Genomic DNA, 288358 nt, shown 5'->3' with positions numbered 1-288358 from the left:
CTTTGGTCTTTGGGGAGATAGTCTGCCCAAAGACGGTTGGTGGAGACCAGGAGGTTTTGGTTGCGGGCTTATGATTCGGGTGTAAGATAAGAAGCTCTGTTTTTGATTGGTTCAGCTGGAGGGAGTTGGTGGTCATCCAGTCCTCTATTGATTTGAGGCAGTTTTCAAGTTGTTGTTGGTGATCTTTTTTTCCATTGATCCGGAAATAAAGTTGCGTGTCATCAGTGTAAGAGTGGAAGCATAGATCTGAGCATCTGATGATTTGAAGGAGTGGGCGAATGTAAATGTTGAAGAGAACGGGTGACAACGGAGAGCCTTGAGGGACTCCGCAGGTGACTGCCCGAGTTTCGGAGAGGAATTTTCCTAGTTTCACAGTCTGTGACCGATTTCCTAGGAAGGACGCGAACCATTGGAGATCTATGTCTTGGACTCCGGCTACTTCTGTGAGGTGGACGAGTAGAGTATTGTGATCTACTGTATCAAACGCTGCACTTAGGTCTAGCAGTACGAGGAGACACGGCTCTCCGTCATCTGCTGCTTCGAGGGCGTCATCCCAAATCTTGAGGAGAGCTGTTTCTGTTCCATGACCCGGGCGGAAGCCTGATTGCAGCGGGTCCAGGAGTTTGTGAGTATCCAGGTGAAGTTGTAGCTGATGTACTACAGCTTTCTCTATGATCTTAGAAATGGTGTTGAGGCTTGTAATCGGCCTACGGTTGTTTGGATCCTGAGGGTCCAGGTTTGGTTTCTTGAGTAGAGGTTTGACAATGCCTTGTTTGAGGATGCTGGGAACAATCCCTTCGTGGAATGATCGGTTTATGAGGTGGGTTATGGTTGGAGCCACGATGTCGGAGCATTCTTTCAGTCGTTTTGTGGGGATGATGTCAATAGGTGAGGTACTGTCACGCAGTTTATTAATGATGTTTTTTGCGGTGTCTACGGTAATTGGGGATAGTGAAAATTTTGGCGGTTGCGGTATGTTGGTGCAGACATCCTCTTTATGTATTTGCTGGCTGAGGTTGGATGTTTTCTTCTGACAAATTGTTTCCCTAATGGTTTTGACTTTATCGATGAAAATTATGATGTTCCATCACTACTGTCCTCCATTCCATCAACAGCCAAATGTTTTACTGTAATTGATTTAAAGAATGCTTTTTTTCTCTGTCCTTGTAGACAAGGAGACAAGGCCACTCTTTTCTTTTACTATGTCGATTGACCAACACAATCGCCAGTTTACCTGGTATAGAATGCCCCAGGGTTACATAGACTCACCTGTGGTCTATTCTATAGTACTCCAAGCCACCCTCAGGCCTTGGACTGCCCCTCATGGTTCTGTACTGTTGCAATATGTTGATGATCTTTTGATTTGTAGTTCTTCAGAGGAGGACTGCTGAGCTGATAGCCTATCCTTATTGAAATGGTTACATACATGTGGCCACAAAGTGTCTAAGAAAAAATTACAATGGTGTAAACAGGAGGTTGAGTACCTAGGGTTTGTGCTGTCTCCGGGAGTTAGGAAAGTCAGTCACAAAAGAATTGTTGCTATAGTGGGTCTGCCCCGCCCACTTACCAAGAAAGACCTGCTAACCTTTCTTGGAATAATTGGTTACTGCCGCCAATGGATACCTGACTGTTCTTTCTATGACAATATATTGAGACAAGCAACCCTCTCTGAAATGTCTGATATTGTAAAATGGTCTAATGAAATGTGAAATGCTTTTGCCATGTTGAAAAGTGCAATGGTTACCAGCCTGAACCTCGGCCTCCCTTATTTTGGCAAAATGTTTCACTTGTTTGCCAGGGAAAATTGCAGAACCATGGCAGGAGTACTGGCCCAGGAACATGGTGGGAGACTGCGCCCTGTAGCTTTTTTCTCAAAGGTGGTTCCAGTACAGGTGCAAGGCATGCCTGCTTGTCTCAGAGCGTTGGCTTCTTGTTCTATGGTTGTAGAGATGGCAGCACCATTTACCTTGGGCCATAACACTACTTTACACACCTCACATAATGTTACCACACTCCTCAAAACTTTACATACTCAGCATATGTCAGCACAAAGATTGAGTGGGTATGAAGTCATCCTACTGTCCAATCCAAACCTGAAAATAAAAAGTTCAAATTATAAACTCTGGCCCAGCTCCAAATTTGAATGCCTTATTGGGTCTTAAAGGAGAACAGGATGACTTACCACCACCTCATGACTGTACACAATCATTACATCAGGACACTTCACCTAGAGCAGATATGCTTTCAGTACCAATTCCTACGGCACAAACAGTTTTTGTTGATGGCTCTTGCAGCAGACCAAGTGATAATGTCTATCATGCAGGATATGCTGTTGTCCAACTGCCGGATACTGTCCTCGAGGCCAATCCAATACCCTATCAGTCTGCACAAGCTGCTGAATTCATAGCATTAACCCGTGCATGCCAGCTGTTTGCAGGAAAAGAGGTAAACATTTACACCGATTCCAGGTATGCTCATGGTGTGGTCTGGGACCATGGTGTAATATGGCTTCGCAGAGGATATGTGGCAGCAGATGGAAGGATCATCTCACACTCTGACCTAGTCACAGCATTACTAGATGCAATTCGGTTGCCTTCAAAACTAGCTATCATGCACTGTAAGGCACATACAGGCCAAATGACTGATATAGCCAAAGGTAATGCACTAGCTGACAGAATAGCTAAAGAAGCTGTATCTACACAAAAGGCAGACATTCAAATGCCCATGCTAACACCTCAGCCATGTTCCCTGAAAGAGACACATTGGCTCACAGAACTGCAGGCTTTTGCCACCCCTGATGATATTGTGCAATGGAACTGTGATGGGATGGTACAGAAGGATCCTAAAACAGGATTAATCTGCAAAGAGGGGAAGCCGTGTATTCCTGTTGCTAGCACCCCCCTGTTCATTGCACAATACCATGGACTGGGTCACAAGGGATGGCAGGCCACATGTGAACTTCTAGATGCAGATTTTTTCATTGCAGGATTACCTAATCTAGTCAAAGCTTTTGTAAGGAGATGTGTCACTTGCATTAGGAACAATCCAACAAACCCAAAGAAATCAAAGCATGAACATCTTGAGTACCCAACAACACTGTTTACCCATTTACAGATAGACTTTACACATATGCCCAAAGAAGGAAAGAAACAACAATATCTTTTGGTCATAGTGGACATGATGTCACACTGGCCAGAAATCTTTGTCACCAACAATGAAAATGCACAAACTGTAGTGAAGATCCTCACACAGGAAATTATTCCTAGATGGGGATGTTCATTGCAAATAAATTCAGACAATGGCCCAGCTTTCACAGCTAAAATCTGCCAAGATTTTGTAAAAGTACTAAAAATAGACTGGAAATGTCACCTCCCCTACCATCCACAGAGTTCAGGAATCGTAGAGAGAATGAATAGAACAATTAAAAACAGGATAAGGAAAGCTATAGGTGAGAATTTTGGCAAGTGGAAAAAAGTTCTCCTAGCTGCATTAGCTGAAATCAGAATGACCCCTCACAGTGTGACGGGTTATTCCCCCTTTGAGGTACTCATGGGTAGGCCATTCCCCACACCGTGGGCTAATCATCCCTTGATGGTAGAGAAAGGTGATTTGGAACAAATACAGGAGGAATATGTAAAAAAACTGATTGAAACTCTTGATATTGTTGAAAGAAGAGTTGCTCGCACCTCTCCTCCTTCACAGGTACCAACCCACCCGTTCCAGGTCGGTGATCAAGTTGTGGTCCAAAGGCTTCAGAAAGGTCGAAAGCCGCAAGAGGTTCCATTCGGACCAGTGACCAAAGTGGTAGCCGTCACCAGGACCGCCATCCTTACATAGGAAAGTCCTACTTGGATCCATGCCAGCAGAGTAAAGAAGGTTGATCTAAGCCCAGGAATTGAAGAAAGGCTGAAAAGAGGTGAAGCAAGTGTTTTAAGTCCTCAAAAGACAAGCACAGACATAAAGGACAGTGATGTCACTCATTGCACCACAGACTTCTGGGAAGGCCTTTTGCCTTCTGGTGATGTTTCTACTTCTGATCTTTGTCCCAGTGTGGATAATAACTAACTGTATCTTTCATCCTGATGACTTAGGTGCCTTGAAACTCATATGTGGTAAAAGCGAAATATACAGCAACCATACTGACTTTCACCTCAGAAATCGCAGTAAAAGAGATGTCTCTAATGAATTGATCAAAGAAACAAGTTTTTCTGGAAAAATTTTACTGTTAAAATTTAAATATGCTTATGCTAGAAAGTCAGGATATGAAAAATGCTGGATTTGTAGTAAGTTACACCCAGAAACTGCTAAGATCCCACTTTTAGCTGTCCCCCTAAACCTCAAGTCATTATTGAAAAATACTCTAGTCTTAAGTATTAAGAATGTCTCAGAAGGGTACCGCAATCAGAGTATTATGTTTTACACTTTAGGAAGGACACATGAACCGGAGTGGTGTGTTCAGTTAGGCAATACATCCAACGGAATAGGTATGTGTTCCAAGTCTGTATTTAACATTTCATAGGGTATTCCTTTCCACACCAGTAAAATTATCATAGGTCATATGTGTAGTTACAAAAATCAATCCCTTAACAACACCATTAGTGAACTTACTACATACAGGAACACAACCTCTAGGATACTTGTGAGTAAACTTGTTAGTGCTGCATTTGAGGCTGGAACTGAGCCCCAACGTAGTTCTCTAAGAAGTTTTTCACTGGGAAACAATATATACGTATGCTGTGCTAAAATGTGTTACCCATGGATCCCCGCAGGAGTGAAAGGATGGTGTTATTTAGCACAGTTGGTACCAGTCATGTCAGCCCTAGGCCAGAATCAGGAACATCACATACAAGTTACTTCAAGTCCAGTACATAGATTAACTTATAAATACAAGAGAGAAAACTCACCTATGTTTTCTACTTCAGATAAGTCATGGGCATAGTTTCCATCCTGGACAGGATGGGGCATAACCATGATGGACAAATTAAATAACTACACTAGTCTAATAAATGATGTTATGGAAAAAAACCTCTCAAGATATAGGACTACTCAATGTCGAGCTCAAAGCAATTAGAAGACAACTAGAGTTACACGAATTGGCTATTGAAAGCATGAGTGCAGCTCTGACAGGTTTATGCAAAATGACCCAAAATTATGAATGTTGTACATGGTTTCACAATACGAGCCTGGAAATCCCAGACTACTATGATGTTATTAATCAACACCGAACACAGGTAAATGAATTAATGAAACAAGCAAGGGACATAGGTAATTATGGATGGAACCCCTTTTCTAGTTTGGGTTTAGGTGGAATGTTTTCATGGTTAAAGGACATAGTGATTATGATAATCATATTACTATTGTTAGGATTGATAGGCTACCTGATTTTCAAGCTTATTCTACTTTGTATTAGCAAATGCACTACACCAGACCAACCTTCTCACGCATATACACAATATCTGCAGCTTTATGTAAATGAATATAACAAACGTAGCAAGAACCATAGATTTCAGGAGGCTGCGGATCTGTAGAAAGTAATTCCATGACTTAAGAGGGGGTTGAAAGGTTATGTTAGCCCCTGTACACACGGTCGGACATTCTGCCAACCAAATCCGTCGGATTTTGTCCGTCGGATTGTGTCTGACGGATTGTGTCCGAAACTGTTGCATACACACGGTCGGGCCAAGTTGTCTGATTTAGCGGTTGTCAAGAACGCGGTGACGTAAGCCGTGTACGGCGGGACTAGAAAAGGGAAGTTCAGCTCCACATCCGGCACCCTTTGGGCTCCTTCTGCTGATCTCGTGTCTATCGTGTGTTAGTAGAAGTTTGGTGAGAGACGATTCGCGCTTTTCAGATTTGTGATTCAGATCGCTACCGCTCTTCAGTTTGTGCTTGTCTTTGCGTATCTGATAATCAGTGCGTGCAGTCAGTAAGTATTTGTTGATCATTGTGGACTATATCTTGGTATAGTACGCTTTGAAAGGCATTTCTTATTGCCTACTTGCTTCTGCTATTCAGGTCGTTCTTTCAGGCCTTGCTGTTTATCGGTGCTTCCGTTTTCAAACCATGTTTCCTCTACGTACTCGTCGTAGAGTTTATGCTGTGCAGGGGCTTCATGTTGGGGTTGTTACTTTGACACAAACTCGGTCCATGAACAGGGAGGGGAGGCGTTTGTGGACCAAGAATTGGTTGCGCCAGCGTGACCAGTTCTCGCACATGCCTTTGCTCCGTGAGATCCAGGAGAATAATCCTGATGATTTCAGGAATTATCTCCGGATGACGGACCCCGTTTTTCACCGTCTGCTGACTTTGCTGACCCCTTATATCAGCAGGCAGGATACCTGCATGCGGCAAGCCATCACTCCGGAGCAGAGGCTCATCGCCACGTTGCGCTACTTGGCGACTGTGAGAAGCCTTCAGGACCTCAAGTTCTCTACAGGCATCTCCCCAGGCTCTGGGGCTCATTATTCCAGAGACCTGTTCTGCCATCATTCAGGTCCTGCAGAAGGACTATATGAAGGTAAATTTTATCCTTTAACATCACATTCTATGTATTTCATGATTGCTAATGTCTTGCATTTCTTTCCTCATTCCCTAATTACCATCATTGCAATATGCTCTAATTCATATACACTGCCCTTTTGTCCTCAGCATATTTGCCTCACTAACTTCCCCACCATGCTCTTCTTGGCCCATAAAACTATAGTCTAGTCACTTACCAATGTCTTTTGTCAGCTCCATAGTATTGCTTTCCCCTAAAATGTCTACAAATGTGATGTGTGTGCTTCAATTCATGCAGAGTGAATTTATTTTTTTGGGGGGTTGTGCCAAACTCATTAGGAACCCCCCTCCCCCCAACTGCTAGCTCAGCTGATAGCAATCCTCTATCTGATGACTTTACCAAACTCAATACACACTATACCTACCTTTTTGATGCTCACATTTATGGATGAATTCACCTAAGCATGTAGTGCAAGGGCCTGCCTCAATACTTTAAAAAGCTTTTTTTTTTTTTAACCTATTAATTATCTGGATATGTAATAGCAGAATGTCAAAAAGTGCTTCCATTTTGGTTTCTTTTTGTTATTATGACACTTCTTACCTGTCCGGTGGGCTGCCAATAGTGTAACTAAGGAGGGGCTTCCCAAAGTAGCACACATTATTTAGCCATTCAGCTCTCAATCAAGTGGAGAGGGTTACCTGTCCTAAACACTCCCCCTCAATTTTTATCAAGGGCCCATCATATGGGGGGGGGGGGGGGGGGGTGATGACTCTCATAAGGGGACATTAGACTTTAGGCTTTAAATACTCAGTTCCCAAAATGTTCGACTAATTTTGTCACAAAATGTTTGTGTCTAATCTGCTTGTAATGTTGATTGGTCAAATTAATAATTTTTGTTCTTGTTTCACTCCACAGTGTCCTTCAACGCCACAGGAATGGCAGACTGTGGCCTCCCACTTTGTCAGTCATTGGGACTTTCCCAATTGTGGAGGAGCAATAGATGGGAAGCACGTCCGCATCGTCCCACCACCCAACTTGGGGTCGTACTATTATAACTACAAGGGGTTTCATAGTATCGTGATGTTGGCGGTGGTGTCTGCGACATATGAGTTTTTGTATGTGGACGTGGGGCAAAATGGACGGATGTTGGATGGTGGAGTCTTCGCTAGTGATGGACGAACTTCCGACGGGACGTTTTGCGAACGCGGACCGCGAACGAGGCCGACCGTTCGCGAAACCGAACGTTCGCGGCGGGCCCCATTGACTTCAATGGGAGGCGAACTTCGCAAACCTTTAGGTCAAATTTGCAGCCACAAGATAATTATTAGCTGGGCAAACATAGTCCCACCACATGGAGAACACTTTTGGTATACTGGCCAGCCGGTTCCGCCTTTTTCTTACGCCTATTCACATGGCGGAATACAAACTGAATCACATAGTGCTGGCTCACGGGACTTCAACATGCTCATCCTGGCTTGCCCCCCCAAAGCGCCCGTGAGGTTAGAACACAATACATGGACTACTTTGTGGGTAGGGGGGCCATTGATATGCCAGACAATGTCTGAGCGGCATTTTAAAAATAAATTTTGATCTGAAACTCCTTCATTTACTGCTTGGCTTGGTTTTAGGTGTTTCCTAGGTAGTGATGGCCGAACGGTTTGCCCGGCGGTCGTTTCGCGGCGAATTTCGGCTGTTTTCGCGGTCCGCCCATTTGGCGGACTATTGGCGTCGTTCGCCTGGCGGACTTCCGCGTTTACTGTGTAAAAGAACTTTGACCTATGATGACACATCCATCATGGGGTACAGGACAGCCAATTGAGACATTACAGCACATGGACACTTGGACATTCCCCCTAACTTATAAATACACCCGATCCGGCGGCCATTTTACATTCTTTCTTCTGTCACTATAGGGAGAGGTTGCTGTGTGGAGCAGGGAGAGATTACAGTGACCCAAATCGCTAGCTATTTGGTACACAAAAGTTCTTTTCAGGACTGGTATAGGTGTTAGGTGTAGTTCAGGATAGGCAGTGCTGTGCTAGTGATTGTTGCAGCAGCCTGAGTGTCTTTTGTCAGTTTAGAGAAAGGGACAGGATGGTGTGTCTGCTGTAGGGACAGTCAGTTTAGTCATCATCATTAGCTGTTACTATCAGGTCCACAAAAGTGGTATTCCAGTTATTGTTCCAGTAGCCTCTGTTTTGTCAGTTTATATAGGGACAGGCAGGAAGCAGTGTTTGAGGCAGTGAGGGTCAGTTTAATCAGTAGCTGTTACTATTAGTTCCACAAAGGTTCTTTTCAGGACTGGTATCAGTGGTATAGTAATAGGCTTGTACACGTATAATATTCTTTCTTCCAAATATAGAAAGAATATTATACTTGACTGCTGCCCTTCTGCTGCAGTCTGCTAATCATTCACAACCCACTTGTTCCACAAAGCTCCTTATAAGGACTGGTAACTTGGTCTGTCTAGGGTGCTACAGTACATAGGGTTGAGTGAGGTACAGTCAGCTATTCTATAAGGACTGGTATCAGTCCACAATACATAGGGTTGAGGTGCACTACTGCTGACTGCTGCCCTATACTGCAGCAGTCCTTCATCGGTATAGGGACTGACGTACAGTCTGCTAATCACTCACACACAACCTACTTGGTCCACAAAAGTCCTTACAAGGACTGGTAACTTGGTCTGTCTAGGGTGCTACAGTACATAGGGTTGAGTGAGGTACAGTCTGCTTTTCTATAAGGACTGGTATCGGTCCACAATACATAGGGTTGAGGTGCACTACTGCTGACCGCTGCCCTATACTGCAGCAGTCCTTCATCGGTATAGGGACTGACGTACAGTCTGCTAATCACTTACACACAACCTACTTGGTCCACAAAAGTCCTTATAAGGACTGGTAAGGTATAGGGTGCTACAGAACATAGGGTTGAGTGAGGTACAGTCTGCTATTCTATAAGGACTGGTATCGGTCCACAATACATAGGGTTGAGGTGCACTACTGCTGACCGCTGCCCTATACTGCAGCAGTCCTTCATTGGTATAGGGACTGAGAGTTTTGTCACAGGGTCATTTAAAAAATGACAGGCAGAGGAAGAGGCAGGCCCTTCCGCAGGGGTGGTAGGGGTAGGGCAGGAGCAACAGGCTTGAGCCAAAGTGGGAAGTTGCAGAAGGTGCGTTCAATTACTTTAAAGGACGCACCAGACTTGGTTGAGTGGCTCGCTCAGCCTTACTCTTCTGCACCCTCTTCTTCACTCTCTGCTATGTGCACCCCCAAAGACAACTACCACCAACAACACCACCACCACCACATACCTTCCGCTTGAGTCACAGGAATTATTTTCCGATCCATATCAAGAGGACATTTCTGATGCGCAGCCACTCTTGGTATTGGATCAGGAAGAGGAGGTAGCAACAACCACTACTCTGCAGTCTGACGACAGTACCCAGATCAGCCCAAGGAGGAGGTTGGTCCCCGGTGTTGCTGCCTACTCCGAGATCTCTACTTATAGCGGTGGGGAAGGTGACGTTGATGATGACGTGTCTAGTGATGTCACGTGGGTGCCCACAAGAGAGGAAGAGGAGGGGAGTTCAGAGGGAGATATGTACCAGCAGATAGGGAGGAGAACATTGCACGGGAGGGACAAAGCAGACTGCAAATGTATCAGGAGCGAGTCATCGACCATGTACGGTCACATCTGGCGCTCCCAGGACACCGGCACATGGCTCCGCAGTGTAGGCTTTTTTTAACGTGTCCGCTGCTGACAATAGCATTGCCATCTGCAATCTTTGCAGTCAACGCATTAGTCGCGGTAAGCCCAACACTCACCTAGGGACGACCGCCTTAAGAAGGCACATGGGCAGCCATCACCAAGCCGAGTGGGAGCAATGGAACACACAAAGCCACACTGTAGGCTCTCACCGTCCAGCCTAGTCTTCTACTTCTCCTTCTCCTCTCTCCTCACAATTGTCCTCCACTCCACCTTCCATCACGTCAAGCTCACATTTTTCTGCAAAAAGGCAGGCTTCCGTGGGCCTAATGTTCGAGCGTAAAAAAATGATGACGCCGGATAACCCTCTTGCCCAACGGTTGACGGCTGGCTTGTCAGAACTCATAGCCCGCCAACTACTGCCATATAAACTGGTGGACTCGGAGGCCTTTCGCAAATTTGTGGCCATTGGAACACCACAATGGAAGGTCCCAGGAAGGAAGTATTTCTCAGAGAAGGGCATCCCAGAGCTATATGGCCATGTTCAGCGGCAAGTGAATGTATCTCTGGCACACAGTGTCGGTGCCAAGATACATCTGACCACAGACACGTGGTCTAGCAAACACGGGCAGGGAAGGTATATCAATTTTACTGCCCACTGGGTGAACCTTCTGACGGCCGTCAAGCATGTAACCCGTGGCACCCGTGTAGATTTGGTTTTACCGCCACGGATTGCATGCAGGCCTGACTCTTCTTCTCCTCCTCCTCCTACTCCATCCTCCTCCCTCTCCTCCTCAGCTGACTCCTCCTTTTCCGCTGCTAGCGTCTCTTCCGCTGCGCCGCCCAAGCTCCCCAGAACCTATTCGACATGCCAGGTGAGACGTTGCCATGCCGTGCTGCGTCTGTTGTGCCTGGAAGCCAAGAGCCACACTGGCCCGGCACTCCTTTCAGCTTTGCGTTCACAGGCAGATCAGTGGCTAACACCCCTCAATTTGACAGTTGGTAAAGTGGTGTGTGACAACGGTGCCAATCTGCTTAGCGCATTGAAACAGGGCAAAATCACGCACGTGCCATGCATGGCACACATCTTAAACTTGGTCGTGCAGCGATTCCTTGTCAAATACCCTGGGGTCCAGGACATCTTGTGGCAGGCAAGGAAAATCTCGGGCCATTTCAGAAGATCTTACACGGCCATGGCTCGCCTTGCTGACATTCAGCGGCGACACAATCTGCAGGTCAGACGTCTTATTTGCGATTGCCCGACGCGATGGAACTCAACCTTCTATATGCTTGATAGGCTGCTCCAGCAGAAACGTGCAGTTAACGTCTACCTGTATGAACTCTGCGGCAGAAACGGTTCTGGGGAGCTGGGTTTTTTTTCACCGCGCCAGTGGCTGCTCATGCGCGACGCATGCAGACTTCTGCGGCCATTTGAGGAGATCACCAAACTGGTCAGTCGCAGCCATGGCGCCATCAGTGACATGGTACCTTATGCCTTCTTTATGGAGCGTGCATTGCGTCGTGTCATTGATCAGGCTGTGGAGGAGCAGGAGCGGGAAGATGAGGAAGTCGCAATGCTGGATGAATTCCCAGGGGGGGCTACTCTATCTGAGACAAGTCAACAACAGGAGTCTGAAGAGGAGTCAGAGGAGGATGGTGCCGGGGCGGATGAGGAGGAGCAAGAAGAGCATGCTTTAAACCTTTCTGGGATCCCTGTTGTGCGTGGATGGGGAGAGGAGAATGAAGAGGACGACATTATCCTGGATGATGAGCAGGAGCCAGGCCACCACACCGCTTCCACTTTAGTGCAAATGGGGGCCTTCATGCTCCAGTGTTTTAATAGGGACCCCCATATAAAAAGCATAAGGGTCAAGGACCAGTACTGGGTGGCAACGTACTTAGACCCCCGGTACAAACACAAAATGGTGGAAATGTTACCGCCGTCACAGAGGGCTGTCAGAATGCAGCACTTCCAGGCCTTGCTTCGAGAAATGCTGCATTCTGCTTTTGCGTGCGCTGGCAGAGGAGCAATTCCCACTCCCAGAGAAGGATTTGCGGGTACCAATCCAACAGCGCCTGCAAGAAGAGGCCGGTTTGAAGATGTGTTGGTGACTTCGGATATGAGGTCATTCTTTCAGCTGACCCATCGACAGGTGTCATCCGGATCCAGCATCAGGGAACGCCTAGACCGTCAGGTGTCCGACTACATTGGGTTAACGGCCGATGTGGACGCTCTGAGGAGTGATGAACCCCTGGACTACTGGGTGGGCAGGCTTGAACTCTGGCCAGAGCTTGCCCAATTTGCAATCGAACTGTTGGCTTGCCCCTCATCCAGTGTCCTGTCCGAAAGGACGTTCAGCGCAGCAGGGGGGATCGTGACCGATAAGCGTACTCGCCTAGCTCACGACAGTGTTAACTACCTCACATTTATAAAAATGAATGAGGCATGGATCTCGGAGGAATTCAATACATGTGACCAGTAGACCATGTATATGTCTATAAACTATTTTTTTAATCAAGCACACAGACCTTCTTTCTTCATTTGGCTCACTTCCTTGTCCCAAAAAAGCACACCGTACTATATGCCCCTACCCTCCTCTTTGAAGAGGTTAAGCGGTGTCATATTTCTACTGGGGCTGCTTATGAGGGGATCACACCATCCCTGTGCTGTGCTAAGTTTCTCCTGGGCCTGCTTATTATGAGGGGATCACACCATCCCTGTGCTGTGCTGACTTCCTCCTGGGGGTTCTTATTATGAGGGGATCACACCATCCCTGTGCTGTGCTTAGTTTCTCCTGGGCCTGCTTATTATGAGGGGATCACACCATCCCTGTGCTGTGCTGACTTCCTCCTGGGGGTTCTTATTATGAGGGGATCACACCATCCCTGTGCTGTGCTGACTTCCTCCTGGGGGTTCTTATTATGAGGGGATCACCCCATCCCTGTGCTGTGCTGAGTTTCTCCTGGGCCTGCTTATTATGAGGAGATCACACCATCCCTGTGCTGTGCTGACTTCCTCCTGGGGGTTCTTATTATGAGGGGATCACACCATCCCTGTGCTGTGCTGAGTTTCTCCTGGGCCTGCTTATTATGAGGAGATCACACCATCCCTGTGCTGTGCTGACTTCCTCCTGGGGGTTATTATTATGAGGGGATCACACCATCCCTGTGCTGTGCTGAGTTTATCCTGGGCCTGCTTATTATGAGGGGATCACACCATCCCTGTGCTGTGCTGACTTCCTCCTGGGGGTTCTTATTATGAGGGGATCACACCATCCCTGTGCTGTGCTGAGTTTCTCCTGGGCCTGCTTATTATGAGGGGATCACACCATCCCTGTGCTGTGCTGACTTCCTCCTGGGGGTTCTTATTATGAGGGGATAACACCATCCCTGTGCTGTGCTGAGTTTATCCTGGGCCTGCTTATTATGAGGGGATCACACCATCCCTGTGCTGTGCTGACTTCCTCCTGGGGGTTATTATTATGAGGGGATCACACCATCCCTGTGCTGTGCTGAGTTTCTCCTGGGCCTGCTTATTATGAGGGGATCACACCATCCCTGTGCTGTGCTGACTTCCTCCTGGGGGTTCTTATTATGAGGGGATAACACCATCCCTGTGCTGTGCTGAGTTTATCCTGGGCCTGCTTATTATGAGGGGATCACACCATCCCTGTGCTGTGCTGACTTCCTCCTGGGGGTTCTTATTATGAGGGGATCACACCATCCCTGTGCTGTGCTGACTTACTCCTGGGGCTGCTTACGGTGCTGCTGTCAGTGCTGTATATCACGGTGCTGGTGTGAGTGCTTAATGTCACGCTGCTGCTGTCAGTGCTGTATATCACGGTGCTGATGTCAGTGCTTAATGTCACGCTTCTGATGTCAGTGCTCTCTATCACGGTGCTGCTGTCAGTGCTGTATATCACGGTGCTGATGTCAGTGCTTAATGTCACGCTTCTGATGTCAGTGCTCTCTATCACGCTGCTGCTGTCAATGCTGTATGTCACGGTGCTGGTGTTAATGCTTTATGTCACGCTGCTGATGTCAGTGCCCTCTATCACGGTGCTGCTGTCAGTGCTGTATATCACGGTGCTGATGTCAGTGCTTAATGTCACGCTTCTGATGTCAGTGCTCTCTATCACGGTGTTGCTGTCAATGCTGTATGTCACGGTGCTGGTGTTAATGCTTTATGTCACGCTGCTGATGTCAGTGCCCTCTATCACGGTGCTGTTGTCAGGTGACTCTATCACGGTGCAGGTGTCATTGCTGTATGTCACGCTGCTGGTGATCATCTCCTGCACCCTCTTCTTTGCCTACTCTGGTCCCTGACCTTCCGTCTGCTCCATTGCCTTCATGTGCTCCACAGTCCTGAATTGTCAGAACAATTTCCCATATAAAAAAAGAATGCTTGTAGTTATCGATCCCAAATTCACCTCATACATGTATTATGTCATTGGCCATGTGGTGGGACTATGTTTGCCCAGCTAATAATTATTTTGTGGCTGCAAATTTGACCTAAAGGTTTGCGAAGTTCGCCTCCCATTGAAGTCAATGGGGCCCGCCGCGAACTTTCGGTTTCGCGAACTATCGGCCGCATTCGTGGTCCGCGTTCGCGAAACGTCCCGCCGGAAGTTCGTCCATCACTACTGAGGATGTTGAAGACAAGCTGTTACAGGATCAATACCTTGTATAATGTTACTTTTTCTAAATCATGCATCCAGCCACGAAAAAAAAAAAAAAATGGAATATACTGTATATATTATTATTATACATGATTTCTATAGCGCCAACAGTTTGAACAGCGCTTTACAACATGAAGGGACAGTACAGTTACAATACAATACAGGAGGAATTAGATATATAAAATTATTGTGTCTTATTTATTACAAAACATGTTTTTCCTGAATTTTTTTTTCATATCTGTACTTTGTTTCTATCATCTTTTTGAAAACTACTCTTCTCAACACCCGGATCATTTTTGCCACTACATATTATAATGTAAAAATGCTTGCGCTTTATTGTTTTGCAAAGCAAATAATGCCATGTTTCATATTTCAGTAAAGTACAGAATTTATCAGACCTTCACACTGCACAAGTTTAATTATTTGCTCCCTCCTATCTTTTTTTACAGAATTGCTAATTGCTAACATATGAAACTAGTTAGATGCCGCTATTGATCAGTGAAAACAATGCCTTAATTTACATGTCAAAGGAAGCAAAAACAAAGTTTCTACCCTCGTGGACATAAATACTAGCCAGAGTAAAAACAACATGCAGACATCCAGGGAGAGCCAAGGCTAAGGTAAGCTAATGCTATTTAATTCTCAAGTGTAGTATCTGTTCTTATCAGTTTTCGGGAGGGACAATGTCAGTGCCCTATGGAGAGAAGGGGTGCTGGTTAGTATCCCACTTTGGTAAGAAATGGTGATGTGGTGGGAGGCCTTTTTTACCCTAGGTTGAATCTGGCCCTGTGCACAGGGCTTGTCCCCAGTTGTAGGCAAAGCTCTCCCTAAGCTGTCTAAATTCTGATGCTTCCTGGTAGGGATGGAGAGGCACTGGTCAGGCTGTGAAAGAAGCCCATGGTGTATGTGCTCCTGGAGTGACAGTCCAGGGGTTCTGTAATACTCACTATGTATTGGCTTCGCTTTGAATTTATTGGCACCAAGGTCACTGTACCATCACCCTTTTTTTTCACACCTGCCTTTAGGGCTAAGTAAAATCTGGGACTACAAATGTATTGACATTTTTAATATACTACAGTAAGGGTTAAATCTAGGGATAGGCATGATGTCTTTTGTAAATAGATTTTTCATGAGTATCCCAATACATTCAGACTCTCTTATTCTTCAAACGGCAGTGTTAATGAGGGACCCTCTGAAACTTGTCAGTTTATTGTTTACATCCGATTTACATTTTATCTGTATACCATGCCTCTGTTCAGAATATATATTCAGATCTATCAGCACTCAGTGTACATCTGATTGCCATCTTACACCTATGACTAATATAAGACCTCCATATCCAACTATCTTATATACATTCATAAGGAAATCTATATTCTATATATTTCATTATTAACCCAGTCAAAAAGCAAGAGTTAGGTTTTAACAAGTCCCAAAATGTAAATGTGTTTGTTTCATTTCAGGTAAAAAAGGACTATGTCACATCAGTTCAAATCTCCCACTTTGACAATGGGTCCAAAAGTGATGTCCCCATTCCTTGCCTCATCTTCAAGACATTTTTTACCAACAGCCTGGTATCCATCATCGCAGCCCTGGTACATCAAGAATAAAATACCCCCTCAAGGTAGCGGAAACCCTTACTACAACCAATGCCATAGTTCCAATGGGTACTGGGGTTCACCTAGACAATGGTCTCCCAACAGATGGGAGCCATCTCACTACTCTCACCATACTTGGAGATCAAGCCCAAGGGCACATCACAATTCTTATTTTAAGCACAGTCCAGAGCATGCCTCAATGTATATCGAAAGAAAGGATAACAGGACGCAGGTAAGAATAATTTTATTTACGCTGTTTGCAAAGATGCTTTCATAATCAAATTGGCCCAAAAGGAACTATTTAAAGTGAAATGAAGCCCAGGATTCTACTTTAAATTAGCATTGCAGTAAGGAAATTGGCATTTTCAGAAGGATAGCTGAACATTAGAAATCCCAATATTGCTCTCAGGGAGTTTTTTTTTTAGAATGGCTTACAAGTTAACTTTCAAACATTGCTGGCAATTCTCTCTGTTTTCTAGGGAAGTCCATGGTTTTGAAGTTATGGTCCTGAAATGTTTGTACCTGTTTTAAAGCTTTAGTTAGCTGCAAAACTACTGTAAAAGGAAGGTCAAATATTTTATCAAATAGACATGTTCCAGTTTTTATATCAGAGGAACGTGTGAGGAACTTAGCTGCTCTCATTCAACTTTTTTTTTCCTTTTATTGGTTGAACTAGATAAACTTGTGTCTTTTCTCAACCAGACAAACTATGTAACTATGTAACAATAAAGTGTTTCTGGAACTTAAGATACATGTAGGCATCTTTTCCCAAAACATTGTTTAAAGGGGTTGTAAACCCTTGTGTTTTTTTTTTACCTTAATGCATCCCATGTATTAAGGTAAAAAAACTTCCGTCAGTGACCGCCCCCCCAGCCCCCCCTGTTTAACTTACCTGAGCCCCGTATTTCCCTCGGCGGAGATGCGCTATCTCTCTCCGCACGGGGTCCTCGACTATTGATTGGATAGACTGATAGCAGCGCAGCCATTGGCTCCCGCTGCTGTCAATCAAATCCAATGACGCGGGGGACAAGGCTGAGTCCGGTATTCATGTCTATGGACACCAAATGCACGCCCACAAGGCAACCCCCAGGAGAGTGCTTCTCCTAGGGGGTTATCTGATGTGAGGAGGAGCCGCAAGAGATGCCGAGGGACCCCAGAAGAGGAAGAACGGGGCCACTCTATGCAAAACGAGCTCCAGTGTGGAGGTAAGTATGACGTGTTTGTTATTTTAAATAAAAAAAAAAAAAAAAAAAGGCTTACAATCACTTTAAGGCCTTTTCTAATGCTGCAATTCTTTTTGCAGGTTCCTTTCAAACAGAAAAGAGGTTATACTAAAGATATCAGTCAATACTACAGCCCATCTATGGTGGAAGACCCTTGGGCAGAACTGCAAGCAAAGAACACTAAATCAACATCACAAGATTCTGCCGGAGTACATCATAGCTTTATTGCGAGATCACAGGCACCTTCGTGAAATATTTAGCTACACTGTAGATACAAAATATCTTGAAAGGAGACTAGGAAGATGACATTTGAGGATACAACAAATATAACCCTTAGTAAAAATAATGCAAGCAGGCCTATACCCCATGTAAGCCAGCATGGAGTAAACATTTTCTCGATTGCACAACTTAATTATAGAGATAGTAAAACACGTTCCAGATTCTGGTGGGGTAAATGCCACCTTGAAAAAGTTGCTTGTATGTTGGTCTACTTTGTGTGTGGCTTTATGACTGACAGATTATGACTGAAGGATAAGGGGATGGGACAGACATTGAAATCAGCTTTGTCCACATAATTATTGCATAGGCACTTTTTGCATTACAGATATATGTCTTATTTCCCATGTTAATGGCCAATCGATCTTCCCACACGTGGATATATTTGCCATGGTCCAGTAATCCATATGGTAATTCACATATACATACAATGAAGACCTTTGATATCCATGTATATTTTATTTGATTGCATTTTTTTTATGAGCGTACAGGTTCTATATTTTACTTTACACAAGACCTTGTAAGTGCACATTAAAGACATTTTTTTGTGCTGAGAATTACTTTTTATACTACAGTTGCTATTTTCAAGTGGATTTTTATATTTATTACTTGCCTTTGCACCGAGGTCCTACGTGCAAGCTATTATGTGTCCAGTCTAAGGAAATTTCAAAATAAGAAGCATTGGGTTTAATATTGTATTACATTTGCATATTTACATGCTTGTTGATTACCCACAGTAAATCTTTTATGTCTGTTTTAAAAAATTCATATTAAATGTAATATTTTATTATATAATATTGTGTTTATGTGTCCCGATCTCACTTACATATACAGTATACTTCTATATGAATTATTTTCAAGTGGGTACCATGGTAAAATAATATTATTATTATTATTTCAGCATTAAGGCTCCTTTAATATATGTTGCACCCTGTGCACATAACATTAGTGGTTGAGGAATCTATCCCACTTAGAGAGGCCTTCTCAACCCTTTTAAAAATGAAGAATCGTTGAGAAAACTTTCCACTCTCAAAGAACCTCTTCTAATGTTTACTTTAATTACAACTCATGGTAAATTAGCATCATGGTCAGTGGGAAGAATCCCCCCTTGCGGATGGCAAAAAAGATTTTAGACAGAAACTGTTCAAGTAACCCCTAGCAACCTCTGACACCAGGTCAGCTATAAAGCCACATCGGAGAGCAGTGGCGCCCCTGAATAGCGGAGCCCGATCCACACCTGTGCCAGCAGAGTCAGACGGATGTGACAGCAGACTAGCACTTGCTAGGAGCATTGGCAGTGCTGTGCTTTGTAGCTGCACACAGCACTAGGAAACCCTACCTCCATGGTGCTGAACTGCTCAAACAGCCCTGGCTTCCAGCTCCGCCACCTGACTCTGACTCCTGTTTCTTTATTCTAGACTTCTTCTGCTGGCCTGCTATGTAACGTATGGGAAACTTTCTGTCACTGTGCCACAAAACTGCTCCCTCCCTGTAGCATGCAAATAACCACAGCATATTGCTGTGCTTTACAAACACAGTGCCCAGTGTGTGAGCCAGTGGGTGTGCAGGTGTCCTCCTGTAACACTGCCCCCTCACCTGCCCCACTGCCCCCTTCCTGACAGATTCCCCCTCCTGTCACACTGCCTCCCCCACCTGTCATATTGCCCCCCACCTGTCACACTACCTCAAACCTGTCACACTGCCTCCCACACTGGTCACACTGCCCCCTCCTGTCACACTGTCCCCCTCCTGTCACACTGCCTCCCACACTGGTCACACTGCCCCCTCCTGTCACACTGTCCCCCTCCTGTCACATTGCCTCAAACCTGTCACACTGCCTCCCACACTGGTCACACTGCCCCCCTCCTGTCACACTGTCCCCCTCCTGTCACATTGCCTCAAACCTGTCACACTGCCTTCCACACTGGTCACACTGCCCCCTCCTGTCACACTGTCCCCCTCCTGTCACATTGCCTCAAACCTGTCACACTGCCTCCCACACTGGTCACACTGCCCCCTCCTGTCACACTGTCCCCCTCCTGTCACATTGCCTCAAACCTGTCACACTGCCTTCTACACTGGTCACACTGCCCCCTCCTGTCACATTGCCCCCACCTGTCACACTGCCTCAAACCTGTCACAGAGCCTCCCCCACCTGTCACACTGCCCCCCACCTGTCACACTGCCTCGCCCACCTGTCACACAGCCCCCCCCCACCTGTCACACTGCCTCAAACCTGTCACACTGCCTCCCACACTGGTCACACTGTCCCCCACCTGTCACACTGCCCCCCTCCTGTCACACTGCCCCCCTCCTGTCACACTGGCCCCTCCTGTAACACTACCCCCTCCTGTCACACTGCCAAATCGAACCAAAAATGTTTTAGGAATATAAGACATAAAAAAAAGAAAATTAAATTTTTTTTAGAGCCCCCCACACACCTATAGAAAACGTGTGCGTTGGGGCACCTACAGGGCTTTTTTTCAGCTGAAACTAGGTTCCACCACCTCTGGCTTAGGCCCTCCGCTCCCCTCTCACCACTATCACTTGTAAACACAGAAGACAAGTTTTTTTTTTTTTTTAGAGCCTATTAACTATTTTAGCCAATAAAAATGTGTACTTCTGCAGTACCTCACCGCTGCGGTACGACACATCTGGCCGCCTGTTGGCTCTTGAGATCTAGGTGTTATCAGTCCCAGGAGTCAATGAGCAGCCTCTGCAATACCAGTGCACCATGCTTTGTATGCAATGCGCATGCGTGAGTTTGGGAGATCGGGTAAACCAGAAGGAGCTACGAGTGGGCTTCAGATGCCCACACTGAAGATGGGAACGTGCTTACTAAGGAGGTGACAGTGAGTCATTTGCACAACTATCTAACATAAAAGAGTTCATTTACTACATATGCCAGAATGTATTGTACAAGATGTGACCATCGTGGAGGTGTTTTTTATTTTTTTAAAGGCTGGAATTCCGCTTAATGTCCCTCCCACAGTGAAATGTGACCACACCCACTATTTTATGCAGTTTTGAAGGTGCGTGTATGGGGGGTCATGGTTGAGTCCCTGCACTTATTTTCTGAGAAAAAAAGCCCTGGGCACCTATATTAAGGTGACCAGATTTTTAAAATGAAATCAGGGGACATTTTTTTTTTTACTATTAATGGCAGCAATCAGCGACTCATAGCGGGACTGTGATATTGCGGTGGACAAATCAGACACTAAGTGACACTTTTGACACTTTGTGGAAACCAGTGACATTAATACAGTGATCAGTGCTAAAAATATGTACTATCACTGTACTAATGACACTGGCTGTTAAGGGGATAACATCTAGGGCAATCAGTGGGTTAAATGTGTGCCTAACAAGTGTTTTCTCACTGTGGGGGAGGTGCTTTTACTAAGGGAAGACATAGATCCCTGTACTTGCTTTGCAGGAACACAGGATCAATGTCTTCCACACTGACAGAATGGCGAACTGCCTTGTTTACACAGGCAGACCACTAGGTGAGTCCACCGGATCCGCTGATTGGCTCTGACACCCAGAAATGCAGGATCACGTATATAAGTTTTCCTGCGCAGCGCGACCACCCTGTAGCAGTAAATCTGCTATCAGGCGATCGGAAACTGGTTAAGATCATCAGCATTATGATAACTCACAGGCAGCAGGCACTATATCATGGCTCTGGCTGGCTCTGTCACAGTGTGTCACATAGCATGGCTGCTGGGTGCTGATTTTGTTAACTTATGACCAATAAGTGCCCCCCGCTGCCTGTGGGTTCTGATACCATCCATTATGCCAGAGAGACAGACACAATGCTATGTAGTCTATTCACAGACACCCCCAAAGGGCACTTGTATTGAAGCCTTGAAGGCACTGGCAGCCCCACAATTGGATCTGCTTCCCCTATATTCCTGCTGATGGACATCATCAGCTGAGCTCAGCTGCCTCTCTCTGCCCGTTGCCGTCTCCGCCGGCCTCACAGCCTCTCAGGTCTCACTCTCCAGGCCCCGGCTACTACTGGGTGGGGAGTGGAGGAAAATGACTCTGCCGGGGGAGGGAAGGAGATAATCAGGCAGGCGGCTGGCTGGGATTTGAGCCAAGGCAGAAGATCATGTGAGCGGAGCTGAATGGGCATGTGCCGGAAACTGAAGAAATAGTCCATCCTCTCTGACCAGCACATCATCATCAAAAAGGGACACAGATAATGGAAAAAATACACCCCCTAAGCTAGTAGGAGTGGGGGTGTGTAATTCAGAATTTTTTTTTTTTTTTTATTCTGCACTGGTTGTCTTTGAAATTTGCCCCAGCTCCTGTTGAAGTCAAATTCAGGGACAAAACTGGGGACAGACTTGGTCCAGGGACAGTGTCCTCAATCTGGGGACTGTCCCCTGAAACCGGGGACATCTGGTCACCCTAACCTACAGTATATGTGAAAACAGTGATTGTCCTACACAAGTTTCACAGCAATAATTTTACAACAGTGCTCCTGCTTAACTCTAGACTGATGACCTGTAGGGGCTTTTAAAACATTGGGGGCGCACGCAATTTCAAGGTTTGACATGGGTATCTATTCACTCAGCACAACCTAATTTTTTATATTTTACCAAACAATTAGGGCCGGTTCACACAGCGAGGCGACACGGCTCGCCTCGCTCCCGCAAGTCGCCCCCGTTCTGTACAATGGAACCGTTCTGAGAGGAGCGACTCGAGTCGCTCCGACTCAGAAAAAAGGTTCCTGTACTACTTCGGGGTGACTTCGGGGGCGACTTGCATTGACTTCTATACAGAAGTCCTCTGCAAGTCGCCGCTGAGCTCCCCGCAGGTCGCGGCGAGGTAAGTCGGAGACGCCTCGCCGCGCCTCGCTGTGTGAACCGGCCCTTAGGTAATAAATTGCATTTATGTGTCCAGAAATTTAATGTCTTTTTTTTTTTTACTGAAATGTTGCCTTTCATAAACAGTTGTGCTAATGTCATGTAACATAAAAAAGTGTTTGCTTTCAAAAAAATTTACAAAAGCAATCTTCAGGCCTAAAACAATTTTAAAACATGCAAACAAAAAATGGAAAAATTGAAAAAATGGCTCCAGGCCTGCCATTGTTGAGGGAATGGTGAAGGGAGGGGGTGGCAGCAAGACAGTGGGTGCCGCAAAATGCACCTTTGCCTACGTAGACAAAAATCCCCTCATACATTGGCTGCTGCAAACAGGGCACTCCCATAGATCAGTTACCACAATCAGTGTGCCTCCTTACATCAGGTGTTCTCATTCACAGTGCCTCCTTACATCAGGAACCCCAATCAAAATACCCTCATATATCAGTTTTCCCCATCAGAGTGCCCCCAAAGATCAGTTGCCTCCATCAGAGTCTTCCCATAGATTGAGTGCCCCCAACAGAGTCCCAATATAGATAAGTTGCTGCTATCAGAGTGCCGCCAGAGATCAGCTGCTCCATCAGAGTACATATATATAGATTGATTGCCCCATCACAGTGCCCCCATAGATCTGTTGCCCAATCACAGTGCCCCATAGATTAGTTTCCCCATCACAGAGCCCCCATAGATCTGTTGCCCCATGATACTGCCCCCAAAGATCAGTTGCATCATCAGAGTGCCCCCATCACAGTGTCCTCATAGAATAGCTGCCTACATCAGAATGCCCCCATAGATTTGCATCACTCACCAATTAGTTGCTTCCATCAGAGTGCCCTATAGATTAGTTGCCCCATCACAGTGCCCCCATAGATCAGTTTCCCCATCAGAGTGCCCTCATAGTTTTTTTGCCCCATCTCAGTGACCCATAGTTCAGTTGCCCCATCATAGTAACCCCAAAGATGTGTTGCCCCATTAGAATGCCCCCCATCGATTAGCTGCCCCATCATATTAACCCTAAAGATGTGCTGCCTCATCAGAATGCCCCCATCAATTAGTTGTCCCATCAGAGTGCTCCCAGAGATCAGTTGCTCAATCAGAGTACATATATAGGTCAGTGGCCCCATCACAGTGCCCCCATACATTAGTTGCCCCATAAGAGTTCACATATAGATCAGTTTGGACTCATCACAGAGCCCCGACAGATTAGTTGACCCTTATGAGTGCTCCCCCCAGATCAGCTGCCCCCATCAGAGTGCCCCATCACAGTGCCCTCATAGATTAGTTGCTCCCATCAGAATGCACCTATAGATTAGTTGTCTTATCAATTAGTTGCCCCATCACAGTGCCCTCATACATTAGTTGCCCCATAAGAAAGCCACCATAGATTAGTTGCCCCATCACAGTGTCCCATAGATTAGTTGCCCCATAATAGTGCCCCAATAGATTATTTGCCCTATAAAAAATCCCCAAGAGATTAGTTGCCCTATCAGAATCCCCCCATAGTTTAGTTGCCCAATTGGAGTGCCACCATAGATTAGTTTCCTCAGCTCAGTGACCCATAGATCAGTTTACTTCATCATTGTACCCCCAAAGATTAACCACTTCAGCCCCGGACCAATTGTCAGCCTAAGGATCAGAGGTCTTTTTACAATTTCGCACTGCACTGCTTTAACTGGTAATTGCGCGGTCATGCAATGTTGTACCCAAACTAAATTTGCGTCCTTTTCTTCCCACAAATAGAGTTTTCTTTTGATGGTATTTGATTGCCTCTGCAAGTTTTATTGTTTGCGATATAAATGGAAAAAGACCGAAAATTTTGAGAAGAAAGATATTTTCTACTTTTTGTTATAAGAAAAATCTAATAAACTCAATTTTAGTCATACATTTAGGGCAAAATGTATTCAGCCACATGTCTTTAGTAAAAAAAAATGTCAATAAGCGTATATTTATTGGTTTGCGCAAAAGTTATAGCGTCTACAAACTAGAGTACATTTTCTTGAATTTACACAGCTTTTAATTTATGACTGCCTATCTCATTTCTTGAGGTGCTAAAATGGCAGGGCAGTGCAACCCCCCCCCCAAATGACCCCATTTTGGAAAGTAGACACCCCAAGGAAATTGCTGAGGGGCATGTTGAGCCCATTAAATATTTTTTTTTTTTGTCCCAAGTGATTGAATAATGACACAAAAAAAAAGTTTAAAAAAAGTTGTCACTAAATGATATATTGCTCACACATGCCATAGTTATATGTGGAATTGCACCCCAAAATATATTCTGCTGCTTCTCCTGAGTACGAGGATACCACATATGTGGGACTTTTTGGGAGTCTAGCCACGTACGGCACCCCGAAATCCAATCACTGCCTTCAGGATTTCTAAGGGTGCAAATTTTTGATTTCACTCCTCACTACCTATCACAGTTTCAGAGGCCATAAAATGCCAAAAGAGCACAAACCCCCCCCCCCCCCCCCCAAATGACCCAATTTTGGAAAGTAGACACCCCAAGCTATTTACTGAGAGGCATGTTGAGTCCATGAAATATTTTATATTTTGCCACAAGTTGCAGGAATATTACAAATTTTTTTTTTTGCACAAAGTTGTCACTAAATGATATATTGCTCACACATGCTATGGGCATAAGTGAAATTACACCCCAAAATAAATTCTGCTACTTCTCCTGAGTACGGGGATACCACATGTGGGGGACTTTTTGGGAGCCTAGCCATGTATGGGACCCCGAAAACCAAGCACTGCCTTCCGGACTTAAATATAAAACGCTACCAAAAAAAACTGTTAGTGATCGCAGGGATCAGGCCTGACTCTGCAAACGCTGCAGTTATGTGTTTAGTGTTTTGTAAGTGACAGTGATTGATCGATACTGCACTTGGGTGGGCTGGGCAGAGGGGCAAAACGCAGGTGCCAGCAGGTATCTGGGCTGATCCCGCTAACAATGCGTTTTTTTGGAACCCTAAACTGCTGGGGACGCTAGTATAGATCTGATCAGATCAGATATTGATCTGTTCAGATTCTATACCACTACGGGAGGTTTATGCTTTGCGCGTGGGTGTTAGCGGTACTGGCACTAACCTAGCGCTGCCTGGGGCGACGCAGACCCTGACCCTAAAACCTAATTGATATCACCCGCCGGGTGATCAGGGGGTTAAACCTTTATTGGGTAATAAATGGTTACCTGAGCGATGCCATGACATCACTTCTGGTCCAGGCTGAAAATAAATCATTTTTTTTGTAACCGCTTTTGGACCGCCCCACGCATATATACTGCGGCAGGGCGGCCCTTCAGTGCAAAATTACTAGTAAAAAAAATAAATAAATAAAAATTCCATAAAAATATCCCATAATTTGTAACATACAATCTATATAATCAACATGCTTGTTGAGATCTTTTTTACCAAAAATATGTAGCAGAATACATATTGGCCTAAATTGAAGAAGATATTCGATTTTTTTACATATTTTTATTGGATGTATTTTATAGCAGAAAGTAAAAAATATATATTTTTTTCAAAATTGAATTAAAATCTAATTTTAAAAAAAAAACGCACCTATCCTACCGTGCTCGAGCGCAGAAGCGAGAACATATGGAAGTCGCGTACGCATATGTAAACAGTGTTTGCACCACACATGTGAGGTATAATCACGAATGTTACATAGGAGCAATAATTCTATCAATAGCCCTCCTCTGTAAGCCCTTGTACACACGGTCGGAGATTCCGACGGAATGTGTCCGATCGGACCGTTTTGTCGGATATTTCGACTGTGTGTGGTCTACATCGGACTGTTTCCGTCGGAGTATCCGATGGACCAAGTTTTCCAACTTGTTGGTAAAATTTTACGACAAAATGCTCCGATCGGACATACTCCGATCATGTGTAGAGAATTCCGATCGGACAAAGTGCCACGCATGCTCAGATCAAATTCCTACACCAAAGCTATTGGCTACTAGCGTAAACGTAGTCCCTTCGTAACGAAATAACGTAATCACGTCTGACTTTCCGACAACTTTGTCCGACCGTGTGTATGCAACAGTTTCTGACAAAATCCATCGGACAAAATCCGACGGATTTGGTTGTCGGAATCTCCGACCGTGTGTAGAAGGGCTTACTCGAAGCAGGTAACCTGTAAAGGCATTTAAAGCGTTGCCTATGGAGAATTTTAAAGCGGAGGTCCACCCTAAAGTGGACCTCCGCTCATCGGAACCCTCCCCCCCTCCGGCGCCACAATTGGCACCTTTCAGGGGGGAGGGGGGTGCAGATACCTGTACAGTACAGGTATTCTGCACCCACTTCCGGGATAGCTCTCTGCGGAAAGGGGCGTAGATTACGCCCCTTTCCGCAAGTGCCCGCCCCTTTCCGCAAGTGCCCCGCTGCCTGCTGGGAAACACACAGATCCCAGAGGCAGCGGGGACCATCCTTATTTCGCAGCGCGATTCGCGCATGCGCAGTAGGGAACCGGGAAATGAAGCCGAAAGGCTCCATTTCCTGATTCCCATACCCAAGATGGCGGCGGCAGCACCCGACAAGACGATCTAGAGATCGGCTTCGGGTGCCGACATCGCGGGCGCGCTGAACAGGTAAATGTCACTATTTTAAAAGTCAGCAGCTGCAGTATTTGTAGCTGCTGGCTTTTAAAAAAAAAAAAAAAAACGCGGAGTCCCGGCGGATTACCGCTTTAAGTACTGTAGTTTGTCACCATTGCACAAGCCTGCTCAATTTTAAAGTGTGACTTGTTAAAATTAAAAAAAAAATAAAAAAAATAATTGGAGTATATATTGTGTTTTTTTATTTTAAATTCATTAAAGTGTATTTTTCCCCCAAAAATTGCATTTGCAAAACCGCTGCACAAGTACCTTGTGACATAAAATTTTTTAGCGTTCAGCATTTTATTCCCTAGAGCCTCTGCTAAAAAAAAAAAATGTATAATGTTGGGGGGGGGGGGGGGGGGGGTTTAATAATTTTTCTATTAAAAAATACTGATTTAAACCTGTAAACAAAAAGTGACAAAAAACCTGGTCTTCATTTTTTTTTTTAAAGGGGACACATCCCTATTAGATCTGTATACTGAGTCTACAGGCTGAATTCACAAAGCTCATAAACCAGGACAAGGCTCCTTTAAGAAGAATTGTCAGTTTTTTTTGGCTCAGTGCTAGATTTGAAAAAAAAAAAAACTTCACTTTGATGTCATCAGCTGCCTCAATGTATGGCAGCTCTGCCTAGGATCTGTAACAGTAGCTGAGTATTCACTGACCAGTGAGGAAGTACTGCTGTATCCAGAGAGCTTTTCTGGCAATTTTATCTGATTTGATTTAGTTAGATCCGATTTGATTGCAGTTTCTGACAAGCTTAAAGCTTGTTTCATTATTCTTCATAATAAGATTATATCGTAAAAACACATTGTTTCTCCAAATGACACCAAGGAAAAACCAACCATTAAAAGCCCAGCCATGAAAGGAGGAACCAACGAGCAGCCTGTAGATCCCCAACCAGGAAGACCATAAAGAGGGCTCTGGCATTTGTACGCGGCTGCTTCAGAGCCGTTGTTGGATGCGTTGGTGCTGGCTGTAAAGTCAATGGCCAACACCGGAAGACCGGAGACTTGTCTGGTAAGTACTGTGGATATTGATACAATGATACAAGATGACTGAAACCCTTTTTTAAAATGATTGATTTTGGGTCCCATTTCCATATGTACAAATGTATAGGGATGTCCATGTACGGGGGGGGGGGGGGGCAATGACCGGTGGGGGGGGAGCCAATAGTACAACACTACAGTCTGATCTCTCCTAGGACTGAAGAATGATGTCTCTGTTTATAACAAATCATCCGGAGATCACAGAGCCTCTTCCACACATCCATAGCAGTTGGTTTCAGTGGGGGGGGGTTGGGTGTCGGGCAGCTCAGGCTGGACAGGTGCCCAGTAACTGAAGTTCCATTGGTGGAGATCTGTGCTCACCCCCATCTCTCTCTCACTCTCTCCAACTGCCAAATGCCAGACATCTTTTTTTTTTTAACAAACTTTGCATGCCCCTTATTACAGGTTGGGCTGAAGACCCTATTGCCAACCAACCAATTGCCAGAAACATGTATCAAATGAGAAGATTCATTTTCTGTTTCAGTTGTTTTATTCAGTTTTACAAATAACAGTCTTAACATTACAGTTTAATACAAGAAAAAGTGCAATATGATTCAGACATCATAAACCGTAGACAAGCAGTTATCAATGATAGCATATTTCAAGAGTAAAAAGTTAAGAAGAAGAATTTAATAGATTTTATATTAATTAATTTTTTTAAATTATTTCATTAAAATTAATATTTGTACATTTTATTTAAATCAATTATTTAAAAACGAATAATTAAATATTAAAGAATAACTAATATATATCAATTAAAGGTACAATATTAATCTTTATAAAACAATGATAGGAAAACCATACATAAACACTTGTACTGCATTAGGCTTTTGTCTTCTCTTCCTGCCAAAGCAAACACATCAGTGGAGTGTCAGGCTGGTGTGTGACCCCACCATAGCAGGTGACCCTTCTCCTATCTGATCTCAGGGCTAATAAATGGCCCAATGGACCAATACAGCCAGTTAAGAAAGTCTCTATCTCTCTTTTAAAATATATTTTACATTTTTCTTAGTTGGTCTGATGGTTTACCAACCCCCTGCCTCCATGCACAGCCAGGTAGATGACACCACTGCTGCTTTGTAAATTCCATTGTGACCTGCCCACTCATTAAACTATAAAAGGTCATCATCACACAGCTGAAAACACTTTTTGCTGGCTTTTTCATTCTCTGACTTGTAGAAAGTAGGGATGAGCCCGACGTGCAAGTCGAACGTAAGTTTGATTTGAACTTCAGGTGTTCGTCCGTTCGCTGAACAGCGAATATTATGGGGTGTTCACATCAAATTAGAGCGCTGCAGAATGCCCGATAATGCATCATTAAAGTCTATGGGACAGAACATGAAAAACCAAAAGTGCTAATTTTAAGGGGAACCCCAAGCCAATTTTTTTTTTAAATGGCATGGGGGCCCCCCCAAAATCCATACCAGACCCTTATCTGAGCATGCAACCTGGCAGGCAGCAGGAAAAGGGGACAAGGGCCTCTTCCCCACAAACCTTGCCCAGTGGTCTGCGGGCTGGGGGCTTATCAGAATCTGGAAGCCCCCTTTAACAAGGGGACTCCCAAATTCTAGCCCCCCCATGTGACTGGGTATTGGGTACATTGTACCCCTACCCATTCACCAAAAAAGTGTCAAAAAAGTAAAAATGACAGTAGACAGTTTGGGACAAGTCCTTTATTAAACAAAAAAAATGTTCCGCAATGTCGATTTATCTTCGATCACAGCATCCGACGACCCAAGGAAATAAAAGGGAAAAACTCTGCCTCAATGGGAGGCTCCTGCAAACTGAAGGCTTTTTGCTTTGACAGCTGTTATATAGCTGAGGGTAGGGCACCTGGTGATGTAAACAGGGACTCTGCCTCCTCTTACATTATGTGATGTCACATGATGTCAGAAGGGGCGGATCAACCGCTTAAATCACCAGGTGGCCCCACCCTCAGCTATATAACAGCTATCAAAGCAAAAAGCCTGCAGGCAGTGGGAGCCTGCCACTGAGGCAGAGTTTTCCCTTTTTTTTTCTCTGGTCGTTGGAAGCTGTGGTCAAAGATGAATGGACATCGCAGGACATTTTTATTTTTTTATTTTTTTAAAAAGGACTTGTCCCAAACGGTCTACTGTCATTTTTACTTTTTTGACACTTTTTTTGTGAATGTGTAGGTGTACAATGTACCCGATACCCATTCACATAGGGGGGGCCGGGATCTGGGGGTCACTTGGTTACAGGGGGCTTCCAGATTACGATAAGCCCCCTACCCGCAGACCCCCACAACCACTGGGCAAGGGTTGTGGGGAAAAGGCCCTTGTCCTTTTCAACATGGGGACAAGGTGTTTTGGGGGGACCCCAAAACACCCTCCCCATGTTGAGGGCATGTGGCCTGGTATGGTTCAGGAGGGGGGCGCTCTCTAAGGGTCTGGTATGGATTTTGGGGGATTTCTACACAGTTTTTTAGTTTGGCACAGGGTTCCCCTTAAAGCGGAGCTCCGCCGATTTTTTTTCAGCAGCTACAAATACTGCAGCTGCTGACTTTTAAAATATGGACACTTACCTGTCCAGGGCGTCCACAATGTCGGTACCCGCAGCAGATCTGTCCCTCGGCTCTCGGGTTCCGCCATCTTTGGTAAGGTAATCAGGAAGTAAAGCCTTGCGGCTTCACTTCCTGGTCCTCTAGTACGCATGCGCGACTCACGCTGCGCTTTCCCACTGGTCCCTGCTGTCTCCTGGGACCCATGTGTCTACCAGAAGACAGTGGCCAGGATCCAACAATACATTACAGCCGCGAGCAGTTTTAAATTACATTTTGTCCTTTAGAAATTTAATTTTGCCTTGGTACTGTTCTAAATACGGAAAAGATGCACTACTTTACAGGCATACTAAGGACACCCCCCAGGCACAATATTTAAAGGAATATTTAATTTTTATTGTTTCACTTTAAGCATTATTAAAAATACTGCTCCTGAAAAAACTTCAGTTTTTAAAACTTTTTTTGCACTGATACATGTCCCCTGGGACAGGACCCAGGTCCCCAAACACTTTTTATGGCAATAACTTGCGTATAAGCCTTTAAAATTAGCACTTTTGATTTTTCATGTTCGTGTCCCATAGACTTTAATGGTGCTCGCACAAAGTTTTGGTGCAAACCGAACCGTGGGGTGTTCGGCTTATCCCTAGTAGTGTCATGTCATGTGGGTCAGGATGAGTGCCAGGCAACCAGTATATGAAGACGATAGTCGTCCCTGTCATGCTGGGTTTATTCATTGTCCCTTGCAATTAAGTTTTTAACTTTTCTAGCTAAATCTTTATGTTGTATAAAGATAAATATCTATGTAGGTGAAGGTGCTAAATTCGATTTCTCTTTTTTTTCTGCAGATTTACAAAGTACTTACCACAGACACAGCTCACATGACAGGCCTGCCCCAGTGAGACCGAATAATAGAGTGTGATGTTCACATTGAGATTTCACCAGAGCATGACGTTCACATTGAGACTTTACCAGAATGTGATGCTCACATTGCGACTCCACCAGAATGGGATGCTCACATTGAGACTCCGCCAGAATGTGACGCTGACATTGAGACTCCCCAAGGGACATGGATCAATGCAAAAAAAGCTTTAAAAACGGCCGTTTTTTCGGGAGCAGTGATTTTAATAATGATTAAAGTGAAACAATAAAAGTGTAATATTCCTTTAAATTTTGTACCTGGGGGGTGTCTATAGTATGCCTGTGAAAGGGCGTATGTTTCCCGTGCTTAGAACTGTCCCTGCACAAAGTGTAATTTCTGCAGAAAAAAAATTAATTTAAAATCACTCGCGGCTATAATGAATTGTAGGCACCGTAATACAGAGAACACTCATTGAACGTCATTGATTAAAAAAAAAAAAAAAAAAGCGTGGGGTTCCCCCAAATTCAATTACCAGGCCCTTCAGGTCTGGTATGGATATTAAGGGGAACCCCACATCAAATTAAAAAAAAATTGGTGTGGGGGTCTCCCTAAAAATCCATACCAGACCCTTTATCCGAGCACGCAACCTGGAAGGCTGCAGGAAAAGAGGGGGGATGAGAGGGTGCCCCCCCTCCTGAACCGTACCAGGCCACATGCCCTCAACATTGGGAGGATGCTTTGGGGGTCTGTGACCCCTCAAAGCACCACACCCCCATTTTGATGGGGACCAGGACCTCATCCCCACAACCCTGGTCGGTGGTTGTGGGGGTCTGTGGGCAGGGGGCTTATTAGAATCTGAAAGCCCCCTTTAACAAGGGGACCCCCAGATCCCAGCCCCCCTGTTTGAAATGGTAAGGGGGTACAAAAGTACCCCTACCATTTCACAAAGAAAGTGTAAAAAATAGTTAAATAAGACAAACATACTTTTGAAAAATTCCTTTATTAAAAAAAAAAAAAAAAAAAAAAAAAAAAAAAGATTCCAGCGGTGGTAATCCACTCTTGCTATCCAGTGATGGATGATCATATCTCCGGGGTCCAGCAATGGCTGATCTGATCCAGCGCAGCGCATCCATCCATCTTCTGTCTCCACGGGGAGACACTGCAGGGATCCCGGCAGCCTGACGTTTGTTATACGTGGAGGGTGGGGCCAGCTGTCACCTGACCCCGCCCCTCTCTGACGCGATTGGGGAAGCCGGGCTTCCCCCCCTCTGATGTAACGAAAACCTGGGGACATGGTGCTTTGAGGGGTCACAGACCCCCAAAGCATCCTCCCAATGTTGAGAGCATGTGGCCTGGTACGGTTCAGGAGGGGTGGCGCTCTCTTGTCCCCCCTCTTTTCCTGCGGCCTACCAGGTTGCATACCAGAGGGTCTGGTATGGATTTTTAGGGGGAACCCCATGTCAATTTTTTTTTAAATTTTGCCGTGGGGTTCCCCTTAATATCCATACCAGACCTGAAGGGCCTGGTAATTGAATTTGGGGGAACCCCACGCTTTTTTTTTCGTTTTTATCAATGACTTTCAATGAGTGTTCTCTGTATTACGAGAGCCGACAATTCATTATAGCCACGAGTGATTTTAAATGAATTTTTTTTCTGCATAAATGACATTGTGCAGGGACAGTACTAAGCACGGGAAAAATGCACCCCTTCACAGGCATTCTATAGACACCCCCCAGGTATGAAATTTAAAGGAATATTACACTTTTATTGTTTCACTTTAATCATTATTAAAATCACTGCTCCCGAAAAAACGTCCGTTTTTAAAACTTTTTTTTGTATTGATCCATGTCCCCTGGGGCAGGACCCAGGTCCCCAAACACTTTTTAGGACAGTAACTTGCATATTAGCCTTTAAAATTAGCACTTTAGATTTCTCCCATAGACTTGTACAGGGTGTTCCGCAGCTTTTCGAATTTGCCGCGAACACCCCAAATTGTTCACTGTTCGCTGAACAGGCGAACAGGCAATGTTCGAGCCTAACATGAGTTCAACACGAACTCGAAGCTCATCCCTAGTGTGCAGTAATAAAGCCCAGAGCACCTTAGAAAACACTGTCTCATGTCACTACACACTGACTGATATATGTTCTATTAGGAGGGACGTGCTGAGTCTGCGCCCAATGCCGGATTTAGACCTTGGGGGGCCCGGGGCACTTCAAGTTTGGGGGTCTCTCAATATAGGAATTGAATTATATGACAAATAAAAAAGTAGCTGAAATCAATGATAAACCATTTAAAAAAAATGAATTTTTTTAATAGTCAATTTTATTGCCTGTAAGAAAACACATTACACAATTAACTGGGCAAGATTTATTCATCACACTACAACATTTACAAATAGCCCTTCTTCCTGTTCTTTGCATCTGCAAAATCTTTAACTTAAGTCGGCCATAGATGGATCAAATCTCGGTCAGTTCAGCAGGGATCAGCCGAGATTCCAACTATCTGTGGGCAGGCTGGTTGCATTCAGGACCGGTGCAAAGATTTTTGTTCACACAGAAAAAAGGTGCATTTTTCTGCCCCCTCTATTCTGGTGCACTAAGGTGGCTGTCTAAGCAGCCTTATCCTTGTGCCAGCCCTGAGTGAACCCATAATTTATAGAAAGCTAGCATGTAGCACCCCTATAATATATACAGGAATTTAGCATGTAGTGATCCCCATCATCTATAGACAGACAGCAAGTAGTGCCCTCCATCATCTATAGACAGATGGCATATAGTGACCCCCATCATATGTACACAGGAAGCATGTAGTGACCCCCATCATCTATAGACAGCAACTAGTGCCCCCCCCATCATCTATAGACAGATGGCATGTAGTGACCCCCATCATATATACTCAGGAAGCATGTAGTGACCCCCATCATCTATAGACAGGCAGAAAGTAGTGCCCCCCCCATCATATATGCACAGGAAGCATGTAGTGCCCCCCATCATCTATAGACAGATGGCATGTAGTGATCCCCCATTATTTACACATAGGCAGCATGTAGTGATCCCCATCATTTACACACAGACAGCATGTAGTGATCCCTATTATTTACACATAGGCAGCATGTAGTGATCCCCATAATTTACACATAGACAGCATGTAGTATCCCCCATTATTTACACACAGAGAGCATGTAGTGACCCCCATTATTTACACACAGACAGCATGTAGCGACCCCCATTATTTACACACAAAGAGAACAGGATGCTTTTTCATACAATTACATGGTACAGGAGACACATATCAGAAATATGAAATGTTAGGTTTACATACTCTTTAATTTTTAGTATTACTTTAAATTCATCATGAATGCATGCACAGTAAAATCAATGTTTTCCAACCAAACTAGTTTCACACCACTTCATTCAGTTTTCATTCAGCCAAATGCATTTTTCTTTTTGCACCAAAATGTGTGTAAATGCATTGGAAAGAACAGGCCTGTAATAAATGCCCAGCATTAAGTGGAAGGCCTACATGACTGGGTATGCCACGCAGGCTATAGTGAGGCTGATCGGAAATAAATATTTAAATAACGTATGTCCTTAGCTAGTGGAGAATAGAAAGGCATGGTAGGGTGGAGCAAGAGGGGTTAGGGTGGGGCCAACGGTGGTCTAGGTAGTGAGGGGGAGTTTACAGGGTCAGTTGGAGCCAGGCAGAGCAAGCTAATTTCCCCTCCCTCCCTTCAGTTCAAGGTTTGCATTTTGTCCGTTACTTTTTATTGCTTCACTGTTTTTGTTATCCTTGGTAGTGTGGGTTTTTGCAAGGTTATTTTGTAAAGGAGGGGGGGTTCGTTGGTGTAATAGCAGCGGGCAGGGGTCTCAGGGGTTTAAAGGTGGGCATGGTCAAAATTTTTATGTGGAGAATGGTGGGGCTCATCTTTGGAATGGGTACCGTCCCGAATTAGGTGACGTCAGTAAGAGGAGAACAGTATTGGGGCTGTATCAGGTGGTAATATGTAACAAATTGTCCCCGAGCCAGGGTATTTGCGGCTTGGGGCCGTGGTATGAAAAGATAGCTTGATACGGTATATTTGGTAGACCATGCTTGCCTCCAAATACCTGCTCTAAGAGAATCAGTTAGTTATTATGAATATTATGGATGGTTTATGTTTTTCCTTGTTCATAAAAGGCTGCTATGGCCATTTAAACCCATTAAAAGTTTTGTGTCTTATTCATATAAAGTTGGTGAGTTAGTAATATGTTGGATCACGGCAGCCAGTATGTCTGCAATACACCAGTCATGTAATGGTCATGATTTTGCCAATATGTGCAGACACCCTTAGCACTGTGAAGACTCTCCACACTAACGAACACACCAAACATTGGAGAAGCCAGAGAAAAGACGTGACTTTAAATTTAATTCTAGTATACTTTTATAAAACAGCGATTTTTTAGCTAATAAAAAAAAAAAGGAAAACAAAAAAAACACTGCATTACAAACACATTACGGCTTGTTTACACATACGCTGGTCTGTAAAGAAAGATCCGTTGTAAATCGCTTTCCACAGGCGCAGCTGACAGACATTCAGTATTCAGGAGACTATACTGCCGCCCCCCCCATAATTAGGGTTGCCACCTTTTCTTCAAGTCAAACCCGAACACTTTAGCGGCGCACGGCAATTTTTTTTATAGTATAAACTATATATATATTTTGCTATTTAATAACATTTCTAATCATATGAAGTTAAGAACAAGAGTTCCCCTTTACATCAGAGTTCCCCTTTTACATCTGAACTCGCAGTTCCCTTTCACTGTAAGGAGGGACTCTGATGTAAGGGAGAACTCTAACATAAGGGATGCTCTAGGAACCCTGATTTAAGGGGGGACCCTGAGAACTCTGATGTACGGAGAAGACTCTGATGTAAAGGGGAAACACTGTGGCCTCTGGTGTAAAGGGGAAATCTGATGTAAGGGGTGCTCTGAGAACCCTGATTTGCCTTAGTGTACTTAGTCAGAGGCAGGAGAGAGAAGGGGGGAGACTTCAGTCACAGACAGGGATGGATCGTGAGCTCACTCCCCACCTCTCATCCAGATGTATCTGAGGATGCTGGACTTCAAATTTCCAGCCCGCCTTACTTTCCTATTCCGGGACTCAGCACCAGGGATTGGAGTCTGGGCAGACACGGAGGGGTAGGGGTGGGGGGGAGGCGTAGATCGCTCCCTCTTTCCTCTCCTGTGTGTGTGTTTGGGGGGATTGTTAGTGTTGGCTTTGGGCAGTGTTAAAGAGTGTAACAGACACTCTCAGCTTAGACAACTGTATGCAGCAACTCTGCTGGGAGGCCATAGTCCAGTTTAAATAATGTGTCCGGGTTTCAGGCAGTCTGAAACCCGAACACATGATTCCAAACCCGAACTGTCCGGGTGAATCCTGGACAGGTGGCGACCCTACCCATAATGCCTTTTTTTGCCAATCAAATAGGAATACCTTTGCTGTGACCGTTTTTGACTAGTGATCACAGCACGACCCCATTGACTTAAATAGGCTACATTTGGAGGCAGTACTGCCTGCCAATCCCAACGGGGTTGGAGGGGTAATTATGCAAAGCATCACAGCATATGTACACACCTGTCAATCTGCCTTTGTTGCTTAATGATGGGTTTTACTACCTCTGACGTTCCCTGCAAAGTAAAAGCATAATGGGCTAGTATGCATAGCATACTAGCCCATTTTGTGGCATTTACCTGCAATCGAAGCCTGCGTGGTCCCCGCTGGTGGAAGCATCCATGTTCTGCCCTCTTCCTTCTGGGACCATGGACTTCGGCTCTGTGACTTAATAGCGCATGCACAATGACATGATCGCACACTACAAGGTAAATATCTCCCAAACAGCACACGTTTAGGAGATTATCTATAGGTAAAAGTGACGCAGGAGGGCTTACAATGACTTTAAGGGATTTGGTGAACAACTGCCTCTTCTTGCTCCCCCCCCCCCCCTGCTAGTGTAACAAATGTCTCCTACACACGATCTGACATTGATCGGACATTCCGACAACAAAATCCATGGATTTTTTCCAATGGATGTTGGCTCAAACTTGTCTTCCATACACACAGTCACACAAAGTTGTTCGGAAATTGTGAACATCACGTGACGTACAACATGTACGACGAGCCGAGAAAAATTAAGTTCAATGGCTAGTGCGGCTCTTCTGCTTCATTCCGAGCATGTCTGTAACTTTGTGCATCGGAATTGTGTAAACACGATCGGAATTTCCGACAATGGATTTTGTTGTTTGAAAATTTGAGAACCAGATCTTAAATTTTGTGCGACGGAAATTCCGATGGAAAATGTCCGATGGAGCCTACACGCTATCGGAATTTACAACAAAAAGATCCCATCAAACATTTTTGCGTTGGAAAATCTGTCCATGTGTAGGGGGCATAAGCCTTACAAGTCCGTGCAAACGAACACTGATCAGGGATCATGGTGCGAACAAGACCATACTTAGAAAATCATCAGTGTAACTGTGGCTGCACTTCCTATTGATTGACAGTAGAGAGCACAATAAGCCTGCCTGAAAAAAAGAAAGCGACAGAAAAATCATAAACAGAAAAAACTTAGTTTAGTTTATTTGGAACAATGCCAAAATATAGTAATTTGTTCTTACATGGTTAGTGACAATATGATCATTAACCACTAAGCTCCGGAATATTTACCCCCTTCCTATTTTATAAACGATAAACAATTAAACCTTTTTTTTTGTTTGCTTTGTTAGTGAATATTTTTACACATATATATTAACATATATTTACAGATTTCACATTGAAAAAGCACAAAATGTAAAAAAAATATTTATTTAATTTATAAATAACTTTTCAATGCTTTGTACCATTGCTGACAGCTGAAGTGAAAACAAAACAGTTGCAGCAGGTATCGGTAATTGGTATTGGTACTAAAAAAAAATAAAAAGTATCGGTACTCGTAAAAAAAAAATGGTATTGGTTCATCCCTAATGTAAACTTTGGGGTGCACAACCTAATGCAATAGGCTGTGCACACCTATGATACACAGTCTATAGTAGAGTAAATCTTCACATTCCTTTGTAAGAAATGTTTGTTTCTTTGAAACATGAGGCATGCGGCATGGCACCGCACAAGTTAATGAACAACCCCTGTGTGTATTCTAATGCCCTGTACACACGGTTGGACTTTCCGATGGATTTCGGCCCAAACTTGTCTAGCATACACACGATCGCACAAAGTTGTCGGGAAATCCAATCTTTCTGAAAGCGGTGACGTAGAATACGTATGATGGGACTATAAATGGGCCAGTAGCCAATAGCTTTTGTCTCGTAATTTATTCTGAGCATGCGTGGCACTTTGTCCGTCGGAAATTGTCTACACACAATCGGAATTTAAACGATTGGGTTTTTGTTTTTAGAAAATTTTAGATCCAGCTCTCAAACTCTGTGTGTCGGAAATTCCAACGGAAAAAGTCAGATGGAGCCCACACACGATCGGATTTTCTGACAACATGATCCGATCGCACATTATCTGCCGGAAAGTCCGACCCTGTGTACAGGGCATTAGAACCAACACTTCCTGTGAATAAACTACAAATCCAACAATCCCAGGGTTTAGTGCTGGTGCAGATGGAAGCAGGTAACAAAGTTTACCATGCTGGAAGAGATGTGTTGATTTCACAAAAATGTGCATGCATTTGTTATGCAAGAGAGTGAATAGGCATGCATGTTGCCTGGAACAGGAATTTGTGCATGTGGTGAATAGTACAAAGTAGGTGGATTACACAGGCTATCCTCCCCTTCAGTCTATTACAAATGCTGCTGCTAGACTAATACACCTTACTAACCAATCCGTGACTCCTGCCCCTCTCTGCCAATCGCATAGGTTCCAAATGTCCTTGATTTGGAGGGACTGTCCCTGATTTGGAGCAATGTCCCTCTGTCCCTCATTCCTCCTCATTTGTCCCTCATTTTGGTCTGATCCATATATAAGTGTATAAAATGCACTTTTTATCTATCAAAAAGTGTTTTTCAGCACTAAACCTTTCACCTAAATGGCTGCATTTGTAAATTTCAAAAGCCAATATAATGGAATAGTAGTGGTTAAAAAAAGCACTTGTGGGCTTAACTATAAACAAAAAAACAAATTTCTTCATCAGTTTAGGCCTATATATATTCTTCTACATATTTTTATATACTAGTAATGGCGGTGATCTGTGATTTTTATCATGACTGTGACATTGCGGCGGACAGATTGGACACCTTTGACACTATTTTGGGACCATTGACATTTGTACATCGATCAGAGCTAAAAATAGCCACTGATTACTGTATAAAAGTCACTGGCAGGGAAGGGGTTACCACTAGGGGCGATCAAGGGGTTAACCGTGTTCCCTAGGTATGTTCTAACTGTAGGGTGGATGGGACTGACTAGGGGAGGAGACCGATCGGTCTTCATACTTAGTATGAACACTCGATCTGTCTCCTCTCCCCTGAGAGAAGCGGGATTTGGGTGTTTACGCACACATATCCCTATTTACGCTCTGTCACAAGCGATTGCGGGTGCCCGGTGTACATCGCGTACATCGTACATGAGCTTCGGGGACACGCGGCAGGCGCATGCCTGCTGTGGCATCTTAAAGAAGCGACGTACAGCTATGGCAATTTGCGCAGCCGTGCCAACCTGCCGCAGTATAACTGCTTCGGCTGGTCGGCTAGCGGTTAAATAAAAATGCAGCACTAGGGCAAAAAGTGCAATTCATGCAAATCACACAACACATTGATGTGCATACATCCAAAAATTATATAATAAAGTGCAATTGTGCAATAACTGATACAGTTTGAAATGAAATAAATCATAGCATATGGGCAATGTAATATCACAAGTGCAAACAAAAAGAAAAGGAAAAAGAAAAACGTTTTTTTCTTTTTTATTTCTTTTTCTTTTTGTTTACACTTGTACATTGTACATATGATATGATTTATTTCATTTCAAAGCACTTTTTGCCCTAGCGCTGCACTTTTATTTAATTTTAATTTTATTTATTTTTATTTTATTTTTATTTGTGCCTGATATCTGGAGTATAGTGCTCAGCTGCTGGCTATTTTATGTACTAAGCCCGCATATCTCCTGTTCACTAAAAAAGAATTGAGAAATAGCTTGTTAAAAGGACAGCTTTGTGAAATAAAATGGAAAATTCCTATCAAAATACTTACCGTAATTTTCCTTTCCTGGTGGACTCCATGGCAGCAACGTGTGGGTTAAGTTCCGCCTCCACTACCCCATAGGACACTACTCCCATAAATCTTTGCTCCCTGCCCCTGGCCGTGTTCGGTAACTAGCCTACTCCAGCCATTTGGGAGGGAACTCCTGCTGCCATGGAGTCCATCAGGAAAGGAAAATTACGGTAAGTATTTTGATAGGAATTTTCCATTTTCCTGACAGACTCCATGGCAGCAACGTGTGAGAAATAACTCGCCAAACACACCCGGGTGGGCAAAATGCTGAACAAAAGATTTATTTAACACTGTCGGCCGACAGGACTTTCAAACCAAAATCAACAGAGGATAAAGATGCTGGCTCAACACAATAGTGAGACATGAAAGTATGAATTGAAGACCAGGAGGCCGCTCTGCAGATTACATCAGGCGCAACGTGACGCGAAGCCACCCATGAGGTTGAGAGACTTCTGGTAGAGTGAGCTGTAACCGCCTCAGGAGGAGCCAAGCCCTTCTCTCTATTAAACCATTGAATAGCCTGGACCACCCAAGCAGCGATGGATCTAACGGAGGCCTTGGCGCCCCTACTTTTCCCGTTAAATAGCACGAAGAGGAAGTCAGATTGACGAAAAGAAGCTGTAACATCCAGATATTGTTTTAGAGTAACTCCCAAATCGAGTGGATGTGGATCCTGACTTCCAGCAGAATTGAAGGTAGGAAGAGTGATTTCCTGGTTTTCATGGAAAACAGAGGTAACCTTGGGATTTGTCCCCAACATCGGAATTAGGACTACCCTATCTGGAAAGAAGGTGAGAAAAGGTTCCTTTGCGCCTAGAGACTGAATTTCGGAGATTCTCTTCGCCGAAGTTATGGCTACCAGAAAAGAGGTTTTAAGGGTTAATTCTCTGATTGAGAGCGTTTTGTCAAGTTGAGAGAAGAAATCTGGAACCAATGAAAGGTCCCATTTGGGGAATCTAGGCTTCCTTTGTGGCCTAAGCCTGACTGCTCCTTTGAAGAATTGTTGGACCAAGGGATGATTGGCCCATGCGACTCCAGAAAAAGCTGAAATTGCTGAAACCTGGACCCGGAGAGAACTAACCGAAAGGGAGATATCCAATCCTGATTGCAAGAAGCTTAAAACGTCCCGGACTGTCAGGGTATTACAGGAACTGGACCTTGAAGACAAGTGATCTGCAAACTTCGCCCAAATTCTCTCATATACCCGGTTAGTACTACTTCTTCGAGCACTAAGAAGAGTGGGAATCACTTTTTCAGGACAGCCTAAAGCCTTCAACTGTCCCCTTTCAAAAACCAAGCCTTTAGGCGCAGGTGATCCGGGCAAGGATGTAATCTCGACCCTTGAGACAGAAGGTCTGGCCTGGATGGTAAAGGAATTGGATCCCTGACACTGAGGAGCATCAGAAGCGGAAACCAGGGTCTGTTGGGCCAATAAGGGATTATGGCTATCACTTCTGCTGTCTCTGACCTGAGTCTCCTCTGGAACTGATGAATAATAGGAGTTGGAGGAAAGGCATAGGCCAGTGATGGCGAACCTTGGCACCCCAGATGTTTTGGGACTACATTTCCCATGATGCTCAGCTACACTTCTGAGTGCATGGGCATCATGGGAAATGTAGTTCCAAAACATCTGGAGTGCCAAGGTTCGCCATCACTGGCATAGGCCTTGTGGAACCACCATTTCTCTGTCAAGGCATCCACCCTGTAGGCTTGAGGATCCCTGTACCTTGAATAGTACTTCTCCAGTTTTTTGTTGCAGGGAGAGGCAAACAGGTCGACTTCTGGGGAGAGCCCCATTGTCAGGATCCAGTTGAACACTTCCTCGTGAAGAGACCACTCGTTGTTGTCCAGAAGTATCCGGGAAAGGAAGTCTGCCTGAACGTTCTGAATCCCTGGGACATAGGATGCTGTCAGATCCTTCAGGTTCCTCTGAGCCCAGGTCATGATCGGTTCCACCTCCTGGAGAAGGGATAGACTTCGGGTACCCCCTTGCCTTCTTATGTACACTACTGCTGTGGTATTGTCTAGCCTGAGTGAGACCGAGGCTCCTGAAATCAGATGCCGAAAGGCTAGCAGAGCTTGAAAGGCTGCCCTTAACTCCAGGATGTTCGACACCGTCCCTCTGGAGGGGAGAATCCAGGTGCCCTGAGCCACTTCCGCCAGACAGTGGGCGCCCCAACCCCTGTTGCTGGCATCTGTTGTTATGGTGACCCATGAGATGGGGAGAATGGAATGGCAGTTGCAGAGATTTTCCCGTTGGAGCCACCACAGAAGGGAATTCCTCATGGATAAGGTGATCCGAATCAGCTGGGTTTTGCTGCCTGACCATTGATGAAGGAAACCCTTCTGAAAGGGCCTCATCCTAATTTTCAGGCACTGGAGAGCCTGGAGATGAGAGGCAGAGAGGGCTGGACGGATTCTGTCCCTGACCACTGACAACTTCTCTTCTGGTAATGAGATGGTGCCTCTGACAGTGTTGAATAGGGCCCCTAAGAACACCAGCCGCTGAGATGGGACCAGCTGGCTCTTCTCCAAGTTCAAGATCCACCCGAATTCCTGTAGGGTGGAGATGACCTGCTTTCTGTGTACCAGAAGTTGATCCTTGTCTTGAGCCAACAACAGAAGGTCGTCTAGGTAGTGATGTAGACGAATCCCTTTGGTTCTCAGAAGAGCTACCACTGCCAACAGTACTTTTGAAAATACACGAGGAGAAGTTGATAGCCCGAAGGGAAGGCATGTAAATTGAAAATGGCTTTCGCCCACGGAGAAGCGGAGATACTGCTGGTAATTTTCTGCAACTGGGACATGAAAATAGGCGTCCTTGAGGTCTATGGAGACCATCCAGTCCCCTGCTTGAACAGATTGTTGAATTGTGGATAATGACTCCATCTTGAATTTTTCTTTTTTGATACAACTGTTCAAGTGAGTTAGATCTATGACCGGCCTCCAGGCCCCGCTCTTTTTCTGGACCATAAACAAAGGAGAGTAGATTCCCATGCCTCGCTGAATGACTGGAACATGGATAACGGCGCCTTGAGCCAACAAAGATTCCACGTAGGCTAGAAGAATTAGCCTTTTTTCGTCTGAGGCCGGGAGAGAGGTGGGGACCCATCTTAGCCTGGGAGATTCCTTGAAGGTCTAAACATGACCTGAGGAGACGGTCTTGACGTTCCAGAAGTCTTGGATCGAGGCCGCCCAGACATGGCGAAAGTGGAAAAGACGAGCCCCCACCTGCCCTGTCTGAGCGGGCCCAACCTCAAAAGGATTTAGTTGGTTCCCTCTCTCCCTTTAAATCACTTTTTGTAGATTTTTTAAAAGAGGATTGTCTTGATTTCCAGGACCTGGAAAATTCACGGCCTGGTCTGTAACTGCGAGCTTCCCTGGCTCGTTCCTGGTACTGTCTCTTTGGAAAAGACCTTCTCTGGGCTTGCAAACGCCGGTCCTGGGGGAGGAACCCCGACTTCCCACCAGTGGCTCGGGTAATAGCCTCATCCAACTTATTGCCGAAAAGGGAGGACCCTTCAAAGGGGATAAGGCACCATACTTGTTTTGAGGCTGGGTCTGCCAGCCAAGGGCAGAGCCAAAGAGCCCGTTTAGCCATAACAGAAGAAAGCATCACCCGAGCCACCAGGTGTATGATGTCGATAGAGGCCTCCCCAAGAAAGGCCAGCCTAAGTTCTTGGATAGGCGAGCTCTTAGCCGTATCTTCAGAGATATTTCTAAGTGTCTCATCTACACTATCTGTCCATATCTCCATTGCTTTGGACATAGCAGCCAGAGCTAGCGCTGGCTTACAGGCCATTCCTGCTTTGAGATACACTCTCTTCAAATCAGCATCAATCCGTCTGTCCAGAACATCCTTAAAAGACACAGTATCCTCTAAGGGAAGTGTGACATGTTTCACCAGCCTCATGACTGCTGCGTCTACCAATGGCGCTGACTCCAAATGCTTCACCTCTTCTTCATTGAAAGGATAGAGTTTCGAAACCTTCGATAGCATGGAATTTTTCTTCTCCACCTTGCCCCATTCATCTGTGATAATCTCACCTAGCTCAGAGATAAAAGGAAAATTAATCCGTTCCTTCTTTAATTGCTTAAAGAATTTTCTTTGTTTGGAAGGAGCAGCCACAGAATCTTCCCAGTTCAGTGTCTCTCTAACAGCTCTGACCAGAGGAGGAAGTAGAGCGAAATCAAAACTCACAGAGGGATCACTTTCATCAGAGTCAGCTGAGGGGTGGCTATGCGCAGAGGATTCCCAAGTATCCTGCAGCTGAGTCTCCCTTCCTGGAGAAAGTGGCGGCTCTGCCGGGGGAACATAGGACTGGCCCTCAATATTTCTGAGGGACTCCTTAACAACTTTTTCCACCAGGGTTTTAAGTTGTTGATCCGCGTCACCCCTTTCATTGGAAGCCTTGGCGTAGCAAGGATCGCATAAAGATTTTCCTGCCGGTACAAGAGCTCTGCACCCCCAACAGGCACTAGCTGAGTGACTAGATTGAGTCCTCGAGGAGTGCGATCGTTCCTCACTACGGTGTCCTGATCTTGAGGAGGAACCATAATGTTTTGATTTGGAAGAGGAGTGCCGGTGAGGCGACTTGGAGGAGTCGCTCCCTCTATGAGAGCTGCGATGCTGTTCTGACCTGGAAGGGCTGAAACAGGAACAAGACAAGAAACCACAAGAGACAAGACATCAGGACAGAGCTAACAGATAAATACCCCTCCCCCACCAGACCTTCAGATGAACATTAGAAATACCTTTTATGAGAGGGCTGGCCACAAACAGGCGGTAAAGAATCCATGTCCTCAGCGATATCCATACGCGCTGAAAAGATGACAAGGGATCAGTGCAAGGGACAGGGAAGGGATAGCCACCCTGTCCCAGAATGCCACTTACCAGTAGATGCAACACAGAGGCAGGGGAAAGTCACAGCAACAGCCCGCAAGCATTCCCAAAGCTTGCAGACTAATTCCCCGTTTAAATAGCCCGCCCCTGTGATGTCACCGCCGTGCCTGTGCGCATGCGCGAAATAGCGGCAATTTGCCGCTATCGCGCATGCGCGAAACCAAGCCTCGATCTCAACCGCATTCGCGCATGCGCAGTACGGCCGAGAAAGCAAACCCGGAAGTAGAACGGCGGCTGGAACGCGGAAGAACCAGCCGCCATGCCTGCACATACAAACAAACTGAAAAAACGAAGACAAATAAAAAATACAAAAACTGCTGCCATAATGAACTTATAGAACCTCTCACCACTCCCACCACGATCGATCACTCGGCCGAAGATAAGGTAAGATGACACCGGACTTTCCAGGGGGCAAAACAGGTCACCTGCTAATAGCTGGCTATCCGACCAATGCGCAGCCTGCCTGCCAGTGGCCAGGACATGGGCTTCTTCACAGCGCCTCTTCCACTGCCCACTCCATACCCTGCTAATAGCTAGGGCTTAGCGGAGTAATGCGACTTTCCAGACCCAGAGTCGCAGACCGGCCGACCTTGATCGTGGGGATGATAAATCTTCAGGTAGAAAGACCACCTCTGGGTCCTTCGGAGGAGGACAAAAAAAGAACACGGCCAGGGGCAGGGAGCAAAGATTTATGGGAGTAGTTTCCTATGGGGTAGTGGAGGCGGGACTTAACCCACACGTTGCTGCCATGGAGTCTGTCAGGAAAATCTAATTTTATTTACCTTCCTCATTTTCCAAAAAATGTTGGCAAAAAATTACAACTTCAAAAAACTCACCACACTTTTTACTAAATACATTGGCGTGTCTACAGTCCAAAAATTGGTCCTTTTGGGGGAGTGTTTTACTGTCCTGGCGTTTAAGGTCCTCAAGAAATGAGAGGAAGAACATAAGGGCTGATTTAGTTCAACTGATTTATATCCAAGGTGTATTCCAAAGAGTACTATTCATATCTGTGCGACTTTAAGTCTCAGCGACTTCAAAGTAGTCCCTGCACTACTTTGGTCCGACTTTGATGTGACTTGAGGTCCACAGACCATTGAAGATGAATGGACAGGTGACAGAGGCTCATGTTCATTCATAAACTGAAGCAGAGCAAACACAGGTTACTCTGCTCAGTTATAAGAGGGCACAGGAGGGATCGGTAGCGATCGCTCCTGTTTCCAATTCATAAAAGGAAGGGACCGCAAATTACAAATTTAACCGGCCCCTTCCTCCACTCTCCATCCTGACACATCCCCCACAGCTCACAGGAGAGGAGAAGCCAGCTGGGGGGGGGGGGGGGGGGGGCGAGGAGGATCGGAGGAGGAGCACGACATGGGGTCAGATGAGGAGGACATGAATGGGGCTGGAGCCCGGAGGAGGACATGGAGGAGTGGCGGACGAGATGGAGGTGCAGCTGGAGGGACAGCTGCAATCACCAATCTCCCTGTATGGCATTTCAGCTGACAGCCGCGGGAGGAAGAGGCGGAGAAGTGGCTGTCAGCTGCTTCACTGATGGCTGTACAGGGAGATCGGTGCTTGCAGCTGTCCCTCCCGCTGCACCGATCGTCCCTGACTGTCAACCGAGGGATCATCCATGTGTGCAGTGTAGGTCAGGGCCGTCTTTAATATAGATTGGACCCTGGGCAAAAATTTTCCTGGGGCCCCTCCCCCATGCAATTTCCCTCTCCACCTACTCTGAGACATACAATAAATAGCAGCTAGACTTAAAATCAGTTTTCTGTATCAGATCAGGCAGAAACTGCAATTGGTTGCCAGCAGTTACAGCATATCATTACTGCTTACTGACTAGTTGCTAGAGGTTACAGCACACACTACGGCTCACTGATTAGTTGCTAGAGGTTACAGAACATCACCTCCTCACAGCAGGGGAGCATGATATACATAGGAATGCCGCCTTTATTTACATATCAATGCCGCCAGCCGCAGCTATTTACTTAGTATTGTCACTGCTATTTACATATGAATGCCGGTTATTTACGTGTATATACAGGGTCTGCAGGTGAGTCGTCTGCACACAACAATAGGGCAGAGCTGGGCAGCATTAGTACCAGCACTTCACACTGAGATATTGGGACACAGCACAGGAACGAAACTTCAAGGGACAAGGGAATTTAAACCTGGATAGTTGGCAAGTAGGGATGAGCTTCGTGTTCGAGTCAAACATACGTTCGACTCGAACATCGGCTGTTTGCCCGTTCGGCGAAGTCCGAACGTTTTGGTCCGTTCGCGCCAAATTCGTGTGGCACTCATGGCCCACAATGCACTGCGATGGCGCAGTGCATTGCTGGCTCATGATTGGCCAAGCATGCACTGTGACCCCGCATGCTTGGCCAATCGCAGCGCCAGCAGCGAGGAGAGCCATGATTGGCCACAGGCAGGATGCCTGTGGCCAATCATAGCTCAGGCTGTGTAGTGCACGCCCCATACTATATAAGGCCGCCAGCGCGGCGGCCTTGTGTAGTGTGTTGGCGTCTGAAGCAGTGGGTGTTCTGTGTACCTTCAACACAGTACACACCGATCGTTTTCGGCCGATTTTCGATCTTGCTGTTGTGTAGTGGTTGTTGTCTGCTTGCCCTGACCGCAGTATACACCGCTATATTCACCTCACCTATATAGCTAGTGATCTATCTTTTATAATAGAGCTTGCAGTCAGTAGTGTTAGGAGCTTGTGCGTGCTGTCTGCGTGCTCTGTACCCAGTACATACTGCTATATCCACCTACATAGCTCTTCTCTATTTGAGCCCACTTGCCATCTGCAGGAGTTATTGGAAGTTGTCTGTGACTCCAGCACAGCACAGTATACATCTGTATATACCCCTTTATCTCTGGTGTTCTATAATAAAGGCATCTGCAGGAGTTAGTGGGTGTTCTGTGTACCTTCAACACAGTACACACCGATCGTTTTCGAACGATTTTCGATCTTGCTGTTGTGTAGTGGTTGTTGTCTGCGTGCCCTGACCACAGTATACACCGCTATATTCACCTCACCTATATAGCTAGTGATCTATCTTTTATAATAGAGCTTGCAGTCAGTAGTGTTAGGAGCTTGTGCGTGCTGTCTGCGTGCTCTGTACCCAGTACATACCGCTATATCCACCTACATAGCTCTTCTCTATTTGAGCCCACTTGCCATCTGCAGGAGTTATTGGAAGTTGTCTGTGCCTCCAGCACAGCACAGTATACATCTGTATATACCCCTTTATCTCTGGTGTTCTATAATAAAGGCATCTGCAGGAGTTAGTGGGTGTTGTGTGCCTCTAGCACAATATACACTACCCAACTGCTTTTTTACCCAACTCCCTTCAGGCCATTACCATGTCTGGAAGGCCAGCAAGGAGAGGCAGACAGGCGCGAGCCGATAAAAGAGGGCAAGCAGGCTCTGTGTCTAGAGACAACAGTGCTGGTCGTGGACGCGGTGCATTGTCATCAGCACGTGGCCATGGGACACGCTTGTCCTTTTCGGCAGCTGGACATGTTGAGCCGCAACATGCCAATGACTTGGTAGAGTGGATGACCAAGCCCTCTTCATCCTCCTCATCCTTTCTCACCCAGTCTCAGGGTACTAGCAAAGCAGCTGCCAACGCATCGTCTTCCCTCCTCTCAATGTCATCATCAGTGACTCCTTCCCTAGACCCACCACCTCCTCCTGAGGAGTCTCCTGAACTCTTTGAGCACAGTGTTGGGTACATGCTCCAGGAGGATGCCCAGTGTTTTGTAGCCTCTGATGATGACACTCAGCTAGAGGAAGGCAGTAGCGTGAATGCAGAGAGAGGGGATGCTCAAGAAGGACAGCAATCTGGCAGTCATGTTCCACAAGCTGCAGCATACTGCCAGGTTTGCTACAGCGATGAAGAGGGAGGGGATGATGAGGGCACTGACTCCACGTGGGTGCCTGGTAGGAGAGAGGAGGAGGAGGAGGAGGAGGCACATGTCCAACGAGGCAGGATGCCCTTCGGGGGCCAGCTTAGGGGCAGCACACGGACTGAATCACACCGCAGAGCTCCGCCTGTGCAGGGCGCTGCCTCTGCACGTTATTCTAAAAGTTCTTTGGTGTGGGCCTTTTTTGAGACGAGTGCATCAGATCGCACCGCTGCTATTTGCAACATATGTCTCAAGCGTATCTCGCGTGGCCAAAACATCAGCCGCTTGGGCACCACATGCTTGACCAGACATATGTTGACCTGCCATGCAGCTCGTTGGCAAGCGTACCTCAAAGACCCACGCCAAAGAACAAAGCGGCCCTCTCCTTGCTCCTCATCAGCTGGCATCTCCAACCCCACTAGACCTTCAGTCCTCTCTGAAACCTGCTCTGAGAGGAATGAAGGTGTAGAATTAGGTGTGTCACAGCCAAGTGCTTCCGGGCACTCTGCTAGCAGTACACCCACGTCCGATTATAGCAGGCAAATGTCCCTGCCCCAGCTGCTGGACCGGCGAAAGAAGTTCACTCCCAGCCATCCACATGCCCAGCGGTTGAATGCTAGCTTGGCTAAATTGCTAGCACTTCAACTGCTGCCTTTTCAGTTGGTAGACTCTGCCCCCTTCCGTGAGTTTGTACAATGTGCGGTTCCTCAGTGGCAGGTCCCCAAACGCCACGGAAGGCGTTTTCTCACGGAAGGCGATTCCGGCTCTCTACCGGCATGTGGAAGGCAATGTCCTTGCCTCGCTGGACAGGGCGGTCAGCGGTAAGGTGCATATTACCACTGACTCATGGTCCAGCAGGCATGGACAGGGACGTTACCTGTCTTTCACGGCCCATTGGGTCACTCTTCTGGCAGCTGGGAAGGATGCAGGACAAGGTGCAGTAGTGTTGAAGGTTGTTCCGCCACCACATCTCCAAAATGCTACTATTGGTTGTGACACACCTCTCTCCTCCACCCCCTCTTCTTCTTCCTCCATGGCCTCTTCCGGTGCTCTGTCCTCAGAACCAGCGGTGCTCCGTAGGCGTTCCAGGGGCTACGCAAGTACGCAGGCAAAACGATGCCATGCCGTGCTTGCGCTGGTTTGTTTGGGGGACAGGAGCCACACTGGGGCGGATGTTTTGTCAGCTCTGCAGGGGCAGGCCGAGAGGTGGTTGATGCCACGCCAACTTAAGCCAGGAATGGTGGTTTGCGACAATGGCACCAACCTCCTCTCCGCCCTCCGACAGGGACTACTGACCCATGTGCCCTGTGTAGCTCACGTCCTTAACCTGGTGGTGCAGCGGTTCTTGGGCAGGTACCCCGGCTTACAGGATGTCCTGAAGCAGGCCAGGAAAGTCTGTGTGCATTTCCGCCGATCATTTAATGCCTGTGCTCGGCTGGCTGAGCTCCAAAAGGAGTTGAACCTGCCCAAGAACCGCCTTATATGTGACATGCCCACCAGGTGGAACTCAACGTTGGCCATGCTGCAGTGGCTGCACACGCAACAGAGGGCCATCAATGAGTACCTGTGCGACTAGGGCACCAGGACAGGGTCAGGGCAGCTCGGTTTTTTCTCACCACGCCAGTGGGGCATGATCAGAGATGCATGCACTGTCCTGTCACCGTTTGAGGAGGCCACAAGGATGGTGAGCAGTGACAGTGCATGCATCAGTGACACTGTACCTCTTGTCCACCTCTTGGAGCATACGCTGCGTGGAATAATGGACAGGGCACTTGAGGCAGAACAGAGGCAGGAAGAGGAGGACTTCCTTGCCTCTCAAGGCCCCCTTTATCCAGACAGTGTTCCTGCTGTGCCACCCATCACACAGGAAGAGGATGAGGAGGAGGAAGAGGAGGAGGAGGATGATTGTGTCAGCATGGAGGTGGAGGCTGGCACTCAGCATCAGCAGCTGCAGCATCAGTCTTGTAGGGATGATTTACAGTCCCACGAAACACGTGGACTTGTACGTGGCTGGGAGGAGGTAGCTGCGGATCATGTTGTCCTTAGTGACCCAGAGGACTCCGGCCGGAATGCCTCAGCTAACCTACGCTGCATGGCCTCCCTGATCCTGCAAAGCCTGCGGAAGGATCCTCGTATTCTTCGGATCAAGGGGAGGGACCATTACTGGCTGGCCACTCTCCTTGATCCACGGTACAAGGGTAAGGTTGCCGATCTTATCTTGCCATCGCAGAGGGAGCAGAGGATGAGACATCTCCGGGAGGCCTTGCAGAAAGGTCTGTGCAACGCGTTCCCAGAGACTGGGAGGTTACAAACTCCTGGTCCTGGACAACATGTTGCTGAGGCATCGGTCAGAAGGAGTGGTGGAGAAGGTGGCCGTCTGACTGATGCTTTCAGACAATTTTTTAGTCCGCAGCCCCAAGGTATGATCGGTTCCAGCAACCATCGCCAGCGTCTGATTTACATGGTGCAGGAATACCTAGGGGCAAGGTCAGACTTGGACACCTTGGCCACTGAAAATCCTCTGGCTTACTGGGTCTTGAGGATGGATCACTGGCCAGAGCTTGCACAGTATGCAATTGAGCTACTGGCCTGTCCTGCATCCAGCGTTCTTTCGGAACGCGCCTTCAGTGCTGCTGGTGGCTTTGTTACCGATCACAGGGTGCGGCTGTCTACCGAATCAGTTGATCGACTGACCTTCATCAAGATGAATCAGTCTTGAATCACCCACAGCTACCAAGCACCTGAAGCTGATGTAACCGAATAATTTTTTTTGAAATATCACATCCCTTCAAGACTGCCTATGCTGATGCTGAGTGACTGTCCTGTTATGTTGATTGTCTATCCTCTTCCTCCTCCGATGATATGTTGGAAGAACATTTCTGGTTCTGGGCGATGCCATCAGCCCAATTTTTCTGCCCCTGTTTAACAGGGGTGTTTAAGTACAATTTTTGATGCAATGCTTTGCAGCAGGGCTAATTCCTGCAATAAAACAAGAGTATATGGGAGAGGTTGCAGTGTCGTGGCACCAGCACCAGTGCCTAAGGCCCAATTTTTCTGCCCCTGTTTAACAGGGACATGTAATTACAATTCTTGATATAATATTTCACAGGAGGGCCCGTTCCTGTGCCCACCCAGAGTAACTGTGAGGACTTATAGTGTTGTGGCACCAGCACCACAACCACCAAAGGTCAATTTTTCTACCACTGTTCAACAATGGCATGTAATTACAATTCTTGATATAATCGTTCACAGCAGGGCGCTCCAGCGCCCACCAAGAGTCACTTTGAGGGCTTACAATGTTGTGGCAAAACCAACACCTTGTTCCGCCATTTCTGCAGAGCATATAGGGCAGGCCCCTACTTTCAAACATCCAACTTACAAACATCTCCTACTTGCAAACGGAAGGAGACAACAGCAAGTGAGATGAAAAAAGATGTACGACAAAACAAATTATACAGGGGTGATAACCCTTCCCTATGTTTTCCAAAAAGCTTAAAAATAGTTTTTTTGACTGGAGCTACACTTTAAAAATGTACCAGTTGAAAATTACAAACAGATTCAACTTAACACAACAAACCTACACAGTCCCTGTCTTGTTTGCACCGCCTGTATACTGCTGTTCTGAGTATATAGGGCCTGGGGGCCACACGCATTTCCTTTTTTTAATATGGGTACGGAGTTCCCCTTAATATGCGTACAAGACCCAAATAGGCTGGTAATGGGCAGGGAGGGCTACCCATGCCATTTTTTTCAATGATTTTCAACCATATTGCAGGAACCAGATATAACAGTAAAACCGCAAGCAGCTTTAACCACTTTCAGACCGGACCAATTTGCTGGTCAAAGACCAGACCACTTTTTGCGATTCGGCACTGCGTCGCTTTAACTGACAATTGCGCGGTCGTGCGACGTGGCTCCCAAACAAAATTGACGTCCTTTTTTTCCCACAAATAGAGCTTTCTTTTGGTGGTATTTGATCACCCTTGCGGTTTTTATTTTTTGCGCTATAAACAAAAATAGAGCGACAATTTTGAAAAAAACGCATTATTTTTTACTTTTTGTTATAATAAATATCCCCCAAAAATATATAAAAAAACATTTTTTTCCCTCAGTTTAGGCCGATACGTATTCTTCTACATATTTTTGGTAAAAAAAATCGCAATAAGCGATTATTGATTGGTTTGCGCAGAAGTTATAGCGTTTACAAAATAAGGATAGTTTTATAGCATTTTTATTAATAATTTTTTATAATTTTTTTTTTTTACTAGTAATGGCGGCGATCTGCGATTTTTATTGTGAATGCGACATTGTGGGGGACCCATCGGACATTTTTGACACATTTTTGGGACCATTGTCATTTATACAGTAATCACTGCTATATAAATGCAGTGATTCCGGTGTAAATGACACTGGCAGTGAAAGGGTTAACCAGTGGGTGGCAGTGTAGGGGTTAAGTGTTCCTAGGGGTGTGTTACTAACTGTGGGGGGGTTGGGCTTTCATTTAGTGTACACTGATCTCTGCTCCAATCACATGGAGCAGAGATCAGCGTCACTAGTTGCTAGGCAGAATAGACAAATGGTGTTTACACAGCATTTGCTCTATTCGGCCGCTCCGTGAGACGATCGCGGGGATGCCCGCGGCGATCGAGTCCGCGGGTCCCGCGACCGGACTCACGGGGGTCCCGACCAGCGCGGGAGCGCGCCGCCGGCGGCGCGCTCCCGATGGCAGGGCGGCATCGAATATTGGACGTACCTGTACGCCAATATGCCTGCCCGTGCCATTCTGTCGACGTACATCGTCGTGCGCTGGTCGGGAAGTGGTTAAATTACGTTATTTCCGTTAAATGTCATTTTGTGCAGGGACTGTTCTAAACACGGGAAACACGTGGCACTTCACAGGCATACTACAGACATCCCCCAGGCACCATATTTAAAGGAATATTTCACTTTTTTTTCCACTTTAATCGTCATTAAAATCAGTGCTCCCGCCAAAACGGCCGTTTTTAAAACTTTTTTTTGCATTGACCCATGTCCCCTGGGGCAGGAGCCAGGTCCCCAAACCCTTTTTAGGACAGTATCTTGCATATTAGCCGTTAAAATTAGCACTTTTAATTTCGAACGTTCGAATCCCATAGACTTCAATGGGGTTCTAACGTTTGTACGAATTTGGGGTCTGTTCGAAAGTTCTGGTGCGAACCGAACCGGGGGGTGTTTGGCTCATCCCTATTGGCAAGTATGAGGCAGCTCTTTTGGGCCCCACAACAATGACAGGGCCCAGGGCAGCTGCCCCTTTTGCCCTGTCTTAAAGACGGCCCTGGTGTAGGTCACAGTGGTCCCCCCCCCCGCCCTCCTTTTTTTTACGCAAAAAAATGTGCGGAGTACATTTTGGCCTAAAGAATGATTATTTATTTGCAAACTTTTAAAGCAGAAAATAAGAGCAACTTTCTTTTTTCAAAATGTTTGGTCTTTTTTTATATAGTTTAACCACTTAAGGACCGCCGTATTGCCAATGTACGTCATTACAATGGCACCGGCAGGCACAAGCACGTACATGTACGTGCTTGCCATCCAGCGGGTGGGGGGGTCCGATCGGACCCCCTCCCGCTGGATACGGCGGTCCGTTTCACTTCAGGAGCGATCCGGGATGAGGGGATGGCCGTTGGTTTCTGGCCATCCCCTCTCGATTGCTCCTGGCGAATGAGAAGCTTCCTCCCACTGTGTATTGTATACATAGGCAGGGAGGAAGTGATGTCATTCTCCTCGGGGCGGTCTTTTTGACCGGACTACGAGGAGAAGAAAGAAAGTAAGTGTGCACCAACACTACACTGACATGTAGGCACACACAGGCACACAAACCCCCCCCCGATCCCCCCCCGATCGCCCCCCGCCCCCCCTCCCCCCCAGTCACAGTGTCACTGATTGCAGTGATCATTTATTTACTGATCACTGCATTCAGTGTCAGTTGTAAAAGTAAAAACTGTCAGGGCAGTTAGTGTTAGGTCCAGGGTAGCCCCCTACCACCCCCCAATAAAGGTTTAACCCCCTGATTGCCCCTAGAGTTAACCCTTTCACCCCCTTTTACCAGTGTCACTTAGCAATCATTTTTCTGATCGCTGCATTAGTGTCGCTAGGTAGCTAGTTATTTTTTTAGGTTCTCCGCCAGGTTTTTATAGCGCTAGGTACCCCGATATACTACCCAATAATGGTTTTAACCCCCTGATTGCCCCTAGTTAACCCTTTCACCCCCTTTTGCCAGTGTCACTAAGCAATCATTTTTCTGATTGCTGCATTAGTGTCACTAGTGTCGCTAGGTAGCTAGTTATTTTTTTAGGTTCACCGCCAGGTTTTTATAGCGCTAGGTACCCCCATATACTACCCAATAATGGTTTTAACCCCCTGATTGCCCCTAGTTAACCCTTTCACCAGCGATCACAGTATAAGTGTCACTGGTGACGCTGGTTAGCCAGTTAGTTATTTAGGTTCCCCGTCAGGTTTTTATATAGCGCCAGGGACCCCCATATACTACCTAATAAAAATTTGAACCCCCTGATTGCCCCTAGTTAACCCTTTAACCAGGGATCACCGTATAAGTGTTACGGGTGACTCTGGTTAGTTTGCTTTTTATAGCATCAGGGCACCCACCATTTATTACCCAATTAATGTTTAACCCCCTGATCACCCGGCGGGTGATATCAATTAGGTTTTAGGGTCAGGGTCTGCGTCGCCCCAGGCAGCGCTAGGTTAGTGCCAGTACCGCTAACACCCACACGCAAAGCATAAACCTCCCGTAGTGGTATAGAATCTGAACAGATCAATATCTGATCTGATCAGATCTATACTAGCGTCCCCAGCAGTTTAGGGTTCCATAAAAACGCATTGTTAGCGGGATCAGCCCAGATACCTGCTGGCACCTACGTTTTGCCCCTCTGCCCAGCCCACCCAAGTGCAGTATCGATCGATCACTGTCACTTACAAAACACTAAACACATAACTGCAGCGATCGCAGAGTCAGGCCTGATCCCTGCTGTCGCTAACAGGTTTTTTTGGTAGCATTTTATATTGAAATCCGAAAGGCAGTGCTTGGTTTTCGGGGTCCCGTACGTGGCTAGGCTCCCAAAAAGTCCCCCACATGTGGTATCCCCGTACTCGGGAGAAGCAGCAGAATTTATTTTGGGGTGTAATTTGACTTATGCCCATAGCATGTGTGAGCAATATATCATTTAGTGACAACTTTGTGCAAAAAAAAAAAAAATTGTAAAATTCCTGCAACTTGTGGCAAAATATAAAATATTTCATGGATTCAACATGCCTCTCAGTAAATAGCTTGGGGTGTCTACTTTCCAAAATGGGGTCATTTGGGGGGGGGGGGGGGGTTGTGTTATTTTGGCATTTTATGGCCTTCGAAACTGTGATAGGTAGTGAGGAGTGAAATTAAAAATTTGCACCCTTAGAAACCCTGAAGGCAGTGATTGGTTTTCGGGGTGCCGTACGCAGCTAGACTCCCAAAATATATATATACATATGTGGCATCCTCGTACTCAGGAGAAGCAGCAGAATATATTTTGGGCTGCAATTCCACATATAACTATGGCATGTGTGAGCAATATATCATTTAGTGACAACTTTTTGTAAACTTATTTTTTTTTTTTTTGTGTCATTATTCAATCACTTGGGACAAAAAAAAATATTCAATGGGCTCAACATGCCTCTCCACAACTTCCTTGGGGTGTCTATTTACCAAAATGGGGTCATTTGAGGGGGGGGGGGTTGTACTGCCCTGCCATTTTAGCACCTCAAGAATTGAGATAGGCAGTCGTAAATTAAAAGCTGTGTAAATTCCAGAAAATGTACTCTAGTTTGTAGACGCTATAACTTTTGCGCAAACCAATAAATATACGCTTATTGACATTTTTTTACTAAAGACATGAGGCTGAATACATTTTGCCCTAAATGTATGACTAAAATTGAGTTTATTCGATTTTTCTTATAACAAAAAGTAGAAAATATCATTTTTTCTCAAAATTTTCGTTTTTTTTCCATTTATATCGCAAAAAATAAAAATCGCAGAGGCAATCAAATACCATCAAAAGAAAGCTCTATTTGTGGGAAGAAAAGGACGCAAATTTCGTTTGGGTACAACATTGCATGACCGCGCAATTACCAGTTAAAGCAGTGCAGTAACTTCCGGTTCCGGCGCCACATGAGCAGGCTGTGAGCGGACACAGCTCCCGCCGACCCCCTCTACTTCACTGCCTGCAAACCTGCTAAAGCTCCAGGGTTGATCCCCAATATTCACCGCACTTACAGGGGGACTCATGGACCGCTTTGTGGAGCGGTCATATGCTCGGGCTGTCTCGGCATCGCCATCCCCTGCAGAAGACGCGGCCTTCGACGCGGCTAAGATGGCGGCCGCAATGCCAGCGGACCAGATCGGACCGTCGATAACAGTAGCGACGCAGGAAAATCAACGACCAGCGGGCATAGCCCAAGAAGTTGTAGCCCTCCTAGGCCCTACTTTGACAGCCACGGTGGATGCGGCCGTACATAAGGGTCTGGAACAGCTCCATATAGAATTGCAAGCTCAGGCACAACGAATTACCCAGACGGAAGATAGGATATCTTTCCTGGAAGACGACACTACTGCCCAATCGGCGACGATTGCCCGTCTCTCGGCGGAGACAAGAGACCTGTGGGACAAGATTGATGACCTCGAGAATCGCTCCAGGAGAAACAATTCACGAATCATTGGTCTTCCGGAAGCTGTTACTACGAATCACCTCGCTGACATATGTGCTAAAGTCATACCGGAGCAGTTGGGTCTTCGCATACCCTGTGTTGTCGAACGCGCACACCGCATTGGTCAGTATGAAGACACCGGTACTAAGCCTAGACACGTCATTGTGAGGTATCTCAATTATGCTGACAAGGCGGCGATTCTACAAGCTTTTCGGTGCAACCGCAACTTGGCAGTCGATGGAGCGAAACTACTACTGTTTGCGGACTATTCGGTGGAGGTTATGAAACGTAGGAAAGCATTCGCTCCGGTGTGTACCAAACTGCACCAACAACAAGTGAAGTTTTCCCTGGCTTACCCTGCTGTTTTACGAATGGAAACCCCTTCGGGGGAACGACTAGCTTTTACATCACCGGACGAAGCAACACGATACTTGGCCCACGCTGCCACGGAAATGGATCACACGCCTCGAACGGCTCTCCACCCCGCCTTCACTCTCCGTCGGAAGATCGCAGACCGCGCTCCAGCCCTAGCAAGTCGCCGTATAAACGCACCCGCCTCACCCAGCTGTCGAGTCGTGTGGGCAATCGAGGCCGATGAAGTCGGACGCTTGAGTACCGATGTAGCCGAATCACTGCTGATAGCACCAACGACAGACATGGCCTGATAAGTATAATCTTGCTCTACTCCCTCTTTACTTGCCTACACTCCTGTAGTCCACACCAGTTCTACATTTCTATGGTTTTGTGGATCAGGGCCCCTGCTGGGTCGATGCACCTATAACGAAGTCGAATATGTTCTGTTTAGCTGCACCTACCCTACTTTCTACTGCTGTTGTAGCTTACTTTTGCGAGCTGGACCGCCACGTCCTAGGGGCGAATAATCTCCTTGGCCCGCTACTTTGGTGTATTCCGACACTGACTTGCACTCAAAGTGTGAAACTGTACTACACGAGGAAATTGGAACCTTTGCCGCCATCAGTCTGGGCTATCCCCATACCGACATTTACACCGTCCCCCACACTGGGTGCTGGACCCAGCTCTCGATCACTACTGGACAATATTTGGCTATCGGGGGGGGCGGGAGGGTTAGTTTCCGCATATAGCTGAATGTGGAAAAAAGGGAGGTTCATGGTAGATTGTTTTGATACCTTCTGGTTAATAGTTTATTTTTTATTTCTTTCATGCTATGCCTTTCGATGCATGATGTTCTTTATTACTTGTTTGCATGAGTGTTATATGCTTTTAAACCTAGGAACGACACGGTCTTTGAGAGTCCCCCTCTTTGATGGATCGAGACTAAGGGGAAGGTTTCCCCCCTGTCTCTTAACGTTGAATTCTGAATCATTTCAATTATGGCTTCATCAATCGAGGGGAATCACTTGAAAATCGTGTCATGGAATGTTAAGGGGCTTCGCTCTCCGTGTAAGCGGATGATGATCCTTAGACATTTGAAGAGGTTACGAGCGGATGGGGCTCTGTTACAGGAGACACACCTGTCGGCGGATGATTTGCAGCGTCTTCGTAGATTGTGGGTGGGAGAGGTTTTTGGGTCTTCTTCTGATGGTCGTAGGGCAGGGGTAGCGATCTTATTACATAAAAAGCTAAACTATGCTATTAAAAATGTACAACTAGATTAGCAAGGCCGCATGGTCACAATCTCCCTCAAATTAGCCAATTCGGATATTGCAATCACCAATGTCTATGCCCCTAATTCACCTGACTCTACCTTTTTTCGAGACTTGACTACCTGGACGACGATGATACCGGAGGCTTTGCACATTTTACCCTCGATCGCTCAGGCAGACCCGCTGCGGGTGGGTCGGCACGAGACAAACCTATCTCCCCACCAACGCTTTTGGCTAGAACGATCGAACAGTTACGACTGATGGACCCGTGGAGGATAGCTCACCCAACGGGCAATGACTTTACTTTTTATTCCCCCCCTCATGACTCGTTTTCCCGTATAGATTATCTGTTTGTCACCCAAGCGCTTTTCCAACTGACTTGAGACCCTGAAATACACGACCCTAGGATTTCGGACCACAGCCCAATAGCTATTAACTTGTTAGATACACGTGCGGGATCCTTGCCACCTATGTGGCGATTCCCCTCATACTTAGCGAACAACGAGGATTTTCGCTCTGTGCTGGAATCGGCATGGACGGAATATACCTCTAATAATCTGGAACACCTTTCTAACCCGAATCTATTCTGGGAGGCTGGTAAAGCATTTTTGCGTGGTAAGATTATATCGTACACTACCCAATTCAAAAGCAACGCCAAAAGGCAATACATGACGGCAAGCGAGACTCTTCGGTTAGCGCATTAACGACTAATATCCAACCGTACGCCTGTTAATATTAGAACATGGACGACCGCCAAGAGGGAGTTTGACCTCTGGGCGGAACAACAGGAATCGGCTAAAGCGTCATACTCCACTCTCTACTTCCACAAATTCGGTAACAAGGCAGGTAAACTGCTCGCCAGGATGTGCGCCGGAATTAAAAAACCTACGCGTATTATGTCCATGAAAGACACTACGGGCTTATTACACACCTCCCCCGAGGAAATTAGCAAAATTCTTACGGATTATTACACCCAACTATACTCTACAGATCCGGTAGATCAGAAGGGAGCAGCGACCCTTCTGAATAAATTACACTTACCCGAGCTCACCACTGAGGCTCTAGACGCCCTTAACGAACCCATTTCGATTGAGGACATTCAGGTTACGATTAAGTCGTTGGCATCGTCTAAAGCTCCGGGCCCAGACGGCCTCACTGCTGAATTTTATAAACTGGCCAAGGACTTCATTCCGGCTATTTGCAAACCGTCTTTAGGGCAATGTGGGACGGTGGCCCATATCTCCCTATGGGAACTCAGGCGTACATACGGCTTATTAGTAAAAAAGATAGGGATCCTACTCTCCCAGGGTCGTATCGACCAATATCGTTGATAAACGTGGATGTGAAAATTCTATCTAAAATTGTCGCAACTCGTCTTGCGTCGCTACTTCCATCCCTTCTGCACCCAGCCCAATCGGGTTTCGTTAAAGGGCGCTCGGCTACATTGAATATTCGTGAAGTTTTGACTGTCTTGGAATATGCCAAATTACACCCCGACCAGGATGTAGCCATAATGTCTTTGGATGCCGAAAAGGCTTTCGACAACATTAGTTTGTCTTGGCTTTTTCAAGTGCTGGAAAAATTAGCATTCTCTGGACCGATCCTGAACTTCCTACGCCATATGTACGAATCTCCGACGGCTGGTTTAGTGACACCTGACTTCGTATCGGACACAATCCCCCTGACAAAGGGGACGAGACAGGGCTGTCCTCTGTCCCCCTTATTGTTCAATCTAGCCATCGAGCCGTTATCTCGATTGATTAACTCGACTAACGGGATTAGTGGGATAACGCTGGGAGATCACACGCTCCGCTCCGCCTTTTTTGCGGACGATATTTTACTGTTTTCCACGGATCCAGCGGGAGACTTTGGGCGCCTTACAGACATATTCCAAACGTTTAAGTCCTACTCTGGGTTACGTATTAATTTTGATAAAAGTGAACTTTTGTCCCTTAGACCTAACTTAGCCACTGCTTGGGCCTCTAACTCCCCCTTAGCAATAGCGAACCACTATATTACCTATCTAGGAATACGTATTGGCCGGACACCCTCAACCATTTATTCACTTAATTTTCCTCCGGTAATATCGAAAGTTGTAAAGGAGCTGGAGGCTTGGGCGGCTCTTCCTCTCTCGCTTTTCGGGAGATGTCATCTTTTTAAAATGGTTTCATTTGCGAGATTACTATACCCAATGCAAACTATTCCTCTCTTAGTTAAGCACTCGGATATCAGGTTGATTCATTCTGCATTAACTAAATTTTTATGGGCCGGGAAGAAGCCGAGGATTGCTTTGAATAAGCTGTGCCTCCCGAAGGTAGAGGGAGGAGCGAGCCTGCCCAATATTCGGTTTTATAACCTAGCATGTTTACTTAGACAGGGTCTCGACTGGCTATTAGGAAAGTCCAGGTATTCGAATCATTCTCTAGAAACCGCAGCAGTTTCGCCGTTTGCCCTCTCAGCTATCCTCCATTCGAACCCAAACAAGTTACCTAACCACCTCCGATCAAATCTATTGATTAGAGACACAGTGATAGCTTGGAGGGAGACACGCAAACTGTTGGGGCTACCATCCGATATTTCCCGCTATTTGCCTATCCAGTCAAATCCCATGTTCCCTCCGTCCACAATGCATAGTGTATTTGCCTATTGGGCTGCGAAAGGTCTCACTAAGGTATATGATGTATACTTGCACAGTTCAGGTAAACCTAAGCCTTTCCAGATGCTGGCGCGGGAGTTTTCCTTACCAATAACCCATTTCTTCTACTACCGCCAGCTCCTTAGTTTTTTGGGTGACAGACATAGACACGTAACGAATCAGTTTCAGAAATCCTTCATAGATACGATACTGCAAAATGGGGACTACTCTATTTCTACCATTTATATCTCTCTTATTGACTATCAATTAGCCAAATACCATCTACAACCATTTCGAAAGTGGGCAGACATCTTCGATGATATGGATCTCTCCGGGAAGCTACTAGATGGGTACACTAGAGTTAGACATGTTACGATCTCCGAAACATGGAGAGAAACCCAATTCAAGATTCTACACAGAGCTTACTACCCCTTCCGTACTAACCGCACTGATCTCAACCAGGAAAGTTGTACATGGTGCTCAACACTACGCCCCACGCTTCTCCATCGATTGTGGGAATGCCCACATGCAGAGGCGGCTCTCCAATTAGGCAAATTAGGCGATCGCCTTAGGCCTCGCGATCACAGGGGCCCCACAATCGCCGAATTTGCCTGATATGTGTAAGCGGGTGCCGCGGATCCCCATTCCGCTTGCTCTCCCCACCGGCCGCCGCCGGCAAATGACAGGAGCGGGTCCGAGAAGGAGACCTGCTTCATGCCCCCCTGCTCGAGCCGCCGCTAAAAGACTGGATGTCTCTCTCTCTGTGCTCCCTGCACATTCCCCTCCTTCCTCCTGTCAGAGGAGAGAGCAGAGCAGCAGAAGATCGGAGCGATCTTGTCTGTGTAGAGAGAGAAGCTGCTGCGGGCTCTTTTCTCCCCCCCTCTCCTCCTCTCAACACTGTACTAGTTTTTCCTTCCCTCCTCCTTATTGGACAAAAAAATACTAAAATGAAGCAGAGAGGAGGATTGTGGGAAATGTAGTCCCGAGGGCTGGACATGCAGTACTAAGGGGATAAACTGCAGCCCCCAGCATGCCCAGCTGAAGAGGAGGGAGAGAGAGCTAGGAACCCAGGAGAGCCTTTGGGGAAGTGCACCCAGGACTCCATCACCACTGCACTGCACCACCAGGGAGAAAGCTGCACAGTCAGCACCATCCCTTCTGAAGAAAGCCATGAAGTTATTTCCAGAATACAGATCTGGGCACTATCCAGCAGAGTCGTCACAGGCAACCCAGAATGAGCTAATTTCTGATCGGAGGAACCATTGTTGCTGTATCCCTGGGTCTGGTAAAAGGGCCGGTCGGCCATAATCTACTGCCATCCATAGAAACTGCCCACCCTGTTATTTTTTGGCCCGCAGGCCCTATTCACAGCTGCAATGTGCATCAGCAATTAGAGATGAAGATTTAAGACTTAGTGCTGGTTCACCATGCAGCAATTTTCAACATCAGATGTGATTTGTACCACACTGCAGTTAAACTCACATGCAATCTCTGTGCAATGCGATTCCAGCCATACAGATAGTATGGCTGAATTCGCATTGCATTCGGACCAAACTCACACAGGACCATTTTTTGGTCTGCAGCAGAATAGGAACGCATGGGTGTTCACACCCATACGATCCAATTCCTGTCCGAACTTGCAGTTTGCACTGTGATATGCAAACTGATCTGGGGGTGTCATTAACTTTTAACTGATACTCCCAGCAGTTCGCATAGGGCAGTGTGAACTGCCACCGGGAGACATGCGATGCGGGAACCCGCAGTGGATTTGAAGGGTTCCCATATCGCTGCAGTGTGCACTTAGGCTTGGTTCACATTGGTGCAATGCGAAAACCCTGCAAATCCACTGCGGGTTCCCACATCGCACCTGACTCGCAGGCAGTTCACACTGCCTTATACAAAAAGCTAGGAGTGTCAATACAAAGTTAATGACACCCCCAGGTCAGTTCACATATTGCTGTACAAACTGTAAATTCAGACATGAATCGGATCGCATGGGTGTGAACACCCATGCGATCCGATTCTGGTGCGGACCAAAAAAGGGTCCTGCATGACCTGGGTCCAAATGCAATGCAAATTCAGCCATACTATCTGTATGGCAGAAATCGCATAGCACAGACTTCACATGTGATTTGCACTGTAGTGTGGTGCGAATCACATGTGAGGTTGCACAGCACACTGGTGTGAACCGAGCCTAAAGACTGCCCTATAACTGTAATGGCCCCAGGGCTATGGCCGGCACTACCATATGGCAGCTTAAGCGGCCACCTCAGGGCGCCAGGATAGGGGGGGCAGTAAAATCCTAATCCCCAGCTAGTTTCTGGGGATTCTGATTTTTACAGTGCTGAATGTGTTTTTTTTTACAGACTCCCAGCCCCTATAGGAGTGTGTGTACTTTAGTAAAGCTGACTGTCACCTTTCATGTGGAAGTGTTACAAGTAGCTATGAAGCCACCTATCACTTCCACCATTGCCACGATGTGCAACCTTCTTCATCACGTTTACCAAGCACCACTGTCCCACTTGTGGGCTCGGTGCTGTCATGCTGGGTGGCACTGGGAAGGGCAGCGGTAGCTCAGCAGACCTTCGTCCACTCAGCCACCCTCCTGTACACAGACTGGGAAGTGTCATGTATGATGTCAGGGGCTGGGCCGGGGGGCAGAGTTACAATTGCTCCCTAGGCCACTCTAACCTATGTTAAAAACAACTGGCAGCCGCTGCTTTTTTTTCTTCTGTGGAAGTTGGGCCCACGGCCCAGCCGGTCGCTGTTTTATTCCAGGAGTTGTAGTCCACGCTCAAGCTCCTGAGCAGGGCAGAGGAATCTACCACTCTGGTGAGCCTGCATTTATGGACACTGGTGAGGCTGCCTTGATGGGCACTGATGAGGCTGTATTGAAAAACCAGGTGGGCATGGATGAGAAGATTCAGTGGTTCAATGGGCCACTTGACTGGACAGGCTGCCAGCCCTCCCCTGTATGATATAACTTCTTGGACCAGGGATAAGTAAACAAAAATCCTTGCAGCGGCCCTGCGCAGGCTCATTTTTTTGAGTGCACTCGAAAACCACTAGGAAACTGCTATTCCTTTAGACACATTTAGGTTACAGTTGTGTTGCTAAATATTGATTTACCTATTCTCGTATTGATTTTTCTGCTATTGATATAGAGCTGCTTTTATAGATATATTTGTTTACCTTTATTACCTGAGGGCAGTTCTACTCTGCTTTTTGTCATTTATGCAAGTTCCTAATTCTAGACAAATAGTGTCTACCACTAAGCACGTGTGTAATTGTTTATTGTCTATATCCTACAGTAAGGTGAAAGGTACTATATGCTATGTGTGTTTGTAGTGATTCAATCAACCAGGTGTGTCAGAGGGGCTGAGGGTGTTCTTGGAGTTGAGGCGCAGAACAGGGAACCCAAAATTACCAAGCTGCTCCTTCAGGGGTAGTGCGACACACATTACCCTAGTTTTGATTGACAGGGGACCTTAACACTGCTGTGCTCAGAGCCTTGTCTCACTTAAGTGCGCCAAACATCTGATCTGCAGCACTTTATTTTAGAGGTGACAGGACATATTAACGCCACTGTGTGCAGGCAACGTTAAGAGCCCTGTTACACTCACCTCTCTTGTAACCTAAGACTCCTGATGTTCTGCCTGCCAGCCAATGAGGAGTGATGTTGCGTCCACGCACGTCACTTTTCCCATTCACCACACAAGCATCTCAATCTGGGAAGGCCTGCAGCATAGTTCAAGGGCATCAGTGGGGCCTCATGTCTAAGTTTTGCCTAAGGCCTCACAAAGCCTAGAGCCGCCTCTGCCCACATGTTACGATTTTTTGGAACTCAGTGTTGCGATTTATTCGAGATGTGGCTAATCTTGACCTACCCAGGGACCGCCTCTTATGCTTATTCGGTTGTACCCAATCTGTTGAACCACACCTTGCGGATAGCTCTACGGATATTCCTCAATGGGTTCATTTATGTCTTCTGGTCGCACGAAGAACTATCCTAACACAATGGATCAAAACTTCACCGCCCTCACTACAGGCTGTGAAAAAAGCCCTGGAAACTCTTTTTTATCTCGAACGCTTGGATACCATCCTGCTAAGCTTTAAATCTACCACACGTTTCTTTTCGAGATGGCGCAAATTTATGGAGCATGTTTTTTCTAAAGAGGACATACACACGACTATGCAGCCATTCCGATACACAGAATGGTATCTCAAAAGAGATATTACTAACTCTTTGGGCATACTGAAGATACCCAGTAGGGCGACTAGGGAGAAACCCCCCTGAATAGTTAGTAATAAGTGATGAATAATAGATACAATTTCGTGATGACTTTATGGTATTTTACATGCTCAGTGATAAACCGTGCTCTCGCTCCTATACACACCGTTATGCTTGTATGGTTTTTAGGCATATTGTTATTCGATACGAACCATGTATAGGTTTTATGTACTGCTTCTACTCCTATTGTCTATGTTTATCGATTGCTTGTCATTCGAAGTAAATCTGAATAATAAAAAAATGTTATCAAAAAAAAAAGCAGTGCAGTGCGAAATTGTAAAAATACCTCTGGTCCTTAGGCTGTTAGTTGGTCCGGGGCTGAAGTGGTTAAAAAAAAAAAGAAGTAGTCATTACATGCAACCAAAAGAAAGCTCTTGTCTCAAGAAGCTTATCTGTCTCTCAAAAGAAAGCTTATCTGCCTCAAAAAATTATATAAAATTAATTTGGGTACAGTGTTCCATGACAGAGTAATTGTCGGCCAAAGTATCACAGTGCTGAAAACTGAAAGATAGCCTCAAGAGAAAGGGGGTTTAACATGCTGGTTTTCAAGTGGTTAAACAAAAGATTGCTTTGAAATCGGATAGAAAAAAGTAATAAGACTCATCTCAACTCATAGACTTAAGAGACGGTTCAGCGCTATGTTTGGGGGTTCACAAACTTCCTTCTGTGTTTAAATTTGCTTTGTTTAGTTCTGTTCCGTTTCATATGAGAATTAATTCGTATTTCGTAATTTGTGTCCAAAATTAGATTTGGATTTCGTTCGAAACACACATTTTTGTTAGGTTTGTCAACTTTTCGTAACAATTATGAATGTTCGTTATGATGAATTTATCATTATGAGGGGCTCACACCATCCCTCTGCTGTGCTCATTCTGAGGGGCTCCCACCATCCCTGTGCTGTGCTGACTTCCTGGGTTTTTTAACTTCATCATAACGAATAATCATAATTAACGAACATTCTTATTTTGTCCGATTCTGAATCTCCCATCGACTACCAGTACCAGTCTCCCACTCCCATATTAAAAAAGGTCATTTTCCCAACCCTCACTCAGCAGCAGAAGAAAACCTCTGATTGGTCAACAAAACACCAGTCAGGTTTCCGTTGTTTCGTCCAAAATTCGGAAGCATAGCAATTCGTATTTCGGATCCTCCGGAATGTACGAATTTACTGAAATCCGTACAAATTTTTGATTCATACAAATTTTTCGATTTGTACGAAACTAATCACACATGTCTAGTGTTTGTTGGATGTCCAGTAAATTGGACTTTGCCCGGTCCTCTCATCTTTATTGGCAGCATAGTGCTGGCATAGAACATGGTGTTCTCTTTGCCTTTATTCCAGTTTCCCTATTACAACACTTTGGCGAGAGTCTGCAGCAGATTTACATTTATATTGTCCCGTGTCATGCTAGGGTTACAAACTGTTTCATATTAGCAGGGGGCATCACTTACTTTCATTACAGTCATTGTGTCCCATCCCCCATTTTCTTCAATCTGCAATCCCTGAATAATGAGAAACATCAGCTGTTGATCCTGCGCAAGAATCCTACGCAAGCTGGCCTTTAGTCGTAAATGTATTGGTTTCGCCATTTTTTTCAAAACTTCATTTGCTAAATGTTATCATCTCATTTAACTTAGTCTGCTGATTTGCCTTAAGGGTGTAATGTTTTTTAGAGTAAAGGTCCAGTAAGAGTCTCTGGCTTTCAGTCTTCTAAATCTATCAAATTTCATGGAGATAATTATTTGTTCTATCCAACATCACACCCTGACAATCTAAAATGATATGACAGAATCAGCAGACTACGTTAAATGAGATGATAGAATTTAGCAAACTAAGTTTAAAAAAAATAAATGGTGCAATCAAATTGTCATGTTCCACACATGTTCTTTTTTCATTATAAAATTTACAATGATTGTGACACTACCTGACTTAAAACACAGGATTATTCATTTTTTATTTTACACTTGCTCAAAAAAAAAAAAAAAAATTTTTTTATTAGCCTTTTTGAGTTTGAAGCCAATTTATCTTTTATCGTTACCAATGAATGCCTTTGAGCTGTTATGTCCCGGAAGATTTTACCCCCTTCCTGACCAGAGCACTTTTTGCGATTCGACACTGCGTCGCTTGAACTGACAATTGCGCGGTCGTGCGAAGTTGTGCCCAAACAAAATTGACATCCTTTTTTCCCACAAATAGAGCTTTCTTTTGGTGGTGGTTCATCACCTCTGCGGGTTTTTTTTGCGCTATAAACAAAAAAAAGAGCATAAATTTTGAAAAAAACGCAATGTTTTTTACTTTTTGCTATAATAATTATCCCCCAAAAATATATAAAAAAAACTATTTTTTTCCTCAGTTTAGGCCGATACGTAATCTTCTACATATTAGTAGGTAGGAAAAAATCACAATAAACATATATTGATTGGTTTGCACAAAAGTTATAGCGGCTACAAAATAGGGAATAGTTTTATGGCATTTTTATTATGATTTTTTTTTTTTTTTACTGGTAACGGTGGCGATCTGTGATTTTTATTGGGACTGAGACATTATGGCGAACATGTCGGAAAATTTAACACATTTTTGGGACCATTGGCATTTTTACAGCGATCAATGCTATGAAAATGCATTGAATACTGTAAAAATGTCACTGGCAGTGAAGAGGTTAACCACTAGGGGGCGATCAAGGGGTGAATGTGTTCCCTAGTGTGTGTTCTAACTGAAGGGAGGATGGGATTGTGCAGGGGAGATGACAGATCGCTGTTCATACTGTTGAACAGGCGATTTGTCTATTCTCCCCTCAGCGAACCAGAAACTGTGTTTACACACATGGATGCCGGTTCTCTGTGTGCCCCGAGTGATCGCGGGAGCCCGGCGGTGATTGCGGCTGCCGGGCACTCGCATCGGCTTCGTGGGTGAGAGGGAGGCACAGGGCGAAGCAACGTTACATAACATCGTTTTGCTCAGCCGTGCCATTCAGTCAGCAAGTGGTTAAAACCAAATGAATAAATGTACCCAATTTAAAAAAATAAAAATAAATGTGCATTTATTACATTGAAGGACGCAGAGCAATGCAACTGGGATCAATTGTCACAGGATCCTACTTTGTATTAGCTGACCAGGCCCTTTTCTGACACTTGTTGTTTACAAGTTTAAATCAGATTTTTTGCTATAAATTTACTTAGAACCCCCAAACATTTTATATATATATATATATATATATATATATATATATATATATAAAAAAACAATATATATATATATATATATATATATATATATATATATATATATATATATAATCGTTTTTTTTTAGAAGAGAACCTAGAGAATAAAATGGCAGTTGTTGCAATTTTTTTATTTCACACAGTTTTGGCACATGTTATAGCTCAAAGATGGCTCTCTAGTTCTGAGAGGGTGTTAATGGACGCCCTCCCAGAACCCCAGTACCTGGGGAGCTCATCGGGTGCGCTCACTGACCAGCTGTGTACTTTGGATATAGTTGATCACAGATCGTGGTAAAGGACCAATGTCATGGTTATGCAGTGATCTTCCTTTGTTTGCTTACCTCCCCTCATGCGTTCAGACTAGAGGCCAGCCACTTCCACCTGGTGGTTTTTATAACCTCTCCTCTAAGCATGGCTCCACCCCAGGCCCTATAAGGGAGCCCTATATTAACCTTTGCACTGCAGGCCATCAGTGCTGATCAACCATTGTGTATACCTTTGTGTGTTAGCTTCCTGTTTCCTGCTGTGTGCTCTTCTACTGTTTTCTGTTACCGACTTTGGCGTGTTTTTGACTATCCCTGTTTGCCTGTGATCCTGACCTTTTGGCGTGTTCCCGACTATTCTTGTCTGCTTGTGGCCCCAACCTTGGCTTTGTCCCTCACCATCCCTATCCTCCTGTTGCCTACTGTGGGTGTGAGCTGGGGGACCCTGGGGGTCGTGACCTGGAGCCAGTTGCAGCCAAGTCCATCCTCACCACCAGAGGCGCTGGTGAACACCTGCTGGCTCTTAGACTCCGCGCCCCAGGGAATCTTACGCTCTAACCCCAGTGGGATCTGTCCCCCATCTGCAGCAGTCAGCCGTGGGGTCCACAACCTTGCGGTGCACTCCTAAGCCCTACGGTGTGCATCTGTCACCTGGGCTCTAGGTGACCTGACAACCAATCATAGCAGCCCTTTACTGTGTGACCAGCTGTGTCCACTCAAAGCTGATCACATGTAAACAGCTTTTTAGTCTGTTACTCACTTTGCCTGTTTGAGCGAAAGGACAGCCGATAACTGGCGAGGTTCTTTACTCTGGCCAATCAATGCAGCCTATTACTGCCCATCAGTGTCGGCTATCAGTGCCACCTCATCAATGCAGCCTCATTAATGCCCATCAGTGTAGCTTGATCAGCGCACATCAGTGAAGAAGAACATTTTGTTCTACAAAAAAATTTTTTTAACAGAATTTACTACATTTTATAAACTTAGGAAAACATTTTCTTTTTTCTACATTTTTTTGGTCTTTTTTCATTTGGTTAGCAAAAAACCAAGTGGTGATTAAATATCGCAAATGGAAGCTTTATCTGTCTTGAAAGCTGAAAATTGGCCTGGGCAGGAAAGGGGTAAAAGTGCCCGATATTAAAGTGGTTAAAGTGGTTCTAAAGGTAAAAGTTATATTACCTTAATGCATTCTATGTGTTATTTCAATCAAGTCTTCTAATATTTATTAGAATTTTTAAAATAGTTTTCCTCTAGACTTTTTAATAGCAAAGTCTTCAAAACTAATTTGACGTAATATACACTACATCGCCAAAAGTATTGTGACACCTGCCTTTACACACACATGAACTTTAATGGCATCCCAGTCTTAGTCCGTAGGGTTCAATATTGAGTTGGCCCACCCTTTGCAGCTATAACAGCTTCAACTCTTCTGGGAAGGCTGTCCACAAGGTTTAGGAGTGTGTCTATGGGAATGTTTGACCATTCTTCCAAAAGTGCATTTGTGAGGTCAGGCACTGTTGGACAAGAAGGCCTGGCTCACAGTCTCCACTCAAATTCATCCCAAAGGTGTTCTATCAGGTTGAGGGCAGAATTCTGTGCAGGCCAGTCAAGTTCCTCCACCCCAAACCCGCTCATCCATGTCTTTATAGACCTTGCTTTGTACACTGGTGCGCAGTCATGTTGGAACAGGAAGGGGCCATCCCCAAACTGTTCCCACAAAGTTGGGAGCATGAAATTGGCCAAAATGTCTTGGTGTGCTGATGCCTTAAGAGTTCCCATCAATGGAACTAAGGGGTCAAGCTTTACGCTTAAAAAACAACCCCACACCATAATCCCCCCTCTACCAAATGATTCGGACAATGCAAGGTCCATAAAGACATGGATGAGCAAGGCATTGAATAGTTGAAGCTGTTATAGCTGCAAAGGGTGGGCCCTATGGACTAAGACTGGGATGCTATTAAAGTTCACGTGCGTGTAAAGGCAGGCTTCCAAATGCTTTTGACAATATATTGTATCTGCTTCTATACTTAGCCAGCATCCAGCTTGTCTTGTCACATAATTGTTCCATTGGGATTTACTAGCATGTAGAAAATAATACACAGATGGAAAGCCTTACAGCTCTATTGGGCAATGTGAATGACCTAAAGCATGAAATGATAACTGCCTATCCTTGTCTTGCTAATCCAATGCTGGAAACACTTCTGTTCAGCAAGTTAACAACATACCTCAACTAACCAGACTGAAGCACTCTGGCAGCCAGTAAAAAAAGTGCACTTTTTCTTCTGCCATTAAATGCCAGAGACAGGAAAATGTTGCCAGTAAAAAAACATGGCTGTGACTGTATTCAGGCAGTGTCGATGGGGGGGGCGGGTCTGGCAGAGGCAGCGCCTAAACGTGCTGCGTGATGTCATGGTGCAAGGGAGCCGAGCAGAGTGGCTGGAGCGTGCGAGTCTGCAAGATGGGAGCAAGGCAAGCTGGAAACGGGACTGTCAGTGCTGTTTGGACTGGGTTGGACTGAAGGGATCATCTGGCATGGAGAGAAACTATCACTGTAACTCAGGAGGGGATGTGTTGTGTCAATGAGGTGTCGCCATCATCTGTGCTGCTGTCAGTGTCCCTGAGCTAATAAAATAAGAAATATGTTTTTTGCCCTAATATCTACCTTAAGCCTTTCACTGTCAGGTCTGTACGCCGTACAGACCTACAGAAGTGCCCGCAGGTGGCCAAGTCCACCATACGGACCTCATTTCTCCCTCTGCTATAAGCTCATGGTCACTTCAATGACCATAAACATATAGCAGAATTGTTCATTCTATATTCTATACAATTCTATAACTCTGATCAGCGAATTACAACCCGCTGATCAGCATTATTAACCCCAAAGGTGACCCCCCCACCCATGCCCCCACTTCCCTGTCCCTAGTCTCTCCACCTCCCGCCACTAACTTCCACCTAAAACTACCCCCCCCACTCTTTTACTATACCCTTCACCCCAACAGCACTGATTCAGCAGCCAAAGGGGCCTGATACCATAGCTCCCAACTGTCCCTGATTTCGAGGAACTGTCCCTGATTTCGAGGGACTGTCCCTGATTTGTAGCAATGTCCCTCTTTCTTCCCCATTTGTCCCTCATTTTGGTCTGATCTATATAGCTGCAGATAAAATGCACTTTTTATCTATCAAAAAAGTGTTTTCCAGCACTAAACCTTTCATCCAATTACTAAATTGCTGCATTTGTAAATTCCAAAAGCCAATATAAAGGAATAGTAGTGGTAAAAAAAAAAAAAAGCACTTGTGGGTTTAACCGATCTTGTTTTTTTGTACAATTCTCCTTTCAGGGGGTGTGGCAAGGGGTGTGCCCTATGTCTGCATACTTTTTGTCCCGCATTCCCATCTCAAAAAGTTGGGAGGTATGCTGATACCATCAAATTGGAAGACCAGGGAATCAAATTTCCCATGCTCATTTGACTCTGGTTTTGAGAACACAATTCCTACCATGCAACACTACTTTGGAAAGCAGATTTCTTCAGCAGTACTCTTTCAATACAAATCAATACAGGAGGGATCAGAGGGCCCTGCTTGTTAGAGCTTACAATCTAGTAATGGTGGCGATCTGCGATTTTTAGCGGGAATGCGACATTATGGCGGATATATCAGACACTTTTTAAAACCATTGACAATAATACAGGGATCAGTGCTATAAAAATGCACTGATTACTGTGTAAATGTCACTGGCAGGTAAGAGGTTAACACTAGGGGGCGATCAAGGGGTTAACTGTGTTCTCTCAGTGTGTTCTAATTGAGAGGGGAGGAGACTGACTATAGCAAATGGCAGATCGTCGTTTCTAGCTATTAGGAACTCACAATCTGCCTCTTCTCAGCTTACAGAACAGGGATTTGTGTGTTTACACACACGTCCCTGTAATGCCTCTCGTGCCTGTGATCGTGTGCGTCATCGCGACCGCTGGCCATGAGCACTGCTTTCCCATTTAAAGGAGCCAATGTCAGCTATGTCGTTTCACCCACCCATGCCATTTTGCCGCAGTAAAACTGCAGCAGCTAGTTGGGAAGTAGTTAATGTCAGATCAAACAAAAAGGGCATCTGGACCAAATGATCTAATCATAAAATAATAATAAAAAGAGCTGGATATATTGTAAATGTACAGTGCCTTGTAAAAGTATCCCCCCCCCCGGCTTCTTACCTATTACATTACAGCCTTCAGTTCAATGTTTTTTTAATCTGAATTATATGTGATGGATCAGAACACAATTGTCTAAGTCCGTGAAGTAAAATTAGAAAGATATATACATAAAACTATTTTTTAGAAATAAAAACTGATAATTGGCATGTGTGTATGTATCCACCTTCTTTGTTATGAAGCCCATAAAAAGCTCTGGTGCAACCAATTACCTTCAGAAGTCACATAATTAGTGAAATGATGCCCACCTGTGTGCAATCTAATTGTCACATGATCTGTCATTACATATACACATCTTTTTGAAAGGCCCCAGAGGCTGCAACACCTAAGCAAGAGGCACCACTAACCAAACACTGCCATGAAGACCAAGGAACTCTCCAAACAAGTAAGGGACAATGTTGTTGAAAAGTACAAGTCAGGGTCAGGTTATAAAAAAAATTCTAATCTTTGATGATCCCTAGGAGCACCATCAAATCTATCATAACCAAATGTAAAGAACATGGCACAACAGCAAACCTGCCAAGAGACGGCCGCACACCAAAACTCACGGACTGGGCAAGGAGGGCATTAATCAGAGAGGCAGCACAGAGACCTAAGGTAAACCTTGAGGAGCTGCAGAGCTCCACAGCAGAGACTGGAGTATCTGTACATAGGATGACAATAAGCCGTATGCGTCATAGAGTTGGGCTTTACGACAGAGTGGCCAGAAGTTTTGAGTTTGCGAAAAGGCATGTGGGAGACTTCCAAAATGTATGGAGAAAGGTGCTCTGGTCTGATGAGACTAAAATTTAACCTTTTGGCCATCCAAGAAAACGCTATGTCTGGCACAAACCCAACACATCACATCACCCAAAAAACACCATCCCCACAGTGAAACATGGTGGTGGCAGCATTATGCTGTGGGGATGTTTTTCAGCAGTTGGGACTGGGAAACTGGTCAGAGTTGAGGGAAAGATGGATGGTGCTAAATACAGGGATATTCTTGAGCAAAACCTGTACCACTCTGTGTGATTTGAGGCTAGGATGGAGGTTCACCTTCCAGCAGGACAATGACTCCAAACACACTGCTAAAGCAACATTTGAGTGGTTTAAGGAGGAACATGTAAATGTGTTTAAATGGCCTAGTCAAAGCCCAGACCTCAATTCAACAGAAAATCTGTGGTCAGACTTAAAGATTGCTGTTCACAAGTGCAAACCATCCAACTTGAAGGAGCTGGAGTTGTGCAAGGAGCAATGGGCAAAAATCCCAGTGGTAAGATGGGGAAAACTCATAGAGACTTATCCAAGGCGGCTTGGAGCTGTGATAGACACAAAAGGTGGCGCTACAAAGTATTGACTTTTGGGGGGGGTGGGTGAATAGTTAAGCATGCCCCATAATCTTTTTTTTTTTTGAAGCACATGATTAGAGCCTAAGGCTCTAATTAGCTTAAAAAAAAAAAGGGTGGGGTACCCACCGCCACCCACCCACGTGAATATTCGCTATTGTCTACCTGATTCTCCTCCCAGCTAATCAGGAAGCAGCTCCTGAGACCCGATTGGGCAGGGAGTCCTAAGACTCCCACCCAATCGGGTCTCAGTCAGGACCAACTTCCTGCTCGGCCTGCAGGAGAAGCAATGGCCCCCGGAGCGAGGAGTCTGCCTGATCTGTCTCCTTCCTAAGGAAAGGAGGCCTCTGATTGCCACTATGTTCCCGTCTGTCCCACGGGGAGGGGGGGGGTGATCGCTGCATACCCATCCGTCTCCGGCGGGCGGTAGTATCATTGCTTTTTTCTTCCATCTCTCTCGCACAGGGGGGAGGCGTTCGTTTGCCACCCCCCCATAATATTGAGCACCAGCCGCATTTAATGTATTGTATTTATCGGCGTATAACATGCACCTTAACTTTAAGAGGGACGTTTCAGAAAAAAACTTACATTTTAAAATAAGGGTCAGTGCCCATCAATGCAGCCTTATCGGTGCCCATCTGCAGCCTCACCAGTGCCCAACAATGCAGCCTGATCTATGCTCATCTGCAGCCTCTAATATGCCCATTATTGCAGCCTGTTTAGTGCCCATCTGCAGCCTCTAACATGCCCATCATTGCAGCCTGTTCAGTGCCCATCTGCAGCCTCTAATGTGCTCATTATTGCAGCTTGTTTAGTGCCCATCTGCAGCCTTTAACATGCCCATCGTTGCAGCCTGTTTAGTGCCCATTTGCAGCCTCTAATGTGCCCATTATTGCAGCCTGTTTAGTGCCCATCTGCAGCCTCTAGCATGCCCATTATTGCAGCCTGTTTAGTGCCCATCTGCAGCCTCTAGCATGCCCATCATTGCAGCCTTTGCTGATGAGTGCAGCCGCGCCAGTGCTGGATTACACAGATCTGCAATCTCCTGTGTATCCGGTGTTCAGTCACTCACAGTCCTGCCCGGCTCAAATGATGAACAGAACAGTGGTCCAATGCCAGGCGGGACTGCGTGTGACTGAGCGCCAGATAAACATGAGATTGCGGCTGTGTGTAATCCAGCAGCGCTTGTCCCCTCCTTCCACTCCGAGGCAGCAGGGATCAGCTTATAACATGCACATGCGATTTTCCCCTGATTTTCAGGGGGGAAAAGTGCATGTTATACGCTGATAAATACGATAACCACACAATCTCCCCTAACAATCATTTCTGTAATAGCGACGACAGCTATGAGCCCTGATATGCTTTATACTGGAAACGAGCGCAAACCAGCGCTAACCAGCACAGTATCTGCAATAACTGTCTGCAGCAAATGAAAACACAATAAAGACATTTCATAGGTCAGAAGTGTGATAAGTGAAATATAAATGAAAGCACCAGAGACACGAGAAGGAACAGGAAGGCTGACAGATCACACTGAGAGGGGAAGACACTGACACAGAGGAGACTGAGGCAGACAGAACAGAGTGAAGTCTGTACATTCCCAGCCATCAGAGCCTTCGCTCACCCCAAGCCTGTGATGATGATGGTTATGAGGGTCCTGTTGGAGGGGTGTTTCATTCCAAATTCGTATCTCGACAAAATTCAACAAATTAGTTAATTCAAAATTATTCCAATTAACGAAAACCCTTTTAATAATTTTTTCTGAAATTCGAAAATCCGATTATTCGAATATTCTAAAAATCTAAAATTCGGAAATTCGAAAATTCGAAAATAGGAACGAAAATCAGAAAATTCTAAAGAATGAAAAACCAAAAATAAGAATGTAAAATTGAAAATGAGAAGACTTGAAAACCTGAAATAATAACTATCTAAAAATAAATATTACTATTAAATTATAGGTATTGGAACTTCCTTTTAAATTTGGCTATTAGTGAACGTAACAAATTTATCCAAAGTTACGAATTATATGAAAGAACAATTGGCGCATCTAAAAGGAATGGAACGTAACAAATTAATAATAATAATAACATTGCATTCGTTATTCCGGATAATTCGGAACTTCGGTGAAATACGTACTTGTTACATTCACTAACAGCCAAATTTGAAAGGAAATTCCAATACCTATAATAGTTATTATACTACGAGGAAGCACAGTGGTGTAGTGGATAGCACCCTCACCTAACAACAAAAGCATCATTGGTTCAAACTCCAAGCTCAATACCACCTGCCTAGAGTTTGCATGTTCTCCCTGTGCCAGTGTGGGTCTCCTCCAGGTTCCCCAGTCTCCTCCCGCACTCCAAAGACATGTTGGTAGGCTCATTAGATCCTGTCCAAATTGGCCCTAGTATGAATGTATGTTAGGGACCTTAGATTGTAAGCTCCTTGAGGGCAGGGACTGATGTGAATGTGCAATATATAGGTAATGCACTGCATCAATTGACAGTTCTATATAAGTACCTGAAATAAATAAATGAGTCATTATTTCAGATTTGAACATTTTCGGATGTTCTTTGTTATTTTCGTATTTTTGAATTTTCGAGGCAGCTTGTCAATGGAAACACAAAACAGAAAGAACCAGTAAAATATATTTAACCACTTCAAGACCAAGACTATATATTTAAAAAAAAAAAAAATAATTAAATATAGCGCTCGCAAACACAATGAATAAATATCCCAATGTATATTAAACCAAAGGAAAAGTGACAAAAAGTGCTCCAATCCGAAGGTAAGCAGTACAAAAGGCTTCAGAAATATTCAGAATAAAATGGCGATTGTTGCAATATTTTATGTCACACAGTATTTGCGCAGCAGTCTTTCAAAGCGCAATTTTTTGTGGAAAAAAGACACTTTCATGAATTAAAAAAAAATATAACAGTATAGTTGGCCCAATTTTTTCTGTATAATGTAAAAGATGTTACACCAAGTAAATAGATACCTAACATGTCATGCTTTGAAATTATGCACACTCATGGAATGGTGACAAACTACGGTACCTAAAAATCTCCATAGGCGACACTTTAAAAAAATGGTTAGAGATACAGAGAAGGTCTTTTGCTAGAATTATTGCTCTCACTTTGACGATTGCTGCGATACCTCACATGTGTGATTTGAACACCGTTTACATTTTCGGGCATGACTTACGTATGCGGTTTCTTTGCGGCGCAAGCACTCTGGGATGGGGAGTGCTTTAAAAAATAAATTTTCTTATTTATTTTATTTATTTATTTTTACAATGTCCCTTTAAAAAAAAAATTCCGATCACTTTTATTACTGTCACAAGGTCACACCCCAAATCCCTCCTTTGCATTTAAAGTATTCAGATCACCAAAATCGAGGATTCTAAATACTGTAATTTTTTTTTAAATTGACGCCGTTGGCAGCCGAGTAAACCGTAAGTGACATTGTGACGTCGCTTCCGGGATTTTACATTGGAGACCCGATCAAAGCCAAATCCGGCTTTGTTCGGATCTCAGCCTAGGTGGCGGATGCGCTGGCCTTTGGCTCAGGTCTCCCAGTGGAACGGGAGGCCCGAGAAGAGCGGCGGAAAACGGCGGGAGGGGTGAGGAGGACATCCCCGCCTGCTCCTTTAGGATAACAGCTGAGTGGCTTTTAGCTGCATCGTTTGTTATCACTAAAAAGCCAACTGCTGGCTCTAAAAAACGGTACCGGGTGGTGCCTGCAGCTGCATGCATCAACCCCAGTAAAACCCCTTCAAGCCATGAACGCAACTTTGCGTAAGGTCAGCACAAAGGGGTTAATCAACTTTTGATAAGCCAGGTAGAGCTGTCAGCAATCAACATGTGCACTAGCAAATAAAACTTATGTGCATATTCAATGCTTAAAGTGTTATTAACCACTTCAGCCCAGGAAGAATTTACCCCCTTCCCGACCAGAGCACTTTTTGCAATTCGGCACTGCGACGCTTTAACTAACAATTGCGCGGTCATGAGAGGTGGTTCCCAAACAAAATTGACGTACTTTTTTTCCCCACAATTAGAGCTTTCTTTTGGTGGTATTTGATCACCTCTGTGGTTTTTATTTTTTGCGTTATAAACAAAAAAATAGCAACAATTTTAACCGGTTCCCGACCAGTGCACGACGATGTACGTCAACAGAATGGCACGGGCAGGCATATTGGCGTACAGGTACGTCCAATCTTCAATGCCACCCTGCCATCGGGAGCGTGCCGCCGGCGGCACGCTCCCGCACTGGTCGGGACCCCCGTGAGTCCGGTCGTGGGACCCGCAGACTCGATCGCCGCGGGCATCCCCGCGATCGTCTCACGGGACGGCTAAATGGAGGAAATGCCGTGTAAACAGCATTTCTCCATTCTGCCTAGCAACTAGTGACGCTGATCTCTGCTCCATGTGATTGGAGCAGAGATCAGTGTTCACTAAATGAAAGCCCAACCCCCCCACAGTTAGTAACACACCCCTAGGAACACTTAACCCCTACACTGCCACCCACTGGTTAACCCCTTCACTGCCAGTGTCATTTACACAGTAATCACTACATTTATATAGCAGTGATTACTGTATAAATGACAATGGTCCCAAAAATGTGTCAAAAATGTCCGATGGGTCCCCCACAATGTCGCAGTCACAGTAAAAATCGCTGATCGCCGCCATTACTAGTAAAAAAAATAAATAATAAAAAATGATTAATAAAAATGCTATAAAACTATCCCTATTTTGTAAACGCTATAACTTTTGCGCAAACCAATCAATAATCGCTTATTGCGATTTTTTTTTACCAAAAATATGTAGAAGAATACGTATCGGCCTAAACTGAGGCAAAACATTTTTTTTATATATATTTTTGGGCGAAATTTATTATAACAAAAAGTAAAAAATAATGAGTTTTTTTCAAAATTGTCGCTCTATTTTTGTTTATAGCGCAAAAAATAAAAACCGCAGGGGTGATCAAATACCACCAAAAGAAAGCTCTATTTGTGGGAAAAAAAGGACGTCAATTTTGTTTGGGAGCCACGTCGCACGACCGCGCAATTGTCAGTTAAAGCGACGCAGTGCCGAATCGCAAAAAGTGGTCTGATCTTTGACCAGCAAAATGGTCCGGTCTGTAAGTGGTTAAAAAACACATTCTTTTTTACTTTTTGCTATAATAAATATCCTCAAAAAATATTAAAAAAACATTTTTTCCTCAGTTTCGGCCGATACATATTTTCGGTAAAAAGCGTTTTTTGATTGGTTTGCGCAAAAGGTATAGTGTCTACAAAATAGGGGATAGTTTTATGGCATTATTATTGATTTTTTTTTTTTTTTACTAGTAATGGCGGCGATTTTTTTTTATCATGACTGCGACATTATGGCGGACACATCGGACAATTTTAACACATTTGTGGGACCATTGGCATTAATACAATTAATGCTAAAAAATTGCATTGATTACTGTAAAAAGGTCATTGGCAGTGAAGGGGGTTAACCACTAGGTGGCGCTGTAGGGGTTAAGTGTGTCCTAGGGAGTGATTCTAACTATGGGGGGAGGGGCTGACACATCACTGATCAGCGCTACCGTTTACAGGGAGAGCTGATCAGTGTCAATGTCACTAGGCAGAATGGGGAGATACTTGTTTACATTAGCATCTCCCCGTTCTGCCACACTGTGAGACGATCGCGGGTATCCCAGTGGGACCCACGGTCACAGAGCTCCCGGGGGGGCGCGCGTGCCTGCAAGGGGCAATGTACAGGTACTTTAATCTGCCTGTACGTGCCCTTCTGCCGACGTATGAGGCGGTCGGGAAGCGGATAAACCCACAACAGTAAAATCAGTCTGTATATGCAGCAAAGTATGCTTGTTATACTAACTGTGGAACCTAAGTGGGTTAATCCTGTGCATTGAGTAAAAGGACTGTTTAATCCTGTCTTCTCTGATCCTCCCCTTCTTCCACAGTCCCCAAACCCTCTTATGATAGAACAGAGCCTTGGGGACAAGCTGCACATGCTCAGTTTGGTGTGTACTTTTTTTTTCTTGTGAGGATGCATGTGATCAGCACAGGGCCAATCTGCACTGTCCAGACAGGGTCAGAAGACATGCAGTCTCATAGGACAGTCAGAGGAGAAGGAAAACTTCTAGAAGCTTTAACCAGACACTGATAGAAGTCACAAGACTGCTCAGGGGCGTAACTAGAAATCACAGGGCCCCATAGCAAAATGTTGTATGGGGCCCCCCTGCAAACAGCCCCCCCCCCACACAAAAAAAATTAGCAAATTCCATTGAAAAACAGATTACCATACTCACGTGGCACAGTACCCAGGCCAGTAAATTAATTAGACCGTGACCAGTAAATTCATTCATCAGTGACCGTGACCAGTAAATTCATTCATCAGTGACCGTGACCAGTAAATTCATTCATTAGTGACCGTGACCAGTAAAATCATTTGACCGTGACCAGTAAATTCATTCATCAGTGACCGTGACCAGTAAATTTATTCATCAATGACAGTGACCAGTAAATTCATTTATCAGTGACCGTTACCAGTAAATTCATTCATTAGTGACTGACCAGTAAATTCATTTATCAGTGACCGTGACCAGTAAAATGATTAGACCGTGACCAGTAAATTAATTCATCAGTGACCATGACCAGGAAGTTCATTCATCAGTGACCATGACCAGTAAATTCATTCATCAGTGACCGTGACCAGGAAATTCATTCATCAGTGACCGTGACCAGGAAATTCATTCATCAGTGACAGTGACTAGTAAATTCATCCATCAATGACAGTGATCAGTAAATTCATTTATCAGTGACCAGTAAATTCATTTATCAATGACAGTGACCAGTGCAGGACATTAATACAAAAATTACTGTGACCAGTGCAGGACATTTACCCCCCCCCCCCCCGCCATGCTGCATATTAGAAAAATCAGTCAAACTCACAGACAGTTCAGAATGCAGTCTGGCCCCATCACTGCATCAGCTTAATTTAGCCTGTACTGTACCTCTGGAATTGTAGTCTGCAAATTCTGCAATCAAGTGAGGGCATTAACTGGTTCCTCCTCGGCGGTGCTGCCTGGCTCCTCTTGTATGCAGGCTGCAGTAGCTCAGCAGTAGCTCAGCCTAGCATGGCTCACTAGCTCCGCCCATCGAGCCTCCGGCCGAGTGACGTCACGACGCTGGGACGGGACTGACGCCGGTGTTCTAGGCAGGACAGAAGCTTGCCAATGCTGAGCCCCGGTCGGACTACTCGGCAGCGGGCCCCGGCTGAGGGCCCCATTCGGCAGCGGTCCCCACTAGGCTGCGGGCCCCATAGTGACTGCGGGCCCCATAGCGACCGCGTGGGTTGCTATGGCGGTAGTTCCGCCACTGAGACTGCTATATACTGCTAATGAGAAAAGGTATTTAGCAGTTTATATTTATTAAAACTATTGCATTTCCATATCCTGTGTACTGTTGGGGAGACCAGATATAGTAAATGCTGGGTCCTGGGTTTAGTAACACTTTCATTTTAAAGCGAACCTTTAAGTAACTTTACATGATACATAGTAGGTGAGGTTGAAAAAAGACACAAGTCCATCAAGTTCAACCTATGTGTGTGATTATATGTCAGTGTTACATTATATATCCCTGTATGTTGCGGTCGTTCAGGTGCTTATCTAATAGTTTCTTGAAAGCATCAATGCCCCCCGCTGAGACCACCGCCTGTGGAAGGGAATTCCACATCCTTGCCGCTCTTACAGTAAAGAACCCTCTACATAGTTTAAGGTTAAACCTCTTTTCTTCTAATTTTAATGAGTGGCCACGAGTCTTGTTAACCACTTCCCGACCAGCGCACGACGATGTACATCGACAGAATGGCACAGGCAGGCATATTGGCGTACAGGTACGTCCAATCTTCAATGTCGCCCCGCGGCGATCGAGTCTGCGGGTCCCGCGACCGGACTCACGGGGGTGCCGACCAGTGCGGGAGTGCGCCGCCGGCGGCATTGAAGATTGGACGTACCTGTACGCCAATATGAAGTTGCTAGGCTGGTCGGGTCCCCCACAATGTCGCAGTCACAATAAAAATCGCTGATCGCCGCCATTACTAGTAAAAAAAAAAAAAAAAAAATTATTAATAAAAATGCTATAAAACTATCCCTATTTTGTAAACGCTATAACTTTTGCACAAACCAATCAATAAATCGCTTATTGCGATTTTTTTTTTACCAAAAATATGTAGAAGAATACGTATCGGCCTAAACTGAGGGAAAAAAATGTTTTTTTATATATTTTTGGGGGATATTTATTATAACAAAAAGTAAAAAATAATGCGTTTTTTTCAAAATTGTCGCTCTATTTTTGGTTATAGCGCAAAAAATAAAAACCGCAGGGGTGATCAAATACCACCAAAAGAAAGCTCTATTTGTGGGAAAAAAAGGACGTCAATTTTGTTTGGGAGCCACGTCGCACGACCGCGCAATTGTCAGTTAAAGCGACGCAGTGCCGAATCGCAAAAAGGGGTCTGGTCTTTGACCAGCAAATTGGTCCAGTCTGCAAGTGGTTAAACTCCCTTTTGTGAAAAAGTTTTATCCCTATTGTGGGGTCACCAGTACGGTATTTATATATTGAAATCATATCCCCTCCCAAGCGTCTCTTCTCCAGAGAGAATAAGTTCAGCGCTCGCAACCTTTCCTCATAACTAATATCCTCCAGACCCTTTATGACCTTTGTTGCCCCTCTTTGTACTCGCTCCATTTCCACTACATCCTTCTGGTGCCCAGAACTGGACAGTATACTCCAGGTGCGGCCAGACCAGAGTCTTATAGAGTGGGACAATTATTGTTTTATCTCTGGAGTTGATCCCCTTTTTAATGCCAATATTCTGTTTGCTTTGTTAGCAGCAGCTTGGCATTGCATGCCATTCCTGAGCCTATCATCTACTAGGACCCCCAGGTCCTTTTCCATCCTAGATCCCCCCCCCAGAGGTTCTCCCCCCAGTGTATAGATTACATTCATATTTTTGCCATCCAAATGCACAAATAGTTCATAGACATGCCTCAGTACGTATATACAACTGTTTACTTTATTTAAAAGCTGCACCTTTCATCAATAAATAACAGTCCTTTTGGGCCGGTTCACACTGCAGGCGATGCGAGGCGACACCGACTTGCCTCGCCGCGACCTGCCGCGACCTCAGCGGCAACTTGCAGATGACTTCTGTATAGAAGTCAATGCAAGTCGCCCCCAGGTCGCCCAGAAGTAGTACAGGAACCTTTTTTCTGAGTCGGAGCGACTCGAGTCGCTCCTCTCAGAACGGTTCCATTGTACAGAACGGGGGCGACTTGCGAGAGCGCGGCGAGGCGAGTCGTGTCGCCTCGCATCGCCCGCAGTGTGAACCGGCTCTAAAGCGGTTGTATAGTCAATTTTTTTACTTTTACCTACAGGAAAGCCTATAATAAGGCTTACCTGTAGGTAAAAAAATATTCCCCTCGCAATGCGCCACTGACTGCAGCGGCACATGCGCACAGGGGATTCTCGGCAGAAAGTCCGGCAGACGCCGGACCCTGCCGGAGAGAAATCTCCCGCGCGCATGCGCGGGAGTGACGATATCGTGGCTCCAGCCACTCACAGCGCCGGAGCCACGATACCCGGAAGAAACGCAGAGGGAAAAGGTCAGCTCCCTCGGCGTGGATTGGGCCAGATGTCGGGGCCTCGTTCTAAGGTAAGTATTTCATAATGAGCTAGTATGTGGTGCATACTAGCTCATTATGCCTTTTCCTTTGCAAGTCAGGAAGAAAAAAAAAAACTTCAGCAGGTATACAACCACTTTAAGCTCTAGTCAGTAAGGTGGCCTTGGCTGGATTGATGTTGTCAGTCTGCTGCAGGCAGGTGGAAGCATTTCCTCTGTCTCCTCTTCCTCCAGTGGTTACAAGGAAGCAGGGGTTGTTCTTTGCCGTACGTTTGTGAATGCAGCCAAAAGGCACTGGCTCCAAAATTTACATCACTGTGCCATCTCTAAGCCAGTGTCTGTCCAGGAAGTAAAGGCCGATCTTGGATGATGCCTTCACAAAGATGGCGCCATACTTCTGGAGAGTAAAGCCTTGTACACGCTAATAGTTTTAATTCAACCCAGTGGCTGACATCTCATGTCGGAGGCACTGTAGACCTTTATCGGACCTTTCCTGACCTGACTCTTTTAAGATTTTTTCCAGGGAGGGGTTTGGGTCCTATATATAATGTGGTTATTGAGAGGAAGTGTGTGACCTGAAGAAGGAGGCCGTGCCTCCAAAACATGTTGTCACAACAACCTCCCGGGGAGACGATTCACCTGTCACCAGCTCTTATTGTGTAGATGGGATTGACGTCACGCAGTGACGGCTGGTTAGGGCGCATGCGCGGCTCCTTGCACTGCCCAGTGGGATGCTGCAGCCAGGAACCTACATCATCCAAACCCACTTCTTGAGTCTTGGAGCTTATTAGTTGGAACAGGCCGGGAGAGGAGGCAGACGTGTGTGTAACTGCAATTACCAAGTCTCCGTTTGTGAATGCAATTTTTTGTTTTTATACATGATTTTTTAATAAATGTTATCACTCTGCGCACACTCTGTGCTCTCTTTAAAGTGTCTGTAAATCCACGAAAAAAACAAAAAACCTGCAAGACAAAGGCACAATGAGCTAGTATACATAGCATACTAGCTCATTATGAAATACTCACCTTAGTTTAAAGCCTACGCAGCGGTCGCGGCACACTGCTCTGCGCGGCGACATGTCTCCCGGAGTTATTTCAGGGTATTGCGGGCTCCGGCACTGTGATTGGCCGCCGGAAATGCTGCCAGTAACGGCACATCAGCTGAAGCAACAACACGAACGATTCATTGCTTCAGTGTGCATGGAGTGATGATGTAGGCACATGCTGATACAGGGGATAATTCCTAAACTGTGCAAGTTTAGGAGATATCCACGGCAGCTACAGGTAAACGCTTACCTTAGTGAAAAGTGGTCTGTAAGGGCACTTTCACACTGCCAGCGCCCGGGCGTCGGCGGTATTTTTAGCAGCGATTTACCATAGTTTTTGCAGCGCTTTTCAGTCGCTAGTGGGTCGCTTTTAAAACCAATGAGAACTTTTCATCGGAAAATGCGACCGTGTGTACGCTCCATCGGAATTTAGCTGGATGAATTCCCACCAGCAAAAATTTGAGAGCATGTTCTTAATTTTTCCGACAGAAAATTTTTCTATTGGAAATTCCAATCTTGTGTATGCAATTCCGACGTGCAAAAACTCACACATGCTCAGATTCAACTAGAAGATGGAAGCTATTGGCTACTGGGTATTGAACTTTCTTTTTTCTAGTCCTGTCATACGTGTTGTACGTCACCGCGTTCTTGACAGTCAGAATTTGGTGTAACCGTGTGTATGCATGACAGCTTGATCAAAATCCCGTCGGAATTCCGTCGGGAAAACCATCAGAGCTTTTTTCAACCAAAATTCCAATCGTGTGTATGCGGCATAATGCCCCGTACACACGGTCGATAAGTCTGACGGAAAAGGTCAGATTGGATTATATTGTCATAAAATCCGATCGTGTATGGAATTCAGACGGAAAAAATTTGAGAGCAGGATCTCAAATTTTCCCACAACAAAATCCGATCGGACTTTTTCCGATCGTTTGTAGAGAACTCAGATTGGACAAAGTGCCCCGCATGCTCAGATCAAAATGCGAGAGCAAAGCTATTGGCTACTAGCCTCAACGCAGTCCCATCGTATCGAACGAATGTCATCATGTTCCAAACGATCAGATTTTCTGACAACTTTGTCCGACCGTGTGTATGCAACACCAGTTTCGGACAAAATCCGTCTGGAAAAATCAGACGGATTTTGTGGTTGGAATTTCCGACCGCGTGTATGGGGGCTAAGAGTTTACAACCACTTTAAACATATGAAGGCATTGTCAGGGGGACTATTGTGATCGGTAATAAATATCTGGGAATATTACATTAAGGCTCACTTCATACTGCTGCGACCTTAAAAGTCGTGCGACTTACAGTGCAACTTTGACATGACTTTGAAGCAACTTCAGCGAATACCTGTGTAATCTTTCTGTAATGTCGGATCCAAATCACATCACTTTAGATGAGAATCCGACTCGAAGGCGACTTCCATTAAAATCTACGGGCACAAGATCAGATAGAGGTCGCCTTGAAGTAGTACAGGAATCTTTTCTAAACTTTGAGCGACTTCAGTAGTGATAATTAATACATCTCTCATTGACTAAAATGAGATTTCACATGTCATGCGACCTGGGGTCTCACAAGTCGAATCATGGCAGTGTGAACCGAGCCTTACACATTACTTAGTATTTATGCACTAAGAGCTCCTTCACACTTGAAGTGTCCTCTTAATGCCGCATACACACAAGCAAAATTTCCATCTGAAAAATCTTGGATGGTTTTTCGGATGGAATTCCGCCCAAGCTTGGCTTGCATACACGCTGTCACACAAAAGTTTGTGAACTTTCGACCTTCAAGAACGTGGTGATGTACAACACTACGACGAGCCGAAAAAATGAAGTTCAATGCTTCTGAGCATGCATTCAGGGCCGCTGATAGGCCAGTACAACTGGCCCTGTTGTACCGGGCCTGGCCAGCAGGGGGGGCCCGGGAAACCTGTCCACAGAACTAATTAATATGAAAAAAATCCTCCAGCCACCATGACCAAACATCTGTCTGCTTCATCCTCCCCTTCGCCCCCCCCCCCCCCCCCGTTACTTTTTGAGTTTTTTTTTATTTTTTTATTTTGAGCTCAGTATCTGCAGATGGCGACAGGGGGAGGGACTATTTTTTCTATTTCGGGCGTGGAAGAATGTCTCTTCCGCACCCGCTCCTCATGCTGGCTCAAGTCCCGGCCAGCATGTCGTTTCCTGGCGCCACGGCGTGATTCCTCTCCCTCTGCTCTGAAGCAGTGAAGCGAGCGGGGCCGCCAGTGGCAGAAGAAAAAAAGAAGCAGCTGGCATGACTGGAGTAGTTTATGGACACCGGCACTCTAGGCAGCAGCAGGATCAGGGAAAAAGTGACTCCTGGGGCCAGGTGTGTGGATTCGATATCTACTAATACTAATAATTATAATAATAATAATACTAATACTGCAGCAGCATATATATATATATATATATAATGTATGTATATGTATATGTATGTATATGTATGTATATGTATGTATATGTGGATATATATATATGTGGATATATGTGTGTATGTATATATATGTATGTGTATATATATATATATATATATATATATATATGTATATCTATGAATGTATATGTGTGTATATATATATATATATATATATATATTGTAAGGGATCTTCCCGGGGTAGGGTGTGTTTGGACACAGTTCACAGCAGACTTGGAATTTATAAAGCAGATCTTGGCGTTTATTCGTGGTACAAACAGTCCAGCAAACAAAATATACAGCAACACCGTGCTTTCTAAGTACAACAAAAATAAAAGTCCTAGCCCGGCTGGGCGCTTACTAACAGGTTCTGCTCACCTATCTGACACTTACAAACACAGCGTCTTTCGCCTGGATATCGCAGGGTGAGTTTTAGCTCCAGCAGTGGCTGTGCTTGCAGCTTCCTTCAACACACAGATTGTTCATTCCCTGGCTGAGAGCAATCACCTGCAGACCCTGCAGAGCCTTTAGCTTCCCAGGCTAATTAGGATCAAAGCTCACCTGATCCCAAACCCAGAACTGGATCGGGGGATGTGGAATGACAGGTCCCTCTACCAAACCTACCTGCCATTCCATATAAACCCAGGCCCGGCAAAATTAAATAACAACTCAGCAGCATATCGCTGCTGAGAAACTGATCCATCCTGGATTTACCATCTCACACTGTGTAGCAACCTAGGTGAGATGTACACCCCCTCGATCACTTCTCCAGTGACATGTCTACATATCCCCCCCCTCTTTTTCAGACCGGAGGGCTGAGCCTTTTGTCCCCACAGACAACTTACCCTTGACAATGCGTCAGCATTTGCCTGTAATTTCCCTGGCCTGTGTTCCACAGTGAAATTAAAGTTTTGTAAGGACAGAAACCATCTAGTCACTCTTGCATTTCTCTCCTTGTTTAACTTCATCCATGTTAGGGGGGCATGGTCTGTCACCAACTTGAATTTCCTGCCTAGCAAGTAATACTTTAACGATTCTAGGGCCCACTTTACTGCCAAACATTCTCGCTCCACAATGGCATAATTTTTCTCGGCCGGGGTTAGTTTTCTACTCAAGTACGTCACTGGATGCTCCTCACCATTCACTACTTGTGAGAGTACTGCACCTAAGCCTGTGTTAGAGGCATCTGTCTGGACCAGAAATTCTCGCCTGAAATCGGGGGTAACTAAGACAGGTGGTTGGCACAAGGCAGACTTAAGGCTTTGGAAAGCCTTCTCGGCCTCTGGGGTCCACGTGACCATTGCTGTCTTTCCGCCCTTTGTCAAGTCAGTTAGTGGAGCAGCAACTGAGGCAAAGTTCGGCACAAATCTACGGTAATACCCCGTAATACCCAGGAAAGCTCTAACCTGTTTCCTTGTCAGGGGTCTAGGCCAATTCTGTATTGCCTCAATTTTATTTAGCTGTGGCTTAATCAACCCTCTCCCAATAATGTAGCCTAGATATTTGGCCTCTTCTAGGGCTAGAGCACACTTCTCGGCATTTATGGTCAACCCTGCATCACTTATGGCATCCAACACGGCCTGTACCTTACAGAGGTGACTTTCCCAATCAGGGCTAAAAATGACCACATCATCGAGGTAGGCAGCTGAGTAATCACGATGTGGTCGCAGAATCAAGTCCATCAACCTCTGGAAAGTTGCAGGCGCTCCATGTAACCCGAATGGCATCACTACATACTGGAATAGCCCATCAGGGGTGGAGAATGCAGTTTTCTCTTTAGCCTCACCAGAAAGTGGAATCTGCCAGTAGCCCTTTGTGAGATCGAGGGTGGTTATGTACCTGGCGTTACCCAACTTCTCAATCAACTCATCTACCCTGGGCATAGGATACGCATCGAACTTGGAGATCTCATTCAACTTTCTGAAATCGTTACAGAACCTCCAAGTTCCATTGGGCTTTGGGATTAGCACAATTGGGCTGGACCATTCACTCTGTGACACCTCAATTACCCCCAGAGCAAGCATACGTTTTACCTCGGCAGATACGGCTTCCCTACGTGCCTCGGGTATCCTATAGGGCTTAAGGTTTACTCTGCTTCTAGGCTCAGTTTCAATGTGATGATGGATGAGGTGTGTACGCCCTGGGAGGTCAGAGAACTTGTTTTTGTTTTTCTGTAAAAATTCCTGAGCCTCCTGTTTCTGTGACACTGATAGAGTATCACCTACCTTGACTGGAGGGATTGGTGGTGACAAATTATTAACAGTATTTGTCGCCACCAAGGATTCCCTGTCTTTCCAGGGCTTGATCAAGTTTATGTGATAAACTTGGAAAGGCTTCCTTCTACCTGGTTGGTGCACCTTGTAGTTCACCTCACTGACCTTTTCAACAATTTCATAGGGACCTTGCCACTTCGCCAAGAATTTACTCTCAACAGTGGGGACTAGTATAAGGACCCTATCGCCTGGGTTGAATGTCCTGATTCTTGCGGACCGGTTGTAAATTCTACTTTGGGCCTCTTGAGCCCTCTGGAGGTGTTCCCTTACCAGGGGCATTACAGTGGCTATACGGTCCTGCATTTGTGCTACATGCTCAATAACACTCTTGTATGGGGTGGACTCATTCTCCCATGTCTCTTTTGCAATGTCTAGTAGACCCCTAGGGTGATGACCATAGACCAACTCGAATGGTGAGAACCCTGTGGACGCTTGGGGCACCTCCCTAATAGCAAACATGAGGTAGGGTAATAAATGATCCCAGTCACGACCATCTTTTGCCACCACTTTCTTCAACATATGTTTCAAAGTTTTATTAAATCTCTCCACCAATCCGTCCGTCTGGGGGTGGTATACAGAGGTACGGATGTGTGAGATTTTAAATAGTCTGCATAATTCCTTCATTACTTTCGACATAAATGGCGTACCTTGGTCAGTTAGGATTTCTTTGGGGATCCCAGTCCTAGAGAACATATAAAACAACTCACGTGCAATTGTTTTAGATGCAGTGTTTCTTAAGGGTACAGCCTCAGGATAGCGGGTCGCATAATCCAGGACTACCAAAATATACTGGTGTCCTCTAGCTGACTTTACAATGGGACCCACTAAATCCATGGCAATACGCTCAAAAGGCACCTCTATAATAGGGAGCGAAACCAAAGGACTGCGAAAATGTGACACTGGGGCACTAACCTGACATGTGGGGCACGACTCACAGTATTTTTTAATGTCATCATATATGGCCGGCCAAAAAAACCTCTGGAGAACCCTCTCTCGCGTTTTGTCAGTCCCCAAGTGTCCCCCAAGAACATGGTTATGTGCCATGTCAAGCACCTGACGCCGGTACGGCTTAGGTACCAGAAGCTGTTCCACAATCTCATCCTTAACCTTATTGACTCTATAGAAAAGATCATTAGTCACCGAAAAATGTGGAAATCTTTTTTCAGCATCTGGTTCCTGAGGTACCCCGTTCATAACAGCAACCTGCTCTCTCGCATTTTTGAGAGTGGGGTCCTGTAATTGTGCAGCCCCAAAATTATCGCTAGACACCTCTAAGTCTAGTATATTTTGCTCAGTGGGAGGAGCCTCCTCCTCCCCAGCCAGGACCTGCAAAGGAAAACAATCATTTTCATCCTGTACACTTTTATCATTCACAGTGGACAAGGCAACCACCTTAGAGGTATCCTCACTCCTTTTGGGGATTTTTCTTTTTTCCCAGAGAGCCCAGAATAAAGGAAAATCGCGCCCCAATATTACATTATGCATGAGGTTTTTAACCACACCCACTTCATATTGTACTGTGCCTTGTTCAGTCCCGACTTTAGCCAGCACTATAGGGTACACTTTTGTATCACCATGTATACACACAACGCTCATATGCTTTTTAGACTCTAAGTCCCCAGTCACCAGGCTAGCATGCACCAAGGTTACAAGGCTTCCTGAGTCCATTAACGCTTTAACAGGAAAGTCATTGATTGTGATGTTGCAGATTTGCGGTTCAGTCTCTAGTCCAGGAACTGCAGCACAAGATGGTTCCGCAAATAGCGACTGACGCCGGCTAGCGTCACATTCCATGGGTTCAGAGGTAAGAGGGCAATGGGCCGACACGTGTCCCGCCTCATGGCATCTCCAACACTGGATAGGGCCTGGTCTCTTTGGCAAGGAGCCCTTTTCAGAGCCCCTTAGCCACCCGGGACCATCACCAGTCTTTTGTCCCTGAGACACCACTTGAGCCCTTTTCCCTCCATCAGCACCCCTCCACACTCCCCCAATAGATGGAAGTCTCTTACCAGCTGACGGCACAGATCTGGCGCTCCGGGGAGGTGAAGATGCTGCAGGAACATCACGGAGGTAGTCCTCAGTCGCCTGGAACCTCTCCACAAGGTTGACAAGTTCGTTTGCATTCTTAGGATCACCTTGTCCCACCCAGCGTTGCAGGTCAGTAGGAAGTGCTCGGAGGTAGCGATCCATCACGACCTTCTCTAGGATTTGTGCAGGAGTAGAAGTGTCTGGCTCCAACCACTTTCTTGCCAAATGGATTAGGTCATACATCTGGGACCTCGCTGATTTGTCCAGACTGTAGCTCCAGTTGCGTACCCTCCGGGCACGGACTGCAGTAGTAACTCCTAGTCGGGCAAGTATCTCCTCTTTTAGCCGAGTATAGTCCTTAACCTCTTGCTCACTGAGGTCATAGTAGGCCTTTTGGGGTTCACCTGTTAAATAGGGCGCAATTACCTCTGCCCACTCAGCGGCTGGTAACTTCTCTCGCTCAGCCACGCGCTCAAATACTGTTAGAAAGGCCTCAACATCGTCCTCAGCAGTCATCTTTTGCAGCGCTTTCTGCACAGTCCTTCTCCCAAAAAAAATCTCTGGAGCGGCTCCCATCACTGTGGGTGGATTAGCAACCACAGGCGCCTCTCGAATTGCTATCAGGTGCTCGATAAGTTGTTGTTGTGCAGCCATGGACTGTTCATGTCGTTGCTGTTGTTGCAAACTCACTTGCATAAACTGCTTCAGCATCTCCTCCATGTTGCTGGACTGTTCTTGGAGTGTAGTTGCAGCTTTCACCCAAGACATAAGCAGCTGTAGCCAAGTCTGTCCACACCGTTGCCCCTAGCAACCGTGTTGCCCGCTACCTCCACCAATTGTAAGGGATCTTCCTGGGGTAGGGTGTGTTTGGACACAGTTCACAGCAGACTTGGAATTTATAAAGCAGATCTTGGCGTTTATTCGTGGTACAAACAGTCCAGCAAACAAAATATACAGCAACACCGTGCTTTCTAAGTACAACAAAAATAAAAGTCCTAGCCCGGCTGGGCGCTTACTAACAGGTTCTGCTCACCTATCTGACACTTACAAACACAGCGTCTTTCGCCTGGATATCGCAGGGTGAGTTTTAGCTCCAGCAGTGGCTGTGCTTGCAGCTTCCTTCAACACACAGATTGTTCATTCCCTGGCTGAGAGCAATCACCTGCAGACCCTGCAGAGCCTTTAGCTTCCCAGGCTAATTAGGATCAAAGCTCACCTGATCCCAAACCCAGAACTGGATCGGGGGATGTGGAATGACAGGTCCCTCTACCAAACCTACCTGCCATTCCATATAAACCCAGGCCCGGCAAAATTAAATAACAACTCAGCAGCATATCGCTGCTGAGAAACTGATCCATCCTGGATTTACCATCTCACACTGTGTAGCAACCTAGGTGAGATGTACACCCCCTCGATCACTTCTCCAGTGACATGTCTACAATATATATATATATATGTGTATATATATGTGTATATATATATATGTGTATATATATATATATGTGTGTGTGTGTTTTTGTTTTTTTTTCAAAATAGTTTTTATTTTTTTGTTTTTTTTAAAAGTAAAAACCGCAGAGGTGACCAAATACCACCACAAGAAAAATAAATATCACTTGTAGACAAGCCTGCACTTTTTTTCAAGGCGAGGTCTGGGGAGGGGCCAGGGGTGGGGCTAAAGGAGGGACCAGGGGCAGGGCCAAGCGTGGAACTGAAGGGGGCCCCGTCAGGTAGGCTGTACGGGGCCCCATGATTTCTGTCAGCGGCCCTGCATGCATTGAATTGTTTCCGAGCATGTGTAGGAATTTTGCGTGTCAGAATTGGTACAGACGATAGAAATTTCCGATCGGAACTTTTTCCGACTGAAAAATTGAGAACCTGCTCTCAATCTTTTACTGGCTGGAATTCTGCCAGCAAAAGTCCGATGGAGCATACACACAGTCGCATTTTCAGACCAAAAGCTCTCATCTGCCTTTTGCTGGCCAAATTTCCGATCGTGTGTACGGGGCATAAGAGTGGTCTGTGAGGGTTTTCCACAGGTGGGGAGCACACCTCCCAACATTTTGAAATGGGAATGAGGGACACCTACTAACAAACATATGTAGCCACACCGCATTAAAGAAGAATTAACCAAAAAAAAAAAGGTTAATAAAATCCACAAGGACTTTTTTTTTTACCACTACTATTCCTTTATATTGGCTTTTAAAATGTACAAATGCAGCGATTTAGTGACTGGATGAAAGGTTTAGCACTGGGAAACACTTTCTGAAAGATAAAAAGTTCATTTTATATACAACTATATAGATCAGACCAAATGAGGGACAAATGAGGAGGAAAGAGGGACAGAGGGACATTGTTCCAAATCAGGGACAGTCCCTCGAAATCAGGGACAGCCACTCGAAAGCAGGGACAGTCACTCGAAATCAGGGACAGTCCCTCCAAATCAAGGGCAGTCACTCGAAATCAGGGACCGTCACTCGAAATCAGGGACAGTCACTCGAAATCAGGGACAGTTGGGAGCTATGGTGGTGAGGAGGCTTCATGTCGCTTCATCACTGTCTGATTCAACCCTATAAATGCCGCACTACCAAGCCACGATCACATATATTGCAATCAGCTGTGGGGCGATTGTAGCGCAGCCCCATTGACTTGAATTGGCCAGGTTTGGCGGGGTTACCGCCGCTGAATGTGACGTGCTGCTTAAATTTTTGCTAGGATGTGTACGGCTCCGAATAGCTGCATGTCCAAGTTCAGGTGGAAGGCTGAGGGAACAATTGAACTTCAGCTCAACTGCCTGGTTTTACCACCCCCTAGCCACACATGTGAATGAAACCTTACCGTGAACCAAATCTATAAGATGGTGGGTCCACTTTAAATAAAATTGTGATCTTCACCAGCAAATTTCTTGCTTGGGTTGGTCAATAATAACTTCACAGCTAGATGAAAATCACTGAAAACTGTCAAATATTTTTAGGGGCAATCCAACATTACTATTATTATTATTATTATTTCCATTTCTTACCTCTATTGGTGTATTTGTGTAATTATGAGGTGGGAGCCAGCAGCACGTGAAGGTGAAGACAGGGGTAGTGTGTGCTGGGGAAAAGTTACAGAGCGCAGTTGGCCTCTGGAAACTATTCAGAAGTCCCGGGAAGGAGAAATTTTCTTTCAAGTATCTCACATGTGGCTCCCATTAAAATACCTATATGATTTAAAGACAGGCAAAAGCATGCATTTGGGAGTAATTTGCAGGACCATTTGCTGAAACGTATTTGTGTGCAGAGGAATTATTGTTTTTCCATATTAGGCTCCAAATAATTGTCGCTGCATGTATTTTATAAAAGCTAACTCAATCCAAATTAATGTGTAGTAAATGCATGACAGGTACATATTTAAGTGGTCAGTAATGGGTGGAATGTGACAGGCTGAACCTCTCAACAGTTCCTTATACAGTATCTCTAAAACTGGCCATAGATGCATTGATTCCATCATTTGATGAAACAATCATCTCCATATTTTGATAGAATCTAACACTTATCAGTCATTTTCCACTGCAGATAAAAATAATATAGCGAGTATAGCAATATAGCATATACAGTGTAGAGATTCGATTGTAGTGCATGGAGCAGTCAATCAATTGTGAAAGCGTTACTTTCAGTTTTTTTAGTTTTGTCATTAAAGTGGTTTTAGGATTCAGGTTTTTTACCTTCATGCATGATGGTAAAAAACCTTCTCTGCAGCAGCCCCAAGGCCCCCCCTACTACATACCTGAGCCCCATCGTGATCCAGTCATGTGCACGAGAGCTGCACCTCTCCAGTGACTCTCTTTCCTCATTAGCTGAGGCAGCAGCAGGAGCCATTGGCTCCCGCTCCTGTCAATCACAGCCAGTGAGCCAATGAGGAGAGAGGGAGCGGGGCCGAACTGCAGCACCTGTGTGTGAATGGACATGCAGAGTAGTGACTCAGGAGTGAGTCTGCTTGGGTGCCCCCACCACAAGCTCTGGTGGCACTTGGTGGAGGGGAGGAGCCAGGAGCACTGGCGGTGGACCTGAGAATAGGAGGATCCGGCCTACCCTGTGCAAAACCAAGTGAGTATGACATGTTTGTTGTTTAAAAAAATACAATCCTTTAATATCACTTTAAGTTTTGACACGGAATACAATGGGATTGATGCAGTTAAGCTTACTGTTTGTGTTGCACCAAAAAAATGGGCATCCAGTGGATAAAACTCTGTTGGACTAAATAGTTGAATGCATATAAAATTTAATTCATATATGATAAGCATTAGGAACTATGTAGTCCCATCAGTAATCCCGTGGCACCTGTGTCAGGGCTGGCTTAGCCCTTCCTCCTCTGGGCTGGCCACTCAGCTGTCAGCTAATTGCCAGCTCTCTGCTCTTTCCACAGTTACCAGCTGTTCCCGATGATGCTCGTCTGACCTGCCTATTTAAAGCCTTCCTGCTCACTTTTTCATTTGTCTTCGTGTTGGTCACATCACAGGGAACCATCTCCTGCTGTTTGTTTCAAGACTGGCTTGCTGACATCCCTCCTGGCTTCTTATCCTGCTTGCGGTTGCTCTCCTTGGATCCCTAACTTCCGGCCTGGCTGATTACCCGATCTGGTTAATGAACTTTGGACTGGCTGACTACCCGATCTGGCTACAGGACTCTGGCTATGCTTGACTATGCTGTTTTCTATTTACCTTTTTAATTTTATTAATAAACAAATGTGATTTGATCGTACTTCCGTCTCAGTCTGTTTCATGGTTTCTGACAACCTGTTGTCACTATGTCTGAGTCCTCATATGAGCCTTAAGTCTGGTAAACACTAAACGTTTTTTTTTCGTTCAACCCGCTGGGGTGGAAAAAAAAAATGTACAGCTCCAGTCGGAGACTCTGTGCTAACGATCTGACATTAGTTTAGCGATACCCCCCCCTGCCAGAACACTCTGGTCAGCATCCTTATCCGACAGAAGCCAGCCGGCTGACATACACATGGGCCGAATGTTGGCCATTTTTTATTGAATCAGTCGATGTCTACTGACATTCGGCCCATATGTATGGGGCTTAAATCTGACTGTACTGTACACTGTAAAAATTTCAGCCAGTTCCTGAGGAACCATCCATAAGGCGCTCAGTGGGTGGTCCTGTTGGTGACCTTCCACCTGAGATCCCTCGACTGAAAAATCAGAAGAGCTGCCTGGAAAGTTGATGACCAAAAAGCAGTTGCATCAAATCAGATGCATCCGTTTTTTGGATATTCTGAAAGCTGGTGGGGTCAGCTGCAAAAATTCAATGTCTTCAGCAGGATATTCATCCATTTGTGCTGTATATGGAGGAAGCTGAACAAAAAAAACATCTATTGGTGTATGACCAGCTTTACTCTCACTGCTTGTTTTTTCCAATTCCAATCATTTTGTATTAATTTAGCAAAAGCTTCTAATTTAATTGACAATTTAAAGCCCACTTTTTTTCCCACCTCCTTATAGATTGAATAATAAAAATAGTGTAGCGCTTCAATAATAAGTGTAATCAACACAAATTATATAAAAATAGTAATAACAAAACAGAAATCGCACAGAACCAAATGCCTAGAAATAAAAGTCCAACATAAGGCACTCATTCAACTATGTTGAGGGCGTAGGGGTGACCAAACCGTCACATAGAAGGAAAATGGTGTACTGGACGAATGTGTTCATGCGGGTAAACTTGATTGTAAGCATCAAAATGAAAAGTGGATAAATACTTCTTACCGGAGCAGTTGGACTCACACAGTCATATGACGGTTGAGTCTAGAAGGCTTGGGGTCACACTCTGGGACCAAAGACTGTAAGGAGAGAGGTCAGTTGAGCTGGTGGAGGAGCTCCAGGCTGTTGTAGGCTCAATGGTGGATCCTTTCAGATGAAACATCAAAGGTCAAGGTAATCAAGCTCAGACGCAGCCCGTTGTACCAATACTCCAGCCTCCCCCGAATGGGGAGGGGGGTGTTTGTGAAGTTTTACACCAAAGCAATGGAGAGAAGAAAAAAGAAAAAAAGGCTCCACATGGTGCGGGTCAAACAATATAAAAACGTTGGTTTATTAAAGTCAAAAGGTAATAAATGACTTGGTGATCACATAAAAAACAAAATGAACTAAAAGCAATGTGGGGTACCAACAGCTCGCCCGACGCGTTTCGACATATGTGTCTTCAACTGGGGCATGTTGGAACCCACCACATTGCTGACGAATATATAGAGAATGAGAAAGAGGTCACGCCTAACAAGAGGCGGGACATCCAATCTCAGACAGCCTCTTAAAGCTACAGTGTACAATTTAGTCAAACCAAAGTATACCAATTCAGACACTATAAACAAATACAAATAACATCTAAGAATGTCACTCATGCAGACTGTTAGATAGGTATTAATGGCAATAAAATCTAAAAAATAAATAAAAAGTAAGTCACCATGCTCGCTCGTGGATAGCACTAAATAGATTACATTGTTCACAGCCTAATCAGATATATAGATACAGCATGATTCAATTCAATTGTAAAGCATATGCAGAGAACACATCAAGCACTAATACATAAAAATCAGACCTGCGTTGTTCGTTATACATAAATTATATTAGACCTTTGCCAGAAGCTGCCAGTTTACATTTAAATTATTCACAGCCTCATCGGACTTATAAATTACAGTCCCAATGCACACACAGAGCACATACAGAGAGCCCATCCAATTCTAACACAAACAATCAGACATGCACTGTCAATTATACATAGGCTGCACTATACTGTCCCAAGAGCGGACTAGTTTGTTTATATTATAACATAAATGGAGCTGTAACATTCTCAGTGATAGTGTCTAATAGAGATCTATCATTATGTGATTTGGATGTCTCTTACTTGTTGTACCAACAATGTATAGCCTGGAGATGTGCATGAGTACTCATGGTGATAATTCATACATGATGATCAGTTTCATAAAGTTCAGATCAGATAGGCTGAAGTGTCGTGACGTGTAGTGACACAGAAACGGCTGAACCAATCACTCAATGTGTGTGTCATGTGGCTAAATGTGGGAGTGGTTAGAAAAGGCTCAAGTCTAAGGGGTAGAGGCGTGTATATTTACATGTCATCAAGCAAAAATGTAAGGAGGAGGTGTCATTCAAAGCTTGGCGTCAATTTACTCCTTGTTGTGCGTTCCACTTTGCGGGCCATATCAAGCATCGTGAGCGCTTATAGGTGCATAGCGACGAAATGGGGCGTGTGTATAGAAACGTCACAAGTTGCGTAGTCATGCAAAAAAATAAAATAGGAAGGGGGCGTGTAAACGTCACACTCCATATCTCTCCACGGAAGTGTAGGAAAGGGGGAGGCATTTAGATCTGGCGCCAATTTACACATGGAGAGCGTCACACGCCAATGGGCGTGGCCGGCAGCAAAAGGGCCAATCCGAAAGTATGTCACTCTGCACATGCGCAATGACTAATGACGTAATTACGTCATGTCATGCGCAGTGATGGAACGAGGGTGGATGCCACAGGGTAATCACGGGGAATATAGAAGATGTGACAGTGTCACGTCACGTCCAATAATAAAGCCCGACGTAACCGTGGTAACCACGGAAGCGTCATCGCATTTGAGGATACCGCAAGTAAAAAGATGCAGGTAAAAAAACGAAAAGAAAAAACAAAATATCACTACACCATCAGAATGTACATCTTACTCAGGAGATTTTTACCAAAAATAGCCAAAGGTTATGTGAAATGAAAAAAAATAAAGAATAGTCGCGTGGGTCAGATGCAATGCTTACAAATTACGCACATATTAACCTAAAAAATATATATATATATTTTGAGGTACCTAAAACCCAAAAAATGGCAGTAGAATATGATAAATATGACATATTCTCAACTAATGCCAAAAGTGAGGCTAAACTTAAAAGTGAGAATGTGAAAGGAAATCCGTCCCAGATTCCGCATGATCTAGAAAAAATGCATAATAAATGCATATATCCAGATTCTAGAAGTAATCTGAGAGGGAGATATGTGAAAGTGGAAATATGATGAGAACGCAAAATATATGCGGTGCATAGGGCGATGTGTCACAGGGAACACGGATTGGGTGATGAAATGAAAAGTGAAAGGTGGAGTACCCAATAAATAAATAGTGGGTATGTTGGTGTGTAAAACCGAGAGAAGGAGGGCTAAAGAAATGAATCTGATAAATAATGAAAATAAAATACTAGTGATCCATAATAAGATAGATTAGGCCTGATTAATAAAGCTGTTAATGTCCCAATCTGTGTTCATGCCGAAGGGGGAGTAGCACCTCAACTCATAAATCCAAAATGTCTCGAGGCGCGAGACCCCCCTCAGGCATGAATCGCCTCTCCAGTTTGGGACAAATTTGTCAATGATTTGAAAACGGGTACCCGTAGGGTCTCTATTGTGTTTTTCAAGGTAATGTCTCGGAACGGGGTGTTTATCGCACCCTTTTTTGATTTTACTAAGATGTTCGTTGACTCTAATGGAGAAATTACGAATAGTGCGGCCAACATATTGTTGGTTGCAAGGGCAGGTAATCAAGTAAACGATATACCTCGTGACGCAAGTGGTGAAGTGTTTCATAAGGTATCTACGTGCAGTGGATGAAGATGTAAAGGAGTCACTTTTCCCCTTACCCAGCATATTGTGTAGGCAGACGTTGCATTTTCTGCAGGGAAAGTAACCCTTACTCTGGGGGAAAAATTGTATCGATTTAGGGATATCTATTACATTAGGAGCGATATCATTTTGTATAGATCGAGCTCCCCTGTAAATGGTTCCAGCTTTATCTGGAATCGTCCCACCTAAAACTTTGTCACTTTGTAGTACCTTCCAGTGCCTGTTAATAATTCTCTTTATGTCATTGTGTTGTGTGGAAAAAGTTGTGAAGAAAGACCATTTATATTTATCACTAGTTACTGTTTTGACTTTTTTTTGTGTAAGAGAGGCCCTGTCGGTGTGTAAAGCTGCTTGGATCTCAACATCAAGAGTATGTGGGTCATAACCTTTGTCCTGGAACCTCTTACGTATGGTGTAAGATTGGGAAATGTAGTCACTGACATTCGTGCAGTTGCGCCTGAGCCTGAGAAACTGACTGCGTGGGATGGAATTGAGCCATTGGCGATGATGGCAGCTGTCAACAGGAATATAACCATTCCGATCCGTTGGTTTGAAGAAAGTCTTCAGGACCAGGCGTTTCTGCACTATTGTAACCTCTAAGTCAAGAAAATGGATGTTAGTTGTACTGGCCTCAAAAGTCAGCTGAATGCCACGGTCATTGGCATTGAGGGTTGCCATGAAGGAGTCAAGAGAAGGCCGGCTGCCCCTCCATAGGAGGAGGATGTCGTCTATATACCTGGCCCACAGCACCAGTTCTGGCCTGTTGAGGGCATAGACGACATCCTCCTCCCACTGGGCCATAAACAGGTTGGCCAAGCTGGGTGCATATTTGGCCCCCATGGCAACCCCTCTATTCTGGGTATAAAAAGTGCCCTGGAACCAGAAATAGTTATGAGACATAGCGAACTCTAATAGCTGCATAAGGAAATTCCTGTGTATCACAGGAAGTGTAGAGTCCCTAGAGAGAAATAGTTCAGCAGCTCTCAGGCCTAAATCCTGTGGGATACAAGTATATAGTGCAGAGACATCTGCTGTAACAAGAATAAGATCGTCATGGTACTCAATATTCTCAAGTAGTCGAATTGTATCACCTGTATCCTGTAAGTAGGAAGGTATGTTCCTTACTAGGGGCTGTAAATAGGAATCTATGTATTTACCTATTCGGGAGGTGATGGAGTTTATACCACTCACAATAGGGCGACCAGGTGGATTCACAGAATCCTTATGTATCTTGGGGAGTTGGTATATTGTCGGAATGCGTGGAGCCAGTGGGATCATGAATTCTCTTTCTTTCTTATTTAGAATATTCAGAAAAAAACCTTCGTCTACGATCTGTATAAGTGTTTTTTTGTATTTGAGTGTAGGGTCCCCTGGTAGGGGGCTATAAGTGGTGGCATCGCTCAACAATCTATTCATTTCCCCTATGTAGCGAGATTTGTCTAAAACCACTATACCCCCCCCTTTGTCTGCAGGGCGGATGATGAGATTTTTCCTTTCACATAAAGATTTGAGGCCCTGTGCTATAGACGGGTCTTGATGTGTCCTTTTTATGGGTAACTTGTCTAAATCGTTTAAAACGAGATTTTTAAAAACATTAATAGATGGAGGTAAGATACCTGGGTTGAACAAAGATGGATTGCTCAAACCAGAGTGTCTAACTGATGTAGAGTGAGAAATTTTATTGGTTACACTTGGAAGGGACAAAAAATGTCTCTGAATATGTAACTTACGGATAAACTTATGCACATCAATGAATGTGTTAAATTTGTTAAGTTTTCTAGGTGGGACGAATTTAAGACCCTTATCTAGAATACATTTTTCACTTGCTGATAATGTTGCTGTGCTTAAATTAAAAATGCCCGCACCTACTGTGTCCTTTTTCTTTTTGTGCTGGATGCGCCTCCCCCCTCTGGTGCCTCGTTTGGTTTTTGGTTTCCTCCACGTATGGGAGTATCCCTGTGAAAATCCTGATAATAAGGGGGCCCTGATGGATGATTACGGTTATATGGGGGTCTAAACGGAGGTTCATCATTGTAAGTCATATACGGGGGAGGGTCGCGTTGAGAATCAAAATGGTCGTCATCCCTGAGGGGTAGGTACCGATTATAAGTACGAATTGGAGTGCTATGGGGATAATCCTCCCTACTGTGACTATAGTTGTCATCCCTCCGAGTTCTACTATGTTCACGGGAAGTATGTTGGTAGCCACCATTGTTATTTCTATGGTGTCTATCTAAGCCATAACCCTGATTGTTTCTCCCTTTACCCTTATGCCGAGGTTTGGAGCCTTTCCCTTGGAGGTTAGGGTATTGGACTTGGGCAGGGGATCTGTATGCATGGTTATTTGTTCTAGGAGGTCCACTAGGCCTAGGCGGGGGTGGAGGAGGTTCATATATTAACCTTCTTTCCGTCTCCATAGCCTCAGATTGTATAATATCTGATGGCGGATCGTTGCCTGGTTCTGAACCAATTTTTTTATGCCAATTAAAGACAGCATTGGATTTATAATCGTTAACATCACGATTATATTTTTTTTGTTTTTTAACACGTTGATCTTTTTCCTCTTTCTCCAGATGATTTCTTAGATTGGAGGATAACGTATTATACTCTGGTGTACCCAATGCTGGTGTGAGTTTTTCTTTGATATCTTTAATTTCTTTGTCAATGAGGGGTAGCCTGGCCTGCTTCTTGTCTATCAAGAAGTTTAATAGTTTAATACCCATCTCATTGAAAAAGATGAACCAGGCATCAAACTCAACCTCTCCTTGTTGGGGATGTATGTCCCAACGTAAACCCCGAGGGACCATTTTCTCTTTAATATATTGTCTCAAGAAGGCAATGTCCCATTGAAGATGAACTTCTGAGACCATTACGTTCTTGAGTCTAATAAAGAGACCACTAACTTCAGTGTTAGTGGAATTAGGTGTAAACACACCTTCGGTATTGAAGGATCTAGAGGTCCTATATTCAAAGATATCCATTGTGAAAGAAAAACGATATAACTCAGAAATTATATAAAAAACAAAAAAAATTGGATAAACCAAAAGAAGCTGCAGTGGATAATGAGTCACAAAGAAAAATATAAAAAGGGAAAACACTGCGCTATAGTTTGTAAAAAGATGGCCACAACGGCCACAACAGCAGCCAACACCAAAAACAAACAAAGTTCAACAGATAAAATAATAAAAATAGTGTAGCGCTTCAATAATAAGTGTAATCAACACAAATTATATAAAAATAGTAATAACAAAACAGAAATCGCACAGAACCAAATGCCTAGAAATAAAAGTCCAACATAAGGCACTCATTCAACTATGTTGATGGCGTAGGGGTGACCAAACCGTCACATAGAAGGAAAATGGTGTACTGGACGAATGTGTTCATGCGGGTAAACTTGATTGTAAGCATTAAAATGAAAAGTGGATAAATACTTCTTACCGGAGCAGTTGGACTCACACAGTCATATGACGGTTGAGTCTAGAAGGCTTGGGGTCACACTCTGGGACCAAAGACTGTAAGGAGAGAGGTCAGTTGAGCTGGTGGAGGAGCTCCAGGCTGTTGTAGGCTCAATGGTGGATCCTTTCAGATGAAACATCAAAGGTCAAGGTAATCAAGCTCAGACGCAGCCCGTTGTACCAATACTCCAGCCTCCCCCGAATGGGGAGGGGGGTGTTTGTGAAGTTTTACACCAAAGCAAGGGAGAGAAGAAAAAAGAAAAAAAGGCTCCACATGGTGCGGGTCAAACAATATAAAAACGTTGGTTTATTAAAGTCAAAAGGTAATAAATGACTTGGTGATCACATAAAAAACAAAATGAACTAAAAGCAATGTGGGGTACCAACAGCTCGCCCGACGCGTTTCGACATATGTGTCTTCAACTGGGGCATGTTGGAACCCACCACATTGCTGACGAATATATAGAGAATGAGAAAGAGGTCACGCCTAACAAGAGGCGGGACATCCAATCTCAGACAGCCTCTTAAAGCTACAGTGTACAATTTAGTCAAACCAAAGTATACCAATTCAGACACTATAAACAAATACAAATAACATCTAAGAATGTCACTCATGCAGACTGTTAGATAGGTATTAATGGCAATAAAATCTAAAAAATAAATAAAAAGTAAGTCACCATGCTCGCTCGTGGATAGCACTAAATAGATTACATTGTTCACAGCCTAATCAGATATATAGATACAGCATGATTCAATTCAATTGTAAAGCATATGCAGAGAACACATCAAGCACTAATACATAAAAATCAGACCTGCGTTGTTCGTTATACATAAATTATATTAGACCTTTGCCAGAAGCTGCCAGTTTACATTTAAATTATTCACAGCCTCATCGGACTTATAAATTACAGTCCCAATGCACACACAGAGCACATACAGAGAGCCCATCCAATTCTAACACAAACAATCAGACATGCACTGTCAATTATACATAGGCTGCACTATACTGTCCCAAGAGCGGACTAGTTTGTTTATATTATAACATAAATGGAGCTGTAACATTCTCAGTGATAGTGTCTAATAGAGATCTATCATTATGTGATTTGGATGTCTCTTACTTGTTGTACCAACAATGTATAGCCTGGAGATGTGCATGAGTACTCATGGTGATAATTCATACATGATGATCAGTTTCATAAAGTTCAGATCAGATAGGCTGAAGTGTCGTGACGTGTAGTGACACAGAAACGGCTGAACCAATCACTCAATGTGTGTGTCATGTGGCTAAATGTGGGAGTGGTTAGAAAAGGCTCAAGTCTAAGGGGTAGAGGCGTGTATATTTACATGTCATCAAGCAAAAATGTAAGGAGGAGGTGTCATTCAAAGCTTGGCGCCAATTTACTCCTTGTTGTGCGTTCCACTTTGCGGGCCATATCAAGCATCGTGAGCGCTTATAGGTGCATAGCGACGAAATGGGGCGTGTGTATAGAAACGTCACAAGTTGCGTAGTCATGCAAAAAAATAAAATAGGAAGGGGGCGTGTAAACGTCACACTCCATATCTCTCCACGGAAGTGTAGGAAAGGGGGAGGCATTTAGATCTGGCGCCAATTTACACATGGAGAGCGTCACACGCCAATGGGCGTGGCCGGCAGCAAAAGGGCCAATCCGAAAGTATGTCACTCTGCACATGCGCAATGACTAATGACGTAATTACGTCATGTCATGCGCAGTGATGGAACGAGGGTGGATGCCACAGGGTAATCACGGGGAATATAGAAGATGTGACAGTGTCACGTCACGTCCAATAATAAAGCCCGACGTAACCGTGGTAACCACGGAAGCGTCATCGCATTTGAGGATACCGCAAGTAAAAAGATGCAGGTAAAAAAACGAAAAGAAAAAACAAAATATCACTACACCATCAGAATGTACATCTTACTCAGGAGATTTTTACCAAAAATAGCCAAAGGTTATGTGAAATGAAAAAAAAATAAAGAATAGTCGCGTGGGTCAGATGCAATGCTTACAAATTACGCACATATTAACCTAAAAAATATATATATATATTTTGAGGTACCTAAAACCCAAAAAATGGCAGTAGAATATGATAAATATGACATATTCTCAACTAATGCCAAAAGTGAGGCTAAACTTAAAAGTGAGAATGTGAAAGGAAATCCGTCCCAGATTCCGCATGATCTAGAAAAAATGCATAATAAATGCATATATCCAGATTCTAGAAGTAATCTGAGAGGGAGATATGTGAAAGTGGAAATATGATGAGAACGCAAAATATATGCGGTGCATAGGGCGATGTGTCACAGGGAACACGGATTGGGTGATGAAATGAAAAGTGAAAGGTGGAGTACCCAATAAATAAATAGTGGGTATGTTGGTGTGTAAAACCGAGAGAAGGAGGGCTAAAGAAATGAATCTGATAAATAATGAAAATAAAATACTAGTGATCCATAATAAGATAGATTAGGCCTGATTAATAAAGCTGTTAATGTCCCAATCTGTGTTCATGCCGAAGGGGGAGTAGCACCTCAACTCATAAATCCAAAATGTCTCGAGGCGCGAGACCCCCCTCAGGCATGAATCGCCTCTCCAGTTTGGGACAAATTTGTCAATGATTTGAAAACGGGTACCCGTAGGGTCTCTATTGTGTTTTTCAAGGTAATGTCTCGGAACGGGGTGTTTATCGCACCCTTTTTTGATTTTACTAAGATGTTCGTTGACTCTAATGGAGAAATTACGAATAGTGCGGCCAACATATTGTTGGTTGCAAGGGCAGGTAATCAAGTAAACGATATACCTCGTGACGCAAGTGGTGAAGTGTTTCATAAGGTATCTACGTGCAGTGGATGAAGATGTAAAGGAGTCACTTTTCCCCTTACCCAGCATATTGTGTAGGCAGACGTTGCATTTTCTGCAGGGAAAGTAACCCTTACTCTGGGGGAAAAATTGTATCGATTTAGGGATATCTATTACATTAGGAGCGATATCATTTTGTATAGATCGAGCTCCCCTGTAAATGGTTCCAGCTTTATCTGGAATCGTCCCACCTAAAACTTTGTCACTTTGTAGTACCTTCCAGTGCCTGTTAATAATTCTCTTTATGTCATTGTGTTGTGTGGAAAAAGTTGTGAAGAAAGACCATTTATATTTATCACTAGTTACTGTTTTGACTTTTTTTTGTGTAAGAGAGGCCCTGTCGGTGTGTAAAGCTGCTTGGATCTCAACATCAAGAGTATGTGGGTCATAACCTTTGTCCTGGAACCTCTTACGTATGGTGTAAGATTGGGAAATGTAGTCACTGACATTCGTGCAGTTGCGCCTGAGCCTGAGAAACTGACTACGTGGGATGGAATTGAGCCATTGGCGATGATGGCAGCTGTCAACAGGAATATAACCATTCCGATCCGTTGGTTTGGCGTGTGACGCTCTCCATGTGTAAATTGGCGCCAGATCTAAATGCCTCCCCCTTTCCTACACTTCCGTGGAGAGATATGGAGTGTGACGTTTACACGCCCCCTTCCTATTTTATTTTTTTGCATGACTACGCAACTTGTGACGTTTCTATACACACGCCCCATTTCGTCGCTATGCACCTATAAGCGCTCACGATGCTTGATATGGCCCGCAAAGTGGAACGCACAACAAGGAGTAAATTGGCGCCAAGCTTTGAATGACACCTCCTCCTTACATTTTTGCTTGATGACATGTAAATATACACGCCTCTACCCCTTAGACTTGAGCCTTTTCTAACCACTCCCACATTTAGCCACATGACACACACATTGAGTGATTGGTTCAGCCGTTTCTGTGTCACTACACGTCACGACACTTCAGCCTATCTGATCTGAACTTTATGAAACTGATCATCATGTATGAATTATCACCATGAGTACTCATGCACATCTCCAGGCTATACATTGTTGGTACAACAAGTAAGAGACATCCAAATCACATAATGATAGATCTCTATTAGACACTATCACTGAGAATGTTACAGCTCCATTTATGTTATAATATAAACAAACTAGTCCGCTCTTGGGACAGTATAGTGCAGCCTATGTATAATTGACAGTGCATGTCTGATTGTTTGTGTTAGAATTGGATGGGCTCTCTGTATGTGCTCTGTGTGTGCATTGGGACTGTAATTTATAAGTCCGATGAGGCTGTGAATAATTTAAATGTAAACTGGCAGCTTCTGGCAAAGGTCTAATATAATTTATGTATAACGAACAACGCAGGTCTGATTTTTATGTATTAGTGCTTGATGTGTTCTCTGCATATGCTTTACAATTGAATTGAATCATGCTGTATCTATATATCTGATTAGGCTGTGAACAATGTAATCTATTTAGTGCTATCCACGAGCGAGCATGGTGACTTACTTTTTATTTATTTTTTAGATTTTATTGCCATTAATACCTATCTAACAGTCTGCATGAGTGACATTCTTAGATGTTATTTGTATTTGTTTATAGTGTCTGAATTGGTATACTTTGGTTTGACTAAATTGTACACTGTAGCTTTAAGAGGCTGTCTGAGATTGGATGTCCCGCCTCTTGTTAGGCGTGACCTCTTTCTCATTCTCTATATATTCGTCAGCAATGTGGTGGGTTCCAACATGCCCCAGTTGAAGACACATATGTCGAAACGCGTCGGGCGAGCTGTTGGTACCCCACATTGCTTTTAGTTCATTTTGTTTTTTATGTGATCACCAAGTCATTTATTACCTTTTGACTTTAATAAACCAACGTTTTTATATTGTTTGACCCGCACCATGTGGAGCCTTTTTTTCTTTTTTCTTCTCTCCCTTGCTTTGGTGTAAAACTTCACAAACACCCCCCTCCCCATTCGGGGGAGGCTGGAGTATTGGTACAACGGGCTGCGTCTGAGCTTGATTACCTTGACCTTTGATGTTTCATCTGAAAGGATCCACCATTGAGCCTACAACAGCCTGGAGCTCCTCCACCAGCTCAACTGACCTCTCTCCTTACAGTCTTTGGTCCCAGAGTGTGACCCCAAGCCTTCTAGACTCAACCGTCATATGACTGTGTGAGTCCAACTGCTCCGGTAAGAAGTATTTATCCACTTTTCATTTTAATGCTTACAATCAAGTTTACCCGCATGAACACATTCGTCCAGTACACCATTTTCCTTCTATGTGACGGTTTGGTCACCCCTACGCCATCAACATAGTTGAATGAGTGCCTTATGTTGGACTTTTATTTCTAGGCATTTGGTTCTGTGCGATTTCTGTTTTGTTATTACTATTTTTATATAATTTGTGTTGATTACACTTATTATTGAAGCGCTACACTATTTTTATTATTTTATCTGTTGAACTTTGTTTGTTTTTGGTGTTGGCTGCTGTTGTGGCCGTTGTGGCCATCTTTTTACAAACTATAGCGCAGTGTTTTCCCTTTTTATATTTTTCCTTATAGATTGGGAAATTCAGCTCATGGTAGAAGCATTTTTTTGTGAGACCGAGCCACTCCGAACTGCTTACCAGCCCACTTTTATTAAACAAAACAAAGGTAAAGCAAAGTCATTTACATTAGGGTTTCAGTTTCACACAGCAAAACAAGTAACAAAAATGCTGAGCCAGCTGGCTCCCTCTTCGGGAGTGCTAGCTCTCCTGGCTCACGTGGCCTGTAGTAAAATCACCTTGTTGTATGGGCCCACTCCCTGACCTCTCAAAAGGGCGATCTGGCACTACAGGTCTTCTCACTCCTCCAAGACTCTCTCAGTCCTGTGGTTTGGAATCTATCCTCCAACATGGATTGCTGTCTCCTGAGTAGAGCACCTCTCCTAATGGGAGTACACCTCTTTTCCTGGGGGAACCCCCACCTTTCTTCTGAAGTGAGCACTGATGCTTTGGCCAGGCCTTGCTTATAATGAGTGTGCACACCTGCATGCTTACTCAGGCTTTGTCCCATTCAAGACTCTTTGAAGCCTTCAGACTCTGGGATCTGGGTTTGCAAAACCCCAAGAAGACCGTAGCGTTCTCCACTCAGACACAATAGTGCAAACCCTGTGTTGCTTTTCCCTATATTCGCCAGCACTGTCACAAGATATAAAGATCTTAGCTAGGTCACCTGTCTCAGCCCCAGCCTGTGATTGAACAATGAAGCAGCAACAATAGCCTGATAAGGTCCTCTCTATGCTCCCTTCTTGTGAGAACATGTTCATTGTCAGCACATGTGAATGCAGGACACCTAATTGCCCATTAGTAAAAAATACTGAAAAAGAAGCAACAGTCTGAAGTAGTCATATATATACTCATGCATCAATGGAAGAAGTACTAGACCATAGGATAAAATAGTCCAAAGGAGGGGGGAAGTGTAAGCATGTGCTTACAAGTTTCAGGATTAAGGCAGTTTAGATTTTGCAGGCTACCCAGCTGGGAAGGGGTTAAGCTAACTCTGTGTTTTCCCAGGCTTTTCTGGGCTGTGCCCTCCACTCTGTGCTGTAAATAAATAGAGGGAAGGCCTGGCCTGGAAGAGCGCCCTGTATGGGAAGAACCGGGAGGTCAAGCCAAAAGACGTAATCGACAGCAACATCTGGAGTACACTGATGGGAACGACCTAACCAGAACTCTACCACTTATGAACTTCCACCTTGGGGAAGGTGTGCACCGGGTAGCCTGGAGTTAATTTGTTAGTTAGAGCGAAATTGTGATTTTGCATTGCTGAACTGCATTGCTGAAAAGTTTCAGTAAAGTTTATCACCGGCTTCAAACCTGGTCTGGAGTTATTCAAAGGGGTGCATGAAGATACGTGGTGTATTGAAAGAATAGGGCCTGTAAAGCACACATGGGGTGAAGCGTAAGAATGAAAGGCCACAATGAAGGGTTATTTCAGTGAAGGAGTTGGCAGGAGGAATGTAGTTGCTATAGGTAACCAAAAATTTGTGGGAATGTAATAGCAGCCAGACAGCAAAGAGTGGTACCAGGCATGGGTGACAGGTCTTCTGGTAGCACACTGACTTCCTAGCGGTTAGTTCCCCTAAAGCATTCGGGACTGAACCCACTGTGTGGAGACCCCATAAACCTAGCCGCAGGAGAGCTGAAAGAGTTAGTAAAGTGCATGCATGAGGTCCTCACTCAGTGCACAATGGGACCTAATTCTGTCACTGGGAGGGGGGTGGCAAAGGAAAGATAGACTGATGGAGCGGGACATGAGCTCAGTGATGTTCCCCTCTAAATTATATTCAGAAAATGGGGTGTGCATGGGACAGAGGGTTTCACAGAAGAGTCTGTATGTTGTAACACAGCTGCACATAGTGAACAGCTCACTTCTAAGCCGGGGTTCTGCCTCAATGTTGACTTTCACATGTACGTGGTCCCACCTTGTCCTAGGCATTGGTGAGCACGTACACCAGAAAAGGTACCCTCACATGCAGGCGAGTAGACCCTGCCCACATAGGGGAGGAATGAGATCGCTCCTTTGGATTTCAATGCAGCAAAAGCAGTTCTTTCAACTCACAGCAAGCTAAGAGCTTTCGATTTCTGGTAGGATTACTAAGCACTAAGAGCCCATTGGATTTCCGGCTGGATCAACAGTTAATTTTATGTACTTACAGCATATTTTACAATAAAACTTAGGGAAATGTTAATGTATTGAAGATATATACTGCAAGTTTTTCCAGACATACATTTTAAGAACTGCACTCTACCATCCAAAAATATAAAAGAAGGATATTGCCCTCAGCCTAAGTCCCATTGTTTGTGTAATTTTCATAGGTGGGATTGTATGAAAGCACAGCCAGACAGTAGAACCCCCTGTAGAACCATCTAAAGAAGGGTTCATATAGGTTGTCCAAATCACCTCCACTGGCTCCTCTTAAGCTGAACCCTAGTTTTGAAAGAATAGCAGCATAAACTTCTGATCTTCCCACCCTTTTGATTTCTGAACTTCTCACCCTATCATGGAAAACAAGTTCAGGAACCTCCTAAGGAACCTCATTTTTTTTTGTATAAATAGATTTCTAAATATTTTATTGTGAATGGGAAGATGGGTCAACATGTTTTCTTTATTAATTCCTTGTATTTGGTTGGTGGTAAGATCCAACCTTTCCTAGCTGTCAAAGCAGGTTCCTTTGCCCCTAACTGGATGTAAGCTTAAGGCTTCATGAACACTGGACGTTTGGTAACCTCTTCTAACTTGTAACTTGACAGCTAGTAACTTTCATGAAAAATCGTCTGTTTTGCCACTTTTACATGTCCTGTTTAATGGCGTTAATAAGCGTTGTTGTTTAGAATCAGTATGAATAAGGAATAATTTGTGACCATTTGTAAATGGAAAATATCGACTTTCCAGAACCCTGCATTATATTCTCTTGCTCTCTCGCCTAAGAACGAAAGCGCTTTTAAACACGAGTTACCATGTTTAGACACATTTACACACATTTGGCATTTCAAATGCCTCTGAACATCCTGAATGCATTTTTTTGCTTAAAAAAAATGCTTCTGGGGGGCGCATGCGCGAGGTCTAGCATGGCGGACGTGTCTTGCTAAGGCTCCGCACTCTCCGCCGCCGCTTCGGGACCTTACCGCTGAACCAGGCTCGCAATCCTCAACCCACTGCATCGTGCCTCACCCCCGCCAGCCCTGGCATCCTGTGGAATGGTGCTGACGGGCCATAGAGGGAAGAATAAACCCAAACCCATCAAGGAAGCACTCGCCCGCGCCTCGTCTAAAATGGCGGCGAAGGCCCTCGCTGCTCAGCAGGTGTCCTCCGCTCCTAGCCGAGAAACTTCGGACAGTGATGAAGACCGGGAGGTGAGCACACACAACCCCTCAGAAGCACCCCCGCTACCGTCCGGAATGATACCCAGTGATTTCCTTCAACACATGGAGACCATGCTGCAGAAGGCCCTGAACGCCACATCGGAGCAAATTACAGACCGGCTCTCCAGAGAGATACGCGACATAGGCCAGCGCACTGCGGCCTTAGAATCCAGGGTAGACGACATCGAATTCGCCTTGCAGGAACAAGCCCAGGAACAAATTGCTCTCCGAGAAGAAAATGTCACCCTCCTCTCACGCTGGGAGGATGCTGAGAATCGCTCCCGCAGAGCCAATTTGAGGGTAAGGGGCATACCTGAAACAGTAGATGATGTCCAGTCCTTTGTGACGGCCATGTTCCAAGAACTAGCCCCGGGCATACCCATTGAACGCTTAGAATTCGATAGGGTTCATAGAGCCCTCACTCGACGGCAAGCAGGCGGTCCACCTAGGGACATTATTGTTCGGCTACATTTTTTTCGCACAAAAGAACAGCTGCTCAATGCTGCCCGCAACAAAGATTCCCTACAATTCCAAGGGCACACGTATCAATTGTTTTCAGACTTGGCTCCCCTCACTATTGCCAAACGCCGAGCCATGAAACCTCAAATACAGATTCTGCTCCACCATCAACTGAAATACACCTGGAGATTCCCGTTCGCTATTCAGTTCTCCTATCAAGGTCAGCAGCACACCTGTTCATCCCCGGAGTCCTTACAGCGTCTCCTGGAAGGCCTCCATCTTTCTCACCCGGACCCGCCCACTGAGACGAATCTGCCTCGTACACCGGCTCGTTCGGCGGCTCACCCTTATTCGACCACACCGCATCGCAACTTACCAGGTCCTGTATCAGTTCGTAAAGGAACCCCTGCTAGGCTGTCGGATGGTATAGCCTCCACTCCTAAATCTCGCCCTCCACGCTGAACTGGCTAATCAGGTGCCCCTGATCTTTCTCATGCTACTTTTCTAAAAGTTTTTTTTTCCATTTCCCCTTGTGAGATCTTTTAGGATTTGGACAACTGTGCGGAAGATGACAACTGACCTCTGTACCGGAGGCCATCTTCCACCGAATCCTACTTGTGGGCTGTTCCGTATGTAATTTCTTTTTTCTTCCATTGATTTTTCTCAGTATTTTCTTTTTTTTCCCAGATTTTTTTTTTTTTTTTTTTTTTTTTTTATTTTTTTTTTGATGCAGGTAGCCCCTGATTTGTAATGAGGCGCTGAAACCTTGAACTTGCTTCATGGTCGCCTGTTATCACTTGCAAAATGTTTCTGTGTGATTTATCTTCAATTAGTACGGAATGATGACAGTTTTCTTACTGACCTCCCATATGCAACCCTGTCCCTCCCTATCCCCCATCTCCTCCCCTTTTCCCTTGTTCCTTTCCTTTGATTTTACCTCCTCTCCCCCACTCCTACCCTGATTTACCCTCCTCCCCATCCTTACCTACCCCACCCTTATCCTCCTTATTGCTGGAAAACCTTTGTGATATGGTCTTGTAAAGGTATAATTCTTTAACCTGAATATATCCTTAGTGCTCCCTGTGATACCGTTATCTGGGCTAGGTCCTTATGTTTTATCATTGTTTCCTTTGTATTAGTTTGTTTTTATTTCAATATCTGCTTGGTTTAGCTAATTGTTTTGTTCACGCATTTTTGTCACCCTTGCGGCGGCGGAGAGCGGTCACTGCTCCCCCCCTATTTAATGCACTCTCTCCCGGGCTACATGTTTGGAGCCCCGGGGTTTGGGCATTACCTTGCCGAGCAAACCGCCTCGGTATTCGACGGCTTTTGCCTTTTTAAGGTTTGCCCTGCAGACAAGTTTTCTTCTTTCTTCTCCTTTTTTCCCCCTCCTATCTCTTCTATCTCCTTTCTTTTATTTCCTTTCGGTCGGTCGACTCCTACACCCTATACACTATCCTATGATATCTCACACCCCATCTGCAAATGGCCCCCCTGAACATATTATCATTAAACGTTAAGGGTCTTAACATCCCTAACAAGCGGGTTAAGGCTTTCCGAAATTTCCACTCCCTGAACGCTGGGATAGTAGCCCTCCAAGAAACGCATTTTGCATTATCCCAAACCCCCAAATATTTTAGCCCCTACTACCCTCAAGTCTTTACAGCTTCGGCATCTACCAAACATAGGGGTGTACTGATAGCGTTCCACCGCTCTTCGCCTTTCACACCCATCACGGAAATTAAGGACCCCGAAGGCCGTTACATCATCTTAGTTGGTCTACTCCAGGACACTGAAGTCACGCTAGTCTCTTACTATGCCCCAAATGGCAACCCTAACCCTTTTTTTTCACATCTCCTACAGGTTATTCAAACTCACTGCAAAGGCACGCTTTTTGTCTGTGGCGATTCCAACCTAACCCTACATCCCCACCTAGACAAATCACCATACACACCAGAAAGTCACTCCCTCTCGGCTCAGCTTAGAAAGCAGTTTAATGCGGCAACCCTCCTAGACACTTGGAGGGAATGCAATCCCTTGAAGAGGAATTATACATTTTATTCGCACCCTCACAAATCTTTCTCTAGGATTGACCACATTCTAACTCCAGTGGCCTCCTTCCCAGTCGTGCTACAATCCAGTATACGCCCGATCCCCTGGACTGACCACTGCGCCGTTATCACTACTATTACCTCATTGGTTCCCAGAATCCAGAATGGGTCTTGGTGTATGAATGAGGCACATCTTACTAATCAAACTTACTGTCTTGATATCCGTGTTGCTATGACTGATTACCTACGCCACAACGCTACTACAGGCATATCCCCGGTTCTCCTCTGGGAAGCACATAAGCCGGTAATTCGGGGCAGTTGCATTTCTCTAGCCACACACATAAAAAGAGACCGCCAACGTAGGCAGCAACAGTTGGAAGAGGAATACCACCAACACTTCCTTCAGTTCCAAGACTTACCCACGGAACCCCATAGACTTACCCTAGAAAAAACCAAACTAGAACTAGACCTTCTACTAGCCGAGTCGGCGGACAAAGCCCTTCGTAAGGCTAACCACACCTTATACACCAAGGCGAATAAACCTGATACCTTCCTGGCCCTACGTCTCCGTCAACCTGACAAGATTCATAAACCGATTAGACTCAAAGTCACCAAAAATTCTTATACTAGTAACCCTGTTAAGATACTAGCTGAATTTCGTGAAAAACTGGCTGACTTATACTCAAATAAAACCCAGTTCTCCCAACACCAAGCTGAATCCCTCTTTCAAAATCTGTCTATACCTGAACTATCCCTTTCAGATAGGGACTCCATTGATGCTCCGATTTCATCGGAGGAAGTCCTATTGGCTATAAAGTCGCTCAAACCCCATAAACGTCCTGGCCCTGACGGTTTACCCGGTAACTACTATAAAAAATTCTCTGACGTATTAGCCCCCCTACTTACAAACTCATTTAATGCACTATTAAAGCAGCAGGTTCTAGGTAGAGACTCCCTGATGGCCACGATAGCTATGATCCCCAAGCCCAACTCTGACAACACTCTATGGTCTAATTTTCGCCCCATATCCCTACTCAATGTAGACATCAAAATCCTAGCCAAAGTCCTTGCCCTGCGCCTCAATCTGATTATAGGCAAATTGATTCATAAAGATCAGGTAGGGTTTATCCCCCGTAGACAAGCTAGTGACAACATACGCAGAGTCATCCTATTACAACACCTTGCGAAAACACGTTCGATTCCTATGCACCTCTTATCCCTAGATATCAGGAAGGCATTTGATACGGTCTCCTGGCCTTACCTGCACTTCATTTTGAAACGCTGGGGTTTTAGCCCCCATTTCCTTCAATGGATTATGTCCCTATACGCTGATCCCCAGGCTTCAGTGAGGTACTCGGGATTTAGCTCCCAAAACTTTCCAATACGTAGAGGGACGCGCCAGGGCTGCCCCTTGTCACCGCAACTCTTTGCCTTAGCTATTGAACCCCTGGCCGCACTTATTAGAGCTCACCCGGATATTAAGGGCTTAGAAATAGCCTCTACCACCCAGAAATTGTGCCTTTTCGCAGATGATGCTTTACTGTTTGTTACTTCCCCACATATTACTCTCCCCAACTTGCTTGATCTCCTTGATAGATTCTCTAAAGTATCCGGCCTCGAAGTTAACCAAGCAAAGTCCAGGGCTCTTAACGTAACACTACCGCGCGACACCATGGCACTTCTTAAGACTAATTTTCCATTCCAATGGTCCAGCCTTTCTATTCCCTACTTAGGCATAAAACTTACTAGTGACCCCGCAGACTTATTTCGCGCTAATTACCTCCCCATGTTGAAGCACCTCTCGTCTTTGCTCCAGGACTGGCGTCCTCTCTGCATTTCGTGGATGGGACGTATTACAGCTGTCAAGATGTCCTTGCTCCCCAAGCTGCTCTATTTATATAGAGTTCTCCCCATTCCAATACCTTCTTACTTTCATCGTATAATCCAAAGCCGGGTTTTTACTTATATATGGGGCCCCATAAAACCTAGGATCTCAAGGTCCACTTTGCTCCGCCACTATAGGGCCGGAGGTTTAGGCATACCTCATTTCCAACATTACTATCACGCGGCCCAGCTCGCCCAGTTGGCACTTTACCATGCCACGGTTGAAGTTCCCATCTGGGTGAGCCTAGAGGCGGTAGATCTTCACCCTATATCCCTAACTAATCTTCTCTGGCTCCCCCCCGCAGTTCGAGGCCCCGTCTCCAATCCCCTCACCTTTCACTCTATCAAGTTGTGGGATAGGTTATGCAAGACATTTCGGCTGATCTCCCCACACTCCCCCTTACTATCTTATATTGGTCACCCTAAATTTCATCCTGCTTGCGCTTCTTCTTTCTCATTCCAAGTGTGGATACAGTCAGATCTAACTCGCATATGCGACCTGGTGGCGGGTGGCTCAATCAAATCGTTCCCCTCCCTGCAGGCCCAAAAACAATTACCAAACAGTGAATATTTTCGATACCTTCAAATTTCACATTTTGTAAAACAGACTATTGGCCTGGCAGGAGGAAGGGGTACGTACACAATTTTTGAAAACATATGTAACTCCGACCCGCATGCCCTAGGCATCATATCACAACTGTACGCACATCTTACATCCCAACCCTCGGCGCTCCCGACATATGCACAGTGTTGGTCCAGGGACCTCGACCTGCACTTGGAGGAGCACGACTGGCCTGATATCTGGCTACATACTAAGATCTCCTCGCAAAATATTGTGGCCCTGGAAGCGAGTTATAAAGTTCTCATGCGTTGGTATCTTGTGCCAGATAGAATAGCAAAATTTCTACCCTCCTACTCCCCAAACTGCTTTCGCGGCTGTGCCGAGAGGGGTACACATCTACACATCTGGTGGACATGCCCTGTGGTGAAACGCTTCTGGTCTGAAGTCTTTCTGATCTTATCCACCCTGTTTGATATCACAATAGATCCTGACCCAGCTTTGGCCCTCCTTAATTTTTATCCAAGCTCATATACCAAGGCAAAGATACGTCTTGCTCTGCAGGTCACTACAGCAGCCAAACAAACAATAGCTAAAGCCTGGAAAACTCCCACTCTACGACTGACCGAAACTAAAAACAGAGTTACGCAGGCAATGATACATAGCAAAATTGAGGCGACCATTCAGGATACTGTCCCTCGACACTCTAAAATTTGGCGACCCTGGGCTGAACACTACCTACCTCCACATTTCGACCACCATTTATTAGATCCGTGACAAAATTTTTCCCTGTCTTAATGATTAAAAGATGTTTTTAAGTTACCCAGTGAGAGTCGACCGACCGAAATCTTTGTTTATCTGCTCTTCTCTTTTCCCTTCCCCTCTTTACTTTCTTCTCTCTCCTTCCTGTTTTTTCTTACTACCCCTTTCTCTAGTCTCCCCATCTTTTCTTTCTTTTACTTCTTCCTCTCTTCTGCTTCTTAGTCTTGTACCTCATTATCCACCTTCTTAAGACATTCGATTGTAAAATTCGTTCACCCTGAAGGTGATTCTGGATATCACTAGTTATATAGCAAATGTTCTGAAGCTTTTGGTATGCATAGAACTAAAGTTTTTCGCACTTCTCTGCGTTATACTGTCCTAGACTGTTCACATGTTGCGTGTATTTGTCTATAAGTTTTGACCTCTAGGCTTTTGTTTCATAGGTTCCGACCAATTGCATCTATATTGCTATCTTGATAATCTTATTGTAATCTGCCTTATTTTGGAGTACATATTGTTTCTGTCCTCCTGTTTTATGTACAAGTCGAAATGCTGATGTCTATGTACTTTATGCTTTCTTTGTTAATAAAAAATTTTTGAACATAAAAAAAATGCTTCTGAACTCAATTGCCTAGAAACTACTATAAACGACTCTGTGCACTGATAAGATAACATAGAGGAGAGTTCAGGGGCAGCTAAATAAAAGGCCCAACTGCTCCTAAACGTCCGTACCAGCTGCAGTGTACATGAGGCCTAACACGTGCTTCTATGAATTGAAATAATGGATAGATTGATACCATATCAAAATATCCAAGACAATACATTATTATGACTATAGTCAAACATTGGATATTTGGCGTCTATTTCTGCTCAGAACTTTTGGACATGTGTAGAGAATTAACTCATGTTGTTTGTGTCTGAAAATATATTTATCCTGGGAAAGAAGACATTTCTTTGTATTGTACAAATGAATATGAAAAGTTTGATGTGTACTAGGAGGCTCCTTTTTGGTAGTTTGTCATAAAATAACATTGCATCATAGTATCTTATGTTACATATAAAGGCAAACAATTTGCAAAAATACTGTTGGATCTGACAGATTGTTTTGAACATCCGTCATTTTACATTTTAGAAAAGAGAATTAATTAAACTAAAGCAGCAGCAAGGTCAACTTGGGACAACATGAACCAGATTATTAATAGTTCTGTTTTAGTTTTTAACTGGATGCATAACTCCATCTAATAAATGAATCTTGATTCCAGCCAAATCCCTTATCCCCCAGTCTTCCCTTCTGAATGGTACAAACCCTCATCGCTTTCTTCTGCATGCATTCTTGATCATTTGAAATTTTGATAATTGCGTACTTACCTTTTTCAGATGTCGTCTGGCTGGTCATTTGAAGCACAAGGCCATCTTTACCTCTTCTCCAGTATTTGATGCTCCTCCATGATGCAGAGAGTGTTGTGGATAGGATTACACCAGTTCTGTTCTCTGCATCACTGTAGAACGAGTGCAGGGTGCCATGTTGGTACACCCCCAGAGATGTACCAGAGTGATGACACATACAACAATAAAAATGGCAACATGAGTGAGGAAGCTTTAGAACCTTATGCCATGTACACACGAGCGGAATGACTGACAGAAAAAGTTTGACGGAAGCTTTACATCGTATATTTCGATCGTGTGTATGCCTCATCTGAGTTGTTTTTTTCAAAAATTCTGACGGACCTAGAAATAGAACATGTTCTAAATATTTCCAACGGAACCAATTCCTATTGGGAAAACCATTCGTCTGTATGCTGTTCCGACGGACCAAAAATGACACATGCTCTGAAGCAAGTATGAGACGGAAGTTATTGATTGAACCTTTTTTTTTCATCCATGGCTTTTTAGAGAGGATGGGATAATCTACAGCCAATAACAGTGGCTTTTTGTTATATGCCAGTCCCCTCAATATAAAGGGTGGGTTCCCAACAGCCATCAGTCAGTGTGTGTTGGAGTCGTTTAGGGAGAGCTGACAGTATGTATAGGCAGAATTTGTTGCTATATGGTGCTACATTACTGAGGATTGCAATGTGGTGGGCTACATACTCGTGTGTGTGTGTGTGTGTGTGTGTGTGTATATATATATATATATATATATATTTATATATATATATATATATATATATATATATATTTATTTCATTTTTTTATTAGTTAAAAAAGTTTCAAAAATCCAATAGATTTCGTACCACTTCAAAATTGTGTCCCACTTGTTGGTGATTCTTCACAAAAAATTTAAATTTTATATCTTTATGTTTGAAGTCTGAAATGTGGCAAAAGGTTTAAAAGTTCAAGGGGGCCGAATACTTTCGCATGGCACTGTATATATATATATATATATATATATACAGTGGATATAAAACGTCTACACACCCCTATTAAAATGAGACAAAGATAAAGCATTTCAGAACTTTTTCCACCTTTAATGTGCCCTTTAATGTGACCTATAAACTGTACAACTCAATGTAAAAACAAACTGAAATCTTTTAGGTGGGAGGAAGTAAAAAAAAAAAAACTAATATGGTTACATAAGTGTGCACACCCTCTTATAACTGGGGATGTAACTGTGTTCAGAATTAAGAAATCATATTCAAACTCATGTTAAATAGAAGTCAGTACACACCCGCCATCATTTAATGTGCCAAATAAAGTTCAGCTGTTCTAGTAGGTCTTTTCTGACATTTTCTTAGTCGCATTCTACAGCAAAAGCCATGTTCTGCAGAGAGCTTCCAAAGCATCAGTATCTCATTGTTAAAAGGTATCAGTCAGAAGAAGGGTACAAAAGAATTTCCAAGGCATTAGATATACCATGGAACACAATGAAGACAGTCATCATCAAGTGGAGAAAATATGGCACAACAGTGACATTACCAAGAACTGGACATCCCTCCAAAATTGATGAAAAGACAAGAAGAAAACTGGTCAGGGAGGCTGCTAAGAGGCCTACAGCAACATTAACCTCTTGCTTACTGGGCACTTAAACCCCTCTCCTGCCCAGACCAATTTTCAGCTTTCAGCGCTGTCACACTTTGAATGACAATTGCGCGGTCATGCTACACTGTACTCAAATGAAATTTTTATCATTTTTTTCACACAAATGGAGCTTTATTTTGGTGGTATTTAATCACCACTTGAGTTTTTTTTTTTTGCGAAACAAACAAAAAAAGACAACTGGGTAACAAAAAAACTGGGTATTTTTTCTCCTTCATTGATATTCACTGATGAGGCTGCACTGATGGGCACTGATGGGCTGCACTGATAGGCACAGATAAGGTGGCACTGATAAGATGGCACTGATGGGCACTGATAAGACGGCACTGATAGATGTCACTGATGGGCACTGATAGGTAACACTGATGGGCACTGGTAGGTGACACTGATGGGCACTGGTAGGTGGCACTGGTAAGTGGTATTGATAGGCAGCACTGGTAATGACATACTGATTGGTGATTTATAGGTGGCACTGTGGGCACTGATAGGTGGCACTGTAGGCACTGATAGGTGAAACTGTGGGCACTGATGGGTGGTACTGTGGGCACTGGTAGGTGGCACTGGTGGGCACTGGTAGGTGATGCTGGTGGGGACAGAAGCCTCTGCAGAGGCTCTCCACAATCGCGACCAATGTCCCTCTCACAGCTGCTGGCTTTTTTTTCTCTCCTCACGCTAGGTTACCACCTCTGTTTACATCATATGATCAGCTGTGATCAGCCGAGTCTCATAGACCAGCCGAGTCACAGGTCACTCAAGCACGGGAGGACGTCCATGGATGCTCTCCCAGCAAATTAAATCCATGCTGCAGCCGTCTTTCAGCTATATCGTGGATGGGAAGTGGTTAAAGGAGCTGCAGGAATATCTGGCTAGTACTGGCTGTGTGGTACATAAGACAAAAATCTCCTGTATTCATCATACGTCTAGGCTATGGGGTAGAGTGGCAAGACAGAAGCCTTTTCTTACAAAAAAAAACATCCAAGTCCTGCTAAATTTGGCAAAAATACATATGAAGTCTCCCAAAAGCATGTGGGGAAATGTGTTATGGTCTGATGAAACAAGGTTGAACTTTTTTGCCATAATTCCAAAAGATATGTGTGGTGCAAAAACATCACCAAAAGTACATCATACCCACCATGAAGCATAATGGTGACAGCATCATGCTTTGGGGCTCTTTTTCTTCAGCTGGGACAGGGGCCTTAGTCAAGGTGAAGGAAATTATGAACAGTTCCAAATACCAGTCAATATTGGCACAAAACCTTCATGCTTCTGCTAGAAAGCTCAACATGAAGAGGAACTTCTTTCAGCATGACAATGACCCAAAGCATAAGTCAACAAAGAAATGGCATCACCAGAAGAAGATTAAAGATTTGGAATGGCACAGCCAGAGCCCGGACCTGAATCAGATTGAAAATCTCTGGGGTGATCTGAATGGGGCTGTGCACAGGAGATCCTCGCAATTTGACAGATTTGGATTTTTTTATTTTTTTTGTTATTTTTAAATTAAAGTTTTCACACAATACATTGTACGGAATACAGGTAGTACAGAAATTATAAAGGTAAAGATTCAAAAAGTATATATTAATGAAGTTATCCTCATAGGGCACAAATAGTAAACATTCAACAGTTCACATTTACCCACATCTAGCACTGGATTTTTGTAGAGGATGTATCAAACTGAGAGAGGGAGACCAGTTATAAGAGAGAGGATCTATGGTTGAGAGTACTAATCACAGATTAGTCAGGACAAAAAAACTAATAAAAGAAAATCAAATCAAAAAGGAGCATAAATTGTGATTTAAACAAAATTAACAGTAAAATAAACTTTGGTCTGACCTACTTGAGCAGAGAAGAATAGATGATGGTGAGAATTATTCATAGCAGAGGAGGAGCTATCCATTCAGTTTAAACCATTCTATCCACATTTCCACATGTTCTAGCAACCAAGGGAATATGTGTAACCACAACTCGAAAGTTCGGAGGGAAATTTTCGATGCCTATATTTAATATTGCTAAACTTGGATTGAGGGATGTCAGGATTCCGGTGATATTTGAGGTGGATCGGAATATGCTGTGCCAAAAGCTGGTCAAGTGTTTACAGGTCCAGAACATATGAAAAAAGGTTGCCTACTGCAGCGCATTTCCTCCAATACAGTGGGGAGTTGGCCTGGTAGAATTTGGACAGCCTGTATGGTGTAAGGTACAACCTTTAGGGCTATTTTGTGAAAGTTCCCAATGAGTTACACATTTTGAGGCCTTATAGAGTGTTTTGAATGTGCATTGCCATTGTGAAGTAGTGATAGTTTACCTAATTCTGATTCCCATTTTTGGTACGGTTGGGATTTGGTGAAGGCGAGTTTTTGCTGTTAGAAAATGTAGAAGAAGGACTATATATATATATATATATATATATATATATATATATATATATATATATATATATATATATATATATATATATATATATATATATATATATACATACAGTTAGGTCCATATATATTTGGACACAGGCACAATTTTCATAACTTTGGCTTTGTATGCCACCAAAATACAATTAAAATGAAAATGAAAATGAATCAATCCGAATACATTTGAAGTGCAGAGGACTGTAATTCAAGGGGTTGATCATCAATATCAAGTACAAATTGTAGGAACTGAGACCATTTTTATACACAGCCCCCCACCCCCATTTTCAGGGGCTCAAATGTAATTGGACAAATTAATGTAATCCTAAATAAAAAAAAAAATCTTTTATATTTTGTCTTTACTGGCAATGACTGCCTGAAGTCTGGAACCCATGGACATTAACAAAGACTGGATTTCCTCCTTTCTGATGCTCTGCCAAGCTCTAACTGCAGCTGTCTTCAGATGTTCTTTGTTTGTGGGTCTTTCTGCTTTTGGTTTTGCCTTCAGCAAGTGAAATGCATGCTCAATTGGGTTGACATCAGGTGATTGACTTCTTTTCCTTCAAAAGCTCCTGGGTTGCTTTTGCAGTGTGTTTTGGATCATTGTCCATCTGTCCTGTGAAGTGCCGTTTAATCAACTTTGCTGCATTTGGCTGAATCTGGGCTGACAGTATATCGCTAAACACTGCAGAATTGATCCAGTTGCTCCGGTCTTCTGTGACATTATCAATAAACACCAATAACCCAGTGTCAATGGAAACCATGCCATCACACTGCCGCCACCATGTTTTACAGATGAGGTTATGTGCTTTGGATCATGGGCTGTTCCAAGCCTTCGCCACACTTTTTTCTTCCTGTCATTCTGATACAGATTATACTTAGTTTCAGTGTTCCAAAAAATGCTTTTACAGAACTGATCTGGCTTTTTTTAGATTTTCTTGGGCAAAGTTTAATCTGGCTTTTGTATTCCTCAGGCTTATGAATGGTTTGCACCTTGTAGTGAACCCTCTGTATTTGCTCTTGTGAAGTCTTCTCTTGATTGTAGACTTTGACAATGATAGGCCACCTCCTGGAGAGTGTCATTCACTTGTCTGGATGTTGTGAATCGGTTTTTCGTTTTCATAGAGAGGATCCTGCAATCATCCACCACTTGTCTTCCGTGGACGTCCAGGCTTTTTTATGTGCTGAGCTCACCAGTGCATTATTTTTTCCTCAGAATGTACCAAACTGTTGATTTGGTAACTCCCAACGTTGCTGCTATCTCTCTGATGGATTTATTTTGTTTTTGAAGCCTTACAATGGCCTGTTTTACTTGCATGGACAGCTCCTTTGAACACATAATACAGCAATAGATGTAGGTTAACAGCAATAGATTCCAAATGCAAATACCACACTTAGAATCAACTCCAGACCTTTTACCTGCTTAATTGATGAAGCAATAACGAAGGTGTAGCCCACACCTGGCCATGAAACAGCTTTTGATTCAATTGTCCAATTACTTTTGGCCCCTTGAAAAAAGGGGATGCCTAGTCTTAGGAGCTTTAATTCTAAAACCCTTCCTCCCATTTGGATATAAATAACCTCCAATTAAACCTGAGAGTATATATATCATTTACCACCCCAGCTATGTTCACAGTCCAATGACACAGCAGTCACTTTAAAGCCGCGTACACACGGGCGGACTGTCTGTCCAACTTAGTCCGTCGAAACACATTTCAGCGGACAGTCCGCTCGTGTGTGGGCTTCAGCGGACTTTTTCAGCGTGCAGTCTGGCGGACTAAGTATTTCGGAATTTCCATAATATTGTCCGTCCAACTTTGGTTTCAGCGGACAGTCCGCTCGTGAGTAGGCTAGTTCGACGGACTAAGTATGGCGCATGCTCAGAAAGGATTTACACTTCGAAAGGTTGCATTGCTGTGTATTGGACGTCCTATTTCTAGTCCCGTCGTACGTGCTGTACACGTCATCGCGCAAGCTTTCGACGGACTGTTTGTTCATCAGGTGTGGTCAAGTCCGTTCATTCGAAAGTAGGACGGACTGTCCGTCGGATTGTCTGACGGACTAAGTTGGCCATACAGTCCGCCCGTGTGTACGTGGCTTAAGACTACCTTTTATTTGTGTGCCAGCAATAACTGTAGTTACTTTTTAGCTGCTGTGCCCCAAACCCCTTCATTCCTTTTTTTTTTTTTGTTATTCTTGTTTCAGGCTATATTTTTTGGGGGAAATATATTATAATATGTGTCTTGCCAGGTGGTAACAGTGCAATTACCCGCTCCACCTTATGGGCCTCAATCCAGCCAGCATCCCCCCCCTCCCAAGGGCTCCCCAGAACACATGCAACATCCCAAGCTAAATGCTGCCGTGCTGTGTTGCAGCGTGTGTGCCTGGGGGACAAGAGTAACACTGGGTCAGAGCTGCAGGCAATTTGTGGCACAAGCCATGCCCAAAACCCCTAGGACTCAGACCATCAGATCCTGATACAAGAGTAAAACAACTAATCAATTGCTACTTGAAAGGGGTCTAAAATGCTGCACTTTGAGGAGGTGCTGCATAAGAGCATTGGATCCCATCTGATCACCATTGTGCCTCAGGTCCTTTGACCAGTGAAAGAGGGAGCAGCGATCGTGGTGGATGCCCCAGTGCTGCTTTCAAGAGCTTTTTTAAACCTCAGCAACCAGGCATGGCTTCAGGTAGCACTCACAGGCACCTCCTAACCATATCAGGTCAAGGGCTGATGTGGATACTCTCAAATGTTACAACTTCATGGATTATTGGTTGTCTAGGCCGGACCACTAGTCAGAGCTTGTATAGTGTGTGCTGGACATTCTGGCTAGCCCTGCAGCCAGTGTGCTGTCTAAAAAGGCATTCAGTGCAGCAGGAATATTTGTTACAGAAAGCCAAATCCCCAAACAAGTGGCCACTGCCTTCACCTATACCTGGTCTTTGCAGCAAGGAGCCCTGTCAGGGGGACGTATGTCAAACAAAACCAAATACATTTCCAAGCTCAACTTACCAATCAGCCTGCAACCAACTGAATTGTCCTATCTAACAGTATGCATTAAAAACAGAGGTTTAGTCTTCACACATTTGCAAATTCACCTGCCAGTGAAGTACAGTTCACTATTTGCAGCCTGCATGTTGTGGCAAGTGGTGGGGCTGTGATGCAGTTCTTGCAGCTGGCATATACCTTTTTATCAATACACGTATGTGATACTAGCCTGTCCTGCTTCAGGTGTTCTGTGCTACAGGAGGCGTGGTGGTGGTGGGAATTATTGTTCTTTTTCAACATTTGTTCACTTTGCAAGGGAAGTTGCACTTCATAATGGAATTTTCCAGAGCTTATTGAAGGTTGTGATATTTCATTCCTTCCAAAGTATACCTAATCGCATGCAAGGAAATAGAATAGATGGAAGTCTGCAGAGCTTCAGCTCATTCACTATGTTCTAGGGAAAATTCTCTTGCAAAGTGAATAATCTTTTCCCCCTTAGTAAATCATTCCCTGTGTTTCGGGAATCCTATATTTATCCTGAATCTATTAAGGAGGTCTTCCAGCCCAGGGAAAAAAAAATAAAAGTCAGCAGCTACAAATACTGTGACTGCTGACTTTTAATATATGGACACTTACCTATCCAGGGAGCCCTCGATGTCGGCTCCCCAACCAATCTTTGGATCATCTGTCGGGTGTTTTCCCCCGCCATCTCCACTAAGGGAAACCATCAGTGAAGCCTTTTGGCTTCACAGACGGTTCCCTACTGCTCATACACGAAGCACACCATGCTTTCTAATCGGCCCGGCGGCGGGGGAAGGAAGAGGTGCAGTGGCCCTGTCTTCGGAAGTGGGGAAGGGGGACCCTGTCAAAGGCATTTTTACCCAAGAAATGTAAAATGTGGCACAAGGAGAAAGCAATTAAGTTCCGCTTTTGGGTGGAACTCTGCTTTAATTCTAGATATCAATTTTTAATTGTCTCTACCTACAAATGCAGACTAAATAGACACTTTCATGAGTATAGTATATTACGTATTCTATTCTACAATCTAAATAAATAGTAATGGTCTGAGTTCCAGCACTAGAGGTCACTTTTGATGTACCAGGCTTTATACTTTGGGAAAATAAACATTTGGTTTGCATACATCTACTGCTACCCTTAATTCATTTTGACAATTCAGACTCTCTATACTTACCAACTTTTTCTTTGCAATATAATTGCTTCAGCCCATCTAAACAAAAGTGTGCTTGGAATATAATTTTTAAGAAAGAGGTCTTAAAGTAAAGTAACAAATTCAAATGTAGCACTGACCCCTGAAGGAGCGACTGGTTTTGTTGGGCTTAGCGTTACCTTCTTGACCTCGTGTACATCTAGGGGTTTCCCGAGGTAGATGGCCCAAAGAAATGCAGAGACTGACACTGAATCCACTTTTAGGATATTTATTTGACAACAAGTAGACAAAACAGTATCTCAATGAAGGGTAGAGGGTTAGGTAGGAATTTCAGGTACTCTTGGAACTACAAAAGATAGGAAGTCTCTCACTATAGAAATCCAGAGAATTACTGCTCACAACTGGATTCTGCCAGCTAGATAGCAGATAGACCTCATCTCACTAGGCCTAGCAGCCGATCGAGTATTTGAATAAAGTGAAGCCTCTGCCACCGACTTGCATATAGAACACTTGAACAAAGTCTCTGCCACAGACTTGAATGTAGAACACTTGTGAATAAAGTCTCTGCCACAGACTTGAATGTAGAACACTTGTGAATAAAGTCTCTGCCACAGACTTGAATGTAACTGAAGGATGTAGACAAAATTAGAGAGCCCTCATATGGTACCAGTATCTCGCAGCCGGTCCGGCGATACCGCATGAGTGTAGATTCACTTGGTGTCTTTCAACTGAGCCTCCAGGCTCTTTCTGAGAAGCCAGCCTTCAGCGTGGCCTTCTCCTGAAGAGTCCTCCCCTGGTTGCTTCTCCAGTTGCTGGGTCTCTGAGATGGCACCGGACCACCTTTGAATCCTCCTTCCAGTTACTTTGCCTCGGGCTAGCCAGCCCCAAGACTCAGAATTGGATGAATCCCCACCCCAGGCAATGAGGGCCATGGAGGCTGGTCAAAAGGACCAGGACAAAACAGACAGAAAGATCTTCTGGACCGGAACCCAGAAGCATGTGATGTCAGTACCTTGAGTACCCCCTCCCAGGATACGAAGCAAGATGACACTCCCACTGGGCTGGTTCCGAGAAAGAATGGCACTCAATGCGCCTAGCTAAACTGCATTCTCACACTTACCAGTAGTAACAGCGCCACCTGTGGCCAAGCAGAACCCAGTGCAATCCAGCTAGACTGTTACTGAAACTATAATTTGGCATAATTGACCCTAAAACCCAACTGTGTTTTAGGAATTTTAAATAGAGAAAAACACATAGTGTGTGCTCTTCAGGAGCCAGCGCTACACAAATACTTCTGAAATATCTAATAATAATATGCTGTGCGTTATTGTTGTTTAGTCGTTTAATCCTGTCCCACTCTTTGTGACCTCATGGACCATAGCACGCCAGGATTTTCTGTCCTCCACTACCTCCTGTGAGTTATATGTTGTAACAAATATATATTTTTAGCCCATTTATAGCTTTATTTTAAATCTTTTTTAAACAGACAAACATTGAATTTTTGAGTCGAGTTTCTTCACGCTGGTTCCGGCCGACTTCCTGGTGGCCAAAGGGCTGCATAACAGATCCCTTGCCATTCCACCGATGCGTGGATAATGGTCCTGGATGCCTGGAGAGTTACCACTTCCATCACATCACTTTTTCTGAGTGTTACATTTACTTTGCGATTAAAACGTTGCTTAAAGCGAGAGTCCGCCGGGACTCCGCGTTTTTTTTTTTTTTTTAAAGTCAGCAGCTACAAATACTGCAGCTGCTGACTTTTAAAATAGTGACACTTACCTGTCCAGCGCGCCCGTGATGTCGGCACCCGAAGCCGATCTCTAGATCGACACTCGAGTGCTGCCGCCGCCATCTTGGGTATGGGAATCAGGAAATGGAGCCTTTCGGCTTCATTTCCCGGTTCCCTACTGCGCATGCGCGAGCCGCGCTGCGCAATGAGGACGGTCCCCGCTGCCTCTGGGATCTGTGTGTTTCCCAGCAGGCAGCGGGGCACTTGCGGAAGGGGGCGGGCACTTGCGGAAAGGGGCGTAATGTACGCCCCTTTCCGCAGAGAGCTAGCCCGGAAGTGGGTGCAGTTACCTGGATTATCCAGGTAACTGCACCCCCCTCCCCCCTGAAAGGTGCCAATTGTGGCGCCGGAGGGGGGGAGGAATCCGATGAGCGGAAGGTCCATTTTAGGGTGGACCTCCGCTTTAAATACTACACTGAGGTGGCGCTTCCTGTGTTTTCCCTTCCTCCTTGTCTGTTCACAGAGCTGGCTTTCTCTGAGGATAGCTGCCGCCATTCTTTTTAAAGAACTGATCCTTTAAGGACTAATGGACTTTTATTGTTATTTTACTATTGGCTCATTGCTATTTGCTTAAAGTTACTCCATCTCTGCGCTTACAATTTCTTTACCTAGGTTTAGACATGAATGGCTGTGTGTTTAGTTATTGAGTTATTGTCAGGGGGACAGCAAATTTACACTGTTATATAAGCTGTACACTCACTACTTTACATTGTAGCAAAGTGTAATTTCTTCAGTGTTGTCACATGAAAAGATATAATTAAATATTTACAAAAATGTGAGGGGTGTACTTACTTTTGTGAGATACTGTATGTTGAGCTAGGAATGTACTGTAGATGTGAAGACTTGAAACGTTACTGAAAAGTTTATTTTAATCAACGTGTATTTTATTTTTCAAACGAATCCACCCTGTAGGATTACACAGGATGCTAAGGTAAGAAAATAGGTTTAAAGATTTTCGGTTAATATGTAGAGCTCCTTTTTTGCATTTGCCTGGAGCTATTTAAGACCAATTGGTTATGTCAATTAAAGTTTATTGTACCATGTCAGAAACAACTAGGGTAGAAAGACAGATACATTTGCTTCTACTGAGCCCATAACTTCGTTATGAGGTGGAAACTCATTTCATTAGTGATGTGCTGAGATAGATCCCAGACAGGGGAATTAGTTTATAGATCCTGGTGCCCCACACATGGTCAGCCTCCCAGGCCAGTACAACAGTTTTATATGGTGCATCATGAAGAATTATTGACTTTATGATGTATTTAGCACCTTGGAAAGTTGAAAAGGCCCTCCATCTTTTCTACATTAAATCACTATTGTTACAAGAACTTTTCATCCACAGTCCACAATGGGCAATATATACTTTGGAGATAACATCAGAATTTACCTTCTGTATTAAAGTACACCTGTCATGAGAAAACATCGAGGCTGCCACTGTTTACCTCCTTCTTAATTTTTTTCCCCTTACTTTAGATTTGTGCACAATGTATGAACAAAGTTAGACAGTAACACAGCAGAATAGGCTGCTTTCACACTGGGGCAGGCGGGCATTGATGGTAAAATGCTTTACTGTCGCTTTACTGTCCCTTTAGCGGCGCTATTTGGCCGCTAGCGGGGATGCTTTTAACCCCCTCTAGTGGCTGAATAAAGGGTTAGATGTGCCCACATAGTGCCAAAGCACTTTGCAGGTGCTTCGGCAGTGGTGCCCACTCAGTTCAATGGGCAGGAGCGATGGAGGAGCGGTGTATACACCACTCCTTCACCGCCCCAAAGATGCTGCTTGCAGGACTTTTTTTAACGTCCTGCCAGCACACTGGCACCAGCTTTCTCTCCACCCTCTGACAGGGACAGCTGATTCATGTTCCATGTTTGGCACACGCCCTGAATTTGATGGGTGCAGCGTTTCTTGACCAGGTACCCAGGCTTGTACCAGGTACAAGATCTCCTGAGGCAGGCCAGAAAAGTCTATGGTCATTTCTGCCAGTCAAACAAAGCCAGTGCTTTGCTGGCTGACATTCAAAGAGAATGCAACCTGCCCATTAACCACCTCATTTGTGACATGCCCACCAGGTGGACCAATGGCCAGAACTTGCTCAATATGAAATTGAGCTACTGGCCTGTCCTGCATCCAGCGTGCTTTCTGAACGCACATTTAGTGCTGCTGGAGATTTTGTATATGTCAGAAACCATGAATCAGACTGAGACAAAAGTACAGTTAAATCTCACCTGTTTAATAGTAATAAAAAAAGGTAAATAGAGTAAACGTAGTCAAAACATAGCCAGAGTTCAGGAACCGGAACGGATAGCCAGACAGGCCAAATGTCAGGGAGCCAGAGATGAGCGTAGTAGAATAGCAAGTAGGATCTGGAGCCAGAAGGAATGTCAGCCAAGCTAGTCTTTAACAGGAACACAGGAGAACATCTCTAGAGATGTGACCAAGGTGAAGTCGGAGATCATCTGGGCTGGCCGGCTTAAGTAGGCCGGACTGACAAGCAGGATATCATCAACATGTGAGTCACTGTGGAGAGATAGGAGCTGGCACTTAACCGACAGCTAATCGCCCAGCTCAGAGAAGGAAGGGCTGAGCCCAGCCCTGACAGTAATGGATCAAAGAGTGGGCCTGTTCACAGACTGCATTGATGGGCTCACATTTATAAAAATGAATCATTCCTGGATCAGCAGCTATCAAGCACCTGATGCTCATGTAACTGATTGAATTTGCTATGGATCTGGGATCCCTTGAAGACTGCCTATGCTGCCTATCCTATTCCTCCTCAAGCATGGAATGGGAGGGGGGACCATGTTGTTTTTTATAATGATTTTCTATGTATATTGCCAGGATCTGGCAATACAGTACAGCCGTGAGCAATTTTAAATAAAAATTTTTTTTTTATATAATTACAGAATATTCCAATTTTTGCATGATCCCAATTGTGACCGGTTCTTGAAAACAATGCATCACCCTGCTCTATTGCAATCATTTTTCCTGCAATTCCAAGACAGATGCACCAGAGCCAAGACAGAAGAACAAAAAAAAAAAAGCATAAAACTCCAACACAACATAGATAAAAAATAAATAAATCACAAATGGTAAAAATAAAAAAAAACTGTTGAATGATCTTGGTTAGCGTTGACTGGTTATGAGATACAACTCCATGTATTGCAGCCAAGGTGAAACGTTGAGGACAGAATGTCTAGGAGGGATGAGGGGGATGTTACTTCCACATTTTTTTTCCTTTACAAATGTAATTTTGCTGCGGTACTGTTCTAAACATGGGAAAAATTTGCCACTTTACAGACAGACTAAGGGGACCAACCCCCCCCCCCCTCCCCACCCGTCACAATATTTAAAGGAATATTTCATTTTTATTGTTTCACTTTAAACATTCTTAAAATCACTGCTCCTGAAAAAACTGCAGTTTTACAAACTTTTTTTGCATTGATACATGTCCTCTGGGGCAGGACCCGGGTCCCTAAACCCTTTGTGGCAATAACTTGCATATAAGCCTTTAAAATTAGCACTTTTGTTTTTTTACATTCGTGTTCCATAGACTTTAATGGTATTTGCGTGTTCACACAAATTTTTAGTCTGTTTGCAAGTTCTGGTGTTAACCGAACCGGGAGTGTTCAGCTCATCTCTACTGTGTAGCAAATCATCCTTGATTTTCACAGTAGAAGTACTAAAGTTGCTAGTTTTCTCAGCAGCTTAGCTCAGCCAACTTGATGATGTTGGAAAAGGGGCGGGCCTGGAAACAGATATACCTACCCACTGCTATCCCTTGCCAAAAGTCTACACAGGACTGCACAGTGTGTGTGAGGATACATTGCAGCCATGGCTTGAGAATTGGCTTCTCTTGCAGTTTTCACCCCTGACTTTCAGCCTTCTATCCAAAAGGTCATCAAGATATCGGCCACCCCTGCTGTTCAGCGCTTTTTTTTGCCTATCATTTATGGGCTTCTACATCCATCTTTGCCTTGAACTAGGCTCCTCAATGTGGGGGGCGAATCACAATCCCACACTGGCTGTCAGACGGCTTGCCTGCATGCATTCTGCTTTCGGCTCACCACTACCCAGCCCGCTGTCTCCCCCTGATTTGTGCTGTTACAGTCTGTGGATTCCCCCTCACCTCCTCCACTGTCTTCAAAGACATCCATGTAGATTTTAACTAATGCTTAATAAATAAACTTTAATGCCGCGCACACACGACTGGACCTTCTGTCAGAAAAGGTCCTGAAGGAATAATTTAATCGGAGAATCCCATCATGTGTGGGCTTCATCTGACTTTTTTCTTCAAAAATTCAGACAGACCTAGAAATAGAACATGTTTTAAATCTTTCAGACGGAATCAATTCCTATCGGGAAAACCATTCGTCTGTATGCTGTTCCGACGGACCAAATACGACACAAGGGCAGCTATTGGCTACTGGCTATTGAACTTCCTTTTCTAGTTACGTCGTATGTCATCGCGGTCGAAACAAATGAACTTTGGTGTGATCGTGTGTAGGCAAGTCCGTTTGGTTGGAAATCCGTCGGAACTCCGTCAAAAAAGACAGTCAGAGTTTATTCAGATGGAAAGTCCGGTCATGTGTACGCGGCATTAGAATTAATGGTCCAGCACCTTGTTCACGTGTCTGCAGCTCTGCTCACCCTGTTGCACAATCCCAGCCTTTCTGCTCTGCATTTGATATTGGAAGATTGCGGACTTACTGCTGGGAAGGTTATGACTATCTGGGGATATGTTTATTTATAACTGGCAATATATGTAACTACAATTCTTTCACAAGTGACATTCTAGGTTTTATCTTGTTTTAAACAACAACAAATAAAAACTAGCAGTGATCAACAGTTGTCAAAGTCCTCCAGCTGGCTGTGGATAACAAGTCTTTACAAGAACAAGCCAAAAAGGAAGAGAGCGCAAAGCTGCCCTAGTGTAACTCACCTTTATTAAAATTACAGTTAAAACACTTCAATGGTCAAACTCAGATTTGGTTAGAAGAGGGGTTTAACACATGGATTGCTCACTGTAGCCCCTCCTGCATCAACTCCTTGAACTTAGACTGGTTGCCCAGATCTGGACAGCACCTCTGAGACTGCTGGTAACCACTCATGGCATGCAGACCCCACTGCATATACACCCAGTCCAGCCAGCTCTGACAGGAGACAGGGGAGGGGATCTGACATCACTGGGTTGCCATGACAATGTGTTTCGAAGGTGTGGCCTCCTTTCTCAAGTCACCCTCTCAAATGTCTTGGTATGCTGACACCTTAAGAGTTCCCTTCACTGGAACTATGGGGTCAAGCCCAACCCCTGAAAAACAACCACCATAATCCACCCTACACCAAATGATTTGGAGGGATGGCACTATACTTTTGATAATATAGTGTGGGTGAGTGAGTTTGGGGTGAAAGAACTTGCGATGAATTCGACCGGAGACTGTGAGCCAGGCCTTCTCATCCACATCAATGCCTGACCCCACGAGTGTGCTTCTGGAAGAATGGTCAAACATTCCCACACTCCTAAACCTTGTGGACAGCCTTTCCAGAAGAGTTGAAGCTGTTATAGCTGCAAAGGGTGGGCCCATTCAATATTGAACCCTACAGATAAAGACTGGGAAGCCATTAAAGTTCATTTGCATGTAAAGGCAGGTGTCCCAATACTTTTGGTAATATAGTGTATATTAATATACTGTATACATATACTGTATAATGTTTGGGGGTTATAAGTAATTTTACAGCAAATAAATACTGATTTAAATAAAAGTGCCAATAAAGGCCTGGTCTTTAAGTGAATATACTTTAAAAAAAGCCGTGTCTTTTATTATCAAAAAACAGCCTTTGTACTCCAGTCTAGTGACTTTGCCTAGGCTGAGATCATGCCATCAGTCTGTTGCAGGAAGAAGGAAGCATATCTTCAATCTCTTGCCTACAAGCGATCAGACAAAAACATTGTAAATTTGTTTAAAAAAGTAAGCTGCTCCAATATATTTATAACTAACACAGGAAAGGTGTGCATGGGTAGAGCTGTACACTAAACAAAACAAAAAATCCCTATCACTCAATCAGGCTAGCTTGCATGAAAAAAATCATGAAATAAACTGAGTTTTTAGGTTAAAACAGAGTTTTTTTTTTTGTTGAATACAATTTGCAAAATATATGTGATTCTGGAAGGTATATTGTCCCTTCTATTTCTGTTTGTGGATGATGGCACTGTAATTATTTTAATTTAAAAAAAAGAAACAGGTTTCATTTTCTATACCCCCCCATGTGTGTCCTGAGGAAGCGATCCAGCGAAAAGCGTTGACGCCCAGGGGCTCACGCATGTGTTGATGCCATACTGTTGAAACATCATCTTATTCTTTTTTTTATTTTTTATATATTTTTTTATTTCATATATCTGCATTTACAAACATTAACAATATCACATTTCATTATTATCAATTTCTTTGTTTCTTTCATATTAATAAAAGGAACACCAAAAAAAACAAGAATAAATCACTATACGTTTCATCTTGTTCTTTGGGTATATTTAACGTCCATCTTTTCTGGCCATTGCGTGGCCGCCAATGGAAATACCATTTTATTATTTATATTGCTTATGTCTATGTATATATGTTCAATAAACTTAATTTTTTTAAGACAATATATTACTCCAATCTGCTTCCAAAGTCTGACCTAGAGGGTATTTTTTTGTTTTCTATGAATTTTACGGATGTGGCGTATATTTACTTTAAACTGTTGACTGCATATCTACAATTACACACCAAAACACATTCTGCTATGCCTCCCAAGTATGGTAATACCCCCATGTGTGAGACTTTTTCACAGCTTAGATGCATAGAGGGGCCCAAAATCCAGGGAGCACCTTCAAGGGTTCCATGCATATAAATGCATATAAATGCTTGAAGGTGCTTGAAGAATACCATCTCCAAGGTATTTTATGAAAGGCATAGTGAAGCTTAAAATGTAATTTTTGTTCCACAAGTTTTTAAAAAATGCAGAGAAAGAAAATGGAAATGTATTTTTTTAACATACTATGACTGGTGCGGCGGTAATAAGGGACACTGTGAGTGGGCGGCAGTGATTAAGGATATTGACTGGTGTGGCGGTGATTAGGGGAAAAAAGACTGGCAGCTCTGGTCTGGTAACATTGTACTACTGTGGTGGTGATCAGAGACGATGGCTGGCGGCACTGGCATGCAGTGATTTCTGAAAATTGGTATCCTGATGACATCATAGTCACAAAACATGTAGGGTGGAGCTTAAATCATCTTAGAGTGAGATACAAAGCAGGCTGACAGCTCCTACTGATCGCTAAACAGCGTGGCTTGTTTGTATGCTTGACTGAGATGTGAGAGGGAGGTGAGACTCAGTACTTTCATTTGCCTCATACTACTGGTTACAAATGTGAGTGCATATGTATTTTTTTTAGAAATGAAGATATTTTATACAGTGTACACTGTGACGGGTTTTTCTTTTTGAGAAGGGCTTGTGTCTAAAGGCTGGGTCTGTTATCCACCTGCAATGGCCATTTGAAATCCTTGGCTTACATTGACCCCTGTAATAAGGGTCCATCTGTAAGGTGAGGTTTCCACTGGTGGTCTTCATATCAATCTTTGAACAATTTTTGATTGGCTCTCACTTTGCACGCAGATTTTTTGAACATTTTTGAAACATTGATGTGGTTTGATTCACAGATATTTGTGCACAGATGGCACTGGACTTTAGTAACCACAGGACCCCCAATTTGTGTGTTTATATATTTTTATATATTTTTTTTATTTTAAACAGCGGTATGAATTTCCAGCATATTTAGAAAGCATTGCATTTTGTGTATGTGATTTACTGTCTATTGGTAGCGCAGCAATGAACACATTTATTTTGTACCAAATGTACCATAAAACTTTCTGTCTCATTGCAAGCTCTTTACTCCTCATTTCTTTAGGTTATTTATCATAAAATTGCAATATATGTTTTATTCACAGTGAAAGCAATATATTTAAAGCATGATGATGACATGCAGGAAAACGTTGATCTGGTGCTAGGATATAAATGCGTGCTCACTAGTTCATGTTGGTAAATTTGTTGACAAGAATGCATTTGAATTTTTTTTCCAGCTTATCTCATCCTGTCACTGAGGATGTCAGAATTTTGGAGATTGAAAACAACCTAAATGTTAACTCACAGAATAGACAGTGTATTCGGAAGTGGACTTAAACTTGAGATTGGTTAAATTTTATTTTTAAAGCAGTGTATAGGATGGTACTTACATGGTACTTTTATTTAAAATAAAACTGCAGGCACGACTTTTTTTTTTCATTTTGGATAGAGTAAGGTAGGATTATAACCATGGGCGTCCGCAGCAGGGGGCAAGGGGGGTCAAGTGCCCCCCCTGGAATCCCCAAGGTGTTGCCGCCGCCGCCATACTGCATTTTTTTCTGAGTCCGCTCTCTCCTCTGGATCACAGCTCTGTAACACAGTCCCTCCCCCAAACCAGCTTGTGTGATAGTAGAGAGAATCAACGTTCCGCCTATCACATGAACCGATCTGGGGGGGCCAGACTGTGTTACAGAGCGGCCGCCGAACACAGCCATCCAGCGCTGTGATCCAGAGGAGTAGATGTCCATTCGTGCTACAGTGCCTGGATAGGAGGATCGAGGGGGGAGGGGGGGCTGCAGTGCTCTCCTCCACCACTGCACTCTCCTGCCCCCCCCCCCAGTGCTCTCTTCCACCACTGCACTCTCCTGCCCCCCCCAGTGCTCTCTTCCACCACCGCACTCTCCTGCCCCCCCGTGCTCTTCTCTTCCACCACTGCACTCTCCTGCCCCCGTGCTCTGCTCCACCACCACACTCTCCTGCCCCCCCCCAGTGCTCTCCTCCACCACCGCACTGTCCTGCCCCCCCAGTGATCTCCTCCACCACCGCACTCTCCTGCCTCCCCCAGTGCTCTCCACCACCGCAGTCTCCTGCCCCCCATGCTCTCTTCCACCACCCTGCTCTCCTCCACCACCGCACTCTCCTGCCCCCCCCAGTGCTCTCCACCACTGCACTCTCCCGCCCCCCCATGCTCTCCTCCACCACCGTGCTCTCCTCCACCACCACACTCTCCTGCCCCCCCAGTGGTCTCCTCCACCACCACACTCTCCTGCCACCCCCTCCAGTGCTCTCCTCCACCACCACACTCTCCTGCCCCCCCCCCAGTGCTCTCCTCCACCGCCACACTCTCCTGCCCCCCCAGTGGTCTCCATCACCACCACACTCTCCTGCAACCCCCTCCAGTGCTCTCCTCCACCACCACACTCTCCTGCCCCCCCCACAGTGCTCTCATCCACCACCACACTCTCCTGCCCCGCCCCCCAGTTTTCTCCTCCCCTGTTCTTGCTGCTCTCCAGCTCTCCCCATCCTTCTCTAGCCACCATCCCAGTGGTATCCCCCCCAGTGCTCTCCGCCCCTGTTCCCCCCAGTGCTCTCCACTCCGCCCAGTGCTCCCCCCACAGTGCTCTCCACCCCCCCCAGTCCTTTCCCCTATGTGCTCTTCCCCCGTTCTCCTCCCCAGTGCTCTTCCTCTGTTCTCCCCCCAGTGCTCTCCCCCCTGTTCTTTCCTCCCCAGTGCTCTCCACTCCCTCCAGTGCTCTCCCCCCCCCCAGTGCCCTCCACTCCCCCTAGTGCTCTCCCCCAGTGCTTTCTCCCCCCAGTGCTCTCCTCTCTCCCCCTGTTCTTTCCCCCCCAATGCTCTCCCCTCAGTGCTCTCCACTCCCCCCAATGCTCTCCCCCCTGTTCTTCCCCCCCCCCCCAGTGCTCTTCAGCTCTCCCATCACTCTCCAGCCCCCACCCCAGTGCTCTCCAGCCCCCCCTTACTCCCCACCCCTGTTCTTTCTGCCCCCCTGGTGCTCTCCAGCCCCCCAGTGCTCTCTACCCTCCGTGCTCTCCACCCCTGTTCTTTTTGGCTCCCCCCCAGCACTCTCCACTCCCCACCCCTGTACTCTCCACTCCCACTGCATTTTGCTCCCACCCATATGCTCTCCACCCCCCATAGTGCTCTCCAGTCCCTCGTGCTTTCCACCCCTGTTCTTTCTGGCCCTCACTGGCGCTCTCAAGCTCCCCCCCCCCATTGCTTTCCACTCCCCCTGCTCTTTGTACCCCCCCAGTACTCTCCAGCCCCCGTGCTCTCCACCCCTGTTTTTCTGCCCCCCCAGTGCTCTTCACCACCCCATACTCTTAGCCCCCCCAGTGCTCTCAGCCTACCGTGCTCTCTACCCCTGTTCTTGTTGGGCCCCCCCAGTGCTCTAAAGTTCCCCCAAGTGCTCTCTGCTCCCTACCCCTGTGATCTCCACTCCCCCTCGCTCTTTACCCCCACCCATGTGTTCTCCAACCCCGCCAGTACTCTTTGCTCCCCCTTCTCTCCAACTCCCACTCAGTGCTCTCCACTTCCCCAGGACCAGAGGGCAGGCTGACTGGGGCTAGAAAATGAGGACGGCTGAAGGTGCAGGTAGCCAGGGACCACTCCATCTCACAGCAGACAGATCCTCTGGAAGGAGCACCATCCCCATCCAAAACGAGAAAAGACCCTGCCTGCTGCTGGCCGTCATGGATATCCTGCTGGCATGCAAGGTACTGTACCGAGCATCAACAACACACCTTCCCACAGACAGGGACTGCAGACTGGGGCATGGGGCACAGGAGGGGCTGCAATGATGGGCACAGTGAGACTGCATTCACGGCACAGTAAAGCTGCATTTGATGGGCACAGTGAGGCTGCATTTGATGGGCACAGTGAGGCTGCATTTAATGGGCACAGTGAGGCTGCATTTGATGGACACAGTGAGGCTGCATTTGATGGGCACAGTGAGGCTGCATTTAATGGGCACAGTGAGGCTGCATTTGATGGACACAGTGAGGCTGCATTTGATGGGCACAGTGAGGCTGCATTTGGTGGGCATAGTGAGGCTGCATTTGGTGGGCAAAGGGAGGCTGCATTTGGTGGGCACAGTGAGGCTGCATTTGGTGGGCACAGTGAGGCTGCATTGGTGGGCACAGTGAGGCTGAATTTGATGGGCACTGGTGAGGCTGCATTGAGCTCTTGCATCAAGTCTGCAGTCTCTGTCCATCTCCTGTAGCATCTGAGTCTGGAGAGGAGTCAAGAGTGGGAGAACCGCCGGGATAGGGGTCATGGGAGAAGTCAGACTTGTGTGGACTGTGGACAGGAGACTATAGGATAAAACCTCCAAGCTGGAGCCAACTGACTGAGCCCTGCACAGTGCACCCGAGAGGAGGTCAGTGAAAGCACCGCCAGGCCAGTCGGGGGTCACTGATGTAAGGGGGGAGTGAATACGATAATGTAAGGGGCACCGATATAAAGGGTTTCCTCCTTATATTAGTAACCCACCCCCCTTACCTTAGAGTATTCTTTCTGCAGAAGGTGGTTCTTCCCCCCCCCCCCACGTTCTGAGTTTCTGGGGTCCCCCTTGATGATTGATCACTTACCACTATTAACTGGAATTTAAATATATATATATAAAAAGCCCTATGTGATTTCATATCTGTATCTAATACTCTCCATCAAATGTGCTTTAAAATGCATGGTTTTTCCCTTTCATGAACAAGAAAATAATGACGTTATGCTGTTGGGCTGGTATAATAATGCTGTGAGGCTGGTATGAAATTTTTTCCAGGGCTGGTTTTTGAAAGCATGGGCGTCCGCAAGGTTACTCAGGTGGCTGCGTACCATGCCCATATAGCCTAGAGACTGTACATCTTTTTACATTGCAATACAGCTGTTTTTGCCATATTTTTTATCTTGATGAAAACAGCCTATACAGTGACAGTATGAGATCAAAATATGGCCACAACAGATGTATTGCAATGTAAAAAGATGTACATTCTCTAGGCTATATGGGCATGGAACACAGCCGCCAGAGTAACTTCCAATACAAAGTGAAGATTAATTATCTGTTATATAACACATATGTATTACCAGTGGAAAGATTTTCATTAAATTAGGGAAAAGGGGTGGAGCATGAGTGGCCTTGAAATGATGCCCCCCCTTGGAAAAAGTTCTGCGGACGCCCATGGAATTATCTGTTATATAACACATATGTATTACCAGTGGAAAGATTTTCATGAGATTGTCGAAAAGGGGCGGAGCATGAGTGGCCTTGAAATGATGCCCCCCCTTGGAAAAAGTTCTGCGGACGCGCATGATTATAACCCCATTTTGTTTCGTCATTTGTGTCCCATTGCGGATATTTCTCTTCACTTCCTGTCCCATAGCCAAACAGAAAGTAAGATGAAATCATTACAACTTAAGGGAATTCCTTGGGGATCCCCAGGACACAAGAACCGGTGTCCTCATTGGAAGACTTACTGTCTTTTACTTTTCTGGGGACAACCCAAAATTTTGGATTTTTTTTTATGTTCACTTTCACTGATACTGGTAAACAGGAAAAATAGAGAGGATGAATCTCTTTAACAGGGGGGCACAGACAGCAATAAAAATGGACGGGTTCTTTTTTTTTATTATTATTATTATTCTTTATTTAATTTTTTTGCAGTAGAAAACATCTTTTTACAAAATCCACAACATGTATGCTTACATCTTTCAAATTTACAAAACATTTCCCAAATTTGGGAGTCTGGTCCCCACCTAAGACCCTCCAAAAAAGGGGAGCATGCGGACTATTTCGATACAAATTAAAAATTGTATACAAACGAGTATATAAACAAACATGAAAATTTGAAGAATATATTTATTAATACAAAAAAAACAATCAATTTCTAAAATAAAAGATGGTATGGTATTTCAACTAGATTCGCAGAGTGACCGCTTCATCAGGAAATACATCTGAAAACATATAAAACATTCCATAATATGATAGCAATGATATTGCCATAAACATTACAGTTCAGGTATATTTAGGGGATTCGGGATAGAAAAGAAGATCAGAATAGGCAGCTACTTACCCAAGCACCAGTACCACTAAGGCACAGAAGTCACCCGGTTAGACCTCCCGCGGTGACTGGGGGAGGCAATTTATGCAAAGCCAAGGGGCTATAGTCTGAATGAACCGGTCACTCCGTGAAACTAGCTGGCATACCATACCATCTGTAATTTTAGAATTTTTTTTTTTTGTATTAATAAATATATTGTTCAAATTTTCATGTTTGTCTATATACTCATCTGTATACAATTTTTAACTTGTACCGAAATAGTCTGCATGCTCCCCTTTTTTGGAGGGTCTTGGATGGGGACCAGACTCCCAAACCTCTATTCTACTTGGCATTGTTATGCCAGCTCAGCCCAATTTTGTGACAAGTCATCAATGTCCACCTTCAGCACTTTACACTATAGACTCTCTCATGCACTGGAGTAGAGCGGCAAGAAACCAAAGATAAATTCTATCAACTTGTGGCTGTTTTAGAGTCAGTTACTGCTTTGTAAACTGAATGAGAGACCTTTTATGAATGAATTCCACCGTAAAATCAGCCTTTATTCCTTTAGCATTCAATTCATGGGAATTTCCTGCTAACATAAGAAAAATATCTGCCTGGCAAATTTTACAAGAGCCACACCATCTGACTGAATTGTATCAGAAATGTGTCCATTGAAAGAAGCCAGGTACATAGAAAGTACATGAAAAGTGGCTAAGTATTGATTTTTGTTCTTCCTTTTAGTTTCTATTTTGTCCTAACCTTTCTTTTTCTTTTCTTTATTTCATCTTTACTTTTATAATTTGTTCCTTTTATTTAAAAATACCTTTTTTCCCCCATTTTCTGCTTTCCCTCCTTATTTTTTTATCTATTTTTGCTCATATCCTGCATTTATAGCAGACAATTAAATGTGTGTCATGCTTTCAGTAGACGTTCAGGATAAAAATTCTTGCCTTGGCTGCTGTATTCTCTGGTGAATTGAATGAAAGCAGCTGAGATCTGTTATCACAGTATCCATGCAGTTATTAAAATCCATATTTGAATGCCTTGGAGCATTGGGCAGGGTATTTCAGTACTAACAGAAATGGAACTGCTGCTTGAGCCACCACACATGATGCTTCTTATGAAATCAATTTGGACCACACATTTCTCTAGAAGTAGGTAGGGCCCCAGTTGCTTCTTAAAGGGACTATGTAGTGTTTTGTAAATATTTCCTTTATTTTATGATATTTAGATCCAAATTTTGCTGTTTTTTTAAGTTGGTTGTCAAATAAAAAAAGTTTACATGAATATTTCAAATACTAGTAAGCAGGTGGAATTGTAAGTTCTTTTTCAAATGTTTACCAGGTTAATTCTAAAGATGAATTCCGGGTAAACAGTTGAATACACAGATGGAATACATACATGTGAACTGTTTTACCTGCCAGAGGATTTCTATCTATTCCATTCTGAGGTCTACACAGCCATGCCACACTGTTCAACTCTGGCAGGAAAGAAGATCTGATTTTTCTCTGCTGTAGTTAGGTGAGACTTATGCCGGCCATACACTATACGAAAAATCGTCTGAAATCTGGTTATTAGACTGTTCGTTCGTTTTTTCGGCCAGTTAATGGGCACAAATTGATAATTGTTTGGACGTTTTTGAGCTGAAAAAACAAAGGACAGTTTTGGAAATTTTCTGTCGAACAAATGTTAAATTGAAAGGTTAATGTATTTCCCATCCGATCTGTCTGCACTAGGTATATGTAAAAAAACGTCCACTGAACGATTTATTGCTCATTACATGATGGCACCATCGTTTGCGCTCGTGGCCTGTGTCTGCCAGTGCAGCATATGTCTGCCAGTGCAGCCTGTGTCACCAATGCAGCCTGTACCCGCCAGTTCAGCCTGTGTCACCAATGCAGCGTGTGGCCGCCAGTGCAGGCTGTGTCACCAATGCAGCCTGTGTCACCAGTGCAGCCTGTGTCACTAATGCAGCCAATGCAGCCTGTGTCCCCAGTGCAGCCAATGTCCCCAATGCAGCCTGTGTCACCAGTGCAGCCAGTGTCCCCAATGCTGCCTTTGTCACCAGTGCAGCCTGTGTCCCCAATGCAGCCTGTGTCACCAGTGCAGTGCTGTGTCCCCAGTGCAGCCTGTGTTCCCAGTGCAGCCTGTGTTCCCAGTGCAGCCTGTGTTCCCAGTGCAGCCTGTGCCACTAATGCAGCCTACCTGTGCAGCTGAAGAGAGAGGAGAGCTGTCGCCGCCTGGTTTATCAGAGCGCTGTGGAACATAACCGCTTTCATTTGAATAGCTGTGTGTTCCCTACCGCACGCCATCATATACAGCCCCTCTTCCTTGTCCGGGAAATACAACCCCCGGCTGCTGGCGGTACATATAATATATACATATATATATATATATATATATATATATATATATATCTATATATAATTTTTTTCCAAATAACATCTGACACAGGGTGCATACACGACAAAGGATTCCCAGAGCTGTGTGTGTTTTCTAAAGATAGGAGAGCAAAAACTACTTCCTTTCAGGCATGCGACCTCTTATTGAAACTTTGTCTAGTAAATCTGACCAGCAGGGTCACAGATAGCAAGAGAGAAAAAATCAAAAAACAAATTAGTAAATCTTAAACACTATCCACTAAACTTTAGTGTAGACAAACAGCTAAACACACATTTAAAATACATATGTGAGATGCTACCTGCAAAAAAAATCAGGAAACTGGACTAGAAAAGTGTACCCAAGAGCCAAATTTTATTCTACAGTGGCCAACCTGACTGAAATGGCCAAAAACTGAAGTGCTTGTTCCCACATATGTGACTTCACGGAAAAATGACATGGGGAGCCTGAGGCCTTAAACTTCCTGCACAAAATAGCACCTGGTCATAAGGGAGTGCCGGGCTGAATGGAAGAGGCAGGAGCAGAGGCAGCAGACCAAGAGCAGAGGTAGCAGGGTAGGGGGCTACAAAAGCTCAAGTAGGGTGATGATTAACAACTAGTGGCTACCCAAGAGATGCTGAACCCAAGGCTGAATGCCCAATGGAAGACCATTTCACAGATGAGTGACTAACCTGTGAGCAACTCCCATAACTCCAGACAAGCAGGTGACTAGCAGGTTGTTCATGTTTAGGTATTGTAGAATTCTGGTTTCAGCTCTCATACCCAGTATATGATTAGATGATGGCAGTACTGGAACAAGGTCATCCAGCGTCCATGGCAAAAATGCCAAACTGTGTCCCCCCCTTTTCTTGGAGTTAGGATTAGCAGCGATGTAGCTGTCACTACTGCTGTCAGCCTTGTAACAGAAGCAACTGGAACAGGGCACCCTCATCCCTACAATAAACCATTGCACCCAATGCAGTCACTCCTCCTACCCACCCCTTGTCCCAGTCCTGGATGATGACCTGATTTTTATACTTTTATTTTGTATTGTTTCTGTTTTTTGAAGTTGTGAAACAAAAAAACTACAATCTGCAGAATTTTCCAAAGAGTACCATATAGCCGTAGTAGCTATCAGCTATACTGATGCTTCAGATTTGTATATGTATGAGAACTAACATTTTCTACTTCTCTGTAGGAAGTTGTTATATTTCAGTCTGACCTTTGTTGCATATTATTAAAAAAAAATCCTGCTCCCCAAACTTCCATTTCCCTACACATCTGGAAGTCTCTTTTTCTATGTTGCTAAAATATTTTCATAATGGTGAATCAATGGAAGTACAAAGGTGGGCAAAAATATATTTGATCCCTCCCTCTTCAAATATCAACATTCTCGGTTCTCAGCTTGATAACAATTTGCAATGCTAAATATGACATAGAGCTCCCTGTGGAGACATGGAACTGCAACTTCGAGCAACATGCTATTGAAATAATTAGCCCAGCATGCTATCTAAAGTAATTTTGTGGAAATGATTTGACAGATGTAAATCTGTGCCTTTACTAGCACACAGTTTCTTGTACAAAAGTGTTTTTATTGAATATACATATCAACAAGAACATACAAAAATAGTAGTGGACATATCATGTAAACATATCTACATAAATTTCAGGTATCAAAAGAATATGGTAGTTCTGGACACAGAAATTTATACACATTCCTGAAGGTTCAGGGGCGGTCACACGTGACCATCAGGTCCTGACCGTGTGGTAGCATCCTTGACTATGCTTGTGTGTGCTTTAGTTTACACAGCCATTTGTAGTATATTGGTCAAGAAAGGAATGTAAAACAAAACATTTCAAAGAAGACTACGTGAGGCTAGGTAGCATATTCTCCTATGCAATAAAAGTGTTTTCTCACCATGTGTCCAGTCCCAAAAGGAGCAAGCCCGTGGGACGAAAAATCAGAAGAGGAGAGTGGAGAAAGGGGGCATGAAAAGAGGAAAGGCTGAGAGAAAAGTAGAGGTAATGGTGCAGGGGAAGGAAGAGGCGTAAGAAGGTTGTTAGTCCCCGGGTGGGGGTTTTGGAGGCATATTAGAGCGAGAGTAGCGCTGGATCGAATCGGGAAGGGTGGATATGCGTCACCCAAGGTTGCCATGTCCGGAGGAATTTATCATGTGTATCCGATAATACTAGCACACAGTTTCTAAACTCATCCTTACCACACATAGTGATCAGGTCCTGTGCTAGTTGTCCTGTGGACAGATTCTCCCACTTGAGCTGTGGCTCTCTGCAGCTCCTCCAGAGTTACCATGGCTGCTTCTCTGATTAATACTCTCCTTGCCCGACCTGTTAGTTTAGGTGGACAGCCATGTCTTGGTAGGTTTGCAGTTGTGCCATACTCTTTCTATTCTCGGATGATGGATTGAACAGTGCTCCATGACATGTTCAAAGCTGTGATAAATAATTACAACTCAAAAATACTTAACATGCCTCTTTTTAAATACCTTGGACTGTCTAATTTCCATAAAGGGGTCATTTGGGGGCTATCTGTATTGTCCTGGCATTTTGGGGTCAGTACATCAGGATTTATTAATTTTCAAATAAATATGCCATTGTTTGTAGACTCTATAACTTTCAGACAGACTAAATAATATACTGTAAAATATGGGTTATTTTGCAGAATACATCTTAGCCTATTTTTTTTTTTTTTTTTTTACAATCTGTTTATTGTTTCAAGCGTACAAGAAAAGGAAACAGAGCCAGGGGGTCTAACTCATGCAGGAGTAGACCTTACTAGAAAAAAAATAAGAAAGAAAACAAGAAATGTGCTTGTCAGTACAAAAGTATGTGTTGGCTCATGCTAGATTAAGACCAGGATAGGTAAAACAGATAACCCAGGTACCCTTAACCTAAGGATCCATACAAGGGTGTCAATTCAGATCCTCCCTATCCTCAAATGCAGTCTCACTGAAAAGCAGAAGCTATGTAGTAGGATTATCCTCCAACCATTTGGACCATATCTTGTCGAATTTTCGGAAGCAACCCCTAATAGCATAGTTAGTTTTATATAGTAGAAGCTGGGAATTTACTAGTTGTCTCCAGAAGGTAATCATTGGGGACAGTGTCTTTTTCCAGTGCAGCGTAAACGCTTTTCTGGCGTAAATAAAGATCAGGAGTCCAGTTAGCATCCTGTTAACGTTGGTGTTTGTAAGATCCTCAACCAATCCCAGCAGGCACATTTGGCCTACATTTTTGAAGAAAGATTATTTATTTGCAAAATTTTATAACAGAAACTAAGAAAAACATGTTTTAAAAAAAAAAAAAAATTGGTATTTTTTCATTTGTATAGAAAAAAAATAAAAAAAATAAAACCCAGTGGTGAAAAAAAAATGGGTTCAGTGTTGCATGACTGAGTAATTGTCATTTAAAGTGTGACAATGCTGAAAACTTAAAAATGGTCTGGGCAGGAAGCTGGGTGAAAGGGCAAAAGTGTCTGGTATCGAAGTGTTTAAAACATTACCCAACAGCCAATAGTATTGGATGTATAAAAACCATTAAGTCAAGTAATACTGAATAAATAACTAATATACAACCTCAAAAAAAATGTGAGAAACTGAATAATTAAACATAATTTTAGACATCAGTTGGGTTAAAAATCTGTAATAATAGTAAAAACTATAATACTACATCCTCATTAAAATATGCTAGCAGTATTACCGTTTGTTAACCCAATCGATGAACTGAAATAGCATGTTTTATCATTAGGATTACTTTCTTGACAGTTCTTCACAGAGTGTAACGTTAATGTAAGGGTTGAGTTTACCATACGGGTTGAGTTATGAAAGCAGTAGATACTGTTCACTTCACAAACTCAATTCTTACAGAGCTTAGTAAATAAGACAAAGCTGTGTTCCCTTTAACTACTCAATCATGTTCAAGTGAAAAAAAAAAGGGATACATTTGGATAATTGATGACTGAACACTGCATCACCGTTATCAGTAAGCTAAGTGAACATTCATTTTTGTAAGTTAACAGTCTCTACTGTTCTGGCAAAGACTGAGTTAAGGCATTACCTCGTGTAAATCCCTAATTCGCAAGCTCTCCTCAGTCACCATATAGAGTTACTTCTTAAAACTCTCATGGTGACGGGATAATTGCCTATTTTAAAACCATCCATTCTCACTCTTCTATGGGTTGGTAAGATAAAGTCTTTTCTTACATCCTCTTGTGAAAGAGCTTGGGACATTCTCTGTTGGGGATTCTGGAACAATGACGACTCCTACTACCTTAAGCCTAAGAAGGGCTGTGATGAATCATGTTGTGTCACTTTTAAAGAGAAAAAAAATATATGTCTCTTTTACAGTTAAGCAGCAGAAAGCCAGGCCTGGGAGAATTTTAAATCTCCCATCTTTTTCACTTGCCAGTTTTACTGGCTGTCTGACCTGAGCTTCTTTTTTTTTTTTTTTTTTTTTTCAATTGCTTTCAGATCTCTTTTTTCTTCCTCTCTTAGAGTTTCTTACATTTCAAGAAAGAGAAAGCATATCTGGTTGTACTCTTGTATGTTAACAGGTAGGTGCCTTGTTCATTATTATATATTACTGTGACTAGCAGATACTGGGTTTGGTTAGCCTCTTTTGATCATTTTGACAATTCTGAAAAACTATTTTTGTTTTTAGCTTTTTTTCTTACCTTAGGCAACAGTTGTTAATATCAGGTGAAAAATATGAACCGATTAATGTGAGAAAGATGTATGCAAGTGTGAATTTGTTTCAGCTGCATAAAGCTTTCACTAACAGCATTACTCGCAGCTGCCATTTTATGTATGTGCTTAAAGCTATGAGTTGTTTTCAATGTATAGCAAATGTCAGATACCTTAACAATAAGCCGTCCAACTTTGTTCTGCCTTTCTTCCTTTAACTGTTCAAAGGAACACATGTGCTTGTTAGTTACTATTCTTTGTTCCTCATATTCATATACCAAATCTTTCTTTCTTTCTCTTTCTTTCTTTCTTTCTTTCTTTCTTTCTTTCTTTCTTTCTTTCTTTCTTTATTTCTTTCTTTCTTTCTTTCCATCTATCTATCCCTCTATTATGTTATTTGGTGTACATCTGTCTACTATATATTTAAATGCAATACACATGTTTTTATGTACAGGTTGTAATATTTTTTAATTCATTTTACCTTTTAATTTCTGCATAATTTTCAATATCAACAGCGCAAGCACAGTTTTTGGATGTTGCTTAATATTTTATATTATTCTATTTTATCTATCTATCTATCTATCTATCTATCTATCTATCTATCTATCTATCTATCTATCTATCTATCTATCTATCTATCTATCTATCTATCGTATTTGTTATTTGGTGTAAATGTATGGTTACTATATATTTAAACGTAATGCACATTTTTTGTACACAGATTAATATATATTTTTAATTATTTTTACTTTTTAATTTCTGCTTAATTTTGTGCATGTACATCAATGGTGCAAGCACAGTTACATGTTGCTTCATATTTTATATTATTCTATTTTATCTATCTATCTATCTATCTATCTATCTATCTATCTATCTATCTATCTATCTATCTATCTATCTATCTATCTATCTTATGCGTTATTTGGTGTAAATGTATGGCTACTATATATTTAAATGTAATGCACATTTTTTGTACACAGATTAATATATTTTTTCATTATTTTACCTTTTAACTTCTGCTTAATTTTGTACATGTACATCAATGGTGCAAGCACAGTTAAATTTTACTTCATATTTTATATTATTCTATTCTATCCATCTCCTATCTTTCTTACTATATATTTATCTATCTATTATACATGTGAAAATAACATGCACTTTTCATAACTGGATTAATGTGTTTTTTTTATATTTTTACTTTTTAATTTCTGACTAATTTGGTACTATTTATCTATCTATCATTTCTGTTATTGGGTGCATGTATGTTCAACACATAAGTAATTATAGCATGTACATTTTTTAGTAATTGGATTAATGTATTTTTTTACATATATATCTATATCTATCTATATATACATATATATATATATATATATATATATATATATATATATATATATATATATATATATATATATATATATATATATATATAAATATCTATCTATATCTATCTATCTATCTATATATATATATATATATTTATATTTTTATATATATAGATAGATAGATATTTTTTTTACATTTCTGCCTAATTTTGTACATGTACATCACTAGTGCACTAGTGCATGCACATTTCTTGGAGCTTTTTTGTCGCTGTTGCTGCTGTTGCAAAATATATTTTATATATTATTTTATTTATTGTTACTTATTAGATAGTTTTAAATTGATGTGCTGTACATAATAAGGCTCCATGCACATTGGCTTAAAAATTGCTGCTACTACAGGAGTTTTGTGTTCTGCCCGTAGAAGAAGCTCAATGTTATCCTATGTGTCCATTCACATTAGGACGACTTGAGGCATATTTTAAGCTCAATGTTTAAAGGCAGGAAATAAAAACCCTTCTGGTTTGTGTTTCTGATTGGAGCTTTCTGGCAGAAAAAAAAAAAACACAAAATCTCACCTAAACATGTCTAAACTCTGTACAAAAAATGCTCTATATGAGCGTTTTTTTCTTCTGCCGAGGGAACTGACACTTTTTGTAAGCCTAATGTGCATGGAGCCTAAAGAAAATGTGTGTATTTATATCTGTTAATAGTCTTAACTTTTTGATATCGTTCATGTTTAAGAATTTGATGAGCCTTTATGAGCATTTAAATTTGCATTTAAAATTAAATGATGTGAGAAAATCAATTTAACATGAAATAGACAAAGACATGGGTTTAAAATTCCATGCAGCATTTTCTTTTTATAATTTAGCACATGTGTTGTCCTTTGTTCAAAATATGAAAAATTATAATTTTTTTTTTACAATGTGTTTGCTACACTTTTACATTTTCAGTGCTTTGTATCAAAAAGGCATTTATTTGCTCATTGGTGCATCAATCTTTATGTCCTTTGTTTACATATTTCACAAAGTTTTTATTGGGGGATTGAAAGTATTAAGTATAAGTTACACCAAACTGCAGACAAAAATGTAACCGACATACAATCTTAGGTGAATATACTATATAGTATATTTCCACTTTTGTAGCTAAATTGGGATAACACCTACTTTATGTTACATGTTCCCATGCACTTTTTGTAGCATACATTGCTACACGCTATTACGCTGCTTTCTGAAGCCTAGTTCACACAATGAGATTATTGGACAGATTTTTGTCCTTTTTTTTTTTTTGCATGCTACTCTCCAGATCAAAAATGAAGAGGTTACTAAAGTACAAAAATTCTGGTACGACACAAATACAATTTTGAAAGTGATGTAATGTATTGTATTTCATTTGTATTGTATTTTCAGAAGAAAGCTGTACTGATTCAATTTATTAATTTATTAAATTAATTTATTAAATCTATTGTTTTGCATAGAAATTTGGCATTTTATATTGCAGGCCTGTAATCCTTAATAATAACTCACTTAAATCTGTCCAAACAAGAGTCTAGTAGACATCCCGGGTATGATAAAGTTTGAAACATGAAATCATAAATTATAATATAATACATAACTATAAAAAATAATAATAGAATAATAATAAAATAAATTTCCCCACAAATCACTATCACTCTATTCTGCAAGTGTTCTAATTTACTATTGCTGTTTTCTAGCTTGTCTAAAACGGCTTTTGACATACAGGGATACTCTTTGGTTTCCATGGACGTTCTCAAGTTTCCAGACAGAAAGAACAGTATACATAACATAAAAGTGCAGGCAGGGCACTGGACACAGCGGTGGGACATCACAAGATCCTGGGGAAAAGGTAACTTACCTGGACCAGGTTTCCGCAATGCAATCCCGAGTGTGGCTGGGGTAATGAAAATTAACCCTGAGCCCCACTTGGGAATACCACCAGGGAGGCTAAAGTTTCAGAAGTTGGGCTTCTTGCATTGTATGTTAATGAAAGGAACCTCAGCCTTTCCTAACAGGCAGGAATATACTCACTCATGCAGTTGCCTGGCCCTAATATGATGACACAACATGGAATATAGGGCTAAAGTACAGGGCAATAGGGGAGATTATGTGTGTCAGAATAATTACATACATATACTTATACACTGTCTTAGGGGTAGAATATACCGATAATATGTTAATACAATGGGTAATGATTATCAGTGAAAAATCAGTCTTAAAATGTCTTAATAATGCCGCACTGGGGGGGAGCCAGTGTAGAGGAGCTAGAAGAAGACTCTGTAGACAGACAAGGAGAGAAGACGTTTGGAGCAATTTATTAGTAGTATTAGGTCAGCTGCTCACAGGACGGTTAAAAAAATGCATGTAGTAAGTCATGCTAATCCCACTCTGTGGAGCCCAAAGGGAGTACCCTTGTGCCTGCATCCCTGAGAGTCCAATCAGCAGCTCGTATGGTATCCAGCCCTGGCAGCTTAGTCCGGGCAGAGGGAATGCCCAGAAGTGACGTCATCCCTGAGCCTCCAGCAATCTTCTCTGGACTAAGCTGCCAGTGCTGGAGGCTCAAGAATGACGTCACTTCCGGGTAAGAAGCGGAGGAGGTGGCTTTGCGTTTGGAGCATGCATGCCCTGAATGTGAAGCCACCTCCTCCTCTCCTTACCCAGAAGTGACGTCATCCCCCATCCTCCAGTGATCTCTTCTGCCCAGACCAAGCTGCCAGTGCTGGATACCACCAGTATGAGCTGCCAGCTGAACTCCCAGGGACACAGGCACAGGGGGACTCCCCTCGGGTTCCACATAGTGGAACTGGCATGACTTACCACGTGCTGTTTTTTAACCCTCTTGTGAGTAGCTGACCAAGTACTACTATTAAATTGCTCCATACATGCTGCACTTAGAGACGTTGTGTCTTCTATCCTTGTCAGCCTGTTCTAGGCCTTTCTATTGGGACAGACCGGCTCTGACATGCTTGAGGCCATAAGGCCTTATCCTGGGAAACATCTAAAAGGCAAGCATAAGCTGTCAACAAACTTAACATGTGGTATATAAGATATGTAGGCACCCTACAACTAGGGAGGTGCTACAGATGCTAAGCAACAAAAAAAAAGAGAATATAGTGCAGAAAGAACAGTCTAAAAGCACAGTGTAAAACACATAGGGAAAGAAAAGGTAAAGAGGGAGTGATGGGTAGAGTATGTAGAGGTCTTTTTTTGTTGTGCCCTATTATTAATCATAGAGATATCGCTGGCTTATCAGTTCCTTCTGAATCCAAAAAGCTTTTCAGGTCAGAAATATTTTTAGAATTATTTGGTGGAGGGGGGGGGGGGGGGTGTCTAGCTGACCTTTCTTATTTTAGTGCAGTGTTTGCTGACTTCCTTTTTTCATTTCTTGGAAAATTATTTTTTCCCTTTACCTGGAAGGTCTTCTAAGTAACAACAAATATAAAAATGGAAGCCCAACTCTGGCTTTCCCCTCAAAGGGCCCCCAGACAGTATTTAATGCATTTATTTTTAATACTGACCTTTTAGTCTTCAAGTCAGGCACACAATGTCACACGGTCCTCCTTTCTGCCTCTTTTCTGTGCTGAGCAGCATTGATGGGCTCACACCAGTTCCGCTCTCTAGTTCATTACACTATGAGTGCACTGTGCCATGGTGATGACTTCTCAGGGGGCGGGTCTATGACGCCCAGCATTCACAGTATGTCCTCAGGCTTTGCACTCATGTAAATATACAAGACTGAGGACATCTGGTGGTGAAAAATAATTATAGCCTGGTACAGTGCTGGAGAGGAGGCAGGTGAGTATTTTTTAACTGTTATGGGTTGTTTTACTCTCAGTGTTTTACTACAGGCATGGAGTGGGGTTTAGTTGTCTGATAATGAAAGGATGGAGCCGAGAATGGAAGCTGAATTTTGGGTTGCACTGAGTGTGATTTATTAAAAGAACAGATACTGCAAAGTATTTTACAAAGCTTAGTATATAAGTCAAGGTAGTATTAAATGTGTCCCAGTCATGTGCAATGAAAATTGAAAGGCTAGAATTTTTTTTTGCACAGTTGATCTTAATGACACTCTCAGTAAACAGTAAATTTTCAAAGTAAATAGTCGCTACTCTTTTTATAACTCAAGCATATTGCATGTACATACGTATCTAGATCTATGTACTAAATATACCAGGCATAAAGGAGTTTGATCAAAACAAACAGAAAATATGCAAAAGGCATGTATTAATATGATATACATTTTAATGTATTTTTCTTTTTTACTTCGATTTATTTGAATCCGTAACATTTAAAATTCAGCAATCAAGACATCATCATTTACAGCATTCTAAGTTATAATCATATTTTTGCCACATACAGTAGGTATATTTCATGCCTGTAGTAAAACACTGAGAGTAAAACAACCCATAACAGTTAAAAAATACTTGCCTATATTATATTGTGTTTACAATTTAAAAACAATTTTTTTTGCTAGAAAATTGCTTGGAACCCTCAAACATTATATCCTAGAGAATAAAATGGCGGTGGTTGCAATACTTCTTGTCACACCATATTTGCGTAGCGGACTTTTTTTTTTCAAACACCCTAGAGAATAAAATGGCGGTGGTTGCAATACTTCTTGTCACACCATATTTGCGTAGCGGACTTTTTTTGAAAAAAAGCACTTTTTTGAATAAAAAAATAAGACAACAGTAAAGTTATCCCAATTTTTTTTATATTGTGAAATATAATGTTGCGCCAAGTAAATTGATACCCGACATGTCACGCTTCAAAATTGCGCCCGCTCGTGGAATGACGTCAAACTTTTTACCCTTACAAATTTCCATTGGCGACCTTTTAAAAATTCTACAGGTTGCATGTTTTGAGTTATAGAGGAGATCTAGGGCTAGAATTATTGCTCTCACTCTAACGATCGCGATGATACCTCACATGTGTGGTTTGAGCACCGTTTTCATATGCGGGCGCTACTCACGTATGCGTTCGCTTCTACGCGCGAGCTCGTCGGGACGGGCGCTTTAAAAAAAATTCTTATTTATTTTATTTTATTTATTTTTACACTGTTTTTAAAAAAACAAAAAACATTTTGGTCACTTTTGTTCCTATTACAAGGAATGTAAACATCCCTTGTAATAGAAAAAAGCATGACAGGTCCTCTTCAATATGAGATCTGGGGTCAAAAAGTCCTCAGATCTCATATTTGGACCTAAATGCAATAAAAGAAAAAAAAATTGTCATTTCAAAAAAATTACAACAAAAAAATGTGCCTTTAAGACGAATGGGCGGAAGTGACGTTTTGACGTTGCTTCCGCCCCTGCTATGGTATGGAGACGGGTGGGGGCCATCTTCCCCTCAATCGTCTCCATCCGCTGCCGATGGCTCCAGTAAGCAGCAGAGAGCGCGGGAGAGAGCGGCGGGAGGGGGGGTGGCCCCTCTCCCCCTGCCGATAATGGTGATCTCACAACGAATCCACCGCAGAGACCACCATTATCGTAAACAGGACCGACGGCTCAAAAGATGTATACCTCGGCAAGTGGTTAAGCACTTTAGCTTCCTTTACCCCCCTCATGACAAGTCAATTTTTCGCAATTCGGCACTGCTCTACTTTGGCAATTGCGCGGTCATGCAATGGTGTAAGCAAACTAAATTTATATAATTTTTTTCACGCAAATAGAACTTTCTTTTTTGGTGGTATTTCTGCTATAACACATATCCAATAAACAAAAAACAAAAAACTAATTTCTTTGTAAATTTTGGCCAAAATGTATTCCTTGGCTTGCATGAAAGTTATAGCATCTAAAAACTATGGCATACACACTGGAATTTTTATGTATTTTTTTTTACTACTACTACTACTACTACTACTACTACTAATAGAGGCATTCAGCGACTTATATTGGGTCTACGATAGTGTGGTGAGCAATCTGACACTAGCTGAAGCTGGGAGGGAACTGAATAACTGCCACTAACATCTCCAGTGACCAGGGCAGGACTTAGGGTGGTGGGGGCCCTGGGCTTGAGTCACTTTCTGGCCCTACCTTCTATACATTACTATATTTATCTGTGGATATCGCACGCACCCCAAGTTTAGGAGGGAAGTTTAAGGAAAAAACTTACATTTAAATGCCCATCAATGCAGCCTTATCAGTGTCCATCTGCAGCCTTGCCCATCCATTTGCAACCTTGTCCAGTGTCATTTGCAGCCTTGTCATTGCAGTCTTGAAGTTTAAAAATGGCGCCGCCGAGATACAGAGTCCTGTGTATCTCGGCGGCTCTCGGGTCCTCTCGCAGTCCCAAGCAGAGCCGAGAGTAGCCGAGTGTACTCGGCTTGGCTCACAGTCACGTCCAGTCCCTGTGTTATGACTATCATAGAGCGGGACTGGGCGTGACTGTGAGCGGAGCCGAGTACACTCGGCTATGTATCTCGGCGGGGCCCCCTATTGTGCGGGGCCTATGGGCTTGAGCCCAGTCAAGCCCAATGGTAAGTCCAGCCCTGGCAGTGACCCTAATACAGTGATCAGTGCTAAAATTATACACTGTCACTGTACTAATGCCACTGTCTGGGAAGGGGTTAACATTTAGCGTGATCAAGGTGTTAAATGTGTGCCTAACAATGTTTATTGTGTTTACTGTGTGGTGTTTTACTAAGCAATGTGCCGTTTTTTAGCACATTGCTGCTGTATGGAGAGAGCCCTGTGTTGTTTATCACTCCAGGTGGCTGTTCCAAAATATCACCCCCCCTCCCCCCCGCCAATTTAGGGTGGCTGCTGAGTATGCAAAATATATGTGAGTAAAAATAATCCGGATGGCCGCACTGCAAGAAAATACCTTTACTGAAGACATAGTCCATAAAATATACAGCCGCTGATGTGTTTCACACCACTCCTACTGGTGCTTAATCATAGCATTATGATTAAGCACCAGTAGGAATGGTGTGAAACACGTCAGCTGCTGTATATTTTATTCTGATTGTATGGACCATGTCTTCAATAAAGGTATTTTCTTGGACTGCGGCCATCCGGATTATATTTGCTCACCTGTCGCAGTAAATGTACTGCTCCAGGTGGCAATGGTTAATATTATAATCTAATCTTGTTTTTCTTGTCATTTATGTAATTTTATTACCCAATCATATTAGAGAAAGAAAGTATCTATCTATTTATATATATATATATATATATATATATATATATATATATATATATACACATTGCTTTATTTTTAAATGACTTTAGGATATATAGTATATAATTATAAATATATAGTATATAATTATAAATACCTTTTTTTTAAGTGATCACATCATTTCTGTTCTCAGCTGCATAAGGGGCTTAGAGGCTAGGGGTGAAGAAACAGCAGTACACAGAATTTCCAAGTGAATGGCTGTGCAGGGGGGGGGGGGGGGGCATGTCATCATAAGTCTGATCATTGGAAGAGATGCAGGCTGTTCAGCACAGCCAGAAAACTGACCACACTGGGATGGATGTGCTCTCATGCCTAATGTGGTCAGTTTGAAGCATTAAAGCAGAGGACTGACAGGAACACCAGGGATTTCACACAAAAAAAAACAATACAAAGAGAACAGGAGGATACTTTTTTAACACAAATACATGGTACAACATACACATATCAGGAATATGAAATGTTGGAGTAACATGTTCTTTAACAGCATGCGTTATGATGTCTATAGTAGATGCTGGGAATACAGCGACTGCATGTACCACGTAAGCATAGGGTGACGATGGGACAGAAGACCAATTAAAAACAATTGGTTATTTTTTTAAGTTGAAAGTGAACAATGATCCTAGAACTAAACCCATAGATTTAATGGTTTCAAAAAACAGTTAGGGTACTTTCACACTGGGGCATTGCCGGCGTTAGTGGTAAAGCGATGCTAGTTTTAGCGGCGCTTTACGGCTGTTATAGCAGCGCATTTCGCCCGCTAGCGGGTTGCTTTTAACCCCCTCTAGTCACCAAAGAAAGGGTTAAAAGCACTCCTTCATTTTAATGGACAGGGCGTTTTGGGAGCGGTGAAATCTGTGGCTAGATAGGACTTATCTCACTTGCATATATACACTCTAGGGCCAATTTTTGACAGCTGCCAACCTATTATGTCTTTGGCGTGTGGGAAGAAACGCACTTAAAATGGAAGTACACCCATTGATTTAACAGTTTAAAAAGCAGTTAAATTTCCGGCATATGCTGGGAATGTAACTGTCACATTGATTGTGCTCTCAACCAAACTGTCAAACCATCCAATGGCTGGTGTCATAACCGATCACATGTGCAGCATCATGGCAGTTGTAGATTAAACAGAGGCCAAGATGGCAGCTTCCATGGCTGAAAACAATAGGAGGGTTTACTTCTGCTTTAAAGTTGAGTTCCATCCGAAAGTGAAACCTCCGCTTATCTGTCTCCTCCTCCTCTCCGGTGCCACATTTGCCACCTTTCCGGGGAGGGTGGAGCAGGTACCTATTCTTGCCAGGTACTCAATCCCCAATTCTGAGAGATCTTGCTATCTCAATAAGCATGGCTTACAGGCAATGGTGGCGGCTGCACCCAAGAGCCAATGGACACATCGGATGGGGTGCCAACATCACTGGATTCCAGAAGTGTCCTAAAATGAAAAGTCAGCAGCTACAGTTTATGTAGCTGCTCACTTTGACATTTTTGCTGAGGGGGACGGAACCCCGCTTTAAGAACAGGGAGAACATACATACTCCATCCATGCAGGTAGTGTCATGACCATGATTTGAACAGGGTCCAAAGTGCTATAAAATCCTTTTTTTCCCACAAATAGAGCTTTCTTTTGATGGTATTTGATCACCTCTGCAGTTTTTATTTTTTGCGCTATAAACAAAAAAAGACAGACAATTTTGAAAAAAAAGCAATATTTTTTACTTTTTGCTATAACAAAATATCCCTCAAAAAAAAAAAAAAAAAAAAAAAAAAAATATATATATATATATATATATATATATATATATATATATATATATACATTTCCTCAGTTTAGGCAGATATGTATTTTTCTGATTTGATTGGTTTGTGCAAAATTTAGAGCATCTACAAAATAGGGGATGGTTTTATGGCATTTTTATTTTTATTAGTAATGGCAGCGATCTGCTATTTTTATCTATTATCTATTTATTTTTATGACTGCGACATTATGGCAGAAACTTTTGACACTATTTTGGGACCTTTGTCATTTATACAATGATAAAAATGCACTGATTACTGTGTAAATGACACTGGCAAGGAAGGGATTAACCACTAGGGGGCGATTAAGGGGTTAAGTGTGTCCTAGGGAGTGATTCTTACTGTGCGGGGGATGGGCTTTGACTCAAATGACAGTGATCACTGCTTTCGATCACAAGGAGTAGCGATCTCTGTCATGACACAGGGCAGAATGGGGAAATGCCTTGTTTACAAAGGCATCTCCTGATCTACCTCTCTGTGACACGTTCGCGGGCACCCGGCGGACATCGAGTCCCCGGGACCTGTGGTCACAGAGAATGCGGCTTGCCCGCAGTGCCGCCTCTCGAATGGGACTTACCTGTACCCTTTTTTACCCACCCATGCCAATCTGCTGTTCTTTCCTCCATTCACCGATACAGCACTAAAAATAGTGCCTGTATAGCGCCTGTAAAGAGCCGCTCCTGTCTCCACAGTGTGAAAGCCCGAGGACTTTCACACTGGAGAAGTGCGCTTGAAAGGACGTAAAAAAAACTCCTGCAAGCAGCATCTTTGGAGCGGTGATAGAGCAGTGTATCCTTCACCGCTCCTGTCCATTGAAAAGAATGGACAGAGCGGCTATACCGCCGGCATAGCGCTGCTGAAGCTGCACTATGTCAAAAGTGATTTTAGACCAACTAGAAAACAGCGACAATAAATTAGAATCACTTGCAGAATTGAGCGATAGCGATTTGTGGGGAAATTCGTCATTAAACACTAAATCTAATGACAGCGACAATTCTGCAAATGAGCAAATTTCTGTGTTTTTGGATTTGATTACATTATTGAATCATTTTTATTATTATTTATTATATTATAAATTTTATCATATCCAGGATGTCTGCTAGACTCTGGTTTGAACAGATTTAAGAGAGTTATTCCTAAGAATTACAGGCCTACAATACAAAACGCCAAATTTCCATGCAAAATAATTGTACCGCTTTCAGCACCTAAAATCAGAACTAATCATACCGCCAGGGAGGTTAAAATCAATGAATGCTTTCACACTGGGGCAGTGCGCTGGCAGGGCGGTGAAAAAACGCCCCTCTCCATTGAAATGAATGAAAAGCTCTTCAAAAGCACCTAGAAATCTCTACAAAGGCGCTCAGTGTTTTACTGGCAGTTTAGAAGCTCTTCAGTGTGAAAGGGGCCTTAGAACAAATGTACAATCAGACTATCCAATGCACCAATGGACAACCTGGAGAGAGGACATATTACTGCAAGAAACATGAGCTCATACCTCCCAACTTTTTCAGATGGGAATGAGGGACACCTATCAGCAAAAGTACGCAGGCATAGGACACACCCCTTGCCACGCCCCTTAAAGGGGAATTGTACAAAAAAATAAGATTGTTTAAACCCACAAGTGCTTTTTTTACTACTACTATTCCTTTATATTGGCTTTTGGAATTTACAAATGCAGCAATTTAGGAATCAGATGAATAGTTTAGCACTGGGAAACACTTTAAGCCCTTGTACAAACGGTTGGACATTCCGACAACAAAATCTGTTGGATTTTGTCCGACGGATTTTGTTCGAAACTGGTGTTGCATACACATGGTCAGACAAAGTTGTCGGAAAATGCGATTCGTTCAGAACGTGATGAAGTTATTTCGTTACAACGGGACTACGTTCAGGCTAGTAGCCAATAACTTTGGTCTTGTAATTTGATCTGAGCATGCGTGGCACTTTGTCCGATCGGAATTCTCTACTAATGATCAGACAAAGTCCGATCGGACCATGTTGTCGGAAAATTTTATAGCCCAGCTCTAAAACTTTGTCGGTCGGATATTTGGACGCAAACAGTCCGATGGAGCCCACACACTGTCGGATTATCTGACAACGCGGTCTGATCGGACATTTTCCATCAGAATGTCCGACCGTGTGTACAAGGGCTAAGGCAGATAAAAAGTGCATTTTATATACAAGTATATAGATCAGACCAAAATGAAGGACAAATGAGGAGGAAAGAGGGACAGAGGGACATTACTCCAAATCAGGGACAGTTGGGAGCTATTACCCAGTTTCCCCTAAAATAAGACCTAGCGTGATTGTCGACGTTGGCTGCAATATAAGCCCTACTCCCCAAATAAGCCCTAGTTAAAGTCCTTCTATGTCTTATTCTCAGGGTAGGGCTTACTTTTGGGGAAAGAGGATGGGATTTATTTGGGGGTAGGGCTTATATTGCAGCCATCACCGACACTCATGCTAGGTCTTATTTTAGGGGAAACAGGGTATGAGCTCCAGAGAGTCTTATGACTCGCCTATACAGAGTCTTTGCCCCTGCCACCTTTTGCTTGCTGTTGGATTTTGTTAGTGTCAAGAGAAAAGTCAAAAAATAAATAAAAAGACTTGGATTAAAATTATAATGATTTTGTAGCTGCCCGCTTTTATTCCACTGCCCCAAGTAAATCTTGTAAACCTCTTGTGAGCCTGCCTGTATGTATCACAGTCATAGAATCCCATGTCATTGCCCATATCCAGCCAGCTGAGTCACATCCCTGCTGGCTCATTAGTATTACAGTTCTTATCAGCAGAAACCTGCGACCCTGATGGAAACTGATATTTATAAATGTTACTGAATCTGAATAAGGTGGACTCCTGTCTTGCAGAAAGCCTAACCTTATGCTGCTTGGTATGTTTGTACATCTGACTGGTGAGCTTTACTGACATTTTACATCTAAGCTCTCTGCCATCCTTTAGTAAATCTTTTCTACTGACATGTCTACTAAAACTGGTGGAATTCTACTCTGCATTCCATATCCTCTCCAGAGATCGAGGGTCTTAACAGCCTCTTACTGCCTCTTTAAAAACAAAACTTTCCATCCTCATGATAATAATTTTTCCTAATTTTATAATGTATAACTGAATTAATATAATTTTACAATTATCAAACATCATTTTATAATCACTGTCCCACATTACCAGTTGTTTAGTAATCTGGCTTGATTATTTATTTTGCTGGGACCAGCTAAAATTTAGATTTTAATAAAATGAATTACATACAAATATTCATCTTTCTTGCTTTATTTTTTTCTTTTTCGCTCTCTTTTTCTTTCTTTCTTTTTTTTCTTTCTTGCTTTCTAAGTTATTGGACTTATTTCTGCTCAACTTTTATTTTTTTTACGGTATAACATTTTTCTATGTGCGTCCCAAAACACACGTAACAAACATCCGTCTTAGTAAATACAGTATTGTATGGGCTTATTTTTTTTTTTAAATGTTTTTATTTCTCACAAAGATGTACAGTTTTCCAATGCACAAACAGTTTTCCTTTGTTCGGTACAATCATTTCACATGTGACATGCGTAGGTAATACATAAAAGTTCCTAGTCAATTATAGAGACTGTTGCCATGTAGTGATATGGTTGTTTTTTTTTGGGGGGGGGGCGTACCAACAAACCTTTTGCAATTATATATATTTGAAGATATATATGACACAGGCCCAGGAGGGAGATGTGCAATGTAGTGCTACACGCATGTGTCAGATGCATTGAGCCAGCGATCCCAGACTTTGTTATATTTTGCAGGGCACCCTCTATTAATGTAGACTTGTTTTTTTATAGGGCAATGTGCTATTAACCTCAGTCTTCCAGTCAGATAGTCTAGGGGAAGTCTGCCTCATCCAAAGTTTAGCAATTGTTTTCCGGGCGGAAAATAGGGTCTTGTGCATAAAAGTTTTGGTGTATTTGTCCATGTCATCATCTGGAAAAATACCCAGTAGGCACGTTTTTGGGTCTAGAGTCAGCAGAGACCCCATGTTGTCATGAAGGAAATATACTGTTTCCAGAAACCCTGTATTTAGGGGCAGGACCACAGGAGGTGGTATTATGTGCCTGTTTCTCAGTTACATCATAGACATGTGTAAGGTTGTCCTTGATTAAATTTAGCCATTCTTACAGGCAGTGGCGGCCGGTGCTCAAAGTTTTGGGGGGCGCAAACAATTCTGAAAAAACCCCATCAATTGCAGCCTCACTGTACCATCAATAACAGCCACTGTGCCATCAATTGCAGCCACTGTGCTGATCAATTGCCGCCACTGTGCCATCAAACGCAGCCACTGTGCCCATCAATTGCCGCCACTGTGCCATCAAACACAGCATCTGTGCCATAAAACGCAGCCATTGTGCCCATCAAATGCAGCCACTGTGCCATCAAACGCAGCCACTGTGCCCTTCAATTGCCGCCACTGTGCCATCAAATGCAGCCACTGTGCCCCATAAAATGCGGCCACCGTGCCAATCAATTGCCACCACTGTGCCCATCAAATGCAGCCACTGTACCGCATAAAGTACAGCCACTGTGCCCACCAATTGCCACTACTGTGCCATTAAACGCAGTCACTGTGCCCATCAATTACCACCACTGTGCTCATCAATTGCCACCACTCTGCCCATCAATTGCTCCCACTGTGCCCCATCAAACACAGCCACTGTGCCATATCAAATACTGCCAGTGTGCCCCCCACCGGCCTGCCGTCTGCACTTACCTGTCTCGATGGAACAGCTCCTCTATGTCGTCTCCCGTCCTCTCTTCCCGTCCTTTGCTATGATTGGTCTCCTGGCGTCCAATCACAGCGCCTGGCGTTTCAGCCAATCAGGTGACGAGTAACAAATCCGAGCACCTGATTGGCGGAGAGGCGGTTTAGTGTTAGGAAAGCGAATATTCATTTGTTTTTCTAACACAGCTGAGTGACTTGCGAGTGCTCAGCATGGTGTTCGCAGGTCCGCTTTTTTGACGACTATTAGAGCCTATGGCTCTAATCAGGTGCTTCAAAACTACCCCCCGCCGCTGTAATTCAGGTGCCCTGTGTCCGAAAAGGAGCCGGGCGCAAGAATAGGGGATGGCAGCAGCGACCATAGATGGATTCATGCAATGCATGAATCTATCTATTGGTGCTAGAAGGGTGTCAGGAGAGAGGAGGAGGCGCCCGTGTGCCCTTATGGACGCACTGCCACTGCTTACAGGTGTGAGGTATGTGCGGTGTAGAATGTATATTTGGGTTAGTCTGTCAGATAGTTTGGGTGAGACAGCTTTGCTTGTGTCCAATGCCTCATTCCAGTCTTCGTCCTCAAGGTTCCCTGGACCTCTTTCCATCGTGTTTTTTTTTTGTAGGCTATTTTCATTGATGAGGGAGTATGTAGCATGTTGAGAATATTGATATTAATTTCTGGGGGTCTTCACTTTTGACCATGTCCATTATGGCAGTGGTCATCAACCCTGTTCTCAGGGCCCACTAACAGGCCAGGTTTGCAAGATAACTGAAATACATCACAGGTGATATCATTTGCTACTCGAATGCTACTAGAATTCTAGTCTGCATCTCCCCAAGGTAATACATAAAACCTGGCCTGTTAGTGGGCCCTGAGGACAGGGTTGATGACCACTGCATTATGGGATTCTGTGTGGGGTTAGGTATTCGATTCTGGGAATAGGGAGTGACTAGCATGTTGGACTTGTAGGCATCGGAAAAAACATGCGATTTGAGAGTACAAATTCTAGTTTTAATGCATGGAATGCTTTCAATGTGCCATGAGTGAGTAAGTGTGAGAGGTAAAAAATTCTGCTTTTACACCAGGCCTCTGAATCTGGTACATCAAGATTTCTTGGAGTGTTTTATTATGCCAGATGGGAGAATAGTCATTATGTGTAGGTATGTCCAGTTTGATAGAGGCCAGTCTTCATATCTTCTTATAATGGTTTAGGAGGGAGTTGTGTTCCTCTTTTTTAGTAATACCTTTGACGCCTGCTGCTATAGCGCAGATGGGGTCAGTTGTCAATTGGGCTTAGGCAGGACATAGGAGTAAAGTAAATCTCTTCCTGTCAGTCTTTTCTATATGGAACAATTGGAATAGTTGGGATGCTAAGCCCTTGTACACACGGTCGGAGATTCGGTCGGAATTTGTCTGATCGGAGCGGTTTGTCGGATAATCCGACTGTGTGTGGTATGCATCGGACTGTTTCCGTCGGAATATCCGTCGGACCAAATTTTCCAACTTGCTGGAAATATTTTCCGACAAACTGCTCCGATCGGACATACTCCGATCATGTGTAGAGAATTCCGATCGGACAAAGTGCCACGCATGCTCAGATCAAATTCCTACATCAAAGCTATTGGCTACTAGCCTGAACGTAGTCCCATCGTAACGAAATTACGTCATCACGTTCTGAAAGATCGGATTTTCCAACAACTTTGTCCGACCGTGTGTATGCAACAGTTTCGGACAAGATCCGTTGGACAAGATCCGTCGGACAAAATCCGACGGATTTGGTTGTCGGAATCTCCGACCGTTTGTACAAGGGCTTAGTAGTATAGACCGTCTGGTAGGGCCGTACTGGCCAGATCAGTGGGGTTTTTAAGTAACCGCCATGCCAGTTTATGCCTATTCTTCCCTCAAACATAAGGTTTTAGAATTGCATCTATGGTTTTGAAACATTTCAGTGGTAGATACACAGGAGTGTGCCACAGTACATATAGAATTTTAGTAAGGAGTATAATTTTAATGAGGTTGATATGACCTAGTACTCTGAGAGGGAGACATGCCCATATTTGTGTTTTAATCAGGGCAAACAGTAGATCCACGTTGAGAGAAACATAATCGACTGGTGACCTAGTAATGCTCACTCCCATTTGATACTATTTACTCGCTGTAGGGGCAATTGGGTCTGCAATTCAGTTTGGGAAGCAAAATCAAGTGGGCGAATTTGTGACTTTTCCCAATTGATTCTGAGTCCTGAGAATGAACCAAATTGTTCAATTGTTCATAGGGCTTCAACCAGGTATGGGCATTGTTCACCAGGGAGGGACATTGTTCGCCAGGGAGAGGCATTGTTCGCCAGGGAGGGGCATCAATCTGCTAGATATAGTAATGTGTTATCTGCGTACATGCTTATTTTTTCTTCTAGGTCGCTCATGCATAGCCCCTGTATCAATGGGTTGCATCTGATGGATATTGCTAGGGGTTCTGTGGCTAGGGCATACAGTAGGGGGGGAGAGAGGGCATCCCTGCCTGGTGCCTCTGGAGAGTTCAAAGGTATCTGACTGCCATCCGTTGGCCGTCACCCTGGCCACTGAGGCCTGGTACAGCAAGCGGATCTACCTAAGAAATGTAGGGCTGAAGCCGTATTGTGCCAGGCATTTCCACAGGTAGTTCCACTTTATGGAATCGAATGCCTTAGCAGTGTCAAGTGTTACCACTACTCTCTCTCCATTGTATGGGCTTAGTACAATTTTTTTTACATGAAATATATAATAAATGATTGCATGCTAGTAATTAAAGATCTATACATATAGAGTATTGCATGTATACATGTATTTCAATGCTTACCTTTATATGTAGTACACAACAAATAATTGTAATTAAATCATGCAAACATAGATAGCAATATTTCTATATTTATTGTATTTCTAATATATGTATGAACGCTCATATTAATACTTTTCTGCTGGTTTGTTTTGGCACTTACAAGAAATTGTTTAAATCACTGAATTCAATGTAAACTATGTAAATAAATATATACTACTTATTGGTTTTGCATACATTTCCATTATATATTACTACTGCAACTTGAAATAAGTTTCACTTTTGAGATGGTTTAATAAATATTGTTCTTTCTAAAATGGTTCAGAGATTTAAGATGTGAATGCAGCAATACATCACCAAAATTCCAATCTTTAGTTTGATTCCATTAGAACAACACGATTTCATATAAATATTTTATTTATATGCAACTTTTCCATCACAGTACAGTATGCTACAGAGAGAAAAAAAACATTTTATTTAAAAAAAAACTTAATAACACTTAAAATGAAGTTAAAGCTCATTGTTGGGAAAGTCAAATGTGTGGGTGTTTTTTTACCCTCTGACCCATAAGAACTCTCTTTATTATTATTATTAATACATAATTCTCCTGTCTGAAAAATATCTTATATAAAGTGCAAGTGACATCATTATTGGGTGCCCTGATTTTCAGCTTCTAGTTGTGTTGGCAAAAGTAACCTGCAGTGCAAATTAATTCCAACCTACCGGTAATTAACAAATGAGCTGGGGAGGGGAGGGGGTGGGGGGGTATTGAGGAAACCAGTCACTCAGTGGTGGCTGGTGAAGTTTTAGGATGGGGGGTGCCAGGCAACACCCTTCCTTTTTGACCCCCCATTTGGCTAAAATGAGCATGGTTTCAGTGAATAGTGGGTATGACTTAAATGGGTGTGGCTCCAAGGGGATGTGGTTAACGTCTGAGATGAAGAGGGATGGAGGGAGAGGGAGGGAGGGAGAGAGGGAGAGAGGGAGAGATGGAGGGACAGCAGGTCCAGATCCTACACAACAATAGAAATATTTGTATTCCATAATGTTTAACAATCAGCAGATAAAGATACTCCAAACACCTGATGTTGGAGCTTCAATCTTCATGGCACCATGGTTGTTATGGTGTCAGGATGATTGAAGCGCATTATTTCTATTATTACATTGTAATATAAAACAAAATAATTCAACTCACTATAATGCAGAATCAGTGGGAGCCCTGAGCATGTCACCTGCCATGTCGCCTGCCACCAGATGCCATCAGGTGGCCCCAGCAGAGTCTGTCCATACATCAGGTGCCCCCAGCGGAGTCCGTCCTTACATCAGGTGCCCCCAGCGGAGTCCCTCCATACATCAGGTGCCCCCCCCAGAGTCCCTCCTTACATCAGGTGCCCCCAGCAGAGTCCCTCCTTACATCAGTGTCCCCAGCAGAGTCCGTCCCTACATCAGGTGCCCCCAGCAGAGTCCGTCCCTACATCAGGTGCCCCCAGCAGAGTCCGTCCTTACATCGGGTGCCCCCAGCAGAGTCCGCCTTACATCAGGTGCCCCAACAGAGTCCCTCCTTACATCAGGTGCCCCCCCCAGAGTCACTCCTTACATCAGGTGCCCCCAGCAGAGTCCCTCCTTACATCAGTGTCCCCAGCAGAGTCCCTCCTTACATAAGGTGCCCCCGGCAGCAGAGCCCTCCTCACATCTGTGCCCCCAGCAGCGGAGTCCTCCTCACATCAGTGTCCCCAGCAGAGTCCCTCCTTACATAAGGTACCCCCCAACAGTGGAGCCCTCCTTACATCTGTGTCCCTAGCAGCGGAGTCCCTCCTTACATCTGTGTCCCCATCAGCGTAACCCCTCCTTACATCTGTGTCTCCATCAGCGGAGCCCCTCCTTACATCTGTGTCCGCATCAGCGGAGTCTCTCCTTACATATGTGTACCCATTGGAGTCACTCCTTACATCAGTGTCCCCAGCAGAGTCCCTCCTTACATAAGGTGCCCCCGGCAGCAGAGTCCTCCTCACATCAGTGTCCCTCCATACATAAGGTACCCCCCAACAGTGGAGCCCTCCTTACATCTGTGTCCGCATCAACGGAGTCCCTCCTTACATCTGTGTACCCATCAGCGGAGTCGTTCCTAATATCAGTGTCCCCATCAGCAGCAGCGTCCTCCTCATATGTGTACCCATTAGCAACAGAGTCTTCCTCACATGTGTCCCCATCAGCAGAGCAGAGTCCTCCTCACATGTGTCCCCATCAACAGAGCAGAGTCCTCCTAACATGTGTCCCCATCAGCAGAGCAGGGTCCTCCTCACATGTGTCCCCATCAGCAGAGCAGAGTCCTCCTCACATGTGTCTCCATCAGCAGAGCAGAGTCCTCCTCACATGTGTCCCCATCAGCAGCAGAGTCCTCCTCACATGCCCATCAGCAGAGCAGAGTCCTCCTAACATGTGTCCCCTTCAGCAGCAGAGTCCGCCTCACATGTGTCTCCATCAGCAGAGCAGAGTCCTCCTCACATGTGTCCCCATCAGCAGAGCAGAGTCCTCCTCATATGTGTCCCCATCAGCAGAGCAGAGTCCTCCTCATATGTGTCCCCATCAGCAGAGCAGAGTCCTCCTCACATGTGTCCCTATCAGCAGAGCAGAGTCCTCTTAACATGTGTCCCCATCAGCAGAGCAGAGTCCTCCTCACATGTGTCCCCAGCAGCACAGCCCTCCTTCACGCCGTGTCTGTCTCTGTCCCCTTCAGCGACAGCTAGTACCCGGCTTGCTCCGTGTGTTCAGCGAAGGGGGGGGCCTCCCCTCTCCACTGAGCAACAAGAGGATTAGTCCTCAAGGCAGCAGCCATCTTTTTGTAACCCACCGGAAGTGATGTCTGGTCTCACACTGAGAACAAAGCACCCGGCCGTAGTGATACACTACGGGCCCCCGGCAGAAGCTGTTTGGCACGATGGACTGCACCACAAAGCAGCTCCAAACCCCGCAAATGAAGCACCTCACTTTTTTTTTTGTGACTGCCTGGAGGGGGGTGGATGTGGCGCGCAGGCCGCCACTGCACTCAATGCACAGCTGGCCAGGTTGGGGTGACTTGTCTCCTCAACAGAAAATACTGCCACTACAACAGTTAGCAGACAACATTTCTTGATGAATTAAAAGTAAAAAGAGCCCACAGATTTCCTGTATAAAAAAATTATCCAAGCATTTTTTGTCCCTGCCTAAATAACAACTTTAAGAGTATTATGTTTATATTATGTTATTAAAAAAATGCGGGCACATAAACGCATTTTATAGCATCAAATATTTAGTCAGGTAACCATGTTTTGCTTGTTTGCTGTACACTAGACAAAATTGAATGCATGAAAAATGATTTAGAGAGCATATCCCAACTCATGCGGCTTCAAAAACAACATGTATCATATATAGGAGTATCCTGCAGAGTTTATGGATACAAGTAAAGAAGAGACTGGAACTCACCCAGGGAATATTCTGTTGGCTTTTACTTCACAGTGCATTAAATGCAACCTGTGGTTTAATGAGAATCCGCTCACTTTGTTGGACAGTTTTAAGTAAGCCTGTAATGCTATAAATATGACCATGTATTCTTACTTGGAACACAGTGAATATTTGCTTTTAAATCATAAATATGTTTTTGTCCCATGATTTCACTCTAAAGCCTTGTACACACATAGTTACATAGTAGGTGAGGTCGAAAAAAGACACAAGTCCATCAAGTCCAACCTGTGTGTGATTATATGTCAGTATTACATAGTATATGCCTGTATCAATGCCCCCCGCTGATACCACCGCCTGTGGAAGGGAATTCCACGTGCTTGACACTCGTACAGTAAAGAACCCTCTACGTAGTTTAAGGGTAAACCTCTTTTCTTTTAATTTTAATGAGTGGCGACGAGCAGGGGCGTAACTATAAGGGGTGCAGCAGTCGCGACCGCAACTGGGCCCTGTGATGCAGGGGGCCCATGCAGCCCCCTCTACATATGGCCGGCAGCAGCATAGGCAGCTAGCACACACTATTACATACCCCCTCCATATCCCCCTGGGGACAGGGACCCCTTCTCACGTTGGGACAGGGACCCCCACCTCCCCTGGGGACAGGGACCCCTTCTCACCTGGGGGCAGTAACTTCATCTGCCCTGGAGAAAAGGACCTCATCTCTTCTGGGGACGGGGACCCAATCCTGCATAGGGACAGTCCCCCAATGGGGCACCTAAAAATTTAAAAAAATAAATAAATAAAAACTACTGATACCAGTGGTGGAACTACAGGGCTCACAAAGGTCATACCTGTGACCACGCCCTGGAGTTCCACCGCCAGACTCGGAGGGAAGGGCCCTGGTTGGGGTTCAGGGGGGCCCTTCATGGTTTCTTGCATCGGGGCCCTGAAGGTTCTAGTTACGCCACTGGCGACGAGTCTTGTTAAACACCTTCCCCGAAAAAGTTTTATCCCTATTGTGGGGTCACCAGTACGGTATTTGTATATTGAAATCATATCCCCTCTCAAGCGTCTCTTCTCCAGAGAGAATAAGTTCAGCGCTCGCAACCTTTCCACATAACTAATATCCCCCGAACCCTTTATTAGCTTTAAGGAAAGGACAAGGTGTGCCAGACTCAGTGTAGTATTTTAGTAATCATTTAATAAACAGGAAAGGCCAAATGGCTACTCACAATAGGAAAATGGTATCAGGCACATAAGTAGGGGGTCCAAGGTGCAGGGTCATCTAGTGGTCCGAGGTGCAGTCCGTGGGAAGGAAAGCTGACTGGGTCACAGTGGTGCGGATGGTAAGCCACTAAAGTAGCGGTAAAGCCTCTGTGGATGTCCAGGAGGTTGAGATGTCCAGCACGTTGTGTTGCTCTGTGACTCTGTGCTCTGTGAAACCAGAACCAGAAATGCGTGTCAGTGTGGACTGCAAGCTATGAGGACTGTAAGTGGCGTCTTTAACCACTTCAGCCCCGGACCATTTTGCAGGCCAAAAACCAGAGAACTTTTTGCGATTCGGCACTGCGTCACTTTAACTGACAATTGAGCGGTCCTGCAACGTAGCTCCCAAACAAAATTGACGTCCTTTTTTTCCCACAAATAGAGCTTTCTTTTGGTGGTATTTGATCACTTCTGTGGTTTTTATTTTTTGCGCTATAAACAAAAAAAGAGCAGCTATTTTGAAAAAAAAAGGAATTTTTTTTACTTTTTGCTCTAATAAATATCCCCCAAAAATATATAAAAAAAAATTTTTCCTCAGTTTTGGCCGATACGTATTCTTCGACAAATTTTTGGTAAAAGAAAATCGCAAATAGGCGTTTATTGATTGGTTTGCACAAGATTTATAGCATCTACAAAATAGGGGATAGTTTTATGGCATTTTTAATATTTTTTTTGTACTAGTAATGGCGGCGATCAGTGATTTTTTTCATGACTGCGACATTATGGTGCACACACTGGACAATTTTTACACATTTTTGGGACCATTGGCATTAATACAGCGATCAATCCTATAAAATTGCATTGATTACTGTAAAAAAGTCACTGTCAGTAAAGGGGTTAACCACTAGGGGGCAGGGTTAAGTGTGTCCTGGGGAGTGATTCTAATTGTGGGGGGGTGGGCTAGCAGTGACCTGACACTGATCGCTGCTTCCGATGACAGGGAGCAGATGATCAGTGTCCTGTCACCAGGCAGAACGGGGAGATGCTGTGTTTACATCGGCATCTCCCCGTTCTTCAGCTCCGTGACATGATCGCGAGCACCCAGCGGACATAGAGTCCACGAGACCCACGAGCGCGGTCGTGGAACTCGCGGGGCGTCGCGCATGTGCACAGCGGGAAATTCAAAGTTACGTAGAGGTAAGTTACTTTGCCTAGCCATGCCATTCTGCTGACGTATAAGTACAGGAGGCGGATGGCAAGCAATCAATCAGATCTCCCCCTTTTCCACCTTTATTAGCTTTGTTGCCCTTCTTTGTACTCGCTCCATTTCCAGTGCATCCTTCCTGAGGACTGGTGCCCAGAACTGGACAGTATACTCCAGGGATCGGCCAGACCAGAGTCTTGTAAAGAATTATTGTTTTATCTCTGGAGTTGATCCCCTTTTATATGCATGCCAATATTCTGTTGCTTTGTTAGCAGCAGATTGGCATTGCATGCCATTGCTGAGCCTATCATCTACTAGGACCCCCAGGTCCTTTTCTATCCTAGATTCCCCAGAGGTTCTCCCCCCAGTGTATAGATTGCATTCATATTTTTGGCACCCAAATTTTTATTTTACATTTTTCTACATTGAACCATGTCATCAAACCATGTCCATTTGCCATGTCGTTGCCCACCCCATTAAGTTGTTCAGATCTTTTTGCAAGGTTTCCACATCCTGCGAAGAAGTTATTGCCCTGCTTAGCTTAGTACCATCCACAAATACAGATATTGAACTGTTTACCCCATCCTCCAGGTCATTTATGAACAAATTAACCTCCTTAGCGGTAATCCCGAGTCTGGCTCGGGTTGGAATTTTAATTACAATAGCGGTAACCCCGAGCCAGACTCGGGCTTGCACCGCTCGATGCAGGGGAGGACACAGGTAACGTTACTTACCTTGTCCCCTGGATCCAGCGATGTCCGCCGCGCTGTGTGATCGAGCCGTCCTGCGCTCGATTCACAGTGCCGAATGCCGCTGAGCTCCGTTCCCTGCGACGTTACGACGCACGGGAGCGGAGAACGGCGGCAAATTCAAAAATGTAAAAAGACACAAAACACACACAGCACTGTAATCTTACAGATTACAGTGCTGTAGTAAAAAATACACACCTCCTTTGTCCCTAGTGGTTTGTGCAATGCCCTGCATGCACTTTTATATTATAAATACTGTTTTTTACTGCTTGGAATTTGGAGATTGTCCATAGCAACCAAAACGTGTCCCTTTTTCATTTTTTTTTGGATTTGATTACATTATTGAATAATTTTTATTATTCTTTATTATATTATAAACTTTATCATACCCGGGATGTCCGCTAGACTCTGGTTTGAAGAGATTTCAGAGCGTTATTCCTAAGAACTACAGGACTACAAAATAAAAGCCAGATTTCCATTCAAAATAATTGTACCGCTTTCAGCACCTTATTCCAGACTGAATCATACCACCAGGGAGGTTAAACAAGATTGGTCCCAGCACAGAACCCTGGGGGACCCCACTACCCACCCCTGACCATTCTCCCCATTACTCCCCATTTATCACCATCCTCTGAACTTGCCCTTGTAGCCAGTTTGCAATCCATGTACTCACCCTATGGTCCATATCAACGGACCTTATTTTGTACAGTAAAAGTTTATGGGGAACTGTGTCAAATGCTTTTGCAAAATCCAGATACACCACGTGTATGGGCCTTCCTTTATCTAGATGGCAATTCACCTTCACAAGTTTGAATGCTGATGAAGATCCCTCAACCTTGTATTTTTTGAAGGCCTTCTCCTTTGCTTTTATATGCATTTTTACATTGGAGTTAAGCCATCCAGGACTTTTGTTCGCTCTTTAAAATTCATTACCCAATGGGATGCATTGGCTAATGCCCTTATTTAATATGCTCTTAAAGCAAACCCATCTCTCCTTCATGTTCTTTGTTCCTAAGATTTTATCCCAATTCATGCCTACAATCGGATTTTCCACAGACAAAACTTCTGACTTTTGGCCAAAGGGCATTAGCTCCAAACTTGTCTTGCAAACAAACGGCACACAATTGTCGGCCAGCAAACACGAACGTAGTGAGGTACTATGTGGTTTTTCAGCTCTTTAGCACCACTCTTTGGGCTCCTTCTGCTAATTTTGTGTTAGTAGAAGTTTGGTGAGTGTTGATTCGGGCTTTTGATTTTGTGCTTTTCATTTCGTGCTTTTCAGTTCATTTCTGAACGGCTGATTGCCAACCAGCCATGTGGCGAAATCGGAGGAGATAAAGTGTTATTTATTATTGGCCTTGGAGTTATTGCTTTGACCCAAGTCCAGTCCAGGAACAGGAGGAGGAGGATTTCTTGGATCAAAAATTGATTGCTTTATGAATCGTGACCAATTATGTCATATGCCTTTCCCGCGGGAGCTCCAGGAGAATAATCCAGATGCTTTTCGGTATTATCTCCGGATGACGGACCCCTGCTTTCACTAATTCTTGGCATTGTTGATCCCCTATTTTAAGAAGCAGGACACATGCATGAGGATTTTATTTTATTTTTTGGTTGAATAATATTGGCCTTGGAGTTATTGCTTTGACATTATTTTTTTGGCTGAATAATGATTTGATTTGGTATATTTTCTATATTTTTGGATGCATAGAATGCAGTTTTTGGTTAAGTTCTATTGGCAGATAGCATGTCTAATTGTATTTCTTTTTTTAATGCACAATAAATAAAATGTGTAGAATTAATACTTGGCTATGTGTTTTACGTCAAATGACAGTTTGGGAGTAGGCAGTTACATTTTCAAAAATACAATGTAAAATTAACAAGGGACACCAACATAGTTGTATCTTTGATCTTAAAAACTATGGGATAATGGTGTTGTGGTAACTTGCACCAAAAAAAAAAAAAAATAAAAAATAACAAGCATAATAATATTATTCTTGATATCACTAGATAAAAAAAGCCTTTGAAAATTAGTTTGCAATAACTCCATCAGTATCCCCAGCAAAGCAGCTTCATTATTATCCCATTAAAGAAGAGAATTGTGCGCTGCATTTCGAGATTTCATAATTTGCCATGTCACGAATGTTAATTCTCCATTACGAACGCTAGTTTACAAGACCGACTGCTTCCAGCTTGTCCTTGCTTCCGAGCAAGCGTGTTTGTACTTTGGACTTTTGTCCGATGGACTTGTGTACACTTGGAAAATCCGATAACAGACATTTGTCCGCGGAAAATTCTAAAGCCTGCTATCCAACATTTGTCCGCAGAAAATCTGACAATTACCCGATGGAGCGTACAGTCAGAGTTTCCGCTAACAGCCTGTCATCACACAATTCCCATTGGAAAATCTGATTGTGTGTACAAGGCTTAACTCAACGTAGATAGATGTTGATTAGGCACACATGAAAACACTAAGGCGGTGGCTATGTTTAAAGCTAGTGTTAAATTGAAATTCCAGAATTAATCCTTACTACTCTTAAACTGTCCAACAGTGGCAACTGGTCCTCCATTTTTTGAGGGGGGGGGGAGTGGCAAACACCTCCCGCCAGGTCCATATGTACCCCATCCAGGTTGCAGACAGTTTCAGTGGCTTCGCCGGCTTCTCCTCCCGACCAATCCAATCTTAAAGTGTTACTAAATTCAATTTTTTTACATTAAAATAACAAACATGTTATACTTACCTGCTCTATGCAGTGGTATTGCTCAGAGCGCCCCCAATCCTCCTCTTCTGGTGTCCCCAGCGGCGATCTTGGCTCCTCCTCTCTTTCTGGGGGACTATCATAGCCAGACACTGGCCACGGCACTCCCGAGCTGTGTGTCTACGGAGCCACGCTTACACAGCAGGACTTAGGCCCGGCCCCACTTCCTCTGATTGACAGCAGCAAGAGCCAATGGCTTCTGCTGCTGCTTCAATGCAGTATAAAGAGGAAGTAAGGGGAGAAAAGATGCAGCCGTGCACAGCGCTGATCTCTTCTCCCCTCTCTTCCTCTTCACACAAGGAAAGGGGGCACAGGTAAACTGAAAATGTTTTTTTACCTTAATGCAAGCCGTGCATTAAGGCAAAAAAATGTTTTTTAGGTTTAGTAACACTTTAAGACCCACTTACTGTCCTTATTGGCCAGGAGGAGAAGCAGGAAGACAATATCGAATGTTGATTCGCTAATGTCACAAGTGGGTGGGTCCAACCTTTTTGGCTCTAATCATGCGCTATAAAAATAAAAAAAGTTTGTAGAAATCTATGCGTCCGGCTCCTGCATGGAGATTAGGGGCCAGTGCATGGAGATTAGGGGGGGAGCCCCTAATGGACCGGCCACCACTGCTGTCCAATAACCCTGCCTAACACCTACTTACTAACCTGTGTAAATAAGATATGTATACGTAAGTATTTCCAACCTACGCTGGCATCAAATGGGCCATTGATAGAGTGCTCTCCCATGCAGCGCAACTGGCTCACACAGGGGAGATGGCGTGACTGGACTAGAGTAAGCTTAAAATAGGTAAGTATACAGATCTTTCCTACACAGGTCAGTAAAAATAGTGTAACGCTTACCCCTAACGCAGGTGGTCAGAAACTATAGCTGGCTTCTGTGTTCTTTACCTATAGCAGCCCCCCTTTCCATAAGGCAAGCAGGCCTACCGGTACACAGTTGCCTCCAGGACATATAAACTATACTATAGTGTCTGGCTACCATGCCAGGGCAGGTGCGGACTGAGCAAAGCAAACATGTACTTGAGGTTGCCAGACAGGCAGATCGATGAATCTACCAAAAAATAGTTTTTCTGTCCGATTGGTCCAGAAATTTACTAAGCCATGCCAGACAGCAAAGGCTAGATAATGACCTTTCAGGCCTCAGCAGCAGACTGCAATGAGGATTGCTTCCAGTATATGAGGCCAATAGCTAATAAAGTTGGAAACTAATGAGTGAAATATACATTTTAGGCATGCTAGTTACATTTGAACTCCAGGAAGATAAAAAAAAAAAAAACACTAATGCAGTTAAGGATTTATTTTCCAATGTAGCTAGTGTTAAGTACCTAAATCTATTTCTGTAATCCAACAACGTACAGGCCAGTACTTAGAACATTCTGAAAGGCAGCGGATACCAGGCTGCATGCCTAAACAGCAGTAGAGAAAAGTCAAGCTCAACATGCTTCTCTCCGCAAGCTGTGTGCTGCCATGCCGTGTTTCGCAAGAGTCAGTTTAAGTCATTAGCTTGGCATTAATGTCTGGGAGGGCTGTGTGTATTCCAGGGCTGAATGGACAGAAATCATTATTCTTTTGCAGTGTAAAACAGTTAGACTATATTTTCTATTTTTTTTTACATTTTTATTTATTTATTTATTTTTATATTTCTATTTATTTATTTATTTATTTATAACCTTTCTTAACCGTTTTAATATGGAGGAACCAATAACCTTTTGGCTCCAGCGAACCCCTGCTAAAAATGATTAAATTAACAGCTCACAGTACAATAGTGTGATGGTCAGTGGGAACAAAGGCTCTTTCTATTTGTCGCCATTGGGAGGAATTCCTTCTTACAGACAGATATAAACATCATTGGTATCAGTGCTTACTCATCTGATAGGCAGAAATTGCTTATTGCTCAAGGAAACCCTAGCAACCTCTGGAGGAACCTTAGGTTTCCACAGAACTCTGATTGAGAGACCGTAATTAAGTTATTTGCCAGGAGCCTTAATAATTTGTTTGTATCAATTAACCACTTTCAGACCGGACCGTTTTACTGGCTTAAGACCAGACGACTTTTTGCGATTCGGCACTGCGTCGCTTTAACTGACAATTGCGCGGTCATGCGACGTGGCTCCCAAACAAAATTGATGTCCTTTTTTTCTCACAAATAGAGCTTTCTTTTGGTGGTATTTGATCATCCCTGTGGTTTTTATTTATTGCGCTATAAATAAAAATAGAGCGACAATTTTGAAAAAAAAACGCATCATTTTTTACATTTTGTTATCATAAATATCCCCCAAAAATATATAAAAGAATTTTTTTTTCCCTCAGTTTAGGCCGATACGTATTCTTCTACAGATTTTTGGTAAAAAAATTGCAATAAGCAATTATTGATTGGTTTGCGCAAAAGTTATAGCGTTTACAAAATAGGGGATAGTTTTATGGCATTTTATTAATCATTTTTTTTACTAGTAATGGCGGCGATCGGTGATTTTTATTGTGACTGCGACATTGTGGCGGACACATTGGACATTTTTGACACATTTTTGGGACCATTGTCATTTATACAGCAATCAGTGCTATACAAATGCATTGATTCCTGTGTAAATTACACTGGCAGTGAAGGGGTTAACCAGGAGGTGGCAGTGTAGGGGTTAAGTGTTTCTAGGGGCGTGTTACTAACTGTGGGGGGGCTGGGCTTTGTGTTAGTGAACACTGATCTCTGCTCCAATCACATGGAGCAGAGATCAGCGTCACTTGTTGCTAGGCAGAACGGGGAGATGCTGTTTACAACGGCATCTCCCCGGTCAGCCGCCCCATGAGACGATTGCGGGTATCCCTGCGGCGATCGAGTCCCTGGGCTCACGGGGGTCCCGACCGCCACTTTAGCGTGCCGCCGGTGGTGCGCACACGATGGCAGGGCGGCATTTAAAAATGAACGTACCTGTACGCCATTATGCCTGCCCGTGCCATTCTGCCAACGTACATTGGCGTGCGCTGGTCGGGAACTAGTTAAGCTGGCCACAGATGGATTGATATTTGGCTGGTTCAGCAGGGACTAGACAAATTTTGATCCATCTATGGCCATTCCTGCTCCAGAGAAGTTGATCCAATGATTAGCTTCTCTTGAACGGGACTTGAACGCCCATTCAAAGGACTCCCCATGTCACAATACAATAGCGCAGTGTGGAAGATTCCTCCATCCATCTGAGTTTTTTGTGTGTATGGGGGAATCCATTTGTTTTTGTTTTTTTTGCTTTTTTGATCAGCCAGTTAGCTGATCAAAAAAAACACATAGATTGGCGGCACAGTGGTGTAGTGGTTAGCACTCTCACCTAGCAGTAAAAAGGGTCGCTGGTTCGACACCCAACCACGACACTACCTGCCTGGAGTTTGCATGTTCTCCCTGTGCCTGCGTGGGTTTCCTCCGGGTACTCCGGTTTCCTCCCACACTCCAAAAGACATGCAGGTAGGTTAATTGGCTTCTGTCCAAAATTGGCCCTAGTATATGAATGGGGACCTTAGATTGTGGGCTCCTTGAGGGTAGGGACCAATGTGAGTGTGCAATGTACAGGGATAGGGGTAGACACTCACTCAGGTTGAACTGGATGGACTGGTGTCTTTATTCAACCTTACTAACTATGAAACTATGAAACTATGAAACAATGAGCTATTGCTTGAGCAATTGTAACAATGAGCTATTGTTTCTGAACAATGTCCTTTGCTTAAGACACCTCAAACTGTTCCCCTTACTGTCCTGATGCTACAAGATCATATCCTGATCTCAATTACATCTCTGGAAGAATCGAACAGAGGGGAAGATGCATACCATATGCTTCACCCAGTATGGTTTACAGTTTTGAGTAGGCTTTCATTTCTTCAGTGTTGATCCTTTTTCATTTCTTTTTTTTACGTTTCCCCTCCTCTGCTGCTTATAAATCTTGCAGTACACATGGAAGCCCTAAAGAGTCCATAAAGAAAAAAGATCATCATACAGAAAAAAATCCTGTAAAAGTTGACTGAGAAATCCTTAAAAGCTCAAAATTCAGCAGCATTTTGGGGAGACTTTGAAGACAATACCGCTTGTTAGTAATTTATTGCGAAATGCACTAAATACCCTTAAATCTTTTAAGAACTTTTTTTGCTATTGATGCGGGATTTGTACAAGAAAAGGCATGTCTTTCAAATAATACAATCAGCTATTAAATAATTTGAATGTGTACAACATGTTCCAGGTTAAGTAGATCAATGAACACGCAACTCTGGCTGTAGAAAAGAGCAGATGTATTTCTATTGTTTGTTGTAAGTTATTATTCTGCTGGATAAGAAAGAGTTGACTGCTTGTATGACATATCTAAGTTTAGAGCTATAGGTTAAGGGAGCTTCAGGCTCATGCCTCGTACACACGATCGGATTGTTGGCCAACAAAACCGTGGAATTTTGTGCGAAGGGTGTTGGCTCAAACTTGTCTTGCATGCACACGGTCAAACAAATGTTGGCCAACAATTATGAACGTAGTGACGTACTAGATGTTTCACTTATTTTTTCAGCTCTTTAGCACCACCCTTTGGGCTCCTTCTGCTAATTTTGTGTTTGGTGAGTGTTGATTCGCTCTTTTCTTTTCGTGTTTTTCATTTAGCGCTTTTCAGTTTGCGCTTCTCATTTCGCTCTTTTCAGTTTGTTTCTGAACAGCTGTTTGTCAACCAGACATGTTGCGGAATCGGAGGAGATAACGTGTTATTTATTATTGGCCTTGGAGTTATTGCATTGACATTATTTTTTTGGGTTTAATAATGATTTGATTTGGTGTATTTTTTTTTTCTTAATGCACAATAAAAAAGTTGTGAGAGAAATCATTAATGTGGTTATAGTACAGAAAAACTGTTTGCTTAATGCTCTAAATTGCTTACATTATACTTACTTACTAATAGTGATGGACGAACTTCCGACGGGACGTTTCGCGAACACGGACCGCGAACACGGACCGCGAACGCGGCCGATTGACTTCAATGGGAGACGAACTTCGCAAACCTATAGGTCAAATTTGCAGCCACAAAATAATTATTAGCTGTGCAAACATAGTCCCACCACATGGCCAATGACATAACACATATATGAGGTGAATCTGGGATCGACAACTACAAGCATTCTTTTTTTATATGGGAAATTGTTGTGACAATTCAGGACTGTGGAGCCCATGAAGGCAATGGAGGAGAGGGAAGGTCAGGGACCAGGGTAGGCAAAGAAGAGGGTGCAGGAGATGATCACCAGCAGCGTGACATACAGCAATGACACCTGCACCGTGATAGAGTCATCTGACAGCAGCACCGTGATACAGAGCACTGACATCAGCAGCGTGACATACAGCAATGACACCTGCACCGTGATAGAGTCATCTGACAGCAGCACCATGATAGAGAGCACTGACATCAGCAGCGTGACATAAAGCACTCACACCAGCACCGTGATATACAGCACTGACAGCATCACCGTGATAGAGAGCACTGACATCAGCAGCGTGACATAAAGCACTCACACCAGCACCGTGGTATACAGCACTGACAGCAGCACCGTGATAGAGAGCACTGACATCAGCAGCGTGACATAAAGCACTCACACCAGCACCGCGATATACAGCACTGACAGCAGCACCGTGATAGAGAGTACTGACATCAGCACTGTGATATACATCACTGACACCTGCACCGTAAGCAGCCCCAGGAGGAAGTCAGCATAGCACAGGGATGGTGGGAGCCCCTCATAATGAGCCTAGCACAGGGATGGTGTGAGCCCCTCATAATAATAAGCAGCCCCAGGAGGATGTCAGCATAGCACAGGGATGGTGTGAGCCCCTCATAATAAGCAGCCCCAGGAGGATGTCAGCATAGCACAGGGATGGTGTGAGCCCCTCATAATAAGCAGCCCCAGGAGGATGTCAGCATAGCACAGGGATGGTGTGAGCCCCTCATAATAAGCAGCCCCAGGAGGATGTCAGCATAGCACAGGGGTGGTGTGAGCCCCTCATAATAAGCAGGCCCAGGAGGAAGTCAGCACAGCACAGGGATGGTGTGAGCCCCTCATAATAAGTAACCCCAGTAGAAATATGACCCACCCCTGTATACCACCCCTGCGGAAGGGCCCGCCTCTTCCTCTGCCTGTCATTTTTTAAATGACCCTGTGACAAAACTCTCAGTCCCTATACCGATGAAGGACTGCGGCAGTATAGGGCAGCGGTCAGCAGTAGTGCACCTCAACCCTATGTATTGTGGACCTATACCAGTCCTTATAGAATAGCAGACTGTACCTCACTCAACCCTATGTACTGTAGCACCCTAGACAGTCCAAGTTACCAGTCCTGATAAAGAGCTTTGTGGAACAAGTGAGTTGTGAATGATTAGCAGACTGCAGCAGAAGGGCAGCAGTCAAGTATAATATTCTTTCTATATTTGGAAGAAAGAATATTATACGTGTACAAGCCTATTACCATACCACTGATACCAGTCCTGAAAAGAACCTTTGTGGAACTAATAGTAACAGCTACTGTTTAAACTGACCCTCACTGCCTGACACACTGCTTCCTGCCTGTCCCTATATAAACTGGCAAAACACAGGCTGCTGGAACAATAACTGGTTACTGGAATAGCACTTTTGTGGACCTGATAGTAACAGCTAATGATGATGACTAATCTGGCTGTCCCTACAGCAGACACACCGTCCTGTCCCTTTCTCTAAACTGACAAAAGACACTCAGGCTGCTGCAACAATCAGTAGCACAGCAAACCTATATACACCTAACACCTATACCAGTCCTGAAAATAACTTTTGTGTACCAAATAGCTAGCGATTTGGGTCACTGTAATCTCTCCCTGCTCCACACAGCAACCTCTCCCTATAGTGACAGAAGAAAGAATGTAAAATGGCCGCCGGATCGGGTGTATTTATAAGTTGGGTTGAGGTCAGGACTCTGAGCAGGCTAGTCAAGTTCCTCCACCCCAAACTTTATGGACCCTGCTTTGTGCACTGGTGTGCAGTCATGTTAAAACAGGAAGGGGTCATCCCCAAACTGTTCCCACAAAGTTGGGAGCATGAAATTGTCCAAAATGTCTTGGTAAGTTGAAACCTTAAGAGTTCCCTTCACTGGAACTAAAGGGCCAAGCCCAACCCCTGAAAAACAGCTCCACACCATAACCCCCCCTACAGCAAATGATTTAGAGGGGTGGCCCAATACTTTTGGCAATATAGTGTGGATAAGCAAGTTTGGGGTGGAGGAACTTGACTAGCCTGCACAGAGTCCTGACCTCAACCTGACAGAAAACCTTTGGGATGAATTAGAGCGGAAACTGTGAGCCAGGCCTTCTTGTCCAACATCAGTGCCTGACCTCACAAATGCGCTTCTGGAAGAATAGTCAAACATTCCCAAAGACACACTCCTAATGTGGACAGCCTTCCCAGAAGAGTTGAAGCTGTTATAGCTGCAAAGGGCGAGCCAACTCAATATTGAACCCTACGGACTAAGACCATTAAAGTTCATGTGTGTGTAAAGGCAGGCACCCCATTACTATTGGCAATATAGGCTATGTCTTGATGCAGACTAGCTACACCCAGTACTGAGGCTGTCATAGGGTAAATATAGGTCAGAAAAATCCAAACTGGCCTTTAGACACTTTCCCATCAATTACTCAAGAGCAAACGGTGAGGTTTACGTAAATGTGCCATCATTAGTTCCTGTTTTCCCCCAATCCTTTTAATTTTGGTAGGATTGGGTGATGAACATATACATACCTCCCAACATTTTGAGATGGGAATGAGGGACACCTACCAACAAACATATTTAGGCATAGGACACGCCCCCTGCCACACCCCCTTAAAGGAGAATTAACCAGAAAAAAGGTTAATTAAATCCACAAGGGCTTTTTTTTACCACTACTATTCCTTTATATTGGCTTTTAAAATGTAGAAATGCAGTATTTTGCAATTTGGATGAAAGGTTTAGCACTGGGAAACACTTTTTGAAAGATAAAAAGTAGGGCTGTGGAAATTAAAGATTAATTCCTCAATTAATCGTTAATTTTTTTGATCAATCAAAATTCTTTTGATCGGTACTGACCTCTCCGTCGGCTTCCGGGTCTTCAAGGAGTTCCATCGTAGATCTGGTGACGTCACAGACATCAACGTCACCAGACTCCTCCCCCTTCCCCAAGTGCCTCCATCTGCTAACAAAGGGAAGGGGGGAGGAGTCTGGTGACATTGAAGTTCTGATTGAACGTAACGTGTACGGGGGAGGAGCTACGCATGACGTCACCCGCTGCTGCCCTACGGAACTAACACAACTGTCGGCTTTACATCCTGTGTTTTTATCATCTTTATGTGAGTAGTTTGTGTTTTAACACAAAAATGTAATCTTATACTTAAGCGGTGAGCACTTAGATCTTTTCTTTCTACCCATGACATGGCATCCTTGCTGAGATCTAAGGAAATGTGAGAGAAGTTTATAGTCTGTGTTAACCCTTTTAAAACCCGCTTGCATGACCACCTGTTTGCACAGGGGTCCATGCCATAAGGTGAGAGTGATTAGTTAGACCGGAGGTGGAGGGATTGTCACGCTACTGTGGAAAAAAAATTACTTACATCAGTGCTTCAGTTTGAATTTAAAATGTATTTGTGTGAACTGTGAAGTTAAGTCATGGATTGTGGAAATGAACTAGTGTTGGGTGATTGTATATAGTGTATACCACATTTACCACTGACTAATGCAGAGTTGCAATGCAAGGAGATCAGCTAAAAGTAGTTGGATCTGTATGTGCGTTATAATTAATCGAAATTAGTCGATTAATTGATTTTAAAAAAATCGATTAATCGAACGCAAAAATGTTATTTAGTGACAGCCCTAATAAAAAGTTAATTTTATATACAACTATATAGATCAGAGCAAAATGAATGGGAAAGAGGGACATTACTCCAAATCAGGGACAGTCCCGCGAAATCAGGGACAGTTGGGAGCTATGCATATAATATCTGTAGGTATCCTCAGCATAAAGATGACCAGCTATACTAGACTGACTCGGTTGACAACGTAGCATGTGTATTTGATCTGTTGTTCCAAGATTCTTTCAGTGGTCTTGTAATTTAACCTGTCAGCTTTAAAAACGAAAGACTTCACACAACTAGCTAAGCAGAAAGATGCACTGGACACACACACGTCTTTTTACTCTAGCTGAATGTCAGCAGATGATGACCTGGCTGTCTGAATGGAGAGTCCTGCCGAGTAACAGTTGGTAATCTTATTACATTTTTCTGGTTTCTCAGTCTAACATCACTTTCCTGTGTGGGAAATTAAAGCTCTATTTCCTCTACAGTGTTGTTTATTCAGATCAGAGAGGAAGGAAACTCCATGAACAGAAGTAAATCTTTATGGTTGCATTCACACTTTCTCGTATTTTGTTTGAGCAATTTGCAGGTGATTTTGTGTGTTCACGTGAATGGGCTGCTCTATTCCCATTTATCGCTCGGAAAAAAAAGTTCTGCTCCTTTGCAGCTGACAAACTTCACACACTTTCCTGCAATTGTCAGGTGGCATTGCATTGCATTCGGTGTGACCATTAAGGGATAATGGCACCCAAGTGCAGGTTGCAGGTTGTTCAGTGATCGCCATGCCATTTGGAATCATGGACAAATCACAAACTTTTTATCGGGGATTCATAGTCTTTGCAAATATTTTTACCTATATGTCTAAAATATCAGCTTGATATTAATATTTTTGTTAACCTCTTGCTACTCGTGTAACGTGTATACACTATATTACCTAACGTATTGGGACACCTGCCTTTCCCCACACATGAACTTTAATGGCATCCCAGTCTTAGCCCTTGTACACACGGTTGGAGATTCCGTCGGAATGTGTCCGATCTGAGCGGTTTGTCGGATAATCCGACTGTGTGTGGTATGCATCGGACTGTTTCCGTCGGAATATCCGTCGGACCAAATTTTCCAACTTGCTGGAAATATTTTCCGACAAACTGCTCCAATCAAACATACTCCGATAGTAGAGAATTCCGATCGGACAAAGTGCCACGCATGCTCAGATCAAATTCCTACATCAAAGCTATTGGCTACTAGCCTGAACGTAGTCCCATCGTAACGAAATTACGTCATCACGTTCTGAAAGATCGGATTTTCCGACAACTTTGTCCGACCGTGTGTATGCAACAGTTTTGGACAAGATCCGTCGGACAAAATTCGACGGATTTGGTTGTCGGAATGTCGGAATGTTCGACCGTGTGTACAAGGGCTTAGTTTGTAGGGTTCAATATTGAGTTGGCCCACCCTTTGCAGCTATAAAAGCTTCAACTGTTCTGGGAAGGCCGTCCACAAGGTTTAGGAGTGTGTCTATGGGCATGTTTTGACCATTCTTCCAAAAGCGCATTTGTAAGGTCAGGCACTGATGTTGATCGAGAAGGCCTGGCCCACAGTCTCCGCTCTGATTCAGGCCAAAGGTGTTCTATTGAGTTGAGGTCAGGCCAGTCAAGTTTCTCCATTGCAAACTCGTTCATCCATGTCTTTACAGTCTTTATCGTCCACATCACTGCCTGACCTCAAAAATGCGCTTCTGGAAGAAAGGTCAAACATTCCCATAGACACACTCCTAAACCTTGTGGACAGCCTTCCTAGAGGAGTTGAAGCTGTTATAGCTGCAAAGTGTGGGGCGACTCATTATTGAACTCTACAGACTAAGCCTGGGTTACCATTAAAGTTAATGTGCGTGTAAAGGCACCAATACCAATTACCAATACTTTTCATAATTTAATGTATGAGTCTTAAATCAGGAAGGCTGGCAACTCAGATGTTCTTGAATAAAAGTACTTTATTAGTTACATGGGTACATGGGTAATGGCTATACACTGACGTGTTTTGGCTAAGAAGCCTTAATCTTAAATCTCTTAATTTTTAGTGTATGAGTGGTTTCAAAAATGGTGTGCTTTACCATCCACATGCCGTATGTCATGGTTATGCAATAGAGTTCGTCTGCTTACCTGTCTCCATGTGTTCATTTCTAGAGACCAGCCAACCCTCACCTGACTGCTTTTATAATCCATCCTCTGGCATGGCTCCACCCTAGCTCCTATCAGAGAACTCTATATTAACCTGTGCACTGCTAGCCAAGCCTGCTGATCAACCTTTGTGTGTTAGCTTCCTGTTACCTGCCGTGTGCTCTTCTATTGTTTTCCATTACCGACTTTGGCGTGTCCTTGACTATCCCTGTTTGCCTGTGATCCTGACCTTTTGGCGTGTCCCCAACTTTTCCTGTCTGCTTGTGGCCCCGACCTTGGCTTTTTCCCTCGCCATCCCTATCCTCCTGTTGCCTACTGTGGGTGTGAGCTGGGGGATCCTGGGGGTCGCGACCTGGAGCCAGTTGCAGCCAAGTCCATCCTCACCACTCGAGGCTCTGGTGAACACCTGCTGGCTCTTAGACTCCGCACCCCAGGGAATCTTACGCTCTAACCCCGGTGGGATCCATCTTGGTGTTCTGGTGGCCCTGCCTTCCTATCACCTTGACCCCCGTCCGCAGCAGTCAGCCGTAGGGTCCACAACCTTGCGGTGAACTCCTAATCCCTACGGTGTGCATCTGTCACCTGGCCTCAAGGTGACCTGACACCGTACATATGCATCCATGGGCAACAGAGATTTCTTTGCTGACTGTATGCTCCCAGCTTAGAGATTAATACAGAATTCACTCAGTAAGCATGTAAAATGCTCTTCTTTATGTAAAAGTTGCAAAAAAATTACTTAACAGTCTAAATTTAGTAATGAGTGATTAAAAAAAAAGAAAATCAGCACAAGAGACATTACATAATGCAAAGTATCCCATGTGCTGGTGCCTGCTTATGTGGAAATCTTAAGTCATTTGCCCCTCTTCCATACCCAGCAGCTGTAACATTCTGGTGCTGCGGGGAGTAATGCAAGTGCTCTTCAAAGTTTTAGAGCCAATCATTTCAAAAACAGAGTTAGTTCCATTTAAACATCCCACCAGGCAGAATTTTCTTTTTTTTCTCTTTTTTTTTCTTATTTTTTTATTTATTTTAATTTGCACCATCTGTTGCCATTGTGTATTTGATCCTGCAACCTAACTACATCACACCTCCCAGGAGGCTGCTGGATCAGGCACCCAGAGAGGCCAGGAGGAGGTGGGCTGAGGGGAGGGCCCAAGGAGTCATCAGTAGCTGGTCACCTGCACCCAGAAGCGGAAGCCAGCTGAAGAGGACAAAGATGGCAGTGTAGTGCCACCCAAACATTGGATCACGTTGGGATAACAATGGATTCCCTGTGCAGGCGAGTATGTGTTTTCAAGAGAACTCATAAATGCAGGTAAGAGGCAAAGAAAAATAACATGGGGGGGGGGGGGGGTTGAATATTATTTAAAAAGCCTTTAGCCGCTGAAGCTAGGCCAGCATTTATGACCCGTATAAGATCACAATAATACACATATTGGTTTTGGATGACGCTTTCATGATTCCATCCAAAATATTTTTTTTGTTATGGTCGAAGGATATTTCTAAACATATGGACAGTGTAACCTTGTGCCAGAGAACCCGCCTTTCATTTCTCCCAACAACACTATTCCACCAGTTGTTACCTAGTAAAAGTATTTCTGAAGATATTCTACCGAATACAGCAATTGTGTTCTGTAGTATGACAAGCTTTCTTCAAAACTCATCTTGCCAAGTGCTTTATTGAAAGCCAGCTTCATGATCAGCTTGGGAAATGGACTGCACCAGAAAACTCTTTCAGACTACTTCACTATAGCCTGGAATGTCAAAATGTGATAGTTGATATGAACCATTCTCCTTCCTTTGAATGTTCTCGAACATTCTATAAAAGACAAGATCTCATTTTACCTTTATGTCTTACTTTAATATTTTGCTTGCTGTGAAACAAGTGCTACAAGGTGATTTTGGATTGCATTTGGCATATGTGGAATGCTGGACCTTAATTGTACTATCTTGTTTGACAATTAAAATAGGGTGACTTTAACCACTTCAGCCCCGGACCATTTTGCTGGCCAAAGACCAGACCACTTTTTGCGATTCGGCACTGCATCGCTTTAACTGACAATTGCGCAGTCGTGAGATGTGGCTCCCAAAACATAATTGACGTCCTTTTTTCCCGCAAATAGAGCTTTCTTTTGTTGGTATTTGATCACCCCTGCGTTTTTTATTTTTTGCGCTATAATTAAAAATAGAGCGACAATTTTGAAAAAAACACATTATTTTTTACTTTTTGTTATAATAAATATCCCCCAAAAATATATAAAAAAAAAAATGTTTCCCTCAGTTTAGGCCGATATGTATTCTGCTACAAATTTTTGGTAATTTGATTGGTTTGCACAAAAGTTATAGCGTTTACAAAATAGGGGATAGTTTTATGGCATTTTTATAAATAATTTTTTTTCTTACTAGTAATGGCGGCGATCAGCGATTTTTATTGTGGCGAACATATCGGACATTTTTGACACATTTTTGGGACCATTGTCATTTATACAGCAATCACTGCTATATAAATGCAGTGATTCCTGTGTAAATGACACTGGCAGTGAAGGGGTTAACCAGTGGGCGGCAGTATAGGGGTTAAGTGTTCCTAGGGGTGTGTTACTAACTGTTGGGGGCTGGGCTTTCATTTAGTGAACACTGATCTCTGCTCCAATCATATGGAGCAGAGATCAGCGTCACTAGTTGCTAGGCAGAACGGGGAGATGCTGTTTACAACGACATCTCTCCGTTCAGCCGCCCCGTGAGACGATCGCGTGTATGCCCGTGGCGATCGAGTCCGCGGGACCCGCGACCAGACTCACGGGGGTCCCAACCAGCACGCGAGCGCACCGCTGGTGGCACGCTCGCGATGGCAGGGCGCCATTAAAGATTGGACGTACCTGTACGCCAATATGCCTGCCCGTGCCATTCTGGCGACGTACATCGGCGTGCGCTGGTCGGGAACTGGTTAATGTGCTTGCTTTGTTGTACTTCAGCATACAGGTCCCAAGGGATGATAGTTCATTAGACTCACTATACAAAAAGTCCTGTGAAGGGGTCAGGCAGAAGACTGAAGAGCACCAATCTAGTTACTTAATACATTAATCACTTCAGCCCCGGAAGAAGTGCTTCCTGACCAGAGCACTTTTTGCGATTCGGCACTGCGTTGCTTTAACTGACAATTGTGTGGCCGTGCGACGTTACACCAAAACAAAATTAGCCTCCTTTTTTTTCCCCACAAATAGAGCTTTCTTTTGGTGGTATTTGGTCACCTCTGTGGTTTTTGCGCTATAAACAAAAAAAGAACGACAATTTTGAAAAAAATTCAATATTTTACTTTTTGCTATAATAAATATCCCCCAAAAATATATAAAAAAAAAAAATTGTTTCCTCAGTTTAGACAGATAAAGTATTCTTCTACATATTTTTGGTAAAAAAAAAAAAAAAAACCGCAATAAGATTATATTTATTGGTTTGTGCAAAAGTTATAGCGTCTACAAAATAGGGGATAGATTTATGGCATTTTTATTATTAATTTTTTTTATTAGTAATGGCGGTGATCTGCGAGTTTTGACACTATTTTGGGACCATTGTCATTTATACAGTGATCAGGGCTATAAAAATGCACTGATTACTGTGTAAATGACACTGGCAGGGATGGGTTAAACAGTAGGGGGTGATCAAGGGGTTAAGTGTGTCCTAGGGAGTGGTTCTAATTGTAGAGGGCGAGGGCTACCAATGACATGACAGCGATCACTGCTCCTGATGACAGGGAGCAGTGATCTCTGTCATGTCACATAAGCATCTCCCACTCCGTGACACGATCGCGAGACACTGGCGGACATCGAGTCTTTGGGGCCTGCAGGCACGGTCACGTTGTACGCGGCGGGCACGCACGCTCCCACTAGCCCCACAAATTAAAGGGGACATACAGGTACACCCATTTGCCCACCGCTGCCTTTGTGCTGTTGTATATTGGCATGCAACGGTCGGCAAGTGGTTAAAATAAAAAAACTTGCGGCTTTAATCTACCACCTTTTTTTTTTATATTCTTTATTTAAGGGTATGCAACAGAACACAGTAGTATGACATGACAGCACAGTACTGACAAAGAATGTCAGCAATGACCAGAAGAAATTGGAAATAACATTCTTCATCATAAATCAAACTATATACATTCTGTCACTTTGGTGATAAGTCATGTCTAACAAGTCAGGGTCTTATTCAATACTAAGACATAACCACGTGTAGATAAATAGTTGTAGGAACATGACTCCCATGTACATACTAAGAGGATTAGATCACTTACAGACACGCATCAGTTGTAAATTGGAGGTAAGTGGTGCCCGATTCAAGAAGGGAGCATCGCGCTCCGTTTAAAAAAAATAAAAATAAGGAAATAGTATACCGTGTAGTCGGTGCATAGTGAAAGCCATTTTTGGGTGTTTTTTTGTTAAAAAGGAGAAAGGTGGACACATTTAGTGTCTAAAGAGGAAGGAAGAAAGAAGACGAGAAGAAGGAGAAAGAGAAAAGGGGAGGCAGGGAAGGGGAAAAAGAAAAATAGATAAATAGATAAAAAGGGGAGGGGGGTAAGGGAGCTTCTGTGGGGTTGACAGTGACAGGAACCGAGCTTTCAGAACTAAATACCTTCACGTAGTTAAGAAAATGCTAGATATTCATCCAAAAAAAGAAACATGTCCCAATGCAGCCAGCGCTTGTTGTGTTTCTCTGTCTCATCCCTGAGGACCGCAGTGAGGTGTTCCATCCGTTGGATATCGTTCAATATCGTAGTGGCAAACCACTGTACTATGAGGGATGGGGATTGTTGTTTCCACATACTGAGAATACATGCCCTAGCGGCATTCAAAAGATGGTTCAGCAAAGACTTACGGTATCTCTTATGCCGCGTACACACGATTGGACTGTCCGGCGGACCAGAGTCCGCCGGACAATCCGCCCGCGTGCCAGACTGCCGAGTCACGAGCCGGTCTTTTGAAATGAACGGACTTGCCCACAGACAGAGAAAAGTCCGTTCATTTTGAATGTGGCTCCAGGTAGACGGGACTAGCGAAGGAAGTGAATGTCACCACATCCATCGGCGAGATTGACACCTCGCGAGAGACTGACGCCCCGTCACCTGGTATGGATTTAAAGGGGAACCCCTACGCCAAAAAAATGGCGTGGGGATCCCCCCAAAGTCCATAGCAGACCCTTATCCGAACACACAGCCCAGCCGCCCCCCCCTCCTGAGCCATACCAAGCTGCGTGCCCTCAACTTGGAGGGTGCTTTGGGGAAAGGGGGAAAGGGGGGCCCTGCGGCCCTTGTCCCCATGTTGTCCCCATGTTGATGAGCAAAAGGGCCCGACAACCAACGGCCAGTGTTGTCGGGAAGAGTCCCTTGTCTTCATCAACATGGGGACAAGGTGCTTTGGGGTGGGGGGGCCGCAGGGCCCCCCTTTCCCCAAAGCAACCCCACATGTTGAGGGCACGTGGCCTGGTACGGCTCGCGGGGGATGCTCGCTCGTCCCCACCCCCTTTCCTGACCAGCCGGGCTGCGTGCTCGGATAAGGGTCTGCTATGGACTTTGGGGGGACCCCCACACCGTTTTTTTGGCATAGGGCTTCCCCTTTAAATCCATACCAGGTGACGGGGCTAGCGAGGTGTTAATCTCGCTGATGGAGGCGGCGACATTCACTTCCTTCGCTAGTTATCTCACTGAACAATAAAAGAGGATTGGTCAGAGCTGGATTAACTCTTTGTGGCAAGACTGGGCTCAAATGATAGGAAATATTATACTCTACATTATGGCGACATTCACGGCAACATTCACTTCCTTCACTAGTCCCGGCTACCTGAAGCCACATTCAAAATGAACGGACTTTACTCCGTGTGTGGGCAAATCCATTCATTTCAAAACTCCCGCCATAGTCCGGCGGATTGTCTGCCAGACCTAGTCCGCCGAAAAAGTCTGGTCATGTTTGGGCAGGTCTGCTCGTTCGGAAAGTCCGGCGGACCTCCGCTACAAAGTCCGGCGGGTTGTCCGCTGGACTAAGTCCCCGGATAGTCCGATCGTGTGTACGCGGCATTACTTGACATAGAGGTTCAATTAAAAAGCACTGCAGCAGGGTTGTCAAAGAGAGAGTAGTCTGTAAGTTTGTGCGCGATTTGGAGTACCTGTCGCCAGAAGGGGCGAATCTTTGGACAGTCCCAGAAAATTTGAAATATTGTGCCGTTCTAGGTGCCACATCTCCAACATAATGGGCTGTGTCCAGAGAAAAGGTACACCAATACAGCAGGGGTCCTGTACCAACGCGTCAAGATTTTATAAGAGGTCTCCTGATATTTGCTACAAAGGGAAGATTTGTGAGCAAAAAACAATATTCAGTTCTTTTGATCTTCTGAAAATGTGAAGTTTAGGTCTATTTCCCATTTGAGCAAATATGGTGAATCTTGGAGAGACGTGACTGCGAGTAAAATACCGTATTAAACAGAGAGAGATTTTCCAATAGGACCTTCTCCCAAACAAAGGTCTTCAAATTAAGTAGGTTGTCTTTGAAACCCGGAATGATTGGGAAGGGATCGGAAGTAGGTTAGTTGTAACATTTTCCACTGGCCCAGAGCTGAAGAGTTGAAAGAACTATACAGTTCTGATGGGCGGATCCAACCAGATGGGCTAAGGAAGGAAAGAGCTCTGACTAGGTTCAGATCTTTACTCTACCACTTTAATGTACAGGTCATATGCAAAGGGAGAAGAATGTAAATCACTATATATTCCCTTTAACTAAATGCAAATCATCTGCTTACCCAGTGTGACTTTGTTTCTGAGATTACAATCCCACAATCCCCTGGGGGAGACTTAAAGAGTAAGTTCACCTTTACATAAATATCTGTACGGTCCCGCTGACCTGGAGCTCGGCGATCTCCTGCTAGGACACATCGTATGTAGCTGCCTTAAATGTACCTCGTCAGGAGGTACGTTTAGGAGCATTCTTGGTCGGTGCAGTCACATGGGCGGCGCCGACCAATCAGAACCCACATAGCCCGTCCTGTCACCGTTGGCCAAGAGGAGAGAAAGCTGTGGGGATTTCAAATCCCCTGACTGGTAAAGTGGGACTGGGTGCGATGGGGACAGGGTCCAGTGTAAGTTCACCTTACAGATTTTCTGTAAAGGTGAACTTACACTTTAAGCAAAGTATGGTTTCCCAATTAATAGTAGGATAGTGAGGAAAAAAGGAAGTACGCACTAGAGTGCAAATGCCTCGGACAGTTCGGGTGGATCCAGGGAGGTTTTGATACAAGATGTCAGCTTTGAATAACTAGTATCAGTTTGAGCTATGAAATTCTGTGACAGGTCTACTAAATAGTAGAACTGTGGCCAAACCATGGAGATTTAAATGTGTACATATTCTTTTAATGTAGTATAATAACCTTCCCGACCTCCATAGCTGTAGGCACTGTAGAGCAATACATGCTCCAATAGAAGTACTGAAGTTAAGTTGGGTCTCAGAACTCTGCTCTCCACATTTTCCTATGCACTCGTTTTGTGTTTATATTATAGATTAAAATTCTGGAGGCTACTAAATAACTGCTGGGAGGGGGAAGCAGGATGAGCTGCGCCGCTGAGAAGAAAAGTGAAAGTTTCTGTTGAATTTTAAAGTGGATGTAAACCCAATGTCATCCTTTCTAAAATACTGCCATAGGGGTTATCTATAAGGATATACATGCCTTATGCATGTATCTTTACCTGTCAAAAGTCTCCCCGCTGGCTGTTATGAGACCCGAAAAACTGCAGATTCTGTGGGTGGGTCTGTTGTCTGGAGCTCGGTGGGTGGAGTCGTGATGTCAGTAGACTCCCTGCCCACCTCTACACTCCTCTGCATATTCTCCTGTGTATTTCTTACACTGAACTTCTGCTATGATCACTAACATCCAGTGAAAAGACAGGAAAGTAACCTCATGACTTCAGAATGCCAAATCATGCTGAGGTGTGGAACATCCAATCCTGGCAGAGCAGCAGAAGAAAGGAGTGGGAGGGATTTAAAAAATAATGCATGTCTCTTAGGCTAGTGCACGAGATATGTAAATCACCTATCACTCCCAGCAAGGGGGAGGGGTTGACAAAGTTTTTCTCTGTTTGTCAAGATTTATCTCACTGAACAATAAAAGAGGATTGCTCAGAGATGGAATAACTCTTTGTTGCAAGACTGGGCTCAAATGATAGGGAATCTTATATTCTACATTATGACATCAAAAAAAAAAAAACATTTTCGGGTTTACATCCACTTTAAGTATTGACTGCTCCAGTATCTACAACTACAGAGATCAGTAAGGGCTTGTTTTCAAATTTTATTCATACGTATTTGTGGATGCAACACACAATATGTAGATTTCACATGGTGTTCCATTGCTCTGAAGTTTGACTTGTCTCTTTTTAGAGGCTTTATTATATCTTTATTATATATTAGAGGGCTGTTTGACTTTCCTAATGATAGTCAACATCTAACAGTGAACTGCTGTCTAAGCCCTTGTACACATGGTCGGACATTCCAACAACAAAATCCGTCAGATTTTGTCCGACCAATTTTGTCCGAAACTGGTGTTGCATACACACGGTCGAACAAAGTTGTCGGAAAATCCGATAGTTTGTAACGTGATGACGCTATTTAGTTACGATGGGACTACGTTCAGGCTAGTAGCCAATAGCTTTGGTCTAGGAATTTGATCTGAGCATGCGTGGCACTTTGTCCGATCGGAATTCTCTACAAACGATCGGACAAAGTCCGATTGGATCGCGTTGTTGGAAAATTTTTATATCCAGCTCTCAAACTTTGTTGGTCGGACATTCCGACGGAAAAAGTCAGATGAAGCCCACACACAGTTGGATTATCCGACAACATGGTCCGATCGGACATTTTCCGTCGGAATGTCCGACCGTGTGTACAAGGGCTAAAAGTTGGTGGCATGGGTGTTGTCATATGTATTTAAGGTGCATTTGGAGTCTACACTCATTTAAGGAGGATTTTAAAGTGAAATTAAACCTTATTTATTTTTATTTTTTTAACTAAAATAACAAACATGTCATACTTACCTGCTCTGTGCACAGAGCAGCCTCATCCTCCTTTTCTGGGGACCCTTGCCAGCGCTCCAGGTCCCTCCTCTTTGGGGAGTCCCTCCCCCCCCCGGGAAAGTCACTTTCCCTGAGGGCACCCGTGCATGCTTGCTCCCGTGCCACCCAGACCGGGTGACTTGGCCCCGTCACATCATTTGATTGTCAGCAGCAGGTGACAATGGCTGCCATTGCTATCAATCTAGCCGTTGAGGAGGGGAACAATGGGGAGTGCTCTAGTACACATCGCTGGATTGGATTAGATCGGGGTGAGGGGGGGGGGAGTAGGAAGGGCGGCTGCAGCATAGAATGCATTAAAGTGAAAAAAAAAACCTTGAGCTTTAGAACGACGTTAAGACAATTATTTACTGCTTATATAGGAATGAATAGATGATGAACTTTATGGGCTAAATATATATTTTTATTGTGCATTGTACTTTTTGAAGTTTTTCATTTGTATAGTGATTCCCCCCCCCCCCCCCCTTGGGCTTAAAGCACTTAGAAGGCATGTGTAATACACAGAACACAGCAATTTTATTTAAGTGCTTCCATTTTTTGGATCACATATTGTAATATTTAGATTTATTTTCCCTTAAGCCTTATTAAAGTACCCATTCCTGACACAAAGACAGGCAATATTTTTTATCAGGTTCCTCTTTCTTTTTATGTTCTTTTGTTAATCATGGTTTTTTTTTCTATGCACTGACCAAAAGAAAGTGACTTTCGAGCAGGGGCTCCCTCATCTACGCTGTAATACTTTCAATTTATCCCAGAAGTTTTAATTTATATTCATAAAACTGGTTAGCCTTAATAATTCCCCTCCTTTTTTATATTATTATGAAGGAAAGCCAAGACTCATTCTTTTGCCCAAGGTTAAAAGAAAGTATTTATGATCAGCTAGGATGGAGTAAATCTTATATTCCCCCTGCTGAGATTCTACATTAAAACTGTGTTTCAAAGCCCAAAGGAATGGGAAAGGTTTGCAGAAAAAAATTTAAATGTAGAGTTACCATTGGTGTTTTTTTATCCCCCTTTTCAGCTTCTTCTTAAAGAGACAATATAGCTTACGTAATAAAAATCATCCCTTGTATTTGTAAGAGACTTGCTTTCTTCATCTTTCAAGTATCTGGACAAATGAAGATAAAAAAAGTTCTTGATGAGTAATAAATAACTGTTTAAAAAATACATTTTATTTTATAGAAATACATTTCCTTCCCTGTAATACCTGTATTAAACGCCAAAATATTATAGTTATCACCGGAACAGAAGGTAGGGTGACATTTAGCAACTGTCAGGCCGCGTACACACGGGCGGACTGTTCGCCCAACTTTGTCCGCTGAACAGTGTTTGGGCGGACAGTCCGCTCGTGTGTGGGCTTTCAGCGGACAGTTTCAGCGGACAGTTGGACGGACAAGGTTTTTCGGAAATTCCGAAAAACTGTCCGCTGAAACCTTGTTTCAGCGAACAGCCCGCTCGTGTGTAGGCTTGTTCGTCAAACAAAGTTGCGTGCATGCTCAGAAAGGATTTTCACGCCGAAAGCTATAATGCAGTGTATAGGACGTCGTATTTTTCGTCCCGTCGTACGTGCTGTTCACGTCATCGCGCACGGTTTCAGCAAACTGTTCGTTCGTCGTGTGTGGGCATGTCCGTCCATGCTAATTTTGAGCGGACTGTTTGCTGAAACTGTTGGACGGACAAAGTTGGGCGAACAGTCCGCGCGTGTGTACGCGGCCTCAGGTGACAACTGTATATTATCCCATCACTTTTAATGTATTTAATGGGTTTTCTGATTGGATGAGGTGGAGAGGTCAAGTGGTGAGGTCACAATCTTCAACTTGTCCAATCAGAGAACCCATACCCCATACTCATTCACATAGGGTGGGGGGCTGGGATCCGGGGGCCCCCTTATTAAAGGGGGCTCACAGATTCCGATAAGCACCCCGCCCGCAGACCCTGACAACCAATGGGCAGGGTTGTCGGGAAGAGGCCTTGTCCTCATCAACAAGGTGCTTTGGGGTGGGGGGGGCGCATGGCCCCCCTTCCCCAAGGCCCCCCCCATTTTGAGGGCACACGGCCTGGTACGGCTCAGGGGGGGGGGGGTGCTCTCTCGTCCCCACCCCCTTTCCTGGCCGGCCGGGTACCGTGCTCGGATAAGGGTCTGATATGGACCTAGGGGGGGCCCCCACTCCGATTTTTCAGCGTAGGGATTCCCCTTTAACTCCATACCAGGTGACGGGGCCAGCGACGCCTCCTTCGCTGGCCCCGGCTACCTGGAGACGCGCTCAAAATGAGCGGACTTTCCTCCGCGTGTGTAGGCGAGTCTGTTCATTTCAAAAGTACAGCGGATAGTCCGGCGGACTTAGTACGCTTTATTAGTCCGCCGCAAAAGTGCCGTGTGTGGGCAGGTAGCTTGTTCAGAAAGTCCGGCGGACAGTCCGGCGGAAAGTCCACCAGACTAAGTCCGCCGGATAGTCTGCTACGTGTGTACGAGGCATTAGGCTGGATTCACACCTATGCATTTTTAGTGCTTTCTGCATTTTGCAGATTTGCACTACCGTCCATTTACCATGGATTCCCATGGAACACGTTCTGCAGTGCAAATCTGCAAAATGCAAAAAGCACTAAAAATGCATAGGTGTGAATCCAGCCTTAGACTGGCCAAAGACCAGACCACTTTTTGCGATTCGGCACTGCGTCGCTTTAACTGATAATTGCGTGGCCGTGCGACGTGGCTCCCAAACAAAATTGATGTTCTTTTTTTTTCCCCACAAATAGAGCTTTCTTTTGGTGGTATTTGATCACCCCTGTGGTTTTTATTTTTTGCAATATAAACAAAAAAAGACCGACAATTTTGAAAAAAACTCATTATTTTTTAAATGTTGCTATAATAAATATCCCCCAAAAATGTATAATTTATTTTTTCTGGCAGTTTAGGCCCATACGTATTCTTCTACATATTTTTGGTAAAAAAAAAAAATCGCAATAAGCGTTTATTGATTGTTTGCGCAAAGTTATAGCATTTACAAAATAGGGGATAGTTATATGGCATTTTTTTTTATGATTTTTTTTCTAATAATGGCGGTGATCAGTGATTTTCATCGTGACTGCGACATTATGGCGGACACATCGGACATTTTTGACACATTTTTGGGACCATTGTCATTTATACAGCAATCAGTGCTATACAAATGCACTGATTCCTGTGTAAATGACACTGGCAGTAAAGGGGTTAACCACTGGGGGGCAGTGTAGGGGTTAAGTGTGTCCTGGGGCATGTTTTTAACTGTAGGGGGGCATGGCTGTGTGTGACACGTCACTGATCTCTGCTCCCGATGACAGGGAGCAGAAATCAGTGACACTGTCAATAGGCAGAATGGGGAGATGCTTGTTTACATTAGCATCTCCCCGGTCTTCCTCTTCGTGAGGCGATCAAGTCCGCGGGACCCGCGACACGACTCAGGGAGGTTCCGGCCGGCACGCACGTGATGGCACAGCAGCAAATTTAAAGGGACGTACAGGTACGCCCATTTGCCTATCCGTGCCATTCTGTCGACATACATCCGCGTGCGCCGGTCGGGAAGTGGTTAATGTATTTAATGGGTTTTCTGATTGGATGAGGTGGAGAGGTCAATTGGTGAGGTCACAATCTTCCACTTGTCCAATCAGAGAACATTTTGCATTTGTTGAGAAAATGCTAAGTGTTTTCCTGGTGCCTCTATGGCAGCAAACCTGTGACAAGCGCCGCCTTGGCTCCTCCCTCAGGACCAGTGAATATTATAAAAGAAAATGAGTGCACTCTCAGCATTCTCTTTTTTATCCTCATACCTCATGGTGAATGAATGGTGGTTGAACGTCCCTTACCTCTGCAGTCGGCAGCTTCTAGATGGGTTCAAGCCTCTCCCAGGTGCAGTCCCTATTCTTGGACAGCTAATTGCGCTGATAAGATAGGAAGTCCCTTCTGTGGGCCTTTTGGGACAGCAGTTGTCTCTTAACTAGAAGCTCCTATCTTCATTAATACACAAGTCCTTCGGACAAAAGTCCAAAGTACAAACATGCATGCTCGGAAGCAAAGGTGAGTCAGAAGCGGTCGGTATTGTAAACTAGCGTTCGTAATGGAGAATTGACATTCGTGACATGGCAAATTATGAAATCTCCAAATTCAGCGCACAATTCTCTTCTTCTTTAATGGGATAATAATGAAGCTGCTTTGCTGGTGATACTGATGGAGTTATTGCAAACAAATTTTCAAAGGCTTTTTTTTTTTCTAGTGATATCAAGAATAATATTATTATGCTTCTTTTTTTTACCATTATCCCATAGTTTGTAAGATCAAAGATACAACTATGTTGGTGTCCCTTGTCAATTTTACATTGTATTTTTAAAATGTAACTCCCAAACTGTCATTTGAACTAAAATACATAGCCAAGTATTATTCTCCACATTTTTTTTTATTGTGCATTAAAAAAAGAAATAAAATTAGACCTCAACCAAAAAGTGCATTCTATGCATCCAAAAATCTAGAAAATATACCAAATCAAATCATTATTCAGCCAAAAAAATAATGTCAAAACAATAAATCCAAGGCCAATAATAAATAACACTTTATCTCCTCTAATTCCGCAACATGTCTGGGTGACGAACGGCCATTCAGAAACAAACTGAAAAGCACGAAATGGAAAGTGCAAAATGAAAAGCGCAAATCAACACTCACCAAACTTCTACTAACATGAAATTAGCAGAAGGAGCACAAAGGGTGACGCTAAAGAGATAAAAAACCACGTAGTTGGTCTAGTACGTCACTACATTCGTAATTGTTGGCCAACAGTTGTGTGGTCTTGTGTATGCAAGACAAATTTTGGCCAACGCCCTTCAGACAAAATTCCACAGTTTTGTTGGCCAACAATCCGATCGTGTGCACGAAGCTTTAGCCTCTGGAAACAAAAGAAGAAGTGACAAGCACCTCTAAGTGTAGTATTTAATTATTAATTTATTATACAACCAATACAATATCCACAAAATTGAGAAAGGAGTGATACAGTACCCTTCCGGGTCTATCGCACATGCTCTGAAACGAGTTGTATCATTTCCTATTGGTGACTCCTTTCAGTCGGCGCTGCATGCTGTGCTCCAACGCTTCACACAGCCATCGGCTTCTTCCTACTCTAGCCCCGAGCCTGGCCATTCCCCAGCCTCACTACATGGCCCGCCGAGTGGCAGAGCCCTGCACTACACCTCACTAGCACCATGGAAGTCCCCATGCAGTCATGATGTGCCTAATACCGCTCTTTCACCAGGGGCGGATCCAGAGTCTATTCTCGGGAGGGGCATTTCTATAAAATATGTTTTTTTTGGGGGCAATTTATATGGGAAATGGCTGGTATTGGCACTTCAATCATTACGGCACCATGGTTGTTATGGTATCAGGATGATTGAAGCACATTATTTCTATTAATACATTGTAATATAAAATTAAATGGTTCAACTCACCATAATGCAGAATCAATGGGAGCCCTGAGGGTGTCTTTCGCCATGTCGCCTGCCACCAAATGCGGATTGTCACTTGCCACGTCACTTGTCACCAAATACGGATTGCTACTTGCCACGTAGCCTGCCACGCATTGCGGATTGTCACTTGCCACGTCACCTGCCACACATTGCGGATTGTCACTTGCCACATAGCCTGCCACACATTGCGGATTGCCACTTGCCACGTAGTCTGCCACACATTGGGGATTGTCACTTGCCACGTCACCTGCCACACATTGCGGATTGTCACTTGCCATGTCGCCTGCCACACATTGCGGATTGCCACTTGCCACGTCACCTACCACACATTGCGGATTGTCACTTGCCACGTCACCTGCCACACATTGCGGATTGACACGTAGCCTGCCACACATTGTGGATTGTCACTTGCCATGTAGCCTGCCACACATTGCGGATTGTCACCTACTGTGTCACTTTTCTGCTAAGGTGTTCTTTTGTTGAGTTTAGAGTGAAGATAGGCAGCAGAGAGATGATGTAATCTCTCTGCTGCACACAGCTTCCTGCACAGTGAGGGCGGAACTGGAGGGATGCAGGGCAGTGAGAGAAGATGTCATCTCTCTGCTCCCCTGCCCGCTGGCTTCCTGATTGGCCAGCAGCCCTCCTAAGCCGCCCAGCTGCCCCCCCTCACCCGTCCACTCTGCACAGTCACCCGCGGAACCGGCCACGCTGGCACCCGCGGAACCGGCCGCGCTGGTACCCGCGGAGACCGGCCGAGGGTACCCACGGAATCGGCCGCGCTGGTACTCGCGGAACCGGCCGCGCTGGCATCCGCTGGGCATATTCTCGGAGGGGGCAATTGCCCCGTTGCCCCCCCCCCCCTGGATCCGCCGCTGTCTTTCACTATGTGAGTGGATATTGTATTGGTTGTATAAAAAAATGAACTGTGAGATACTACACAAAGGCTTCATGTACACAGGACATTTTACAACCTCTCCTGAATGTTTTAACTTGACAGATAGCAACCAACATTTAAAAACGTCCCTTTTGCTGCGTCATGCCGCGTTTGGAGTGTTTAAAAAAATGTATTATTTTTAAAAGTCAAAAATTAAAAATGGCTGTAAACGAAATGCGGCTAAACGCGAGTTATCATGTTTACAAGCGTTTACAAGCTGCTACAGGCATTTGGCATTTTAAATGTCTCTGAACATCGGTTCCAAACGCATTTTGTTTGCATTCCAACAATTGCTTCTGAACTCAACTGCTTAGAAAATACTATAAATGACCCTGTGTACATGTACTGATAAGATAACAGAGGAGAGTTTAGGGGCAGCTGAAAAAAATGCCCAACAGCTCCTAAATGTCCAAGGCCTCATGTACATGGCTGCTGGTAAACGGATGTTCAGAGGCAGTTGCATGTTTTTTTCAACTCATCCAATGTTATCGTTTGTGTACATGAACACAGGGTCGTTTGACCACTTCAATACCAGGCACTTAGACACCTTCCTGCCCAGACCAATTTTCAGCTTTCAGCGCTGTCACACTTTGAATGACAATTGCGTGGTCATGCTACACCCAAACAGAATTTTTATAATTTTGTTCACACAAATAGAGCTTTATTTTGGTGGTATTTGATCACCTCTGCGATTTTTATTTTTTGCGCAACAAATGAAAAAAAACAAGTTTTTCTTTGTTATTGTTACATTTTTTTGTAAAGAATTACGTTTTCTTCTTCAATGAAGGGCACAGATATTGCTGCACTGACGGGCACTGATAAGGCGGCACTGATGGGCACCGATGAGGTGGCACCAATGAGGTGGTACTGATGAGATGGCACTGACGCCCACAGATGGGCACTGGTATGAAGCACTGATGGGCACTCATAGGTGTCACTACTGGGCACAAATAGGCGGCACTGTGGGCACTGACTGGCACAGATTGGGCATCATTTGCACATGTGGATGTTGCCTACTTCCCTGGTGGTCATAGTGGAGTTCCTGGTGGTCCAGTGTGGGCATCTGAGGGGGGGGGGCTGCGCTGATAAACAATCAATGCAGACCCCCCCTGTCAGGAGAGCTGCCGATCGGCTCTCCTCTACTCGCATCTGTCAGACGCGAGTGAGGAAAAGCCGATCACTGGCTTTTCCTGTTGACATTGTGATCAGCTGTGATTGGACACGGCTGATCACATGGTAAATAGCCTCCGCCGGAGGCTCTTTACCGAGATCAGTGTAGCAGTGTGTCAGACTGACACACCGCTCCACCGATCACCGCGATGCGTGCCCCCACGGGCACGTGGCGGCATGTTATCCTGAAGGACATCATATGATGCCCAGTCAGGATAACGAAACAGCCGTCATTCTGCTATAGGCCGGGCGGGAAGTGGTTAATGTCGTTTTTAGGCAGTTGAGTTTAGAGGCCTTATTTGGAAAGCAAAAAAATGAGTTCAGAGTTCAAAAATGAACTCAGCTGAGGCATTTCAAGAGACAAACGCTTCTAAAAGCGGCTAAATGCGGTAACTCGTTTTGTTTACAGTCGTATTTCATTTTTGCCTATTTTTGAAAAAAAATAACTAAACGCGGCTAAACGGACGTTTTGAACGTGCGTTACTATCTGTCAAGTTAAATCATTCAGGAGAGGTTGTAAATACGTCTCGTGTACATTAAGCCTAATGCCGTGTACACACAAGCAGAATGTCCAACAGAAAAAGTCAGACGGAAGCTTTTCATCGTATATTCCAATCGTGTGTATGCCTCATCTGACTTTTTTTTTTTACAAAAATTCTGATGGACCTATAAATAGAACATGTTTTAAATATTTCCAACGGAACCAATTCCTATCGGGAAAACCGCTCGTCTGCATGCAGAGAGGACAGAGAGAGCAAAAGCAAAAAGTCAGATGGAGCATACACACATTGCACTTTTGCATTGCATTTTTCGACCAAATGCGTTCTTTTGCTGGCCAAATTTCCGATCGTGTGTATGAGGCATTAGAGGGGTCTTCTCTCTTGTTCTTTTGTAACAAAATACCCCCCCCCCCCCCCCGGAGCAACAACAGATCTACCCCACGAATAATAGACCCCCTACCAGCAACAATAGAACTCCCAGTAGCAAGCATTGATAGAAGTGTGCTGGGATGCGTTCCCGCTGAATAAAAGCCTTGCTTATACAAGATATTTTTTCTATTCAACAAAAGAATTCCCTTATAGCTGCATTATAGAACCTGGTCGGCAAAATCAGATTTAAGATTAATGAAGATTAAATCTATTGCTATCATAGAAACACACATACGAGTAATCTATTAAAATGAAAATATATTGGCAGTGAGCTCTCTCCCTCTGTAGAGATTAATTCCAGTTTGCATAAACTGAACCCAATCATATTCTTCACATAAACATCCTGATTTTGCCCGGTTGTCAGAAAGACACATTTATTTAATAACGTGTAACTTTCCTATAATTCCCATGGTGTAAAGCCAACATGAGATCTTAAGTCCTTGACGAAACTTTTATTTCAAACACAACTGAAATCAAAGCAATTACAGATGTGGCGGCTGTCAGCAAGTGCTTGAAGTGAACATGTCATAAGAGAAATACAGAGGCAGCCATTAGCAACTGAAAATATTAGGTATTCCGCTCTCTTGTTTCAATTTTTGCAGACCTAGAACAAGCATGCAAACGAGGAAAATTAATTCTGAAGATATTATGAGAAAACTTGTTGCATGTTAGTAACTCAACGTATTGAAGCCGGTGGCGGCCCGTGCAATGCACGGGTGACACCCCCGACACCGCCACCACCCTCCCTATTCATGTGCCCGGCCCCTTTCAGGACGCTGGACACATAAAATACTATGGCAGGGAGGGGTGTGTATTTTGAAGCATGTGATTAGAGCCAAAGGCTCTAATAGGCTTTAAAATAGGATGGGCTTGGGGCGCAGAGCACTGGCATAGCGAGTGAATTTTCACTATTTTCACTATTTACACACTAACTAACTAACGTCCCTCTCTGCCAATCAGCAGGCAGGTCAGTGAGACCTATCTCCCAAATGGCCAAAGCATTAGGTGATCCTATTGAATGCCTAACGCTTTGACGGAAGAGGAGAAATGGTGGAGGAAGCCTGAGGAGCTGAGCAGACACAGGAACCGGCCAGCGGGAGGGGGGAGGGTTAGTGAAGTTATACCGCCTGTCTGCATTTTATGGGCACAAGTGGCTGCATATACTGGGCACAAGTGGCTGCATTTGACAGGCACAAGTGGCTGCATTTGATGGGCACAAATCGCTGCATACGATGGGTCACAGTGGCTGCATATGATTTGGCACAATGGCTGCATATGATGGGTACAGTGACTGCATATGATGGGAACAAGGGGCTGGATATGATGGGGCATAGTGGCTGCATATGATGGGCACAGTGGCTGCATATGATTGGCACAAGTGGCTTCATATCCTGTGAACAAGTGGCTGCATATGATGGGCACAAGTGGCTGCATATGATGGCGCACAAGTGGCTGCATATGATGGGAACAAGTGGCTGCATATGATGGGGCACAGTGGCTGCATATGATGGGCACAGTGGCTGCATATGATAGGCACAAGTGGCTTCATATCCTGTGCACAAGTGGCTGCATATGATGGTCACAAGTGGCTGCATATGATGGGGCACAGTGGCGGCATATGATGCGCACAGTGGCTGCATATTATGGGCACAAGTGGCTTCATATCCTGTGCACAAGTGGCTGCATATGATGGGCATAAGTGGCTGCATATGATGGCGCACAAGTGGCTGCATATGATGGGGCACAATGGCTGCATATGATGGGCACATTATGACAACATATAATTTACCAGAATGAAACTACCATTCATTAGAGATCAAATGTGATATTAATATTATGCATCATTTTTTTAGGTGAACTCTGGACCTTGGTAGTTTGTGTAGGCTTATTGTCTACCTGACTTATTCATTTTTGTAACCACTTTTTAATGAAGGAAAATTCAGCACAGCAAGATATAGTTCAGTTTCCTGTCTAAGAAGAAAAAACAAACTCAAAGATGTGTATTGCTCCTAGATTGTTTACAACAGACCATTTATGACGAGGCCTAATTAAATGTTTTTTTGCAGACCCTGGTAGTGGAGGTTTATAGTACAATAAAAATGCAGCGCTAGAACAGTAGCATCAAATAATAACGGAATATCAAGCAAATTATAGAACTAATAAAAGTCCAATATCACAAGTCCATATATTGAAGAATGGATATAGTAGCCAACATCCATGCTCTGTGCAGATAAAAGGGCTATAAGTGAAGATATGTTGATATTCCTCCACACCAGAGAGAATCCCATTCCACACCCAGTGAGAGTAAGTAAGCCTGCTTACCAGCTATCCGTGACTACGGATAAAAGTGGTCTCACCAAGCGCAGGGAATTGGCTCTCCCCAGAAACCTCATAGGCTCTCTTAAATTTTCACCAATCACTCAATACTCCTCTGCTGCCACTTCCAATAACGTCTTCTCTCTACTTCCTAGTGGAGGTTTATGAATTGCTTCCAGGGGCGGACTGACCATTGGGCCACTCGGGCACTGCCCGAGGGCCCCATGCCACTAGGGGGCCCCATCAGGGTTGCCAGTCTCAGTAAAACCAGGGAAAGTATGTAAAAATCTGTTTTTTTAAATCTGTCTTTGAAATGTCCCTTACTGACATCCTTTTGGTATAAAAATCCAGAGATTATAGCTGCCCCACCTCTCCAGTACCTTCTCAGCATGTCTGTGTATACTGTGTGATTGTATACTGTGTGTGTGTGTTTGTGTATACTGTGTGGCCCCCTAATGTCTGATTGCCTGGGGGGCCCTTATAATCTTCTATTGCCCGGGGGCCCCATGAGTTGTCAGTCTGCCCCTGCTTGCTTCATAGCTAGCCTCTGTTTTGTTAAATGTCCTTTCAGCTGGACTGTGATTTATCAAATGTGTCACTGACTTCTCTGCCTACAAAATTTGTCAATTATGTTACTGAACCCTTCAATTTTATGCTAAGCCATGGCTAGGACCATCTTGGTATATTTATGACATGCAGTATTTAACTATAATTGCAATAATGACATCACAGTCGAGGAGCCATACAAGAAAGAATGCCTATTACATTTTTTTATTGGAGCCTCATACTGTATGTATAGACCAAGACCAGAATAGGATGGGATGATTGTTCATATGATTAGTGTGGTAAGAAGCACTTTTTACATTCTAGAATAATAAGATAATTCATGGGAACACTGCTGATATATATTTAGCTACACTATGCTGCCAGAAGTATTGGGGCACCTGCCTTTACACGCACATGAACTTTATTGGCATCCTGGTCTTAGTCCGTAGGGTTCAATATTGCGTTGGCCCACCATTTCTAGCTATACCAGCTTCAATTCTTCTGGAAAGGATGTCCACAAGGTTTAGGAGTGTGTCTATGGGAATGTTTGACCACTGAATGTTTGAATGTTTGAGGCACTGATGTTGGACAAGCTTGACTTGCAGTCTCCACTCTAATTCATCCCAAAGGTGTTCTATCGGGTTGAGGTGCAGGCCAGTCAAGTTCCTCCACCCCAAACTCGCTCATCCATATCTTTATGGACCTTACTTGTGCACTGGTCCAAATCATTTGGTGGAGGGGGGATTATGGTGTGGGGTGGTTTTTCAGGGGTTGGGCTTGGCCCCATAGTCCCAGTGAACAAAACTCATAAGGTGTTAGTATAGTAAGACATTTTGGACAATTTTATCCCATCTTTGTGGGAACAGTTTAGGGATGGCCCCTTTCTGTTCCAGAATGGCTGCACATCAGTTCACAACGCAAGGTCAAATAGATAAAACAAAATATATTTGATCATATATTAGAAGTGGAACTTCACTCGCTACTCCCCCCAGCCTGTAACTGAGTTACAGTTTTTTATGGGGGGATAAAATGGTATCCTAGCTCCGCCCCTCTTCTCTTGTCACCTCCTGGGACATGTGACATGCCAGGAGGCTGCAGAATCATTCACAAAGCACCACATGAACATGTACAGTGGAGAGCTGGCTGTGGTTCTTCAGGAAACCAGAGCCAGCTCCCGTAGCCAAGATGATGGCACTGGGGACCCACAGAAGTAAGAAGAACTGGTTGAGGGAAGACAATGCTGGACCCCAAACACCCGTAAATACTAGATTTTTGAAAGTAAAAAAAAAAAAGAAAAAACTAAATTAAAGTGATACTAAATTCAGAGGCGGCTCTCCAATTAGGCAAATTAGGCGATCGCCTTAGGCCTCGCGATCACAGGGGCCCCACAATCGCCGACTTTTCCTGATATGTGTAAGCGGGTGCCGCGGATCCCCATTCCGCTTGCTCTCCCCACCGGCCGCCGCCGGCAAATGACAGGAGCGGGTCCGAGAAGGAGACCTGCTTCATGCCCCCTGCTCGAGCCGCCGCTAAAAGACTGGATGTCTCTCTCTCTGTGCTCCCTGCCCATTCCCCTCCTTCCTCCTGTCAGAGGAGAGAGCAGAGCAGCAGAAGATCGGAGCGATCTTGTCTGTGTAGAGAGAGAAGCTGCTGCGGGCTCTTTTCTCCCCCCCTCTCCTCCTCTCAACACTGTACTAGTTTTTCCTTCCCTCCTCCTTCTTATTGGACAAAAAAATACTAAAATGAAGCAGAGAGGAGGATTGTGGGAAATGTAGTCCCGAGGGCTGGACATGCAGTACTAAGGGGATAAACTGCAGCCCCCAGCATGCCCAGCTGAAGAGGAGGGAGAGAGAGCTAGGAACCCAGGAGAGCCTTTGGGGAAGTGCACCCAGGACTCCATCACCACTGCACTGCACCACCAGGGAGAAAGCTGCACAGTCAGCACCATCCCTTCTGAAGAAAGCCATGAAGTTATTTCCAGAATACAGATCTGGGCACTATCCAGCAGAGTCGTCACAGGCAACCCAGAATGAGCTAATTTCTGATCGGAGGAACCATTGTTGCTGTATCCCTGGGTCTGGTAAAAGGGCCGGTCGGCCATAATCTACTGCCATCCATAGAAACTGCCCACCCTGTTATTTTTTGGCCCGCAGGCCCTATTCACAGCTGCAATGTGCACCAGCAATTAGAGATGAAGATTTAAGACTTAGTGCTGGTTCACCATGCAGCAATTTTCAACATCAGATGTGATTTGTACCACACTGCAGTTAAACTCACATGCAATCTCTGTGCAATGCGACTCCAGCCATACAGATAGTATGGCTGAATTCGCCTTGCATTCGGACCAAACTCACACAGGACCATTTTTTGGTCTGCAGCAGAATAGGAACGCATGGGTGTTCACACCCATACGATCCAATTCCTGTCCGAATTTGCAGTTTGCACTGTGATATGCAAACTGATCTGGGGGTGTCATTAACTTTTAACTGATACTCCCAGCAGTTCGCATAGGGCAGTGTGAACTGCCACCGGGAGACATGCGATGCGGGAACCCGCAGTGGATTTGAAGGGTTCCCACATCGCTGCAGTGTGCACTTAGGCTTGGTTCACATTGGTGCAATGCGAAAACCCTGCAAATCCACTGCGGGTTCCCACATCGCACCTGACTCGCAGGCAGTTCACACTGCCTTATACAAAAAGCTAGGAGTGTCAATACAAAGTTAATGACACCCCCAGGTCAGTTCACATATTGCTGTACAAACTGTAAATTCAGACATGAATCGGATCGCATGGGTGTGAACATCCCATGCGATCCGATTCTGGTGCGGACCAAAAAAGGGTCCTGCATGACCTTGGTCCAAATGCAATGCAAATTCAGCCATACTATCTGTATGGCAGAAATCGCATAGCACAGACTTCACATGTGATTTGCACTGTAGTGTGGTGCGAATCACATGTGAGGTTGCACAGCACACTGGTGTGAACCGAGCCTAAAGACTGCCCTATAACTGTAATGGCCCCAGGGCTATGGCCGGCACTACCATATGGCAGCTTAAGCGGCCACCTCAGGGCGCCAGGATAGGGGGGGCAGTAAAATCCTAATCCCCAGCTAGTTTCTGGGGATTCTGATTTTTACAGTGCTGAATGTGTTTTTTTTTTACAGACTCCCAGCCCCTATAGGAGTGTGTGTACTTTAGTAAAGCTGACTGTCACCTTTCATGTGGAAGTGTTACAAGTAGCTATGAAGCCACCTATCACTTCCACCATTGCCACGATGTGCAACCTTCTTCATCACGTTTACCAAGCACCACTGTCCCACTTGTGGGCTCGGTGCTGTCATGCTGGGTGGCACTGGGAAGGGCAGCGGTAGCTCAGCAGACCTTCGTCCACTCAGCCACCCTCCTGTACACAGACTGGGAAGTGTCATGTATGATGTCAGGGGTTGGCCTGGGGGGGCAGAGTTACAATTGCCCCCTAGGCCACTCTAACCTATGTTAAAAACAACTGGCAGCCGCTGCCCGCTGCTTTTTTTTCTTCTGTGGAAGTTGGGCCCACGGCCCAGCCGGCCGCTGTTTTATTCCAGGAGTTGTAGTCCACGCTCAAGCTCCTGAGCAGGGCAGAGGAATCTACCACTCTGGTGAGCCTGCATTTATGGACACTGGTGAGGCTGCCTTGATGGGCACTGATGAGGCTGTATTGAAAAACCAGGTGGGCATGGATGAGAAGATTCAGTGGTTCAATGGGCCACTTGACTGGACAGGCTGCCAGCCCTCCCCTGTATGATATCACTTCTTGGACCAGGGATAAGTAAACAAAAATCCTTGCAGCGGCCCTGCGCAGGCTCATTTTTTTGAGTGCACTCGAAAACCACTAGGAAACTGCTATTCCTTTAGACACATTTAGGTTACAGTTGTGTTGCTAAATATTGATTTACCTATTCTCGTATTGATTTTTCTGCTATTGATATAGAGCTGCTTTTATAGATATATTTGTTTACCTTTATTACCTGAGGGCAGTTCTACTCTGCTTTTTGTCATTTATGCAAGTTCCTAATTCTAGACAAATAGTGTCTACCACTAAGCACGTGTGTAATTGTTTATTGTCTATATCCTACAGTAAGGTGAAAGGTACTATATGCTATGTGTGTTTGTAGTGATTCAATCAACCAGGTGTGTCAGAGGGGCTGAGGGTGTTCTTGGAGTTGAGGCGCAGAACAGGGAACCCAAAATTACCAAGCTGCTCCTTTAGGGGTAGTGCGACACACAATACCCTAGTTTTGATTGACAGGGGACCTTAACACTGCTGTGCTCAGAGCCTTGTCTCACTTAAGTGCGCCAAACGTCTGATCTGCAGCACTTTATTTTAGAGGTGACAGGACATATTAACGCCACTGTGTGCAGACAAAGTATGAGCCCTGTTACACTCACCTCTCTTGTAACCTAAGACTCCTGATGTTCTGCCTGCCAGCCAATGAGGAGTGATGTTGCGTCCACGCACGTCACTTTTCCCATTCACCACACAAGCATCTCAATCTGGGAAGGCCTGCAGCATAGTTCAAGGGCATCAGTGGGGCCTCATGTCTAAGTTTTGCCTAAGGCATCACAAAGCCTAGAGCCGCCTCTGGTCTCAGCTAATCAGGAGGGAGAGTCCCGGATAGCTGAGCCTCACGCACATCATCGATGGATCGCGATGGGGTTCAGGTAAATATTAGCGGGGCTGAGTAGGGGTGCTGCACAAAAAAGGTTTTTCTGAGTTGGAACTGATGGAAACACCTGTGTGGGAGACTGTTTGCGGTGAACTCTATTTTCATTTTTAATAATAAAAATAGTCTCTGACTGTTGTAGACTCCCTGAAAAGCTCCACATCATTGAATTAAACTCCCCATGATATCACAGTGCAAAATACAATTTTTTTTACAAATCGTTAAAAAGATGTAAAAATAAAGTTTTGCAACTTTATAATTTTAAGTTCAAAGCTCTAAACTAAGGCTCCATTCACATCTAAGTGTTCCAAATTGTGGATGGAATTGCCGCAATTCTGCCCGCAATTTGCAATAGCGGCAAATTGAGGGGCGCCCATGCGTTCCTGGTGCGTTGCCCGTTGATTTTAATAGCACCCCAAACGCAACGCAACTTTCCTGCAAACAGAATCGCGGGGCACCGGTAGTGGAAAAGAAACACAGGAGCTTCTTTTAAGCGACGGGTGTCCCGTGATTCAATTTGCGCGTTTTTACCGCAATTGACGCCCCCATAACGCGGAGATGTGAAGGGAGCCTAAAACATAGAATGTCTGTATGAAATAAAACCTGACAGTAATGAGCACATAGATTTGTTACATTTTATGGTTTGGAGATATACCTAGAGATACTGTAGTTTTTATCAATACAACATGTGGTTTGCGGTCATCAGTTTTTAGTGAAAAGGGAAAATGCCCTCACAGGTATGTCTTAGAGATGGTTGATTGCTTGTGACACATAGAATGTTTGTAAGACACAAATAGATCACTGCATGATCCTGGAGATAATCCAGTTCAGCTTTGAGTAATTTTGTTATTATGCAATATGTTCTATCACTAACATGACCCAATACCATTGATATTTCTATTTAGGGTATATAGAGTGGATTTATATAACTAATGCGATCATTTTTGCCAATATTAAAGAATATCTAACGCCATTTTTTGTTATCTTTGTCCTCATTGGGATGGTTTCCCCTCACTCCCTGGTCTGGAAACAGAACAGGAAGTGAGAGAAATCTCCCCAAAGGGAAGGAAATCCTCTCCTAGACAGCCGTCACTGGAAGATTTGCTTTCATCTTGTGTGTCAGGGTTGATTGTAAAGTTTTAAATCCCCCATTTATGTCTCTCCCGGTTACAATGGTCATCAGGACAAATAGAGGCATATTGCTCAAAATTCAAGGGGTGATTCCCTCCTTGTAATGAGAATTCAGTGGGTTTGATATTGCTGAATGGGAATCACTGTATTAAAAATAAATTAAAAAAAGAAGAAAAAAAGAAAACAAGCTAGATAAAGAGGGGGAACGCCCCAAGAGGGGGGAGTAACAGAAAACTGCTACCCTCTAGCAGTAGTATTTACTAAGCATGAGGGAAATTTGCTGATATTTGGAAAAACTGTACAGAGCAGTCAAATGCATTGGAGAGGGTTTTTTAAGTACTTTAAATAGCTCTCCAGTGTTTTTCTTACTTTTTCTGACAGAATCTAATGAATGGACTTCCTTATGATTGGGCTTGATTGAAAAATTCACCCTGCATACCTGGTGGCCCTCCCCAAGACTAGTGGGGTTTTGGTCTAGAGTACTCGGCTTACTATAAATCCTTTTCCATATAGTGATCTGTAGGGGTGCAAGGCTGGCCTTAATTCACTGCCCATTTCCTGGCCTATACACATCACAGCAGAAATTGGCCACATTTCTCTTTATGACAACCAAATGGGCCATAGCCCATGCATGAAAGACCCAAAGCGTTGCCTTACAGGGGGTGAAGATGCACCTGACAGCAATGATGCTTCATGAACAAATATTCAGCATGCCAAATTTCTCAAGATCTGGGAACCATGGATCTCTTATGAGTTCCCTTCACTCCAACCAGCCTGTTCAGGCTTTATTTGATCGTTTCCCTTTGGGGCCTTCGAGTCTGAACCACCACCCCTCTCTACCATTCCCTCTAGTCTGCATTCTTTTTTATTTGCATTATTCTTTCTAATTTTCCTTGGTCTTGCTCATGCAGTTGCCGCCTGGTGGGTTTGGCTGCAGGAGAAGAGCCTCCCCCCAGGTGACTGCGAATAGATTTTAGGGCTAAATAATGCTTTGCTGTTTATCAACTGCTGGCAGGTTGTTCTTTCCTTGAGGAGAAACTCATGAGCAGTTCCACCCATGAAAAGTCATGTGACCTGAATTTTTTCCACAATAGCAGACACTGTGCGCAGGCACATACAGCATCTAGTAGCCCCCAGTTCTGGTGGTGGGTGGTTTTGATATTGTGTGTGTGGGGGGGGGGGTTGAGTGATGCCAATGCCCGGACTGCATTTGACAAACAAATCCTGCTCATGTAAGAGGTGGCTGTGTGGGACTCACTGTAGGGACTCACTGTGGGACTCACTGTAGGGGCAAATGTTCTGGGGCAGTTGCAGCTCTGGGTGTTCTCTGCCTGGGGGTGCCGTCATGGCCCCTGGATGCCCCAAAGCCTAAGGAGCACAGTGATCAGTAAGGCAGGAGTCTAGGAAGCAGTGGTGATGCTATTCTACCTGCAGAGCAGTGTGTACCTGTTAGAAATGTTGTATATAGCCCTACAGAACAGAGAGACAGTGCATAGTCCACATAGGCTTTGCTGCTTAACTGCAGGCAGGAAACAGGAGCTTTATTATTCAGGGAAAAGACAATAGAGCATACCATAGATTCAGCTGCAAATTTATAAACACTGCCATCTACTGGTTGATGTAATTGTTGCACAAAATACATGACCAATGTATTTCAACATTCCACCATCTAAAGGAGTAGAGTGGATCTGTACAGAGTGAGCTGTGTGGAGCAGGTAATAATTTTCAGCATACCAAGCAATGTGACAGCTGGGGTAGTGGTAAGCGTGTCTGTAGGCTGAGGAGTTGAGGAAGGAGGAGGCAACCAGCAGTTGCTGGGAATCAGGTGGATGATCTAGAGATTCAATATAGCCTGGAAATGGTGAATAAAGACATTTATCGGGGGTCAATGTACTAGCTAGAACAGTACACAACTAAGGCTAACTAGTTACTTGGGCAGTGAGTGTCTGCATGGGGGAGGTGTGGATGGAAGCCGAGGAAACAATTTTTCAGAAGCAATTCAAGACAAAGGGTACAAATAAGTGTATGTAAAAGGAGTATTGAGGTTTTTTTTCCCTCTGACACATTTTTATTGCTCTCTGTGAACATCCTAAATTTTGGAGTTGTCATAAGGAGGGGCATTGAGGAGAATTCTTCCAATGTAGCCAAATGTTCTTATGGCAACTGTCTGAAATGGGAGTCCACTCTTACAATTTGTGTCTCCAAGAAGAAAAGTGAAATATCCTCAGCAAGACACAAACAGCAAAAATTTACCTGATACGGTTCAACACTACTCAAAAACAAAAGTGCCTTCACACATGTAAAATTTCTAGGTGTTCCTTATAAAATAGCAAAATCTTCACGATTTGAGTTCAGGTCCATTTAAAAGTATAAATTAAACAATTTTTTTGGTTTGGATAGAGTGGTGATTGATTTAGAACATCTTTTAGGTTTATACTGTTGTCTATGTCCCTATCAAAAAGATTTGCTGTTTCTGATTGTCTTGATCATCATTAAAAGTGAGAGGTAAATCAGACATGTAGTGCTACCTCAATAGGAGCTACTGGTTAAGATGGGTCCTCTGTTCTTTGCCTCAACCTCCTAAGATCTTCAACCCCTCTGACACACTAGGTTGAGTGTACAAAGCTTAGAATACTACAGAAAATGACTGAAAGTAATATCTAGTAACCAATAATAATATCATGTCCAAGAAAACAGGCACAGAAACAGTAAGTAAAGGCAAACTTAATATATGGTTAGCTGATATGGTAGGTAAAGAGGCAAGATTAACAAAGGCAATAACACAATTTAGCAAAAAGTGTGATTAGTAATAAGGACTAAACAAAAGATAACACTTGGCATTCAGATCAGCATAAATAATAGCAAGGTAAAATACAGTAAATACGATAAAATACAGCAGTGGGCAGCAATATAAACTTGATTTAACGACTACAGGAGACTATACCGCCAAATTGCATTAATGATGACTATGCTAGGCGTAGAGCGACTGGATGTGCACTGTTGGTAGAAATGAAAAAAAAGGATGGGGAAGGGAACAAAAGGAACTTGCAGGATGATTTTGCTGGAGGGACAGTTCTTTATGTTGCTCTTCTGCTAGCTAGTATTGGGGCCATTTAAGAAGCCGTGGTGCACTTAACAACAGTTTTAGTAAATGAGTATGCAGTATAGTTGCAGTAAAGATGCAGTCAAAGTGCAGTCTAAGTATATATAGGTCAAATGCAGTGACAGTTCAGTATAACTGAAGTTTATGGTCGGTATGGGTGCAGTATAGGTTTGGTTGAAGTGTGGTATAGGCTAGAATAGATGCAGTATGGGTTGGTTGCACTTGGTGTCCTGTTCTCAGTGCCTCAGTTTCTTCTAGCAGTGTCAATAAAGGGCAGATACCCCTCTCATCAGTTTCCAGTATGCTGCTGTAGATGGTCAATGCAGAAGGGGGACCCCTCAGTCTCTGCCTGAAAGCCTCTGTGATCAGCAGTGTGGGAAGTGAAGTGGGCAGTACTGCACTGCCCCCAGGGGTCCTTACTCTCAGTCTCAGGCTCTCACCCCCACTGGCAGGTGAATTCTCATATAGAGGTGTTCTGCTCTCACTTGCTCTCCTTGGTATATATATATATATATATATATATATATATACACACAGTTGTGCTCATGAGTTTACATACCCTGGCAGAATTTATGATTTCTTTGCCATTTTTAAGAGAATATGAATGATAACACAAAAACTTTTCTTTCACTCATGGTTAGTGTTTGGCTGAAGCCATTTATTATCAACCAACTGTTTACTCTTTTTAAATCATAATGACAACAGAAACTACCCAAATGACCCTGATCAATAGTTTATATACTCCAGTTCTTAATACCGTGTATTGCTTCCTTTAACATCAATGTTGACCGTGGTTTGGTTTCAATGGAATGCCTCATTTTCCACTTCTTGATTAGAGTTTGAACACCGCTGATTGGCATTCTCAATTCTTTGGATATCTTTTTATGTCCCTTTCCTGTTTATACAGTTCAACTACCCTTTCCCACAGATCCTTTGACAATTCTTTTGCTTTTTCCATGACTCAGAATCCAGAAACGTCAGTGCAGCACTGAATGAAAGATGCAAGGGTCTGTTAGGAGTCCAGAAACTCATTGACCTTTTATACACACACACTAATTACAAGCAAACAGATCACAGGTGAGAATGGTTACCTTTAATAGCCATTCAAACCTCTTTGTGTCAACTTGTATGCATGTTATCAGGCCAAAACTCACCAGGGTATGTAAACTTTTGATCAGGGTCATTTGGGTAGTTTCTGTTGCCATTATGATTTAAAAAGAGTAAACACAGTTGATTGCTTATTTATTGTAAACTAGTTAGAACTGCTTTGTGATACAAAATATGCATGGTTTAATAAGGTTTTTCCTTCCCCCCTCAGACATGAATGGCATAACCATCATTCTTCTTACCTGGTTCATGGCTCTGGTCTATTCCCACATTGTTATGGAAGAGAAAACGGAGAGGACCAATGCTGAAAGTGCTGTTCGACTTTCTGAGCTCCTTCCACCAATATCCATTGTAGGTCAGTAGCAATCTGTTATGATAACTACAATGTAGATGGTATAGAAATAACAAGACTAGAAAGTGCAAAGAATGCACAACCAGGTAACACCTAAAGTGTGACCAGACTATGAACATTCAGATATTTATATATTAACAGCAATAAATGAAGTTTAAATCAAGCCCTCACTGGCTTCTGTACCTGCAGGCACTGAGGTCATTCTCCCAACAGGTAAGCTGCCGAGTCACTGCTGGGGGGATGTAGCAGAGTGGGAAGGGGTTGCTGCTTGAGGTGAGCTGCTGAGTCACTGCTGGGAGGGGGAGTAGAGGGAGCTGCCGAGCGACTTCTGGAAGGTGATGCAGTATGACCTGCAGAAACACTGCTAGGAGGGGAGTTGGGGCGAGGGTGTTTCTATGAGAAGCTGAAAAACGATTTCAGAGCCCAGACATATCCCTATTGCTACTGTGGGTCAGTGATTAAAAGGTCAGGGGTGCGTAAAGCTATTAAAAGGTAACAATGCCTAGGTAAAGGTAAAGTTTCTTGATTATTCCTTAATAGGAGCAAAAAATTATACTCTCAGTGCTGTAGCCCCTTGTTTTGTATATATATATATATATATATATATATATATATATATTCTGTATATATACAACCATGACACTACCTGCCTGGAGTTTGCATGCTCTCCCTGTACCTACATGGGTTTCCCTTACTCCCAAAAAATGCTGGTAGGTTAATTGGATCCTGTCAAAAATTGCCCTTTAGTATGTGTATGTATGAATGTGGGTTAGGGACCTTAGAGTGTAAGCTACTTGAGGGTAGGGACTGATGTCAATGTACAATGTATATGTAAATTGACTGCGCTATTTAAGTACCTGAAATACATAAATACTATATATAAAGTGGGGATGGAAAGTATTCAGACCCCCTTAAATGTTTCACGCTTTGTTATGTTGCAGCCATTTGCTAAAATCATTTACGTTCATTTTTTTCCTCATTAATGTACACACAGCACCCCATATTGACAGAAATACACAAAATTGTTGACATTTTTGCATATTTATTAAAAAAGAAAAACTGAAATATCACATGGTCCTAAGTATTCAGACCCTTTGCGGTGACACTCATATATTTAACTCAGGTGCTGTCCATTTCTTCTGATAATCCTTGAGATGGTTCTACACCTTCATTTGAGTCCAGCTGTGTTTTATTATACTGATTGGACTTGATTAGGAAAGCCACACACCTGTCTATATAAGACCTTACAGCTTACAGTGCATGTCAGAGCAAATGAGAATCATGAGGTCAAAGGACCTGCCTGAAGAGCTCAGAGACAGAATTGTGGCAAGTCACAGATCTGGCCAAGGTTACAAAAACATTTCTGCTGCACTTAAGATTCCTAAGAGCACAGTGGCCTCCATAATCCTTAAATGGAAGACGTTTGGGATGACCAGAAGTCTTCCTAGAGCTGTCCGTCTGGCCAAACTAAGCCATCAGGGGAGAAGGACCTTGGTGAGAGAGATTAAAAAGAACCCAAAGATCACTGTGGCTGAGCTCCAGAGATGCAGTCGGGAGATGGGAGAAAGTTGTAGAAAGTAAATCATCACTGCAGCCCTCTACCAGTCGGGGCTTTATGGCAGAGTGGCCTGACGGAAGCCTCTCCTCAGTGCAAGACACATGAAAGCCCGCATGGAGTTTGCTAAAAAACACCTGAAGGACTCCAAGATGGTGAGAAATAAGATTCTCTGGTCTGATGAGACCAAGATAGAACTTTTTGGCTCTAATTCTAAGCAGTATGTGTGGAGAAAACCAGGCACTGCTCATCACCTGTCCAATACAGTCCCAACAGTGAAGCATGGTGGTGGTAGCATCATGCTGTGGGGGTGTTTTTCAACTGCAGGGACAGGACGACTGGTTGCAATCGAGGGAAAGATGAATGCGGCCAAGTACAGGGATATCCTGGATGAAAACCTTCTCCAGAGTCCTCAGGAAATCAGACTGGGCCTGAACTTTACCTTCCAACAAGACAATGACCCTAAGCACACAGCTAAAATAACAAAGGAATGGCTTCACAACAGCTCTGTGACTGTTGTTGAATGGCCCAGACAGAACCCTGACTTAAATCCAATGGAGCATCTCTGGAGAGACCTAAAAATGGCTGTCCACCAATGTTTACCGTCCAACCTGACAGAACTGGAGAGGATCTGCAAGGAGGAATGGCAGAGGATCCCCAAATCCAGGTGTGAAAAACTTGTTGCATCTTTCCCAAAAAGACTCATGGCTGTATTAGATCAAAAGGATGCTTCTACTAAATACTGAGCAAAGGGTCTGAATACTTAGGACCATGTGATGTTTCAGTATTTCTTTTTTAATAATTCTGTGTTTTTTCTGTCAATATGGGGTGCTGTGTGTATATTCATGAAGAAAAAAAAAAATGAACTTAAATGATTTTAGCAAATGGCTGCAATATAGCAAAGAGTGAAAAATGTTATGGGGTCTGAATACTTTCCGTCCCCACTATATATATATATATATATATATATATATATATATATATATATATATATATATATATATATATATATATATATATATATATATATATATTGCATGGTACAGTGGAAAAAGTTTTAGGCAGGTGTGAAGAAATGCTTTAAAGTAAGAATGCTTTCAAAAACATATATTTTTACTGTTTATTTTAATATCAATAAAGTGCAAAGTAAGTGAACAGAAGAAAAATCTAAATCAAAACTAAATCAAATTAATATTTGGTGTGACTACCCTTTGGCTTCAAATCAACATCAATTCTTACACTTGCACACTTTGTACACTTGCACAAAGTCAGGGATTTTGTAGGATTAGAGTCAGGTATATGATTAACCAATTATACCAAGCAGGTGCTAATGATCATACTAAACACAAAAAGTTGCGCAAATACAAATAGTGAACATGTGTGTATAAAAAAAAACTTGAAATAATTAACCACTTGCCGCCCGCCCTATTACAAATAGACGGCGGCAAAGTGGTTTCATAATCCTAACCGGACGTCATATGACGTGATCAGGATTATGAGCCGCTGCGCGCCCCCGGGGGCGCGCATCGCGGCGATCGTTGTTGCGGGGTGTCAGTCTGACACCCGGCAACTACGATCTCGGTAAAGAGTCTCCGACGGAGACTCTTTACCACGTGATCAGCCGTGTCCAATCACGGCTGATCACAGTGTAAATGGGAAGAGCCGGTGATCGGCTTTTCCTCACTCGCGTCTGTCAGACGCGAGTAGAGGAGAGCCGATCGGCTGCTCCTCTGACAGGGGGGGTCTATGCTGATCGATTATCAGCACAGCCCCCCCGAGGATGCCCACACTGGACCACCAGGGACGCCACCAGACCACCAGGGATGCCCAGCAGAGGTAATCCTCCCTAGACCACCAGGGATGCCAGTCAGGCACAATGGATGCCAATCAGTGCCCATAATGGATGGCAATCAGTGCCCACAATGGGCATCACTGATTGGCATGCATTATTGTTTGGCACTGATTGGCATCCATTAGTACAGTATCACACCTGTGTTGCTAATGAGTGCCCACCTGTGCTGCTAATGAGTGCCCACCTGTGCTGCTAATGAGTGCCCACCTGTGCCACCTATCAGTGCCCACCTGTGCCGCCTATCAGTGCCCACCCATGCCCATCTGTGCCGCCTACCAATACCCATCTGTGCCGCCTACCCATGCCCATCTGTGCCGCCCATCCATGCCAATCCGTGCCAGCTATCAGTGCCAATTTGTGCCACCTATCAGTGTCCATCCGTGTCGCCCATCCGTGTCGCCCATCCGTGTCGCCTATCAGTGTCGCCTATCAGTGTCGCCTATCAGTGTCGCCTATCAGTGCCACCTATCAGTGCCGCCTATCAGTGTCCATCAATGCCACCTCATCAGTGCCACTTCATTGGTGCCCATCAGTGCCGCCTTATCAGTGCCCATCAGTGTAGCCCCATCAGTGCCCATCCATGAAGGAGAAAACGTACTTATTTACAAAGTTTTGAAACTGAAACAAAAAAAAACATTTTTTTTTTCAAAATTTTCGGTATTTGTTTATTTGTAGCACAAAAAATAAAAACCGCAGAGGTGATCAAATACCACCAAAAGAAAGCTCTATTTATGGGAAAAAAATGATAAAAATTTCATTTGGGTACAGTGTAGCATGACCGCGCAATTGTCATTCAAAGTGCGACAGCGCTGAAAGCTCAAAATTGGTCTGGGCAGGAAGGTGTTTAAGTGCCCTGTATTGAAGTGGTTAATGTAATTTTATAAAAAATCGTGCTAAATATACAAAAAATTATTTATGTGTAAGAATTCAAAAAATCTATATAAAAATTGAAAAGACTGTGAAAAAAAATCAAAATAGTAATAAATAAGTGAAGTGAGTCATATATGTTGCATATGAAATAATGACAGTGAAAAAACTTCTGAAGCACGCCAACCTACAGACAAAAATAGATAATCAACAATTTAACACACAAGTGCATATAAAAATGTGTACCGTATATACTCGAGTATAGGCCGACCCGAATATAAGCCGAGGCCCCCAATTTACCCCCAAAAAAACTGGCAAACTTATTGACTCGTGTATAAGCCGAGGGTGAGACATGCCTGTCCATCCCTGTGTGTGTGTCCGTCCATCCCTGTGTGTCCGTCCATCCCTGTGTGTCCGTCCATCCCTGTGTGTCCGTCCATCCCTGTGTGTCCGTCCATCCATCCCTGTGTGTGTGTGTGTCCATCCATCCATCCATCCCTGTGTGTGTGTGTCTCCATCCATCCATCCATCCATCCCTGTGTGTGTGTGTCTCCATCCATCCATCCATCCATCCCTGTGTGTGTGTGTCTCCATCCATCCATCCATCCATCCCTGTGTGTGTCTCCATCAATGTGTGTGTGTGTGTGTGTGTGTGTGTGTGTGTGTGTGTGTGTGTGTGTGTGTGTGTGTGTGTGTGTGTCCAGCCTACCTTTGTCCCGAGCCTCCGTCCCGTGCCTTGCCTCCTTGCCTCCGTCCCGTGCCGTGCCTTGCCTCCTTGCATCCGTCCCGTGTCGTGCCTTGCCTTGCCCCCGTCCCGTCCCGTGCCGTGCCTTGCCTTGCCTCCGTCCCGTGCCCTCTTCGTCGGCGGCCATTGTAAAGTTCAAAAGCTGCGCCGCCGCCTTCGCCTGTGATAGGCGGAACACTGAATTTCCCAGCAGCCTGTGTTCCGCCTATCACAGACGTCGTATCATCCTCGTCCGTAGTACGAGGATGATACGATGTCCGTGATAGGCGGAACACAGGCTGCTGGGAAATTCAGTGTTCCGCCTATCACAGGCGAAGGCGGAGCCGGAGGCGCGGCTTTTGAATAGAATGGCCGCTGTCTGTCTGCTCGACACGCTGATCGAGCGGGCAGACAGCGATGACTCGAGTATAAGCCGAGGGGGGCACTTTCAGCCTCAAAAAAGAGGCTGAAAATCTCGGCTTATACTCGAGTATATACGGTATGTATAATGATAAAACCTCAAAAAAAAGTCCAAAAACAAAAAATATATAAATATAAAAAATGGATATATATGTATATAGAAAAAAAGTCCAGAACAGGGAGATGAAAACAGCTGGTACGATCCTACAGACTCTATGGCCAGGCATGTACTGGCCATTGGGACTACAGGGAGTTTCCCGGTGGGCCGATGGCTCAGTGGGCCAGTTTCAGTGACAAAGTAATGGCTGCGCGGCTCGCCCTCAACTTCACGCAGTGATGTGAGAAAGATGAGAAAAATACAGAGGAGAATAAGTGAAATAATAAAAGAGGTTAGTGAGGACTCCTTATGTTATGCTACTTATGTTTTTTTTTTTTTTTTGCACAATTGCATATAGTTTTATATACTGCTTTTGTGCTTGTTTGCAAAATTAAAGTGGGCTGGTCTGGATGAAGTCCAGGGCCAAATTTTTGTCCCAGTCCAGCCCTGTCTGTGGCCGTATCATATACATCCGAAACAGGTATATCAGATATTGCACATTGATCCTTGCGGGGGACAAAACAAGCAGCCAGATGGCTTCTTACCAGATCTGATGGACTGCTAATTACGGGAGTCGTTCTCGCAAAAGTCTTGGAAGGATTCAGCTTCTTGTCTCCAGCTCTCCAGTAATCTGCATGCACACCTGCCTGTGTTTCTCCTCATTCATGGGGCTGTTTTCCTGGATGGTGAGCCACATGCCTCACAACTATTTCCATAGAGTGTTTTAGCAAAAAAAATAAAGCGATTCATTATTTTATCAGCTCAGCTCAGAGGTTCCATTCAGGTTTTATAAAATGAGAAAAACAGAGGGGAACTCGTGTGGTAAATTCTTTAGGAGTTTATTCCAATGATAAAAACTTTTCCAAGCACATTTAAAAGGATAATATGAAAAAAAAAAAGACACTCAGCAGCAAAAAAAAATTATTCACATTGCCTGCTGGTGTGTGGTGACATCACGGACAATTCTACCGACCGGTTTCCTTGTAAAAAGCATCGACTAGAGACGAGCGCAGAATTTATTTACTTTTACACAGGTGCTAATGATCATCAATTTCATATGTATGCTGAAACAGTCTTTAACTGAGTTTGGAGAATAGGGCGCGTTGGATAACAAGGAGACTTTACCAAACAGTACATGACTGGCTATTGAAATATGATAAATGCACAACAGCAGCACTTCAGAAGAGGGAAGCACACTCTATAGGAAAGACAAAGCAGAGAAGAAGGCACTTCTAAGTGCAGTAATAAAACACATTAACCCAGCCTTTTTCTCAACCTTTTCAACACAGAGGAACCCTTGAAATAGTTCTCTGGTCTTGAGGAACCCCTGCTAAAAATTTGAAATCTACAACTCACAATATAGGGTAACAAATAGTGTAGCGCTAAATAAGTGAAAAAGTGTCGGTAATGAAGCTGACACTATACCGCACATAAATAATAAAATGTGCAAATACGTGAAAAAATACAAATATTAATTCCCTAACAATACAACATAAGTATGAAAGTGTGTCGATACTGGAAAGTATCAATAACTAAAATGTGAGTCCCAGTGAAATAGTCCACATATATTGAATAGTAAACAAATATTGCTGTTAATCTTCCCAACGAGGAGATCAGGCAATCTATAAATCAGATAAAAGCGGAAATAACGGCTTGTCTGAAGTGGCTTCAAAGAATGGTTAAACACTCTTACCAGAGAGGATGGACTCATCTGTCATACGACGGTTGAGTCAACAGCGCTTGAGGTCCAGAAATGGAACCAATGGTAAGTTGATAGTAGTCCAAGCAGATGGCTCAGCTGTCTCCAGATTGGGAGGACTTCCAATATTGAAAAACTGTGGTATGCGTCTCTCAGGGCGACAGGATTCGATTGATCGCATTGGGGTGCCAACCCCAAATGTAGAGGATAATCAGCAAGTAAGGAAAAAAAAGGAAAAAAAGGGCTCCAAATGGTGCAGATCAGATAGTAACCATTGGGTTTATTTTTAAAAAAGGTCATAAAAACTATAACAAAATTATGACAGTCTTCAACCTCTGTTGTCGAAACGCGTCGGGATTGCATTTGGCACCCCACATTGCTTTTTTATGTTTTAAATATGGAAAAGGGGATCCTTATAGCCCCTATAGTCTTTCGCCTTGTAAGGGAATGGGACCGCTGTTACCATGCGAAAGACTATAGGGGCTATAAGGATCCCCTTTCCATTTGGGCTCATTTGGGAGAATCTGCCTGCTTCAAAAACACTATAAGGAACGACCAACCAAATCCGAAGAATACGGGGTACCATAAAACTCCCCCCTCTTCCTCTTGGTTACCTTACACTATATAGCACCTGAAGCCTCTATACTAAATCATAGGCTCCTATATAGACTAAAGTGTGTTGCCGAAGTACAAACTTGTTGTTTATCCACTTGGAAAAATATTTTCCTTTTACTACTCCCCCTCTTGCACATTTCTCTTGGGGTATACCCATGAAGAAACAAAATTGTTAAAGCTCCTGAGGAAGCGTTGCTCGAAAACACGAAACATGTAGAGCGCCAGAACATATCTGAGTTGTAGTTCTGTATTTGATACCCTGTCGTACTTACTTCCTGTATTAATGTATTATCTGTCATGTTTTAGATATATATGAAAATGAATATGGACGTTCTTTAACCACTTTCAGACCGGACCAATTTGCTGGTCAAAGACCAGACCACTTTTTGCGATTCGGCACTGCGTCGCTTTAACTGACAATTGCGCGGTCGTGCGACGCGGCTCCCAAACAAAATTAACGTCCTTTTTTCCCACAAATAGAGCTTTCTTTTGGTGGTATTTGATCACCCCTGCGGTTTTTATTTTTTGCGCTATAAACAAAAATAGAGCGATAATTTTGAAAAAAACGCATTATTTTTTACTTTTTGTAATAATAAATATCCCCCAAAAATATTTTTTTCCCTCAGTTTAGGCCGATACGTATTCTTCTACATATTTTTGGTAAAAAAAATCGCAATAAGCGATTATTGATTGGTCTGCGCAAAAGTTATAGCGTTTACAAAATAGGGATAGTTTTATAGCATTTTTATTAATAATTTTTTATTATTATTTTTTTTACTAGTAATGGCGGCGATCTGCGATTTTTATTGTGACTGCGACATTGTGGGGGACCCATCGGACATTTTTGACACATTTTTGGGACCATTGTCATTTATACAGTAATCACTGCTATATAAATGCAGTGATTCCTGTGTAAATGACACTGGCAGTGAAAGGGTTAACCAGTGGGTGGCAGTGTAGGGGTTAAGTGTTCCTAGGGGTGTGTTACTAACTTTGGGGGGGTTGGGCTTTCATTTAGTGTACACTGATCTCTGCTCCAATCACATGGAGCAGAGATCAGCGTCACTAGTTGCTAGGCAGAATGGAAAAATGTTGTTTATACAGCATTTCCTCCATTCGGCCGCTCCGTGAGACGATCGCGGGGATGCCCGTGGCGATCGAGTCCGCGGGTCCCGCGACCGGACTTACGGGGGTCCCGACCAGCGCGGGAGCGCGCCGCCGGCGGCGCGCTCCCGATGGCACGGCGGCAACGAATATTGGACGTACATGTACGCCAATATGCCTGCCCGTGCCATTCTGTCGACGTACATCGTCGTGCGCTGGTCGGGAAGTGGTTAAACTATGCCAATATTGACAGGATATAAAGCAGTACTTGATATGTTTTTGTAATCCCTTCTTTTTCTGTTCTAAAAATTTTTTTTTTTTTTTTAAATAAATAATATTTTTGAATATATGGTTATTTATTTTTAATTTTGCCTAAAAAGTCCAATACAACCAACACTGTTCTCAGGTCTTTTGTGTGAAGGTTCGTTTCTCTTTTCCCTCTCTTTTCCCCTTCCCCCGCAAACTTTTTTAGAATTTGAACTGATCTCAACATTATCAAGTCTGTCTGGGATAACATGAAGAGACAGAAAAATTAGTAGAATCCTACATCCACAGAAGATTTGTGGTTTGTTCTCCTAGATGTTTGGAACAACCTACCTGCCGAGTTTCTACATAAACTGTGTGCAAGTGTACCTAGAAGAACTGATGCTGATTTGAAGGCGAAGGAAGGGTAGTCACACCAATAACTGACCTGATTTAGATTTCTCTACTGTTAATTGTTAAATTATAAAAATTAACTTTTAACACTCCTGTTTCTGAAAGCATTCTTCATTTACAGTATTTTTTCTCATAAAACATCATCCGAACTGGTATAATATTCTTTAGTTATCAGTTGAGGAAAACAGCCCTCACATATAAAATACTAGGTCATGCGCCTTGTTAACTCACCACCATCTGTATCCAGTTTTCAATTCTAATCATAAAAATAATCTTTAGATAACTCTAGCAGGGAGCCCAGTATGTACTTTATGTGTTCACAGTGGGTTCCAAGCACCATTATACTGCATTTTCATCTGAATTAGGCAACTAGCATTCTGGAAGGAGCCAACACATTTGGAGAGAGACATCGTAGGGGAGCAATTTTGACTTTTTGCTGTGAAGCTGTCTGAGCAGTAACTTTTCCACAGTGATTTATTATTTTATTTCACAAGTCACATGTAGCTTATCCTCAGAAAGCCTCATTACTTACCATTTCCATGTGCTCTGGAAACAAGATCTTAACTTACTCCCCACTATCTCCACACCACCAGAAGAAACCCTGTGGAGGTGGGGGGGGGGAGGGGGGAGAAGTCTCATTTAGGTCTTCGGATTTATTTTTCAGGTAACCAAAGCACAGATGATAAAATATTCTCCTGATTGAGCATCTGGTAAAAATGGGTCTTCTGTTTTTTGCCATGATCTGTCAGAGACCTCAGACCTTCTGCAACACTAGGTTCATTGAAAAAAGTAGCTAGCAAACACTAATGCCCTGTATACGCAGTTGGATTTTCCGATGGAAAATGTTCAATGGGGGCTTTTTGTGGGAAATTCCATGTGTAGGCTCCATCGGACATTTTCCATCAGAATTTCCATCACACAAAATTTGAGATCTGGATCTCAAATTTTCCGACAACAAAATCCATTAGCAAACAAGCAGGACAAAACTCTGGATAGCCGCACACTGGAAAAAGACTTGAAATCCCATCTTTAATTGAAACAACGTGGGTCACATCAAAACAAGATAAAAAAAATCCACAGCAAAAGAAATCCACAGCAAAAGAAATCCACAGCTAAAGAATAACAGGGTACAGGAAAAATACTGACGCGTTTCACGCCGTTATCAGTAATATAGCTGTGAGTAAGCACTGATTATGGTGCAAAATGCGTCAACATTTTCCTGTACCCTGTTATTCTTTTGCTGTGGATTTTTTGATCTTGTTTTGATGTGACCCACGTTGTTTCAATTAAAGATGGGATTTCAAGTCTTTTTCCAGTGTGCGGCTATCCAGAGTTTTGTCCTGCTTGTTTTCTCATGGTGTGTGTAATGGTCAGCACCTGGGGCTCATCAATAGGAGACAGAGCTTCAGTCCTCGAGGATTACTTTTGAGCGGTGGTTCATCCCTTCTAACAAAATCCATTGTCGGAAATTCAGATCGTGTGTACACAATTCCGACACACAAAGTTCCACGCATTCTTGGAATCAAGCAGAAGAGCCGCACTGGATATTGAACATCATTCTTCTCGGCTCGTTGTACGTGTTGTAAGTCACCGCGTTCTTGACGTTCACTATTTCGGACCTACTTTGTGTGACGGTGTGTATGCAAGACAAGTTTGAGCCAACATCCGTACGAAAAAATCCATGGATTTTGTTGTTGGAATGTCCGATCAATGTCCGATTGTTTGTACAGGGCATAAAGAAATTCTACAACACTCAGTACTAAGACTTTCTTGAGTAAAACACCAAGGCTTTGGGTAAAAGTAAACTTGCATATTACGATTTAGAAAGGTGGTTGATAAGGCAAATGAAAACCAGCAACTATTATGGGTTACACAATCTAGCACACTAAGTAGTTAACAAAACATGGAGAGGGTGAGGCATAAATGGTGTAATGGCCCCAAATCAGCATAAAACAGTAGCAGTGCCACTCATAGTAGCCAATAGGCCGTGAACAGATCTTTTTTTAATAACATTGAAGCTATACTGCCCATGTATCCAAATGATGGCTGTGCTTGGCCTAGACTGCTTTTGTGAGCCCGATCAGCGTTAAACAGCATAAACAATATAAAGAAAAAAAAGGAGGGGACCATTAAACTTAGTAAAAGGGACATTCTCTAAGATGGACCTTCTGCTGACTGTTAGGGATGGGCCAAACACCCCCGGTTTGGTTCGCACCACATATCGAACAGGCAAAAAAAATTGGCAGAACACACAAACATTGTTAAAGTCTATGGGACAAGAACATGAATAATCAAAAGTGCTAATTTTTAAAGGCTTATATGGAAGTTATTGTCTTAAAAAGTGTTTGGGGACCCGAGTCCTGCCCCAGGGGACATGTATCAATGCAAAAAAAGTTTTATAAATGGCTGTTTTTTCGGGAGCAGTATTTTAATAATGCTTAAAGTGAAACAATAAAAGTGAAATATTCCTTTAAATTTCATACCGGGGGGGGGGGGGGGGTGTCCTTGCACAAAATGTCATCTCTAAAGGAAAAAAGTAATTTAAAACTACTCACGGATATAATGAATTGTCAGTCCCAGGATGGGATTCCCCCAGTCCATTACCAGGCCCTTCAGGTCTGGTATGGATATTAAGGGGAACCCCGCGCCAAAATAAAAAAAATGCCCACCCCCAAAATCCATACCAGACCCTTATCAGTGCAGGCAAACTGGTAGGCCACCGGAAAAAAGGGGGGATGAGAGAGCGCCCCCACTCCTGAACAAGACCAGGCCACATGCCCTCAACATGGGGAGGGTGTTTTGGGGTAGCCCCCCAAAGCACCTTGTTCCCATGTTGATGGGGACAAAGGCCTCATCCCCAAACCTTTGCTCGGTGGTTGTGGGGGTCTGTGGGCGGGGGCTTATCGGAATCTGGAAGCCCCCTTTAACAAGGGGACCCCAGATCCCGGTCTCCCCCCTGTGTGAAATGGTAACGGGGACCATTTCACAGAAAAAGTGTCAAAATGGTACAAAAGACAAGACACAACTTGGGACAAGTCCTTTATTAAAAAATAAAAAAATAAAAATGTCCCACAAAGTCCATTCATCTTCTTCTCTCTCGGACCAAAAAAGAAAAAAAAACAAAGCCGCAACCGACCCACCTCCACGGGAAGCACCCGACGGATGACGGTTGACAGTTCTTTTATAAAAAGGGCAGGGCCACATGGTGATGTTCCCGGGTGACCCTGCCCCCCTTTGATTCATGGGGACTTCCCTATGGCTTTCCCGGGGCATCAGAGGGGGGCGAAGCCACCCGGTTACATAACGCCCTCAGTTATAAAAGAACTTTCACCTGCGGCAGGTTCCTCCCATGGCTCGCGGCTTCTTTTTTGTTTTCTTTTTTGGTCCATCGGTGGAGCGAGAGAAGAAGATCATGGACTTTTTAAATCTTGGTTCGGGGTTCCCCTTAATATTCATACCAGACCCAAAGGGCCTGGTAACGGACTGGGGGAATCCCATGCCCTTATTTTCAATGCATTTTATATGTATTTATGTATTGCCAGGACCGACAATTCATTATAGCCATGAGTACTTTTAAATGACTTTTTTCCTTTAGAAATGCCATTTTGTGCAGGGACTGTTCTAAACATGGGAAAAATGTGCCACTTTACAGGCATACTATAGACACCCCCAGGTACAAAATTTATAGGAATATTTCACTTTTATTGTTTCACTTTAAGCTTTATTAAAATCACTACTCCCGAAAAAACGCCCCTTTATAAAACTTTTTTTTGCTTTGATATATGTCCCCTGGGGCAGGACCTGGGTCTCCAAACACTTTTTATGACAATAACTTGCATATAAGCCTTTAAAATTAACACTTTTTATGTTTCATGTTAATGTCACATAGACTTTAACCGTGTTCCGACGGCTTTCGAATTTCCCCGAACACCACATATTGTTCAGTGTTCTGCAGAACACCTGAACAACCAAAGTTCGGCCTGAACTTATGCTCGGGCCGAACCATTCGCCCATCCCTACTGACAGTCATTGGGGTCATTAGGTTACTGTTGGTGCACTAGAGAGATGCAGCTTAAACAAGGCAAGGCAGAACATTCATGAGCTCAGGGGTGTGCGGCAAAGCTGTAGTATAACTGCACCATGGGCTTGCAATAATGTGATGTAAACTCAAGTGGCTGGAACATCAATTGAGGTAACTGAATATGAGGGAAAAGCTAATGGTATTCTGCCCTCAGTGGTCTGTGTACTATCAGTGGAAAAAGAAAAGAAGGAGGGGGCACCGACCAAGTGCGTTACCACTGGTAAAGCTTTATTAAAGCATAAAACAGCAAAGTGTATACTCCCAAAGAGCATTAATACAAGGCATTAAAATTTGAGCAGGTTCGCTGTTCATTTGTTAATGCCTTGTATTAATGCTCGTTTGTGAGTATACACTTTGCTGTTTTATGCTTTAATAAAGCTTTACCAGTGGTAATGCACTAGGTCGGTGCACCCTCCTTCTTTTCTTTTTTCCTTTAGTTCATGAATACCCATTATTCTGAGGAGGGCTGCAAGATGGCAGTCATTACTGTATGAAGTTGGTCACACCACGTACTGAGGAACTAGACACCTGTGCGCAGGAGAGATTTCTATTGTTTTTACTATCAGTGATACAGATGGGTCGTTGGCCTGCTCACCATTTCCTCATTGAGACTGTCAAGTGTCATGGTAGAATTAGTGCCCTCTTGAACTGGTCCCAATGTGGCGGTGACTTGACCGACAGTTCAGCTGGCAGATGCGCTTGTCTCTTTGCAATTAACAGTTCAGCTGGTTTGGCAGATGCACTGGTCTCTCGGCAGCATCCTTACTATGCGAATCGAACAAGTAGTAATTCCGGCTCCTGCAATTTTAGGTCTACCCCGTGCTCTCCCGAGTGGCTCACTCCAACAGGTCTGAAATGCTGAGATCCCACAGTGCCAAAAGCGCTGGCTTTTTCTGTGCAAAGAATATAAAGCCCTCCAGGCTTCTCCTGTCACACACAAGTTGTTGGGATTTATAGTTTAGTAAGACAAGTATTTAACTAATTGGCAGCCTTAAACTAAATCTCCCCGGATTTCAGGCATGCTGGTCAGAGGAGGTGGTGCAGCAGCAGACTCATATCTGTTACAGCAGAGCATTTAATTTAATCTGTGCCCAGTCTTGCCACAAAGAGTTAATCCAGCTCTGAGCAGTCCTCTTATCTTTCTTCAGTAAGATAAAACCAGACACACAGGGAAATAGATGTGTTTTTTTCCCCCCTTGCTTTGAAAGACAGCTAATTTTCTTATCTCATGCATCAATGTGAGAGAGGCATTCTGTGTACTTCACATCCCCCCCTCCTTTCTTCTCCAGCTCTCCCAGAATTGGCTACTTCACACCTCAGCATGATTGGGCATGCTGAAGTCATGTGGTGAATTTCTGGGTTTTGACTGGATGTTAGTGATCATGGGGCACAATCAACGAGACCAGCAGTAGTTCAGTGTAAGAAATACCGATGCCTGGCCAAGGGAAGTGTAGAGGAGTCTACTGAACCTGCCCACAGAATCCGGACTATTGCTGGGCCAAACAGCTAAAGGGGAGATATTTGACAGGTAAGGATACATGCAGGAGGCATTTATATCTTTATGGATCAGCACTATGGAAGTCATTTAGTAATGATGAGAGTGGGGTTACAACCAATTTAACAAGTCAGCAGAAGGGGCAGAAAGACAAATTTATTTCAGAGCAAAATCTTTGTCTGTATTTCAATACTTGGCTACACAATACAAAATCATTTATTATGAAAACAAACTTTAAGGCAAAGTAATAAAGAGATATGTTCAGACTCCATTAGCAAATTGGTCTCAGAAGAACAGTCTATGGGCCAATGTACTACTGTCCTAATGAAATCCATAGTAGATTTACAAATGTTTGCCAGACACATGTATAATGTGAGCATGCAGGGCTACTGTATGTTAAAAGATAAGGTACTTCTATGGCCAACTTTATAAGTTACCACTTTCTTCCTATATTACAGATTTAACAAAGACATCCCGAAGAGTGAGCAGGGTGGATGCAGAAAGAAATAAACTGGCCAAGGTAATTGTTTGCCATGTCCAGAAGTTCCATAAAATTACTCTCTTTCGCAATACATTTCTATAACTGACTGAATTAATAGGTTTTAAATGCAATGTGTCCCAAATTCCTCCATAAAATAACATGACAGAGCCTAAGAAATGGAGAGCAAAAGGCTATGATGCTGATTCATTCTGTAGATTTAGTCTGGACACCTTTCCAGATGGTCACACATGTAGTGCCATGTGATTTTAAAGTGAATCTGTGCTTTGCCTACACAACAGATAGTAATACATGTATATCTTTTAAGAGAAAGGCAATATGTTTTTATTTTTACCTTACTTTTTCTCTCCCACCACTGTATACAGCCCCCAAGAGTAAAGGTTTTATGCAGGACCCTGTTTAATGTGGAGCAAGAGGGGCAGCTGCCCCAATCATTGTTGTGGGGCCCAAAGCAGCTGCCACCTGTGCTGCCCAAAAATTGGGCCCCCCAGCCCCTGATGGCACTGCAGAGCGACTGGGGAAACAGGAGGCAGCACTGTAGATATAACCCAGTCAGCAGGGAGGGGATAGAACTGGCAGCTCCACTGATGCTCTGACCCCTCCCTATGCAACCTGAATGGATGGGACGCTACGGCTGCAGTAGGAGCTGGGATCAGAGTTGGAGCGGCATCACTGAAAGCCCTGTACCATGGATCAGATGGTGAGCTGGCTTGACAGGTAAAGGTAGGTCTTTCTCCCCAATGTTTCATAGATGTTCCTTTGAATGCACAGAGCTGAACTCGGGAGCAAGCACACACCAGTGCCCCTGTAGCAAGAGGCTTGCTATTGGGGACACTGGTTGTCAGGAACGGTGTTGTTGCTGGGATCGCCTGCTGGTGTCACTGTTTATTTTGCCATCAAAGGTTGCAGTTCTGGTGGTCACCAGCGGGTGTCTCCCAGCAAACAGACATTCTAATAATCCAGCTGCACCTGAAGTGCTATGGCTTGGAAGTATATAAGCCCGCCCTTCACTGAGGCTCATGGCTTCAGAATCCTTCCTGCTAGCCTTGTCCCTGCCTGACCTGTTGCCTGAGACCTGTTCCTGATTTGCTTCCTGTCCTAGACTCTGTTCCCTATACCTGTGACTTGTCCCCTGATCCCTGCCTTGGCTCCGCTTCCTCCACCTGGCCTCCTGTTCCCCTTGTCTCTCATCCCTGCCTTGTTATATATGTGTTCCCTTTCCATGTATATAGTTAGTTAGTTAGTTAGTTTAGGGTTTTGGGGTTTGCTGTGTATTATTTGTGTTCTTGCTTGTTTATGGTTTGCTGTGTATTATTTGTGTTCTTGCTTGTTTATGGTTTGCTGTGTATTATTTGTGTTCTTGCTTGTTTATGGTTTGCTGTGTTTGTTTGGTTTGCAGGTGTGCCTTTTTCCTTAATAAATATTTATATTTTCACTTACCTTTCGAGCCTCATTCCTCAGTGCAGCCCATTGATCTGTTTATTCTGTGCTGGATGCCTGTGTTAGGCATCCCTTCCGTGACAGAATTCTGAAGCCATACTAACAGATCGGCTGCACTTGGGAATAGGATCTGGACACTTGCTATTGCCAAGAAAAATGCATCTGGATGATATCCTGTATCTTTCGCTTCTGGCAACAGAGGACAGAGATTTTTGTCGTCAGACATTAGGTGAATACACTAGAGAGCAACTGCTGGAATGTATCCGTATAGCCCATGTTTTTGTTGATCAGGGCAGTTTTCTGTTTGAGGATGTGCAACCATTGATTTGGATCTGTACAGAGTTGGCTCTGTCTGATGCCTCTAGTGGAGGTGATGACTATACACCCCCTTTTAGTGCAGCTCAGGTAGAGTCTTTGGTGTGGCTGTTGGAAGATGACTCAGCCTTTTTCTTTGAGCAGTACTCAGCTTGTCCTAAACAGGTGCTTGCAGCATGTATTGATTCAGTGCAGTCTCTGGTCAGACAAACCATGTGCAAACCAGATTTTGTGCAACCATTATTACAGGCCTGGTCAAGCTTGTTGTACTCAGCTTCTGTCAGCTCCCAACCACCCATTTCTGTGTCCAGATACCAGCCTGCTGGGATATCTTCCTCTCTATTACCCCCAACAACCACAATTTCTGACCCATACACCCTGCTACCAATGAAGTACCAGTACCCTGTTTCCTCCTGCTGTACCTACCCAGCCTTTAACCCCTCTGCTACTTCTCAGCTGCCTTCATCAGTTCCATTGAATCTCCCCTCAAGTTCTGCTCCCTCTGTTTTACCATCCTTCCACTCTTCGCTCTTACCAGCTGCATCCACTACCTACAGCCCTGTACCCACATACAAATCTTCAGTTGCTAAAACCAAAAAGAAACGGAAGTTTTTCCCAACCCATACCATTCTGTCATCCCCCACTTCTGCCTCCGCGCCTGATGATCCGATGCTTGCTGCCCAGCCTGATGATCCGATGCTTGCTGCCCAGCCTGATGATCCGATGCTTGCTGCCCAGCCTGATGATCCGATGCTTGCTGCCCAGCCTGATGACCCGATGCTTGCTGCCCAGCCTGATGACCCGATGCTTGCTGCCCAGCCTGATGACCCGATGCTTGCTGCCCAGCCTGATGACCCGATGCTTGCTGCCCAGCCTGATGACCCGATGCTTGCTGCCCAGCCTGATGACCCGATGCTTGCTGCCCAGCCTGATGACCCGATGCTTGCTGCCCAGCCTGATGACCCGATGCTTGCTGCCCAGCCTGATGACCCGATGCTTGCTGCCCAGCCTGATGACTCGATGCTTGCTGCCCAGCCTGATGACCCGATGCTTGCTGCCCAGCCTGATGACCCGATGCTTGCTGCCCAGCCTGATCACCCGATGCTTGCTGCCCAGCCTGATCACCCGATGCTTGCTGCCCAGCCCAATGACCCGAAGCACGTTGCCCAGCCTGTTTTTATTTCCAGATCTAAACTTCCAGACCCTGGTGGTGGGATACATGTTCCATTGTCGGACTTGGGTGGCATGCCTCCCAGTTGGTTAAGAGACTCTGGCCGGAGAGCGCAAGGAAGTCCGCAGTCACAGGGGAGACTTTTCTGGACTTTTCCCCATTTACATGTACTGTCAGGTCAAGGGCAGAATGGAGTGTCCGGAGGCCACTCCTTAGGGGGGGGAACTGTCAGGAACGGTGTTGTTGCTGGGATCGCCTGCTGGTGTCACTGTTTATTTTGCCATCAAAGGTTGCAGTTCTGGTGGTCACCAGCGGGTGTCTCCCAGCAAACAGACATTCTAATAATCCAGCTGCACCTGAAGTGGTATGGCTTGGAAGTATATAAGCCCGCCCTTCACTGAGGCTCATGGCTTCAGAATCCTTCCTGCTAGCCTTGTCCCTGCCTGACCTGTTGCCTGAGACCTGTTCCTGATTTGCTTCCTGTCCTAGACTCTGTTCCCTATACCTGTGACTTGTCCCCTGATCCCTGCCTTGGCTCCGCTTCCTCCACCTGGCCTCCTGTTCCCCTTGTCTCTCATCCCTGCCTTGTTATATATGTGTTCCCTTTCCATGTATATAGTTAGTTAGTTAGTTAGTTTAGGGTTTTGGGGTTTGCTGTGTATTATTTGTGTTCTTGCTTGTTTATGGTTTGCTGTGTATTATTTGTGTTCTTACTTGTTTATGGTTTGCTGTGTATTATTTGTGTTCTTGCTTGTTTATGGTTTGCTGTGTATTATTTGTGTTCTTGCTTGTTTATGGTTTGCTGTGTTTGTTTGGTTTGCAGGTGTGCCTTTTTCCTTAATAAATATTTATATTTTCACTTACCTTTCGAGCCTCATTCCTCAGTGCAGCCCATTGATCAGTTTATTCTGTGCTGGATGCCTGTGTTAGGCATCCCTTCCGTGACACTGGTCAAGAGGGGGGCCCGAGTAGAGGAAGATTGGGGCTACTCTGTGCAAAACCAATACACAGAGCAGGTAACTATAACATGTTTGTTATTAAAAAAAACAAAAAAAAAGGAATCTTTACTATTACTTTAAAGTGGTTGCAAATGGTGAATGTTTTTTACATTCATGCATATGCATGAAGGTTAAAAACCTATGTGCAGCTCCCCTGCTGCAGCCCCCTCAATACTTACTTGACCCCGAATGTGATCTAGCGATGTGCACTAGAGCCTCGGCTCTCCCAGGTCTCTCTCTCTCCACATTGGCTAAAACACAGCAGCAGAAGCCATTGGATATCAATCACAGCAAGTGAGAAGGGAGAGGGTGGGACTGAGCACGGGAGTGAGCATGCATGAGTCCATGCAGCTTGCGCTGGGGGCACTCAGCAACAGGGAGAGGCCAGAAGCGCAAGTGGGGGACCTGTGAAGAGGAGAATTGGGGATGCTCTGTGCAAAACCATTACACAGAGCATGTAAGTATGATATTTTTATTATTTGAAATAAAAATTAAAAAAAATGTTGCATCCATAAAGGAAGTCAAGTCATTCTATTGGTCTAATTGGCATGAAATCTGTTACATACGTCTTTAGATGTCTTACCACCACTTAAGTTTACCATTTAGAAAATAAATAAATACTACCGGCTTACTGGAATCATGGGATAAGTCTATATTTCTTGAATAGGCTGCATTCACGTGGTCAAGTTGACCCTTCTCCCAAAACTCCTGTACGCTTTTCGAGTTCTACCGGTTTCAATCCCCCCACCTCTTGCACTCTTTACAACGTTGCATTCTTAAATATTCCGCTGGACTACTTTCACCTCACTTACCTCTTCTTGAGGTCTTCAACTGCCAATGGGTTCCTCCGGGGGTTGGATGATCCCCATAGCTTTCAGTGGTGGCGTTCTAAAGGTCTGACAACGGTCTGTTCTTTTATCACCACTAGAGGTGTATACAACTTTCAGCAGCTGCAGGAGACTTACGAGACTCCTGATCAAGTGAGCTACCACTATATGCAAATCCGCCATTTTCTAGACTCCCTTTTTTAGAAACGATGATAGAATCTGACCTTCTACTGCATTCGAAACTAGATGTCGTATCCAACCGACTACTCAGGGCCTAGTTTCGTTACTTTACTCTTCACGCCTGGGAGCTGATTTTGATGCCCTTCAATTTCCTGAGGATTGGCTCAAGATGTTGGAGGTCCTTTTTTGTTCTTCTTGCAATGTCATAGCCCTAGAGAATTTGTTCAAAGTTATGTCTAGATGATATTACACCCCATTGAGAATTGCATTATATCCTCCCTGTGTATCCAGCGTTGTGTTTTAGGGGCTGCTCTGATCTAGGCGATATTACGCACATATAGTGGACATGCCCTGAGGTTAAAAGACTGTGGATGTGTGTTTCTGTTTTGGTCAATAATCTCTTTCATTCTAATATACACTAGGACCTGTGGGAAACTCTACTACATAAGCCTATCTTGGAATTATCGAAACGTGAACGTGTCTTGGCAACACATATTTTTATGGCTACTAAACAAACCATAGCAAAGGCATGGAAAACCCCTCTTTTCTCTTTTGAGGAGGTAAAGCATTGGGTGCATGGTACATTGATGAACTAGAAACTTATGGCGATACTCATGGACACTAGGGACAGATTTCGTAAGACTTGGCAACCCTGGTTGGACCAGTTTCAGTGATGGGCCTGCCTTCTTGCTTCTTGAACTTATAGGAAATTCTAGTGTACCTGCCTGAACTGGCCTTAGATCCCTGGGGGCGGGGCCTACTTTCTTCTTCATGACTCCTTTTTCTTTGGTTTCTTACTTTCACTCTCTCTCTTGTTCATCTCTTTTTCCTTCTTTCTCTATTTTCTAGACATGTGCATTCGTTTTTTGGCCAAATGCATTTTTGTCCAAATATTGGGTATTTTTGCTATCGTTTTAACAAACGATAACGAACGTGCAGAATCTGAAAACCGAAAGATCTGACATAAACAAATGCTTTATTTTCATTTTCGTTGTAACAACAGTTCAATATAGATAGGAGATTCAACATGACGCTAACAATAGCGATCTGTGTCCATCTAACCTGTGGTCGAATGTGCCTAACCTTAGCTCTATTAGTCCAAGATTATTCTACATAAAGAGAAAAAATTTGACATAGAGAGAAAAGATTCAACATTATAGAGACAATAGCAAAAAAGGTTGAATGTGCCTAACCTAACTCTATTAGTCCAAGATTATGCGACATAGAGAGAAAAGATTCAACATGAAGATTCAATGAAGCAGTAGCCGCGAGTGGACATTTATGGTCAAGTGCTCCGCCCAAAGGCTATAGAGGAATTCTAATGTTGGTTGACTAGTAATAATAATAAATATAATTATTACTAGTGTCATACAACATTAGAATTCTGCTATATCTTGTAGGTGGAACATTCGACCGGAAAACGGAAAATTCCTATCAAAATACTTACCGTAATTTTCCTTTCCTGATGGACTCCATGGCAGCAACGTGTGGGTTAAGTCCCGCCTCCACTACCCTATAGGACACTACTCCCATAAATCTTTGCTCCCTGCCCATGGCCGTGTTCGATAACTAGCCTACTCCAGCCATTTTGGGAGGGAACTCCTGCTGCCATGGAGTCCATCAGGAAAGGAAAATTACGGTAAGTATTTTGATAGGAATTTTCCGTTTTCCTGACAGACTCCATGGCAGCAACGTGTGGGAAATAACTCGCCAAACACACTCGGGTGGGCAAAAAATGCTGAACAAAAAATTTATTTAACACTGTCCACCGACAGCACCTTTAAGCCAAAATCAACAGAAGATAAACTGGCAGGTTCCACACAATAGTGAGCCATAAATGTATGAATGGATGACCAAGAGGCAGCCCTGCAGATAACCTCAGGAGCCACATGACGTGAAGCTGCCCAAGAAGTAGAGAGACTTCTCGTGGAATGCGCCGTAACCGCCTCAGGAGGAGCCAAGCCCTTCTCATTATAAGCCCACTGGATCGCCTGAACCACCCACGTGGAGATGGATCTGACCAAAGCCCTAAGGCCTTTGCTTTTACCATGAAAAAGAACAAAAAGATAATCTGATTGCCGGAAAGAAGCTGTCGCCTCCCGGTATCGTTTCAAGATAACTCCCATGTCGAGAGGATGAAGATCCTGATTCCCAGCCGAATGAAAGGTAGGAAGGGTAATGTCCTGATTTTCGTGAAAGACTGAGGTAACCTTTGGGTTCGAACCCAGCATTGGCACCAGGACCACTCTGTCAGGGAAGAATGTGAGGAAAGGTTCCTTTGACCCTAAAGACTGAATCTCAGAGACTCTTTTTGCTGAGGATATAGCCACCAAAAAAGATGTCATTAGGGACAATTCTTTGACTGAAAGTGTTCTGTCCAGATGAGAGAAGAAGTCGAGAACTAGCGGTAAATCCCACTTGGGGAACCTAGGCTTCCTCTGTGGTCTAAGTCTAATCGCTCCTTTAAAAAATTGCTGAACCAAAGGATGTTTAGCCCAGGATACTCCAGAAAAGGCCGAGATTGCCGAGACTTGCACACGAAGAGCGCTGACAGACAGGGGAATGTCTAGTCCGGACTGTAAGAAACCGAGAACATCCTGAACCGTCAAATCACCACTGGAGCAAGACCTGGAAGACAAGTGACTTGTGAATCTAGACCAAATCCTCTCATATACCTGGTTGGTACTTTTCCTCCTTGCACTCATGAGAGTAGGAATGGCCTCCTTTGGGCAACCCAGAGCCTCTAACCTTCCCTTCTCAAAAACCAGACCCTCAGACATAGATGGGCTGGACAGGGATGGAGCTTCGAGCCCTGGGATAGAAGATCGGGTCTGAGAGGTAAGGGAATCGGATCTCTGACACTGAGGAGCATTAGAAGCGGAAACCATGGCCTGTTGGGCCAATAAGGTATTACAGCTATCACCTCTACTGCTTCTGTTTTGAGTCTCCGCAGGAACTGTAGAATAATAGGAGTTGGAGGAAAGGCGTAAGCTTTGTTGAACCACCATCGATCTGTCAGCGCATCCACTCCGTAGGCCTGAGGATCCCGAAACCTGGAATAATACCTCGCCAGTTTCTTGTTGCAAGGGGAAGCAAATAGGTCGACCTCTGGGGAGAACCACAACGTTAGAATCCACCTGAAAACTTCTTCGTGAAGGGACCATTCGTTGTTGTCCAGATTGACCCGAGACAGAAAATCCGCTTGGACGTTCTGCGTTCCTGGAACATAAGTTGCTGTAATGTTGACCAGGTTCTTCTGAGCCCAAGACATGATTGGCTCTACCTCCTGAAGAAGGGACAGACTCCGAGTACCTCCTTGTCTCCTTATATATGCCACTGCTGTAGTGTTGTCTAGTCTGAGTAGGACCGAGGTTCCTAAGACCAGATGACGAAAGGCTAGGAGCGCCTGGAAGGCTGCCCTCAATTCTAGAATATTCGACACCATCCTCCTGGAAGGAAAGTCCCAGGTGCCCTGTGCTACTTCCGTCAAACAGTGGGCGCCCCAGCCCCTGTTGCTGGCATCCGAAGTTATTGTCACCCATGAGATGGGGAGAATGGAATGGCAATTGAATAGGTTCTCCTTCCGAAGCCACCAGAGCAGAGAGATTCTCATTGAAGATGTGATCCGGATAGGTTGCATCTTGTTGCCCAGCCATTGGTGAAGAAACCCCTTTTGGAACGGTCTCATCTTCCATTGGGCCCACTTCACCATTGGAATCGTGGCCACCATGGTGCCAATAATCCTCAGGCACTGAAGAGCCGGAAGATGGGAGGCTGAGAGGGCCGGACGAATTCTGTCTCGAATTACCACTACTTTCTCTTCGGGTAAAGAGATGGTACCCCTCATTGTGTTGAAGAGTGCGCCTAGGAACACCAGAGACTGGGAGGGAATTAACTGACTCTTTTCTAGATTCAGGATCCAACCGAACTCCTGAAGAGTGGAGATAACCTGACCCTTGTGCAGTAACAGACGGTCTCTGTCCTGGGCCAGCAGCAGAAGATCGTCCAAATAGTGGTAAAGACGAATTCCCTTGGTTCTCAATAGAGCCACTACGGCCAACAACACCTTTGAGAACACTCGGGGGGACGTTGAAAGTCCGAACGGGAGACACACGAACTGGAGATGTAGTTTTCCTACTGAAAACCGCAGAAACTGCTGAAAATCTTCTGCCACAGGGACATGAAAGTAGGTCTATTGAAATCATCCAGTCTCCTGACTGGACTGACTGTTGTATTGTAGACAAGGTTTCCATCTTGAACCTTTCCTTCTTGATAAAACGATTCAGATGTGTAAGGTCTATAACTGGTCTCCAAGAACCGTTTTTCTTCTGGACCATAAAAAGAGGGGAATAAATTCCTCTCCCTCGTTGATCGTCTGGCACGGGTACGGCAGCGCCTTGAGCCAATAAAGATTTCACGTAGGCCAACAAGATCTGCCTTTTTTCTTCTGTGGCTGGAAATGAAGTGGGAACATACTTTAGTCTTGGGGACCTGCAGAAGGTCCAAGAATGGCCTGAAGAGACCGTTCTGACGGTCCAGAGGTCCTGGATTGAGGCCGCCCAGACATGCCAAAAATGTAGAAGACGAGCCCCCACCTGGCCTATCTGAGCGGGCCCAATCTCAAAAAGATTTGGTTGGTTCCCTCTCTCCTGACGCACTGCTCTTGGCGGATTTCTTGAAGGATGACTGCCTTGATTTCCATGATCTGGAATATTCCCGACCTGGTTTATAGCTACGGGCCTCCCTGGCCTGCTCTTGATACTGCTTTTTGGGAAAAAATCTCCTCTGGCTTTTTAAGCGTCTATCCTGGGGAAGAAACCCCGACTTACCACCAGTGGCCCGGGTTATGGCATTGTCCAATTTATTCCCAAAAAGAGAAGAACCCTCGAAGGGGATACGGCACCACACCTGTTTAGATGCTGGATCAGCCAGCCAGGGACGGAGCCAAAGGGCCCGCTTGGTGGTTACAGCTGAAAGCATGACCCGGGACACTAGGCGGATGATGTCAATCGAAGCCTCCCCCAGAAAAGCCGAAGCAAGCCGCAACTCCTGGATAGGAGAGTTTTTAGCGACTTCATCCGAAATGTTTCTGAGAGTATCATCCACACCGTCCGTCCAGACTTCCATGGCTTTGGACATTGCCGCTAAAGCCAATGCTGGCTTGCATGCCATACCAGCAGTGAGGTAGACTCTCTTTAAATCGGAATCAATCCGCCTATCTAAGGCATCCTTGAATGAAACTGTATCCTCCAATGGAAGGGTCACATGTTTTACCAATCTCATCACCGCTGCATCCACGAGTGGAGCGGATTCCAGATACTTGACCTCATCCTCCTTAAAGGGATATAACCTTAGGACTTTTGAGAGCATACTATTCTTTTTCTCAACTTTACTCCATTCATCCGTGATGACCTCTCCAAGTTCAGGCAGGAATGGAAAGTTAAGACGCTCCCTTTTAAGTTGCTTGAAATACTTCCTTTGTTTGGAAGGATTAGCCACCTCATCTTCCCAGTTCAAAGCCTCTCTGATGGCCTTCACCAAGGGAGAAAGTAAGGCAAAGTCAAACCCCACACAGGGGCTATCTTCCTCAGATTCACTGTCTGAAGCAGCAGCTGAATGGTGGCTTGTTAAAGAGGACTCCCAGAGCTCTTGAGCATGCGAATCCCTGACTGGTGACTGAGGTGATTCTGACTGAGGCACAGGGGTCTGATTGGCCCCGATCCCCTTGAGGGATTCTTTCACCACTTTTTCCACAAGGGATCTTAGTTGCTGGTCCGTACCCCCCTCTCTCACTAGAGGCCTTGGAAAAGCAGAGGTCACACAGGGATTTCCCAATAGGAACTTGCGATCTGCATCCCCAGCAAGTACTAATAACAGAGTGGCTGGAATGAGCCCTGGAGGAGCGAGATCGATCCTCGCTACGGCGCCCAGATCTTGAGGGTGAGCCGTGATGTTTAGACTTAGAATATGAGTGCCGGTGGTAAGACTTAGAAGAATCGCTTCCTCTGTGTGTTGAGCTGCGTTGCTGTGCTGATCTAGATGGGCTAAGACAGAGATAGAAGAGACATACAGATAAAGAAAGATAACACACTGACTAATACCGGACCACTCCCCCCCCCTTACTTCCTCCCCAGACAGTACCTATTATGAGAGGGCTGGCCACATACCGGCGGAGGTGAGTCCATATCTCTAGGGGTTTCCATAAATGCTGCAAAGACATATAAGTAAGGCTGAGGGCATCAAACACACACACGCCCACCCCCTTCTTCCCAGAAGGCCACCTACCTCTACAGCAGAAAACCTGGACAAGGGGAAGTCACGAAATAACCTGCAAGCATTCCCAAAGCCTGCAGGCTATTTTCTAAGTTTAAATAAGGCGCCTTAATGACGTCATCACCGCGTCCTGTGTACCGCTACAGCGCATGCGCGAATAGCGTCATCCCGCCGCCACCGCGCCCGCGCGAACCAAGCCTCGATTCTATGCCGTACGCGCGCATGCGCAGAACGAACATACCGACGAAGACCCGGAAGTGAGCGCCGGTCTGGAACGCAGGCTAATCCGACCGTCCTGCCTATACCCACATACACAGACACAGAAAACGAACGGAAAATGAAGGAGAAACGGCAAAAAACAAACACAAACTGCTGCCATGGAAAAGAGGAACAATCTTACCGCTCCCACACGATCGTCTCCAGGCCGAAGGTAAGCACAATACATACCGGACTTCTCAGGGCAAAATAGGTCACCTGCTATTTAGCTGGGCTATCCGACCAAATGCGCAGCCTGCCTGCCAGTGGCTAGGTTTCTGGCTTCCTCCAGCGCTTATATCCAATGCCCACTCCATACCCCGCTAGTAGCTAGGGCTTAGCGGAGTCATGCGACAATTCCATCCAGTCGCAATTCGGCCAAACCAACAATGGAACCGTGTGGGAGCAATCTTCAGGTAGAAAGACCATAACGTCTGGTCCTACGGAGGAGGACAAAAAAAGAACACGGCCATGGGCAGGGAGCAAAGATTTATGGGAGTAGTGTCCTATAGGGTAGTGGAGGCGGGACTTAACCCACACGTTGCTGCCATGGAGTCTGTCAGGAAATGTACGATTGCGGCGTCGTACAGTTTAGCTGTTCCGTTGAAACTTCTTAGAACATTTGACAGACACCATAAGCCTTCAATGACAGATTCGACCTTAATTATTTCAGATTTTTGGACGAATACATTTTTTAACGAAACAAAATAAATAAAAACGAATTTCGGGAGTAACTGAATAAATGTATTTTTCGGACGAAAACAAAATTCCGAAACAAAATATTTCAGTGTGCACATGTCTACTATTTTTTCCTTATGCTTATTTCCGGTTATTTTATCACCGGCTGCCAGTGTGCAGAGTCTGTTAATTGCTCTCTGCCCTATTTTTGGGGCCACTTTTTCCATCCCTTATATTGAGGTATAGCTTTCTAGCCTCCGAGGGTGGGGGAGGGGGGATGTAAAGCCTTCCTGCATATCAGTACGTTTATGGGATAGCTCCCTCCTCCCTTTATTTTTATTTATGTATTTTCATATATACAATTTATATCCTTTTGATCTTTAGGTCCTTGTGAGGGCCCTGGACTTTTTACTTACAATTATAGGTCAATCTCAGGTATCGTATGATATTTGTTACATGATGATCTTGAAATATTTCTTGTTTGGTGTACTTTCTAGGCTTTGAATATTTGCAGTTACTGTCTAAATCAGGGATATGCAATTAGTGGACCTCCAGCTGTTGCAAAACTACAAGTCCCATCATGCCTCTGGGTGTCATGCTTGTGGCTCTCAGAGTCTTGCTATGCCTCATGGGACTTGTAGTTTTGCAACAGCTGGAGGTCCGCTAATTGCATATCCCTGGTCTAAATGATATGAGAGGCCTACTCTGTGATATATATGTTACCATTCTCAAATGATTTCCGCCACTGGTCTTGACTTCTGTTCATCGTTTTGTAAGCTTGTCTGTATCTAATAAAAATATTGTGAAAGAAAATTAATTAATTCATTAATTAAATAAATGCACATCTTTTTGCAGGTAAAAAAAAAATGTACGTTTATTATATTTTTATTAGGAGGCTGTAAAGCATTGCACCCGCGATCATACTGGATGACAGAAAGCATCAATGACTAGTGATGGCCGAACGGTTCGCCCCGGCGGTCGATTCGTGGCGAATTTCGGCTGTTCGCAATTCGCCCGATCGGCAGACTATTGCCAACGTTCGCCCGGCGGACTTCCGTGTTTACTGTGTAAAAGAATTTTGGCCTATGATGACACATCCATCATGGGGTACAGGACAGCCAATTGAGACATTACAGCACATGGACACTTGGACATTCCACCTAACTTATAAATACACCCGATCCAGGGGCCATTTTACATTCTTTCTTCTGTCACTATAGGGAGAGGTTGCTGTGTGGAGCAGGGAGAGATTGCAGTGATCCAAATCGCTAGCTATTTGGTGCACAAAAGTTCTTTTCAGGACTAGTATAGGTGTTAGGTGTATATAGGTTTGCTGTGCTGCTGATTATTGCAGCAGCCTGAGCGTCTTTTGTCAGTTTAGAGAAAGGGACAGGACGGTGTGTCTGCTGTAGGGACAGTCAGTTTAGTCATTAGCTGTTACTATCAGGTCCACAAAAGTGCTATTCCAGTTATTGTTCCAGTAGCCTCTGTTTTGTCAGTTTATATAGGGACAGGCAGGAAGCAGTGTGTGAGGCAGTGAGGGTCAGTTTAATCAGTAGCTGTTACTATATTAGGTCCACAAAGGTTCTTTTCAGGACTGTTATCAGTGGTATGGTAATAGGCTTGTACACGTATAATATTCTTTCTTCCAAATATAGAAAGAATATTATACTTGACTGCTGCCCTTCTGCTGCAGTCTGCTAATCATTCACAACCTACTTGTTCCACAAAGGTCCTTTATAAGGACTGGTAATAACCTGGTGTAGGGTGCTATAGTACATAGGGTTGAGTGAGGTATAGTCTGCTATTCTATAAGGACTGGTATAGGTCCACAATACATAGGGTTGAGGTGCACTACTGCTGACCGCTGCCCTATACTGCAGCAGTCCTTTATCAGTATAGGGACTGACGTACAGTCTGCTAATCAGTCACACACAACCTACTTGTTCTACAAAGGTCCTTATAAGGACTGGTAAGGTATAGGGTACTACAGTACATAGGGTTGAGTGAGGTACAGTCTGCCATTCTATAAGGACTGGTAACTTGGTCTGTCTAGGGTTCTACAGTACATAGGGTTGAGTGAGGTACAGTCTGCCATTCTATAAGGACTGGTATAGGTCCACAATACATAGGGTTGAGGTGCACTACTGCTGACTGCTGCCCTATACTGCAGCAGTCCTTCATCGGTATACGGACTGACGTACAGTCTGCTAATCAGTCACAACCTACTTGTTCCACAAAGGTCCTTATAAGGACTGGTAAGGTATAGGGTACTACAGTAAATAGGGTTGAGTGAGGTACAGTCTGCCATTCTATAAGGACTGGTATAGGTCCACAATACATAGGGTTGAGGTGCACTTCTGCTGACCGCTGCCCTATACTGCAGCAGTCCTTCATTGGTATAGGGACTGACGTACAGTCTGCTAATCAGTCACAACCTACTTGTTTCACAAAGGTCCTTATAAGGACTGGTAACTTGGTCTGTCTAGGGTTCTACAGTACATAGGGTTGAGTGAGGTACAGTCTGCCATTCTATAAGGACTGGTATAGGTCCACAATACATAGGGTTGAGGTGCACTACTGCTGACCGCTGCCCTATACTGCAGCAGTCCTTCATCGGTATAGGGACTGATGTACAGTCTGCAAATCAGTCACAACCTACTTGTTCCACAAAGGTCCTTATAAGGACTGGTAAGGTATAGGGTACTACAGTACATATGGTTGAGTGAGGTACAGTCTGCCATTCTATAAGGACTGGTATAGGTCCACAATACATAGGGTTGAGGTGCACTACAGCTGACCGCTGTCCTATACTGCAGCAGTCCTTCATCGGTATAGGGACTGATGTACAGTCTGCTAATCAGTCACAACCTACTTGTTCCACAAAGGTCCTTATAAGGACTGATAACTTGGTCTGTCTAGGGTTCTACAGTACATAGGGTTGAATGAGGTACAGTCTGCCATTCTATAAGGACTGGTATAGGTCCACAATACATAGGGTTGAGGTGCACTACTGCTGACCGCTGCCCTATACTGCAGCAGTCCTTCATCGGTATAGGGACTGAGAGTTTTGTCACAGGGTCATTTAAAAAATGACAGGCAGAGGAAGAGGCAGGCCCTTCCGCAGGGGTGGTAGGGGTAGGGCAGGAGCAACAGGCTTGAGCCAAAGTGGGAAGTTGCAGAAGGTGCGTTCAATTACGCACCAGACTTGGTTGAGTGGCTCACTCAGCCTTACTCTTCTGCACCCTCCTCATCCTCTCGATCTGCACCCTCTTCTTCACTCTCTGCTATGTGCACCCCAAAAACACTACCACCAACAACACCACCACATACCTTCCGCTTGAGTCACAGGAATTATTTTCCGATCCATATCAAGACATTTCTGATGCGCAGCCACTCTTGGTATTGGATCAGGAAGAGGAGGTAGCAACAAGCGCCACTCAGCAGTCTGACGACAGTACCCAGATCAGCCCAAGGAGGAGGTTGGTCCCTGGTGTTGCTGCCTACTCTGAGATCTCTACTTATAGCGGTGGGGAAGGTGACGTCAATGATGACGTGTCTAGTGATTTCACGTGGGTGCCCACAAGAGAGGAAGAGGAGGGGAGTTCAGAGGGAGATATGGACTAGCAGATAGGGAGGAGAAGCAGGAATAACTTACATTGCACAGGAGGGACAAAGCAGACTGCAAATGTATCAGGAGCGAGTCATCGACCATGTACGGTCACATCTGGCGCTCCCAGGACACGGCCACATGGCTCCGCAGTGTGGGCTTTTTTTAACGTGTCCGCTGCTGACAATAGCGTTGCCATCTGCAATCTTTGCAGTCAACGCATTAGTCGCGGTAAGCCCAACACTCACCTAGGGACGACCGCCTTAAGAAGGCACATGAGCAGCCATCACCGAGCCGAGTGGGAGCAACGGAACACACAAAGCCACACTCCAGGCTCTCACCGTCCAGCCTCGTCTTCTACTTCTCCTTCTCCTCTCTCCTCACAATTGTCCTCCACTCCACCTTCCATCACGCCAAGCTCACGTTTTTCTGCAAAAAGGTAGGCTTCCGTGGGCCTAATGTTCGAGCGTAAAAAAATGATGACGCCGGATAACCCTCTTGCCCAATGGTTGACGGCTGGCTTGTCAGAACTCATAGCCCGCCAACTACTGCCATATAAACTGGTGGACTCGGAGGCCTTTCGCAAATTTGTGGAAATTGGAACACCACAATGGAAGGTCCCAGGAAGGAAGTATTTCTCACAGAAGGGCATCCCAGAGCTATATGGCCATGTTCAGCGGCAAGTGAATGTATCTCTGGCACACAGTGTCGGTGCCAAGATACATCTGACCACAGACACATGGTCTAGCAAACATGGGCAGGGAAGGTATATCACTTTTACTGCCCACTGGGTGAACCTTCTGACGGCCGTCAAGCATGTAACCCGTGGCACCCGTGTAGATTTGGTTTTACCGCCACAGATTGCATGCAGGCCTGACTCTTCTTCTCCTCCTCCTCCTCCCTCTCCTCTTCAGCTGACTCCTCCTTTTCCGCTGCTAGCGTCTCTTCCGCTGCGCCGCCCAAGCTCCCCAGAACCTATTCGACATGCCAGGTGAGACGTTGCCATGCCGTGCTGCGTCTGTTGCGCCTGGAAGCCAAGAGCCACACTGGCCTGGCACTCCTTTCAGCTTTGCGTTCACAGGCAGATCAGTGGCTAACACCGCTCAATTTGACAGTTGGTAAAGTGGTGTGTGTGACAACGGTGCCAATCTGCTTAGCGCATTGAAACAGGGCAAAATCACGCACGTGCCATGCATGGCACACGTCTTAAACTTGGTCGTGCAGCGATTCCTTGTCAAATACCCTGGGGTCCAGGACATCTTGTGGCAGGCAAGGAAAATCTCGGCCCATTTCATAAGATCTTACACGGCCATGGCTCGCCTTGCTGACATTCAGCGGCGACACAATCTGCCGGTCAGACGTCTTATTTGTGATTGCCCGACGCGATGGAACTCAACCTTCTATATGCTTGATAGGCTGCTCCAGCAGAAACGTGCAGTTAACGTCTACCTGTATGAACTCTGCGGCAGCACAGGTTCTGGGGAGCTGGGTTTTTTTTCACCGCGCCAGTGGCTGCTCATGCGCCACGCATGCAGACTTCTGCGCCCATTTGAGGAGATCACCAAATTGGTCAGTCGCAGCCATGGCGCCATCAGTGACATGGTACCTTATACCTTTTTTATGGAGCGTGCATTGCGTTGTGTCATTGATCAAGCTGTGGAGGAGCAGGAGCGGTAAGATGAGGAAGTCGCAATGCTGGATGAATTCCCAGGGGGGCTTCTCTATCTGAGACAAGTCAACAACAGGAGTCTGAAGAGGAGTCAGAGGAGGATGGTGCCGGGCCGGATGAGGAGGAGCAAGAAGAGCATGCTTTAAACCTTTCTGGGATCCCTGTTGTTGTGCGTGGATGGGGAGAGGAGAATGAAGAGGACGACATTATCCTGGATGATAAGCAGGAGCCAGGCCACCACACTGCTTCCAGTTTAGTGCAAATGGGGGCCTTCATGCTCCAGTGTTTTAATAGAGACCCCCGTATAAAAAGCATAAGGATCAAGGACCAGTACTGGGTGGCAACGTACTTAGACCCCGGTACAAACACAAAATGGCAGAAATGTTACCGCCGTCACAGAGGGCTGTCAGAATGGAGCACTTCCAGGCCTTGCTTCGAGAAATGCTGCATTCTGCCTTTGCGTGCGCTGGCAGAGGAGCAATTCCCACTCTCAGAGAAGGAGTTGCGGGTACCAATCCAACAGCGCCTGCAAGAAGAGGCCGGTTTGAAGATGTGTTGGTGACTTCGGATATGAGGTCATTCTTTCAGCTGACCCATCGACAGGTGTCATCCGGATCCAGCATCAGGGAACGTCTAGACCGTCAGGTGTCCGACTACATCGGGTTAACGGCCGATGTGGACGCTCTGTGGAGTGATGAACCCCTGGACTACTGGGTGGGCAGGCTTGACCTCTGGCCAGAGCTTGCCCAATTTTCAATTGAACTGTTGGCTTGCCCCTCATCCAGTGTCCTGTCTGAAAGGACGTTCAGCGCAGCAGGGGGGATTGTGACCGATAAGCGTACTCGCCTAGCTCACGACAGTGTTAACTACCTCACATTTCTAATGAGGCATGGATCTCGGAGGAATTCAACACATGTGACCAGTAGACCATGTATATGTCTATAAACAATTTTTTTAATCGAGCACAGAGACCTTCTTTCTTCATTTGGCTCACTTCCTTGTCCAAAAAAGCACACCGTACTATATGCCCGTACCCTCCTCTTTGAAGAGGTTGAGCGGTGTCATATTTCTACTGGGGCTGCTTATTATGAGGGGCTGCCACCATCCCTGTGCTGTGCTGACATCCTCCTGGGGCTGTACCTCTGCTGTGCATATTATGAGGGGCTCCCACCATCCCTGTGCTATGCTCATTATGAGGGGCTCCCACCATCCCTGTGCTGTGCTGACTTCCTCCTGGGGCTGCTTATTATGAGGGGCTCCCACCATCCCTGTGCTGTGCTGACTTCCTCCTGGGGCTGCTTATTATGAGGGGCTCCCAGCATCCCTGTGCTGTGCTGACTTCCTCCTGGGGCTGCTTATTATGAGGGGCTCCCACCATCCCTGTGCTATGCTGACATCCTCCTGGGGCTGCTCATTATGAGGGGCTCCCACCATCCCTGTGCTATGCTGACATCCTCCTGGGACTGCTTATTATGAGGGGCTCACACCATCCCTGTGCTATGCTCATTATGAGGGGCTCCCACCATCCCTGTGCTATGCTCATTATGAGGGGCTCTCACCATCCCTGTGCTATGCTCATTATGAGGGGCTCCCACCATCCCTGTGCTATGCTGACTTCCTCCTGGGGCTGCTTACGATGAAGGTGTCAGTGATGTATATCACGGTGCTGATGTCAGTACTCTCTATCACGGTGCTGCTGTCAGTGCTGTATATCATGGTGTTGGTGTTAGTGCTTTATGCTATATTACATCTTCCAACCTAAAAATGGGTGAAAAATGTAACATGTTCCCAAAGGTGAACTTATACTTTAATAAAGTGCTTATCAATTCTCTTCCAACCATGAAGTCTATGCCAAATTTGTCTTGTTGAAAGAGTGGGGGAGAAACTACAAAAGAAAGAAAAATCACAGTATGGGGGGTCAACAAAATGTTTGCCCAAGGTCCAATCAATATTAAAGACAGCCCTGGTTTTACATAAGGTACTTGTTATCATAGCTTACATAGGGCTATGGAAGCCTCCCTTGACAATGCTGATTTACCCAGAACTGTCACATGGAGTTGCTGTAAAACACGTTTTCCTTCATACCCAGAAGTACAAGGTATTTACGTTGCTTCTTGATGCTGAAAAAGGGGTAGAGGGGGAGTGAAGGAAAGATTAATATATACTGCTAGCATTGGGGTCACTTAAGCAAATCAGTTACTTTGACCTAGAAAGGTGTGATTGAAACCAGTCTGCCCATCTTGGTGGCCCTCTGTTTTCAATACTTTTCAGTCATTGATCCAGAGGAGTCCCCCTATATTAGAATACATGCATACATCATTTGTGTCATATATTTCAGTTTATCAGTGTATCTTTTTTTGTTTTGGATAAGATAATAAAGTATAGAAACCCTTGTAAGTTTTTTTAGTGCTCAAATAGAGTCCAGAAACTACACCTCTCTATAAATAAGACAATATTCTAGCCCACGCAGCCACACGGCAGGGCCAGGACAAGGGTTGGGCAGGAGGGACGGCTTCCCTGGGCACTGTGATTTCATTTGAGATGGAGGAGCGATGCAGGGAGATTGGGGGGGGTGGGGGAATTCGTGTTGGGAGGGGCAATTTGGGGGGAGGCAGGGTGTAAATTGCTAGGAATGGTGATTTAGGAGGATTTGTGTTGGGAGGGGGAAGGGGAACAGAATTTGTGCTAGAAGAGGGGATTTGGGGAGTTTGTGTTAGCAGAGGTGATACGGTGAAGGAGGGAGGAGAATGGTGCTAGCATAGTTGACAACATTGTAAAAAAACATTTTGGGACACTTTTTTGGCTGTAGGCGGGGCATGCTTTTGTAGGCATGTCTTGGGAAAAACAAAAATGTGGTGGCAAAAAATGGGAGTGGTTTACACTGAATAGTGGACGTGACTTAAAGGGGTGTGGCTCAAAGGGGGTGTGGTTAGAGTCTGATATGAATGAGGGATGGAGAGGGAAAGGGGGAAATTGGGAAAGGGGGGGAGAGAGATGGAGGGACAGCAGCCCCAGATCCTACATGACAATAGAAATATGTGTATCCTAGAAAGTTTAACAATCAGTAGATAAAGATACTCCAAACACCTGGTGTTAGCATTTCAATCATCCCGGCACCATGGGTGTTATGGTGTCAGGATGATTGAAGTGCATTATTTCTATTACATTGTAATATAGAATGAAATCATTCAACTCACCATAATGCCGAATCAGTGGGATCCCTGAGCGTATCACCTGCCACGTCGCCTGCCACCAGCAGAGTCCGTCTTTGCATCAGGTGCCCCCAGCAGAGCCCGTCCTTGTATTAGGTGTCCCCAACAGAGTCCGTCTTTGCATCAGGTGCCCCCAGCAGAGTCCATCCTTGCATCAGGTGCCCCCAGCAGAGTCCATCCTTGCATCAGGTGCCCCCAGCAGGGTCCGTCCTTGCATCAGGTATCCCCAGCAGATTCAGTCCTTACACCAGTGTTCCCAGCCTCAGCCCTTACATCAGTGTCCCAAGCAGAGCCATAGTTACCAACTGTACATAGTTACCCCCTCCCCCTAGTTACCCTCTGTACATAGTTACCCCCTATGCATAGTTACCCCCGCTATACATAGTAACCCCCGTGCATTGTTACCCGTCCTGGACATAGTATCCCCCCTGTGCATAGTGCATAGTTTCCCCCCTGTGCATAGTTACCCCCCCCCCGTGCATAGTTACCCCCCTGTACATAGTAACCCCCTCGTACATAGTATACCCCACCTCTACATAGTAAGCCCCATGTACATAGCTAACCCCCCTGTACATAGTAACCCCCCGTATATAGTTAACCCCCCTGTACATAGTTAACCTCCCTCCTGTACATAGTTAACTCCCCCCTCCTGTACATAGTTAACCACCCTCCTGTACATAGTTAACTCCCCCCTCCTGTACATAGTTAACTCTCTCTCCTGTACATAGTTAATCCCCCTCCTGTACATAGTTTACTCCCCCCTCCTGTACATAGTTAACCCCTCTCCTTTACATAGTTAACTCCCCCTCCTGTACATAGTTAACCTCCCTCCTGTACATAGTTAACTCCCCCTCCTGTACATAGTTAAACCCTCTCCTGTACATAGTTAACCCCCCCTCCTGTACATAGTTAAATCCCCCCTTCCTGTACATAGTTAACTCCCCTTTTCTGTACATAGTTAACTCCTCCCTCCTGTACATAGTTAACTCCCCCTCCTGTACATAGTTAACCCCCCTCCTGTACATTACAGTTACAGTTAGCTGCCTGGGCGCCTTTACACTGAGAGGGACGAGAGAGTAGAAGAAACTCCACAAGCGTCCAGCACGTGTGTTCAGTGGAGAGAGGAGGGGCCGATCTGTGCAGCTAACTTCGGCTCAGTATTGTGAAGAGAGAAGCCCATTCATTGGCTGCATTGATCGAGCCCCCTCCCCTCTCCACTGAACACAAGGGGAATGATCTAGTAGCGGCACTGATGGCCATTTTGTTGGAGACAGCTGCTGCAAAAGCAAACATTCCTGATTTCCCTGGACAAAAAAGGCAAAATCTCGAATCGGGACAGCCTCCGATCAGTGGGAGAGTCCCAAAATCGGGATTGTCCCGGCAAAGTCAGGACTGTTGGCAACTATGTGCTAGGAGGGGACATTTTTGTATGGAGGGAATTTTTGCCAGGGGGGGGGGGGGGATTTGGAGTGGTGCAGAGGGTGGATATGTACTCTGGGGGGGGGGGGGGATTTGGGGATAGAGGATTTGTGCTAGGAGGAGTGACTTTTTTGAGAGGGGCATTTGTGTTGGAGAGATTTGGGGAATGCGGGGCAAAGATTTATGCTGGGAGGGAGGATTTCAGCATGGGCGGATTTGTACTGGGGGAATTTATGCTCATACATATTTTTCGGAGGGGTGCAGTTTGGCATGTTTACCCTGGGATCTAGATGACCTTGTCCCAGCACTGCCACATGACACTGACTTTGCCCAGCAAAATTTGTATATAAAGCAATTATAGCAAAGGCATTACGGCACAATGACTTTACATATATTACAATTATTATTATTATTATACAGGATTTATACAGCATCAGTAGCTTACGTAGCATTTTACAACATAAGGGCAGCCAGTACAATTACAATACAATTCAATACAGTGGGAATCAGAAGGCCCAATATATTATACAACTATATAAATATACCAATATATTACTCAACTGAATGAAAAAAATAAAGAAATGATGTTGCATAACAAAAACAAATTCCCAAAATAAAAAATAAAAAACAAAAAAACTAAATAACCCTAATAAAAAGTAAAAAATAAGTAATTAAGGCCCTGCTATTATATAGATGCTACAGTATTATTATATCCGTATTTTTTTCACATCCTGAGTAACTATGACAGAAGATTTTTTTGTCCAGAAGGTTCCAGATATTGTGCAATGTAAATTTCTACAGATCTTCAGAAACATAAAGGAAAAACAATTCTCATATATCTGGCACTGAAATTCTCATTGGGTATACTTTTATTTATCTATTTACATGCTTTAGATGTATATTGTATATTCACATCAGTCCCTGCCAGTGCCGGGATAAGGTCATCCGGTGCCCAAAGCGAAGATGGCAAACTGAAAGAGTCAATGTCATTTCAAAACAAGAAAAGACTTAAAACAATAAAGATTAAATTAGGTTTAATTGAAGAGGAACAGGGTTTATGCACACATTTTAATTATATGTATTTTTATTAGAGGCACTTAAAGTGCTTTGAAGTAATAATGCAGCAAATGTGCTTGTAGAAAGGCCTGTTTTTTTTTCTGTCAGGGCCCACGTTAACATACTAAAGTTTTTTCAGTTTTGCATTATTTTTTAATTATCTCATGAAATGACACTTAAATGTTTTATACAGAATTAAGTTATAAAAATAAATATTAACAACAATTTGATCAGTGCCCATAAATGTCGCTTCAGCTGTGCCCAACAATGCGGCCTACCTGTGCCCAACAATGCCACTTCACCTCTTCCCAACAATGCAGCCTACCTGTGTCCATCAATGCAGCCTACCTGTGTCCATTAATGCAGCCTATCTGTGCCCATCAATGCAGCCTACCTGTGTCCATCGATGTAGCCTACCTGTGTCTATGAATGCAGCCTACCTGTGTCCAAGAAGGTGTCCATCAATGCAGTCCTTGCCCAACAATACAGCCTGTGTCCATCAATGCAGTCTGTGTCCATCAATGCAGTCTGTGTCCATCAATGCAGTCTGTGTCCAACAATGCAATCTGTGTCCATCAATGCAATCTGTGTCCACCAATGCAGCCTGTGTCCATCAATGCAATCTGTGTCCAACAATGCAGCCTGTGTCCATCAATGCAATCTGTGTCCATCAATGCAATCTGTGTCCACCAATGCAGCCTGTGTCCATCAATGCAGCCTACCTTGGCAGGGGAAGAGAGGAGAGGAAGAGGATTGCTGGCCAGATCATCACAGCAGATCATAATAGCTTTCATTTCAATTGCCGTGTGTTCCTGCCACTCGCCATCACATACAGCCCCGCCTCCTGACCTGGGGGCATTGATACACATCACACGTCCCGGGATTGGACGGGTGTTCTGTCTATGAAGGTCCATGGGGCTGTATGTGACGACGAGCGGTGGAAACAGTCGGCAATTGAAATGAAAGCTGCTACAGTGATGTTCCTCGCTCTGATGATCCAGCCGGCTCTCTCCTCTCTCTTCCTCTGGGCGATCGCTAGGAGAAGAGTTCCCATTCAACTCCTCCTGCCGGTGGTGCATGCCCCCCCCCCTCGCTCCCCGGCACCCCACGCTCACCAGCCCTCATTGTCCACTCACAAAATGCGAGTAGGTGAGGGGAAAATTTGAGGGCTGATTTAAGGTCCATAAAAGCATTGTCACTCTACCATACTCTATATGTAAAATAAGTTTGTACCTGTTCCCCTTCCAGTTCCCCTGCGCTGCCTGGGCGGTCGCGGCACCAAGTCCCAATCCCTCCCTCCAACAGCGATCACTCTGCACACAGCAGGACTAGTGGAATGTCCCACATGCGCTAACCGGATCTACAACACAGACAGTACACAATTACATTAGGAGAGCAGTGAGTTATCAAGAATCAAGTTATTATAACAAAAAAAAAGGACCACTCATGGACACCAGTGTCTATGTGCGGACACCTTGCCAATCCCTGTCCATGCTGCATATTACACAAATTAAATAGCATTGATCATTAACCTCTGCTCAGCCTCCCCCCCCCCCCCCCCCCCAATCCAGCCACTTATTAATCTGCAGACGCAGCCTGCAGATGCAGTCAGAAATATCTGCTGTTTTGCTTACTTTAAAGCAGAAACACTGTCTGTAGCATAGTGTCACTGTCACACACTGCTTTGGTTTCACTTCCAAGTTCCAACTTCCAGTTAGAGCCAAGCTCCTTGAGGTTGCGGTGCCAACACAGCTCCCTGCGCTCCACAGAGTCCTCCCACCCACCTCCGACCACAAGTGATTTAATGCTGCTGGGATGGGACGAACAAGGTTCCTCTGTAGGGGGAGTGAACAACAGTGAAGCACAGCGCGCTGACAGAAAAGGGAGGTGAAGCCAGGTCTTGTTATGCCGGGTGCAGGAGCGCACTCGACACACTTACAGACAGTTTTTCTGGGAAAAGGCAGCGGCACTGGCTAAAGTGCATAGTGACACCTGCGGGTGCGCCCCCCTCCTCCAGAAAATTGTACCACCCAAGGCATCCGCCTCTGGTCCTTGCCCTCAGGGAGCATACATTTTGAAGTCCCTGACTAAAGCCCCGTACACACGAGCGGACTTTTCAACATCCAAAGTCTGATGGAATGATTCCGTCAGACTATTCGATCGTGTGTGGGCTGCAACGGACTTTTGATTCGCAAAAGTCTGACGGACTTTAGAAATGGAACATGCTTCAAATTTTTCCGACGGAATTCCGACCCAGTTCCTACCGAAAAATTTGCTCGTGTGTATGCTATTCCGACGGACTAAAACCGACGCTAGGGCAGCTATTGGCTACTGGCTATGAACTTCCTTATTCGAGTCCAGTCGTACGTCATCACGTTCGAATCCGTCGGAGTTTGGTGTGATTGTGTGTGGCCAAGTCCGCTCAGTCGAAAAGTCCATCAGAACTCTGTCGGAACTCCGGCAGAACTCCTTCGGAAGTCTGTCGGACATAAGTCCTCTCGTGTGTACGGGGCTTTACATTCATACATACACATAGTGAGACCAATTTAGAAAGGAGCCAATTAACCTACCAGCATGTCTTTGGAGTAAAACCATGCAGGCACAGGAAGAACATGTAAACTCCAGGCAGGTAGTGCTGTGGTTGGGATTCAAAACAACGACCCTAGTGCTGCTGGGCAGAAGTGCTAACCACTTAACCACATATATATTTGACACTTTCTGTGGGGTGGATTTACTAAAACTGGAGAGAACATCTGGTGCATGGTAGCCAATCAGCTTCTAATTTCAGCTTTTTCAATTAAGGTTTGGCAAAAAATAAACATTGGCTACAAAGCACAGCTGATCCAAATTTTACACTCTCCAGTTTTAGTAAATCAATTTATATGTCCACATCTGTTATTAATGTCAAATCCCAGATATTCATTTGCTCAGTATTTAGTTAGATTACTGTGCATCACCTGGATAAGGCAGGGCCCTGGCTGTGAATATACTCATGCCTTGACGTGTCTCACCATGGCTTTCTCAAAAGGGTGTGTCTTATGTTCCATTGTTTCCAAGAATCCTTTTAAAAACCACACTAATGCACTAAATACTCTGTCCTATCATTCCATTGTGCATGTGTTCATCAGAGTGGAATCACAAAAAATTATTTTAGTCGTATAAGCAACATCCATGTTGAAATTCAGCCAAGCAACAAAATTGACTTTGAAGCGGGAGTCCGCCGGGACTCCGCGTTTTTTGTTTTTTTTTAAAAAGCCAGCAGCTACAAATACTGCAGCTGCTGACTTTTAAAATAGTGACACTTACCTGTCCAGCGCGCCCGTGATGTCGGCCCCCGAAGCCGATCTCTAGATCGTCTCTCGGGTGCTGCCGCCGCCATCTTGGGTATGGGAATCAGGAAATGGAGCCTTTCGGCTTCATTTCCCGGTTCCCTACTGCGCATGCGCGAGTCGCGATGCGCAATAAGGACGGTCCCTGCTGCCTCTGGGATCTGTGTGTTTTCCAGCAGGCAGCGGGGCACTTGCGGAAAGGGGCGGGCACTTGCGGAAAGGGGCGTAATCTACGCCCCTTTCCGCAGAGAGCTATCCTGGAAGTGGGTGCAGATACCTGTACTGTACAGGTATCTGCACCCCCCTCCCCCCTGAAAGGTGCCAATTGTGGCCCCGGAGGGGGGGGAGGGTTCCGATGAGCGGAAGGTCCACTTTAGGGTGGACCTCCACTTTAAGGCTGGGTTCACACTATTGCGAATTGGATGTGGTTTCACGCTGGAATGAATGGGAGGCGGTTTTCAGGCGCTTAGCAGAGGCTATTTCCAGTGCTAAAGTGCCTGAAAACTGCCCCAGTGTGAAAGGGGTCTTACCCTTGCTTTGGCTTCAACACACATTAAAGCGCCTACCGCTTCATCATGCTTTTATGATGCTTCAGTTGTGCTTCGATGAAGCTTTGGTGATGCTTCAGTGGATCGTCGGTGATGCTCTTTTGAAGCTTTGTTGAAGCTTGTCAGATGCCCTGCATGTGTGTGGATATCTCATACCTGCCATTTCTCCAAAACAAAGCAAAGCTTAAGCTGAATTAAAGCCTCTCAAAGCTGCAGGTGCTTTAAGCAAGCTTTAATCGAGCTTTGTCATAGAGTTCTATGGAGGCTTTGAAGATGCTTTGAAGCACCATTAGAGACATGGGGTATCATTTTTGAAGCAAAGTCGAAGCAAAGCAAAGCTAATGCAAGGTGTAAACAGGACTGTAAGCAAACCATTTTATTTAGTGACAGGGGCTTTGACTGGCATTCAGAGAACTTTAACAAAGCGTGTCCGAAGCCATGTTTTAAAGCAAGTGTAAACCAGCCCTTACTTGGAAATTACGCAAAAATGAATTTTTTGCTCCAAGTACAGGGGGCTACAATATGCATGTATGCTCCATTGTATGCTAACCTGTGTCTGGGTAATGGGAACACCATATTTTTGGTAATGAGGGCCTCAAGATGTACCTTTAACTTTGTGTACAAATCAAAAGAATTTGTAGCCAAGTTAAACGGCAATATTTCTAACTTTCAATTTGCTTTGAATTTGGATAGGAAGCCAATGACATATTTAGATGTCAAGCTCTTGGTGGATGATAAAGGTAAACCATTCTTAAACCAACAGACAATGCACACCTCTAACGTCCATTCTAAAATTTGTATTAGAAGGGTTTGCAGTATTTACGTATTTAAAGAAACTGTTGGAAGGATGAAGACTTTATACTTGAGGCTAGAATTTAGCATCACGGCTTCTTGAAATGGGTTAGTAGGAAAGGAGTGATATATTGAAGGGCAAAAATGTCAAGGAGTGGACAAATAAAAAGGCCAACATGCATACATCTCTAGAAAAGCAAAATTACGCTAAATCTAGATTAACAACAACATTTTCCAATTTAGCTAATCAGTTGAGGGATATAATGCGAAGTCACTAAAAAAAAGGATCAAGTGTTGTCTACGATTCAATCCTTTCCCCTAGTCCAAGATGCACTATTAAAAGAACAATGTTTCTTAAAAGTCACTTTAGTAAAAATTTATTTTACTAGACAAAAAGGGAAATTATGTAGAACAGGACCTACTGTATAAGCAATTCTTGCTCCATGTGCCAATATTTAATAAAAGAAAATAACATAGAGTTGTCTAATGGAAGGCATTTGTTGGTGACAGTGTATTATAAGAGTCATCTATTTTCTAATATGTGAATCTAATTGTTTTTATGTTGGAAAGACAAAACGTTCTGTGTGCTTAAAGTAGTACACATTTTCGATCATATTTCTGTCATGAGTTCAGGTGATTCAAGGTTCCCTGTTGCTAGACATATATTGAAATATCACAATGGTATTAAAACAGATGTGAGATTTTGGGCCCTGTAACACGTAAGTACAAATGCAGGAGAGGTGATTTTGACAAAAACCTTCTACAAAGAGAAAACCATTGGATTTATTGGCTGAGAACTATGAGGTTTCATGGTTTGTAGGATGCCAAAAATGTGGCATTTTTTTTGGAGTAAAATTATTTATTTATGTACATTTTTAAATAAGTGTTGGGAAATTTAAGTATATTTTTATTCATTTTTTTTCTTTGCATCTTTGCTTCAATCATCTAACTCATTCGCTCCATATACAGAATATAGATAGAGTAAATGTTGACAGTGCTATGTGCATGTTAAAGTACAGGCTGGTAGATAATTGAAGGGGGATACAAAAAGTGATTTCTTTTTATTTAAAGTTTTATTTTAAAGGGGTATCCACATGCAATATGCGTTTTGTCATAGGACGTCGTCTGAGGTGGTGCCGTCTTGGTACACCTCACATCTTTTATAGTAAGTGGAGGTGCTAGCGCAGCCATTTCCAATTTGGCCACATCCCGTGGAACTAAATAGGGGGTTATTTTAAATTGTGCGTTACCTAATCTACCACATAGAGACCATCATAGTTGATAGGTGTTAATTATTTAATAAGGTGGATATATGGTAAGTATCATGGTGAGAACCCCCCGTGCCCCCTAGTGGTCCAAATCAATAGTGTGTATGTCAATGCACCTCTGTTCACCATATTACAAAACAGCTATCTGGTAAAACTATACAGATGAATAAAATGAATTAAAATAAAAATTAAAAATGTGCCGTAAATTTAATGCATTCAAAGGAGATAGAAGGAAAATACAATAGGATTGGAATCTCGAAAAATATATATATATTTCACCAGCACAGGGATTTGTGTGTGTAAACACACAAATCCCTATGCTGTCAGATGAGAAGAGCCATATAGTTTGTTCCTACTAAGTAGGAAAAACAATATAGCTCCTCTCCTAGTTGCTCCCATCCACACACAGTTAGAACATGCTGAGGGAACACACATTTAACCCCTTGATCGCTCCCCTAGTGTTAACCCCTTCCCTGCCATTGAGATTTACACAGTAATCAATGCATTTTTATAGCTGAAAGCGCTGAGCACTGAAAAAAATGAAAATTGTCTCAAAAAAGTGTCAAAAGTCTTCAATCTTTCCATTGCAATGTTGCAGTACAGCTAAAAATCGCAGATCACCACCATTACCAGTAAAAGAATAAAATAATAAAAATGACATAAAACTTTTGCGCAAACCAATCAATATATGCTTATTGCATTTTTTTTACCAAAAATATGTAGAAGAATATATATTGGCATAAACTGATGAAGAAATTCGTTTTTTTTTTAACTTTTGGGGATATTTATTATAGGAACAAGTTAACAATAGCGTTTTTTTCCAAAATTTACGCTCTTTTTTTGTTTATAGCGAAAAAAAAATGCAGAGGTGATTAAATACCACCAAAAGAAAGCTCTATTTGTGAGGGGAATAGGACGCAAATTTTTTTTGGCTACAACATCGATGACTGCGCAATTGTCAGTTAAAGCGACAAATTGCCAAATTGAAAAAAGTGCTCTGGTCAGGAAGGGGGTAAAATTCTTCCGGGGCTGAAGCGGTTAAAATGCCTCGAGAGATTATGCTTAGGGAAACCCTTTCTTATGTTGTTAATGTGTTCCCTAATCCTTACAAAAAGTGGTCTGGTGGTTTTGCCTACATACTTTATTATTGGTCCTAGACCTAAAGGATTCTCTTTTCCTTGGTTGTTTCCTGCTTACTCTACTAGGTAAAACATTTTTAACATCTATAAAATCCTTTCATTTCTGAAAATAATTTCACAGCCTTTGGAGGGTCAGTGACCAAATGGTTCCTAATGATATACTCAATTGACTGATATTGCCTATTAAAACCAGTGATAAAAGCTACATCTATATGGGGCTCAGAATTCTTGTTTTTCTTCATCAGTAATGTATTTCTATTCATATTCATTATTTCAATCTTCAATTTAGCCAGGATCTTCTTTTGGTAGCCCTTATCTTCAAACTTCTTAATGAAAATATTAGCTTGCACATCAAAGTCTTCCAAAGTGTGACAGTTTCTTCGCAACCTCATTAGCTGACCCTTAGGGACATTTCCTTTCCACCTAGGGTGATGGCAGCTTGATGTCGGTATATAACCGTTGCGATCCATTGGTTTGAAGAAGGTTTTAGTATTTAGCTCATCATCTCTCTTAAAAAATTGTAGATCCAAATAATCTATCAGCTGTTGGTCACAGAGACCAGTAAATGAAATCCCATACTTGTTCTGATTCATTTCATCAAGGATTTTTTTTAAAGATTCTACTGTTTCTTACCATTGGATGATCACATTGTCTATATACATCCGGTAGAATTTTATTTCAGGTCGTTTCATTCCGTAGATATATTTTTCTTCCCACATGTTCATAAAAAAAGGTTGGCCACACCTGGGGGCATAATGCGCCCCCATGGCCACACCTTTAGTCTGAACATAGTAATCTTTCTTGTATCAGAAATAATTACTTTCCATTGCCATTTTAAGTCCTTCCAGGATAAAACCAATGTGTTACTGTCTGAGTCCTGTATTTTCATGTAATGCTTTCTTGACTCCCTCCAAGCCATTCTTCTGTATTATGCTGGTATACAGTGAATTAACATCTATGGTGGCAAGGAGATAATTTGCAGCACCTGTGACATTCTGAGGTTCTGTTATTAATTGCATACTGTCTCTAAGGTACGATTTCCTTTTGAGTACCAAGGGTTTCAAAAATTGGTCAAGGTTAGGGATGAGCCGAACACCCCCCGGTTCGGTTCGCACCAGAACTTTCGAACGGACCCCAAATTCGAACGAACTTTAGAACCCCATTGAAGTCTATGGGACTCGAACGTTTGAAATTAAAAGTGCTAATTTTAACGGCTAATATGCAAGATACTGTCCTAAAAAGGGTTTGGGGACCTGGCTCCTGCCCCAGGGGACATGGGTCAATGCCTAAAATGTTTTTAAAAATGGCCGTTTTGGCGGGAGCACTGATTTTAATGACGATTAAAGTAAAAAAAAAAGTGAAATATTCCTTTAAATATGGTGCCTGGGGGGTGTCTGTAGTATGCCTGTGAAGTGCCACGTGTTTCCCGTGTTTAGAACAGTCCCTGCACAAAATGACATTAAACGGAAATAACACCATTTAAAACTGCTTGCGGTTTTAATGTTATATCTGGTTCCTGCAATATGGTTGAAAATCATTGAGAAAAATGGCATGGGTAGCCCTCCCTGCCCATTACCAGCCTATTTGGGTCTTGTACGCATATTAAGGGGAACCCTGTACCCATATTAAAAAAAGGAAATGCGTGTGGCCCCCAGGCCCTATATACTCAGAACAGCAGTATACAGGCGGTGCAAACAAGACAGGGACTGTGTAGGTTTGTTGTGTTAAGTTGAATCTGTTTGTAATTTTCAACTGGTACATTTTTAAAGTGTAGCTCCAGTCAAAAAACTATTTTTAAGCTTTTTGGAAAACATAGGGAAGGGTTATCACCCCTGTATAATTTGTTTTGTCGTCCATCTTTTTTCATCTCACTTGCTGTTGTCTCCTTCCGTTTGCAAGTAGGAGATGTTTGTAAATTGGATGTTTGAAAGTAGGGGCCTGCCCTATATGCTCTGCAGAAATGGCGGAACAAGGTGTTGGTTTTGCCACAACATTGTAAGCCCTCAAAGTGACTCTTGGTGGGCGCTGGAGCGCCCTGCTGTGAACGATTATATCAAGAATTGTAATTACATGCCATTGTTGAACAGTGGTAGAAAAATTGACCTTTGGTGGTTGTGGTGCTGGTGCCACAACACTATAAGTCCTCACCGTTACTCTGGGTGGGCACAGGAAGGGGCCCTCCTGTGAAATATTATATCAAGAATTGTAATTACATGTCCCTGTTAAACAGGGGCAGAAAAATTTGGCCTTAGGCACTGCTGCTGGTGCCACCACACTTCAACCTCTCCCATATACTCTAGTTTTGTTGCAGGAATTAGCCCTGCTGCAAAGCATTGCATCAAAAATTGTACTTAAACGCCCCTGTTAAACAGGGGCAGAAAAATTGGGCCTTAGGCACTGGTGCTGGTGCCACCACACTGCAACCTCTTCCATATACTCTAGTTTTATTGCAGGAATTAGCCCTGCTGCAAAGCATTGCATCAAAAATTGTACTTAAACGCCCCTGTTAAACAGGGGCAGAAAAATTGGGCCTTAGGCACTGGTGCTGGTGCCACCACACTGCAACCTCTGCCATATACTCTAGTTTTATTGCAGGAATTAGCCCTGCTGCAAAGCATTGCATCAAAAATTGTAATTAAACGCCCCTGTTAAACAGGGGCAGAAAAATTGGGATGGCATCAACCAGAACCAGAAATGTTCTTCCAACATATCAGCGGAGGAGGAAGAGGATAGACAATCAACATAACAGGACAGTCACTCAGCATCAGCATAGGCAGTCTTGAAGGGATGTGATATTTCAAAAAAAATTATTCTGTTACATCAGCTTCAGGTGCTTGGTAGCTGTGGGTGATCCAAGACTGATTCATCTTGATGAAGGTCAGTCGATCAACTGATTCGGTGGACAGGCGCACCCTGTGATCGGTAACAAAGCCACCAGCAGCACTGAAGGTGCGTTCCGAAAGAACGCTGGATGCAGGACAGGCCAGTAGCTCAATTGCATACTGCGCAAGCTCTGGCCAGTGATCCATCCTCAAGACCCAGTAAGCCAGAGGATTTTCGGTGGGAAAGGTGTCCAAGTCTGACCTTGCCCCTAGGTATTCCTGCACCATGTAAATCAGACGCTGGCGATGGGTGCTGGAACCGATCATACCTTGGGGCTGCGGACTAAAAAATTGTCTGAAAGCATCAGTCAGAAGGCCACCTTCTCCACCGCTCCTTCTGACCGATGCCTCAGCAACACGTTGTCCAGGACCAGGAGTTTGTAACCTCCCAGTCTCTGGGAACGCGTTGCACAGACCTTTCTGCAAGGCCTCCCGGAGATGTCTCATCCTCTGCTCCCTCTGCGATGGCAAGATAAGGTCGGCAACCTTACCCTTGTACCGTGGATCAAGGAGAGTGGCCAGCCAGTAATGGTCCCTCTCCTTGATCCGAAGAATACGAGGATCCTTCCGCAGGCTTTGCAGGATCAGGGAGGCCATGCAGCGTAGGTTAGCTGAGGCATTCGGTCCGGAGTCCTCTGGGTCACTAAGGACAACATGATCCGCAGCTACCTCCTCCCAGCCACGTACAAGTCCACGTGTTTCTTGGGACTGTAAATCATCCCTACAAGACTGCTGCTGCTGCTGCTGCTGCTGCTGCTGCTGCTGCTGATGCTGAGTGCCAGCCTCCACCTCCATGCTGACACAATCATCCTCCTCCTCCTCTTCCTCCTCCTCATCCTCTTCCTGTGTGATGGGTGGCACAGCAGGAACACTGTCTGGATAAAGGGGGCCTTGAGAGGCAAGGAAGTCCTCCTCTTCCTGCCTCTGTTCTGCCTCAAGTACCCTGTCCATTATTCCACGCAGCGTATGCTCCAAGAGGCGGACAAGAGGTACAGTGTCACTGATGCATGCACTGTCACTGCTCACCATCCTTGTGTCCTCCTCAAACGGTGACAGGACAGTGCATGCATCCCTGATCATGCCCCACTGGCGTGGTGAGAAAAAACCGAGCTCCCCTGACCCTGTCCTGGTGCCGTAGTCGCACAGGTACTCATTGATGGCCCTCTGCTGCGTGTGCAGCCGCTGCAGCATGGCCAACGTTGAGTTCCACCTGGTGGGCATGTCACATATAAGGCAGTTCTTGGGCAGGTTCAACTCCTTTTGGAGCTCAGCCAGCCGAGCACAGGCATTAAATGATCGGCCGAAATGCACACAGACTTTCCTGGCCTGCTTCAGGACATCCTGTAAGCCGGGGTACCTGCCCAAGAACCGCTGCACCACCAGGTTAAGGACGTGAGCTACACAGGGCACATGGGTCAGTTGTCCCTGTCGGAGGGCGGAGAGGAGGTTGGTGCCATTGTCACAAACCACCATTCCTGGCTTAAGCTGGCGTGGCGTCAACCACCTCTCGGCCTGCCCCTGCAGAGCTGACAATACATCCGCCCCAGTGTGGCTCCTGTCCCCCAAACAAACCAGCGCAAGCACGGCATGGCATCGTTTTGCCTGCATACTTGCGTAGCCCCTGGAACGCTTACGAAGCACCGCTGGTTCTGAGGACAGAGCACTGGAAGAGGCCATGGAGGAAGAAGAAGAGGAGGGGGTGGAGGAGAGAGGTGTGTCACAACCAATAGTAGCATTTTGGAGGCGTGGTGGCGGAACAACCTCCAACACTACTGCACCTTGTCCTGCATCCTTCCCAGCTGCCAGAAGAGTGACCCAATGGGCCGTGAAAGACAGGTAACGTCCCTGTCCATGCCTGCTGGACCATGAGTCAGCGGTAATATGCACCTTACCGCTGACCGCCCTGTCCAGCGAGGCAAGGACATTGCCTTCCACATGCCGGTAGAGAGCCGGAATCGCCTTCCGTGAGAAAAAGTGGCGTTTGGGGACCTGCCACTGAGGAACCGCACATTGTACAAACTCACGTAAGGGGGCCGAGTCTACCAACTGAAAAGGCAGCAGTTGAAGTGCTAGCAATTTAGCCAAGCTAGCATTCAACCGCTGGGCATGTGGATGGCTGGGAGTGAACTTCTTTCGCCGGTCCAGCAGCTGGGGCACGGACATTTGCCTGCTATAATCGGACGTGGGTGTACTGCTAGCAGAGTGCCCAGAAGCACTTGGCTGTGACACACCTAATTCTACACCTTCATTCCTCTCAGAGCAGGTTTCAGAGAGACTGAAGGTCTAGTGGGGTTGGAGATCCCAGCTGATGAGGAGCAAGGAGAGGTCCGCTTTGTTCTTTGGTGTGGGTCTTTGAGGTACGCTTGCCAACGAGCTGCATGGCAGGTCAACATATCTCTGGTCAAGCATGTGGTGCCCAAGCGGCTGATGTTTTGGCCACGCGAGATACGCTTGAGACATATGTTGCAAATAGCAGCGGTGCGATCTGATGCACTCGTCTCAAAAAAGGCCCACACCAAAGAACTTTTAGAATAACGCGCAGAGGCAGCGCCCTGCACAGGCGGAGCTCTGCGGTGTGATTCAGTCGGTGTGCTGCCCCTAAGCTGGCCCCCGGAGGGCATCCTGCCTTGTTGGACATGTGCCTCCTCCTCCTCCTCCTCCTCCTCTTTCCTTCCAGGCACCCACGTGGAGTCAGTGCCCTCATCATCCCCTCCCTCTTAATCGCTGTAGCAAACCTGGCAGTATGCTGCAGCTTGTGGAACATGACTGCCAGATTGCTGTCCTTCTTGAGCATCCCCTCTCTCTGCGCTCACGCTACTGCCTTCCTCTAGCTGAGTGTCATCATCAGAGCCCACAAAACACTGGGCATCCTCCTGGAGCATGTACCCAACACTGTGCTCAAAGAGTTCAGGAGACTCCTCAGGAGGACGTGGTGGGTCTAGGGAAGGAGTCACTGATGATGACATTGAGAGGAGGGAAGACGATGCGTTGGCAGCTGCTTTGCTAGTACCCTGAGACTGGGTGAGAGAGGATGAGGAGGATGAAGAGGGCTTGGTCATCCACTCTACCAAGTCGTTGGCATGTTGCGGCTCAACATGTCCAGCTGCCGAAAAGAAGGACAAGCGTGTCCCATGGCCACGTGCTGATGACAATGCACCGCGTCCACGACCAGCACTGTTGTCTCTAGACACAGAGCCTGCTTGCCCTCGTTTATCGGCTTGCGCCTGTCTGCCTCTCCTTGCTGGCCTTCCAGACATGGTAATGGCCTGAAGGGAGTTGTGTAAAAAAGCAGTTGGTTAGTGTATATTGTGCTAGAGGCACACAACACCCACTAACTCCTGCAGATGCCTTTATTATAGAACACCAGAGATAAAGGGGTATATACAGATGTATACTGTGCTGGAGGCACACACAACTTCCAATAACTCCTGCAGATGGCAAGTGGTCTCAAATAGAGAAGAGCTATGTAGGTGGATATAGCGGTATGTACTGGGTACAGAGCACGCAGACAGCACGCACTAGCTCCTAACACTACTGACTGCAAGCTCTATTATAAAAGATAGATCACTAGCTATATAGGTGAGGTGAATATAGCGGTGTATACTGCGGTCAGGGCACGCAGACAACAACCACTACACAACAGCAAGATCGAAAATCGTCCGAAAACGATCGGTGTGTACTGTGTTGAAGGTACACAGAACACCCACTAACTCCTGCAGATGCCTTTATTATAGAACACCAGAGGTAAAGGGGTATATACAGATGTATACTGTGCTGTGCTGGAGGCACACACAACTTCCAATAACTCCCGCAGATGGCAAGTGGTCTCAAATAGAGAAGAGCTATGTAGGTGGATATAGCGGTATGTACTGGGTACAGAGCACGCAGACAGCACGCACTAGCTCCTAACACTACTGACTGCAAGCTCTATTATAAAAGATAGATCACTAGCTATATAGGTGAGGTGAATATAGCGGTGTATACTGCGGTCAGGGCACGCAGACAACAACCACTACACAACAGCAAGATCGAAAATCGTCCGAAAACGATCGGTGTGTACTGTGTTGAAGGTACACAGAACACCCACTAACTCCTGCAGATGCCTTTATTATAGAACACCAGAGATAAAGGGGTATATACAGATGTATACTGTGCTGTGCTGGAGGCACACACAACTTCCAATAACTCCTGCAGATGGCAAGTGGGCTCAAATAGAGAACAGCTATGTTGGTGGATATAGCGGTATGTAGGTACACAGAACACCCACTGCTTCAGACGCCAACACACTACACAAGGCCGCCGCGCTGGCGGCCTTATATAGTGTGGGGCGTGCACTACACAGCCTGAGCTATGATTGGCCACAGGCATCCTGCCTGTGGCCAATCATGGCTCTCCTCGCTGCTGGCGCTGCGATTGGCCAAGCATGCGGGGTCACAGTGCATGCTTGGCCAATCATGAGCCAGCAATGCACTGCGCCATCGCAGTGCATTGTGGGCCGTGAGCGCCACACGAATTTGGCGCGAACGGACCAAAATGTTCGGACTTCGCCGAACGGACGAACAGCCGATGTTCAAGTCGAACGTATGTTCGACTCGAACACGAAGCTCATCCCTAGTCAAGGTACTCCCCTAACCTGGAAAAGAGCGAATTAATTCCACTTATAATGGGTCTTCCCAGGGTTTTTTTAATCCTCTTATGTATTTTTGGCAAATAGTATACCACCAGTGTTTTCGCAGATTCAGATGGCTTTCTACCATCTTCTACAAAGCTCCCATACATTGACTGTTGGGTACCTTCGGGTTGGTTCTGGTGGTGGTTTTTATCTCTATTTAATGTAAAATGCTTCTTGATGTTCAGTCTACGCATAAACTTCTGTAGGTCAAGGAAGACCTCAAATTTGTCTATATTCTTTTCAGGAGCAAACTTCAGACCTACATCCAACATCCTCATTTCATCCTCAGAAAAACTGACATTGCTTAAATTAAAGATCCTGTCTCCTAATATTCCCTTCTTCTTCTTCCCTCCTCATTTTCATCTTGTCGGTTTCCTCTTTCTATGTTTGTTCCGGTTCTCTGTCTTGATTTCTGATCCATCTATTCAGTGTATGTGCCCTCTGACCCTGAGGATATGGGTACCTTTGATTCCCAGTGGGGCTTTGGTCCCTGCCTGAATTCCTGGGAGGTTCTTTCCCTCTTTGGGTTCCCCCTGCATTTCCCCTCTGACCTCTCCACCCTGGTACCCTGTATGGGACATGTTCGTTCCATCTCCTTGGAGGTCTTTCTCGTGGTCCTCCCTGGGGAAAATCCCTCTCTACCCTAAATACTCTCCCCTGATGGAAGTTCCAATAGGGTGTGTGTTGTCCTCTCCTTCCAATAGGGGAGAATCTGTTGTTAGTAGGGATATTATACCTTTATATATTATACCTTGAAGTGGCAGGTGGTCTATCATATGGAGGTTCATATTGATTTTCTCTTCTCCTATCAAACCCTCTTGGTTGATAGTTTGGTGTTCTGAATGGTCCCTCCCATCTTTGAACGGGGGTATGTTCAAATCTTGTATGGTTCAAGTCATCAGAATTCTGTATTTCCATTCCTCCTAGTTATCCAACTGGACTTTAATCCATGGATATTACTTCTAATTCTTCACTAAACTCTTCAATTTCAGTTTTCCACTTATAAACCCTTTTTTTATAGTATATCATTAGGAAATACTGGCCTATTCTGAAGTCAGATTGGGTTTTATCTAAGATTCTTCCCAAAAAAACAAGATTTGTGTATAAAAGAGCCCACAGGAACCATTTGTCCCTTGGCAATAGGGCACTGTTGTGCAATAGGGCAATGATGATAGTCAAGTATAACAGTTCATCATGTGGAATGTTAATGAAGATAAGCATATACATGGTAAAAGGTATTGAATTATACTCAAACACATATGATGAACAAGTTTGACAGCTCAACTTCATTTGGTTACAGCAGGCATTAAAATGTGATTTCCTGTGATTTGTGACAAATACAGTATACAGTATATTGCTAAGTGAATGCATAAAGGCAAATAAAGGCATCGGATGAAAACAGACAGGCAGTTCATTTTCATCTGATCTCTCCATAGAGGAGAGCGGGACTCTGAAAGGTCCATCTCAGCACAGTGAGTGGAGACGGATCTGTCATCCGCCTGCTCAGCGGGGATCAGTGGATTGATCCGGAAGTAGAGTCTGTCAAACGGATCCGCCCAGTGTGAAAGGGGCCTTAAGGTTGGCCAAAAAAAACCTGAAAGCTGATTGGTTTCTATGTAGTGCTGCACTAGATTATGCACTCTCCAGTTTTAGTAAATTAACCTCACAGTGACTTGGAACATGTAACATTTAACCGCTTCAGCCCCGGAAGATTTTACCCCCTTCCTGACCAGAGCACGTTTTGCGATTCGGCACTGCTTCACTTCAACTGATAATTGCGCGGTCGTGCAACATGGCTCCCAAACAAAATTTACATCCTTTTTTTTCCTACAAATAGAGCTTTCTTTTGGTGGTATTTGATCACCTCTGCGGTTTTTATTTTTTGTGCTATAAACAAAAAAAGAGCGTCAATTTTGAAAAAAAATATTTTTCTCTTTACCTTAGGCCGATACGTATTCTTCTACATATTTTTGGTAAAAAAAAATTGCAATAAGCATTTATTAATTGATTTGTGCAAAAGTTATAGCGTTTACAAAATAGGGGATAGTTTTATGGCATTTTTATTAATAAATCAGCGATTTTTATCATGACTGCAACATTATGGCGGACACATCGGACATTTTTGACACATTTTTGGGACCATTGTCATTTATACAGCAATCAGTGCTATACAAATGCACTAATTCCTGTTTAAATGACACTGGCATTGAAGGGGTTAACCACTAGTGGGCAGGTAAGGGTTAAGTGTGTTCTGGGGTGTGTTTCTAACTGTGGGGGGTGTGGCTACGTGTGACACGTCACTGATGTCTGCTCCCAATCAAAGGGAGCAGAGATCAGTGACACTTGCACTAGGCAGAACGGAGATATGCTTGTTTACATTAGCATCTCCCCGTTCTTCCTCCCTGTGAGACGATTGCGGTTATCCCTGCGGCGATTGAGTCTGCGGGACCCGCGCCCAACTCATGGAGGTCCCAGCGGCGGCACGCACGCGATGGCACTGCGCCAAATTTAAAGGGACGTACAAGTATGCTAATTTGCCCAGCCGCGCCATTCTGCCGATGTACATCGGCGTGCGCCAGTTGGGAACCAGTTGAAGAGCAATCACTCTTTATAAGTGATTATAAATATGCTTTCCAGAGTTTGTTATTTATTGAATATTTGAAGGAAACATACTACATGCCGGGATTCGAAAATGATAACAGATGCAGTGATAGAATGCGTCAAATCAAATCAACAGATAGAGAAGGACTGGTGTTCATTTATTTTTGTTTATGAAGACCTTTAGACGTCTAAATTGCACAATATCTGGAATCTTCCAGACAAATAATTTTTTGAGTGCAGGATTCTTCCAGGATGTGAAAATTGATGGCTATAATAATAATGCTTTTTATGTAATAGCAGCACCCTGCTGAAATGTTTTACTTTTTACAGGGTTAGTTTTTTTTTTATATGTTGCTTTTGGGTTTCTGTATTTTTCAGAATTTTGGAATTTTTTTTTTTTTCTTTCTGGATGCGATTTTTGTCTTTTTTTGATGTTGTTTATAATTGTAAATTCAAGTTATAAATTGGTATATTTGTATAGTGGTATGCAATAAATGGCTTAAAATGTATCCAAACCCAAAAATAAAATATAGTATTATATTTCAACTTACCAATCCTTAGATGTGGAGGCTGCATTATTTTCTTTTTTTTTAGGATTTTATTCCTATTATCTTCACCTAGTGATCCAGCCAAAAACACACTGAGGGGTAACAGGGACATCCTTGGATGGTAGCATTGTCAATCCTTAAGAGAAGGTAGTAGATGCACTAGCAGATTTAGATGGTCTTGACTACTACATTAAATCCAAACTCTAATATCGTGTACACGCGATTGGATTTTCAGACAACAAAACCATGGATTTTTGTTAGAAGGATGTTGGCTGAAACTTGTCTTGCATATATATGGTCACACAAATGTTGGCCAGAAATTCCGAACCTGGGAACGTGGTGACATACAACACATGCAACGAGTCAAGAAAAAGGAAGTTCAATAGCCAGTGTGGCTCCTTCTGCTTGATTCAGAGCATGCATGAACTTTTGTGTGACGGACTTGTGTACACACGCTCTGACTTTCCGACAACATGTTTTGTTGGCAAAAGATTTTAAAACCTGCTATCAAACAGTGTTCAATGGAGCATTGGACTTTCCGACAACAGACTCACATCGAACATTTCCCGTCGGAAAATACAACCGCGTGTACGAGGCATAACTTTGGTTTACAGGTTTACATGTATGCGAAATGGATGCATTTTAAACCACATCCAATTCGCATTACATGTGAATGTTTACACACGTCTGGGGCAGCCGCTGTGCGATTTCAAAAAGGGTCCTTTGCATTTTTGGGTTCAGTTCAGGTGAGAATTCAGGCAAAAATTTGCACCTGGATCGCACCTGAACTGCTGAACAGAAATGCACCGGACTGCAAACCGATGCTGCACATATGTGAACTCGGCCTAACACTTTTTTCCTTTTGGGATAAAGGTTTTACATAAACAAAATGAAGCTGACAACTATAAGCACCACTGACAGTGTTAAATTGTTTGTCTCTATTCATCTCTAATGCCATGTACACACGGCCGGACTTTTCATCGGACTGAACTCCGAAGGATTTTTCGACGGGGTTCTTCCGAAACTGACTTTACTATACACAATCACACCAAAGTCCGAAGGATTCGACCGTGATAACGTACGACCAGACTAGAATAAGGAAGTTCATAGCCAGTAGCCAATAGCTTCCCTAGCGTCGGTTTTCGTCCATCGGACTAGCATACAGACGAATAGATTTTTCGACTGGACTCAAGTTCGTCAGAAAAATTTGAAACATGTTCTAAATCTAAAGTCCGTCTGATTTTTCAACAGCAAAGGTCTGATGAAGCCCAGACACAGTCGAATTGTCAGACGGATTTGTTCCATCGGATCTTTGCTGCCGAAAAGTGCAGCCGTGTGTACACGGCATAGCTGCCACTGTTGTTGGATAGCTTGGTCTGTTGAAGAAAGTTGAAAAATAAGAGACTTTGTGGATGGATCACCAGGTGAAAAAAACAAAAAGAAAACTAAACAAGAAAATGAATGCAACCTTCCTATCTAAGCTGCAGCACACTACATTTTTGCTTTTGGGATATTGTACGTCTTAAGACCGTTGCTTTTATTACTCTATACAGAGGTTTCTATTGCTGTGTGTTTCCCACTGGAGAGATTAATTCTCTATTTTTTTCTGGTGATCAGTGTCTCCAGGACAGAAAGTCATAAGAAATCTTTTTATTGTTCATTCTGATTTTGGAATGGGGAATGAGGAGGGAATTTCTCCTCAATGGAATATAGATAGCAAAAAGAAAAAAAAAAGACAGGAGTTTTAAACAGTTCTCACTCTACCCATAACTAACGTGGAAAATTGAAGGTCAAATACCACAATTTTCCTTTCCTGACAAGCTCCATGTGAGCCTGCCACAGGGGTATGTCCCACCCATACCCCCACCTGCAGGTCCTAACTCATAAATTTGACTCCCTCTCCTAGGCTGGCATTATGTAGCTAGATTTCTGCACCTGGGTGGAAGTTTGTGCTGACATGGAGCTCGTCAGGAAAGGAAAATTGCAGTAAATATTTTCTATTCAATTTTCCGTTTCCTAGACGGCTTCATGTCAGCCTACCACTGGGAACTAACTTGCTAAACAGGGTAGGATAATGTGGGAACAAAATAAGGTTATGTATAACCGAAGAGATAACCGCTTGGTGCAAAAATTTACGGTTGTCAGTAATGACGGATCTTTGCAATAATGAGAAATAAAGGTGTGTATGGATGACCACATTGCCACCTTGCAAATTGTCTCTGGTGAGACTCTACAAGTGGCCATGCAGGAGGTTGAGATGCTTCTTGCTGGCCTGGGTTATAGAGTCAAAATTGCAGGTATGGTAAGGTTGCCACCTCATCCCTTTAAAACAAAACACATATTCATAACACAGGTTCTGAGGCTGATTTAGGTGGTAGTTGCCGACGGCCCGCTGTTTGATGGCGGCAGAGTGGCTTCCCTGCATTAATCACCATAGCTGTACGGCGGCCGCTTTAAGGGGTATAGGGGGAAAGCACCACATCACTGAGGAGCCGATGCACGTACCCAGTGGCCGCAATGTCCGCCAGGCACCCGCGATCACTCCTGACAGAGCCAAAATGAGGATCTGTGTGTGTAAATGCACAAATCCACATTCTGATGGGGGAGAGGAGATAGATTGTGTGTTCCTACTATATAGAAACAACGATCTGTCTCCTCCCCCAGGCAGCCCCATCCCCCCTACAGTTAGAACACTCTAAGGGAACACATTTAACCCCTTGATCGACCCTAGTGTTAACCCCTTCCCTGACAGTGACATTTATACAGTAATTAGTGGCTATTTATAGCTCTGATCACTGTATAAATGTCAATTGTCCCAAAAAGGTATCAAAAGTCTCGCCACCATTACTAGTAAAAAAAAAAAAAAGTACTACTACTACTAAAAAAAAAAGAAAAGAAAAGAAAAATGCCATAACTCTATCCCCCATTTTGTAAACGCTATAACTTTGGCGCAAACCAATCAATATATGCCAATTGAGATTTTTTTTACCAAAAATATGTAGAAGAATACGTCTGAGGAGGAAATAATTTTTTTTTTTAAATTTGGGGATATTTATTATAGCTGAAAGTAAAAAATATTATGTTTTTTTAAAATTGTCAAATTTTTCTGTTTATGGCACAAAAAATAAAAACCGCAGAGGTAATCAAATACCACCAAAAGAAAGCTCTATTTGTGGGGAAAAAAGGATGTCAATTTTGTTTGGGTGCCACGTCGTACGATTGTGCAATCGTCAGTTAAAACAACACAGTGCTGTATCGCACAAAATGGCCCAGTCAGGAAGGGGGTAAATCCTTCTGGGGCTGAAGTGGTTAAACTCACTTAGTGCCTTATGTGCAATAAATTAGCCTCAGAACCTGTGTAATTAATGTGTTCAGTTTTAAAGCGATGAGGTGGCAACTCTAAGCCCCAGTGGTAGGCTGACATGGAGCTGTCAGGAAATAAAGTTGGCCTAAAGCTATACTTTAATGGTTAGAATTTGTTTTAATGTTAAAAATATTACTTGCCTTTCAGCGGAAAGCCATTCCTAAAAAGAAAATTCATCCACCCCCACCGCCAAACTGTGTACCTCTTCAGTCCAGCTGCAAACCTCCGGCGTCGCCTTGCTGTGAGCCCTGCGCAATCTGTTACTGCCACCTCTTCCAAACGGTCTGCTACTACAAGATGGGCTACCCGCACTGCTGATAGGACATCATGTGCCCCGGCACACATTCGAACACTATGAACAGTCCTTCTTGGTAAAATGGATGCACAGCTACATCTCTGTACAAACTCTATCACCATTGTTGCAGCTTATGTCACACTTATTTTAGTATTTATTGTCAAAAGAGCCAGAACTACCCCCACAAAGTTATTTTCTCTTCATTCTTGGCAGTAGGTGACCCAGTTCAATACAATCGGACAGCCACAGTGATGCCCAGGCCTAAAAGAATAAGTATGTTTAACAGCCAACCAAAGGGCTATTGTATGTTCTGGTACAAGTGATTGTTTGAGGACATCATGCATCAGTGCAGTTCTTAAATGACCGCCCTTTCCATCCAGTTATAAATACCAATATATTAACTCATGTATGAGTTAATAGCTATATGTGAGCTGGTTATAGTCAGAGAACATCAAAAATCCCAATTTTTCCTCCCAATAATCTGCTTGCCTCAAACCTTTTTGTTTTCACATTGATTGTACCATTTTTAGGTTGGCAGATCATTTTCGCATTGGCATTGTAAGGAAAATTTGATCCATGCATGCATTCCTACTGTGAAATAGTCTTTCTGACAAAGTTTCCCAAATTGGTGAACAAACTTTCTCCTGGGAAAAGTTCCCCAGAGGTTTTTTAAAACAGTGAAAGGCACCAACAGATGATGGGAGTCCACTGGCCATGTCTATGGAAATCTTAAGGCCAGCCTTCATTAAAGTGTTATCTATTATATAGCCATTTGCAGAGCAGAGCTTATAATTAGCAGAAATCACACAATAACTATCACAGGAATGGTGATTGCCTGCTTTGTATGCATGCCAAACTAATTTTTACACTGCTATATACAGCTTTATGTAAATTATGACTGTCAGTTGTGACATCAGCATTTATTCAGATGATATAAACTGCATTGTATACCATGCTTTGCACAACAAAAGCCCCAATGGCAAATGGCAAGCTAAAGCAATGGAAAGTCAAGCTCATATTTTCAGCCACACCATTGTTGTTGGTCTTCTCTCCCTTGAGTCCTAGCAAATCTCTACGGTAGGCACACAGGCAGTATTTACAAAAAGTTGGATGGTGTAGATCCACCAAACTGATGAATACCTTAGCCCTTGTACACATGGTCGGAGATTCCGACGGAATGTGTCCGATCGGACCGTTTTGTCGGATATTCCGACTGTGTGTGGTCTACATCGGACTGTTTCCGTTGGAGTATCCGACGGACCAAGTTTTCCAACTTGTTGGAAAATATTCAGACAAAATGCTCCGATCGGACATACTCCGATCATGTGTAGAGTATTCTGATCGGACAAAGTGCCACGCATGCTCAGATCAAATTCCTACACCAAAGCTATTGGCTACTAGCGCGAATGTAGTCCCGTCGTAACGAAATAACGTAATCATGTCAGATTTTCCGACAACTTTGTCCGACCGCAACAGTTTCGGACAAAATCCGACGGATTTGGTTGTCGGAATCTCCGACCATGTGTACAAGGGCTTAGACATAGGGGGAACTTTGAAAAGAATAATTTGAAGTAAATGACTGTGATAAGTCCATATAGTCCATAATATAGCACCTTGAAGGCAGCGCAGTGAAGATGAGAAGCGACTCTTGGGATGACTGAGGGAAAAAGCACAGAGGTGCCACTTCAAGTGCAGTTAAGCAATGAGTTTTAATAAACAGATTGTGCATACATACTTACAAGAGTAGAATTAAATAGGCATGTCAAGTATGGGTAGGCAGAACGTCCAGGAAGGGTTTCCATCTGTGGCTGTTGGTTGGTGAAGCGGAGCGGGTTGCGCTGGTGGTCACCGTCGCTTCCCTGACCTCGAGCACCCAAGGAAGCAGGGGGATAATGACCCTTTTCCTATTGGTTCACCCCAAACCCGGAAGTGTCGTCATCCCCCAGCTCCTTGTGTGCTCAAGGTTTAGGAACTCGCTCCGTTTCACCAGCCAACAGCCACGAATGGACTCCCTTCCCGGACATTCTGCCTACCCATACTTGACATGCCTATTTAATTCTACTCTTGTGAGTATGTGAGCGGGTAAATGGAATCGCCATTTATTTATAAACAATTTTGTCATGATTATCAAAAACATGTATTCTGATTAAGCAAGTGTATTTGTTTCAAATGTTCAGGATGTGTTTGTATAGCTGTCTTGATAGTGTCCAAATGCCATTCACACCTCCAGCTGTGAAGGGGCATTTTCCCAGAGAATCTGGAAGTGACACTTAGGTGCGAAGTGACCACCCCTTTGTGAATATAAATACAATTACAGCTTGATTAGACCTTCAAAGAGACTCACAAGACCTCCACCCCCTTTTAGAGTGTATAAATGTAGTCAGGCTCCCAGCTTTAGTTAGAACAATATATTTGAATGTATACCATGCACTATACAAAGTTGTTCTCCCTGCCTATGGCTAAAACCATAGGTTTGTATATTAAAACACATCATTTTGAATTCGGCTTCAGCAGTCAACGTTACTGAAAGCCCTTAAGTTCTGGGTTTTCCCCTATCAGTATGTATGTACAATTTGTTCATTAAAACTCATTGCTTTACTGCACTAATGCCCTGTACACACGATAGGATTTTCCAACGACAAAATCCATGTTTTTTTTCTGACGGATGTTGGCTCAAACTTGTCTTGCATACACAGGGTCACACAAGTCTTGTCGGAAATTCCAAACATCAAGAATGCGGTGGCATACAGCCACAACGAGCCGAGAAAAATGAAGTTCAATAGCCAGTGCGGCTCTTCTGCTTGATTCTGAGCATGCTTGGAACTTTGTGCGTCAGAATTGTGTACACACAATCGGAATTTACGACAACGGATTTTGTTGTTGGAAAATTTGAGATCCAGATCTCAAATTTTGTATGATGGAAATTCCGCTGGAAAATGTCTGACAACAAGCTCCCATCGAACATTTTCCGTTGGAAAATCCAAAGATGTGTACCGGGCATTAGAGTGGCGCCTCTGTGCTTTTTCCCTCACACAGGCAGTATTTGAATCCACAGCACAAAAAGTGTCACCAAATGGCCACATAAACATTATACATATTAACAGTACTGAAAAATTGTGTTGCGCTATTAATATAAAGTGCATCGTATCATAACAATTAATCATTCAAGTAAACATTCATATATATCAAAAACTGTAAATAAGAATGTGTTAAAAAGCATTCATAAAAAAAAAAAAAAAAGAACTGAAGTGCTCTTGTGCAAAAAGATCATTTAACCACTTGCTTACTGGGCATTTAAACCCCCCTCCTGCCCAGGCCAATTTTCAGCTTACAGCGCTGCCACTCTTTGAACGACAATTGCATGGTTATTCTACACTGTACCCAAATAAAATTTTTATCATTTTTTTTCACAAAAATAGAGCTTTCTTTTGGGGGTATTTAATCACAGCTGGGATTTTTATTTTTTGCTAAACAAACAAAAAAAATTTAAAATTTTGAAAAAAAAATTATCATGTTTCATAGTTTGTTATAAAATTTTGCAAACAGCAAATTTTTCTCCTTCATTGATATGCGCTGATAAGGCAAAACTGGTGGGCACTGATAGGCTGCACTGATGGGCACTGATAGGCACAGTTAAGGTGGCACTGATAGGCACAGATAAGGCGGCACTGATGGGGACAGATAAGGCGGTACTGATGGGCATAGATAAGGCGGCACTGATTGCCCCTAATGGGTGTCACTGATGGGTGGCACCGATGGGCACTGATAGGAACCACTGATGGATGGCACTGATGGGCAGCACTGATGGGCACTGGTAGGTGACACTGATGGGCACTGATAGGTGGCACTGATGTGCAGCACTGTTGATGATGCGCTGATTGTGGGCACTGATAGGTGGCACTGTGGGCACTATTGGGTGGCGCTGGTGGGCACTGGTAGGCGGCTGCTAGGTGGCACTGGCAGGTGGCGCAGGTGGGCACTGAGGAGCTGGCGGAAGCTCTCTGTGATCGGGACTGATGTCCCTCTCACGGCCGCCGGTGATCAGCTTTTTTTTTTCTCTTCATGCTGTCAGTGCAACGAGAAAAAAAAGCTCATAGACTCACTGTTCACAGAGCGTGCCGAGCATGCCATGCAGGAGGTGTGCAGGCCACTTGGACAAGGAAGAACGTCAATAGACCGCACTATAACCATCATTCGGCTATAGCATGGATTTGAAGACGTTAAATTTGTGTAACAAAAAAAATCCATATTTCAGTGTGGATGCCAAAATCTTGTCTCTCCCTTTTGCTGAGCCCACTGTTGATCATCCTGGTCGTATGGTAACCCAACCTGGAATCTTGGCTCCTGATATCCATCCATCCCATTTTGGGGCCATAGTAGCTCGTAAGCGGCTTGAGTATTAGGTGTGCACTTTTGTGTGTGAAGATTTTGTATCCACACTGAAATACCCCCCCCCCCCCCCCACATGCAGTTTTGCTCTCCACCTGCTCTAAGACATACAATAAATAGCAGCTAGACTCAAAATCAGTTTACTGAATCCGGTCAGGCAGCTATTGCGATTGGTTGCCAGAGGTTACAGTGTATCATTACCGCTCACTGACTAGTTGCAAGAGATTACAGCACATATTACAGCTCACTGATTAGTTGCTACAGCACATGATTCCTGCTTGTTCATTGGTTATTAGAGATTACTGTGGATATGACCTCAGGGGGGCATGATATACCTACCAATGCCGCCGGCCACCCCTATTTACATAAGAATGCTGGTAATTCTCATGTATACACAGGGTCTGCAGGTGAGTCATCTTTACACAACAATAGGGCAGAGCTGGACAGCATTAGTAGCAGCACTTCACACTGAGATATTGGGACACAGCACAGGACTAAAACCTCAATGGACTAGGATTGATAGGATAGTTGGCAAGTATAAAGCAGTTTCTTTGGGCCCCACAACAATGACAGGGCCCAGGGCAGCTGCCCCTTTTGCCCTGCCTTAAAAACGGCTCCCGAGGTCAGGGTTAGAGTGCTGACCAATGTACACTGCTTAACTGTATAGAGAAAAGTCAAATGAACAGACCTCCTGTGCCATCTGGCAGGACTTATTAAATCTTAGGACTGGATGGATAGAATAACAAATCCATTGGCAGGTAACACAGCTCCCTTTTATGTATTTAAACGACAGTATGTATGTACAATAGCTGTTTGTCTGTTCCTATAGAGAACACAGTTGGCATGCTTTGCTTATTGTGACATGTTTATTTTGCTTATGAAATGTCATACTTTTATGTTTGGCTCAGTTATCTGTTTGTTCTTCACTTTTAGCTGGAAGACTTTTCTGTGTTCCGATGCCACAAAGCTATCAATTATATTTTTGTGTTATATCAAATCTATAATAAATATTTTCATACATATTTTGATGTTGACTTTTTTCTTATACACATTTCTCAGAAATGGTAATCAGTGGATTTTAACTTGAAGGAAACTGGTGTTATAATGGTAATGATAAAAAAAATGACATTCTCGGTAGTTAGCTGTCAGTATATACATCTTTTTATAGTATAATATATAAATCTTTTTTATGCAACCTCTGACTTTCTCCTGTTGCATATCTGCCACCCCCTGACAGCTTTCTGTAGCATTACATTCAAGTTGACCACCACTTCTGTATGCCATACATATATGTTTGTATTTTTTAACATTACCACCAGTAGATGGCGCTATATTACAAACAAATGCATGCACTATACCATACTCTAGATCCCTGTTACATTTACAAGGTCATATTATTAGACAGACTTGCAACTTACATTATTCCCATCTCAGCCCAAAAAATTCTGTTTTTAGTAAGGACGACTCAAAAGCAAGGAAAGCCAATAAATAGTCTTAACATTCTCTACTGCCATAAATGACTCCAATGATGTTTCTAATCTGAATCTTGGTATTCTTATATTCTGTAGCTGACTTCATTTTTAAGGTTAATCCTGGGTTGTCTTTCTTATCCTTTCTTTAGTATTTGGTGAGTCACTGACCTGAAGCAAGCATGTGCATATCCAGTGTTAGGACACCAGATAGACATGCACTTGGCCAGTGACTCAATAAGTGATGCAGCAAGGATAAAGGTGATAAAGGTGACAGCTCGAAGCACACTTATACTCTGACAAATTTATTTTACTCCTTTTGAAAGCTCATCCCAGCCATTACCCACCCCTAACCTCTGCTGATGGTCCCTTTCCACTCTGTTGCTCTGTTGGAGCCATTGGTGTGTGCACAGAGTGTGCCAGGTGGGCCTGGGCACATCCTAATCACCCTGTGCAGGGCTGATTTTCCCTGCTTCCTGGAGCCCCCATTTCTCCCTGCAGTGTTGCCAGATTCCCTCCTCTCCCATTTTCTGCTGCAGGGAAAGTTTCAGGATGGAAAACGGGGGAAGGAGCCAGTTTCATTTGTTGGCCCCTTTCTTTTCTGAATAAACACAGGGAGCAGTCGGTACCGTTTGCTCCTGTGTTCACTCTTAACTAAAATTTGGAAATGAATAGAACGCCTCCCAGCATTCACTGTCTAGTCTGGCTGAGGCTGCAGAGAAGGGGACTGGGGAATCTTTGTCCTCAGTCCTTTTCTGTCTCAAAATTGAGACATCATGAGTCTTTTTAGACACTTGATATTTCACCAAAGCTGGGTTTCTAAAAAAAATTGTAAAAAAATAAAATAAAAAATAATAATATTGTAAAAAAAATAAAAATACTACTGGCACTGTCCACTGGCCTACTGATACCAATCTCTGTTCTACTGACACTCTTCACTGCTTTACTGATATACATGCATGTGTGTTGGTGTTTTGGGGTGCACATCCTAATAAAATGTTGTGCACACCAATGGTTGGCGCTTCCAATAAATAAGAGTAACAAAGTAGTGGGTGTAGTGGGTGTGCACACATCTAGTCTCTGCTTCCTGCTTGGAAGTGCTGCACAGTGAATGCACTTTACTGCTTCTCTCTTGCAATGCAGGTTTACTAGTCAGGCTCGACTGCTTCAAAACAATAGAATCTGTGTAGTTGAGATTATATATCTGTTGTTGAGTTGGTAGGATGAATAGAGTGGCCCACTAACAGAAGGAGGCTACAGATTTGTATAAGTAACAACAAAGGAAAGACTGTCTAGCATGTAGGTAGGTTGAACTGCGTTTAGTTATAGTAATTAGTGGCTGGCCCAGGCTGGGGGAAAGGGTTAAATGTTACAAACTCAGTTCCCAGGCTTTTCGTCCT

General features: G+C 44.2%; 2 protein-coding genes across 2 annotated transcripts; both read left to right on the top strand.

Annotated features, from left to right (window-relative positions):
* The first annotated feature begins 16365 nt into the window (after positions 1–16365).
* Positions 16366–18241, top strand: LOC143934848 (gastrula-specific protein 17-like). Its single transcript, XM_077458456.1, has 2 exons — positions 16366–16719; positions 17791–18241. Exons 1-2 carry the CDS (start codon positions 16366–16368, stop codon positions 17959–17961), a joined length of 525 nt encoding a protein of 174 aa, XP_077314582.1. The 3' UTR covers positions 17962–18241.
* A 132901-nt stretch (positions 18242–151142) lies between these two features.
* On the top strand, positions 151143–286511 carry ASIP (agouti signaling protein). The gene is made up of 5 exons (XM_077459154.1): positions 151143–151241; positions 151555–151613; positions 220754–220897; positions 236519–236580; positions 280953–286511. Exons 2-5 carry the CDS (start codon positions 151604–151606, stop codon positions 281121–281123), a joined length of 387 nt encoding a protein of 128 aa, XP_077315280.1. The 5' UTR covers positions 151143–151241; positions 151555–151603; the 3' UTR covers positions 281124–286511.
* Positions 286512–288358: the final 1847 nt, after the last annotated feature.

Source organism: Lithobates pipiens, unplaced genomic scaffold (genome assembly GCF_037356315.1).
Source record: "Lithobates pipiens isolate NorthernLeopardFrog02 unplaced genomic scaffold, aLitPip1_a1.2 Scaffold_28, whole genome shotgun sequence".
Lineage (NCBI taxonomy): Eukaryota > Metazoa > Chordata > Amphibia > Anura > Ranidae > Lithobates > Lithobates pipiens.
The sequence above is the reverse complement of the archived record's forward strand: the minus strand, read 5'-3'. Positions and strand labels throughout refer to the sequence as shown.

Excerpts from the sequence above, each read along its gene's own strand:
- LOC143934848 (XM_077458456.1), top strand. The coding sequence starts at position 16,366 with ATGTCACATCAGTTCAAATCTCCCACTTTGACAATGGGTCCAAAAGTG. Across the intron at positions 16,720-17,790 it reads GAAAGGATAACAGGACGCAG|GTTCCTTTCAAACAGAAAAG; the intron begins GTAAGAATAATT and ends TTCTTTTTGCAG.
- ASIP (XM_077459154.1), top strand. Across the intron at positions 220,898-236,518 it reads TCCACCAATATCCATTGTAG|ATTTAACAAAGACATCCCGA; the intron begins GTCAGTAGCAAT and ends CCTATATTACAG. Across the intron at positions 236,581-280,952 it reads AAAGAAATAAACTGGCCAAG|CGGAAAGCCATTCCTAAAAA; the intron begins GTAATTGTTTGC and ends CTTGCCTTTCAG.